We start from the raw sequence: 288,358 nt of genomic DNA, 5'->3' as shown, positions 1-288,358 counted from the left end.
TGCTTGTCTTCCTCAGCTTGTATGCTAAAATGGCACTTCATTTTCACTTCATTCCCTGCCTAATATTAATGTAGGCAATAATGTAAGAATGTGAATAAAAATTCAATTCTTACGCTCAGTGAACCCACTGGTGATGGATTAAATACAACATATTTTGCCTTATATATTATGGAAATATGCCTTGCATGTCTGAGGATACATTGTATTATCTAAAGCACCCTATTCAGACATGCAAGCTAGGTTGCCTCTGCTGTACTCTGAATAAACAGGATCAGGCTAATGGCGTTTTGTGTAAATGAGGCACATGTAAGCTTGAGTACATTCAGGTCTGTTTATCTAGTTAACTATTTTTCTTTGTCAAGAGCCTTCCAATTTTTAGTTTCCTTATACAAGTGTCCCTTGCACTGGGCTTCTGGGGGATGGGTGAAAGTCTTAAGGAGTTCAAGCTTTTGCAGCTAGTATTGAACACTGAGGAAAACTGATACCAAGGTCAGGTTAAGAATAAAGAAAATTGATTCCATGAGCAGTGTTCCAATGTGAAAGGTCCCATGCTCGAGCAAAATATTTTTTTAGCATTGTTATAAAAAAATTTCAGTTGTAATATAAGGTGATGACAGAGGGAGAACATGATGAAAACTGAACATAGCAAAGTTTTCTCAATGATTTACTGTATTGGTGTTTTGATTGCTGCTTTTCCTGTGTTCAGCTTCTCTGCACAAGCATCCAGAGTGACAGACACTGATAATGGATTCTTTCCAACAGAACCCTGCCAGTTCTGGTCATTGATCCAGACATATATGCTGGCTCAGGAGCGAAAGGCTGGATGCTGCCATGAATATTTTTAGGAGTAAGCTATTTCACGCTTTACTGTTAATACGGTTTTGAATGTGTATAATACAGTACTGTATATCAAACAAAACCCTACATAATACTGCAGATGTGACCCATTCTGTTTCTACCTGTGCTACAAGCAAATAGGAAGATAATATAGTGCAGAATTAATAGGTTTTCCATTGTTCTCTATACTAATTATTACAATATTTTTAAGTAAAATACTGACACAAAGTGCCACACTGAATGTATTTATATTCAGATATATTTCATATTGTGTTAAAAATAGGCAGCTTCACTTAAAACACTAGGGGATCTACTGTATGCACAAAAAAATAAATAAAAATCCTCCTTATGCAGCAGTGCAGAAGATTTTTTTGCATAGCAGGAAGGCTGTGGAGTTTATTTCTAATTCATAATGAAAAATTGGAATTGGTGAACAGTGGTTTGGGACATCAGTGGGCCTCAAAGCTGTATCTAAATTTACACAAGATATAGATGGTCATTTGCAGACCAGCTCATTTTACATAAACAAACACACAAACAGATACCATTCACTAGAGAGACATCATGAAGCAGGGGTGCTTATTTCCGGAAAAAAATAGAACTGCAGAGACTCTGGAAGATCAAAGGTGAGTCAAAAGGCAATGCCACTGAGCAGGGCAAGGCGACGCCCGGCTGCCCCTGGGGTATTACTTTGCCAGAAACCCTTTCCACTGAGCCTCTAGTTATATAAAATCATGGAGGTTTCAATTAGTTTTTATTATTTTTAAGCCTTGAAAAACAATTTGTTTAAAACATTCTTACTGTTGTAGGAAACACTTACAGAATTTATGAACAGGGTGAGATTCTGTCCTGCACCTTTAGGGCGGTGCTTCTTAGAATTCACAATGCCAGGTGAGTGGAGGGAAAGGTAGATTTGCATCCTACAGGACCTGGAGCTCCACCAATATAATTTATACAGCCCTCAGGACCTTTCTAAATTACAGCAGCCCAGAAATTGTGCAGTACACCCAGTATTCCCCTTCCACTCCCAGCCCTGCCCTGTCATTTCCCCTATTCTAGGGTTTCCAAAAGGATCCTTATGAGTCAAACTTATGACTCTCTCTTCAGTGCCTATGAGGGCAGAATCCTCCTCTGGCAGGAATGTGGGCTTTTAAGGCTGTTTTATGCTGCTCTAGCCGTTTATGCAGTGTAGAAGGGCCAGAGCAGGGATCAGGATCTCAATCATAGAATGTATATACAGAATAATATCACTCTAGAATTTTAAAACCAACCTATACAGTGAGGTTAGCACTCTTGATTCTTAAACTTATGAGAAATACCTCTAGGATTTAATAGAGAATAATAACCTCCATATTATAATTTTTAAACCAGCTTATAGAATTACATATACAGGATATCATTCTCTTAGTAGAATTCTATAAGTTGATTTAAAATTATATAGTGAGGTTATCATTGTCTGTTAAATTTTATAGGTATTTTCCACAAGACTAAGAATGACCGAAATAACAAATTGTTTTTAAAGACTTAAAATAATTTTTAAAAAATCCCTAACCATTTGTAAAGACTTTAAAAACAATTTATTTTAAACCATGCTTTAGGAATAAAGAATGTAGGCCATACTTACAGGATGGGGGAAACTCTCTTCTGGGAAGCAGTGACTGAAAAAGTACTGGGGGGCTGTGGTGAATAATCAGCTGAACATGAGCTCTGCATGTGATGCTGTGGCCAAAAAAGTGAATGCAATCCTGGGATGCATAAAGAGGGAAATTGCAAGTAGGAGTAAAGAGGTTATTTTTCTTCTGTATTTAGTACTGATGTGACTGCTGCTGAAATACTGTGACCAGTTCTGGTGCCCAGAATTCAACAAGGATATGGATAAATTGGAGACGGTTCAGAGAAGAGCCATGAGAATGATTAAAGGGTTAGAAAATTTGCTTTATCGTGATAGACTCAAAGAGCTCAATCTATTCAGCTTAAAGAAAGTTAAGGGGTGACATGTTTACAGTCTACAAGTATAAACATAGGGAACAAATATTTAGTAATGGGCTCTTCAATCTATCACAGAAATGTACAACACGATCCAATGGCTGGAAGTTTAAGCTAGACTAATTCAGGCTGGAAATTTTTGACAGTGAGGGTAATTAACCATTAAAACACTTTACCAAGGGTTGTGGTGGATTTCTCATCATGACTGCATATTTTTCTAAATGATATGCACTAGGAATTATTTTGAGAAGTTCAGTGGCTTGTATTTTGTAAGAAATCAGACTAGATGATCACAATGGTCCATTCTGGCTTTGGAATCTATGAAAATATTCATCCTAACTCCCAGTAGTTAGAAGCTAGTTTTTACCCTAATGATTGAGAATTTATATCATTCCAGAGTCTTTGATTTTATTTTAATATTTGCTATTATAGCTTTGAATAGTCTTCTTAGCCATTTACATTTCTAATTCCTTTTTCAGTGCTGATAAACCTGACTCCTTGATATCGTGTGGTCTATTTATATGTTGTGTAAAATGTATTTCCTTCAGGTTTGAATTTGACACCTTCAATTTAATTAAATGTCCCTTTATTTCTCTATGATGACACAGGATGCATAGACGTCCCTGCTATACCTTCTCTACACCATTATTATTTTGCATACTTTTATCATGCCCACTTTTATTCATCACCTCTCTAAGGTAAATACGCCCAGTGTTTCTGATCTCTGTGTATATTAGAGCTTTTTCATGCCACTGATCCTTCTTGTCACCAGTCTCTCAGTTCCCTCTATTTCTGCTATACCCTTTATGAGACGCGGTTATCAGAACTGAAAACTGTTCCAACTAAGGGCTTGCCATTGCATTATATAATGGCTCTGGCATATTGTCCATATGATTTTCCACTCCATTCCTTATGGAGCCTAACAGTTTGTTTGCTTTTTTAACCGCTGCTGCACACTGAGCTGAGGTCTTCATTGATCTGTCCACAATAATGCCCAAAGGTAAAATTTTCAAAAGCGCTGAAGCATACGTCTACACTGCAGCTGGGAGCATACCTCCCAGCCTGGGTAGATAGACTCGCACTAGCTCCACTTGAGCTAGTGTGCTCAAAATAGCAGTATGGATGTTGTGACACTGGCAGCAGCTCGGGCTAGCCACCTGACCTCAGACTCAGGAGGCTGGCAGGCTTGGACTCTGGCAGCTTTTTTAGCACATGGCTCAAGTTGAGCTAGCATAGGTCTGTCCACCCAGGCTGTGAGGCATGCTTCCAGCTTCCAGCTGCAGTGTAGACACAACTGAAGTGACTTGGGCACTTTTAAAAATGGGACTTGGGTTCCCAAGTTGCTTAATCACTTTTGAAAATTTTACCACAGGTCTTTTTCCTGAGATTATGTAGTTAATTTAGAATCCACTGACCTGTCTGAGTAGTTCAGGCTGTTCCCTCCAACATGCATTATTTTTCATTTGTCAATGTTGAATTTCATCTGCCACAATATTGTCCTTTCATCTTCCCTCATTAGGCTCCTCTGAAGTTCCTCAGAGTCTTCTCTTGTTTTAACTAATATAAATAATTTTGGATCATCTGCAAAAGTTGTCATGCCACTGCTCATGCCCCTTTATGAATTAGTTAACAAATGGCTTAAACAGCGCCGCTCCTAATAATGGAACTTTGTGACATTCCATTGCTAACAGAGCTGGTCAGAAAATGGAATTTCTGTTCTGTGAGAAATTCCAATATTCTGGAGAAAAGTTTGTTCTGAATCAGAATGAAAAGGCAACATTTTGAAGGTTCCTGTGGAATGAAGAATCTGAAAAAATTTGATTTGGCACCATCAAAACATTTTGCTAAAGTAAAAACATCTCTTTTTGACCTTATCATTTCTATTCATTTTATTTTGACTTTTATATTATATTAAAACCTTATATTATTATATTAAATACATATAAACATAATATTACACTATTTAATAGGATATAAATGTCAAAACACAATGAGTTTAGGGGCCTATTACAAGGGTGGGTAGGTGAGGTTCTGTGGCCTGTAAGGTGCAGGTCAGACTAGATGATCATGATGGTTCCTTCTGACCTTAAAGTGTATGAATCTATGATTGGAAGTGATAAACTAAACATTTTTACCTTATCAAAATGAAATGATAAAGCCAAAATGATTTATTTCAAATTTTTCCCATCAACAATTTCATTGAAATCAGCAAGTTCCCAGAAAACATTCAGAGGTTGATGAAACTGCATTTTCGAACATGAAACTAGTCCGTCAAATTTTTTTAACCAGCTTCATGGTTATCTTTTTGTCATAATGAAAATTGATCATTTCCTATTCTTTGTTTTCTGTCTCATAGCCAGTTTCTGATCTATGACAGTTCTTTGCCTCTGACTTTATGACTACTTGGTTTCTTTAGAAGCCTGTTATGAGGGATTTTGTTAAAAGGTCTACTGAGAATCCAAATAAATTATGTCGCTGGTCCTCATTTATCTGCTATTTTACTGATACATTCAAAGAGAAATTCGGGAGGCCCACATTTTTTTCCCCTTTGCAGAAACCATGCTAGTTAGATCATGATCTTTCACAAGATTCATCATTCTATTTTTAATTATTATCTCAATCCGTTTGAAAAGATTCAGAAAGAAGGCTTACTGGCCTGCGCAGACCACTCTCAGCACCTGTTTGAATGGTGAAAACATTTGCTACTCTCCAGTCCTCTTGTATAATAGCTGATTTTAGTGAAATTGAAGTTACTGAGTTGCTAGCAAAAATATGCAATCTTAAATTCCTTCTGAACTCTCAGGTCCATGCCACTTAGACCAGGAGACTTGTTGCTTTCTAATTTATCATCTTGTTCCAGCAACTCTTTTTCAAAACTTCAATCTCTGACAGTGCCATATTGTTATAACTAGAAAAGAGTAGGTCTGGGTAGCAATCTCCCTATCATCTATGGTGAAGTTTGATCCAGATAAATCATTTAGCTTCTCAGCAACATCCTTAATTCCCTTAATTACTCTGCTTTCTTCTTTGTGGCAAATGGAGCCACAATTTCCTGTCAGACTTCCAGCCTCTGATTTACTTAAAGAATTTCTTGTTATTGGTTTTTATACCTTTAGTTTTTTGCTCTTCATATTCCTTCTTAGCCTGCTAATATCCCTTCTTACTGCATATTACCTGCTGTAGTTTATCTGCTCCCTATGCTATTTCGAGTCAGACAGAGCATCGTCTTTATATTCTGCTGTAAACTGGCTCTGAGCAAAACTCGGTGTGTCAATTTTGCTTAGCCATTTTCAGATGTCACCAGCCTCCTCTGAGCCAGTGTACGAAAATTGAGCTATGCTGTCATCTCTAGAAGTGGTCCCTCTGGTTCAGTGGTGAGGCACATTGGCAGGGTAACGTGGAGGAAATCTGCACTGTCATTAGCTATGCTACACCTCTTCTGTAGATGGAAGTCTTGTTTTTCAGGACTGTTAGTCTGCCACCCTATGAGTATGGTAGTCATAAACAAGCCCTGAACATAATAAATACTATGAATAAAAATATCCTAGAATGGTCACCAGCATAGAATCATAGTAGGTAGAGAGGGGAAAAGTCATTTTAGGTCATCTAGTACAAAGACTTCAATCTGGTGCCATGCAGGTGCAGTAGTGTGTTAGAATATTTTACACTGGGCCCTAAATAGGCAAAAAATACACAAGGGACAGTATATTGGGATACAACAGCAAGCAACTAAATAGTGAAGTTAGCACATATTTTGTTAGTTTAAAAAAATATGCAAAAAGTGAGAAATTATGCGTGTACTGTTGTCTGTCTACTAACACTTCTTTGAGCAGGGTACTAAATTTTATAGGCAGAAGTGTCTTATGAGAAGGAGGTGTGGGCATGACAGATTAGAGCAGTAAGGGGGATGCCAATACAGAGGGACATGTGTAAGAAGAGCTGTGGATAGCACAGGAGACCTAAGTACATAGCAGTATGCCTTGCTGGTAATTATTATTAATTTATTGTCTGGTTACTGAACCTTTGCATTTCTAGGAGTCTACTGTATTCAGAGGCAGGTGCCATTTTGTGAGGCAGACTTCATGCAGTATGATTCAGAGGAGATACATATTGTTCTCTCTCTCAGGGACTTCAGCCTTTGTTCTTCCTTGTTTTGTTGTTTCCCTTTATCTAAAATGAATCAGTCAGACTGAAAGTATATGGTTGCTCTCTGTGTATGGAAAAGCATAAGGGAAACTTTACTGTGCAAACTGAAGTAAAAACATAGCAAAGAGACTAGTGCTTGCTCTAGTAGAAATTATACTAAGTATATGCAAAAAGAAAAGGAGGACTTGTGGCACGTTAGAGACTAATAAATTTGTTAGTCTCTAAGGTGCCACAAGTCCTCCTTTTCTTTTCGCAGATACACACTAACATGGCTGCTACTCTGAAACCTGTCATTAAGTATATGTTTCAGTACACACTTGAGATGCAAATGGCAAGGTGGCCATGAGCTTGGAGATGGCCAACTCACTGCAACTTTATCAAAATCTTGCTACTTGTCCAGGCTTTCCTGTGAATACAACCCCATTCTGAACTACCGATGAGTCAATGCTTGATTTACATAACCCTAACCTCCCCAATTCTGCGGGGTTGGGAGAACCAGCCAGCATGTCCTCAATAACTATCCTGCTAAAGGGAACTTAAACTGCTTTTGCCAAGCCCTCCCACCCAAAGCTATGGTCCTGTGAGAGAACATCATTTAAATAAAATTTGAGACCCATGCTAATTTAGGAAATGGTACCTATGCAGTCTAAACCATACAATTGCTCTAAAATCACTAAGTAACCACACCACTCACACTATCACATCAGAATCAGATAATCAATTTGAACCACTGGCAGCATTCACAACATCCTGAGAAAACCAAAGTATAATGCACAAAAAAAATACTAACAGCACAACAAAGATATTGTCACTCACCACCAATAATCAAACTACAGGGGAAGGAGGGGGATATTTTATAATGGCCTCAATACAGCAGGCCTGCTTTAATTCAGCAGTACCTTACATTGGTGGTACCATACTGCTCATCAGCCAATCCAGGTGCTCATTTGGAGCACTGGGCTTGACCAGCGGTGGTTCCCTTTCAAGAGAGGGCTGCCGTTGACTGAGTGCCAGAGTCCTATCTAGAGTGCATGGCCTGCCTTCTGCCCCCCACCCTGTGAGGCTGGTATGGAATTGCATCCTTTATTACTCTGTGTTAAACCCAGTGGCTGCCTCTGTGTCTCTTTCCAAAGAGATTTTCTACCTTGCTGCCCTGCCCTGTCCAAATAGTTTTATTAGGGTGACAAAGGTTTAAATTATTGTGCTAGAGAAAAAAGTGTGACTGGAAGTCAATTCATTGTTGTGGTTGGGCCTTTAATAATTCCAAAAGAGAGCCTTCCTGGACAGTAGAATCTGTGGGACAAAAGCTAGACACATTGCAGTGTAATTGCCTGGATGGATGGATGGATGGATGGATGGATGGATGGATGGATGGATGGATGGAAAATGAAAAAAGCTGGCTGAGTTTATGATCTGTGCATTTTGAAGAATCTATATCCAGTGATTTCCAGTGATGCTGCTAAACAGTAAGAAGAAAAAGAGTGATTCAAGATTTCCATGATTTTTATAATTTCAGGGAGTTAGTTAAATAACTCAACCTAAAAACATGTCTGGCAGGGAAGACAATACATATTATCGCTTGGTAATATTAAACGAGTAGATACAAACTACATACATCTGAGATCATACATATATCCCTAACAGGACAACTCCTGCATCTTTTACCCAGCCATAGGTGAGACTGTCACCCATTTCCATGGGACTGCATACATGCTTGAAGTCAAGCATGTGATTTAGGTATTTGATTGGATTAGGTCCCACGTGCTCAGCGCTCTGAAGGATTGAGCTCCTACAGGAAAAAGAGGAGGGGAAAATAAGAGGCAGTTTCATATTTGTCATAATTTTATATATTGAGTTTAAATTCTATTTCTATTCTGGTCACTTGGAAAGTTGAGAGTTTATTTTAGAGTTGTGAGAGTTATTCATTGTTTCCTTACACTCTGTAGCTCAGGAATGTATGTAATTTTCACATCCGAGTTAAAAGGAGAGAAACTAGCCAGACCCTAGAACTATTACATATGTTGTGATCTCTCTGTTTTAAAAAGTAATAATTAAAAAATGGAAAAAGATAGTTGCATATATTAAAGCCAACTCTTGCTTTATAGATCAGCTTTAACTTTTAAGCTTTCACTTATGTGGGATGTTACCAGAGGAATTTCTGGTCTCTTTTCCCTGTTAACGCTGAGCAATCCCTTCAGACTTCACTCAGCAATCACAGACAATCATATATAGTTGTGGCACGTTCAGACACATTTAACGTCATACAGTTCTACCTTTTGATTGGTGCACAAATCCATGAATATGATATTCCATCAGGCCAGTTTTACATTAAAGCTATCCTCTCTTCTTAATTTATTTTCTACGTGTTCTTACATGGTATTCCCCATCCTGAATAGTTAATAATATTTCAAATGCAATATAAAGCACAAGAAAATATCTTGAGTCCAGAAGTTGAAGAGGAGGAAAGGAAAAGGACTAGTTATGCAAAGTTCAGCCATGCTCACTAGATTTGCCCAGAAAGCCCCAAGACAATTAGGCTCTGATCCTTGTAGGGCACAATGCAAAGCCTATTGAAGTCAATGGAAAGATTTCATTCCCCATCCCCTCCCACCCACTCCCTACCAACACAAACAGAGGGGTGGAAGGTTGACACAGCAACTCCATTGAGGCTGCTGTCTCATCTATGCTGCTACCCCTGATGTGCATAGTCAGCACATGGGAGTAAGGGGACCCTAACCTTCCCTTGTTCCCCTATGTGGGTTCATGGGACAGCTATAATCTGGCTCTTGGTGGTAAGGATAGCTATGGGCTATATGTGCCTTTTCATTTGACCGTATAAATTCTATACATTTTCCTTTCAGAAATAGAAAAGTATTTTACAATAAGATGAAGATTCTCTCTCATTCTCCTTCCTTTCTCTCCCACCACTCCCTCCTCCCAAAACAAGGAAATACAGAAGAAAGTCTTCCACTTTACCTCTTCCTTTACTGGTTTGTTACTATGGCTGTCTATCAGCATGGAAACTGATTAGTATGATGACCTTTGTAAGATTAGTGAAATACACACATATAAAAGCGTGGGGAGAAAAATATTAATGGCCTTGCTTTATAGATCATGCAAGTAGGTGATTGTGATCACCCTTCCCACACAGCACTACAGCAGGACTGGCAAGGGTCAGTGTGGCATGGAGAGAGGTGAATGATCTGGAAGCTACAAGGTTTGGTTACAGCCAGGATTATAGCTCCTAACTACTGCATGAGAGCTTCACAAAATCATATCCCAAGGTAATCCAATGTCCTGCTCCTTTGTCAGGGTAGGAAATTAATAGATCTCCTTATATCATCTCACAGAGAAAATCTTTCATGTTGAGTTAAGCTGGCTGGACTGCTTATCCTATCAATACAAACTATAAAAAGCAAGGAAATAAACTGCTAAGGCATTCAAAATTCCACCTCCATTCACTCAACAGTTTCCCTTCTCGTTCTCAACTACTTCCCCTCTACCACCCACAGCCTAAATAGAGCCACTACCAATGTGCATCCCCTCTGTCCCACAGAGCCCATGCCTCCATCCCCACTTCTGCTCAGCCTGCCCCTCTGATTCCCCAGAGCATATACAGCATATGCCAGGGACAGAGTTAGTTAAAAATGGTCAGTGAACACAATATTTTGATGGAAGAGGGAAACAAAGATTTTCAGCTTTGTTTTTGTGTTGGAAACAGAAGTAGTTGACAGATCCCCATATAAACCTTTGTGAAACTCAGTGAAGTTATCCCGAATAAGGGCAATCACTCTATAAGTCTTTCACTTTAAAAGTTAAACACTGGACTATCTCTGAGATGTTTGGAGAATGTCTGAAGTTCAGAGTTTGTGTGGCTATGATTTTTTAGCTAGAGGAACCAAAAGAGATGAGGAAAATAGGACTACATTTCAAAAGGCTGCACCTTCTATTCCGCACAAAACCTGGCAGCTTGGTTATAGTCATTTCTGTCAGAAGGGACCTTTTCAGTTACCCCATGTGTAAAATAGGGGGATGATACTTACCTGCCTCCAATGGCAGGTATATGAGGCCTTGCTTAATAACAAAGGCTAGGAAGTGCAGAGAATTCTTAACACCAGTTAGTGAAAAGGTTGACACTAGAACTAATGATCTCTCAGCACCCAGCACATCTTCCCCTAGGCTAAAGGAGCTGGAATACAACACCAGCTGTGATTACACCATACCCATATCCAGAGCTCTAGCTCTGTCCCTAGGCAATGCTTAGTGTCATTGACATTTAGGGCACTCTATGGGACTGGAAACTGCTCAGTGCAGATGGAATGTTCAGAGATTTGAGCAGCATGCTTCTATCAAGCATGTGCAAATTGTGATTTTGTAGCGACTTACGAATGAGTGGATCTGGCTCGCTTTTCATGGGTAGAGGAAAGGTATCTGTCTGACCAAATGTCAAGTTCCGGCTCCTGGAGTTGCTAGAGCTCCTTACAAAAGTGAATATTGGCAAAACTATCTGTTTTTCCTTAACCTCATTCTCAGAATTGGCTGAACTGTTTTTGATTAAATTTAAGATTTTTTTAAGGCACTAGAGAAAGCATGGAAATTTTCAGCCTAAGCCATAAAAGTTTGGCAAAGTAATAAGCAACTGAAAATGGGCTTATAATGGAAAGTATTAGGTAACCTTATGTATAGGCCTCGCTACTAGTTTTGCCTATATGTCGGCTCACGGGGTGGTGTTGACCAAAGGGTCCAACTCTGCTGCACTAATTTATTTGGCCTTTGCTTGGAAAAGTCTGCAAACTGGCATGATCCTGAGATGAAAAGCATATTATAATATTATATTAATGGATTTGTGCAATATAGATATAAAGATGAACTTCAATTACTTTTAGATAAAGTAGTTTAACTGACAAGGATCAAGCAAATCTTAAGAAGCTCAGACAGTGCTTAATTGGTGCCAGGGCTTGCCAGGGCTAAGCCCCGGTGCATCTAGGCTTGGCAGTTCATAGCCCTGGCACCTCTGAGATTGCCGCGTCACTTATGAAAGTAAAAAAATTGTTTGGGCCCTGGCACCATGTTCATTACAAATTGAGCTCTGAGTGCAGAAGAAAAATAACACCTACGGTAGGTGTAATTCCCCCTCCTGCCCCACCCAATGGGTTCTCTATTGATTTTATTACACCATCCCAAGACTCTCGGTTGTGGACATCTTGGAAGGGTGTACATGTGTGCGTTTAAAGAAGCTTCTTCATCATACTATTTTTTTTCCTATGCTGCCTCATATTTCAGGGGCTTGTTGTTTTTTTTGTTTGGCATTAGCAGGACCCATGTCATCAAATAAGACTAACCGTAGGATAGATCCTCCACATAAACGGACTAGTTCTAGTGAAACCCATTTAATTATTAAACTGGACAACAGCTCATACTAGGATATAGTTGTCTTTCTAATGCAAACAAAAAGGGAACTTGCATTTTAAAATTAGCTGCATACTTATATTGAAAATAAATGTGCTCTGTCAAATGAGATTGCCACAGATTTTGCAAATGACTAGAAACCCTGACAAACTGGGTATTTTATATCTAATACCTTTTAAATTAAAAAAATGTGAAAATGTGTGCTAAAATTAATGACCATTGTATGCCATGCAGTTTATCTTACCGTTTGTAATGCAGTAAAAGAGGATCAGATAAACACAGGCATAACCTCTGCCACCATTGATAATGTAAAACATCCCTTGTATCATTTGTCTTTCCTTCAGGCAGTATACAAAAGACATTAAAATGAACAATTCATGCCTAAACAAAGAGGAGCTTGAAAGCAGCATATGTCAGATGTTTACTCTAGGTCATTATTAAGGGGTTGAGTAGATTTGCTTATAAACACAGGTTACTTTGTGGGTAGGGAAATGTGAGAGATAAAGTGTTTTCAGAAACAAGACATCTCTTTTAAAGATACAAGGTTGCTTTTTTTCTGGCATGCACAGTAAGTTACAGATAATGGTTTTTATGGGATATGAAACGTCGTCTCATGAGCAGTGTAAAATATAATGTGTGGTAGAAACAATGCTTTTTCTTTCCACTTTGTGCAAATGCCATTTTTCATTACCCAGTGAATGTGAGCTTGTTTGGGATTGAAATGAGATCAGAAGTGCACCCTATGACAGATGGAAATGCAAACCTCTGATGTATTGAAGAAAGATCTACTTGAGACCATTGGGAGGTGTTCCTTTAGTAGCTTTCACTTGAATCTAAGTTTGAAACATGGGATCCTTCAAGAATGTCACATCTTTTTATGTTATCCATTTTAACCATTCTTATTCATTGCTGAGTTTACACCCAGTCCAACCAGAGGCATCAGAAGAAAAAGAGCCTAAACAAACAGAAAGAGCCTTGGGGATTCAGTAATGGGTACAGAGCGTGCGTGCCGTAATCATTCTTTTGATTTGTGCTCAGATATGTTTTCTACTTGCCTTGCGAAGAATGCATGCTTTCCCCCTGGATTACAAATAATCTGACTCTGGATAAAACCATTACAAAGTGCCCTTCAAAACACTATGTCTGCATTTGAAATGAATGTGTTATTGAAAATCTAAACATGAGGGTTTAAAACTTTGCTGAATGAGAAGAACTCCATAGATACTGGAAGAGCCAGGGAACAATAAACTAGCGGCTGCTTGTTTTCTTTATTCCCTGCTTTTCAGACCTTTATTTCTAAAATAGTTCAGTACAATTTGAGAACATAAAAATAGTGTCTTTCTAATTAACAAAACTAAGCAAACAAATGACAAACAAAACACCCAAGAGGTTGGGAATCTACTTCCTGGAACCCGTAGCCACCTACCTCCTTGGATTTGTAGCCGACTGTCCTTAACATGCTGCCGTACTTCATGGTCTTGCTTCAGGGATATCGAGCCTGAAGGCAGTGCTGTTATTATTTATGATTACTATTTCTATTGTAGTAGTGACTAAGGAGCATGAGCAGGGACTAGGGCCCCATTGTAGAAGTCACTCTACAAAGAGCACAATGACAGTCCCGGGCCCAGACCGCTCATGGTTGTACTGTCCCCTTTTATGGTATGGCCTGCTTCTCTGGTCCACACAGCAAGTTCCACAGGCTAGTGAGATTGGGCCCAGCCATGACACCGTCATTTTTAAGGGTCTACTCAACTACTTTGGTAGTGATTTGCACCTGCAGGGAGAAGTTCCTGTGCTCCCCTGTTGTGCATGAGGACTATTAGATGGAGTGGTGGTAAAAGCAGGACAACTCCTTGAATTCTTCCACTGCAGACCCACTTGAGACCCAGATACAGTCTGGATCAGTGGGAGCAGGAGCAGGCCCACTGTCATCAGTCAGCTCTCTTACCTTCTCTAGTCTTCTGTGCCCAGTGATCTTAGCATCTGGAAACAACAAACCTATTTCCCATTTCAGCCAAATATCATCTGGCACACCTGGGGGAAGAGCAGGGTTAATACGACCAGGCAGCTAGGAAATAAAGATTAATGTACTCTACAGTGCACCAGGCACTTGTCTTGTAAAGGACCTTACCAGCAGTCATACGAAAGGGTGTAACTCCCAGTTTTATGCCAAGTACTAATGTTTTAGTCACTGCAGCTACCAAAGGGAACTATTCTGTAAACAAAATAACTTCAAGGAGTGGGGCTAGGGGAAGGGAGGGCATGTATCATACTGGAACAAAACTTAAGAGAGATCACATGTATATAATTGCAATTTACTTGCAGAGTCTTTTTATTAATTATTATTATTATTGTTGTCCCTTTTGTAATTGTTTCAATGTTTGGTCTTCAATAAATACTTTCTCCCTGATTTCATCCTCCAACAAAGTCATAATTCTGCAGTTGTGACATCTAGCCTATTGCTAAGAAACTGAGGGAGATGTGACAAATCCAGTATTATCATTTCACTGCAGGATGAAGTGAAAGGGGAAGATGGGATGAAGCCAGTGAAAGATGGTGACATATAAAACCTCCCAGTCTTTCTTCCCAAGCCCTCTCCATTATTCTGTTTTTCATTGCTGTTGACGACACTCCATCTTCCCTCAAACTGGGGTCATCTTTGACTCCTGTCTATTTTTCTCCCACCATATTCAGGCTGTGACCAAGTTCTGTCACTTTTTCCTTCACAGTGTCTCTACAACATGACAATTCCTATCCATCCCTACACCTAAAATCACTGAGCCTCACTCTGCACTGCTTGCCCACTGCAGTCTCCTTTGCTCCATCTTTATATTACCAACCTCTCCCTGCTCTGCTCCATGCTAGATGACACTAGAAAAAATTATCTTTTTTGCCTATAAGTTTCAGTCATGTCACCTACACTCTTTTAGAATTACTGCCCTGACTCCATCCAAACTTGTCCTCCATTCAAACTTGCCAAGGTCCTATGTCACACAGTCCCTGCTTAAGCCTTGTCTACATGGGAAAGATTTTCTGGTATAACAGAAGGTGTGAATTTAAAGTAATATAGTTAGACAGCCCATAGTCTGGAATAAGAGGGCCTTTTTAATTTTACCATTTAGCTTATGTCACTTGGAAAGGGGCTGAAGTAAACATGAAAAAAAGCCATTCTCATACCAGAATAAGAGCGTTTACATGTATGTAACTGGTAAAACTTTTCCATGTAGACAAGGCCTAAGTCTTTGTCCTGGAATCCTTCAGTTTTCCCCTTCATTCTCTCTATTCTACCTATCATGCCACCCTCAATGGCTCTTTTGTCTCCTTCTCATACAAATCTCACAGTGTTTTTTTCCCATGCTACCCCTTATGCTTGGAATGATCTTCCAAAAATCTATTCATGTAACTTTCACTCTCATCTCAAATGTATTTCTGCAGTATCACCTATGAAACACACACAAAAGTTGATCAGGGCGGAAGTAACCACTGATAAATGCATCTGCCTAAACTAAGTGCATACACCCTTTTCTGTGAACCTTGTCCTCCCATGACCTCCTCCACCTTCCTTGTGTACATTACATGATACATGTACTGCCCATCACATCCATAAGGAAGAAAACAATCTTCTCTGAAGTGACAGCAAACTTATGGGGGCTATAAAACAATAAATATTAATAATAATAAATATGGAAGTGGGTTTGCAAATCTGAGACAGACAGTCAGGTTCAAAGCTGGTGCCAATCAGGTCTAATTTCATTGAATTCAAAGGAGTTGCATCCATGTACTCAGTCTGGATATGTCCCATGATAATTTTGGGGGTCAGGTCCCTTTTCTTTTGTTACTCACCCTTTTTCTCACTGTGAGGTTGGTACAATGCCTACTTTGCCTGCTTACATCCTAGCACCTCTGGGTAAAAAGGAGCAAGCACCTATTTAAATTTTTTTTTTTTTTAATTAGCAATGGATAGGAAAAGTAATGGTCAGGTAACAGGGTGTATGTAATTGCCAGTAAAAGATTGCCCGAGTATAAAATGGCTCTTAAACATTCTGGGTTAGTCATGCAGTCCTTAGTCTTTACTCAATCAAAACCCACACTTGGCTGGATTCTCAGGCCCTGCAACTTCCATTGACTTCCAACCCAAATATCAAACAAGCAACTATTTTGAGTCAAACCCCAATATCTGAAACAACCACATTTAAGTTAATGGGGGTAGCAGGTGCTGTCAGAGTTTTGCCAGAGTAAGGTCTGAGAAAATTCTGAGCAAAGACTTCAGGATTTGGTGCCAGATCCAACTCGCATTGAACTCAGTGGGAGTCTTTCCACTAACTGTATTAGGAGTTGAGTCCGGCCCTCGGCCTTTTAATATAATTTACACAGCAGTAATAGAAGTCTTATCTGAATACCTATTACTTTGAGATGTTTTTAATTGTTAGGATTTTAAGTTGTCTGCTTTAGACATTATGCAATAGGTTTCCATCATAAATTCTATTCCATACCAAATGAAATTGTGCCATTCTATAAAAATATATATATATTCTATTGCAACCTTTGTCGTATTCCCTTTAAAGGAATCAAGCACAAACTTCAACAAGACTGTAAAATTCTATCTGCTAATAAATGAGCAAGTAATATGAAATTCCTCCCACATACACCCACTTTAATGTTTCTCTAAAATCTATTTATCTTAGTCACGACCTTATGAGCATGAAGAGAATGTGGCAAACATTTTTCAGTTTAAAAATATGTCTAAACTTTTGAAAAAGTTGGCATAGCTGAAAATGTATAATTTCTACAGAGTTTAGGTTATATATATATATATAGAGAGAGAGACTGTATGTATGTATATATGTGTGTGAGTGGTGTGGGGAGGTAAATATACAGCTACCAAAAGAGGTATTCATTTGTGTTTTATACTTTATCCCCAGTTATTTCATTTTCCTTTTGAATCCAGTATTGCAAGCTACTGAATGCCCTCAACTCCCACTGAAATCAATGGAAAGTGATGTGCTCAGCACCATGTTAGAAGACACTAAGTAGCCCACAGAATCAGGCCCTTAAAGTAAATAATATCTCAATGATAGAATCATTCCTTTAGGGCCTCTTTCTTCTGCTACTATTCAAATTTATGAGAGTTTTGTCGTTAACTTCAAGGATAAAAGGGTAGTGCCATAGAACATGATAATAAATTAAGACTTGTCATAGAAAAGGAGTATACTTAAAAGTGCTTTGGGAATTAATGAAAAGTAAACTGAATAATGAAGAAGAGAGAGTCCATATGCTTAAATGTTGGCTGAATCCATTAGAATTGACAGATTTTGTCATACAATATATTGTACTTCTCTTCTCTAAGAGTGGGAGCTGAATAGGAAACATATTTGGGTAGGATATTGTAAAGGAGCATATTGCATCCAAAACAAAAGTTGAAAAACCCAAGGAAAAGATGGTCACAGGAAAATGGGAAAGCCCCTCTGCATGTTTTGGGACAGATCCAAGAACAATACATATGGGAAAGAGATGATACGCCAAAAAAGTTCATCCCTCATCAAGCATTCCCTACATTCTAGAAATGTGTAATATGAAATACCAAAAATGTGACAGGCATGATTCATTCTTTATTGATGCCATTTAGCAAATATGAGGTTACAGGTAAGTGAAGGTGCTATATATTGTTATTTTATATTAATGAATGTCATCAAATTAATGGATTTGTTTCACTAAACAGCAATATGTATTATAATGTGTACAGGTACTTAACAAGAAAGCTGTGCCCATTTTGTTCAGCCGGCTCGTTTGGAGTGTACGAATGTTACTATGCAAAGTATTTGAAAATTAACTTCTTAATTACAATTGTCATTTCTAAGCCTGCGATAGTTATCTTTTTAAAAGTGACATTGCTCATGATATTAGCAATATGAAGGCACAATATACTGCAAACAAGTTTCAATCCTGCTTCCATATTGGTTTATGAATCAAAAAAATAAATGCAGTTATTCTCCTTTCCCTTACCCCAGTTATACTCCATGGTTACTCCATTGACTCACTTACCCCAATTGTATGCCACTGTAACTCTATTGACTTCAGTGAGAGGAGAAGTGCTCCAAGAGGAGTATAGGTGTAGAGATGTTAGAAAGGATGCCTGAACCTTTTGGTGGAAAAATTCTTCCTTCTCCATCAATGAGCCTCCCAAGTCACCAGTTTACATTCTGAGGCCTGTCTGTGCCGGGGAAAGGTAAACAGATTTATTTATTTATTTATTTATTTTAAAGAAAGCTTAGGTTTCCTGCAGTCATTCAACATCCTGTAATAAGCCTGCTGCAGTCAATGTCCTATTCAGCTAACAACTTTTGAAAATGAACTTTAATCAACCAAAGTTTGGTCCTGGACACTAGATCTCAGCTGGAAAACTCCAGTAAATGAACCTTTATATTTCTTCTTTTTGCTTTTTTGAACACCTCTATTTTTCAGTTTCGTTTCAGGAAACCATATCCAATTTTTCTGGCCTAGTCCCTTAACATTCTTCTCAAATTTTCTAGATAGGTTCTATGTAAACTATCAATGTTGAAATCAATATAACTACTTTTGTGGAGTGTGAGAGGTAAAATGGAGCTTATAATGAGAAAACAGTTCTACCCTGGGCTATGGAGCAGCTGCTGTCATTACATAATGCCCTTCTTGTTAATGTAGGCACAGAAATGCACCCACGTGGTGGGTACAGAGAGACAATTCCCAGATTTAGTGCATATGCTGGAGGCGGAACAAGGACATCTGCAGCCCCTGTGGCCCTAGCTGGTAATAAAGCCTTCTGGAGCTTTGCAGGCTAGGGGCTTAGAGACAGATTGATATCCCCAATCTTCCCAGCCCACATCACAGGATTTTTCCTCCTGCTCCTTACCCCAGTGGAGATGTTCTTTACCTCTTTACTCTCTCCATTAACAGACCAACTGGATAGGAGACAAGTGACCTTGGTTTCCTGTGCTGACTATTAAGCATACTGTTTCTATTATTTGGAAGGCTGGCATGCTAGGCACCAGTAGGGGACATACCAGGGCTATTTTCCTTAAATGTCATGCCCCTTTTCGGTCCTCCACCACCTGATTCATAGAAAAAGATGGATATGAGCCTCCATGTAGAATATGAGTACCTCTCCTAAGGGCAATGGTTCCGATGGGGCAGTCTTTTTAGTCAGGGCTTCCTTAATATCTCCTCCCCTTCTGTGTGGATGCAGGAAAGATCAGAATTTGGCCCATCATAGGCTTTCCTTTCTTGTTCCATTTCTTGTTTGCTATTGTTAAAGAAATTTTCTCTTTTTTCATGCTTAAGATATTCTAGATATTGCCCCTTTTATTTGCCACAAAAGAGTTGTCTTACTTGTTACATGGAGCTATGCTGGTAGCCAATGTGTGAAAAGATTGATAATTATTGTAAGCATTTAATTAAAAAAAATCTGTGCCATTATCCAGTATTTCAATTCAATGAGTGGGAGTTCTGTCACATTAAAAACTGAGTAGTGACTTCACCTTTTCACCTAATTAGTAATAAATAAATAAAAATAATTCTCACTTGGAGAAAAACATTAATGATGCTTCCCCTCCGTGGGCATCCATTTATCCATCCGTAAAACACATAGAATGATATCCATCTCTCTGTGAAGGTTTAGCTAATGGTACTGTGACAAAGTTCCTCCTCTGCCTTGGTGGGTCCTGCGCTTATTGCTGGCCTCAGAGGTTCACGGCAGCCCTCAGTTTGGCCAGTGGCTCAAATCTGCCATTCACTCAGTTAGCCTCATCACTGGCCAGCATGGGGAAAAGGAAGAAGAACAATCCCCGCAGTCTCTGCTGATCCACCTAGTGGATCTGGGAACAGGCCAGAGACCTTCACCTCTGGTGAAACCCACAATCCAGGTCAACTCCTCCGGTATCAAGTAGGGCGTTGGGGGGATGCAGGGAAGCCGGGCCCACCCTCTACTCCGGGTTCCAGCCCAGGGCCCTGTGGATTGCAGCTGTCTACAGTGGCTCCTGTAACAGCTGCGTGACAGCTACAACTCTCTGGGCTACTTCCCCATGGCCTCCTCCAAACACCTTCTTTATTCTCACCACAGGACCTTCCTCCTGATGTCTGATAATGCTTGTACTTCTCAGTCTTCCAGTAGTACGCCTTCTCACTCTCAGCTTCTTGCACCTCTTGCTCCCAGCTCCTCGCACACACACCACAAACTGAAGTGAGATCCTTTTTAAACCCAGGTGCCCTGATTAGCCTGCATGTCTTAATTGATTCTGGCAGCTTCTTGATTGGCTGCAGGTGTTCTAATCAGTCTGTCTGCCTTAATTGTTTCCAGAAAGTTCCTGATTGTTCTGGAACCTTCCCTGTTACCTTACCCAGGGAAAAGGGACCTACTTAACCTGGGGCTAATGTATTTGCCTTCTATCACTCTCCTGTAGCCATCTGGCCTGACCTTGTCACAGTATGTAAAGTTCTTTGAGATCCTTGGATAGAAGTCCTTATATGTAAAAGAAAAGTATTTAATATTACACACACATGCTCATGCAAAATAATATGCAAACAAGTCTTTTCCTCAATCCTGAAGTAAACATATAAATTCAGTATTCATTTTCACTTGTACAAGGCTTTCTAAGATTGAAATATTGACTTTCAAGGCACAATAGGTACGAAACACACTCAGATCACCATTTTCTCAGTAATCAGCAGTAACTTTTGGCCATGACACCTTTTCCCAGAAATGCTGCCTTATCAACATTCTTAAGACAGTGGAGCCTTATGGAATTATGCTGGACTAGGAAAATAGCTTCCTGTGTCAGACAAAAATTGATTTGTTCCCGTGATTGACATACTGTCCTACATTACAGCCAACTCTCTCTAATACTAGCACCATCTGTGGTTTGATTACGATCAATAGATATTGTGATATACCTCTGAAAAGTGCTGTTTGATTACTTTTGCAAGAAGGCAATACAAAAATGTCTCTTAATTCAGAACATTATAATATGGACTGAGAAGCTGGTAGATAAATTATTAGAATACAGCCTTTGCACTGATAAACTTTTGAACTTTCCTTGAACTTGCATATTAAGAATAGGCAGTTTTTCCAAGAGGAAAATTCACTAGACAACCTACAATTTTTCTTTCACATATTTAAGGGAGGTGTTCGATCTGGTAAGGAAATAATAGTAATTTATGTCTTTGATAATTGAGAAGGATTATAGTTCTATACACAGAAAAGAGCAGCCCTCACCTGGCCTCTGTGAGTCACAGCCTCATTAAAGAAGTAGATTCCACCTTAACCAGATGAAAAAATACTTTGGGGGAGGAAAAGGCAATGGGGAATCTCCATCTCTCTGTAAAATGAACACATCACTATTACCCTCTTGCTCTCCTATATATTAAAACTTGGACCAAAATGATCAAATCCTTCTTCATTCTTCATCCCCTATCCTTTAAAAAAATCGGAGGATCATCCCCTCTCGTGCATGCATGTAGGTAACAGATTCTGGAGACAACCATCCTAATAGTAATAAACCTGCCTTGGTCAATCCACAGAGGCTTGCAGTTTTCTGTCCAGATGCTGTCCAGCAATCAACACTAAGCTGAGTGGTATAGATTAGAGAATCATAGAATCATAGAATATCAGGGTTGGAAGGGACCTCAGGAGGTCATCTAGTCCAACCCCCTGCTCAAAGCAGGACCAATCCCTAACTAAATCATCCCAGCCAGGGCTTTGGCAAGCCTGACCTTAAAAATATCTAAGGAAGGGGATTCCACCACCTCCCTAGGTAACGCATTCCAGTGTTTCACCACCCTCCTAGTGAAAAAGTTTTTCCTAATATCCAACCTAAACCTCCCCCACTGCAACTTGAGACCGTTGGTCCTTGTTCTGTCATCAGCTACCACTGAGAACAGTCAAGATCCATCCTCTTTGGAACCCCCTTTCAGGTAGTTGAAAGCAGCTATCAAATCCCCCCTCATTCTTCTCTTCCACAGACTAAACAATCCCGGTTCCCTCAGCCTCTCCTCATAACTCATGTGTTCCAGTCCCCTAATCATTTCTGTTGCCCTCCGCTGGACTCTTTCCAATTTTTCCACATCCTTCTTGTAGTGTGGGGCCCAAAACTGGACACAGCACTCCAGATGAGGCCTCACCAATGTCGAATAGAGGGGAACAATCACGTCCCTCAATCTGCTGGCAATGCCCCTATGTGTACATCCCAAAATGCCATTGGTCTTCTTGGTAACAAGGGCACACTGTTGACTCATATCCAGCTTCTCGTCCACTGTAACCACTAGGTCCTTTTCTGCAGAACTGCTACCTAGCCATTCGGTCCCTAGTCTGTAGCGGTGCATGGGATTCTTCCGTCCTAAGTGCAGGACTCCGCACTTGTCCTTGTTGAACCTCATCAGATTTCTTTCAGCCCAATCCTCTAATCTGTCTAGGTCCTTCTGTATCCTATCCCTACCCTCCAGCGTATCTACCTCTCCTCCCAGTTTAGTGGCTACTATATAGCTCACTGATCAGTTATAAATGTGTACTTTTTAACATTTAACCTACTGCCAGGAATGGTTTAACTCAATAAATAGTATTAGTTTACAGAATATGAGGCCCACATCCTGAGGTCCTCACTCAAGGCTGGATTGTCCTTCCTGAGGTAAAAACCCCATAGTAGTGGGTAAGTGGGAAGACAAAGCAGCAAGGTTTGGCTTGCCGTAACTTCCCCCACATCAGCCTAGTGGGTTGGGGAGAAGCTCGTGCCCTCTTGCCCCCCACCCAGAATGAGCTGAATGCCTCCTCCCCCAGTGGAATGAGCCCCACAAACCTGGGATCTGAAAGAAAACATTATTTATGTGGAGACCCTCTGCCTCTGGAGCTATGGAGTGCCCCATCCCTTTGTTACTAAGCAGTACAGATCCAATGAAATCATGCTGCTAAGGATTTCACTGTCTGCCACCATCCCAGGACCCACTTTAAACAGGGATCCCACTGCAGAGGGAGCTCTGTGAGAATGGCAATGCAGCCCCAGTTACCTCCCGGAGACTGGTGGAGATGATGTGGGCCTCATTGGCTTTGCCCCTCTCGACAAGGGGTTGCCTACTGTCTGCCCACCCTCACCTAGTCACCATTCCTTCACTTCTGATGGATCCCAACCTTGCAACACGCTTTGTCAGGCCCTGAGGTAGGGAAAGGTGTTGTTATAAAGATGACAAACATACACATTTGGGAAGGTGGAGCTCTACAATCAGAGCCACCTCCATGTGCACATGGCACAATCTAGTCAATTTTCCTCAAGCCTCACTTAGGTAAACTCCCTGAATGAAAACAGTGGGAATCTACCTGACTGAAAAAAACTGAAGGAGGACTGCAGGGTTTGGCCCCAGATAAATAAGCATTACTGATCTTGCTGCCAGGGCACACAACAACTTGGCACTATAGTACTGATCCCTTGTGCAAAACGCACTCACCAGCGTTTGGTTGTATGTTGCACAGTACACAAAAGGCCTCATTTGATTCCCAATATTGTGTTCCTATTGAGGAGAAGCATACTGATCCAAAACTCTTCGCAACCCTCCCACACAGACCCGTCTCTTTATTCCCTCTGCTCTGTCCCACCCCACAATCTTGTTACTCATGGTGCAAGAGCCTTCTCCTCTGTAGCTCTTGCAATCTGGAATAATCTTTCTAGAACATTCAGCCTTGTTGACTTTCTCTCTTTTATCAAATCTCATCTGAAACATGTCTTTTCTCCCTGTGCATCTTTGCTATTCTTTCATTTCATATTTGTGTCCTCTTTAACAGCCTTTTTTGATTTATGTCCTTGCAGTGAGGGAGGATAATACCAAGCAGATAAAGTAAGGTGCATCTGATATTCATAAAAAATAACACAGGTAACGTCCCAGTTCACCACAACTGTCCAGACCAAAGAATTGGAGATGTTTTGACTACACAGTAGAGTGGGTCAGAAATTTTCCAGCTTAACAGTTCTCTGTTAGAAAATGCTGATTTAATGGAATTTAAATGTTACATGGGAACATCATATATGTATAATATATAAAATAAGATATCAAAAGTTGAGTCAATAAAATGAACACAAAACATTTCAAATAAGTTTGAAATGAAATTTTTGATAAAGCCAAAATGTCATTATGATTTTTCCCCAAAGAAATTTCAGAATATCATTCTACAGGAAATTTTGACTTTTTTCATTCCAATTCAGAATTTTAAAAAATGTGAAATTTTGGAATTTTCTGTAGAATGGCAATGCCAGGTTCTAACCAGCTCCACCGCACAGCACGTAGTTTGAGGCAAAAACAGGAAGGAGGAGTATTCTTTGTGTGGCAGCTGAGATGCAAAGGCTCACAGCAACACTGTAGTCGGACGAGAGAGAGAGAGAGAGAGAGAGAGACACACACACACACCTGTAAAAGGACTGGAGTGAACCAAGTCTATTAGGTTTTACTTTCCAATATATAAAATATTGCAGTAAGAGGTTGTTCACATATGGGGTCTGCCCCACAAAACACCCCTCACAGATCACACAGTATTGACATCCATCTCCCCTACTCTCTTTTCTGTCTTCTATGAGAATGTCTCTCTCCCTTCCCCCATTCTTTGCCCTGAGGAAATCAGGATTAAGACATTACTTTCTGCCACCTTTGAATTGTCCCAACCCCAAAAGTCTTTTCCCTTTAGCAATATCAGACTGACTCACTAATTGCAATATGCACTCTACATGTAAATTTTAATGATTAGGTTAAAATTAGTTTCTCCTAGAAGGTGAACAGCAACGTCCCCTGAAACAAAAATAATTTATTTGGAGCTGATCGATAGCTCGTGGGAAAGCTATGGTAAATTGGGTATCTACCTTATCGTACACACTTGCCAACTTTTTATATACAGACTTTTCAAGATAAAGATATGCTGGGGGAGCAATAAAACTATGGTAAGTCTGGTATGTGGTAGTGATAGAACTTATCAGACTGCATGGAAAATAAATCTAATTATTAGAAAATTTATAGCTCAAGCCAATTGGCTTTTACTAAAGCTACGTGAGGCTCATGAGTTTCAGTTCCTATCAGCACATGCAACTTTGGGTTTCATTAGAAAAGCTTTGCTTATCTCTAGTTCTTACACTCACTGCAGAAGATGATTGGTGGGTGACAACTCAGAAGAGGCTGATCACTGATGGAACTGCTGAACAATTGCTTTCATAGGAGTAAATTACTGACCAGTTCTGTGCACTCAAAAGTTGAGTGCAAACATACAAGATTTTGGGTGCTTTTTGACATTGAGATTTACAAGTACATGCTAGCAATCCAGTGTACTAAATAAGGCATTGGGAAATAATTTAGCTTCATCATATACTAGAAAACATGAGTCAGTGACTAGGATTCCAGACTGGAAAGCTGTCAGCTTTGCCATTAGCTTGCTCTATAACCGTGGCCAAGAACTTCCACCAGAAGTTTTAGCTGAAACCCAGAGAGATTAAGGCCACCATGTGGATGACAGACGTTAGGCACTTAACTCCATATTTAGGCAATATTAAATGAATGGGAGGTAAGAGGTGCACAGTACCTCTGAAAAGCAGGCCACCTGTTCATCAGCTTAAAATATGCATTGAGGTGCCAAGCTTTAAGCTCCCAAGATTGAAAGGCTGTGATGCAGTTTTCCAGTCTGAAAAATGGGTATAATATATACAATAATCGTATTGTAAAGCATATGGAAATCAATGGATGAAAAGTGCTTCTATGACATACCTTACTCTATGTTTTATAAAGTGCTGCATACATTTGAACCACTATATAAATGGATCATAATAAATCAAATAATAATAAGAAGAAGAAAACTCTGTGGGTTGCTGTCTTTCAATCATGATCATCACTATACTGTAGAAACGGCCCTCTGCACCATGAGACAGCAATAATGAATAAGTTCCATGATACCACACAATGCAAGATAACTTCTTAACTATATGATCAGTCCAATACTTTTTTTAAAAGCCAATGGAATTCCTGCATCCTCTGAGTGACAGTTCCTACGATTGCACAATGAGTTAGTTGGGCACTCTAAATCCAATTTCATGTGCTCCATTACAATGTATGGAAGATCTGGTACTGAAACCCACAAAGATATGGTGGAAACCTTTTAAAAGTAAAAATGGAATAGATACCCTTGTGACTGATGTTTCCTGCAGTTGATTAATTTGTTATAACAAGGTGTTCTCTAGAGGATTTCTTTAATTATGATAGTGTCATTACAACCATTCACTTAGCTTATGGTTTTCACTTTAGAATGAACTTCCTTGATGACTTTTATGGCTCTCTTTTAATGTAGCTTGTTCAGAGGGCAGGCCAATTTAAGTTATTTATCCCCTTTTTTACAGTATAGTGGAGACAACATAACATAAAACAGATTTCAGAGTAGCAGCCATGTTAGTCTGTGTTCGCAAAAAGAAAAGGAGTACTTGTGGCACCTTAGAGACTAACAAATTTAGTTGAGCATAAGCTTTCATGAGCTACAGGTCACATAGATACATTCCTCTATCTCCAAAAGCCATGATATAGAGAGAGACCGTAGCAAGAAGTTTTGATGACCAGCTGGTCAAGTCATAGCCCTATGGTTTCTGCCAATCTAGTCATCCCACAAGGCCCACGGCTGTGGAATCAATCACCCGCATGTGCTTTGATTGCTCCCCGCACAGGTTCAGTCACTACAGAGGAGCAAACATGGGGCAAGGTAGGGGGACCCGGGCCCACCCCTCCATCAAAGCATCTGATCCAGTTATTAAACTACCCCAAATTATGTTTTCCCCTGGGTCACTTCCTACCAGTCTGGATCTTCTCAATTTGTGGTGTGGTCACTGTCTTCATAGGCTTTCCTCGGTTTCAGATTGAAAAGAACACTAGCTCTTTTAGGGCGTTCAGCTCCCAAAGGGGAGTGGAGGGATCCAAATACCTGCTGCTAGCAGCCTTCACAAAGCTGTAGCCACTCCTCACACAGCTCTCAGCATCATCCTTTGCTTTATGGTTCCATATGCAGCTCATTCCTCCCTTTTTCTGGGTTTCCAGTGACCTTTTAAAAACTGTTCATCCACGGGGAACATGCCCTGTATGTATTGAGGGGCAGGACTTCCCTAGCCCAATATAGCTCTACTCCCAGCCCAGCTTAGTGTGGGGCCTATAGACCTTATCACCGGGACCAATATATAAAAACCCAGGAGCACTATGCTGTGTGTAATCAAAAGAGGAACAACATAAACCCAATATAAAGATAAATCAAATCAAAAAGATTTACCCCCCCATAAAGAACTTTCAAAGTTAATCCAAGCATGTAGGACCACTTAGGCAAAACAGTGGAACTACTTAAAGTTAAACACATGCTTAAGTGCTTTGTTGGATTGGGAATGGAGTTCTCAGTAGCTTGCAAGGTCAAGCCCTAAGTAGAGAAGGAAAGCTCTCCGCAAGCACTATGAAAATCCTGCCATTAATATTTGTTCATTTGCTTCAGTTCTGTCTGTGGTCTTTGTGTGTCCAATTCCTGGGAATATTCTAGTAAATGACTTTACTATCAGGAATATTTGTTGAAAAATTAATATTACAGAATGTTTGCACGAAGCAAGTTTTGAATTTGGAGTTGTGAATATTTGTACGAGACTCCTGATTCCAACAGTTAAGCTCATACTGGCAGGTAACAAAAACACACCACATGACCTATATATCCAATTAAGACAGCTCATGCTTTGAATATTGAAAGAAAATGACTCATGAACAATTTTCACTCCATGAATTATTCACAAAGTATTTGGTGAATTGTTTTGAAAAGCTAATACGTTTGAGAAAATGATGATTTGTTCATGCACAATTTGGAAACAGAAAAAGAGGTGAAATTTGTCAATAAATTATGCATTACAAATTATTCATTCAGATGATCTGATTCTTTCAACTGTTAACTAATTCTCAGACCTTTCCTCTAAGTCTTCTCTAAGGTGAATGTCACTTCAGACAGCTCTGCATGACTGATATGGGCTCCAGGATCTCCACTCCCTCTTTAAACCTCCCCACTGAGCTGAAGCCCCAATCATTGCAGCTCCACACTTCCCCACTGTAATGGAATGCACCCCTTTATTCCCACCCTACACACTATTGTGATAATCTTTTACAAAATATGTCTTGCAAGGTATCATTTGAAAACTCATAATTTGCTGGTCAGTATTGCCCTGATAAAATATGTGTGGCAACGTAGTATGTGCAGTTATAAGAATGCCATCTATGATGTTCAAAACTTACATAGCACCAAACTGGTCAAACGGCTCTGTCTTGAACAAAGGCATGTATATTTGCCTTAATTTGCATTTAAGCAGTAAACAGAGTCATTAAGTAGGAAGGGAAAACAGGTGAAAAACAAACAGCAGGGAATATCGTTCCAGACAAAGTTTTTGTCTCCTAGTTCCCATCTGGAAATGTTTTTCAAAAGGGGAACTGAAACTATAAAAAGAAGGGGCAAACACTCCAAGACACCCCTATCTCTTTCCCTGCCCATTGCATTCTCTGCACCTGAGAAGACAAAAGGAAACAGCCATTGGACTTTGAGGGAGAGATCTTGACCTGAAGAGTTTGGTCAGTGACCTTGGTGGAAGCATGTGATGACAAATTTTGCTTGAATCTAATATAGTTTGTTAAGTTAGGCACTAGTAAGTTTTATCTTTATTTTTCTTGTACCCATTTCTGACTTTTATGCCTCATTACTTGTATTCACTTAAAATCTCTCTCTTTGTAGTTAATAAACATGTTTTATTATTTTAGCTAATCCGGTGTGCTTAAGTGTCTGGGTAACTCCATTTAAGGTAATAAACTGGCATATCATTCCCTTAAAGGAACAACAGAAGTAATATATTTGTATTTGTCCAGGAGATGGCTGGGCAGTACAGGACATACCTTTCTGGAGGAAAATCTGGGACTGGAGGGTGCATTGGGATCATCCTGCAGTATAACCAAGGCTGGTGAGAACCAGGGTTTAACTGGTAGGTTGCAGTTACACACAGACACTCAGGTTGTGGCTTGCATTGCTGGAAGGCTGTTTGTGAGTGGCCCAGATGGGAGCTACTTCAGCAAGGCATTGTAAGGTACCCAAGGTTGCAAGGTAAAGGTGACACGGTGCCCCACTGGTCTGGGTTGTGCACTGGTATCTCACACCCACCATTCACCATTGTGCTCAGCTCCACCAAAGGCTCGGCTTAAAGAAGGTGTGGAGTCAGCATCCAGGACTGCGAGAAAGGGGGTCATAGGGTGTGGGCAATTGCCCTGGAGCAGACTCTGCATCTCATATAAGCAGCATTTCCTTGGAGCTGACTACAGATTTGGGAGTGGAGGAAGCAAGGAGCTGCAGTGGAGTGGAACAACAGGAGGAAGGAGCAATATTCTCCTCTTCATTATCTTCCCCTTTTGTACCCCTGGGTTGTAGAAGCTGCCTTCTATCAAGCAGTCTTGATTGTATTTTTATGGGGAGATTTTGTCCATCTCTGCAGAACCCACCTTGTGTTTGAGACCCCAAGGCTGAGAATCACTGGTCTAGTCCATTCACCTCACAGGAATGCATCCTATTACCACAACATCCCTTAGAGGTCATCTTTATAACATCTGAGGTAGAGATCCTTGCTGTGTTACGAACACTGCAAAGATTTTTGCAGGCTGGTATATACCAGATATATGCTTTCCAATATATTGGTATTTTGATAACATTCTTCTTGCCAATAGCAATCTGCAGAGGCTGTGCTATGTTCCTAAGCTCACTGAAGCATACCGCCTTAAAAGACACCTGTTTTGTGCCCAACACCACCACTCTAATTATAGAGGGTTGTTGTTTTTTTTAACAGCCGTGTCTTTTTTCAACAGCTCTAAACTAGTTTCATGAATATAACCACATAAAATGGGACAGTTTGTTGGTGAGTAGGGGTCCTGAGAGCAGAACAACAATTGCGTTTTAGAAAAACATATACGCTTCACCGGCCAAGTAAACACACTTAGTAAAAAATATCTATAAAACCCAACAAGCCGTGTTGCACAAGGTGAAATATAGCTCCTTTCAACATATAATTATATGCTGGGCAACTCTGCCCTTCACAGATAAAACATGAAGGACATTGACTAAGGCAACCACCAAGGTATTGATACAGTATATTAGGCCTAGGCAAATAATCTATGAGGGTTTCTCTTCCCCATCAGTTAGGTAGTAACTTCCCCATCTATCCTGCCAGTCAGTGCACACAGTGAGTTTAAAAAATGAATGACTCAATAGCTTCGGGGAGTTCAAAGGGTCAAATTCCCTAGCAGGTTGGCATTCGACTGATGATGCTCCTGGCTTAACAAGTGGGATTCTAGTCCGTCTCAGAATGACTAAGCAGGATAAATGGGACGGGGGGAGGGAAGGTAGTACCAACTGCTTGCTTGACTGACAGAATAGGAAGGCTACAAATGTTTGCAAGACAGGTGCATAGGGCAAATAAAATCAAGTCAGTTATTTGTCTTCTTAGGGGACCTTTGGCCTCAATGTCAGTTAATGCAATTGTACCTGCAACATTTAACCTGACCACATGTGAGTTTCTCTTCTGCGTGTTAGCATCTTGCAGCTATCCATAGCCCTTTTTAAGCTGGATAAACTTAAACTTCCTGCCATGACTGCCATTCAACAGCAGCAGGGCACATTTGCTGGAGTTGTTTTCTTCCTTCTTAGCTCCTGCTGCTGCTGTTTTCCTGCTTTCCTCCTCTGTTCTCAGTGTGCTGATGCTTCTCAGCGGAGACAGGCGGGGACGCAGGCTGGAATCTGGACAAGCACTCCTGCTGCATGCAAACAATTTATTTGGCTTTCCATTATCTCCTCCCTCCTGAATGGGAAGGAATCCAAACAAAAATTATTTAATTCTGGGGACAACAAAGTAAAATAATAAAAAGTGAAATATAATAATAACTGTTGCTAAGACTGAGTTAAATGCTGACCACACTCTGCCGGTGCAGAGCCCACGGAGGATTAAAGCAACTCCTGAGGGCGGAAGGGTGCCTTCCCCCGTGGCTGTGGAACTACTATGCGGCCACAGAGCTCCACCTCCTCATACTGGGGCAGTCACACATTCCACCACCATCCAATATACTAATGGGAGAGGTGTCGCTGGGGCACAGCACTGAAGAAGGCAGTGTCTCCCCTCTCAGTCATTGCTGGGAGACAGAGGTCTCCCAGCTAACTGACAGGCAAGGACCAGGGCCAGCTCTAGGTTTTTTGCCTCCCCAAGAGCAAAAAAACCAAACCAAACCAAAAAAGACAGAGTGCCGCCGAAGCAAAAAAAAAAAAAAAATGTGGGGGGAGGGCAGAGTGCTGCCCCTTGAAAAGTGCTGCCCTAAGCGCGTGCTTGGTTTGCTGGTGCCTAGAGCCAGCCCTGCCAGGACACAGCAAGAGGGCTGTGCACCGCACCTCCCAAACGACTGAGATAGCTGATGGCTCTGAGATGTCAGCCAGAAATCACATCACTAAGCCCCTGACCTACTACCACAGGCAATAAGGAGGAGGAAGAGCAGCACAGGTCCCTCAACCCAGCCAGATTTCGCTCCCACTCCAGTTTCCTGAAGACCATGGTCCTTGTGAGTGAATCACAGAGAAGCAGGATCTGCAGCAGGCCAGAGGAAGGGCTGAGAAGTAAATCTGTGCAAGCTGCCTGATCTTTGCAGGGCCTCTGCACCAACTGAGCAGCAGCTCTTCACTCTTACTGCACCGGCCAGGTTGTCCTGTGGTCAGGCAGGTGCAGAGTTCTCCTACCTCAGAGTAAAGGACTTCTCCGTGCCTCAGGGTTTTCCCTGATAATAATGAAATAAAGAAACTTCTCCTATGGTTGTTTTCTCCCTGACTGTTTAGTACAGGGTTTATTGTACCTTCCTCTGATGAATCTGGTACTGGCCATTGTTACAGACAGGATCCTGGACTTGATGGACCACTGGTCCAATCTGGTAGGATCCTGAACTTGGTGGACCCAGTATGGAAATTTCTACATCCCTAAGAAAATCATCCTAGCAAGTGAGATAATATTTAGACATCTGTGTGTGTGTGTATTGGAGAATATGATGTATTTTGCAAGTTGCAGAAGACTCTAGGGGAACTGAAAAGTTGCTGTCTATGCTGCACACACTGAGCCCAGTGCAAATCTGCAGCTAACTGGCTGCCAATAAAAAGTAGAGCAGATAGCCAAAGATTTTTAGTAAATTCAGTATAGCTCACTCTACTCATAGTGTATGCAGGTTGTCTAGACAAGTGGATAACCCAGTGAAAGCTTTTTTCAAAACAAAAACACCCAATCCAGATTGGTGCCAACCACTCACAGCTTCCTTTTAAGACAATGGGACATGCAGGCACTCAGTTCCTCTCCGGATTTGCCTCAGCACTTTGTATGATTTGTGCTGTCACTTAAGCCACTCTGAAAGTTGGGAAATGTAGATGTTTTCCAAACCTGGTTGTACTTCTCTCCATTATCTACTCGCTTCTCCCCCTGGCCCCTCTGCAGTTTCATCATTGACTTAAATCCCTCTCTGCAGCTTCTCCAGTATATCACTGTGGTCAGGGCCAGATTTAGGGGCAGGCAACCACCTGGGGCGCCAGGCTTGGGGGGTCTCCGGGCTCAGGTTGCTGTTTTTGTTAGTGACAAAAGGGAAAATAGAATGTTTGAAGTAAAATGTTTCAGATATTCCATATGTGGATTCATTTTTCACTAACCTCTTAGAATGTTCCAGACCTTGGTAGAATCTCATGGAACCTTCCAGACTTTCTGAGATCTACATTTTCCTTGAAACTCCTAGAATGTCAGCCATGCCCTCACGGGTATATAAGAGAGTGGGGGTGGGGCACCACCAGTCAGACAGTGAGATATAAGAATGAAGTGAGAACCCAGCTGCAATATTGTGAACCTTGTTTTATTGTGTATTTGTGAAAGCGTATTTGTGTTTTAAGACTTGAAGAGTGTAAGTAGCAACTAACAATGGACATATTTAATGAGATGCCAGAGATATCTATCAAACCCCATCTATGCAACAATATAAAAGAAATACTGTTATGTCTTTTGCCATGTTTAACATAATGTTGGATAACTTTCTAAGACTGAGGAACATAGACTTTTGCTCTCCCTAATATTATCTGTTTTCCCCCATAGAAAATAAAAGATACCACAAAGGAGCCCTCAGGAGCTCAGTGTAGGAAGTGAAAAGCTCAACTGCTATCTAGATTGCAGCAAGGGACAAATTTGATGGGAAAATATCTGAACAGAACAACATAGACCAGGCAGTAGCAATCGTCCCAGTGCAGAAGAAATTGAGTGAAGCGTAAATCATGGAAGTCCTATTTTTAAGGAATTAGCAGATTCACCTGAAGATAAGGAATGAAAGTGTGAACAAAGGGATGGAGAATCATCCAGTTTTCCCGGTGGTGTAAAGTAGAGTGATGATAAAGAAGAATGTAGCTCACATGAAAAGGAGAATAACGACAAAGAAAAATCTGGTTTACATGAAAAGGAGAGAAACAATAAAGAAGAATCAGCCTCACATGATGACAGAAACAGCAATGAGAAAAATTGCACACCACAAATCGATACATCAGATCCTGCTTTATGGCTGATGATCCTAAATTCTGCCAATATTGATTGCACAATTTTGAATGGGATGGACAAAAATTGAGGCTATGCGGTTTCCAGAAAATGACACTTCTCAAAGTTACACTGCCAAGAAGTGCCTGAGAATGGTGAGAAACTAAATCGGCATTGGCTAGTTTATTTTAAATCAACTGACATCATGTTCTGTTTTTGTTTCAAAATATTTGATAAGAAAGCCAAATCCTTGCTTGCGCTTTCCGGGTACAATAAATGACATAACTTAGCTGATGCTCTAAAGCAACATGAAAAGTCAACTGGCTATTTTAAGGCCTACTCCAAATGGATGGAGGTCAAGTCCAGGCTCAGCTGAATAAATACAGAGACATGGAAAACCAGCACCTTATTAATGTAGAAACCCAGCATTGGAGGAACATGCTAAAGCATCTAATTTCAATTACCCTCTTCCTTGCAAAGAATAATTTGGCTTTCCAGGACTCATCAGATAATTCGTTCACTGTGCATAATGGTAATTTCCTCTGTATGGTAGAGGTCCTTGGGAAATATGAAAATGTTATGATTGCGCACCTATGTCGAGTAGTTCGTAAAGAAACTATGGACCATTACTGCAGGAAAACAATTCAAAATGAATTGGTTGACCTCATGGAAAGGAAGGTGCTTGATAACATATTGATGCAGCTTAGCAAAGCTAAGTACAAGGCCTGCACTCCCAACATTAGTAACAATGAAAAGGTGTCATTTACAGTAAGATTTGTTGATGACAAGGATGGTTATACCCAAGTTAAGGAACACTTTCTCTGTTTCTCTGTGGACGACTCTACTGGGAAAGGCCTAACAGAACTATTTGTGAATGTTTTGAATGAGAATAAAATAAACCTTCAGGATGGCTGTGGCCAAGGCTATGACAATGGTGTGAACATGAAGGGAAGAAAGTGGCATCCAGGCAAGGATCCTTGCACTGAATCCAAGAGCTTCTTTTGTGGCTGCCATTCCCTCAACCTGGTTGTGTCAGATGCAGCAACATCTTCTTTAGATTCAGTATCTCTCTTTGGAGTACTGCAAAGGATATACATCAACTATCAGGTGGAAGATCCTCAAGGACGATGTTACAAAACTAACTGTGAAGCCACTAAATGACACTCGCTAGGAGAGCCGCATTGATAGCATAAAGCCAGCGAGGTACCAAGTGACTCAGGTTTACAACGCCCCAGTGGAACAGATGTAGTCGAGTAAAGCTGAGGCCAGAATCTGACCTGAGGCACAAAGCCTGGAAATTCAGATCACTGATTTCAAATTTCTGATCTCAATTGCGGTTAGGCACAATATCCTGTTCCAAGTAAACATTGTAAATATGGCATTACAAACTCAATCGATGGACATCACAACTGCTACTACTTTGATGAAAAGCTGCCTTAATTTCATTGTGGCCTCCAGAGACAATAGATTTGAAGATGCCATCACGGCTGGCAAAGAAATGGCAGAAAACTTAGGAGTTGAGCCTCTCTTCAAGGCAACTCGTATTCATCAGAGAAAGAGACAGTTTTTCATGCTAATATTCTATAGTGAACATATTAAAAGAGTCATCCTCATCACGAACTTTCCCAATGCAGAAGGAAGGCAGAGACTGCCTTCTTTATTGTGTACTGCATAGTGCCCAGCATATTGTTAGCATTTAACAAACAATATGAAATAATGATAAATAATAAAGGGAAAGGACCCAATCCTACCCTCATTAAAGTCAAGAGGAATTTTACCTTTATTTTAATGGGAGCAGAACTGAGATTAAACCGTTTACATAAAAAAGCAAAATATCAATGATCTTTGAACTTTATTTAACAAATCTGTAAAAGTTACCAATGCTTTCAAATCCTTGAGCTTCCAGTGTGAGCCCTTGTCTCTAGCAACAATGGGTGTTGCACTGCAGATGAATTTCCAAGATGCTTTCACTGGGGTGTAATGAACATCCCTTCTGTCAGTATTACGTGCTTTCTGAAAAGTCAGAGATTTGTAAAAGGTAATATGGCTATTGGTGCAATATCATTTAGTAATATTATCAACTGGTGGCCATTTCTGCAGCCATATTCTAGAATACAGAATGTTACAACACAACTTAGATTCTATATAATCTCTCACCACCACTGAAATGCAGCCTTGTCTAGGATGGACTGGAGCAGGCAGTTTACACAAACATTTCAGACAGGAATATTCTAACCCACCTAGTGTTACATATTCATAACCACATCTAATGTGTCTTTTTGTATTAGTGGTGTGGTTCTGTGAGCAATTTAAACAAGACTAAAATTCTAACATTAAACTGAGCAGTTCGTAACCGAACTGAATATATAATGACATGTCATGAGGTAACATCCATAGCAACTAGTATATTAGCAGTTAGTTAATTTATACAACAGCTCCCTAAAAGGCCCATTTGATAGTTAGCTGCATGGATCATCATAGTTCTGCTAAAAGGACCTAGCAACAGGTTACATTTCTTAAAGCCCATTGAGAGTTAGGATTAGGATGGTTGAGAGGATTGGTAATGAATCTTCCACAGTTCAAATCCAGCCCATGCTCTTGATCATCTCAATTAATTTCTTACTAATAACTATGATAGTCACACCTGGTACCTTTGTTGTTTAGCAAAGGTCAAGAGTTCAATGGGCACAGAGACTCTGCTATCTTCTGTCCAACGACCAGTGGTCCCTCCAGGTCAGTGCTGAGGTACAGTATTGTGTGGCTTGGATTTTCACTGGTAATCTGTGCCTGTTCTGTGCATAAATAGAGGATGTCAGGCTCCAGGGCTGCCAATCCAGCACACTTCACCAGAAATTCACTTAAATAATTAAATATTGTTCTACTGCATACAGTATGCAATCAGAAGAACCCCCCTCCATACACACACCCACAAAACTTTGATCTCTCTCCTGATATGGAAATCTTTTGTCATCTTGCTTTATATAGTCAAATTGGCAGATCATGTTAAATCTTACCTAGCAGCTGACATTAAATTAAAATATACTAAAGAGATAATGGCTAGCAATACAGTTGTTTCTTCAATCCACACAACAACTTGTTTAAAAACAAAATAAATATTAAGTGATTTTCCAACCCTGCAATCTTCAATTGCTGGAGCATCTTTGTACTTTACTTCTTCAAAGCCAAAACTGTCACTTGCATAATATTTCTGACTGAAAAAATGCAGTTTCAATTTTCATGTTCTAGCAATGTACAAAAGGATCTCGTTTCTTGTCATGTTGTATGCTGTCCCAGAACCAATAAATATTTTATGCATTTAATGAATTTATCAACTATGCTGTATAAAAAGTATAGAAGATCCTGTGCTGTGGTGTCAAAGGGATCTCATGTATTAAGGGAATCTGAGCAACCTCTTGGGTGCTTGTCCACCATGCAATTTAACTTTACATCTTATCCATCAAGCGAGTGAGAAGTGACAACATTTCTCTGATGTCTAAGGTAACTGCACACTGGTTTTGGTGGTAGAAATGCAATTCTGTTAAAGGTTCTATAGCGTATATTTTGTCACACCCTACTGTGAATTTTCAAGGAAATGTCTCTTATCTCAAGAAAACATGAGGATGTAATTAAGGACGTAGTTTAAGTTTATATTGACTTCCAAGGGCATTCTGCAAGGCCTATCTCCCAGACTGTGTTTCCAAGTGTTGGAGAATGGAAGGGATTAAGGAGGGCATAAGGTGATGAAAAGGGGATGATTTTATGTTTCATTCAAATGATTAAGGCATTATTATTTAGCAGAAAGGACCGCAATTCAGAACACAAGATTCCTGATATGGCTTTTGTGAGCATGAGAGGCTATATACCACAAAGGGGCTCAGCATACTATGGCAGTCTGATGCCCTAATGAGTCTGATTGGAACTTCAGAGCTTTCACCACCAATTCATTAGGAATACCATTGTTCCTTATGGAAAAAAGAAAAGGAGGACTTGTGGCACCTTAGAGACTAACCAAATAAATTGGTTAGTCTCTAAGGTGCCACAAGTCCTCCTTTTCTTTTTGCGAATACAGACTAACACGGCTGTTACTCTGAAACCTGTCATTGTTCCTTATGAACTTCTTTTTTTCCCCATGTTCTGTGCCACTTCAATATTGTTTGCAGCCATGATGCTCAATTATGTATGAGACAAATAGAGTACCTCGCTTTGTCCACTAGAGGGCCCTGGAGAGCAAGATGGGGTACACCCTCCCTCATAGATTGAGCGGATCGGCCATGTGCAGATCTCAGTCTTCTTCCAACAGAATGTCAAGAATTCCCTGAGACTGCACCTGTTCTCATCTGGGTCACATATTAGCAATATCATGACACCGCCATCCAAGCCATCAAAATATTGTTTAAGTTGTTTCATGCAAAGTCAACACAGTCCCCGGGTAAATGCTGATTTCCTCTGAATCAAGTTGAGCTGGAAAACAAAACAATTAATTAAAATAGCAACACACAAGACCTAAACATTATTTATGCCTCTAATTAGCTCATTCTAGTGGGTATTTTAGTCCCTGTCTGGTCAAGACATTAATTATCTTCATAAATACAGCAAAAGTTAAATAATAAGCACCCAGGGCTACAGAACTACTGTAATGTTCAAGCTTAAATGAACATATAAATTTTATTTATGGAGGCTTTATACAACTCCATATATTATAAATCAAACAAGAAACCTATTTCCATCTTTTAAGGTTGCAACGAAAAAGCTTTACCATTATTGAGAATAATTTTTATTAAGTTTAAAACTCCTTTTTTGCAGTAATGAGACTGTTATGGGGATAATTTAATCTGGTTTGTCATGAGGCACCTCAGCTTGTTAAATAAGTTAATAAATGACTATGCATTAATCAAAGTGACAAAGCTATGAAAAGCAGAGGATGGGAGACAATTCTGGTGATAGTATTAATTAGTATTTAATTAGAAACTTAGGGGCCATAAATAAAAAAATCATGGTACAGACATTTATGCAAATTGCTCTGAAGCTGTGGTGGAGTTAGATTTGCTTTAAAGAACCATCTCTTTTTTAATATACGTACCGTAGACAATGGAGTTGTGCTACCATCACATGGATTGAAATGAGCTATTATATTGTTTTCAATTTGTTCCAATTACAGGCCTCTAAATTTAAATCACTCTTTTGACTCTCCTGATTGAAATGGAAGGTTTCTGAGATTTCTGATGGGAGTTCTTAAAAAAAAAAAAGAGGGAGGGAGGAATTTGGAGTTTCTATTCTGCTGTTTTAATTAAGAAGTAGTGCTGCACAATTTTCTAAGAAAGAATTGATGACATAATGGTGCAGTTGCAGTTCTATGCACAACAATGTCTTCTATTCATAAGGATGAACAGGGCTGGAGGTTTGTTAGTTTTTTGATATTATAGGTTTCATGTGTTGAGAGAGATTTTTTTTTCTAATTATAGTCCTTTTACTTTCTCTCTCGATAAATTGCCCATTTCAAAATGGACAATTTCTGATAACCAAAGAGATAATATATCATTCTGTTATGTGCTTTCCTAAGGAACATGGCCTTTTTCAGACTTTATTATTTGTTGCATTTATACAAGAAAGGTTATCCACGGTAAAACTGCTTTTTCTATTCAACAGTCTATCTCTGTCATGGCTCATTTATGTGTGAACATGACTGACTGAAACCAGCATTATTCACAACTGACAAGTGTAAGACCTACAGTTCAATCAGCCTCTTCCTTAAGATAATGCGGAGGGCTTGGTGTTTGAAGTAGTGGGACAATAAAGTGAAGAGAGACAATCAGGGTCAAATTGATCCGATTCCCTGTATATAAAAGAGATTCTGCCTAATAACACAGAGGGTTTTTTGCTCTCCAAACACATTAGTTCTTAAACAGGGACTTGGCCTTCAAGGAAATCTGTGACTGACACAAAAATGCTAAAATTTGAAGGTGGTTTATCAGTTTCTTCTCAAGGCCTTGTATTAAACGTATATATGTCAACCTAAAATACAGGTGTTTCAGTGTCTAATGTTTTTCAGTGATTTTCATGGCTCAGATGAGCCTAGTGCTGCCACAGAGATCACTTCCCTTTTTGTGTTTTACATTTGTTTAACAGATCATTTACACACGTTAATACAATTAAGAGAGAAATAAACCAGAGGCAGCTCGTTTCAGTGACAAATTCCCATGGCCAGTATAGCAAATGGAGTTCTTGAATGCATTTCTTTATATTAAGTCTCTACAGTACACAGCAGTTAACACAAAAGTTCCTTCAAAATTATCAGCTGCTTCTGCACTGCAATACATGTCAAGCCTGGAATTTAATAAGATATTTTACTGAACTTCCAGAAGATAAAAAAGCTGAGCAGCAGTCACTAACAGCTCTGGAGAAAACCTGGTACCTTCAAGAACTAAGATACCAAATTTCTACGTTTCCCTTGCTCCATCCCCTAATTAATAAGCCTCACTAGCTGTCCATGAATATCCATCTTTTTCTTTTGCAAAGCTAGTGACAGCTCGACAATTTTTGCAAGTCAGAAAGGTCTTTCTTTTATCAACTAGTCAGCATATTGAATCACCCACAAAACCAGGTTTATTTTGGCCCAGATCCTCAAAGTATTTAGGTATCTACGATGGGAGTTAGGCACGTAAATATCTTTGAGGGTTTGACCTTTCCCCCAATCTAAAGAATGAAGTGGCGAGCAGACCCAATTTGTATACCACAATCAATGAACTATGTCTTGGCAGATACTATGATCGCTTTGGCACTTGCTCTCTGTTGACCTCAGTAAACACATGGGATTGCATATTTGCTATCAATGGTGTGTGGGGGTAGTTGGGGATGAGGGGGTGGGGGAGTAGTCTGCAGAGACTGATTGTGGATGAGGTGTGTAGTTGTGATAACACCCTGGCAAACAACACTCTTTGGCTTAACTGCGTGCACGGAAGAGATCACAGGGCACCCACAGCCCATGCCAAACCAGGAGGCATGTTCTCAGAGCTCACACCCAATGCAGATATTGTATCAATGATCAGTGGAACTGGAGTCAGAGGCCCGTGTTCCCTGGAGAGACTGTTATTGAAGGAACACCTGGAAAACAGGGATGCGAGGAGTCAGGCTGAAAGCAACTCAGCCACAAGGACAGAGCAGCGTACTGTGTTTAATAAAGTTCCATGTGTTCGTCTTCACCGGCATCCAGCTCCTCTCTTTGCTACTGAAACAGGGTGGTTGCCACTAATGAGGAGTTCTCTGCAGTGCAACGTAGCCATGGGAGTCAGTCTGAAGACCCCACAGCCCTGGATTTTACAAACACAAACCTAGCCCAGTGATGGACGTGGTGGATGGAGGAGTTTGAGCTGTTCACAGATCTGGCCATGCAGGAGGACAACAGCAGGAGGAAAGTAAAACTGTTATTTTACCCTATTGGGGAGCAAGGCAGAGAGGTCTGCACCATGCTGAAGTTCAGCACTGCCTCAAGTCTCACAGCAGTCCTAGGAGCCCTGGAGACCTATTGCTCCCCAAAGCAGAATGAAACTGTAGAGTGACACAGGTTTTTTTCCACTGGAGACCAGTCCAAATGGGAGAGGGATGGACCCTATGTTACTGCTTTATGTGCACTAGCTGCTACATGCAGTGACTTGACAAACCCCCTGATTTGGAACAGGGTAGTTTGCAACACTAGGGATCACCAGCTGCAGGAACAGCTACTCTAGGAAGGTGCTCTCATGTTAGATAGATGCTTAGATTTGTGGCATGTAGCAGAAGCCTCAAGAGAAAGGGTGGAAGCCTTAGGAGGCCGACACCCCAGAAGTGCATACAGTGAGACAATAGCAAAGGAGAGCAGGTGACGAGGGTTCCATACCCAGAGTGAGGTGCATTTACTGTGAGAGTCAGCATGAGCGGGTAAAGGACAAGTGCCCTGCACTAGGACAGCATTGCAAGGAATGTAGTATGTTGAACCATTTTAGTCTCGAAGGTGCCACAAGTACTCCTCATTTTATCAGTGTGTGCCAAAGCAAAAATAGCTCTCGAAAAGATTCAGTCAGGCTTGTATAAGATAGGGATGACGCATGAGACTGTGGTCATGTCATCACGACTCTCTCCTTGAGTTCGAGAGCATATCAGGTTCAGACTGTCAGACAGGAAAGCAACAAGGGACAATACCAACATCTGTGCATTCAATAATGGTAATAGTGAAACGCCATGACCAATTTCAGCTGGATAGTGAGATCTCCTGCAATGTGATTCCTTGGGGTGAATTGGACTCAAGCATATCCATTACAAAGAGCAGTAATGATCTAATAACGTACAATGAGAGAATAATGCAACCCATAGGAAAATGAGACCTTATAGTAACTATCCTGAAAAATAACAGTCACTACCCAGTGAAGTTTGTGACGGAGGATGGGAAGCACCACAGACCCCTCTGGAGGATTACAGCCATAGAGTACAAGCCATGGGTCTGATCAGGGTGCAGCATCAGAATTCTATAGCTACAGTGCAGGAAGCAAGAGGATTCCCATGAGCAGTGGGTATAATTTTAAGTGCATTTGAGGATGTTTTCAAAGGTAACGTGCCTCAAAGGACAGCTGCAACTGGAAGTAGACTCACTGTGCTTACCATGATAGAAAATTCCAGTGGCACTACGAGGGTGACCAGATGTCCCAATTTTATAGGGACAGTCCCGATATTTGGGGCTTTGCTTTATATAGGCACCTATTCCCACCCACCCCGTCCCGAGTGTCTGGTCACCCTAGGCACTACATAATCCTGTATGCGAGGAGCTCAAAAGTCTGCAGAGCAGGGGTATCATATCATCTGTAGAGGCCTGTACAGCCTGGATAAGCAGCATGTTGGTGGTAGTAAAGAAGCCATCAGGCAAATTACGTATCTGCCTAGACCTAAAGTCACTGAATCAATCACTGAAAAGATGCCACTATCCACTGCCCACAGTTTATGATATCTTGCCACAACTTTCCAAAGCCTGAAGCTTTATGGCCATTGATGTGAAAAACAGGTTCTGGCACATAAGCCTGAAGAGTCCAGCATGCTAACAACCTTTGCAACATCATTTGGTTGCTACAGGTGGCTGCACATGCCAATGGGCATAAGCCCAGCACCAGAGAAGACTCACCCAAGTGCTGAAAAGGCTGCAAGGGGTGCAAAACAATTGCAGATGATACCTTCAGCGTAGGGGAAGGGAGCAATGGTTCAGAAGCTGAACTAGACCATGACAGAAAATGACAAGCTTTTCTACACCAGTGCAGGAACAAGAACAACCCAGAAAAATGAGAATCAAACAGCATAAGGTGACCATATGTTGAACACGTACTTACAGCAGAGGAACTGAAATCAGATCCCAACAAAATCAAAGCAGTCAGCGACATGCCAGCTCTGGATGTGAAAGGGGTACATAGCATCATATGAATGAAAAATGTTCTTTCCAAGTTCTGTCCACACCTGGCTGCTGTAGCAGAACCCATGTGTCAGCTCACAAGGCAGGATGTTGAGTGGGACTGGGCAAGTTCCCAACAGCAAACATTTGACACACTGAAACAAATGATAATGGATGCCCCTGTCCTGCAGTACTACCAGCCAAGAGAGCCACTGACACTCCAGTAAGATGCATCGGAGAAAGGATTGGGTGTAGCTCTTTTGCAAGAGCAGCTGGTTGTTATGCCAGCAGAGTCCTGTCAGAGACTGACCAGAAGTACACCCAAAGAGAAAAAGAGCTTCTGGCTAGTATGTGGAGTGGGGGCATTCCAATGGTTGTATGGCCTCCCAGTAATACTGCAATCAGACCACAAGCCTACAGAGATACAGCGATCATCAGAATGGAAACCCAGAGAGCCATCCAGAGGCCAACCCCACAGGAAAGGAGGACACTCCATACAGAGATAGTTTGCTAGACTCAGAGACTGGTGACAGAGAGAAGCCACTCCTGGTGTGGTTACCTGTTGAAGAGACCAAACAATCTCAAAGCCTATGTAACCAGCTTAATCTATGGTAAAGACAATCCTTCCATTCAGATATTTGTTAGCCATCCCTGGCTGAAGGCACACGGTGGCGGCCTGGGCTTCAGCTATTTGTTTTTAACGTTTACATTAAAATGTTCATAAAGTAGGAAAGATATATCATGATCAGGGAACATGGGCCTTCTGACTGCAGTTCCACTGGACTATTATTGAGGGGATACCAGGAGAACAGAAATGTGAGAAGTTGGGCTGGAAGCAATGCATCCATACGGACAGAGCAGTGCACAGGTTTTAATTAAGTTCCACTTAAACTGCATTCAGCTTCACTCTTTGCTAATGAAACAGATCGGTTTACTCTCCAAAGGGACTTACCTGGGAGGCCCTTTCACATATTTGCTGTGACTTGCCCTTCACATCTCTGTACTGCCAACAACCCCCACTTTTCCATGCTCCCTCTCTGTCTGCACTCAAGATCCCTTACCAGCAATTAGTTCCTGCTGGGTCCCCATCTTGACAGGAAGGTATATAGTTTTCTGCTCATTTAGTCTCTGCTCTCCAATGCACATTGAATAAGCACCCCGTGTACTGAAATCTGCTTCCAGGGATGAGGCATAGTCCTGCTGCTGGGACACAGGTCTGCAGCTCGTACATGCAGTGGAGCATGAGAATGACATCAGTTCCTCTAAGAATTGAAGAAATGAGGTTGTCTGCCCTGGCACCACAGTAGATAAGACACCAGGGAGCAATGAGGGGAAAAGAAAGCAGGAGAGTGAGGAGAAAGAGGGAGCATGTGCTCTTCCTGAACAGATTGCTTGCTTGCTCCTGCTGTTGGGTGAGCTGCTCGGCTCTCCTTTCAGCCCAACCCTGGCACATTAACTCCCCATAGAGTCAGCAGTGACTTACCTTCTTTACAGTAGCACGCTCAGACTCTTCTGTAGCTAAGCACAGGTCAACAGAGCACCATCATCATCATCAAGTGGCACCAAAAACTGGGGGCACGGCCCCAGGCCCCACACATCCCTGTTGAGCTCAAACCAAAAGGAGTGGGAGCTTCTTCTCTATATCCTTTGCATGCAAGGAATGTGGGGAACGTCTACTTTTATTTTCCATGTTTTTTAGTGTAATTTACACATTGGCTTGAGGTGGCCCCTGTGAAAGAAATTTGGTGGTCTCAGTCCACTTCCGACTGGACAAGGACATACACCACAGAGACTACCATCACCTCACAATTTGCAGTCTCAGAAAAAAGAGATCAAAAATGGAATGGACGCTGAGACTGAACCATCCTTTCTCCTTTGGAGGTGCTCCCTCCAAATAATGGCTGAGCCTGGTTGGCAGGGCTATGCAAGGCAAGGCTACTATTTAAGTAGCAACAGTTACTCAGTGGTCATAGAATCATAGAATATCAGGGTTGGAAGGGACCCCAGAAGGTCATCTAGTCCAACCCCCTGCTCAAAGCAGGACCAATTCCCAGTTAAATCATCCCAGCCAGGGCTTTGTCAAGCCTGACCTTAAAAACCTCTAAGGAAGGAGATTCTACCACCTCCCTAGGTAACGCATTCCAGTGTTTCACCACCCTCTTAGTGAAAAAGTTTTTCCTAATATCCAATCTAAACCTCCCCCACTGCAACTTGAGACCATTACTCCTTGTTCTGTCATCTGCTACCATTGAGAACAGTCTAGAGCCATCCTCTTTGGAACCCCCTTTCAGGTAGTTGAAAGCAGCTATCAAATCCCCCCTCATTCTTCTCTTCTGCAGGTCTACAAATTACAGAGAAAGAGATGCAATAACTAAAGGTCCCTGTCCTGCATTGTGATCTGTGCAGCTAGAATTCTGTTCCCACATGGATTGCAATACAGGCTTGAAGCCCGGACGGTCACATGGACAGACCCAGAGGAAGATTCTATTATTATTCTATATTATTACTACCCACTTGTTGCCTCTCATCTTAAATTGGATTGTAAGGTTCTTGGGACAAAGACTGACTTTTTGGTAAGTGTTTGTGCAGTACCTACCACAAAGGGGCCCTGACTGGGGTCTCTAGACACTGCTGCAATACAAATAACAAACAGTTGTGATAATAAAGCACCAGATCTTACAAGCTATAGAGAGCAATGGAACCCTGAACATAGCAGAAGTCATGAGGGAGGAAGGAATAGCTGAGTTATTTTGTTGAGTTGTTATTTTGTTGAGTATGTCTGTTTTGAATCACTTCTTGTGGCCATTGTGGAGGAAAGGAGTATTAATGAGGGATTAGAATGTTGCAATGGTAGTATCTTAATGAATGAGGAGGGGGAGGGATAGGTCAGTGGTTTGAGCATTGGCCTGCTAAACCCAGGGTTGTCAGCTCAATCTTTGAGGGGGCCATTTAGGGATCTGAGGCAAAAATTGGGGATTGGTCCAGCTTTGAGCAGGGGGTTGGACTAGATGACCTCCTGAGGTCCCTTCCAACCCTGATATTGTATGATTCTATGATCAGGCTTAGCAGAGAGTTCCATGCATATAGGAGTGCCATGGAAAGAAACAGAGGGGAGTGGGGGAAAATGGACGGATATAGAGATTGGTGTACCTGGCTGAGTGTGTGTGCATGGGGGCAATGCAGTTAGAAATAGATTCAGAGATGTTTTTAAACTTAGAATGGGTGGATATTTTTGTTGACACGTGTTAATGGCTACAGGCTTCCACTCTACAGTTCTGTAGATAATCAGAGGATTTCAATGTTCAGAGTCCAGTCTGGTCCCGTTTATCGGCACTAAATTCACACATGATATCTCTTTGAAAAACTGAATTATGCTGATATCTAATGGGAGGGGGCCTACTGTGAATGTACATTGTAATGACAGTCCCAGTTGTATTCTAGAAGTTTAAAACAATGAGCCAAATTATTCCCTGATGCAACTCCACTGAAGTCAGTGAATAGTGTTTGGCTCAATGACTTAAACACTAATTGTGGCACATATTGTGTTTAATACGGTTGGTAAGTAGCAACTATCACCTACACAATAAATAGAATGTGTATGCCATTAACAATGTAGAGTCCTTAATATAATACCATATATTGGAAAACTACATTTGTACCATTTGTCACTATAATAAGCTGCTAACACCATATTTATAAAACTGCACAAAATTTCCAGATTACAACAGGGTAAAATAAATAAAAAGCACCAACAATCACTTCTTATACATTGTTTTTATGGATTTCCTGATTAGGCAATAAGACAGGGAGGCTTCATATTTCTGATTAGTGCAGGCCCTGGGTGGTGTTATAAAAACATGAAGCCAAAAGGAAAGTGGTTATACTCACTTAGGAAGTGCAACACTTGCCCAGAAATGAACTGCAAAGGGAGTGTTTTATTTCTGTTATTAATAGAACTGATCAAATTAGCTGTGTGAATAAATTACCTGATAAATGTAGTCCTGTTTTCTGTTTGTGAAACATTCATGAACAGATTTTGGCCAGTCCATTGGGGCCTTTGATTTTAAATAATGTTTGTACTTATAACTGTTTAACAAACTGATTTAACAAAGAAATATCAGTTTGTGGGTTGTTCAGAAACTTCACTTTGTCTATTCACTGTTCATGGTATCTGACTGGTCACCTACATAATATCACATGGGATATTTTCTGCTTCCTGACCTGGTGACTGAAACTTTTTAAACAAGAGAATAATGATTGTCTTGTTTGCATGCCAATACCTTCTTCACATGTGCATACAGATGTTCAGAGTAGCCATTTCCCCAAACACTACTGGGAATGAAAACCCCTCTGCATGAACATTAGCAAATAGAGACTAGAAAGGGTCAGGAACACAGGTGAACCAAGCAGCTGTTTGGCTCTTGAGGGAATCTCATGAACACTGTTTTGCAATGACCAGTTTTAATTACAATAGGAGAAAAAAAAAGAATCCATACAAATAATGCATACTTTTTTCTGGTCAGGAGGTAACTTTTTATTGATAGTTTATCCAAAAGGTCTATTCGCATCCACAATACCAGAAGCCATTTCAGAACATGCTGGAAATCTATTAGCTTTCTTTTTTAAAATAAGTTGTATTGAGAGCAGAAAGCCTGGTGTGGGGCATGTAATTGCTTCTTGGAATGTATGCCATTCCTTTCCATTTGTTAGCTTGGGCTTTGATGGCCTCCATACTTGGTTTGATTTTTATTGTGGTGTTTAAAACGCCCAACTGGAGTAACCACATAATTATTTAAAAAAAAAGAAAACCAAGAGCCAGGAAGGTCTTTATGCACGTGTACTTCTACTCACTCAAATGATGGAAAGCCAGCTGGATTTTTTGCATTTTTTTTTAAACTATTTTTCCATTGTCATCCAGAAGTTTGCGTTAACCAGGCCTCGTTAACTTCCCTGGACAAGAAATCAGATGGTTTGAGACAAAGAGAGAAGAAAAATGAAAGCCATTCTAATATCAGAATCAGTGAATACACCTAGGCTGATTATCATGACAAGGGGTGGCTAAGCCCCATCTCAGCGCCGCCTGCCAGGAAGAGGCTGGCGCCACCTGTGGGCCGTGGGCAGGCACGATGCTACAGGGAATCTGGGACAAATGCTGTCCCAGAGTCATTCAGCCTGGTAGTGGGACTTGAACTCTGCATTTCAGGATTGTCCTATCCAATTCAGGACGGGTGGTCACCCTACCCATTGTACTGGATGCTGTACAAATAAGAAAGACCGTGCCTGACCCAAAGAGTTTAAAACTAAATAACAGGATGCAACAGGGGTTTAGAAATAATAGGGGCTGGGCCTGGCAGGCGGGAGAAGAAAGACCTGGAGAAAAGCAATACAACCCCAAGCCCTCTGTTACTTTGATAGTTTGCCTGTATTAAACACCATCTTATTTCAGGTTAGAATGTACAGCACATTTCTGATATATAAGGGACTTTGCATTTTTTCATTTTCCAGGATACTTTTCCATTGACCTAATGGGGTTTTCCATGCATTCCTCCTCCACCCACTACTCAGGATGGCACAGTTCATGGGTGTATTGCATTAACCTGCCAGGAGGAATTTCACGCCCCTTGTTCTTTCCACCTCATTGCACTCCATTACATACAACTTGATGTAATGCCAGATAAGGGGAAGCATAGATCAAAGCATATGAAAACACTATAAACGAGCAATGACATCCTGGGCAAAAATATTTTCATTGAAATCATTGGAATAGATGGACATTGGTAAAGATAAAATGGAAAAATGAAAACAATTTACCCAAATGAGGAACTATCTTTCCTGGAGAAGAGAGAGCTGTATACCATTGGTAGAATAGGCAAAACAGCCATATGTTTTGAGGACTAGGAAGAATGAAAAGTGCCAAACAAACAATCTTCCCCTGGATTGATCTCACCAGCCCCTCAGAATCCTTGGAGTCCTTGCTTGGAATTTGGACCTTGACACTGGTACCATGCTAGGAGCCTTTGGCTCAGTTCTGCTCAGTTCTGGAAGTTTTGCCAAACCCCTAAGGTTAAGTCTAAAGTGGTCTAAGGGCCAACTTCAACTTCCCATTACACCAGTGTAAATCCAGTGCAACTCCTTTGGTATTAAAATGTGGCAATCATCCTTTTCTCAAGGACCTTATTCAGCACTCATTCCCCAGGAAAAACATCCTCTGAGCTAAATTCTGCCCCTTTACACCAGTGCAACCCTTCAGGCTCTCCTGGGCTACAGAAAGGGCTAGTAATGCAATTATCCTTTATAATCCTTATTTACTATTTGTTTGCCTTGATGTAGTAGTCTGTGCCCCAGAAACCTTAAAAGGTGGCATCCCTTTATCCCATTCCCCCATAGTGAAACATGGAGACAGGGAGCCAAGTGCAGGGCTAAGCGTAGCAAGCATATGGAGAGGTTGAAAAGGCAAGAGAAAGGAGCCTCACTCGTGTGCTCCCCCTGCTGGAAAGGAGGATGTGACTGGGAAGTGGAAAGGGGCCAAAGACCTGAGCCTCAGGCCAAAGGTTAGGAAGGTAGACTCCGAGTCATACAGTAGGAATGTATTTGTGTTTTCATAATGTGCCTTTAAGAGAGCTTCCATTAGGGACATATGTCTGCAGGTAGTGAGCTCCATTTCTCTCTCCTTTGGCTCAGGCAGCTAGCCTGGGAGGAAGAGGGCTTTCCTGCTGAACGTAATCTGGGGTGAATCACCGTTAAGTCTTTGATGCCATCTAGCCATTGTTTTGGCGGGACTTGCACAGGAGAAGTGATATGGATTATGTTATTCTGAAAAGAAATATTGCATTTTCCAAACTACATCTGTGAGAGACTGCTTGAGTCTGCACCCATAACTGGATCTAGACCTCAGGGATATTCTGATCTGGGCCTCTCTCTCCTTATAACGGAGTCTGGTGGGAAGAGGAGTTTAGACAATCCCACTTCATTTTGAAGAAGGATCTATTAAAAAAGAACTATGATCATCTTCCATCCTGACACATTGCTGTAAAATCCATTCTCTGTGTCTTCAGTTTCTCCATCTGTAAAATGGTGATATTAATGCTTTCTTAACAACCTCACGGGGGGTTGTGAGGACTAATTAATTAATGTCTATACAGTGCTTTGAAGATGTAAAGTGCCATGTATTATTACAGTAAAAGCATTCCATTAAACATACTGCTGATTTTAAACCACTCCGTGTTGCATTTTGGACCTGAAATGCTAGTTTTATTCAAAAGAGTTATCCCAAGGTAAGTCAATACAGCTCATCCCAGGATAAGCCAAAACCAAAATAAATACCATTAAAAAAAAACAAAAAAAACTTGTTGCTGAAGATCTTGGCCCAAATTCAGCCTGGAAGTAAGTTTTGCAAAAGGGTGAGAAGCCTCAAAAGAGAAATGAGGTTTCACTTCTCATACCAGGCTCCTCTGACTCCATTCCTAGGTCAGTAGGTGCTCCACAGGAGAGGAGAGATACTGTCTGGCATTGCAATACAGGAAAGGAGGGAGATTGGGTTCCTTTCATTGGCATGAAGAGATCAGTAAGATGAAGCTAAAGGTAGGGAACAGTGAGGCTTGGGGGATATATAAAACTGCTTGCAGGGTGGGTCTTAGATATGTTGCAGGCCAGCTTGGTCAGGAGATTTTTTTGGCCTGTTCTGGAAGCACTTGTTTGGGCACCCCACTGTAGCAGTCACATCTTAAGTCTGCTACAGGGTGGCTGAAAGTGTGAAACAAACACTGCAGTCAGCTGAAGATATGATAGGACACAGTATAGGGTACTAGTGTCCAGGAGGAGACAAGGCCAAGGCCAAGAATGCATCATTTAATATCAGTGCCACTAACCATGCCTGGGATTTTACTGGCTTGTGACCAGGGCCTTTGGTCAACACTATTAAATGCATGATTGTGATGGGGTGCCTGACCCACGCTGGGCTCTAAGGGGTTAACAGAGCCCTAGGGAGGCTGCGCAGGAAGCACCCAATCAGAGAAGGACTGAGAGGAGCAGCCAATCAGGGCCTGGCAGGCCCATATAAGAAGAGGTGCAGGGCAGTGCAGGTTCAACAGCTGTCTGGAGCTTGAAGAGAGAAGACTGGGCTCCAAGGAGGCTGAAGGCAGCAAGCACTCTGGACAGTGCAGTGCTGCAGGCAGAGACCCGGAAAGCTAAAGACAAATCCTGGTGGGCTTCAGGGATCTGCAGACTGAGACCCTGAGGCAAGGGCAAAGAGGGTGCTGGGGCTGTGGGGAAGTGGCCCAGGGAAAGCTACAGAAAAGTCGGAGGGCAGCAAGTGGCAGCCATCTACAGGGTGCCTGGGCTGGGACCCAGAGTAGTGGGTGGGCCCCTGTCTCCCTCCCTCCATCCCCGCCACCAAGGAAGTGGCCAGACATTGGGATGCAGTTGCCACTGAGGGAAGTGGCTGGAGCGTCAGACTACAGTACACTCCCCCGGAAGGGGGGAGCACAGAGCGCAGCACAGACAGAGAGCTGTGTCATGAAGAGAAGCCACAGTCCTGGGAGTGACATGGGTCCCTGGAGCAGAAGTGACGGTGGCAAGATGCCACTAGAAGAGGATGCACCGGCTAGCAGAGTTGATCCCCAGGACATCCATCAAGGGGTGCCGCAGTGGCGAGTCGCACCCTGTCACAATGATCAATAAAGTAGCTGTTATCTTGGATGGAATTAATACTATCCACCACCACTCTGGGACCTCCCCAGGATCTCCATTATCCTCAAGCACATCGGGTGCCCAGGCAAGTGGCAAGCACGTGTCCATGCCGGGTGATCCAGAACGGGGAAGAGAGAGTTGCAACTATATTGCATGCGGAGACTTTTGTCTAGGGAGATACGAGGGGTCTACAAGCAGTTAAATGTGTGCAGGCCACACATCTAACTTTAAAGCATAAACTTGCAGGAGCCTGAAATCCCCCTGTAGTTAAATTCTATGTAGGAGCAGGAGTTACATTTGTGCTCCTGGGCCTGGTAGGGCCTTGCATTCTTGGGCTGACTTTCAATAAGAGCACTCCTATCATCCTAGGTGCACAGAAATTCTTGGATACGTCCATACAGGGCATATTGACATCACAGATTGGGTAGTGACTCTGCATATGCAAGTCAAAGCTTTCTTAAAGCCCATCTGCAACAGTCTGACACTCCTTTCTCATCAGCCTCATTTCAAATAGGTACAACAACTCAGCTTGTACTTCTGCCTGCTAACTTGCTCAGCCTTCTCTTTCTCTTCTTAAACTCTCTCCCTCCACCTCCCTCTCTCTAAAGCTGTGCTGTGTAGTGTAGGTCTTGCCTCAGCAGCTGCTTCTTCTGGAGGACAATAGTTGAGGAAGCAGTAACTTGAATCAATGGCAAATCAATTCCACCTGGGACTCCCATCCATACAGGCACTAAAAGCCATTTTATGTTGTGCCCATCTTAGTCAGGGGTTCAGTGTCCTACATGCAGCTACATTACTGTAACTCAATGGCAGTTTTCCATTTCATTCTCCTTTAAGTGTAAAGTGGACTGTATAAGTAGGGGCATAGCGAGCAGATCGAGGGACGTGATCGTTCCCCTCTATTCGACATTGGTGAGGCCTCATCTGGAGTACTGTGTCCAGTTTTGGGCCCCACACTTGAAGAAGGATGTGGATAAATTGGAGAGAGTCCAGTGAAGGGCAACAAAAATGATTAGGGGACTGGAACACATGAGTTATGAGGAGAGGCTGAGGGAGCTGGGATTGTTTAGCCTGCAGAAGAGAAGAATGAGGGGGGATTTGATAGCTGCTTTCAACTACCTGAAAGGGGGTTCCAAAGAGGATGGCTCTAGACTGTTCTCAATGGTAGCAGATGACAGAACGAGGAGTAATGGTCTCAAGTTGCAGTGGGGGAGGTTTAGATTGGATATTAGGAAAAACTTTTTCACTAAGAGGGTGGTGAAACACTGGAATGCGTTACCTAGGGAGGTGGTAGAATCTCCTTCCTTAGAGGTTTTTAAGGTCAGGCTTGACAAAGCCCTGGCTGGGATGATTTAACTGGGAATTGGTCCTGCTTTGAGCAGGGGGTTGGACTAGATGACCTTCTGGGGTCCCTTCCAACCCTGATATTCTATGATTCTATGGACCACTAGCCTATTTAAAAAGGGAGCTCTCTGTGAGTTAATTCAAGATGGCCGCTGTTATACAGTGAATCAAACACACTTTGCTCGCTCAAGGAGATTTTATATGTGTTCTGTCTTTCGTTGCTGAGTCTTTTAGCCTAAAATAAAGGACATCTCATAATGAAAGTATATTGTTGCTCTTTGGACAGGGAAAAATACAAAACAGATGAAACTCTGTACATACGTACTATCTGCTAGATGCACCTTCTTCTGCACTTATAAACACCTGCCTGCATTGGCATGCGTTCAGCTTCAAGTGGGCACATACTCTTCTGCTAGCCAACAAGGTTCCCCTGAAGAGAAAGCACTCCCCTATCATCTGTGGGAGCATCTGCTTGCTGGCATGTATATCTGGATTCTCCTGCATGCAAGTCTTTCAAAATGTGGCTCACTGTAATGCTGTCATTTATATTCTTGAGTTCCTTTAGTTTTCATTTCAAAGGCCATATTTTCCATATCTATATGCGAGATAGCTGGCTGTGCTGGACCCGCGGAACTCCTATGCACTGAAAAGAAAACAAACTATAATGGATCCAACACAAAAGGAATCTGGTAACGAGATTGGTATATTCAAGGTTTAATTGTTAATAATTCTTTGTTCAGAGCTCAGATTATTTTCCATTCTGCTGTTTCACAATTTAGACCAGATTAGATTTCTATCAGAATAAAGTGGCATGGTCAATAATTAACCACTGAAATGTATATATGAACTCTATATCCATACCTACTCACACAGACACGGTAAGTGGCATGACAAAAGGGCGTGAAGTGTACTGTGTATTCCATTACATGTTCCACTGAAAATACCATAGGAAAGTATATTCCCATGGTAATTTGAGGAAAATGAAAAATAATGGCACAGAAAACGAAAGGGAGCTGACTGAGCTATAGTGGAAACTAAAACGTCGGGGGCCAGTAAAGGCCAAAAAGAAATTATAAAAGTAAAAACTTTATGGAAAAAAAGAAACAGAAACATCATCTGATTGGTACATTTTAAACATAAAAGCCCCATATACATGCCTCAGAAGAAGTTGTTCTTGTGAAGCAAGGCCTGAAGGGAGACCCTGCTTCTGTAATAACCACTGAGCTTTATGCAAGAAAATAGAGTGGCCACTGCTATGTCCCAAATGCTCCATTATCCAAACTACCTGCCTGCCTGCTGTCATTACAGTGCTTTGGAGAAAGAGAGACTGGGAAAAAAAAAAAACCCTGTGTATGTATATTTTTCTTCTATTGTACCCAGCTCATTTGAATTATAATGTATTACAGTTCATGGTATAGGATTTTGTGCCTGCAATAATGAACTGCCTCATAGCACAGAGTACCTGTACTCACCCTTGGTATCCACTGAGAAAAGAAATGTTAAACATTGTGGTGATGTACTGCCGCAGCGGAGGATTTCAAAGTAATCAAAGCATGTGATGCTGAATACCCTGATGGGATCGTTTCTGAAGCTACCATACTGCTACCAAGTGCTTCTTTTTCAATTTTTGATTACAAGGTTTTACTGAGTTCACATGTAAATATGGTAAATGAAGTAATAAAGTATGCTGAGAAATCCTGCCTCCTCCAGAAAGGGACATTTTGTATCTAAATTTCATGCAAACAGTTTTCCTGCTGAAATCTTAGATAGCCCAACATGTACTATATATGCATATAGATTCAAAAAGGGATAGAAGTGAAAAAGACCGTTCGCAGCATCCAGTTCATACCCTGCCATTGCAGGACTGTTCCCTATGATATATCGTTCTAGTGTTTTGTCTGCTCTAGGTTTAAATGTCCCAAGCAGTGGGGCTTTTACCACTTTCTTTGGAAGACTATTCTACAGCTGAACAGAGCTCACTGTCAGGATTTTTTCCCCCTAATCTTCATCTAAATTTGCCCAAACTGCTGATAACAGATTGTCAGAGACCAGTGCTCCATGATCCTGGGCAGCCTCCCCAACAGCTCCTTACTACTGTCCAGGGTGCCTGCGTATGGCTTCATGAGTCATGGCATTAAGGGGTAGGCTGGGTCCCCAAGGCTAACTATAGGCATTTCAACATCCCCAACAGTTATTTTCTGGTCTGGGAATAAAGTCCCTTCCTGCAGCTGTTTAAACAGACCAGAGTTCCTGAAGATGCGAGCGTCATGAACCTTTCCCGGCCATCCCACGTTGATGCCGGTGAAACATCCCTTGTGATCCACAAGTGCTTGCAGCACCATTGAAAAGTACCCCTTGTGGTTTATGAACTGGCTGCCCTGGTGATCCGGTGCCAAGATAGGGATATGGGTTCCGTCTATGGCCCCACCACAGTTAGGGAATCACATTGCAGCAAAGCCATCAACTCTGACCTGCACATTTCCCAGGGTCGCTATGCTTGATATCAGCAGATCTTTGATTGCCTTGGCTACTTGCATCACAGCAGCCCTCACAGTAGATTTGCCCACTCCAAATTGATTCCCGACTGACCGGTAGCTGTCTGGCGTTGCAAGCTTCCACAGGGCTATTGCCACTTGCTTGTGAACTGTGAGGACTGCTCTCATCTTGGTATTCTTGCGCTTCAGGGCAGGGGAAAGCAAGTCACAAAGTTCTATGAAAATGCCCTTACGCATGCGAAAGTTTTGGAGCCACTGGGAATCATCCCAAACCTGCAACACTATGTGGTTCCACCACTCTGTGCTTGGATCCCGAGCCCAGAATCGGCGTTCCATGGCATGAGCCTGCCCCAGTAACACCATGATCTCCAAATTGCTGGGGATCACAGTTTTAGAGAAATCTGCGTTCATGTCCTCATCACCGCGCTGCTGTCACCTCCTCACCTGGTTTTTCAGGTGCTGGTTCTGCATAAACTGCATGATAATGTGCGAGGTGTTTACAATGGTCATAACTGCTGTGATGAGCTGAACGGGCTCCATGCTTGCTGCACTATGGCATCTGCTCAGGCAATCCAGGGAAAAGGGCACGAAATGATTGTCTGCTGTTGCTTTCATGGAGGGAGGGAGGTTTGACTGACAACATTTACCCATAACCAGCCGCAACAAATTTTTGGCCCCATCAGGCATTGGGAGGTCAGCCCAGAATTCCAATGGGTAGCGGGGACTGCGGGAACTGTGGGATAGCTACCCACAGTACACCGCTTGGAATGTCGACGCTTGCCACGGTACTGTGGACGCACTCCACCGAATTAATGTGCTTAGTGTGGACGCATGCACTCTGCTTTATACAATCTGTTCCCAAAAATAGACTTCTGTAAAATCAGAGTACTTTCGTAGGGTAGACATGGCCTCAGAGCCCTAAAATCAGAAACAACCTAATGTGTTCTTCCAAAATGCCTCTCTGATACCACTTTTCTCTCCCTGCAGTGATCATGCCCAGCTGTTGCTCCTTGAACAGGGTAGTGCTGGCTCAGAAGAGTTCCCATCCAAAACCTCAAAGGTTCAGTACATGCCTCTACATCACCAAATCAGAATAAATTTTATGGAGGAAAAGTTTCTTCACTAAGCCAGTTGGCTGCAGGATCTCAGATTTGAAGCTGTTTCCCTAAAGCGTAGTTTGAAAGGATTACTTAATAAATATACTGTCCGGCACATGTTGTGACAACACAGCTTCAGAAAAAACTCCATACTTTCTAGAGATGGTCAAAAACCCGACATTTTTGTCCAACTCGTCATCCTCCCCAAACTTTGGTGGTTCTGGTACAATACAATCTGGTCCAAACTACTCCAGGATAGTGCAGAAACAATTATAAAACCACTCTGCTTTGTCTCACTCTATTGAGAGAACAACAACAAAACTTATTTATCAGAACCTTCCAACTTTGGTGGTTTAGATAAAATAGAACTCAGATATTCAAAACCAGGAGAGGGTTGAAATATCAAAACTTGACCAAAACAAAACCTCAACAACCTGTCTCTTGTATTTTTGCCTGTGGGGTGGAGGGAATCATTGAGTTAATGCTGAGGAGCAATGCACCGCATATGTGAACTGCATGAAATGAAAACCTTTTAGTACAGATCTTGACTTCAGCGCTTTGTGGAAGCAGCAACTAAACATGCTAGTCAATTAGACTTGTAAATCCATCTACAGCATCTTTTAGATCCATTTCTCTTCTGATTTCTTGTACGACATTTAAAACCTGCCAAAGCCCCAAGACATTCTTATCCTGTGGTGCCTTTAAAATAAACCACTCAATCATCAACAAACACTACATACTTCCCTCCACAACCACAAATTGTGACTGGTATTTTAAGTGCTATTAAAGCTAAGGAGTTGAATGTTGGGAAAATTACAGGAAGTAGATATTAAGTTCCCTCCTCCTCCGCCTAGTGTTGCTTTTGGATTAATCTTAAACAAATGACTGATGCAATTTTTAGTTACTGTCATTTCTCCCAATGGAAGGTCTTAATTGTGTACCAGCAACATATTGGCTGTGACGATGAAATTCAGAAAATAATAGAAAGCCACTGCAAGTGTAAGTAACTTTTTTACCAGAGATTTCAGAGGGGTAGCCGTGTTAGTCAGTATCAGTAAAAACAACAAGGAGTCCTTGTGGCACCTTAGAGACCAACAAATTTATTTAGGCATAAGCTTTAGTGAGCTATAAACCACGATGGATGCATCTGATGAAGTGGGTTATAGCCCACGAAAGCTTGTGCTCAAATAAATTTGTTAGCCTCTAAGGTGCCACAAGGACTCCTCGTTTTTTTTACCATAGTTTACCATAAATCACCAGTCTAGTTTTTCAGCCTTTATAGTAAGCACTGGACCAAATGTTGTACTCTAATCTTGCTTTCTTACTTAGCTCGAATTCCTGTGTTATTTCCTGCTGCGAGATTAGACCCAACTCACTTCCAAAAGTGACAGACTTACATGCATTAGAAATGGCTTGATGGTAATTACAGCATCAGCTAGCCTCTCTCTGATGGCTGGTCCACATACAAGGTACAAGCCTCCTATTGACACAAGCTAAGGGAGTTGTTGATGCTTCATTTGAAGTGGCAAACGCCTGTACTAGATGTCCCAGGGTCTATCTATGACCCACAGTGATGAGGTTTTACATGTGCTCTCATATTAGATTTGATTCTCCTCTTACATCAAGCCAGGAGTCAATGGAATTATACCAAGATAAAACTGGAATCAGACCTAATGAGTATACCAAAGCCTTTCACTGCTGTTCCTGTGTTGGCAAAGTCCAACTGCTCTTCAGCAGCTCTACAAAGGCCTTGCATCATGTCAGCAGAATCACTGTGAAAACAAAGGGCAACTTCACTAGATTAGCTAAGAGCTTTAACATCTCTTCTCTGCATCCTCATTTTGTAGAAAAAGTTCTAAGCATTTGTCACTCATAACCCATTTTTAGCCTTCGGTTGGGTTTTTTTGTTTTTGTTTTTTTAGTTCTAAAATAGCTTTGGTGGCATATTTATACACGGATAGAGGAAAAGAATTATTGCTGTGTTATTTAACCATATGTATTAAAGTTTAGAATAAAGCAGGTGTATGTCAGGCTTTAATACCACCTAGGGCAAGTCTGGTGATATAAACTAAGGGCTTGTTTTAACTGCAAAGTTAACTTAAGTGTTGCCTCTAGCCCCAAGTCCCATCTACACACACCGTGCCTTTACTCAAGCTGCCTGACCCACCAGGGAGTATAAACCACTGTTTGAACTATCACAATTCATCAGCTGCTAATATAATCACGGTGCAGCTGGAGTGTTATTTCACACAGTAGGTCTCTTGCTCGAGCTAAGTTAACTCAAACGTAGATAACTCGCGTTAACTCTGTAGTGAAGACATAGCCTCACAGGGAAGCTCAAGTAGTTTATCAATATCTTCATAATTTGGGATAGGAATTACTAGCTGACAGATTGTAACAGTAACCTATGCATGGCTAACACATGTTAAACACTGGTTATATGTTTTAAAAGTCTTTTGAAACAGCTGCTGCTGTTGTTTGCTAGAGTTGGGTGAATGTTTCACAGTAGACAATTTATTTAATTTAGCCCTTCATACTAGATCCACAAACAGACTTAAGTGTTTTCATTATTCAGAATTATTCACTGAATAATGCATTGGAACATATTGCAGCCTATGTATTATTTGTGAATTATGGGCCAAGGCTATTGCTTACTCTTTATTTGTAATTCACTAGTCACACTGATTGGTCATGCAAGTCACAGATTTTTTTCTGCACTCTGACAAGAACATTCCTAACCTCAAGAGTTTTCAAGTTGGCTGCACAAAAGTGTGACTGTTAGGTGAAAACACATTTGCACCAATATTTGCAACATACAATTTTATGCACATTCTTATTATTTATTTTGCATGTATTAATTGTAGAGGATGGTGAAGAAAAGGGTTGCAAATAATGCAAATTCAAATGAATTTACTTTTATTAGGAAAAATGTTTGTCAGTTTTTAGCACCATTTTGTCTAGTTCTGTCCTGCATCAGTTGGGTCTAAAAATAAAATTACTGTCTAGGAACAACCTTCAAAAGTTCTCATTACACTTGACCATGCTGACTTAACTTTCTTCTCAGTAAACTTAGCTAGAAGCGTAACTTCATGCTATCTGGTTAGCTTTTACAAGAGATGGTACAGACACAAATTAGAGAGATTAAGGGTTTGAGTATCAAGTGCACCTCAGGGAGTTGGGTACCATTTCCTGTCAAAAGCCAATGGGAATTTGGCTCCTAACCTCCCTTAGGCTGGCTTGAAGCTGGGTAGAAGCTGGTATTTATAAAATGGTTGTTTTTATAGAGGTGTAATAATTGTTTTATTATTGGGCAATAACAAATCATTGTGTCATAAATTAGTGTTCTTTATAATTAGATCACACTTTTTATTATAACAAATAATTACAATTCATCAAAATGGTATCTGTCATAAAAAATTTAAAACATCAACATTTTTCATTTAAAATTTCACAAATTTGGGGGGTATTTTGTAAAATATTGTTAACTGAAAAATAAATTTTCAGGGTTTTTATTTTTCCCTCTCCTCTTTCTTTCCCTGCTTTTATTCCCCAGTTTTGTTTTGGGTTTTTTTTTTTTTTTTGGTTTTTCACTGCACAGAGGAGGGTGGGAGAGGAAAAAATGGAAGAAAAGAGCATTTTCATTTTGGTCTCAAAAACCATTTGTTTGGGATGAAAAATTGGAAAATTTCAGTAAATCAAAAGTTTTCTGACCAAACTTTTGTTTTTGAAAAATTCATTTTTCAGCCCCAAAATGTTTCAAATAAAAGCTGTTGACCTGTTTTACAAATAACACGTGCCTGCAACGATCAAGTGAGCATCTAGCAACCTGGTTGGCAATATGCTCTAAACACACCTATGCTATGTACAGTGCTAAGTAGTGTGCTGAAAATGAATACTGCAAAGTTTCAGTGAGTCTACCCCATGTTGCATGACCTACAGGGTGTGCTACACAGTTCTGGGATGGACTATTCAAACCATCTATACGTTAATCACTCTGGTGAACTATGGTCAAGTATTGTTTAGCCATCAAAGTGGCCCTTACCTGCACCTTTGCAAAGACCTATCATACATGCTGTTGTTTGGTGTGTGTCTTAAAAATTTCAAAAAAAGATTCAAATAAACAATTTTTAGCTTAAAAACAACATAGGGAATGGAAAATACATTTTACAATTATTTTCATTTTGTAATGACATACATGTACCTCTCTCAGTAATGTGGTTGTCCATTTAATTTCTGGTTTTGCCCATTTCTCTTTCAATAACTTAGAAATTGTTTCCATGTTTCACCCAGTTGACTTCAGAGACTGATATTAGAACCTTGCAAGGGGAGAACAGATCCCCAGGATGAGTTAATATAAACTTTACTATCCACTAACTCTTAATTTGTTATTGTTCCAAATGGATAGAAAATTCCAGAGAAGGGAATTCCAAATCTAAGAAACTAGGAAACATGTAGCAATGCTAGAACCAATAAAGAATACAAAAGGGACTAGGAAAGAATGTGCATGCCCAGAGGCGGTGGAGAGACGAAGAGGAACAAAGAATATTGAGGTCAGACACTCAGAGAGAAAATGAACATGCACAACTTTGCAGAAAGAGTTAGAAAAAATTACATGGCAAGAGGGTAAAAATGCTTCCAGGCCTACAACCATCAGAGAGAGAAGAGAAGGAGCCTGGCAGTGTAAGCTGTAACATGCAGATGGGATGGGGGAGCCATGAACTTGGCCAGAAACCTAGGGTGACCAGATGACAAGAACAAAATATCGGGACACATGGAGAGGACAGCCACACACACACACACCCCAACAGGGCCGGCTCTAGGTTTTTGCCGTCCCAAGCAAAAAAAAAAAAAAAAAAGGAGTCCTGCCGAAGCAAAATATCAGGACAAATGATGTCCCGACCGTAGATTGAACAGGAAGCGGGACAAACAACTAAATAACAGGACGTCTGGTCACCCTACAGAAACCAAACAGGAGAGTGAGGCTGGGTCAGGATAATCATTAGCGGTAAAAATACAGTAAGCTGGAGGAAAGATGAAGGCAATTAAGTCTAAGTAGAAGGAGCAGAAGTAGAAATAAGCTGTGAATGCTGGCTCAGAGCTACTGCATGAAAGCACTGAAAGGTCTGATTGGAGTCCTTATAAATAGGATTTTTTTTTATTGGTCTACTGCAAATGTACTTTGAGAGACAGAAATCCTCAGAGGAATATGTGAGATAAAGCAGTGACTCCCCAAAGCAGGGAGAGAAATACTGAAATCTCTTTCACAAAACCTTGTTCCTTTTAACTCCTTAATGGCGGGAGTGTCAACTATGGAAAGAGCAGTGACAGTCCACTGGTATCAATGAGGCCTGTATCATTTCTTGAATAAAAGCAGAGTGTATACCTAAGAAACCAGGATTTGACTATATCTTCTAAATTATTCCTGTACAAAGGTATGATGCAAGGGGGAAAGAGGGGGAGATACTGTCACCTTTCACAGACTTCTGTGGAACAACAAAGCCTGCTGAGAATTTCTACGGCAAAATGCCCAAATGAGGTTTAACCTTCCTTTAGGTAACACTCATGCCTCTGCTTCTGCTGTGAACACAAGCATGGCGCAGAGAACTGCAAGTGAAAGGTAAGACTAGTATTTAAAAATATTACACAAGGGAAAAAATGGAGTTGCTGGGGTGACACTAGTTTACACAGATGGCATTTGTTCACTTCAAAGGGCTAAATGTTTTGGGGCTGGGAAAAGGGAGCCAGACAACAAGGGCTGGGTATTTCCCTCCACTTTCATTGAGAGAATTGAGCAGAGCCTCAGACATCTGGCAAGGATGGACACAGAGACGGGGAAGCAGTAAGCCCCTGGCCTCCTCTGCTTAAACACAAACTGTTTTCAGGAGAGACAGGTGGTGGGGTTCTGACACTGCCTTTGCTGGACTGGTCCCACAGCATGATCCCCTCCAACCAGAAAATATCTTGGGCCCTCAGACTCTACTCTGTTGAGAGGAACTTTCTTCAGAAGCTCGCTAGGCATCGCCTCAAAAAGAGATTTCTGAGCCTGCTTGTCCCCCTCTTGCTGGACTCACTACCAAAGGCACGGTGTGGCTCCTAGGACTAGCATTTAAAAAAAAAAAAAAAAAAAACTTGGGAAAAAATGGAGCTTCCAGAACTGTGGTGGAAACTCAAATGTCCGGGGTTAGTAAAGGCCAAGGAGAAGCTATAAAAGTAAAAACTTCATTGGGGGCAGAGGTGTAAACAATATTTGGAGGGTACATTTTTAATATAAAAGCAACAAACCGGTGAAATGGGTCAAGAAGCAAGCCCAGAACAAGACCCTGTGTTTCTAATAAACATGCTATTGATTTTGTAAGTGCTGGAGTTTTAGCCTAGAAAAATTACAGTGAGTGTCCCCAATATCCCCAGTGCTTTGTTATCCAAAACGTCTGCCTGCTTGTAATTACAGTTCTTTAGAAAAAAGCAGAGAGAGAGAGAGAGAGAGACTGAAAAATCTGCTTGCATTCTTTCATCCATTGTGTTCAGCTCATTTGAAATATAAAGTACAACAGTTGATCGCGTAAGATTTTGTGCTTCGAATACTAAATTCACTCACGTGTCTATTACCTGTACTCACCTGCAGTATCTATTGAGGAAAAAATGTTAAATATGAAACAATATCATACCTCAAAAGATGATCTCAAGGTAGTGGAATAATGTTGTGAAACACCCTGATAGTAACAATAGCTGGAACTGCAGTTATTGTGCAGCTAAAGAGACACGGTCAACTTAAAAATAAATAAATAAAAATCACATTTCTGTAAGGAATTTTTTTTATCCACTATTATTACAGGTAACACCTAAGATTACTGTAACTGAAATTAGAGACTAAAGTTGTCACTCTTTTTTTCAGTGGCCTAGTGATTGAGTATAAGAATGGGAACAAATCTTTCTAATGCCTTAGTATATTTTTCTTCTATTTTTTCAGAGTCCATTTTCACCCAGATAGATAATTTGTACCTTTCCTCCACTGACAACAGCCTTCTTTCCTCATTCCTCCTCTTTTCCTGTTTGACTCCATCCTCTCTCCCCTCCCTTCCCCCTTTATGCCCATCCCCCTTCCTTCCTTTTTCACCCTTCCCCCTCGGTTTCGTCCTTCCACCTCCACTTCTACAACTCTCCTTTTCCTCACATCATTCAGTCCCCCCAGTCAAAGTTCCCACGGAGCATGAGACTACCATGGGAGTTTCATGCAGGGAAGAGCTAAGTATAAAGTTGCAAGTTCTTCTCTGCCCTTCTCTGAAAGCCAAGGGAAGAGTCACCAGTCACTAGACCTCTTCACTCCATCTTGACCATCCTTCCCTCCAGAGTAGAAAGTGAAGGGAAGAGTTCTTCCCTAACTCTCACAGAGGCAGTGGGACCTAAATCCTAATAAATTTCTGAGAATAAACTTGGTCTAATGGATTATTATAAATATTGCTCGGGCATGTAGGAATGATATCAGGAGGGCCAAATCGCACCTGGAGCTGCAGCTAGCAAGAGATGTCAAGAGTAACAAGAAGGGTTTCTTCAGGTATGTTGGCAACAAGAAGAAAGCCAAGGAAAGTGTGGGCCCCTTACTGAATGAGGGAGGCAACCTAGTGACAGAGGATGTGGAAAAAGCTAATGTACTCAATGCTTTTTTTGCCTCTGTTTTCACTAACAAGGTCAGCTCCCAGACTGCTGCGCTGGGCATCACAAAATGGGGAAGAGATGGCCAGCCCTCTGTGGAGATAGAGGTGGTTAGGGACTATTTAGAAAAGCTGGACGTGCACAAGTCCATGGGGCCGGACGAGTTGCATCCGAGAGTGCTAAAGGAATTGGCGGCTGTGATTGCAGAGCCATTGGCCATTATCTTTGAAAACTCGTGGCGAACGGGGGAAGTCCCGGATGACTGGAAAAAGGCTAATGTAGTGCCAATCTTTAAAAAAGGGAAGGAGGAGGATCCAGGGAACTACAGGCCAGTCAGCCTCACCTCAGTCCCTGGAAAAATCATGGAGCAGGTCCTCAAAGAATCAATCCTGATGCACTTGCATGAGAGGAAAGTGATCAGGAACAGCCAGCATGGATTCACCAAGGGAAGGTCATGCCTGACTAATCTAATTGCCTTCTATGATGAGATTACTGGTTCTGTGGATGAGGGGAAAGCAGTGGATGTATTGTATCTTGACTTTAGCAAAGCTTTTGACACGGTCTCCCACAGTATTCTTGTCAGCAAGTTAAGGAAGTATGGGCTGGATGAATGCACTATAAGGTGGGTAGAAAGTTGGCTAGATTGTCGGGCTCAACGGGTAGTGATCAACGGCTCCATGTCTAGTTGGCAGCCGGTATCAAGTGGAGCGCCCCAAGGGTCGGTCCTGGGGCCGGTTTTGTTCAATATCTTCATAAATGATCTGGAGGATGGTGTGGATTGCACTCTCAGCAAATTTGCGGATGATACTAAACTGGGAGGAGTGGTAGATACGCTGGAGGGGAGGGATAGGATACAGAAGGACCTAGACAAATTGGAGGATTGGGCCAAAAGAAATCTGATGAGGTTCAATAAGGATAAGTGCAGGGTCCTGCACTTAGGATGGAAGAATCCAATGCACCGCTACAGACTAGGGACCGAATGGCTAGGCAGCAGTTCTGCGGAAAAGGACCTGGGGTGACAGTGGACGAGAAGCTGGATATGAGTCAGCAGTGTGCCCTTGTTGCCAAGAAGGCCAATGGCATTTTGGGATGTATAAGTAGGGGCATAGCGAGCAGATCGAGGGACGTGATCGTTCCCCTCTATTCGACATTGGTGAGGCCTCATCTGGAGTACTGTGTCCAGTTTTGGGCCCCACACTACAAGAAGGATGTGGATAAATTGGAAAGAGTCCAGTGAAGGGCAACAAAAATGATTAGGGGTCTAGAACACATGACTTATGAGGAGAGGCTGAGGGAGCTGGGATTGTTTAGCCTGCAGAAGAGAAGAATGAGGGGGGATTTGATAGCTGCTTTCAACTACCTGAAAGGGGGTTCCAAAGAGGATGGCTCTAGACTGTTCTCAATGGTAGCAGATGACAGAACGAGGAGTAATGGTCTCAAGTTGCAGTGGGGGAGGTTTAGATTGGATATTAGGAAAAACTTTTTCACTAAGAGGGTGGTGAAACACTGGAATGCGTTACCTAGGGAGGTGGTAGAATCTCCTTCCTTAGAGGTTTTTAAGGTCAGGCTTGACAAAGCCCTGGCTGGGATGATTTAACTGGGAATTGGTCCTGCTTCGAGCAGGGGGTTGGACTAGATGACCTTCTGGGGTCCCTTCCAACCCTGATATTCTATGATTCTATGATTCTATGATTAAGCATGGTGCTGGAGTTCAAGAATTTTGAGTTCTATTCCCTTCTCTGTTAATGACCTGCTGTAAAACCAGGGCAATTCACATCACTTTTTTGGGTTTCACTTACCTCATCTGTGTAATGAGGATAATACTTATTAACATCACTGGAGTGTTGTAAGGGTAAAATAGTGTTTGTGTAGTCATAGGTGCTGGAACTAAGTGTGCTTGGGGTGTTACCACGCCCCCTGGCTTGAAGTAATAATCACAACCCTAATACATGGTTTCTGCCTTCAGCACCCCCCCACTATAAAAATTCTTCCCGCACGGCTGCGTACAGTCCTTTAAACATGTGAAAAAACAGAGTAACAATGTTGATCATTTTCTCCATGCTAGGTTTCTGCTGGTGCTGCCAGCAGAGTGGATATCTGGCTGTGTGGCCCAGCCAGAGAGTGGCTGGATGGGTGAGTATGCAGCTCAGAGTAAAAACAGGTAAGTGAATGGCAAAAATGTTTGTTTCAGAGCTCTCATCATCCTGTCACTGGGATAAAAGAAAGAAATCCCTTTGTCACATAGTGAACAACAGTTACACTATCCACTATATACATTACACGGACTGTTACAAACTGCCGCAAGCTCTGTTAACTGGAAGAAAACTATATGGCGAATACACAAACTGTGTCTCCTTCAGCTGCAGAAATCCAATCCAGCCACGTCTTGGCCTTTTTGGCTGTTTGAATGAGCTAACTTGAGAGCGTCATGCTTTGTTGGCATTGAAACATCTTGTGCGTCAGCATGAGGATGCAAGAGCTCATCAAGGCAATTCGATGGCCTAGATGCTCTTGTTCTCAGTAGGGGAACTTCAGCACAGACTAGCTATTTAAGCAGCAGTACGGTTTTATGCCATCTCTACTTTGTCTCACATCACTTATGAAAGTCCTTGAATAGAACTCACATAAACAGAAATGCAGATGCTCTTAAATTAGTGTGTGCACTTGGTGGCACACTGCAAACATACAGTAATGTTCCCAAGATCTGGCCCCTGAAGGTTTGTATTTGAAGACAACTCCTTGTATGTGCCTATTTTCCATCTGTAGCCGAGAAAACACGAGCTATAGAGAAGCACAGCCGACAGCAATATACACTGAAATTAATAAAACTTGGAAAGTAAAGCAGTATGCTCCAGCCTAATAACCTAGTGCAACGTGCTGTCAAATGGGAGACTTGTTTCAGATTAGCTACCTTGGGTCATTTGTTCTGAGAATTAGCTAGGACTGGGAGCATCATGGAGGTAATGATCTTAGCCCTCAAGGGAAGAGTGCAGCACTCATGGCTCTTCAGCACCCCAGCCCAGGCAATGGGCTGAGAATTCTTCAGCAGCTGCTTGCTTGCTTTCCCTGATACTGGGTTGGTAAACAATGATGCCCCAAACTTGGGGCAGGGGAGAAGGGCAGGAAAGGTGAAGAGTGATGGGATTAAATGGAAATTACCTTCAGTTGAACTGGGGATGAACTCTTTATTGAAGGCCTGAACCTTCAAGGCAAATCATCGAAAACTGACAGCACTCAGCACCTCACAGCACTGCGCCATAGTGACTGCTCTGGGGATGCAGTCTAGAAGACTTTACAAAGACACTGCCAATATGGGAATCACCGGTGGGGAAGGGGGGGAATGAGCTTTTTTCTTCTCCAGCCTAACGCAAAGACTGTGACCAGACTAAAGGCCTGTGGGCTTACAAACCTCTCTCAGAAGTCGTCCCACTGAAGTGAATTGCATAAGGGTTGGCGCATCAAGCTTTAGTTATTAATAAAGATATAGGCACAAAAAGGTGCTGCAACACCAGAGGTCTCCCTAGGCTTTCATCCAGTGCTGCCATGCCTCAGTTTCCTCCACAGTGATCCACCGTATCTGGCAGGGTGATTCAGGATGAGACAACCCTCCAGCTAAACAGAAGTCCTTCTCATCCAGGGATCAACAAAACAAGAGTCCAAACACAGAAGTCAACATGCAACTAATGGTCCGTTTGACCATGCCAGGCTCAAGTAGTTGTCTTCCCCTCAGTATTGGGGCTTCCTGTTCCCCTTCTACCAGGAGTCTTTGTTCCCATTATCTCAAAGTGGGCACAAATAGGGGTAGGAAAGCGCAGTTCTCCCTTTATCCCATATGTCAGTCCCCACACCCTACACAAAGAGCAACAATCTAGAGGAGCTAGGGAATGTTCCAGGCAGGAGAGGCATAGCAAAGCAAGGGGAATAGCTTTAGCGATAATATGGTTTTTCCTGTTCTCATACAGTTCCTCATTCAGCATGAGAAGAAAGTGACTTTTTCTGATTCATTGTCACATGACACTGATAAGGTTTAAAAAGTTACCCAGTTTTAGCAGGATCCTAAATTGCTAGTTAGCTTTACACTTTCAGACAAAGTGCCTGTGAATCAAATTCAGATTCTACCTAGAGATTTCTAACCACTTACAAGTAGGGAAATCCATTAATATACATGGTCATCTAGAATGAGCACTCACAAGTACAGCATCCAATGCAAGGAAAAATGTTATATTGTTTACAGGTGAGTGGTGGGGAGTTCGAACCTTGGGGGAAGAGACAGGAAAAGAGAATGAGGACGCTTGAAGAGCACAGGCATTGCAAGAACTGCAGTGCAGGAAATGTAAGGCATCAGTGCAGTGAGTCAATGCGGTTGTCAGGAAACTGAATGGGGTGTTGTTCCAGTGAAATCAGAGAAGGCTCCCTGTTGCAAAATCCACATCCAGATTTCAAACCCCACTGTTGCAAAATCCACATCCAGATTTCAAACCCCACTAAGTTTGGGACTGTTCAGGGCCAGGATTTTGAGTTGTGTCATCCATCTGGGTTGTGTCATCCAACGGTCGGAAGACAAGATGCTGGGCTAGATGGACCTTTGGTCTGATCCAGTTTGGCTGTTCTTATGTGCTTATGTTCTTATATATATGAGTAACATTGCTGTTTTGAGAACCCAAGTGCCTCCTCTTTCTGCATTTCTTGTCCTGCCACTTCTGAGCATCCTCATTTTTCCTCTTTTTGGGGCTGATGCTCAGCTGTATTCAAGTTTCTGAAGTGACTATTAAAAATGTGATTAGTAAAAAACCAAGAAAATAATGTTATAACAGATGCTAAAAAAGTGCTATATGCCAGCAGCGAATACAAGTACAAGATGTACCCCAGCACTCCTCATGCTTGGATGTGACCTTAGGAATACAGCAAATCTTTTAAGGCTTAAAATTAACTGGTTCACAGATTCAGCCAAAAAATAAAGAAGCTAGAGATAGGTATGAAGCTGGCTATTTGCTAGTGAAGATGCATTATAGCTGTCAAGGCTATATAATTTTATTGTGAACTCAAGAAATCCCATCACTGGGCAATGACAGATCCAGCACTTCTTGGAAAACACTTACGAAATGACTACATCTAAGGGGAGAGATTCTTTTCCCCAGCCCAGTCCCGTATGCTGCTGCAGAAGCATAAAGAGACCAGAAAAGCCCCTTAGCAGGCCAGGAGAGAATTGCCCTATAAAGATAGTGTAAAGCTGGCAAGGTGGCCATCTGCAGGACCCTTCATAGAATTTGTAGGACTGGAAGGGACCTCGAGTGGTCTTCTAGTCCAGTTTCCTGCACACAAAGCAGGACTAAGTATTATCTAGACCATCCTTAACAGACCTTTGTCTAACCTGCTCTTAAAAATCTCCAATGACAGAGATTCCACAACCTCACTAGGCAATTTATTTCAGTGCTTGACTACTCTAACAGATAGGAAGTTTTTCCTAAATCCAACCTAAACTGCCCTTGTTGCAATTTAAGCCCATTGCTTCTTGTCCTATCTTCAGAGGTTAAAGAGTACATTTTTTTCTCCCTTCTCCTTGTAACAATCTTTTATGTACTTGAAAAGTTATGTCCCCACTCAGTCTTCTCCACACTAAAAAAAACCTGATTTTTTCAATCTTCCCTCATAGGTCATGTTTTCTAGACCAAGGGTTCTCTCAACCTTTTTCTTTCTGACCCCCTTCCCCCAACATGCCATAAAAACTCCACAGCCCACCCATGCCACAACAACTGTTTTTCTGCATATAAAAGCCAGAGTCGGCATTAGGGGGTAGGAAGCAGGGGCATTTGCCTGGGGCCTCATGCCACAGGGGCCCCACAAATCTAAGTTGCTCAGGGTTCATCTTCAGCCCCAGGTGGCGGGGCTTGGAGCCCTAGGCTTCAGCCCAATGCGGTGCGGCTTTGACTTTCTGCCCTAGGCCTCAGCAAGTCTAATGCTGGCCCTGCATGGCGGACCCCCTGAAACCGGCTCACGGCCTCCCCAGTGGGCCCTGGACCCCTGATTGAAAACCACTGTTCTAGACCGTTAATCATTTTGGTGGCTCTTCTCTGGACTTTCTCCAATTTGTCCACATCTTTCCTGAAATGTGGCACCCAGAATTGGACACAATACTCTATTTGAGGCCTAATCAGAGTGGAGTGGAGCAGAATTACTTCTCGTGTCTTGCTTACAACACTTCTGCTAATACATCCCAGAATGATGCTTGCTTGCTTTTTTTTTTTTTTTTTTTTTTTTGCAACAGCCATTGCAACCATTGACTCATATTTAGCTTGTGGTCCACTATGAGTCCCAGATCCTCAGTACTCCTTCCTAGGCAGTCATTTCCCATTTTGTATGCGTGCAACTGATTACTCAACTTAGGAAGGAACACTTTGCATTTGGTCCTTATTGAATTTCATCCTATTTACTTCAGACCATTTCTCCAGTTTGTCCAGATCAGTTTGAATTTTTATCCTATCCTCCAAAGCACTTGCAACTCCTCCCATCTTGGCATCATCTGCAAACTTCATAAGTGTACTTTCTATGCTATTAGCTAAATCACTGATGAAGATATTGAACAGAAACAGAACTGATCCCTGTAGGACCCCACTCGATATGTCCTTGACTGTGAATCACTGATAACTACTCTCTGGGAATGGATTTCCAACCAGTTATGCACGGTGTAGTGGCATGCTGGGAGCAGGAGAGACATGTTGCGGGTGGGGCCCTAGTATGTAGCACTGTGAAGATTCTGGGCAGCAAAGGATGGGTTGCCCTAACTCAGGCTGCCCAGTTGACATAAGCTACTATGGAGGCCTCACCAGCCCCTAGGACAGCCTAGAATCAGGAGGGCGAAAGAGTGGCCCAGTCAGTTCCTTATAGTCCCACTTGCCCATGCTTGCACTTGCATGTACCTCCACTCACACACATCATGTTTTAAATTGTGCAGAAGGTTCTACCTTTGCAACCAAAATCAGAGCAGGTTTCCAAAAGTTCTGTTTGTATCAAGCCAGTTAAGAGATTCAGGACACATCATCATGTTCAGAACATAATCTGAATCTTTGGCCCTAAAGTGCAGGCTAAAGCAGCAACAGAATTTCTGATGTTGTACATCAAGTATAAAGTCTCGGCAACAGAATTTTTTTTATCCTAGTTCCTGCCAACATGTTAGTAGTGCAAATAAGAAAATAGCCTGCAAACTGAAGACAAAAACAAAAATGAACCAAATCCAGGTTCTCTAGACATTTGCTATGTTAGTAAATCATCTTTAGTTCAAATGCAGCAAGGGAAAATATTACATCATCTTCCTGCCATTCCGTACAAAGAGTCCCTGTTTGGGATCAGTGAATAGGTATGTGCAGCCAGCCTTCTTGTGATTGACTGCAGGTTATGAATTTGAAAATTGGTGGAAAATTTCAGATTCAGCTTGAACATTTGCTCTCATCTGGACTTTAATGTAACAGCCTAAAGGGAGTGTTGCTCTAAATTTTAAATCATACTGAACCTGACGAAGGCCAAGACATGATCCACAGGAAAAGGTCAGAAAAGCTGTAAATGTTTATTTCGATGAGATCAGGGAGTGCTTTGATGCCGGTTTTACATTCCATCTATGTATCTAGTTACATAGTACACAGAGCACTCCTAGTGCACTTCTATTCCAGAAATCTATAGTATACATACATGGAAAGAAAATGTACATGGCAGACAGCACTCTAAGAGCCTAGGATGAGTGGAATTTGTATGCAACTGCATAGAAATTTCTTACTCTTTCAAATCATCTGTAGAAAAAACAGTTGGTCAAGAAAAAGGAAGCTGTAGGGTATCCAGGAACATTAATTCATTTAGCATGAAGATAAAGACTTGCCTAGCTGACAGCAGTACATAATGAAGATATCTTGACTAATCAGATATCATAATGGGGAATATACATTTATATATATATATATCATGAAAGAGATCGTCTAAATGCAACGTGCAAAGGAATGCAGATGAATGTCATCTCAGTCCTCTCAGAGTAGACATATGTATTTCAAAAATCACCAGTGAAAATGAGACTAGAAGAAATCAGCCAAACCATTATGGTATACCCTCAGGAGAAGGAATTCCACTGGTGGAGGTACATGTGCAGGGTCCCAAGGATTTAAATGGCCACAGATGAAAGGGAACTGTTCCATCAAATATATGGATCAGTCAGCTGAACAGATCCTGAAAAACAGATGTTTCTGCCGCCAGCACGATTAGGGAAAGCTCACTAGGCATTTGTGAATCTTCAGCTGTGTCTGCTCTAAGCTTTGAGCGCTGTTTCCAAGCTGAGTTTGAACTCTCTAAATGGCCAGTGATTTCAATGTTCTCTGCCTTCCAAGCCATTAGAGCATGAATTCAGTGCCATATCCACCTCAGAACTTGGACCCCTTGTGTTCAAATGGCATATAGCATACATTTCTATCTCCAGTGGTTCTTGAGATTGGCCACAAAAATCATGTCAGAACAGACAGAAAAAGGAAGCTAGAAAGTGATACAAACTATATGATTTTTAAGATCCAATATCATTAATGGCCCAGCTGATCCCCTCCCAGCACACAAAATAAGTGAACACTTCTAAAAGTCTGCCTGCATGTGAACTACAGTGGGACTGTGCTCCACTTCAAATCATAATGGCTGAGTTTTACACAGCTCTGTTTAACAGAGTCTTTTTAAACTGCATTGGGCTAGGTAACACTAACATGTGGTTCTTGTTCCCTTGTCTTCAAATACTGCTTACAGTGATATTTCCATGTGTTTTGTAATGTGAACATTGACGACACATGAATCATTAAACTAACTAATATTCATACTGGTAGCTCACCAACTTCCCCTGCTAAATCTGCGTGAAGTCTGGACTGCTGCGTTCATGTACTGCTGATTATTTCCTTGGCAGAGGCACTTTGTGATGATTTAGTGAAACACATTGGCTAAAAGACAAAATATGAAGATGATCCTTGGATAACTTACATAAAGAACAACCATAAGCCAACCCTCTAGCCTCATGTAAGTGACTGTGTCCACCAAACATATACATCAGTGACAGGCTCTATCTTGTGGTGGGACTCCATGACAAGCAAATATCTTCACTTGTTTGGTCTTCAGCTTCAGCCTTTTCTGCTTCCATCCATCCTGCAATGACATACAAGGGCTGACTATAAAGCAAGCTAGCTCACCTGCAGTGCAGTGTCAGGAATAAACGTATGAGTATACATGCCTGGTTGTGTTAGAACAAATATGGGCAAAAACAGATGTAGGGATGTCATTCATTAAAACAAGAATCTTTCAGTATGTGTTGTAAATGGCTTGTCCAGCCACGAGGAAGTCTGTGTGGAGGATTGGTTTTTTATGAGAATATCTAGTTTTGAGAGCTCATTCTTAATCTTTCCCTGTTTGCTACAAGCCGTCAGGAACAGTATCCCCGATAATGTCACAGCAAACCTGGTGGCTGAACTTTGTGACTTTGTCCTCACCCATAACTATTTCACATTTGGGGACAATGTATACCTTCAAATCAGCGGCACTGCTATGGGTACCCGCATGACCCCACAGTACGCCAACATTTTTATGGCTGACTTAGAACAACGCTTCCTCAGCTCTCATCCCCTAATGCCCCTACTCTACTTGCGCTACACTGATGACATCTTCATCATCTGAACCCATGGAAAAGAAGCCCTTGAGGAATTCCACCATGATTTCAACAATTTCCATCCCACCATCAACCTCAGCCTGGACCAGTCCACACAAGAGATCCACTTCCTGGACACTACAGTGCTAATAAGCAATGGTCACATAAACACCACCCTATACCGGAAACCTACTGACTGCTGTACTTACCTACATGCTTCCAGCTTTCATCCAGACCACACCACACGATCCATTGTCTACAGCCAAGCTCTAAGATACAACCGCATTTGCTCCAACCCCTCAGACAGAGAGAAACACCTACAAGATCTCTATCAAGCATTCTTACAACTACAATACCCACCTGCTGAAGTGAAGAAACAAATTGACAGAGCCAGAAGAGTACCCAGAAGTCACCTACTACAGGACAGGCCCAACAAAGAAAATAACAGAACGCCACTAGCCATCACCTTCAGCCCCCCAACTAAAACCTCTCCAGTGCATCATCAAGGATCTACAACCTATCCTGAAGAGGACCCATCACTCTCTCAGATCTTGGGAGACAGGCCAGTCCTTGCTTACAGACAGCCCCCCAACCTGAAGCAAATACTCACCAGCAGCCGCACAACAAAAACACTAACCAAGGAACCTATCCTTACAACAAAGCCCGTTGCCAACTGTGTCCACATATCTATTCAGGGGACATCATCATAGGGCCTAATCACATCAGCCACACTATCAGAGGCTCTTTCACCTACACATCTACCAATGTGATATATGCCATCGTGTCCCAGCAGGGTCTTAAAAACCTCTAAGGATGGAGATTCCACCACCTCCCTAGGTAACGCATTCCAGTGCTTCATCACCCTCCTAGTGAAATAGTGTTTCCTAATAGCCAACCTAGACCTCCCCAACTGCAACTTGAGACCATTGCTTCTTGTTCTGTCATCTGTCACCACCGAGAACAGCCGAGCTCCATCCTCTTTGGAATCCCCCTTTAGGTAGTTGAAGGTTATTATCAAATCCCCCCTCACTCTTCTCTTCTGCAGACTAAACAAGCCCAGTTCCCTCAGCCTCTCCTCATAAGTCATGTGCCCCAGCCCTATGATAATTTTTGTTGCCCTACACTGGACTCTCTCCAATTTGTCCACATCCTTTCTGTAGTGGGGGCCCAAAAATTGGACGCAATACTCCAGATGTAGCCTCACCAGTGCTGAATAGAGGGGAATAGTCACTTCCCTCGATTATAGTTGCATTCTATCAAGTTAGCTAGCTGGTCTTATACAATACCCATTGAGAACACTGGGAAATCACTATTGTTTAACCGGGTTTCTCATACCATGACAATGAGTACAAAGACAAGTCACAAGTGACTGTAGCCCACAGAATATCTAACAACATTCATTGCCCTGAAACCCATACAGCAAAATGAGGCTTGAGAGGCAGTTTCACCTCTGTATCGTGGTCTTGTGAGCTTGAGTTATTTTAAATAAACATTGTGGGGGTTTTTGTACTTAGAGGCTGGACAAAACTGAACTCTCCTGATATCAAAGAATGAATACATTCATATCTCAAGCATTCCGTATTGAATGTTTGCCAGGGTTTTTATCTGAGTCCAACTATTTACAGTGGCTCTAATACTATGTAAAAGACTGAAGCAAGCCTTTCCTGGGGGACTATATTACTATTTGGCTTTATATTTCTTTCGATGCTTCCAATAAATCATGAACTTCTTCAGAGGTGTCAGAGGGCATCCTGTTTCCTACACTGCAAATGACAAACTATGAATAATACACACTGCTGGCTTTTAAAAAAAGAAAACAAAAACCTCAAAATGTGTATTTATCTCCAGTGACTCCAGTTGTTGCATTTGGACTGTCTGTTCTTGCAGGCCCTAGTCTACAGCTGGTATAACTAAACTGTGTTCTATACAATTACAGTGAATCTTCCAAATTTAGTTTGCTGGCTGGTCTCCCTTGGTAGAGGGAGAATAGCTGACGTGCATATATCCTCAGACCCTAATTCAAATCCAGCACAAAGGTATTCAAGTCACTGCCTTTGAAATGGCTGAAACTTTTAGATGGTTGCATACCCAGCTTTCATTATAGCATTACTGCAGCCTTCCAATTTTTTCACAAACATCTACTAGCATGCAAGCTACTTCACACCCACCTTTTCCATGATGGTGATGGGAACGAAGAAACTAACGACCTTTTGCTCACCTGTCAAAAAGTATTTCTTGCTCAAGGTCAGCATCTGACTGGAATTTTGCAAGGCAGATCAATGAAAAACATCCAGCAGCGTTCAGCAGAAAAGTGTTACCTGGCATCCAATATATCAGCAATGTTTTGACATTCTCCATGCCACAAGGAGTTTATAATCTGAACAGACAAAAATTATACACAAAATATCATAGGAAGATTCTGCCTTATATCAGTGCAAGGCTGGTTTTGTAACATTATTATTTATGATGGGTAAATTTCTTACTTAGGTCAGTTAAAACTGGTAGGTTTCTTGGAAGAAGGGAGTTGAAAAAGGACTCTGAATAGACAGAATGATACCCCTTTGCTCACAAGGGGCTGGAGGGAGTACAATCATGGAAGAAAACATGAAAATGAGAGGGACAGACCATGTGCTTTCTGTTAGTCCCACCTAAACTGCACACTCCAGTCAGGAGTCGCTATAGAGGGTGCTTTATGTGTATCCATGTGTTAAATGGAACGCAAATTGTGGTGTTAAATATATATTTTGGTAAGAGTAACTGGAATAACAGAAGTTAAGTACATCAATAAAACGAAACAGAGGGGCTCTCCTGCACAGAAATCTGCTCAGAACTGGATGGGGGGGTACTTCTACATGGAGCCAATTAAGCATCAAACTGCTTCTATCTTGACATGAGTTACAACAGCCTATGGGCTGGCTAAAGTCTAGCTATAGTCCATAGAAGAATATACATCATCCACAGATTAGCAGTACAAAGCATTCGAAAATGTTCCCGTCACAGTATGCCACTCAGGTAAAGGGGCGGGACCCAGGACAGAGAATCTGCGCCAAAAGTTTATGGGCCCAGTCCTGGAAACACTTACTTATGCAAGTAGTCCACTGAGTTCTATCTATCAATCAATCAATTTGACTGTAGCTATTTCTAAGGCACCTCTCACGTGTTTTCCTCTCATTTGTCACCCCATGGCTTCAGTTTGTTCGCTCTTCCCGGAGGAAGATTGCTGTGACAGTGGGTGAGGTTATTTGGCAGGTGGGTGGGCACTTCAGTTTGAATATTGTGAGATTTGGGCTGTGGCTGATCAACTATGGTGGAAGTTCCATAACCTGAGCCTGTAACTGAGGTCACTTTGTCCCTGTGCTGCTTTGTCCTGGCCCTTTCCAGATGTGTTATCTCCGTCGGGTGCAGCTATCTCAGTGAGGTGTGGCTGATGATTAGGCAATCTCTGAGGTAACTAGGTCCTAACCTGTTAAGTGCCTTTTTGTATTAGGATCAAGAATTCAGTCCAGGAGTGAATGGGGAGACAGTGGAGTTTCTGGGAGTGCTGGTGAAATATGTTGACATCAGTCCATTTTGCTCAAGCCATGCCTTAGGCTGCTGCATATAGCGTTAGTTGCCTCTCCCATGTGCAACTGTGCTCATGCCCAGGTGGAGTGAGTTGCAGTATTCTAACCCGGAAGTGACAGAAACATGAGATCACAGTGGCTAAGTCATTACCTGAGAGGAAAGGGCACAGTCTTAATGGAAGGACTTGCTTGCCTGAGAACAGATTTGCAGGATCAGGCCACGTGTCAGCAAATATTGAAGTTGTAATTTTGGATCAGAAGGTGGGGCACAGAAAGACTGGAACCATGGTTCACTGTAATGCTCTTTTTAAATGTATGAAAAAGAGAACTTCAGTGATGGTGATGAGTATGCGGAAAAACAAAAATCTCTACCTGAAAGGCTGTGGGGCTTTGCAGTGGATTCACTACAGGAGCTGCTCGTGTACGTCTCCCTCCAATTCTCTTTACTGACGCACAATGGAAAAGACAGTCATTTCAAAACCGTAGAAGACACATTCTGGTGGGAATACAATAAACAAAACCTCATGAGACTCAAAAAGTCACAAATCTGTAGAGAATGTTTTGTATTTCCAGCCTCTACTCTTTTTTTCAAAACAGGGTTTAGTTTTAAATTCATCAAGTCCCCAAAATTTCAGATTCCCCTACAGTGCTTTTCTTGCCAAACTTCTGTCCCCCACATCCCAGAGGCACCTACTTCACTTGATCCTTTTCTTGACCATGATGGAAGGGTGTCTTCTTGGCATTTTCTTGTTTCCCATGTACCTCCCACTTTGCACAGCAATGAGGCTGACAGACTTTGGGTGAAAATTGCCGTGGGACCGTGGAACACACTCTTTTACATTCCCAAATTCAGATCCCTGGCCTTCTACCTCTCACTGTCCTAAGGGCCCTGCCTCAACGTCAGTCAAGCAGCAAAGTTTGAATCTGGACCTGATCTTTTCTGACAGTTGAGAATTTTCAGTTTGGCCTTTTATAAAGAAAGGCCAACCAAAAAAGTCTGGATGCAGAGGCAAATTCCGTCAGAGTTTTAGGCTGTTCAGATCTAGGGTGTTACAAAAGCTGAGCCTCTAGTGGACATGGATGTGTTCTTAGCACCATGGCCTTTTGGGGAACAGCAAAAGGAGACTGGAGGATAACTTATGTGAGCAGTCCCTTATGTGCACATGTTCCATTTGTATGCAAATAACATGGAGTTTTTGGGGTGCCTGTGAACATGGGGATCAAATTGTGCCTGTCAGGTGACAACCAGACACTAATGCATACCTAGCTCACAGAGTTCCCCATCTCTGGCTAGGTTTGCAATTTGTACATCCTGCATGTTTCTACAGCATACAATCAAACCAAGTTCCCCATGGTTAACAAGCAGCAACTCTGCCAGGTGAGCCTAAGCTAAAGGGGGAGATTCCCCCTGCAAAGTCTTGGGTACCATGATGAGTTTATCTTAGCTGGAAGTCACACTTTGTATATATAGGCACCTACCCAAAACTTAAACCAGAATGTTTCCTACATTTTAACTCTGAAGCAGTGCACTTACATACCTTTCTAAGAATGCTTAGCATTAGCTGCAGCTCTCATTCCTTAGGCCTGGAAACGAGAGCCACTTCTGTGGAGCAGGGGTGTTGGAACAGTTTGTTTAGAGGGGGTGCTGACAACCATTGAACCAAACGGTAAACCCTGTATATGATAGAAATCACTTCAAGCCAGTGGGTGCGGCCGCATCACCAGCACCCGTAGTTCCAGCACCTATGCCCCTGGAGGCTACATTCTTGAGGCTCTGGAAGAAACAACTGATTGCTCCTTGCTAATTGAGCACTTCCTGCCAACTAAGTATTGGAAATTGATTGACTTCAGTTTCAGAAGACGCTGCTGCCTCACTCCTCAGCTGGAAGAAGAGCTCCACAACCAATTGCTGCAAAACTCAGGAGGCAATTTGTAGCTTTCCATGCTGAAGGAGAAGAGATTCAGTCTACAGAACTGTGCTGGGAAGGCCCTGAGGAGAGAAGAGAACGCAGACTTGACCAGTTGAAAAGAGAGCATCCCCAACGACCTAAAATTAAATACATCAGAGACCGAAAAATCCAAATGCATGAGGATTTCAACAACTACTACCTTGAGAGACCCAGCTGCAACTTTGTAGTGCCCCAATGGAATTAAAGGGCAATTCAGTTTTGCTGAGTAAATGCAACTGAACTGCATTTTAACCATGATCCCAATCTTAACCAATCTTGGGCTTCAGAAGGACTGTAGTATGGTTTGGGAACATGGTTATAGCACTTGTTTTGGGAACATGCTCCCATCAATATTGCATGTTCAAGCCATTTTTAAAATGTGTTGGGGGAGTACAGCTTTATAACCAGATCAGCCATCATGGAAGTTGTTACAGTGTAGATGGGATGAAAATAAGAACCATTGACCCCATGGCGTTTAAGCAATCCATTCTCATTATTACGAAAATCCCTGTATGCAGTTAACTCCCCATCTCGCATATCTGAGTTCATGCTCTCTGATACTCTTAATTCTCCCAAGACTTGAATGCACTCTCTCTTGCTCACTCTGCTTATTAATTTTACATGGTACTTTATGAGACAAGTTAATAATAAGATCCAAGTCATCCATTGTCCCACTGTTGGGAAACCACAACGCACTGATGAGAAACCTACTGCTAATATCAGAACAGTTCAGAAAAAGCAGAGTTTACCCATCTGTGTCAAAAAGCTAACCAGCCTGTCTCCCCTCCTCTTGGAAATTCTGTTCTGCTGTGTGGAAGCAAGCAAACAATTCAGAGAGTATTTGTAACAATTAGAAGGAAAATTAAATGATATCAAATTACTTTATTGCAATTTGTACTTGAGGGTCATAAGCTAGAACACTCATTATCTAACTATTGCAGACAGAGATTGATTAGTCTGAATATATTGCACAGCGACAGGAGCAGCTCTCCTACATCGGAAAATAGTCAGGCGAAGAGAGGAGATGGCTGGATGGAGAACATCTTATAGCTCTGAACATGAGGGCCCTTTTCATTTACACAGCCTACGCGATGTCTCATTTCCTTGTTTGAGCAGCCTCCAGCCCCCACCCAATCCCTAATTGGGCTTTTGGATACGATCATACTATTTTTATTTACTACTACTACGATTGCTGTGTGAATTTAGGAATAGTGGAGGGTGTTGTTATGATCTTGGAGAGCCCAGCGAGCAGTTCCAATGAATAATTCATTCTGCAAATGTAGCCTCTTCTCTATTTGTGAATAATTTTATCAAGACTCATTTTTATGAGTTTGCTATTTGCAATTCTTCTGTGAATCATTTCTGTGAGCATGTTAGCCTTTGGTCACAAACTAGCTGCCACTCATAATTGGCTGTTTGTGGTTATCTAAGTCACATGACATGGGGTGGTTTCTGCTTCTGATTGGATGGCCTTATATTTAAAAGTAGGTGCTCCACTAGAGGAAATCATTGGCTTTTGATTCCTTCAGGGAGGGGGAATACAGGGAACAGGAGTATGTTAGCAGGAAAGCTTTATAAACAGGTCTACGGAATTTTAGGACATATAATTTAATTCTTTCAGGTACTCTTTTGCAAAAGAAACAGTATTATATTTGTCTATCTATCCATCTGAGTGTCTGTATATATTTGTGGAACTTAGATTTACAAATAGCTGGGTGCCTTCCTGACAGCTTTATAGGTTATTTGGCAGACTTTACATTCGGTTCTCTCATGTCACATTCATGCCAGGTAATTCTGGATAGTTTTTAGCTGCACAGGTTGCAGCTAGATCTTTGTCTGGGTGGCTGAATTGATAGAAGAAAAGGAGTACTAGTGGCACCTTAGAGACTAACCAATTTATTTGAACATAAGCTTTTGTGACCTGTAGCTCACTTCATTGGATGCATTCAGTGGAAGATACAGTGAGGAGATTTATATACACACAGAACATGAAAAAATGGGTGTTATCATACACATTGTAAGGAGAGTGATCACTTAAGATGAGCTATTACCATCAGGACAGCGGGGGGGGGGGGGGGGGGGAAGAAAACCTTTTGTAGTGTTAATCAAGGTGGGCCATTTCCAGCAGTTAACAGGAACGTCTGAGGAACAGTGGGGGGGGGAGGGGGGAATAAACATGGGGAAATAGTTTTACTTTGTGTAATGAACCATCCACTCCCAGTCTCTATTCAAGCCTAAGTTAATTGTATCCAGTTTGCAAATTAATTCCAATTCAGCAGTCTCTTGTTGGAGTCTGTTTTTGAAGTCTTTTTGTTGTTATATTGCGATCTTTAGGTCTGTAATCGAGTGACCAGAGAGTTTGAAGTGTTCTCCAACTGGTTTATGAATGTTATAATTCTTGACATCTGATTTGTGTCCATATATTCTTTTACGTAGAGACTGTCCAGTTTGACCAATGTGCATGGCAAAGGGGCATTGCTGGCACATGATGGCATATATCACATTGGTAGATGTGCAGGTAAATGAGCCTCTGATAGTGTGGCTGATGTGATTAGGCCCTATGATGGTGTCCCCTGAATAGATATGTGGACACAGTTGGCAACGGGCTTTGTTGCAAGGATAGGTTCCTGGGTTAGTGGTTCTGTTGTGTGGTTGCTGGTAAGAATTTGCTTCAGGTTGGGGGGCTGTCTGTAGGCAAGGACTGGCCTGTCTCCCAAGACTTGTGAGAGTGATAGGTCGTCCTTCAGGATAGGTTGTAGATCTTTGATGATGCGTTGGAGAGGTTTTAGTTGGGGGCTGAAGGTGATGGCTAGTGGCGTTCTGTTATTATCTTTGTTGGGCCTGTCCTGTAGTAGGTGACTTCTGGGTACTCTTCTGGCTCTGTCAATTTGTTTCTTCACTTCAGCAGGTGGGTATTGTAGTTGTAAGAATGCTTGATAGAGATCTTGTAGGTGTTTGTCTCTGTCTGAGGGGTTGATAGAGTTTCCAAGATTGTGGGTTCCTTTTTATATCCTACTCGCACCAACCACTCAATCACAGCCATTCATCACATGCATGTGAAGAGAAGGGGGCATTCTTAGAACCTTGTAAATTTCCTTTTTACCTGCTTTAGGGCCATGTCTCTGGCCTGGAGTTTTGAGGAACACTGTTTCACACAATATTTCACATGTCCATCACATGCTATAATTCAATTTATTGGTATTCTATCTTCTGACACTAGTCACCATAACAGCTGCCAGTCACCATGATTGGGTGGCTGAGTGGGTGTTCTTGGTCACAGTCACAAAGAGCGCAGTTACCTCTTCCTTGTGCCTGGTTTGGTTAAATGCCTCAGTGCAAAGCCTTTGGTAGGACGGTTTGTCAAAGTGCTCTCTTCATGCGTCCCACTCTCATGCCATAATATTTTATTCTTACATATGCCAAGTTACTTTCACATTCCAGTCCTTGTTCCTTTCTCTATCTCCATTCACCACAATCACAGCCAGCCACCAAAACGATACATCCTCACTGCACATATGCACAGCCAGAGCTGCCAAGGGTGGAGACAGATCTCTGTGTTTGTTTTTGTGCCAAAGGGATTTTGTAACAACTATGTCCGCCTACTTTGTTTATAGTAACTTCTTCTACTGGTTATTACCAGCACATAGTAGTCATAGTAGAAGTGAAAGTAAAAAGGGGCACGCCCAGGGGTGAAAGTAACTTAAAGGACTTACCAGTACACCAGCGTCCTGAGCTGGGAGCCCTGGGCCCTTTAAATCACTCCCGGAGCTACCAGCTGCAGAGGTGGCTGGGAGCCCAGGGGCTCAGGAGCGATTTAAAAGGGCCCGGGGCTCCAGCCACCGCTACCGCAGTGGAGCTCCGGGCCCTTTAAATCGCCAGAGTCCCAGGGGCTCCCAGCCACTACCCTGGGGCTCGGGTGGAGATTTAAAGGGCCTGGGGCTCTGCTGTGGTAGCAGCGGCTGGGAGCCCTGGGCCATTTAAATCACCGCCGGAGCCTTGCCGCCGCTACCCCGGGGCTCCAGCGGTTGTTTAAAGGGCCCGGGGCTCCGGCCACTGCGGGGAGCCCCCGGTCCTTTAAATCACCAGCCCGGACCTGCATGGAGTACCAGCTCTTGCCACTACGCATTACCAGACCAGAACGGCTTACTTTCATCTCTGGGCACACCACATGGACATAACCCCTTCCTGATGATCGGGCACATCCTGCATTTTAACCTGACCATTAAGACATGTTTCAGTGAATACACCATCCAGCATTTCACCCAAGAGGGGACTGTCTCCATTCACACTGTGGTATGAAAACGCTCCATTTATATAATATATGCAATCTGACACACAAACATTTTTGCGCCTGGTTTCAATATGGTGTTTAAGACTCTTCAGGCCTACTGTGTCATTTTTCACCCTACAGTCAAAATAGTTGCTACCCACATAGTTCAACCAAGGAGCTTGGCCTTCCCCATTGACGTAAGCATACTTGTTGTCATGACAAAAGCCAGCCAGAGTAAATTTGCTGTCACAAAGCTTTATGCAAGAGAAAGGGCAGATAATGTTATTGATCCTGGTGCTCTTCATATCACAACTCAGGAAAATCTAGGATGGGTTTCTGCTCCTACTGAAAGCAGTAGTAGGAATTCCATAATTTCACTGCCCCTGATGTGTGCTTTCAGGACTATATCATTCTTATTCCAAAAAGTACCAGTCTATTTTAAAAAATCCCTATTTTTATTTTTGAAATTGATCTGGTAGGTGATATATATAATAGTTGTATTATTCTAAACCAATCATAATGCTGATCAATGGTATAGTTCCCTATCTGCCTCCTTTCTTCTCTGAACCATATTCCTCTTTTGGTCTCCCACCCCCTCCAACAGGACAGACAGGGAAAGAGGAAGAACCAGCTGCCTTCAGCTCTGCCTCCCCTCCAGAGTATAAGAACATAAAAATGGTTATGCTGGGTCAGACCAATGGTCCATCTAGCCCAGTATCCTGTCTTCTGACAGTGGCCAGTGCCAGATGCTTCAGAGAGAATGAAAAGAACAGGGTAATCATTAAGTGATCCATATCCTGTTGTCCAATCCCAGCTCTTGACAGCCAGAGGTTTAGGGACACCCATAAGATGGAGTTGCATCCCTGATCATCATGGGTAATAACCATTGATGCACCGTAGAGAGACAAGGTGGGTGAGGTATAATCTTTTATTGGACCAACTTCTGTTGGTGAAAGAGACAAGCTTTCAAGCTGCACAGAGCTCTTCTGCAGGTCTTGGATCTCTCCTCTCTGAACTTATCTAATTCTTTTTTGAACCCATTTATACTTTTTGGCCTTCTCAACATCTCCTGGCAAGGAGTTCCACAGGTTGACTGTGCATTGGGTGAAGAAGTACTTCCTTTTGTTTGTTTTAAAACTGCTGATATGTATTTCATTGGGCAAACCTGGGTTTTTATGTAATATAAAGGGGTAAATACTCTCCTATTCACTTTCTGCACAACATTCATGATTTTATAGACATATCCCTTCTTAGTCATCTCTTTTCTAAGCTGAACAGTCCATCTTTTTAATGTCTCCTCATCTGGAAGCTGTTCCATACCCCTAATCATTTTTGTTGTCCTTCTCTTCACCTTTTCCAATTCTAATGTATCTTTTTTGAGTTGGGGCAAACAGAACTGCACACAGTCAATATGGGGATAGTTGAAATCCCCCATTATTATTAGGTTTTCTGTTTTTGTATCCTCTCTAATCTCCATGAACATTTCACAGTCACCATCACTATACTGGTAAGGTGCTCAATAATATATTTTTACCCCTGTACTCTTATTTTTCCAATCACGGAATTTCTATTTGATTAAGATTCTGACTGTATTTGATTCTATGCTTCTCCCCCCACCCCCCACATATAGTGTCACTGTCTCTTTAGTGTGACCTACTCTGTCATTCCTATATGTTTTGTACCCTAGAATCACCATATCTGACTGATGATCAGCATTCCACCAACCTTTTGGTGATGCCTATTATATCAATAGCCTCATTTAATACCAGGCACTCAAGTTCACCTATCTTAATATTTAGGATTCTAGCATTTGTATACAAGCACTTATAAAATTTATCAATATTTAGTTGTCTGCCTACATGTGATGTAACTGAATAGGAGACTTTCATTTGACTGTTTCTCTTCAGTTCCTGCCTGCACTTTATTAACTTCTATCCTATGAACTTTTAGTAGGATTTAGAGTATCCCCTTTAATATATCCTTCCTAAGGGATGTCCGAACCACGTGATCCTCCACACCTGTTGACTTTCCCTCAGCCCTTAGTTTTAAAACTCTTCTACTACCTTTTTAATTTTACATGCAAGCAGTCTGGTTCCATTTTCATTTAGGTGAAGCCCATCCTTCCTGTATAGGCTCCTCCTTTCTCAAAAGGCTCCCCAGTTCCTAATAAACCTAAATCCCTCCTCCCCATAGCATCTTCTCATCCATGCATTGAGACCCTGCAAATCTGCTTGTATAACTGGCCCTGCACATGGAACTGGAAGTGTTTCAGAGAACTCTACCTGAAAGTCCTGGACTTGAATCTCTTACCTAGCAACCTAAATTTGGCCTCCAGGACCTCTCTCTTACCTTGCCCTATGTCACTGGTATGTACATGTACCACAGCCACTGGCTTCTTCTCAGCACTGCGCATAAGTTTATCTAGATGTCGAGAGGTCTGCAGCCTTCTCACCCAGCAGACAATTCACCATGTGGTTCTCCCAGTCATCACATACGAAGCCATCTATATTTCTGATAATCAAATCCCCCATTACTATTACCTGTCTCTTCCTAATAACGGGGGTCCCCTCCCCTGGATAAGTATCCTTAGTGCGAGAGAATACCACATCATCTGGAAGGAGAGTCCCAACTATGGGATCATTTCCCTCCACTCCAGCTTGATGTTCTCCTTCCCCAACACTTTCATCCTCCTCAGCAGCACAGAGGCTGTTAGGCCGGGGGTGGGATCTGCTCCCCCCCAGAAAGTCTCGTCTGTGTCCCCTCTGTCTCCTTTATCTCCTCCAGTTTAGCTACTCTTGTCTCAAGAGCCTGTACTCGGTCTCTGAGGGCCATGAGCTCCTTGTACCAAATGCACACATACGCCACTTGCCCACAAGGCAGGTAATTGTACATGCTGCATTCAGTGCAATAAACTGGATAACCGCCCCCCACACTCCGCTGCTGGACTTCTGCCTGCATGAGTTTTACTCTTGAAGGGTTGTTTGTTTGATTGCTTTTTTGAAGGGGTACTACTGGCCTAAATTTAGAGTATGTTTGGTAGGTGTATCTGCTTCTCACACTCCATCTCTGAACTCCACTGTTCGCTTCTCCTGGTTGCTAGCTTCTCTGGTCGCTTAGGAACTAGCTTTCTAAACCCCCTGTTCATCCTGAATTAGCCCCGCCCTCTTGCCATGGGCTTGTAAAGAGGTTGGAGATCAAAGGATGGCAGGCTAAAGCCTCGTTTGTAAGCTCTCAGCCTAGGCTAGCAGGTCACTTAGCTCAGCACACAGCCCCCATGACAGACCACGCTACAGTCTTCAAGCAAGCGCATGGCAAACAAACTAAGAGACAGACTCACCCCAAAGATCACAATCTCTCCTCCTCCACCTGGAGAGCCCTTTACAAAACTCCTGTTTGCTGCTTCTGTTCACTGGCTCCTGCTGCCTCACATAGCCAGAACACAGAATGGCCCTGTTGGTTCCATCTCCCCTCTTGGCACGCTATAATGATGTGGGTTGCTGGGAGCACAAGACTGCATACCTACACTTACATTTTAGCTGACTATGGCCCTGTTTGGAAACAAACTCCTGTCCCATCTATCTATTCGCTTGCCCCCATTCTCCACTCTGCTCCGTACCATGCTAACCCTCTGATGACATACAACCACCATACACTGGTGAGCTCTGCATTCAAGAGTATCATCTCAGCAAGCTAGAAGTTCTAAGCCAGTGACCTCATAGCAGCCTATCCTTTGACATCAACTTCTCAGGCTGGGGGTCCTGAGTCAATAACCCTAGAGAGTCCCCTGCCTTGGCATGAGACCAACCAGTCAGAGTAACTGAACCAGTAACCTCACACAGGCCTCTCCTTTGCCACTAGCCCAGCATGCTCAAGTTGCTGAGCTAGTGACCTCACAGAAGCCCATGACTGGACATCACCCCAACAAGTTAGAACTGGGAACCAGAGACCTGAGAGAAATCGGTGCCTTGAAATAAGCCCAGCGAGACAGATACCGAATCAGTGACATCAGAGGTATAACCCTTGACATTAGCTCAGCAAGCAGTAGCTTCTGAACTAGTAACCTCAGGGGCCCATTCACGGACAGCCAACCAGAATGCTAGAGATTCCGCTCAGTAACCTCAGAGAGCCCTCTGCTGTAGCAAAGGCAGCAGAGCCAAGCCCAAGCATTCAAAAGTCATGTCAGGCTGAAAAAAAGGCATGAGGTTTTAGAAGACCATACACTTCTTGTCTTAACTTACCTTCTGGTTTTTAACCTTTAGGGGGCACATTTTTGAGCTTCTCTCTGCAGCCACGAGGGCTAGACTTTTTTAAGTAAAGATGAGATTCTCACATTATTACATGACCCCAAGAGCTGGGGATTTGAGAAAAAACACCCAGTATCATGAGACTCAGGATAAAATTGTGAGTTGGCACCACTGTCTCTGCCTTCACATCAGAGCAGCCAGCTAGCGGAACTGAGCCAGTAATCTCACCCCTTGGCATCAGCTCAGCAAGCTTGAAGGGGTTGAGCCAGTAAATGTACAAGATGCCTGGGCCAGCCACATCACCCCAGCAAGCTATAGGTGCTAATCCAGTGACTTCACAGAGGCCTGTACCTTGGTGCAGACCCATAACACAGGTAGTGCCCAGTCCAGCAAGAGGAAGATTCAGGCTTCTGTGAAGCTACATGATTTCTCATCAGCCCAGCAGCCGAACATGCTGATCAGGGATTAAAAGTAGATTCTGTTAGAGACTGAAATATGGAAGTGACACTTTTGACTACACGTGTTTACACCTGTGCTGAGATACAAGGGTGCTGACAGCCATATAAGTATCAAGAGGGACTGAAATTCCCCCACCCCTGAACTCCAAAATATGGCTATACTTTCTAAGCACCTGTGAGCTTTTAGAGAAAACAATGGAGTACTTGGGAGGGAACAAGGACTGTCTACATGTCTACAGGCATGTCTACATTATAAACATTACACAGGTTGACTTACAGCCACTGCAGTGATTATTGCTGTGGTTCATGTCCACACTGCCCTTCTTCTGCCGGTGCTGTGTGTCCTCACCAGGAGTGCTTCCACCAACTTCAGAGAGGACGTGGGGGGGCTGAAAGCCATGGAGCTCAGCTCCCTGTGCAGCTCCACACTGGGAGCCTGACTGCCCCATCACCTCAGCTCCCTGGTCCCCACTGGGAATGGGGCAGCGGACCAAACACCAGGTGCAGATCTCCTCACCAGGCTATCAGCTCCCTGCTCCCCGCCAGGAACACTGCAGTGTGTGGTTCCACAAGAGGGAAATCTGTTAGCTACTCAGAAGAGACTGGCTTCATCAAAGCAGGAAATACTTTGGAGAAAGATTTGTAACAAGATAATAGCATTCCTATTCATTATTCAATCTACTCTCTTCCTGGGTGTACAGCTTTTAAAAATAGGAAAATTTACACTGGTGTCTTGGCTAAATTCCAAATCAGGTAATGACATTTAGCCTGCCTAATTCCCCTTGCTGTTTTCAACACGGTAGATTTCATTACCTGCCATAGGAGCTGTTTGTAATATTACAGACTGTCCTCTGTTAAACAGCTGCTATGTTCTGCCCCAGAGGTGGCTGCATTTCAGTGCTGACAATGAAGAGATCCTATACTTACTTCATAGGGATGATGCAAGGCTTAATTAATGCTTGTAAAGTGCTTTGAGGAGCTCAGATGAAAGGCATTATAGTATGCAAAGCATTTTAATACTACATTGTGCTATCAGCTAATACTGTGTTGTTTTTCTCTCTGCATAGGAAAGTCAGAACCATTAAAATTATCAAGTAAATAACTAAGAGGAAAGTTAATAGCAAGATAGCTTTTCTCCAGATAAGTTTGTAACAAATGCAAATGCCAGTCAGAATACAAAGGACTAAAATGGTTACTCCATAATGTAATTATCCTCACAAAGGAGAAACAGGGAAGAAGCTAGAATGATAAATCATGTAAAGTCAGACATACTCTACTTGATCAGTGGGCGAAATTGACCAAGTTCCGCTAGCACACATTCAAAAAGTACTGAAGTTTCACTGCTGTAAATGGAAACACTATTTGGTAACCAAAACACCACACTGCTATGTACTGGCAGCATCTGCACTGTCAGATATAATCCAGGGCTACTTACATGCCACGGAAGATTCAAATGATTTGAGGAGTAGAAATGACAAGCCTTGCTTAAGGCAGAAGCCAATATAGCCTCTTCCAGAGCAACACGTCTATCTTTTTAAAACTCTGGGATTATTACAGTGGTGCCCATTAGCATCAACATATTTAAGGCTGTGTCAGTTTTTCCATTATACACCCCTGTTTTTCAGTGTCTTATAACTCAGCTGTAAACATGTGATACTTGGCGTAGAAAGACACAGTTCATCTGCTTTTATACAAGTGTTTTTAAAAGTGCGTGTGTGCACACACACAGAAGGAAATGTGCTATCTTCTTCCTTAATACACCTCGGTAGCCCTAATTGCTCTAAATCAAAAGAATAATTTGCCTTTAGCCTGTGACGTAGCCACTTACCTTTGCAGGCTTGAGATCCCAGCCCTGTTCCCAGTTCCATTCTGTTCTTCAGACGTTGAAAAGCAGTTTTTCCTATGCAGTGCTTGCCCTTGCTTTCCGTAGGAATTATAGCACTACTGCTGAACAAAAATTTTACCCATGTAAGGAGAGTGGAATCAAGCCCCCATACCACAAGTATATTTATATAACAGGCCTAGAATAGGCTAAAAGGTAAACAAGAAGTAATCAAAAACCCCCTTTAATGTATATTTACAAAGGTTACCTTTAAAACAAATTAAAAAAAGAAATCTTTGAGCTGCAAAGAGCTTTGGTGCATTTATATGCATTTCCAAAATGCCAAGAGAAATAGAGCTGCCAAGAAGCAATCTGTTTACGTTTTATCTTTCACTCCTGTTGTATATTTTAAGCTACTAAAGAGAAAGCAAAGGAACTTTAATGAAAACCCCACTCCATGTAAGATAGCATTGCTGTTTCTCTCCCTATCCTCCCCTGTGCATCCTTCTTGTATGTTTCTGAACCTCTGAGGATCCCGGTTTCTCTCTTAGTTTAACAAACCCACCACTGAGGCTGCATGTCTCATTCACCATACAGGCAAGGAAGACTAGATTTTAATTGACTAGAAGAAGAAGGGAGCCAATATTAAGGAACCAGGATCCCCACACTGTGCAGACCACACTGTTTACATAGAATGCCCAACCGTCACTCACCAACAGAAGAAATGAGGAGACATCAAATTCTACTTTGTTAGATCCATGTAAAATATATGCAACAAAGTTCCTAAAACACGGGAGTAGCACCACCAGCCTGCAACGGAGTGTACTAGTGCAGAACAGGTGCTTATGTACCTCTCTGATCCAGGACCTAAACCAGAGGTAAGTCCATTGTCTACAATGGGCTTTATAAAGTTATTCCAGATTTATAGCTGATTACAAACCCTAAGCATCCCAGATGTCAGCTGTGAATATTTGTACCAGGCCAGTTCATGGCACTAAAGTTACTAGAGAAACTAAAGAGTCAAGGAAGCTAAATTTGGTATTTAACCTTTGGAAACTGTAGCTCACAGAAATTATACACAAGTATCATTGATTTGCTTTCCAGAATGCTGCAACGGCTGTCCAGCTCCATTGTGCCATTTGTTAGCTACTGCAGCAAAGATATTATGCAAAGAACACCCACTGGTCTGAAAATCCAAATATATCAAGAAACTACAGGCTGAGTCAAGGAACACATTTCCTACTGAATCCCAAATCCTGTTTTTCCTGTTGAATTTAGTCAATGCTTCAGTGTATACTTAGTGAAAATGTAAAGCACTACATAAATGCTAATATTAAATGAAGTCATAATAATTCCTAGCACTTTTAGAACATTGTCATCTGTAGCTAACAAACACTTCACAAAATTTTATATAGTGGGGAAACTGAGGCACAGAGGCTTTTCTAAGGTCACACAGTGAGGCAGTGGCAGAGCTAGGATAGAATATAGGTCTGCTGACTTCATCTCAGGCCCTATTCATTGACCCAAGCGGTCTCCTTAATCCTCAACGTCCTTTTCAGGACTAGAACTCTGCAGCTCCTAATCCCCAGTCCTGTGCTTTGTGCTCTAAACTGTGCTGCCTCTCTACCATATGCTAAAATGTAGGTGTTTTCATTTTTTCACATCCTATTCCACCCAGGAATGGGGTCCCAGCATTGCTGTTGACAAAGGATAACCTTGATATATTGTAAGTATCCTGGAGTGAGCAACCCAAATAGTGCTGTGAAATTGCCCATGTGGCAAGCATGCCAGAGATACAAGTTACTATTCTCTAATTCAGTAGGACAAACTATGTAAATCGGTGCATAACAGGGGAGGGATAGCTCAGTGGTTTGAGCATTGACCTGCTAAACCCAGGATTGTGAGTTCAATCCTTGAGGGGGCCATTTAGGGATCTGGGGCAAAAATTGGGGATTGGTCCTGCTTCAAGCAGGGGATTGGACTAGATGACTTCCTGAGGTCCCTTCCAACCCTGATATTCTATGATTCTATGATAAATCAGCAGTTTCACAGTGCGATAAGCAGCAGCAGTGCCATTTGAATACATCCAATTAGATCATCTGCCCCACACCTCAGGTAAACAGACCAGCTGGGCAGAGGCACTGACTTCGTGGGTGTTCCAGGGGTGGAACAGCCATGGGAAAAAAACAGTGGGTCTGAGCACCCATCAGCTTCTTCTACTCCCTCCCAGCGCCGCCTGCCTGGTGGTGATCAGCTGTGTTCAGAAGGCACTGGGGGAGCACAAGGGTAGGAGTGGGGGCCGGAAGAGGTGGAGCAAGGGTCGAGCACACCCCGAGAACTGGGGAAGTTGCCGCTTCTGCATCTGTGTACAAAACAAAATGCAGATTAAAGATCAATTTGTCCATTGTCTGATGTTTAGAGTTTTCCATAACTAGAGAGCTAATTTATTTGCAGCATATACACTTATTGACAATGGCTGTGCTTCCTACTTATTTCTGATGAAAGCTCTGACATTGGAAAGTCCTCTTTTCTTTCATGTTGAGAATTGCTACTTGTTAGCCATCATCTTTTACAGCCTGCCTTTCCTATTTAAGGAAGCTGATACACACAAAATGGATGACTATAAAACTTAGAACAGCATCATATCGCTTCTTTGCAAAGCGCCATCACTTCTTTCTCTATTGAGAACAATGTGTATGGACCTTAATCATCTATAAGAGACAGGAACTGACCAGTTTAAGGTTCAAGGCTTTGACAGAGGTTTAAATCAACACACTTTAGTTACCATGTTAAATAATAAACCACAGCACATTATTATAAACAAATCACTTGGTCTGTCAGTGGCTTAAACAAAGGCAAATGGTCAGGTATTTCACATTCTATGATATGGTAAGTTGGCAAACGTTGGCTTTTAAATTCACATATACCTCCTACCATGATCACCACTCCTTGGTCTCTCGTAGTCAGTCATTCATGAACGTTTCTCCTTTGGGCTTTTAGTTAAAATGTAGCCCACCTCATGTTCACCTCCAAAATTGCCCACTGGACTGTCCAACTGTCCATCACATGTTTACACATATAACACAGGAACTGCTCCTGAAATGAACACATGGTGGAGAAGCAGTGTTGCAAACTCGCTCACTTTTTATCATGAGTCTTTTGATATTTTACTTTTTTTTTTTAAGCCCCAGCTCCTGGAATCATGGGATCATATGGGAATCTCAGCTTTCATTAAAAAAAAAAAGGCTCTAGCCTTCATGGATGTAAAGAAATGTTTGAAAGCATGAATCCTAAAGGCACAAAGACTAGAAGGCAAATAAAATGAACCCTAAGTTGATTATTTTTAAAAATCTCCTGAGTTTCGAATGTTTGGGGATGACTAAACTGGGTAAGGTAGCGTCATAATACCATCTTCACAGTCACATCACCTTGTCCCCAGACACAGAGGTACCGTACCCTTTGTTTGTTAGAGATACTATGGTGACCCATGGCAGTGTCCTACATTGAAAACTAACCTTGCATCTGGGCTTAAGTATCACCCCCAATCTTGGGAAACTCTCTCAGCAAGGATATTAGATACATTTGAGAACATCCTGGAGAGTGGATCAATATTTCTGTATTATTAAAATCAGCAGCAGATGGGAAAGGCTGAGCTGGAATGGAGGTCTCAGCATGCTTCAGGAATGCAGAATTTGAGATATGCAGTGGTCCCCTGGCACATTATTATTTGTTTGTATTGATGTAGCACCCATAAGGTCCATGAAAGGTCTACAATATATTGAATATTTGGCAGGGGTTTTTGGCTTGTTCCCTCACAGCTGCCCCTCCACCCCATAGACATTTTTAGCTGGTTGAGTTCTTATAGCAGAGTAGGTGAAAGTGGGTCAGACCAGTTTGAGAGGTTTAAAGCACAAAAAGTCAAAAGAAGCCAGGTACAGAGGGCTGGTGGCTGGTACAGCTTTTGCAACAGCATCTGCTTTTCACAGCTTCCTCTTGTGTCTGAGTCTGGCAGGCTGAGGATGATTGTGAAGAGATTCTTCACATAAATGTGTTTCCTTCAATGACATGAACGGGACAGACACTATGTCTTCCGCTTTTGACGTGATTAGTGTATACTTTTAGTTACCATAGTAATATAAAAAGAAAAGGAGTACTTGTGGCACCTTAGAGACCAACCAATTTATTTAAGCATAAGCTTTTGTTAGTCTCTAAGGTGCCACAAGTACTCCTTTTCTTTTTGCAAATACAGACTAACACGGCTGCTACTCTAAAACCTGTCATAGTAATATTGTAACTTGCTTAAAATGTCAATTAGATGCACAAAAGAAATCATCGTGTTTTCCTCATGACCACATATTTCCACCCATTAAAAATACAGCACCTCTTATAGCTTTACACTAAGAGAACAAAACAGATCTATTATGCTACTTTCCCTCTGCAGCCTTGGCAGAGAGAAAAAGATTAAATTTTGCTCTTATTTTAACAGGTATCTTAAAATATAGGAACAGTATGGAATGGAGTTTAAGCAGAAAGTTTTAATTAACTCCTGATCTGCTATTTGCTAATTCATGGTCTGGAATTTGAGGCCACAAGTCCAAAACTATCTTTCTTGTTCATCAAGGGCAGAGGTATTAACAAGAGTTTGGCAACACTTCTTCCATCATTGTTGTTCTTATGGTCTTCCTCCCTCCACAGCTTCCATAGCATAAGCCAGATTCATCCTCCATGCAGGCCCCACAGACACCATGGAGTTACAGCAAGGGGAACTTTGGTCCTATATCTATCAATAAACATTTGACATATCCCTAATCACACACACCTTATTTTCTTGCCTCACCCTTCCAACTGGCAGTGGAAATAGGGACACTTACCTCCAGAATGTGAATTATCAGAAAAAAGTTTATTTTCTGGGATTTGGGCAAGAATTCAGATGCAACAGAGATGAGGGTCATATAAAGACCTAGGCAGATGGAGCCAATCCCAGACAGGTCTTGATCTCATCTCTTCTGATCTCCAAGAAAGGAATCACAGGAGGTTCCACTCTTTTCTGCTTTATCCAATGATCTGTGGACATTTCCTACCCACCTCCAAATAGAACAACTCAGCTAGGGTGGTGATGCACACATTTTATTTGTATACCCCTCAATTCACATGGTCATGCCACGCACGGGGAACAATAGGTGTGTGCTGAAGCTTCTTAAAATTGCAGCGATCTCAGGTAAAGACGAAAGAGGGGAACACCACCGAAAACCACAGTAAACACAAAGTTGCATACAGGGCTCTGATCAATCATTTGCACCTGGACTGATAGGGCAGCATAAATCCCAGAAATCACGACACTTGTAATTTACTGAAAGCTTTGACATGGACATTTCTGCATCTCCGTTTGGCTTAACTGACGTTGTTGAAGGATCCCATCATGGGACACCAGGAACATGGGATCTACTATTAGTAAATGACTATAGTCTACCCTCTTAATAGTGAGCAGTCCAGATACTAGGTTTCAAGACCATCATAAAAGGACCATTAGCACATAAGCATTAAATGTTTGAATTAGTTATTCAAGAAAGGAAACTTAAGTTGAAAAACTTCCTTCCATTGAGCCCCCATGGTATCACAGGTGATATGTAGCAAGATGATTACTTTTATTATATTACTGTAGTGTCTAGGAGCCCTAGTCATGGACCAGGGCCCCATCATGCTAGGTGCTGTACAAACTTGATAATTACTATCAGTTTTTAGGTTAAATTCCAGTGTTTTTAGCTGATACAGGTCAATAGGTATTTTGACCGTGTGACCTCATTGGCTGCAAAGAGCAACAGCTCGTATAATCTTAAGGGCAATTTTTCTTTCCCAGAGTACAAGTATCTGACACCACCTTTAGGTAGGGTGACCAGACAGCAAGTGTGAAAAATCGGGACAGGGGTTGGGGGGTAATAGGAGCCTATATAAGAAAAAGCCCCAAATAGCGGGACTGTCCCTATAAAATTGGGACATCTGGTCATCCTACCTTTAGGGAATGATCAGGAATGTTCCAGCTGAAAGCCTTGTTACTACTTCTGGTTAGGAGTCCCAGTAAAATATCTTATAAGCTACACTTACTGTAGCAGCACAATGAAGTATCCTCTAACATTTATCGACTGCCCTTTGTCGTAGCACAAGCTCCAAGCATGAACCAGACCAGCTTGTGCTTTAAAAAGCATAAACACTGTTTATATGGACATGGTTAATTAAATAGATTTGTTTGCACATGCCAATGTGTTATTACTGAGAGTACTAGCCATAGCTGCAGGCCGAGAAAGCAGCAGAATTCAGCACCTGTTACCACAATGGTGGTTTCACAGCTTCCCACCCAATACTTGGTACACTTGAACTTTAAAATGGAGGGGTGTTTTGTAGCAGGCATAGTTACTGTTTGAGTTACATCCTGCACTAGGAGAGAGCAGAGCAATTGACTCGGGTTGGAGGTGCTGGCTGTACGACAGAGAGAGATTTGTAAAGCAGTCTCTGTACCAAACTTGGAGGTAATTTCAAGCGACAAGGAATTTAACCAAAATTTATGCCTAGTGCAATTCCACGGGCTTTGATGGAATTTCAGGAGGGATGAATCTGACCCAGTCAATCTAAACTGGCATGACCAATGCCTTCAAACCCCTCTATATATAAAGCACCAATTGTGACTCACTGAGGCGTAACTTACTCTATAATTTGACAAAACTCTTCAGAAACAAAGCAAAAAAAAAGTTTTACACCTTTCGTTCACAGAGAATTTAGAAAGCTTGCAGCATTAAACCCACTTTTTCTTTAGTGACAGGAGTAAATTTCTATGAATACAATGAAATCAGATGAGTGATGGAACATTATGGGTTTTCCATGGAATAAAAACTAGTTCTGAATGTATACAATAAAGTTCATATTTAAAGTACTTAAGACCCAGTTCTATTCTTGCCTTTATACTCACATGGTAAGCTCTTTGGACCAGGGCCATCTTTTTGCTCTTTGTACAGCGCCTAGCACGATGGGGTTCTGGTCCATGACTAGGGCTCCTAGATGTTACAGTAATACAAATTAATTAAATGAATAACCCTATAGTATCAAAGATGCAGGCCTCCTGAATATGTGCACTGCTTTTTTCTAGTACAGGAACAGTTAATCAACCATCTAAAGCTCAGATTCTACATATCAGCAGGTGTACTCTCCTGAATTAATTTAATCTGGTACTGTAAGGTATATCCACAGAGATTTACAGTTTTAGACTACGTTCTGACACCTGAACTACCAATAGAAAGCGTACATGCATCTTACTTTTCCATTTCTCTCTCAGGTGTTCTTACGAATTCTCTTCTCTGTTAATTCCATATGCTCCAGGTCTGGAGTAAAACTGTAGCACTAAAGGAAACAGATTTTGAGATAAAGAAATGAAGAGCAGACAGTTAAATTACAATGATCCCTTTGTCCATGAGACTAATGTATATCTACTACTTCAGGAAGTTTGTGTCACAGGCCCAACAGTTTCTCCTGAAAAAAACCACCACCACCACCTGAGGTGGAAATAAAATAAGGGTTCAGAACCTCCACAAAGCAAAATGAAGACAGACCCAATTCCATTGAGAAATAGTCTCTCCCTAGCTCTAATTTAGACCGTGAACGTATATAGGCAGAGGGGCAAAACAGAAAGTACAGCTACAAGTAAAAGCTTCAAGGGGTTTGCAGATTGCCAGACAAGCTTCTCAGAAGTGGTCATTGAGACAGAAACACCAGCTCTTTGAAACTTCACCTAAAGTTACCAGAGGAAGGATGATCCAGTGGTTAGGGCACTGGCCTATAACACATGACCCAGGTTAATTCCTTGCTCTGCCACCAACTTTCTTTGTGACCTTAGGGCAAGTCACTTAGCCTCAGTTCCTCATCTGTAGTACAGAGGATTACTTTCCTATTTCATAAGGGTGATGTGAGGTTCTCATGGTGACCATGGGCAGCAAGGAGCTATATGCTGCAGGAGAGAGAAATATGTTTTTATACACATATTTGAGCACATGACTCCCTTACTCAACTGATATCGTCTTTCAAAATCAGTAGTCCTTTTTTCATTGGCTCTATGGTAAGCCTTCTATTGATAAGCAGTTCATATCCCCTTGGTTCACGCTAACATGGACCTCACCTTATAGAAATTTGAAATGCCTGCTTTATTAGACAACCCTATGGACCAAATTCAGCACTGGAGTAAGATGATAAAACTCCTATTGAAGTTAATGGTTGTTGCATGCATTTATGTCAAGGCTAATTTTAGCCCAAAAGGTTTTTAGGTTTCTCTTTAAATGGGCTTCAATTTTGCCACTGTTCACAATAATGAATCTTCTGTAGGAAGGATGCCCACCTGAAGAGGTAGGTAATCACTGAGCTACATCCTAAGGCCAGATTGAGTTCTTTCTCTCTCATTCTTCATTATCCATTGGGGGGCAGGTACCTGCATCATTCTGTCTACACCGCTTCTAGAATAAAGGTCTTTTGTTTTAAAATTAGGACATCAACATAAGTTCTATCTGTGGTCCTGAGTGCTGGGTTTATATTTTTTTTAAAAAAATAATATTCTTCATCCTCACTAGAGGAGTTGGGCTCTTTAAAGTCCTCTAATTGGAGTCTGCTTATTGCCAAAAAGCCACTCTTATTTTCAAGAATCGCATATAATCTTCATGAGGCCTGTAGAACAGTCGTAACATAGCACAGGAAGTAGCCAGATGAAGAAAAGAAGGATACAGAAGGGACCAAAGCCTATGGAAAGCTGATATTGTTGAATTATGACAGCTTGGCTGTTAACTGCCTTGGGCTGGTAGTCAGACATGCATTTTACATCAGATATGGCACCAAATTTCAGATCCTCCCACCCTCCCATTGTCATCTAACTGGCACAAGCCTCACAACACAGCAGATTTGTGGGCACAGTGGCAATGCTTTGACATTTTTATTCATTAGTTGCTAATTCTCCCTTCATCTTAAGATATCTTAAAGGTACCCAAACAAGAGGATGGAACAATCACAGGAAGGGGTCAAGTGGGGGAATTCAGAGTATACAGGCTAAATTTATTGCAGGGCAAAAGCAATGCCTGCTGGGTCTGAGGTTGAACAAAGGAACAGAACTCTGCAAATGAAGTGAAGAATGAGTAACTAGAAAATAAAGTAAGTGTCTAAGTCAAATAAATCCTAAAATGAGAGCACAAGAGTGGTCAGTTCCGTGCAAAGAGCAGTCACAGTAACTGGGGTGTTCCCATTCATTTGGTTTTAATTTGCAAGATGTATTATATACATACAGATCCATTATTAATGGTGTCAAAATATTCAATGATAGAGTTTGGAAGAGGGCAGAGAAAATCCAGGATGTGCATCTGCACAGATGACTATTGTTGAAGGTGTTAAGATTTCAGCCCAGCAGTGTACAAAATATCTGTTTTACGTGATATTGTTGATATTCTGGTATCACACATGTACAGAGAAAAAATGTTTAGGCCCAAGTTAAGTGTTTCTGACTATAAAGCAGCAGGCTCTATTACCGCAAGTATCATTCACATACAAGAGGAGAGTCTTCACGTATCTAATATTTGCTATGAACAGAGCTATTTTGCAAATTAATGTGGGTCACTGGCACCTTCTATTATACAAGTGTTGTCTCAGGATTGGTATAGATGAGAACCTTACAGTGGAGCCAACCAGAGTCTTGCTCTCGCTCTACAAATGAGGGGGCATTTTAGTGTTGTCTGGTTTCTGTGCAACTCAAACTCATCCCCATTTTCTATTTTGCAGCTGATAGAATATTAAGAATAGGGCACTCCAGTTACAATGGAACATTTCCCTCCCCAGCTCCCAGAAAGCTAACTAGCCACACAGATCAGGATTCATTAAGATCATGAGAACTGCATTAGACCACTTCACAATGAGTGCTTCAGAAAACGGGAGGGATCCTGGATGTTGACTGGTGAGTGACTCGAAATACAGTGTGGAACGAACTGTTCTACATACTGTGGAGTACAGAAAATATACAAGTAAACTGAAAATAAATAGGAAAAAAGTACCGGGCTACCACATATACAAGGATTTTTCAAGTTTCTCATGTCAACCTAACTAATGCCATTCTATGAAAACGATTCATCTCCTCTACTTTCCATGCTGGGAGAGATGTCTGAACTGGCTTTATGATACTACAGGCTCGGCATCTTTCTTAGCAAGCAGCATTAATTCTTTCCCCATATGCCTTATCACTATATCTTTTGTCTTTATGCAAGAATGGGTAGAACTGAAATTTTTGAAAAATCACCAGTTACAAATCTGATTTTTTGGGAAACCAAGGTTTTGTTTCCCAGTATACAGACTGCTAAAGAAATGGCCATGGATTATCTTAATTCAGTATTACACCAAGCATAAAAGCTGTGGCATGTAAGACATATAAGCTACACTTGCAGAATTCAGCTGCAGTGACAGACACCATAAAGGAGGCAGAATCAACTTTCAAAAAACTAATTTTAATCAAAACAAAAAATTGTTGATCATTAACAAGTTTATAAAACAGTGATTTAGTTACATAAATAAATTGATATCAGTGTATCAAATCTGAATTACTTTCAACTTCATGAGCATGTTTACATGGGTGATGAAGTACAACCTCTTTACCTATTATAATAAATAAAATGGAGAGCATGAAATTGTTTCTCTAAACAAAAATACCTACAAACATACCTCTAGCATGTTCTCTAATGAAGGGAACAAGAGACACTGGACAACTTTTGCACCAAAACATAAAAACTGCTTTAAAAAGCACAAGGATACAGAACCATCAGCTAAAGTAAAGACACTATACTGTAACCAAAGTTGGTATTTAATAATATAATGAACAGTTTGGTAGTTAGATCTCCAGTTTGGTTATTTTAAAGCATTAAGACAAGGCAAGATAGAAGGCTGCTTTTGTTTGAGTAATTCTAGAGAAAATAAAATATATTAAAAAATAAACTGAAAAGTAGAACAGTCATACCTACACAACTTTCTGTCCTGCACAAAGTCAAAATACCTATGCAGCATATATATATATATATATAAAATATTATATATATATGTTATTTGTGCACAAAGGTTAGCTTATTATTAGCTCACTGCAAAGGCGTAATGTATCATGTCAATTATTTTGGAAAACATTTTGTGTTTTGTGTCAAAAAGGATATTTCTTTAAGTCTTTTAGGCTAGGAGGCACAAACCCCACTTCTGGCATACTGTATTCTTAATGCTAAGGCTTGCTGCTCTGGCTGTGTATTTCGTTGTCCCTCTTTACTATAGTGCCTGTTACAAGCATGTGTGTATGTGTGTATACATATACATATATATGTATACACAGGTTGTATAAATATATATATATATAAAATTTCCCCCAATAGGTATCAGTCCAACCATGCAATCCAAAAGGTGGCTCTGCATAGATGCCCAGCATATAGTTCACCACCTGAGCCAACCCCGAAGCAAGGCGCACTTTAGTCCTTCTGATAGGTTCTTTTTTTTTTTGTTTAAAACCAAGCTACTGCAGCTTCAAGTATTTTGCATTACATAGAATTTTTTTTTATAAATTAGTTAATGTTATATTTTTCAATATTCAGACATATACTATAATATATATACAGTACAATAAATGCTCTCATTCTTTTTTTTAATTTTTTTTGATAAATCCCTGAGAATGTATGTTGACAGTCGCTAAGTTTCCACATGCACAAGCATTGTGTGCCATGCTTCTGGATGAACAGCACTGCAAAGCCACGTGGTCAGCCTTTTAACTATTAGTATTTCATTTGTTGGTTTGTTTAACTATGCTGAAATGTAAGGATGAGTTACAAAGGAGTAAAGCTGGATCCATTCGAGGTACTTATCACAGGATGGAGGTGTTTGGTTTGGTTTTTAAAGCCATTGCAATATATAGTTTTGTTTTTGAGGCTGTGAACGTATACAGAAAGAACAGGAGAGCAATGTGGGCTTTTGCCACTTGACAACATATACTCAGTGTAAACCAAACCTTTTTTTAACCTCTCTCTCATACAAAATAGAAAAGAAAAAAAAAAGGAAAAAAAATAAACACACAAACTTTCACAACATGACAATTTAGTTTGCAAACTCAATATAACTATACACATATAATACCGGTGTGGCTCTGTTTCTTTAAGTTAAAAAGGATACAAAGGCAGGCTCAAGTAAAAACAAACCACCCTCCCTCCCACCCCCCGCCCTCACACATTTTCGTCAACCAAACCGTTCACGAACCAACATCATCAGTTTCTTTTTGCCTTTGTAGATTTGTTTTAGGTTGTCAATAAACTGTGTAAACTGAATGTGTCCATCATGAGCCATTAAGAAAGTCTCTCGGGCCTTACTAAGGAACTCTATAAACTCACTATAGTGTCGAGGGCTGATGTGTGTGAGTCGTGAATGTGTTGTATTAATGTAGGCTCCAATCGTGGCATCCAGGAGTTGCCTTAAAGGGGCTTTGTCCAGTGACATGAGCTTCCCAGAGTTCCTCCTTCCATGAAGTCCCACCATCCCAGGTGTGGTCAAAGTACACCTACGCAAAATGTCTGACAGTACTGTTGCACATTTGACACTTTTGACCACCAGAGGTATTATAGCTGCAAGCTCATTTTTCCCAAGGGAGTGGCTGAGCGCACATGCCCACAAAACGTCATTAATGGCAGGGTGTGTGTCCTGATTGTAACTCAGGTTGAGATGGTTCATGGCCAAAGTGGCCAGCTTGTAGGCCCGCATAGGGTAACCACGATGTTCCATATAGCGTGCTATAGTAAAAAGCTGCGTGTAGCTCATGCCTTTTGTAGCAGCATCTAGAACAATTTGGTAAGCGGTCTCAAAAGCTATGTGATCCTTTTCACATAAGGTCAGTGCAGAGAGGGCACAGTTTTGAGGATCCTTCATGGCACACTGTAGGGCAAGCGTCCTAGCACTGCTGGCCAGTTTCTCCTGCTGATGGCAGTCCAGATGCAGACGGACAATGGTGCTGTTGGACATCACGGTTGTCGCAACAATACTAGTGGCCTCGGTTGGAGTGAAAAGCGTAAACCAGTTCTGCATGATGCTATCCAGTGCATAAACACCTGTGAGAGATCAGAGACAGGATCATCAACAATTGACAATCAATAGTATTCAACCAGAAACAGGCTTTCACCGTGACTCGGTTTTTTTCAAACTAAGCCTAGTAGGTTATCAATACATCCAACCACCTGCTATTTATGCAAACAAACTCAATGGAGATAACATGATGGGAAATGCACATTAAAATAAGACTATTCTGTGTTTGCTCTTGTAGAGTCCCTGAAACTGTTAGAGAACTTGAAAAAGTCACATGATAAAGTTTTAATTTCCTGGCAAGATATCTTGTTTTTCTTGTTATTTAAGATAATGAATTTTGGATAACAAGTCCTGGCTCATAACATGTGGGGCCAGTTACAGAACTCAAAAGTCTCAACATCTGACCAAACGGCTCAAATCAACCCTCAAAATCTAATATTTTTAGAACCATTTAACCTCCTTTTACCTCTATGTCAATAGTCCCCTGATGGCAGGGAAAAATGCTTTCAGCTATCTCAAAACTGCTCATGTATTTGTATTTGGCACTAAAACTATGGGGCGGGCCTCGCAAGGGAGACATGGGAATGTGTCAAGGGAGGCGTGAGCTGTGTGGTTTTGTTTTCTGTAAAGAGCTGTGGCGGTCAGCCCCAGGTGGCTGGGGCTCCTGCCGAAAGGCTGTGCACACTCAAGAGGAGGGGAAAAGGGACAGCTGCAGCTCCGCCACCAAGGCTTAGGGTCTCTTTGACCCCCAATCCCCCACTAGGAGGCAGCAGGGCGTTGGCTGTCAGCCCCAGGGTCCCAGCAGCAGTGCAGAAGTACGGGTGGCAACAGGGCGCTAAGTTTGCTGTGAAAAGTGATATTGGCAAATAGCACTTTTCACATTCCCACCCTTATTTCTGCGCTGCTGCTGCTGGCAGCGCTGCCTTCGGAGCTGGGCACCTAGTCAGGTTATAGGTTATGTTATAGGTTCTTGGACATATGTGAACTAATTTTATATGGCATGAATAAAGGCATTTTATCTGTACACAGGCAACTGAACAAAATAAAAGATATGCTCTAGTATTTACAGATACTTAGTCAAGCTATGAAAGCAATAAAACACTGCACCATTGCATGAAAACTTGCAGACATACACCACTTTTTGTCCGAGGGCATAGAAAGGCAAACTATACTTTCCAGGCTACCGACAGTATTAATTTCTCAGCTAAGTAAAAGCAAAGGACAAAGTAATCCTGAACAGGAAAAGTGGGTTCATGAAGTTCTGAAACACAAAGGGGTCTCAGCTGTCTACTAGACAGAATCTGACTCAGATCCATGAAAAGCAGGAACACGCACAAAGATCGTAAGTGTGCTTTAATGGAACAATACTAACGGCAATTAAAATTGCTCTATCTGTGGTAGTTATATTGCCTTCATTACTGCAGAATCTGTGCACTTCAATTTTTTTTTTTATCCCCAACACTCCTATAAGGTTGGGAAGTATTATCATGCTCATTCTACAAATGGGGAACTGAGGCATACAGAGTCTGTGTGACTCATCAAACCACACGCAAGAAGTCTGTGGCAAGGCAGAGAATAGAACCTGGGTCTCCTAAGTTCCAAACTAGCACCCTAACCACCAGAGCACCTCTCTCTTCGACTCTAATTACAAGGTTAGATTCTGTCATCCATACTCATGTTGAGTGGTATGTTACTCTATGATGATATCAATGAAGCTACTTGCGGAGTACACTACTTCTTAACATGTGTACAGACAGTGACCACAAGTCCACAAACAGTGATGCATGTGGGAATTGCTTCATTCTACATCTTGAAAGACAAAGTATACCAAACTATTCAGTCCTAATTTTACTTGGGCCATGTCTGTTATCTTATGTGCTCAAAAAAAATTGCTTGTTAATGCTATAATTAAAGGCTTCTAATCAGAAAGTAAATTCTACAAACCAACCGAAAGTGATTGACATTTTTAGTGCCTATACATAGCCAAACAAAATGAAACCATCAAACCATTTAAGACAGGCTAATGAAGGCAGGACTCCTTGGACAATATCTGCAGAACATACCTACTTCTGTTGCACATGTTACCAACCACCTCACCATCTCCCGCCGCCGCCAATTCAATGTTGACAATGTCATCCGCATCACCTATTTAAAAGCAAACAAACATTTGATGGACACTTACGACAAAAGAATTCTGCTACAAAGCTGAGACAGCACACAAACAATTATGAATCTGAGTTAGTTAGATATAGAGCTGACTGAAAAATTGCAAAAAATCCTACCAAAAATGGTCATTTTTTGGTTCAAATTTCAAAGATTTGAAAAATGCTGACCAGTTCTATTGGAAGGACAGATTATTTTTAGAACGATATTCTCCGTCACACAATAAAACTGCAGCTCTTTTAAGGTAAGATTTTCCCTCAAAAGTAACCAAATGCTTCATTACAAAAATAAGACTTAGGGTCCTCAAGTAGAAAAAATGGTGTTTAAAATGGATGATATATATGCCTATTTTGGGTAGGCTAGCCATGAACTTTTTTCCTTAGACCCTTAGTATTGCCTTTCACTTGACCGCAGTGATACATACTAGTAGTATTTATTGCGATCTGCTCTGCTGCTTAATTCTGCCAAGTCTCCAGTGATTGTTTCTGTTTTCAGAATCAATAATGATTTGACTCATCTATCAGAATGAAACCTCAATTTAAAGAAGCTCAACACTAACGATCAAAATTCCAGTAAAGGTGCCTTATCTGGTTTTTAAAGGTAGTACCTCCATATTTCAAATGCACTTGCAAATAGGCTGTTTCTTTCTCTCTCATTTTTATATTTAAATGTGATTGTTCCAGTAAGAACTGTAATTTTGTGAAGGACTGTTCTAGTACAAGCAAGTAACTATGGCTGAGTAAACTGGGGAGTTGAATCCAGCTCTTATGACTACACCATATAAGATAGGAACACATCCCTGGGTAGTGTCAATTTCACAAAGCATTCGATCAGTATTTGTTATACAGCATTCAACTAACTAGTATCGTAGAGGTCTCTTTTTTAGATGTGCATATAGAATTACACACATTTCTGAAGCCATAACACCCATCAGTTCCAGGGAGGTCATTACTGTATGATGTGTATTCCAGTGTAGTATTTCTATTGCCACAAGGATTTTTAAATAGCTTTCTTCTAGACGGAAAGCTCTGAGTATCTAGAAATGCTCCAAGGTCACCTTCCCCTCTTGCTCAGTCAAAACTGTGTGTGATTTCTACCAGTTTTTCCTGAACCCAGTGTCTGGAATAAGGTACATGTTTATGAGAGCGCGTTCGCTCATTCCTGCTATGAAGATGCCTTGGTAAGCCAATCATCCAAATAAGGATACATATGGATACCCTGACATCTCAAGCATGCTGTCACTCTGAAAGGCACTTTCTGCATCATCCTGAGTATTCACACAGACCAAATGGAAGAACTTTGCATTGATAATGATCTCTTCCCACAACCAACCCCAGGTATTTTCAGTGTACATATCTGCTTGAGATGTGAAAATAAACATCCTGTAAATCAAGAGCCACAAACCAATCTTGGACAGAGAGGGAGAGGACAACAGAGGCTAGGATACGGATATGGAATTTGAACTTCCTGATGAAAAAGCTTTGAGCTTCCGAAGGTCTAGAATGGGTTGAAGACCACCATCGTTGTTTAGGATGAGAAGTACCTGAAATAAAATGCCATCCCTGGAAACTCTTTAGGAACTTTCTCTATTGCGCCCACCAACTCTAGCAGTGAATGAACTTCTGATCTTAGCAAGTTCTTCTGATAAGAATCCCTGAAGAGGGATGGGGAAGAAAGGCTGGGGTGGGAGGGATTTGTTTAGAATTGAATGGAGTAATCCTGCTGGGCAGTCTCCAGGATTCATCAGTCCATGGTGAAAGTACTCCAGGTATCTAAGAAACAGGACAGATTGTTTCCAAATGAAGAGGAGGCAGCTCAGTAGGTGGCTTAAATCTGGTCTGAGGTTGAGCATCCCAATCAAACCTGAGGATGAGAGGCTGGTGGAGAGGAAGATGACGCAGCAGATGTCCTTCCAGTTTATGACATGTATGCTATGCTTCTCTGCTGATGCAAAATAGGGGGCTGTTGTTGGAAGTGCTTTCTTTGAAATGAATAGGAAGCAGAGGTTGGGTATGGCTGTCTCTGCTATTGGAATGTTGGTAATACAAATCTCTTCTTAGGGCATTGAGAAATCCCTAGAGACTTTGCAGCCAACTTGGTGTATTTCCATTTATCTACAACTGTGTCTGTTCTAGAGCTAAACAAATCAAGTCTTCTACCTTGGTTCTTGTTCCAAAAATAGTCCAAATGTAATCATGAATGGTGCCTCAATGTAACCATGGATACTACAGCTTTAGATGCAAAGTATGCTTCGCAATTGACCAACCTTTGGTAATAAGGGGTTTGGGCCACTTTTCCTTAGATCTGGTACAGATTGTGCAAAGTGCACTGTTTCCCCCTCTCCCTCAGATAACACTGGTATCTGGACACTACCACCTGGCAGTTATAGACTCATAGACATTAAGGTCAGAAGGGACCATTATGATAATCTAGTCTGACCTCCTGCACAATGCAGGCCACAGAATCTCACCCACCCACTCCTGCAATAAACCTTTCACCTATGTCTGAGCTATTGAAGTCCTCAAATCTTGGTTTAAAGACTTCAAGGTGCAGAGAATCCTCTAGCAGGTGACCCGTGCCCCATGCTACAGAGGAAGGCGAAAACCCCCCAGGGCCTCTTCCAATCTGCCCTGGAGAAAAATTCCTTCCCAACCCCAAATATGGCGATCAGCTGAACCCTGAGCATGTGGGCAAGATTCACCAGTCAGATACCCAGGAAAGAATTCTCTGTAGTAACTCAGATCCCACCCCATCTAACATCCCATCACAGGCCACTGGGCCTATTTACCATGAATAGTTAAAGATCAATTAATTGCCAAAATCATATTCTCCCATCATACCATCTCCTCCATAAATTTATCGAGTTTAATCTTGAAGCCAGATAGGTCTTTTGCCCCCACTGCTTCCCTTGGAAGGCTATTCCAGAACTTCACTCCTCTGATGGTTAGAAACCTTCATCTAATTTCAAGTCTAAACTTCCCGATGGCCAGTTTATATCCATTTGTTCTTGTGTCCACACTGGTACTGAGCTTAAATAATTCCTCTCCCTCTCCGGTATTTATCCCTCTGATATATTTATAGAGAGCAGTCATATCTCCCTATAATCTTCTTTTGGTTAAGCTAAACAAGCCAAGCTCCTTGAGTCTCCTTTCATAAGACAGGTTTTCCATTCCTTGGATCATCCTAGTAGCCCTTCTCTGTACCTGTTCCAGTTTGAATTCATCCTTCTTAAACATGGGAGACCAGAACTGCACACAGTATTCCAGATGAGGTCTCACCAGTGCCTTGTATAACAATACTAACACCTCCTTATCTCTACTGGAAATACCTCGCCTGATGCATCCCAGACCACATTAGCTTTTTTCATGGTCATATCATATTGGCGGCTCATAGTCATCCTAGGGTCAACCAATACTCCAAGGTCCTTTTCCTCCTCCATTACCACTGTAATTCTTAATGTGGCAGAGGAGACAGTCTTTCTACCGAGGGTTTCCCTTCTTACCCTTTCAATCCAAAGGGGGTAGAGCAGACTTGATCTTTTAGCTCTTTGATAGTGGGAGCTGCCACTCAACGAATAATAGCTGTATGGGTCTGGAAGAACTCAAAGCCCTCAGGAATCAGCAGAGGTAACTTGTCTGCTTTCTTAGAAATTGCTGGTCCAGATGTTGGGTTTAACCAGGTGTTTTTTGCAAGCCTATAATAAAACCATCTAGAATTGGCAGGTTAATCTTGCTCCTAGAGGGTAAACAACTGTGTCACCAACTATGTGTTGTAGTTTTGTTTAAAGTTACCAAAGGGAAGTTTAAGGTAGTCACCATTCCCTCTATGAGTTAATGGCAATGGAGCAAATCCTCTGGTGAGGAACAGGATTAGACATCCATATCTACTTTCGAGGTTCAACAGGCCTCTAGTTCTTCAGACAGTGTATCCAGGACAAGTAAAGAAGACTGTTTCCTTGATATTAGCAAGAGTTAGATATCCAGGCAGGATGGTCCCAGTGCAGGGCATTTCACTCCAACTCTTTGGAAGATGGCTCCCTTTTTGCCAGCTTCCTTTAGCCCTTTTAAATTCATGGCAATGCCTACTAGAAGGAGAATTCGGCCACACTGCCCATGGTGGTACCTTCCCAGTTCTGCCAGTACCCAATTTAGAATTTCCTATTATAATCCCTGGGTGTGGGAGAGTGAGCTCACACAATCTGAAAGGTTGGAACTGAGTCTCAATAATGCTCTCCTGATTTCTTGATCCATTCCATGCGAGGGGAAGGGCAAATAAAGCTATCTGGCTGGACATGGCCTGATTTTGAATTGGAGGAAGTTTCCAAGGGTGATAGTGGTTTGGTTAAGTGAAAAGCTGAAAGGGGGTGAGATGTTTCCCCGGGACACCAGTAGAAGTCCAAGGGGGAGGATCCTGTATCTCTCAGAAGGTTTGCATAGCTAAGGAAACTTGTTCAGCCTTGAAAGATTTCTCTTTTTCTTTCCTGGAGAAGGAGGAACCTGCCTCACTGCATATGCTTTTTATTTTTACCTTCAAGTACAGAGGATAACGTATACAGTGCTGCACGAAGGGCCTCTTCTGATCGCAGGAAATATCAGGTGCCTTATCAGGCTTCAAGCACAGAACCAATGACAATGGATCTCGGGCAGGGTGGTCCTATATATAGAGTTGGCTTTCCATACCACCCTTTGCTGTGACTCGGACTTCGGGGCCACAGCACTATGGACATGCTCTTGCACGTCAGTGCGACGAACTGGAAGTCCTGGATTCTCAGAGGCAGGCCCTTGAGGACTGGCTCTTTCAGCAGAGGCTGACACCTGTAAAGCCAACTGTTTATTGCTTTGCTGGAACTGTTTATTGCTTTGCTGGATGTGATCTTTTGCAGCATTTCCACAGACTGGCCCCTTTGGTTTGGCACCAGTCAGGGAGGCAGACGCCAGTGCCGGGACGTTGTCAAGCTCTTTAAACCACGTTGGGGACTGGAGAAGAAGCTAGTTTCCCAGCACTTGCATCATTTTGTGCTTTGGAGTTCAAGGGTTTAGTCACTAATGCTTACTGCAACAGCATAGCTTGCAGGAAATTCTGATGCTCCTGAGGAAGGAGATGTTGCATATACAGCAACAAGACGAACAACTTTCCCACTCCTCTAGAGGGCCAGACAAAGCACATCTGTGTCCAAAAGCAGAAAGCTGACAGGTAAGAGGTGCATCATCTGAACCTGGGTTTGTTTTTTGTTTTTTGTTTTTTTCTCCTTTCAGTTCTGACATATTGGAACCAAAAACCTGTGCCAGGCCACAAAGTCCTTAATAAAAATATCCAAGAGAAGAACAAAAGAAATGAATTAAAAGGAAGAACTCAATGCTAACTAAACAAAGGCTGTGAGAACTGTCTGTCCCAATGAATTTGTGTCCAAGGATCCCAGTCTCTCCACTACTGTGGTTCAAAGGAACTACGGTTCTCGGAGCATTCCCCCTCTCCTCCTTTTACAGCCCTGCACTCCAACAATTGCTCCAATGGACACTGCTACTAGAAGGTTCCATCGGCCCAAACTGCACCATCTGTGCATCCCCAAGGCCAGGAATGCAAAGAGGCCACCTGAAGAAAATATTTTTTCCCCACCAGTAATGAAATGTATGCACATAGCTTCCAAACAGGACTTCTTAAAAGAAGCAGTCCCTTGCAAACTGAAGATTCAATTGCCTCGAAGAAAATTTTTTTTTGACTGCAGCAAAATGCAAAGAACCACCATTCACTTAGACTACAAGAGTGTACAACTGCCTCTCTGTGCTTTATGCCACTTTTTCATCTTCTTAATGTTGGTCTGGTCTAGGTGCCACAGCAGCCCCAACATGTATGTTGAGCAGCCACAAGGGCTGGCTGCTCTAATTTAGACAGACATGCAAGTCTGCCCACTGGTTTCTCTGCAGCCCAGAATAACCAGAGCACTTAGCTCTCTGGCCATTCCTCCTCTCACCCTGAATACACTCCTATACTGTGGCTGCTTACACTAGTCTTGTACCACCACCTGTATGGTGTAAAAGGGCTGAAGCCGGTGCCACATGCTGGCCCTATATTTATCAAAGTACTATACAAATCAGTGAAGAGAAGGGGTCATGTTTGGACTTTGCCTTGCATAAGTGGGTACAATTCTCAATGGCTTCCATGGGAGCTGCACCCACCATTGCGGAACTGAATTTGGTTCAAGGACTTACAGTTTCTTACTGCAGCAATAGCTAATTTGGGGAATACCTGAAGGCCTAACTCCAAAGAAACTTTCAAAAGAGTGATGTCTGGCAAAGTGTCCATGAGTGTTGCTATTTTAAATGCATCCTGGGCAAGCTTGAAGATGTGTGATGAGGAGTGAATATTTTTCTGGATGGATTCTAACACTGTTTCCAGCCTCCGAACATCACCTGCAATGTAAAAACAAAACCACAAAACAAAGAAACAATTAGTTTACCGAAAAACATTCACTAATGGTACAGATGTTACCACTACATGTGCCAGAACTACAGCAATATAAGCAAGTTTCAGCTATACAAGTTCTCTTAGAAAGAACTAACTAAATGCACACGTGAACAGAAAACATGAAATCAAATATCCCTTCAGTGCCTGCTGATGTTAGCTCAATAAATGCTCAAAGTTCTCTTAATTTAAGAATTTTAGAACTGATTTATCCACTGCTGGGTCTTGCCATCCACATTATGCCACTGCAAAACAAATAACTTGTCTCAGACCTGAACCAGGTCTGTTTGGCTACTATCCAGCTGGTCTAGCAGCAGTGCTAGAAAACCAAGTAACAGACTTAAATTTGTTCAGTTAGTAGTTTCTTCCTCAAGTGCTTCTCAGATCAAAATTCAGACTCCTAAGCAGCAGTTTTAAATTAACTTCACTCTGTGTATGAAATACAATATTGGAAATATAGCATGTCTACTAAAAATACATATCAGCTTTATTGATAACGCTACCTTTGGCTGCTGTTAGCATAGTTGATGCCAACTCACACTGCTGGGACTCAATGTGACTTAGCGTGAACCAACGGGGATAGCGGTTTGGAACAACTGATGCAATGTGATGTGGGCGGGACATATCTCCTGATGGAGCTGTAGATTCCAATACTAGCAACCTGAAAATAGGAAAGAACATACACTCTTTTCACTCAATCATCATTATAACTAGGGTTACCTATGAGCAACCACAAAACCACAAGAGCACTTTGGCTGCTTGTACAAAGTGTGCCCATTCAGGTGTAAAAGCTGTAGCAAACCACGTCCTTTCAACTAGACGCTAAAAGTCGGATTGCCAAAACCCTAATTTACCATTAATCACCCATATTTGACACATGAGCCTTCTTAAGTATCAGTAGGAAAATTAGAATTTAGAATTACAAGCAGAATTAAGCTGTTCATTACTGAGGACTGTTGCTATTCCCTCAGTGATCCAAGGGGCTGAAATCTTTCATTTCTGAGAGCTGCAGTCCAAAGACTGAAGTAGAAGTGAAAGTGGAGAAATTCACAGTGACACAAATATTTTCCAATATACTGTACATGACTTGTACATGAGCGTCCTACCACGAAACAAAGTGTGCAATGGATGACAGGGATTCTCAAACAGACTTCAGTATCTGAGTCAAAATCCAAAAGAAAATTGGACATTTTACTCCTCAACTACAATGCAACATTTTTTTTCATTTTGCTTCTTGGCACATGAGGGCTAGAAACTCTTAACATTTTATACAATAGCATATCTAGAGGAAAGACCCTAGTGTGCAGTGATTGGTAGTCATTTCTCTCTTTTGAAATTACTTCTCTGGCACCAATGCCTGATCCTGAGGCTAGAATTTCCATAGGTTTACCCTAATCTAGAACCATTTCACTAATGAAGGAAAATTTACATGCAGAAAAGTGACTGCCATGGATACTGTCTGGAAGGGTTAGGAGAGTAGCTATAGCAGAAATGATCACTCGCCATGCCTCCCTCACTAAAATCCAATATGTTAGATAATCACCATTAGAAAAGATTAGATTGTAGTCATCCTGAAGGAAAACACTTATCCTCTTTTCTGTGTTCCAGATCATGAAAATTCAGGGTAAGATGTGAAAAGGCTAATGAAATATTGAACGATAACCACAGAAAGAATGTAAAACCTCTCATAAAAAGATCAGTCTCTTGACAAGGGTTAAGACACATTCTGCTTTAATTAGGCAGTCATGATGCCTTGTTGACCCATGATAGTAACAATGGATTTTGTCCCAGTTCCAATGCTACCGTCTTGATGATTGGTCAACTCTTTCCTTATGTTCCCCCTCTTCTAACTCCCCTCTATTCCCTTTCCTCCCATGGCACTTCCTCTCTCCTCTCTACTTGAACAATAGAGGCCCAAATGTGGCTGTGCTGATCCTTGATGCATTGTCTCCCTTTTGGCCAGCTTCTCTACGTTTTCCAAACTACTGCTCCAAACACTACAAAAGCGTATGACACCTCAGTGATTTGGAATGCCCTGTCCCTATTCCGGGAGTGCTCTTTGTAGATACAGCTAGACTGCAGTCACCATTTAGGGAGGCAGGACAAATCACATGCCTCCCTCCCACCAATGAAACAACTCCAACTAAGTCATCCTTTTTCATCTCCCTCCCACTAGACATCAGACATGCTTGGATCCCCAGCCCCTGGCCCAACATGGACCTCAGCCCAATCTCCCCTTCAGCTGGGACAGACTCCCTCCAATAATCCTAAAAACGTACTGGTTCATGGCTCCAAAAACCTGGTTATCCTACTTTGGGCTCAAGGTTGTTACTATTTTTTGTACTCAGTTGAATATTTATTTATTTTTGAAGGGAATGAAATGGGAAGAGGAAGGAAACTGGCATCTCTCCAGTCAGGAAAGGATCTTCGAAATCCACTGCATTGAGACATTAGGTGACGAATTAATTGGTTCAAGAAGAAATGTATTACAATACCAGTCACAAGCTTTTGGGCTTAAAAAAAAAAAGTACCTCTGTTCTTTAGGTAATTGCAGGAGGGTATTTTGCTTCCTCACTAAGGCTATAGAATCTATTTGTAAAACCATTGAGGTTTTACAGACATGTCATTCCGTTCTCTGCAGGTTCCTGAAACATACAAGAGCAACTTCAAGAGTCTTAGAGAATGGAAAATGTCATCCTGAGCCTATTGAAGGGTATTTACACTGTGTGTACACACACACACACACACACAGCTACGTGGCGGTAGTGAAGTATAAAGTGATCACGACAAGATTTCACAAAAGCTGTCTGTTTCATGCTCTTTGTCTGGTTGCTGTCATTCATAACCTATTATTCAGTTCTACATTTTCTGCATGTAATAGTTGGGAGTACTCTTGTGTACCCAAGTCATTTTTTCCCCTTTCTTTCTTCCCCTTTACCTGACAAAATTTACTAATTGAAGAGTTTGCTTATTTATTTATATTTATATATAGCTAAATATAAATAAATATAAATAAACAAACTCTTCAGTTAGTAAATTTTGTCAGGTAAAGGGGAAGAAAGAAAGGGGAAAAATGACTTGGGTACACAAGAGTACTCCCAACTATTACATGCAGAAAATGTAGAACTGAATAATAGGTTATGAATGACAGCAACCAGACAAAGAGCATGAAACAGACAGCTTTTGTGAAATCTTGTCGTGATCACTTTATACTTCACTACCGCCACGTAGCTTCCCTCTCTGCAAGCCCAATGTAAAAAGGTGAACTGCATGCTCACACATGTTATTTTTGATGGATTATAAAACAGCAGAGTACAGTCAAAACTGCAGCAGATCTGAAGGCCTCAATTAGATCCAGTCACGCATATTTATTAATTATTCTTTACTTTTTCAAATCTCATTTTTAAAAAGCAATGAATTATTTAACAAGATTTTAGCTGAAGCTGCCTTCTGATTAAACATGACCTAAAACAGACTCCTCCCAAAATCCAGACAAAAAAAATCCATTCCTAATTTGGGCCCAAATTCTGCTCTCACTACGCACAGAAAACTCAATGAAGTCCAAAAAAAGTTCATAATGCCCTTTGATAAAGAAAGTGTGCTAAAAGAAGGTTAACTCACCTGCAGTTTGAGTTCTCCAAGTAGATTGCCTCTGCAGATCCTCATTCTCACGCTATGAAGCTTGGTGCTGCAAACTGAGAAACCATCTAGAGAGCAGTGGCTGTTGAGGGTAGCACAAAGTCCCGTGCAGACCCAAGTATACAGAAAGGACACTGGCTCTAACTCCCCTCCATTCCTTTCTGCCCATTCAGTATATTAAAGGACAACTCCAGAAAATGGAGAAGGAGAGTGGGTGATTGTGAATATGCAGAGGCAGGATACCAAGAACTCCAGTTACAGGTAAGTAACCCTTTCTATCTAGAATTGACTGTGAAAACTTTTGTGCATGGGAGACTGACTCGTAGTCACACCATCTAGAGACAGGGCTAAGTACTTAAGACTCCATTGAAAATACCAGCTTTAGTGAATAATAAAGCACAGCTCTTCTGAATAACGCTGCACTCCTAAATTGAGAGCAGCGTTGCACAAAGGTGTGACTTGGATTCTATGCAGCAGCTTTAAAGATTTCAAGGTTAAGAAATATTTTCATCATTTCAGGAATATCGTCTGAAATCTAGTGGAATAAGCCATATGCTATCTGCTAGTCAACTAGTCATTCTGCTTTCCGGAAGGAATCATAGCCATGGCATCATCATATAAAATTTAAATCTTCAGCTAAGTATATTTGTTTTTCTCAAGTTAATATAAAATAAGCTTCTCTTTGGGTTTGTATCAGGAGTTAGAAATATTTTCCCTCATATCACTGAGGTACTTGCTTGGCTTCTAGGTTGATCAGAGAGAAAAATATCAGGTCTTGGAATGTTCTCATTAAAGGAATTCCTGCAAAGTGATGAGGAATGCAGTCAAAGACCAAACAGGGTGTGGCTGAATCACATAGCCTCTATTGTATGCAACACACATCTCTAATCCACACAGTAACAATACTTCTACAATAGAACCTCAGAGTTACAAACACTTCGGGAATGGAGGTTGTTCATAATTCTGTACAAAACGTTATGGTTGTTCTTCTGAAAGTTTACAACTGAACGTTGAGTTAATACAGCTTTGAAATTTTACTACGAAAACAAGCGGCTTTTTCCCTTTTTTTTTTAGTACTTTACATTTAACACAGTACTGTCCTGTATGTTTTGGTCTCTACTCCTGCCCGATTGTGTACTTCCGGTTCCAAATGAGGTGTGTGGTTGACTGGTCAATTCATAACTCTGACGTTCTACTTTACTATTAATAAAGCCCCTGCAATGCTTATCTGCATGGAACTCAAGGAGAGGACCTTTTTAGTACTGTTTGTACTGAGGTGGTGATTGAGCAGGTAGGAATTGCCTCTCAGACTTAAAGGATGTCTCATGCTGAAAGGTGGTTGGATCCCCAACGATTTGGCTGTCAACTTGGTCTTCTTGAATCTCTCCAGTATTTTATCTGTTTTTCCATCCCAAAAGGTCAATATCTTAAAAAAATCAAGCCTTCAACCATGACTTGTGCTTCTGGGGGAAGTCCAAGATCCTTACTCAAAAAGATGTTTTACAGCTGTTGACATTGATCTTGCTGAAGTGCCGAATACATTGTACATCACTTGTGTTGAGATATATTCTGGCCCTCCATGATGGACTTTAGTTCTTTGCTTTTCTCATCAGGCAGAGAGCACATGAAGGGAACAACTTAACCTCAGGTGTAAAAGCGATCCCTAGCAATAACTGCTTGATAGCTCACTGTTCAAAGTGACAGAGCAGCAACAGAAGCGGACGTGCAACCCAACTGTTCTAGTCTCCTAAACTTTCTCTTGGGGCATCAGAAAGTCTCCTGTACCTTAAGTACTAGGCTATTAGGGGTTCACTTATGCCCAGATAAACAGATGAATTAAACCGTAATAAGTCAACAAGACCAGATGTTCTGAAGGAAACTGCAAAACTACTAACTATGGTATGTAACCTATTGCTTAAATCAGACTTTGTACCAGATGACTGGAGAGTAGCTAATGTAACACTCCCCCCTTCCCCCCCCCCTTTTTTTTTAAAAAAGGCTCCAAAGGTGATCCTGGAAATTACAGGCTGGTAAGCTTAACTTTGATACCAGAAAAATTGGTTGAAACCATAGTAAAGAAAATTATCAGACACAGATAAACACAATATGTTGGGGAAGAGTCAACATGGCTTTTGTAAAGGGAAATCATGCCTCACCAATCTATCAGAAATCTTTGAGAGCGTCAACAAGGACATGGACCACAGTGATCCAGTTGATATAGTGTATTTAGACTTTTCTGACAGCTTTTGACAGGGTCCCACACTAAAAGCTCTTAAGCAAAGTAAGCAGTCATGGAATAAAAAGGAAGGTCCACTCATGAATCAGCAACTGGTTAAAAAGATAGGAAACAAAGGGTAGGGGTAAATGGTCAGTTTTCAAAGTGGAGAAAGGTAAATAGCAGTGTCCCCCAGGATCTGTACTGGACCTGTGATGTTCAACATATTCATAAACGGTCTGGAAAAGAGGGTGAACAATGAGGTGGCAAAATTTGCAGATGATAAAAAATTACTCAAGATAGTTAAGACCAATGCTGACTGCAAAAAGTTACAAAGGGTTCTGACAGAACTGGATGACTGGACAACAAAATGGCAGATGAAATTCAACGTTGATAAGTAATGCACACTGGAAAACATAACCCCAACTATACATACATAATGATGGGCTCTAAATTAGCTTTTACCACTCAAGAAAGATCTTGGAGTCATCATGGATAGTTCTCTGAAAAATATCTGCTTTATGTGCAGCCTCAGTCAAAAAAGCTAACAATGTTAGGAACTCTCAGGAAAAGGACAGACAATAAGACAGTCAACATAGCAATGCCACTATATAAATCCATAGTATGCGCACACCTTGAATATTGTGTGCAGTTTTGGTCACCTCATCTCAAAAAAAGATATTTTTGAATTGGAAAAGGTACAGAAAAGGGCAACAAAAATGATTAGGTGTATGGAACAGCTTCCATATGAGGAGAGATTAAAAAGACGAACTGCTCATCTTAAAAAAGAGATGACTAAGAGGGGATATGACAGGTGTATAAAATCACAAATGATGTGGAGAAAGTAAATAGGGAAGCATTATTTACCCATTCACATAAACACAAGAACTAAGGGCCACCCAATGAAATTAATAGGCAGCAGGTTTAAAAGAGAGGGAAGTACTTCTTCACACAATGCATAGTCAACCTGTGGAACTTGTTGCCAGGAGGTGTTGAAGGCCAAAAGCATAATTGGGTTAAAAAAAGAATTAGATGGAGGACAGGTTCATGAATGGTTGTTAACCTCATGCTCAGGGTGTCCCTAAGCCTTCAGCTATCAGAAGCTGACACTAGACATCAGTGGACAGATCACTTGAAACTGCCCTGTTCTGTTCTTTCCCTCTGAAGCATCAGCACTGGCCACTGTCAGAAAAAGATACTAAGCTAGAAGGACCATTGTTCTGACTCAGTATGGCCATTCCTAATGTTCAGAAACTTGAGGGCTTATATCCCTTATTTTATTAATCCCATGAAAATTACCTATGAATAATATTTATATAAATGTCTAGGGTTTTCTGGAATTTTGCAAAGCACTTAATTTCAATATATCTTGTGGCTGTGAGCTCAACTAGATTAATTGTGCATTGTATAAAAAAAAGGTATCCTGTTTTACCTATTTTAAATTTGATACTTTTGAATTTCCTTGTGTGCCCTTTGTTCTATTTAACAATAAATAAATAAAAATAAATAAAAGTAGGAGCTCTCTGTTTACTACAGAGTAAACCATTTCCTATTTTATATACCTCTAACAGGTTACTTCCTCCACACCCCATCTCATCTCCAAACTATATAGCTACTACATCCAAAAATATTTAAGAGTTGTAGAGTCAAGCACTCAGGAGTTCACTCTCAAATGCACACACACACAGCTCACCAGTATTTTTAAATGCTGTGACCAGAACTGAACACAATATGCAAAAGAAGGACTCACTGCTGATTCACATAATAGCGACATAATATTTTCAATATTAAACTTTATCTCTTTCTTACTACAGCCTAGCAGCTTGTTTAGTTTTCTAACTACTATTGCACATTGTTAGATTTCACTGACTGGCGCACAATGGCATCCATATTCCCCTCTCCAGCAAATAGTTCGGGCATGTCTACCCTACAAACAGTAATTACTACGGTGGCTGACGTTCACGCTACCCTCCCTCTGTTGGAGGTACATGTCCTCACCAGGAGCGCTTCCACCGACTGAAGAGGGGCAGTGTGGGGGGGAACTGAAAGCCAGGGCTCTTAGCTCAGTGCATCTCCCCACCAGGAGTGGGAGACAGCTGCCCGGGCTTCTCGCCTCCCTGAGTGGAGAGCCAGATGTGGGAAGCCCAGGCAGCAGCCAGGCTGGAAATGGAGAGTCTGGGGGCAGCAGGGTTCCCAGTGGGGAGCATGGGCAGCAGCCCAGCTGAAAGAGGGGAGTCGGGATGGGGGGCAGCCGGGCTCTAGCTAGAGCCAACCACCAGCACTGGGCTTTCTTGTCACAGAGCCGTGAAATTGACAACAGCAGCAGCCAACAGACGATGTAAGTAATGCACAGACACTGTGTCACCGTAACTACACCTACATAAGCCCCATGCCTCTCATGGAGGTGGAGTTATGATATCAGTGTAGCAAGGTACTTACATCAGTGGGAGCAAGGCTGTAGTGTGTACACTGATACAATTACATCAATGTACGGCAGCTTACGTCGACCTAACTCTGTAATGTAGACCAGGCCCTAGTTTAGAACTGGGTATAAATAATTCAAATTGTTACTCTAATACACTGAGTTTCATCTGTCAGAGTTAAGCAGTCATTGAGTTTAGCTCCAGCCTCCTGTCATTCCTGGCTTCTCTAACCTAAATTTGTGTCATCTGCAGTTCTTGCCATTTCACAGTTTGACGCTTTCTCCAGATCATTGTTAAACATGGTAAGCACCAATCCTAGTATGAATCCCTGGGCATCCCACATTATCTTCATTTCATGTTAAAAATTGACCAATTAATCATATTCAGTTTTCTCTCTCTCTTAGCCAGTTCCTAATCTATGGCAGAAGTTTCACATTTCATCTTTTGACCACTTAGCTTCATTAACATCTTGTGAGGGACTTTGTCAAACACTTTTTGATAGTCCAAATACATTAATATGAATAGGTTCTTTTTTCTATTTATTGGGCAGCTGCAAGGAAATCCAATGTAAGAAGTGATTTTCTTTTGCAAAGTTTTGCTGATTGTCCCTTCCTAACTGAGCTCATCTAGTTTTATAGGTCTGTCTTTAATTGCACTAACCAGTGAACATGGTACACAGCCTGGTAAGGGTTTCTGGGAATTAAAGACCATTACTGCCTGTGACAGAGTACTGGGAATCAGAGATTGGTCATCGTTTAACCAATCAGGCCCCAGGGAGGGCCTGATTAAGGAGAGGAGTTCCTGATTACCAGACTAGACTGGGGCTGGATAACGAATGACCTAATTAGCCCATGGATAAATGAGTGCAGGAAGAAAGTTCAAGAGGGGAGAAGCAGGAGACAGAGAGGGAAAAGAGAAAAGAAAAGAAAAGGCTCACAGGGCCTGATGAAAGGGAGTTCTCTGGGAGGAGACACCTTCCTCCACCTGTTGGAGGAGGGGTAGTAAAGTGGGGGGATGTAAATACTGTAACTGCACTAGTATGTTTAAAGGACAATGGAGTGAAACACTGTAAAGAAGCTAGACTGTGGTATCTACTGAAGGGAAAGTCACTGAGCGATCTGTGGGAAGCAAAAAAAGGATGGGCACATTGGGATCCCATCATCTCGCCCCCCAGAATCTTTTTTATTTATTTTTAAAAGGTAAGTAAGCACCAGAGTACTTTACATAGACAAAAGACTTAGGATAGATGACATTCCTAGTGGTTCTTTTGCAGACTTCATACTTCTGATTACTATTAAAGTGTTTGTGTTGCAGTAACGTCCAGAGGCCCCCAGTTAGAATCATGGCTCTGTTGTACTAGGCATTGTACAAACAAGAAGAGACAGTCCCTGCCCTGAAGAGCTTACAAACTAAGAATGAAATTTAGTGACAATTAAGAATGAATCTGTTTGTGTCTGGCAATTTGTTCAGCAATTTCTGAGAAATTCCAATCCCCAACCTAGACTTACCTGTCCTAGTTCGTTTTCCTTTCTACTCTACATTTTGAAGAGCATCCTTTCGGTTAAAGTAAATTCTTGCAGCTTGTCACCAATACACTTTTTTGCTTGCCTTCCAGCTTTGTTTTACTTCTGGAACCAACTCATATGTACTGCTTGGGACTAAATCAAGAGCATCCTCTCTTCTTTTGTGCTCTGGAACTGGGTTCAGCAAACAATTATTTATTGTGTCAAACCTCTCTAAACCATGACCCAAAATGATATTTGACCAGTTGTGCAGGTTGCTGAAATGACTCATTATTACTCCTTTAGATTTTGTGGCCTTCAACATCATGCAACCAATTCTCACTATCTTGGATCCAGAGACCAGGAGCATAACCTCTATAGTTGTATTTTTATGACCTGACAATTGTACCCTCATAGATTCTACTTGTAAGAACCAGTGCTTAAATTTCTCTACAGGTTTCATTTCTGGTAGCCAGTTCCTTCAACTTCAGGTAGTATTGGATCCATGGCAATCCAGATGAGGCCAGTTCTTTCACTGTACTCAGAATGGAAAATATGAATTTAGCCATTCATACTCACAGCTGCCCTGAGAGGTAAAGCCAAAACAAACCGAGCACTTCCTTAGGCATGCCCTTTCTCCCAAATACTGAAAGCAACTGGGATACCAGTCCTTCAGATATTTTTAGCGGCTTGACATCCAATTTAGTTCCCATCTCATTCCTATCTTCTATCTGGATCTGTACAAGATTGCTTGGTAATGAAGCAGACAAAAAAGAAAACTGGTCTGGATTACACACCAGCAGATACATTTTTTTTAAAAAAATAATGGTATTTTAAAATCAACTCCATAAAATGAATTTGTAAAACAATAAAGGGTTTGGGGAAATAAACCGCAGAACAGACTAGACAGAAGAAGGTCCTGAGACCTGCTACCTTCAAGGATGAAGTAAATTTGAGCTGTTGGAGTCATGACCCCCGCAACTACCTTTCACATAGCATCCAGATCAACAAGAGGGAGAGCATGATTGCATCAGTCATTGTGGTCATTTTTTTAAAAAGATGATTCGGTGTCTGCAACACTGCAGCAAGAGTGGGAATTTCAATGCAGTTTACAAATAACTGATTTTACCCAACACCTCTGAGGTAGGCAGTAATTATTGCACATATTAATTGCTTTTACAGATGAAGAAACTGAGGCACAGAGATTAAAGTAATTTATCCTAAGTGTAACAGAGATGGTATTAGAACACAGGTCTGACTCCCTGCCTTCAATCATCAGGCCTTCCTTCTTTGGGGTTAATCAGTTTACAGCAATTTTTTCTGACTTGGATTTTTGTTTTTCTTTTTTTAGAGGAGGTCTGAATACATACCGCATGGCTCTCAGTGCAGTTTTGTATGCCAATTCAGCATCATGAGGTAGGAGAGAGGTGAAGAGATACTTGGCAAATGTGTGCATTGGAACACTCTCTCGATGGATGATTTCGCCTAAACCACTATATGGTCCAGCTGTGTGAGAGAGAGAGAGAGAGAGAGAGAGAGGGGACAGATTTTACACATTGTCGAACACACACCACCATTTTTTGGACCTTTTAAAAAACGGGTTTAAATTATAAATCGTTAATATGCCCAGAAAGAAAAAATGTCCAACTCAAAGGGAAAATATTCCAATAGTCATGGTAGCGTGGGGGCCTTACAAATGATCAGATCTAAGCTCTTGCTTTGTCAGTGCTAAATAAAAACATAAAAGAAGAGGTATCCTGTTGGGCTTATTGTAGGATTCAGACAGTCCATGGGTCACAGAACACTTCTAAATTTATAGATGTATTTAAAATTCTTTTCCCAAAGTTTTTAATTAAAATCTGCAGTTTAAGTGAGACTACTTTAGGCAGTAACCATTTTACAGAAAAGTATATTTTTCACACCAAGAATGGGGACTCCCCAATATTAGAATGGCAGTCAGCAACAGGAAGAAGTTACTGTTCAAATTTTGTTTAAAACAGTTAATATTTCTCAAGCACCATCAAGAGGAGACTGGAACACATTTTACAGTGAGCCCCCAAAAGATCAGTTTCCAGTTGACATCCACCAAATATCATAAGATTCTTGATAAAAATCAGAAGCTTCAGCAACACTGAAGACTTGCAGTTAAATTAAGCAAAAAATTAAAACAGAATATACCTTGCAACAAATTTTAGTCTCCTGTTTTTCCATGCACTTAAACGGTAGCTACATACAGTGTGAATTAATCTACGTTAAACATCCAAAAGGTCATCTTCCTATTGCTTTACTAACTCTTTTTTGTTAAAGCTAATTATGAAGAAAGACTCACTAAACACAACTGATGTGATTAAAATCTTAAATCACTTCAGTTTTTCTTTGTGTGTTGACATTAGTTGTGCCTAAATTGTTTGAATGTACTGAACTCTTTGCAGTCAGGATTTTCCAGCACACAACAATGCAAGAGCTCCTTACCCGCTCCTCGTAACTGTGTACTAGAGAAGCATATTGCTATTCATTTAACCTCTACAGATTTCCTGCTATGACCACTTGCTTATTGCTCTCAGAAATCGTGATGAGAAACAATGATCTGAAAGCCTATCCTTTCATTCACAGAAGTGTGTAACAGACACCAGGGAAAGCTTGAGAAGCCATTCTGTCACAAGAGGTCCCAGTACTAAGTAAATGGTGTAGTTCCACTGTTCATAGAGGCCAAGCTATGGAAAGGTGGTACAGGAAGTACAGAAACCATGTCTGCCACAGATCCTGGCAGATCTCCTGTTACTACATCCAAAGGCCAGCAGTAGCCTTGCAGTTCCACAGCAATATGAGATGAGGAGGGGAGAGAGGATTCCAGAACCAGCCAGCAACAATTCTGGCTCTTCTGACTTGTCAGAGACTGGGATTTAGTGCAGCCTCAGGAGGAATAGTGTATTGCTCTGGATTCTCATGTGTAATCTTTCATTCAAAGTATTTTTCAGGAGACAAACTTGCTTACCATCTGCATGAAAAGCTTTTCTCATTGTTCTGAGGCAATGAATTTAGCACCCAGATTTAAATATTCAGCCCTCAGGCTTTCCCCAACAGCCATCACCAGTAGAGTTGTGAGAACAACAGATTTTTTGCTTCACTAAACAAACCAAGAAATCAAAAAAAACTGGGTTTCAGTTTGAACAAAAAAGTTTGGGCTGACCAAAATGACCAAAAATTTGGGCTGACCAACTTCATTACAAAAGAGTTCATTTTACCTTTTTAAAAATTAAATTCAAATGAGAAGCTGAAATCTTTTGGTTAAAAAAAAAATGAACAAAGGGAATGCTTAAATTTTTCAAAATGTATAGGGTATTTTCCAACAAAAAACAATGCAACCAATTAGATATGAATTCACAAAATGTTTTGTTCTACTCAAACCTACATTTTGCTGTAAAAAAGTTTCACCCAAAAAATTCTGTTCAACTTTAATCACCGGGCCCTCATGCAAACACTGAATATTCACATTATCCCTACAACTCCTCAATTATTCAACAATCAATATGTAAGCACCTAGGATAATAGGGTAATAAGGAATAGCCAGAATGGATTTGTCTAAAACCAGTCATACCAAACCAACCTAATTTCCTTCTTTGACAGGATTACTGGTTTAGTGGATGGGGCAAAGCAGTACATGTGATATACCTAGATTTTAGTAAGGCTTTTGATACAGTCCCATGACATTCTCGTATGCAAACTAAAGGAAATGCAGTCTAGATGAAATTACTATAAGGTGGGTGTACAACTGGTTCAAAGACCATACTTAGAATACTTATCAATGATTTGCTGCCAAACTGGGACGATTTGTGTAGTGAGGTTCTGCAGGAGTCAGTCTTGGGTCTGATACTACTCAATATTTTAATTAATTACTTGGATAATAGAGTAGAGACTATGCTTACAAAATCTGCAGATGACACCAAGCTGGAAGGGGTTGCTAGCACTTTGAAGAACAGGATTAGAATTCAAAGTGACCTTGACAAACTGGATAACTGATCTGAATTCAACAAGAGGAAATTCAATATAGATAAGTGTAGTACTTTACACTTAGGAAAAATCAAATGCACAACTACAAAATGGAGAATAAGTGGGTAGTGGTAGTCCTGCTGAGAAGGATCTGGGGATTATAGTGGATTGAATGAGTCAATACTGTGATCCAGTTGCAAAAAGGCCCATCAGTCTGGGGCGTATTAACAGGAGTGTTGTCTGTAAGACATGGGAGGTAATTGTCCCACTGTGTTCAACAATGGTGAAACCTCAGCTGGACTACTGTGTCCAGTTCGGGGCACCACACTTTAGGAAACATGGGGACAAGCTGGAGAGAGCCCAAAGGAGAGCAACAAAAATGATAAAAGGTTTAGAAAACCTGACCTATCAGGAAAGGTTAAAAAACCTGGCACATTTAGTCTTGACAGAAGAAGACTGAGGGGAGACCTGATAACAGTCTTCAAATATGTTAAGACCTATTATAAAAAGGGCTGATCAGTTGTTCTCCATGTCCACGGAAGGCAGAACAAGAAGTAATGGATTTGATCTGCAGCAAGGGAGATTTGGGTTAGATACTAGGAAAAACTAATTAAAAAGAGTAGTTGAGTGCTGGAATAGGCTTCCAAGGTAGGTTGTGGAATACCCATCAGGTTTTTAATAACAGGTTGGATAAACATCTGTCAGAGATGGTTTAGGATTGCTTGGTCCTGCCTCAGCACAGTTAGTTGGACTTGATACTTCTTAAGGTCCCTTCCAGCCCTACATTTCTATGTTTCAAGGATTTCCTTTGATGCTCTTTCCAACCAGTACAAAAACCATGACCTGCTCACTAAAAAGGAGCTTAAAGTAATATATTTTAGGCCTTTCTAAAAATCAAAGTCTTAGTCTCAAAAGCATACAAGTAAATGTGTATGCAATTTTGCACACTTTCAGCACTTAATTGGGTTGCAGATAACAGATATGATACTTAAGTGATACAATTATTTTTCTCCACAAAATTTCAGTCAACAAATCAGAGGTTATTTTTCAAAATCAAGCCCTAAATACTAATACTTTTTATGTTTGACTAGACATGATATGAACTTATGAATACATCACTTTTATCATAACTATATCCAAAATGCATAATATTCAGTTTCTGAACCAATTGTCTCAAATGAATCATTTGAGCCATTTAGTCTTGGACAGCAATAAAACCCTTGTTCATTTAGAAGGCTATCAGTACTTTGTCAGACTGCAAGTGACATATTTAGAATCTTGCTACCAGAGAACAATTGATAATCGTCAATACCTTTATCATTTGTAAGCCTGAACTGCATCATTAGGACACCAAAACAGACACCAAAACTATGAATAACTTAAAATTTAATTTGAAGCACAAATGCAATAAAAATGAAATGCAAGGAACAACAGGTCAGCAAGATGCTTTATCTTTTCAATGATGCAATATTTTGAAGTACTTTAGATTTTATGATTAGAGGCTTGAAGGAAGATCTTTAACTGGAGTGATTATACTTCTAAAAAAATCTTAAAATAAGTACATAAGTCAACTCCCACAGGAATACTTTTTTTTAAAATTACAAAAGTTTAAAGAAACAGTTACAATCTATTTCAAGCTACCTTCTAATAGGAAGACTGCTTGCTTTCGAAAGATCTTCACCAGTGTATCATCCAATTCAATTTCCTGTAGCTTAGAAATGAGCTGCTCCTCATTTCGACAAACCTTCTCTTGTGCATACAAGCCATCTGGCATTATTCGCTGCTGCCCCAGACCTATCAATGCTACTTCCACAGCCAGCGTTAAGTAAGATTCCCCTTCTTCTAAGAATTTGTGTGAAGGCAGGTGCTGGTACTCTAGAGATTTGCACTGCCCCATGTTCTCTGTAAAGGATTACAAAACAAATAATACATCACAAACAATTTTCATCAATAATTGGCCTGCAGTCTCACATTCAAACATTTCTTTTACCAGTTATTTTAATTAAAAATTTTTAAAAAGTGAATTACTGTATAAACTTTGAAAGGTGCCACTAAAAATCACTCTTCTGTTTTGGTAACCATCTATTTTCAAATATCTTTTAAAAGGTTAAGATAAAAGAACACTGCCCTATTGTAAATCAATAGGGAGCTTCCATTCAATTGTTTAGGACAGAAATGCATGCAACCGTCATTTAAAAATGAAGCCATGCGTCTATACTGAAAACACATTAAAGTTGCAATAACTTCCAAAAGCCAGGAAACTCAGGAAAGAAGGAGAGATTCCATACTAAAGTGATGCGGTTATGAAAAATAGCAACTGTCCCAACTTTCTGTTCATAAGGCTGAAATAGCAGCTTGCACTTTGAATTTCCTAGTTTTCACCCCGTTCAGTAACTACCCAAGCCCTGATCCTGCAAAGGGCTGGTAAGGAGAGGACCCTTACATCTTCATAGATTTTCACTGAAGTTAGTAAGAATCCATGTAGGATCTGCTCCTGCAAATCCATTAGCAAAATCACAGTCAATGATTTTTTGACCATCCATCTGCTTGCTAGTCATAGAATCATAGGACTGGCAGGGATCTCGAAAGGTCATCTAATCCTGCCCCGTGCACTCAGAGGACTAAATATTATCTAGACCATCCCTGGCAGGGTGTTTGTCTATCCTGCTCTCAAAAATCCCCAGTGATGGAGATTCCACAATCTCCCAAGGCAATTCAGTCCAGTGCTTAACCCCCCTACAGTTAGGAATTTTTTCCTAATGTCCCACCTAAACCTCTCTTGCAGCAATTTAAGCCCATTGCTTCTTGTCCTATCCTCAGAGATGAAGAACAATTCTTCTCCCTCCTCTTTGTAACAACCTTTTATGTACTTGAAAACTGTTATGTCTCCTATCAGTCTTCTCTTCTCCAGACTAAACAAAGCCCATTTTTTCAATCTTCCCTCATAGGTCATGTTTTCGAGACCTTTAATCATTTTTGTTGCTCTTCTCTGGACTTTCTCCAATTTGGCCACATCTTTCCTGAAATGTGGCACCCAGAACTGGACAGAATACTCCAGTTGAGGCCTAATCAGTGTGGAGAAGAACAGAAGAATTACTTCTTGTGTCTTGCTTACGACACTCCTGCTAATACATCCCAGAATGATGTTCTCTTTTTATGCAACAGTGTTACACTGTTGACTTATATTTAGCTTGTGGTCCACTATGACCCACAGATTCCTTTCCTCAGTACTCCTTTCTAGGCAGTCATTTCCCATTTTGTATGTGTGCAACTGATTGTTCCTTCTTAAGTGGAGTGCTTTGCATTTGTCCTTATTGAATTTCATCCTATTTACTTCAGACCATTTCTCCAGTTTGTCCAGATCTTCCAAAGCATTTGCAACCCCTCCCAGCTCGGTATCGTCCACAAACTTTGTGAATATACTCTCTATGACATTAGATAAATCACTGATGAAGGTATTTATACATTTTTTAAAATTAAGACAATTATTTATTATATGGTAAATTATATTTCAGAATGTCTCTAAACTCAACTTGTTCCTTAGCAAGGGTAACATATAAAATTTCAATTTCAAACAAGTTACAAATAAATGCATTATTATGTTTGTATAAAATTGTTTAACATTTCATTCTCATATTATAGTGTGCTTGTTATTTTCTTCTATAGCACCAAAGATTTGCATGGAGCTTCACAGATACACCATATTACAAAATATGGTCCCTGCCCCAAGCAGCTTACAAGCTACATCAGACACAAAATATATCTGGACAAATAGCTATAGGAAAGTGGAAGAAAACTGTAGCAATGAAAAGGGATACTGCTCTTGGGAGACCATATGCTAGAAAGCATATCATGAAAGTGATTTGTTGTTAAACATATTTGCTGTATTTTTACCTTTCTAAATTTAATTTTTTTTTCTAGAAGTAGATGGTGCAGGATTAGAAGTTTACTGAAGAAAAACCTAGTTCAATCAAAAAATCCACACACAAAACTTAGTTTAGTTTTTAAACCTAAACTGATTTTTTTAGATTTTTCTCACCCAAATGAAAAACCAAAATTGTTTCAGAACTGTTGATTAAAAATGAAATGTTGAAACTCTTGCTTTTGAAAGTGTCAAAATGAAACATCAACCTTTTTGAAAAAAATTTTTGCAGATTTTTTTTGGCCAAAACTATTTGTGAAATTCAACCCAAATCCATATGCACAGAAAAATGTATTTTTTCAGCAAATTTTGTATTCACCAAAACAAAAATTGCCCATTTCTACCGCTGACATAACTCATTATATGTTAGTTCTAGAAGATCACCCTGTAAAACAGCATACATTACACTAGGTATACCATCATTTTTAGATTCTTCCAGTAATTTCTTAGAACGGGGATCTAGTATTTTCTCATCCAAAGCAACAAACCAAGTTTTATTAAAGAGATATTTCAAGCATAAAAGACACGCATTCTTCAAGCTTGAAATAATCATTAGCAATGTTTAAGGTGGTTTTCAGTTAAAGTTCATTAAAAAATATTTACTTCTTCAAGCACTGTCTCCCATGTTTTGATAGGGAATACTCTGCTCTGAAGCAAATATTTCCTTAAAGTTAAAGTTAATTTGAAGAGGAAAGGAAATAAAATGCTCAAAATTTCTCAAGAAACAAACAACATAGACCTAAAAACAGTTTTACCTGTGAAGTCTGAGAAGCCATGGAAGCTTTCATCATCCACCCTGCAGGCTTCCATAAGGCTACTGAAGAGGGTGCCAACTGGATCCAATGGGTGCCCCACCCAGCCTTCAAGATTAGTTATTGAGGTTATTCCTTTGTGGAGAAGTTCTACATCAGGAAAATTTGATAAATATAAAATGATAGGTGAGTTTTAGCAATTAACACTAAAACAAGACATTATCCTGGGCACTCTGTCCAGCATCCATAGAATTCACAGTAGTTTGTGTTCAGAAATAAACAGAGTAGTACTTTTCTGACTACTTATTTGCTGTCCCTCATAAACATGTAAAGGAAAATGAATGAAGCTCTCACACAGCTCTACTTTCCACATGCTCCAGAGGGTTGCACCATGGGTCAGAAATTCCAACCCTAGTGTCTTTTTGAAAACTCTTATTTGCTAGTCATGTAGTCCCCTGGGTGGGGGGAGTAGCGAGAGAAAGCATCTTTGCTGAAAAGTTACAGTAAAGAGGAAACACTTCTGTGAGATAAATGGCAATTTCAGTTTCCTCATCCAGAAACACTGCAGCACCATTTTTATATTCTAAGTGAATCTGATAGAGCTGAAAGAAATAATAAAAATACTTTAAAGTCTTCCATTTTCATAAATAAAATATGAGCTTATCTTACATCTAAATATTTATTAAAGTAATAAACTCAGGATGACAGCTTCTTTGAAAAAACAGAGTCAAGGGTTTAAATGAGGTATTGTATACAAGAAAAAACTGCCCTTTAAATTGACAAAGTGTGGTTTCTTGTCATTCTTAAATTCAAGGCAACAAATTCCTCCATGGATACTTTGTTTCATAGCTGTCAACTATCAATCAATCAGAGCATGAAAAAAATTACTGTTTAGCACAGTGAATTGAAGGAAGTACAGCTGTGGTAATAGAGGTTATAGGGTCCCCAAATTCCTTTTCTAGGAGCAGACATTCCCATGACAGTGGCTTCCTTTTGATTGCAATTCTAAACTTACGGTTCCCCTGGACATGTATGTACTGTGTAAATACGTGAGATTAAAGGCCATATTGGTAAAAATATGTAACTGCATAAAAAACCCACTGAGTGTAATAATTGTGCTCCATTTCTCCACTCCAAATACCTTTGCAGCTGCAACTCCTCCTGTCCCATTTCACAGGAAAAGTGTCATCTCTAAGATTGATCATGCTTAATACACACCGTCAAGCTTTCGAATGCTGGAAAGATTGCTTTTTACTTATCTGATCTGTGAAGCTATTCAAGCAGCACAGCTACAGCTCAGAAATTAAAATTTTCAAGCTGAAAGACATGACCAGGCGGACTTTTTTTGGGACTCAACTGACACGTTTATTGTAATCAATAACATACTAAGAAAATAAAACAATTATTCCACCAACAAGCAGTGTGTGTGAAAGTAAAGATTAAACCAAAAAAGATTATTGTAACCATTTAGACTTCCACATGCCAACATGAGTAACCTCTCTGCCTTCTGAATGACACCCTTGTACTTGATTATACCTATTCTTGTCTGTTTATGATCTTCACTTGCAGTGTCACAACCAACAAAGGCTTCAATCCTCCAATCACATATCCACATGTTTAACTCTACTCATGTGGGATGTATTAGCAGGAGTGTTGTAAGCAAGACATGAGAAGTAATTCTTCCGCTCTACTCTGCGCTGATTAGGCTTCAGCTGGAGTACTGTCCAGTTCTCCTTAACCTCTGAAGCAATGGGCTTAAATTGCAGCAAAGGAGGTTTAGGTTGGACATCAGGAAAAACTTCCTAACTGTCAGTGGTTAAGCACTGAAAAAAATTGCCTAGGGAGGTTGTGGAATCTCCATCATTGGAGATTTTTAAGAACAGGTTAGACAAACACCTGTCAGGTATGGTGGATAATACTGAGTCCTGTCATCAGTGCATGGACCTGGACTACATGACCTCGAGTCCCTTCCAGTCCTATGATTCTATTGGAGTAATCCGATTGACGTCAGTGGGACTACAATGGCAAGAATAAACCTACACGCATACTTATAGTGTCTGTGGAACTGGGGCCTAAAACAAAAAACTCTATGGGCAGGAGTCGAGTCTTTACTTGCATATATGGGAGATGTCTAGCACATTTCTGAGTGCTCTAAAGTTTTTTTTTTTAAAAAAGCCCAAGGGGGAAAAAAGCAAGAGTTGCAACATTTAAAAAAAAAAAAAAAAAGAAAAAGAAAAAGACATCTCAAACGAAAACAGTGTTCTCAGCTGTTCTTACACAGTGTGCACCACATGTTGCAGCAACTGTCTCATGGACAATAACATCCCTATGGCAACTGCAGCAATTGCTTACATGGAAAACTAATGTTAGAAAATAATTTAGTGTATTTTAGCTGTCTAGTTGGGCAATTTAGCAGCTGGAAACGAGAAACACCAGTACTATGTGACTAGTCAGCTGCTTGCAGACCACCAGCAGATTCTCTATACAGCACCAGTGGTTCTCTCTCTCTCTCTCTCTCTCTCACACACACACAGAGCTCAGTTTGGAAAATGCCAAAGCCATAGGATGTTGAGTGAAGATGTGTTACATAATGAGGTTTCACTGAAAATTCTGCCAAGTAATAGTAACAGTTCTTTGCACTCATATAGAGCTTTTTAATCTAAGAATCTCAAAATACTGTATAAACATTAAATGAATGTAGTTTCACAGAACCCATCGAAGGTCAGCAAGTGCTGCTAGGCTGGTTTTACAGTTAGGAAAACTGAGGCAGAGAGAGATTGAAGGTTAAATTTTCAAGCCAGCTGTCCTCTGCTTATGCTCTCACACACTTATTTCTGTACAAACACCTTCACAGGTCTTAAAAAAGTTTAAACACATCACACACAGGTATCTGCATCCACAATGCACAGGTGTATATGCCAGGGGAAGGCAACCTATGGCACGTGTGCCAAAAGCGGCACACAAGCTGATTTTCAGTGGCATTCACACTGCCGGGCGGGGGGGAGAAGCTCTGCATTTTAATTTAATTTTAAATGAAGCTTCTTAAACGTTTTAAAAACCTAATTTACTTTACAAACAACAACAATTTAGTTATATATTATAGACTTATAAAAGAGACCTTCTAAAAACATTAAAATGTATTACTGGCACGCGAAACGTTAAATTAGAGTGACTAAATGAAGACTCGGCACACCACTTCTGAAAGGTTGCTGACCCCTGGTATATGCAAGCAAAAATGGAGACTAGAGTCTAAAAAACAAGCTTTAATGCAGGATTCCTTGGAAGAACTAGGAATAGAACTAAGATCCCTAGCTTCCATTCCTGTTCCTTAACAAAGCCATTCCTTCTTCCTTGTATATGAGGAAGCCTGTTCAGGTCCAAGCCACCCTTTTACTTCTAATCTTAATGTTAGATTAATTTGAGTGGCCAAGGACTGAACAGGCCTTTCGGAGACTAGACCCTTATGAGATAATTCCTTCAAAAATAAGGATGAAGTACATTGCTAGGACAGTGCTGACAAAGTTACACCACAGACAGCAATGATTAGAGAACTTCTTTCCAGTTATATTAATCCAGCATCCTTCACAAGCACTAAAACTTATTAAGAGTCTCATTCTACATTAGGCATTTCTTCAATTATTTTGTTATCCTTTCTGTCGCAGAAATACATTGCTCAAATTAAATTCTCCTTAGGGAGAGAGGAACAAAAAACCCCCCAAACCATGCAACCACACACAAAATGCTCCATTTTTAAAAGATTACACAAAAGCAATATTTGTATTGCGATAATGCCTGAATCTCCTCACCAGGATCAGGACCTCAATTATGCTAAGTATATTACAAAAAGAGATAGGGAGATATGGTCCTTGCCCTAAAGAGCTTACACTCTAATAAAAATCTTAGACATCCAAAACATTACATTTCTCACTGGCCAAATAAACTGGTAATGAAGAGTTACTAAAGGTCATAGCCACTTTTGTAGCTTCTAATACAGTTTCCTCATGCAAAGTTCCATACTAGTTTTCTGGTCACCTTGTAGGGAAGAGAGAAGGGCAAAGGCCATTACATTTACCTTTCTTCTGAGCCCGGAACATGTCCAACTGTTTCTGCTGCTGTCTTCTCAGTGTGTTAACAATAGCTATTGCTAGCCTCAGTGCTTCTCTTGGGTATCCATGAGATCGTAATGCATCAACCCTTGCACAGGCTGTAGGAACATGTTCTAAAACAGAGAACATAATTGGAAGAAAAAAGTACATTCATGTCTGTAACGCACCCCCCCCCCCCAATTTTACAATGCTGCTCAAAAGGTTATTTATTTATTTATAAGCTACGTGAAGGGACTTAAAAGGTTATTTCTGAACCAGTATTTGAAGGGAGGCTCTGTTCCTATTTCCAGGCCTTCCATTCATCTTCCCACCATCCCCCAAAAATAATGCCACAGAAACTGAACAAAGCAGCAAGTCATGGAAACGTCTTTCCGGTTTAGCCACTTACCATGCCAGAGGGGCCACCCGTGAGAGTCAAAGAGCGAGTTTTCAGTGTCGTCATGGTAACAGTAGTTGGTGTATAAGTCACTGCTGATAATGTGCTGTAAGTGGCTGTCCTGCCAGTGGAGATCGCATGCCTCGATAGCTCGAGTGAACACCGTCCGATGCGGTCTGTTTGATGAATCTGTCATTTTCACAAATACAGAAAGCGGTCATCAGCTTTTATTTATTCACATTTGAATAAATCATTCACAATATTTTTCAGTCTTGCTGTCTAATTCCTCCCCTCACACTCATGGTACCCTGTCTCCTTAAGTAGCAGACTGCAGATGACATTTTTCACATCCTAAATACTAGATAAATCAGATGATTTTTATTCCACTTATTCACTTTTCCTTCATAAAAAAAGAAAAAGATCTACATCCATTAAAACTAATGCTAGACAGTGCTCTGTAAAGAGAACTGTCAAATTGCCTTCTATTTTAGCAATGTATATTGAACACTCCCACTAAACACACGAAGAGGAATTCAGCACACTCCCAAATTCTTCTTGGATCCTGGGAGGTCCAGTCCTGCTAGTATCATTGGCTTCTTCTACCTGTCACTTCAGCCATGTAGCTCTGCTGGAATCTACAGTCAGTGTATTGGGGCAGGACTCTGATAAAGTGTTGCTTTTTATTTTGTTTTTAAAGCTGACATGGTATGATTCTACACACTTTAAAATAGTTGTTACCTTTGTCATATTAAATAATTTTTAAAAAGGTATAAAATACTTGGAATAAAGTAGACATAGTATACTACAAATCATAGCACTGATATGAATTTCTATGTGAGAACTCCATGTGGCAGCAGAATTCTGTTGCTGCCAAGATGTCAGTCAGAGCTGAAATCAGCGTACATTGGGCTGGACATTAGGAAACCCAACAAGAAAAATCTTTGTAGGGAGTTATGTGCTGAATGTCCCCCGTTTTCCCTGGCTACAGGTGGAGATTAAAAGTTAATCTGGAAGTGAATGAAATTTTACAATTCCCTTCACAGGTATCTTTCAAGAGACTGCAAATGACCCAAGGGAGACACCTCACCAGTCCAAGCTTTTATCTTTTTCTTCCGCAGGCATTAAATTTTCCTTCATTTTATATAAATTTGAAATCAATATGTGTTCCAAATATTGTAGACATGGGGCTTCCCAGATGCATGTTTCTGTATTGCAATATTATATTCTTATATAAATAGAGCTCTTACTTGTATAAATGGAGGACATTTCCCCCACCCTGGTCCTTAGCAAAGCAGCATCCTTTGCCCAAGAAGGGCCGGATGGGACTTTCTTCAAAGTTGAACATCTCTCCTAGATTAGCCATAGAGACTACTGCAGAGCAACAAGACACCTCCCCTCTCCAAGAAGACAGTGTCCTGCCTGCAGCAGTCCCAGCCCCATGAATAGAACCTGGGATCTTGTGTCAGTGCAGAGTGTTAACCACAGGGCTGATCCCACAAATAGATGCTTCATTTTAACACATCTAATTTCATTTAGTTGCAGTAGCATCTCTTTAAATAGCTATGAAAGCTTCACAACTGAAGAAAACCACATATAGAAAAGCTCAGAAAAGCACGTCTGCAGTGATACCAGCTTAAAGAGCAAGCCAAACCAAACCCAAACCAAAAATGTTTATATGATATACTTTATATTTCAGTTAATTTCATGACTTGTACTTAGATACATGCAGCATAGATAAAACTAACATTTTTATAAAACAAACAAAGGGGTTGGGAACATTTAGGGATGACTCGGTCTTGAAATATTTTATTTCGTAAATACATTTAAACACACACCAACACACACACACACACACACACCCCTTGCTAACCTACCGTTATAAAACTGTATTCGTCCTCCCTTTACTTGTCCATACCAACTCCCACTCCCAAGAGCGAGAAAGTTACTTGTCCCAGGAAAGAAAGTAGAATTTTGTAGGGATACATTAATATACAGGTTATAGTATAGGTTACAATTAGTGCATCTGTTCAGACTCACCTTGGTTAGCATTTGCACCCTGAGGCAAAGCATTGGTTAAATTGGGCAGCTCGTTTCCATGGTTTCCATCTTCCCAGGGACAAACATCCACACTGTTCCATTTTTTCAGCTGTTTTAGCCAACTGGCCTTCTGCTCCAACTTGCAGTGGGGATTTAAGACTATACACATCCACAGAGCACCTGATTTAAAAAAATTGCTCAATTAACTTTTCTATTAAAAGAGCAACAGCCAATGACTAATTTTAAAAAACTATGGAGTTTTACCAGATGGTATTTTTATACTATAATGTTATTTCTCCTGCAAAGCCACATTGTTAGCCTCCAAGTATGGTTGAATACTAGCAGACCATGAGTTCCTGACTCAGCATCATGGGGTTAATGTGGTCTTTTTCAACCATCCCAAATAACTTAATTAGAACACACAATCTTTCTATTGAAATTGAAGATATAAAAAGATAAAGTGAGACTTCATATGAAGCACTACAAAATCCAAAGCCTCCACTCTATAGTTTGTCAGAAAGAAATATCAGTTTAAAGTGAAAAGAGAGAATTCACACTCATGTTACAAAACTCAACCACTCATCCTTTTGTTTTAATTCTGACAGAGGAAGCAAGTGCATCAGTTTAAACAACGCAAAAAAATGTAGAAGAATTACATAGCAAATATAGTTCTATTTATTTCCCAGTTTTACATTACAGTAAAATATTTTGAAATCAAATTAAATATATTAAACACAAGTATACATACACTGTACATATATACCTCCGCATCCTCAGAACTTATCAAAACCTATCCAAAGAACTGTAATTCACACTCAAAATCATTTTCAAATCACATTTGGATTTGAGAGATTTAATATTTAATCAAAATTGCAGCACTTTATAATACACTAATTTTTACCATTATTTCAGTAATTATCCTATTTCCATCATAATCCATCACGACCATAAGACAGTTCGTTTATAAGCCAACTCCCCCAAGATGGATAAGTAAAAATGGTAAAAACTGTATGACTCTTTCATAAGCCGACCCTATATTTCAGGGGTTGGCAAACTTCGGCTCCCGGCCAGTCAGGGTAAGCTGCAGGCGGGTCGGGACGTTTTGTTTACCTGAAGCATCTGCAGACACAGAGCCCCTCAGCTCCCAGTGGCCGCGGTTTGCCGTTTCCAGCCAATGGGAGCTGCGGGAAGTGGCGCAACTTCCCGCAGCTCCCATTGGCTGGGAACAGCAAAACGCGGCTACAGGGAACTGAGGGCTCCATGCCTGCAGATGCTCCAGGTACACAAAACAACAATGTATTAGATATTCAATTCAAATCATCAAATTTTGGTGTAGACCCGTTTATAAGCTGACCCCTGCTCTTTGATGCGTCACTTTTTTACCAAAAATATTCGGCTTATGAACGAGTATATATGGTAGGTTAAACTGTAAAATCAGTTTTACATTCCCTCTTTACACAACTCAGAGAAAGCTAATTTGGGCTGACATTTCACACATACAGTCAGTTCAGAATCTGACTCCCTGACACTGTGTAACAGAGCATCCACAAATACTTCAGGGTCTGTAGCAACAATTTTCAAATGAAAACATTTTTCTCTGAATCAGCTGTCTCTTTACCAATGTGAACTTTGACAGCAGCATGAAGACGTGCTATTTAGTAAAACTTCATTTGTTCATTAAGGATGTACTTTACACACTATAGAAGATTTGCAGAAGTGCCTAAAAACTGCATTACAGATGTCCAAAAAAAGAATAAAGATGCAGCTGGCTCACCTAAGATAGTTAAACTCTAGTAGCCAAATAATAGCTTGCTAACTAACAAAGTAAAAGGTATACCTGGAACACAGGCCATCATAAAATATTGATTCCTAGAAGTAACTTAGCATGCTAGTATGCCACACACCATGGTATGGGAGCATATTCTTAAGTACCACTTCATGATGAGCCAGTGGAAACTGAGGGCTTGATCCTGTAAGGTTAAAAGTCCTCAGATGCTGGTGTGGAAATGGGGGCAGGGAAGTGAACCAAAAAAAAAAAAAAAATCTGTGAGACACCACAAAATAAGACAGGGTGCACCAAAGGATAGAAGATGTCACTAGAATAGTGTAGGCGATTATTTGGAACGGTTAAACACACTAAAGGAATATGTTTTAGAAGATGAAACTTGCAGAAATGTATAAAAGAAAAACATACTGAATCTGGAAGTCAAGAACTCTTTCCCCTATAGCCCTTTTTAATCAACTCTTACACTTCCTTTAGACACTCTGTGCAGTGGTTTAAACATATTGCAACCCTCGTAAATCAAGTAAAATTGAAGAATTTCACTGATTATTTCTACCATTAAGCACCAGTCTGCTCAGCACTGGCCCAAAACATACAATGAAGATGGTCCTTGCAATCTCCAAAATAAAAGAGGAAACAGTGAGGAATGGCTAACTTTGATTTATTAATTATTTCCTTCAGTAGCACTGAAGAGTATGACAATGTAACCCTCTGTATTAAAAAGAGACTAATACAACTTAACACATTGTAACTGGATTTCCAATGATTCTAGAAGAGCAGCTAAATAAACCAAGGTCAAGCACAAAATTTTAACTGAAATTTGATGACTATTTTAAATTATTCAGCAAGGCACCATATACAGCACTGATATTTACAGAATGTCCCACTACAAAACTGATTTATGGTATGCAGGAATGCATAAAGCAATCAAAACCAGTCAATGTAAAGCAGAGAAATGTCAAAAAAGTTAGTGAAGGCCTACTGTGGATATACTACACTTAATTGGGGGGGGGAGGGCAGAATATCAAAATATTTAATTTTAAGCATCTACTTTAATTTCAAGAGGGCAACTGTGTTGTGAGTTTAATTATATCAGTAGCTGTATTCTCAGAAAGCCAAGCTATTTGGTGTAAGTTAAACACAAGGATTAATTCTTATATTAAGCCCTTTATACAGTAATCCATGTGTCAATCAAATTACGTAATATAACCTCTATTTGGTGTAAGTCCCATGTATGGAACTCCCCCATGTGCCACTTAAAATGTTAACTCCCACTGACATCAAAGAGATGTGTGTGTTTGTAAAGTCTGCAGGATTGGGCCTTCACACTACTTTCAAGGTTAACTGATGCCCTTCTGGAGGAGTGGGAGAAGGAATTCCCCATTTGGCAGAGTTGAGCATACAGAGCCTGAGGTTCCACGCCCACAGTACTATAAAGGGTAGCATTTTGGGGGAGGAAGTATAATACCAGGGACCCCATTCCTCACCCCAGCAATTTTTTTTTTTTTTTTTTTAAGTGCATGCATGGTGTGTGTGGGGGGGATGGAGGGAAATGTGCATGGGTTGGGCAGAGTTTCTACCTCCCTGTTTCTTGGGGGCAGCTGCTCCATGCTGGGTATTTGAAATTCACTGCTTCCTGTCCTTTAACACTCTACTGCAGCAAGCTTCTAAGAAGGGAGATGTTTGGTCGTGCCCACTATTCACCCACCAGCCCAATGGAAGAAGCCGTGAAGCCATTCTTCCTATTTCACAGCAGCAGCTGGTCTACCTCTTGCTGCTGCAGCAGACAAGCTCTAGGGGGCATCCTCTTAGATATCAAAGCAAAGCAAAGGGCTTATTCTGGTTTTGAATAAGGGGGTTCTTGGAAGCTCCCAGCTACCTTCTGCCTAATGGCTCCCATATGGGGCAATTACTGGCCATAACCACTGCTTATTACAGGTAAGGATCAAGTAAAAATTAAAGAACTACCTTTTGTGTGGAAACTTATCTTATCCCATCCCAGACTCAGGAAAAACCTAACTTTTAATTAAGAGAATTTCAGCGGACTTCTCAAACTTGAAGATTGCTGTACACTAAAGAATCTGTACTAAAAAGAGCACTCCTGTACTCCAAAAAGGATATTCCCAATATGAAGAGAAGTTCACTAGCTTGACATAATGAAATCCAGCGACCAACATGACTCTCAACATAAACAACTGCCCCAATAAAGACCAAAAAAACCTCTGGTCAGAATATATAGTATTAGAAATGGGCACAACTGAACACTCAAAACAGCTGCCATATTTTTCACCCAAAACTTTGGAGGCATTTTGATCCAGGCTAGAGTCCCCCTTGCACAGGCCCAAGCAGACACCCCAAATCCATACACTATTGAACAAAAAGTAAAGTTTGGATTCAGATTTGGACTGCGTCCCACCTCTTTCCAATATGAAAATCCTCAAAGTGCAAAGGCAAAATATCAGAAACCAATATGCAGATTTCATCTTTCCCCTGAAGATAATTGGATGATAAGTCATGCTGTGACTGCAATTTGATATTAATTTCACAAGGGAACAAATACTAAAACTGTCACATCTCAGTGAGGAATTGTCTATTCTGGTTCCACAATAATCCTCTTGACCTGAATAAAGCTAGCTTTGCCTCAATAGACCTTTGGTTCAAACAGCATATATCTTCAGAGATGTACCGCTGCCATTTGTCTCCAGTACATCTCATCCCACAGAAAAATATATTTTATCACTGTTCTCCATAGTGTGTGGTTTCCCCATACATACAACCAAAGATTAGCATAGTTATATTCTCTCAATAGACACCCTGCCCCAGAACCAAGGCTGTAGAAAGGGACAGTGTGTGCTGACAGTATGCTGTCAGTATGCTGACTCAGGATTTAAACAAAGTAGAATATAGCATTATTAAAGTGCTCAGTTACTGTAACAGTAGGTGCTGTAATAATTACACACTTACAGTATGCATGTATTCATAAACCATAAAAAAAAGAACAAGGCATGTATATAGACTCTCCTGAGAGATTAAGTATTACACAGTTCCCATAAATCCCATTACATTTCACCCCTTCCCCAACAATTGGAAAAACCGCACCTAATTTTACTATGTGGAAACAAGATGAGAAATTGAAGATTCAGCCTCCAATTCAAGACTGATAATAGTCAAAAGAAATCTGATTTCTCTAAAAAAATATGATGCTGCCCTGTCAATGATGGTATATAGCTAAGCTTGTGTCAGCATTTTCACAATAACCATTTTCAGTGGTTTATAACACTGCCGTAATAGGTTGCTAGAGGCTGAAACTTGGTATAAGGCCTTAGCCTGCTGGAATTTTATATTAAAATATTTAAACCAATTCTCTCATTTGCAAAATTAAAATATACATTGTATCTGCATACAAGTTGCTGTTTAAAAGTTAAAAGTTTTTATGCTAGCATAACTCAAACTTACATTTAAGAACCAAATTCAAAAGCAGTCAACTCAGTTAGATTAGATGAGAGTACCCATATTTCGTGTTTTCACTGTTCATCACCTGGATCAGTTTTCTTTGGTTAAGAGTTGCTATTACACAGCGGGATGTCAGCCACATTGCATCACCATTTGTTGCATACACGTCATCATACCTCATTTGGTCCTATGTGATTCTATTGTGGAAGTATTGTTTTAGAACATTTAGGTGTTTTTTTAATATATATGTCATGTGGATGTTTAGAAAACTGAACTCATTAGCCTTTTTATATGTTAAAAGCTTTAGTGTCAAAAGTGGCTGTTAAGATTGTGAAACATCTAAACATTTTTCCTATCTAAATGACTATACAGCATTATATAAAATTTATAATCCAAGCTTCTATATAAACACATAATACCTGCATTGGAACAGCAACCAGGCAGTTAGCAAAATAATAGAAATCAGTCTAGTGTATACTACTCCCCCATCCTCAAGGGCAAATCCCGCACAGTAACTGGTAAAACCACCTCCTTCCTACATGCAATAAGAGGTCTCCATTAGAACAAAAAGTATTCAGAAGCCCCACTGGAGAATGATCCAATTAAACAGTTGTTTTTATAGAATAGTGAAGACAGAATAAGCACTTCAATACAATACTCTCCATCATAAGAACCCTAAGGAGAAGTACTCGCCGTATACAGTCAGAGCTGAGTAGCAATTTTATTCATAAAAACAATTCCTTAATGCACTCTGGTTTTTCTACAGAGCCTTCAGAAAGAACCTGCAATGGGTGTTGTGTTTCTTGGAGAACAGAATGTTTCATTTTTCTCTAATTCATTCTATTACTGAATTAAACTTTGATGTATTGGTCTTGACAAGTGCTTCATGCTGATTGTATTGTGTATGATAGTATAATCACTCCCCATGCATTTCACACTAGCTGGCTGATTAATGCAATAGATTACCTGCAGCATTGATATCTTCTGCACACTAAAATGTGTGTGTGTGTGTGTGTGTGTGTGTGTTGGGGGAGCATAGCTGTACCATAAGGGGGCAAAATGCACATATTTCTAGTTCCTTAAACTTACTTCCTTCTCTCCCAAGACTGTTATATTAAAAAAACAACATTTCCAATGTCATGGGAGCAAGTGTGCTCTAGTCAGAGAAATTGGAATCAGAGTTCTATACTCAGCTCTGTTACTCACTCACTGACCCTTGCACAAGTCACTGAACTGTTCTGTGCATATATAAAGTAGGTTTAATACTGACTTTCACTCCAGCCTCAATTTCAGTGTCCTCAAATTTTAATACATTAAGATGAAAACAAAATGCATCTCGTGATTTAACATGATTGTATCCTTTGTCTTTTTTTTTTTTTTTTTTTTTTAAAAAACATCCTTTGTTCTATCATCCCTTACCAAATTACATCTAGTTTAGTCTTTAAGCATGCAAACTACTGTGACTGCATGGTGCCCCACTGACTAAGCCAATGGGGCTCTGCACAGGTGCTGGGGTCCACTCAAGCAAAGGAGTTTTCAAGATCAGGACTACAGATTTTCATCTCCTCAGGACATAAACTAGTTACATCCATCAAATCTCAGTTAAGGGCCATACTTATGATTCCTTACAAATAATTATTCATTTTTATCATTAATACAACAAGAGGAATACTTTTATCTACAGAGCTGGAAGAAAACACCAGGTGTTTTCAAAGAAACCCACTGATTTACTTTCCTAGTATTCATGACCCCTTTTATTTCCAAACATTCAAGATAAACTTACAGCATGGCTAATACTAGAGCAAACAAATGGATATTAAAACTTTCACTAAACTGCTCATGGCTGTTTTTAAAACATATACTTCAATGATTCCCATAATAAATTTAAATAATTACTTATGGTCACTGGTAAGTTGTGAACAGAAAATGGGACTCTTGTTCTGACAAAGCATAGACTAAATATTTCTTCCGAAGAGTTTAACAGTTACAAATAAAATTTTAAGAATCACAACATAATGAATTTTAAGAACCATAACATAATCTGATACTTGCAGATCGTTTTCAAAATGAAAAAGGGCGAAATTAGTCAGATGAATTGTTCACTATGAATACATCGTCCAGCTCTAACATCCCTGTGAGGTAGTACAGTAAACAACTCAATTTTTTCTACAGCATTTCAACTTTCTTGAGATGAGAGGGACAAGGGGTTTGATCACAAGAACTGAAAGGGAGAGGTTGCTGAAATAAAGGACCGTTTTTGAAAATATATTCACATTAAAGGATAAGTACACCCAAATAAAACCATGAAGATGGATGGAAGGAGAGGACAGGAAAAACAGCATGATAACCAGCATTATGCTTACATAACTGAAACATGCCACCACAGATTCACATAGGCCTCATCCATGGCAACATGTAGAGCACAGGCATTACAGCTATAGCTATACACTGAAGTGAGAGGCAGGCTATGTCCACACTTGTCACTGTGGTGTGCAGCTACAGGCAGCAGTGAAAGGCTCTGGTAGATGGGAGACAGCAGGACACTACACTGCTCAAAATAGCAGTGTAGACATGGGAGGCACTGCTTGGGCATGTACAGAGAGCCAGGCAGGGTATGTACCCTAGGGTTCAGGTGGGAAGGGCACTCTACTCACTTAAGCAGCGCCTCAAAGTCTACCCTGCTATTTATACCCATGCTAGCTGGGTGTTCTGTGTCTGTACTCTACACTCTGCCATAAGTGTAGATATACAGTAACTCCCCACTTAATGTCCTCTCACTTAACATTGTTTCGACCTTACGTCCCTGCTCCATTACCCAACATGCTCCATTTAAAGTTGTACAATACTCCGCTATAACATCATCTGGCTACTTGCTTTGTCCACAGCTGGCAGCCCCCCCATCAGCTCCCCTACGTGCCTCCGCCAGCGCCTTCCACCTGCTGGCGGACCCTGCGGATCAGCACCTTCCCCCTACTTCTCCCCGCCTCCTGCCTGCAGCAATCAGCTGGTTTGTGGCGTTCAGGAGGCAGGGGTGAGGAGCGAGGACTCGGCACGCAGGCTCCCCCTCCCTCTCCTGCCTCCTGAACACTGCAAACCAGCTGACTGCTGAGAGCAGGAGGCAGGGGAGGGAGAAGGGAGGAGCGAGGATGTGGCTTGCAGAGTAAATGGGTGGGGGGGGAAGAGGAGGTGGGTTAAGAGGGGGCTTAGGGGAAGGGGTGGAGTGGGTGTGCCAAGGGTCGAGCCCCCCGCCCCTGGTGCTTGCACAGTAGGGGAAGCTGCCGCTGTGCAACATGCTTCTCCTAGCCTGCGGCACCTTCAGCCTCCTTGCCTGCCTCATTGTCTGCAGTGCCAGTGGGCTGTGTCTGTGTGAGGTAAGACGGGAGCACCTCCCATTGCTTCATACTCAACAATGACTGGAGTATAAAATCGTTTCTTTAAAATATATATTAATCCTTTTGTCTGGCAAAAAAAGAAAATGTCCATGGAACCTAACCCCCCCATTTACATTAATTCTTATGGGAAAATTGGATTCGCTTAACATTGTTTAGCTTAAAGTGACATTTTTCAGGAACATAACTACGTTAAGTGAGGCGTTACTGCACCTACAGATTATAAAGCCACAAGTGACCACTGTGATCATCTTGTCTGTTATGCATAAAACACAGGACCTTAAAACTTCCCTGAATTAATTTCCATTTGAACTACAGTAGAGCTTTCAGAAAAGCATCCAATACATTTAAAAATTGCCGGTGAGGGAGAATCCACCACAACCATTGGTCATTGTTCCAATGATTAATTACCCTCACTTTTAAAAATGCATACCTTATTTCCAGTCAGAATTTGTCTAGGTTAAACTTCCAGCCATTTGATCCTGTTTTACCTTTATCTGCTAAATTATCAAATTTCTGTTCCCTGTGAAGGTATTATAGACTGTATGATCAAGTCACTCCTTCACCTTCTCTTTGAGCTCCTGGAATATCGCTTTAAGGCATGTTTTCTAATCCTTTAATCATTCTCGTGGCCCTTCTCTGAGCCCTCTCAAATTTATCTACATCCTTCTTGAATTGTGTATGTGAGAACAGGGCATGGTATTCCAGTAGCTGTCATGGGATGGGATTCCAGGACCCTTCGACAAGAAGGGACCTGAATAAAATCACTGGGGCCCAATGACTTGGATCCCAGAATATTAGGAGAACTCACTGAAGATGCAACCACTCCACAGTAGGGCGACTAGATGTCCCGATGTTAGGGGCTTTGTCTTACATAGGCAATTATCTGCCCTCTCTCCCCCAAAAAAGGTCCTGATTTTTCATACTTGCTATTTGATCACCCTACTCCATAGGCATATATAATCTACTTTCTCTGGTACTTACTGGGGGTAATATCAGAAGATTAGATGTTAGCTCATGTTATTCTTATGTTTTAAAAAAAGGGAGAAGTATGCTCCATGAAATATAGGTCAGCAACTAATTTCAGTCACAAGTCAAATTCTGCACTTAATTATGGAAGCATTGGTCATGGTCTCAGAGAAGGATGAAATTAGTTTTTCACTTGAAGCAGGGATTCAACCACTTAGTTATAAAAGGAGTATTACAGCATATCCTCAAAATTACAGCGCTTACTCTGAGTACACAATGAATTTTCAGGAAAATTTACAAGTTAATCAGTTAATTCGTTTAGGAATTAAAAGTATTTTAAAATGGGTTTCTGAAGAAATTTAGCACCCATCATCTAGCTTTTTTGTTAGGTCCTAAATAATCTTAATGGAACACAAACTCTGAACTTCCCAAATTGCAAATTAATAAATAAACCATTCACAGAAATCCTGCACATTGACTACATTTCAATAATTGTTAATGGTAACAAGTGGTAGTTTTTGCTTTTTTTTTTTCATAACTGAAAGCTGCTTCTTCAGCAGGGTCTGATAAATGCTGTTCTATTACAGAAAAGTGAAAGAAACATCTCCATTTCAAAATGGCTACCATCTCCTATTGTCTTAATAGAACTGTGGCCATAAACGCCCTCAGTTAAGATGCCCTCTTTCAAGATAGTCACTGCCTTCCGTTGTTCCCAATGAAAGTGAGAGGAAACTGGTCTCTGGAAATATGGGCGACCTCCATCTTTCTCAAGGCTATCCAGGCTTCACTCCCAATGGGAGAAATGGGAGACAGCAGTCATTTTGAAAGAAGGCAGTTATTCACGGAATTCTCTGTATTAGCACATTATTTATCACCCTCTGCTGAAGAAATTTTGAGTTATGATGAACTTGAGCAAAATATTATCATTAATCTTAGAATTTTTGAGAACCATGTGCTGCACCAGACATAAGCAACAGAAAGAGGAAAAGTAGGAAGTGATGTTCCGTGAACTGTAGCAGTCAGAAGTGGAGAGAAACTTGCCAGTCCATTATGGCTACTTTGGGCTGCTCCAGAGCAGGGTAAAGCATCCACAATGTACTGGTAAATGTGTTGCTAAAAAGGTTTTAAAAAATTAGAAGTTAATATTGATATTATATTTTACTCACTTAAGATAAAACCCACACAGCAACATTTTGCGTTTTTTGTTTAGTGTTTATATATGAAATTTTTAAATTAAAGAGTCTCCTATCTGGGAATTGCCTATGTTAAACTGTTAAAAGTTAATATATATAATTAATTAAGGGCAAAAATATCACAGGGATGTTATAATTACATCCACCACCCCCTAAAATAAAAGCATTCCAAACCCAGGAAACTCAAGGTATGATTAAACTTAGAGAAATCTAAACATGCTAAGGCAAGGAAAAGTATAGCTAGGGAACCCGAACAGTCATAACTCCATCCTGTAATTACAGAAGACAAAGTGTAATGTGTCTGAAAATCAGTTTAAGCTGAAGCTTCAAACACACTTGCTAGTGCCACAAACCCTTGATTTAACAGCAGTCAGTTTGAACATAAAATATATATATGAATTGGGTAACAAACAGCAGAAGCAAAAGGTAATGACAAAGTCACAATGAAGAGAAGTTTCACACACAACTGAGATTCTGTGTAGAGCCCCTGCTGTTTAATTTCTCAAAAAAGCAGTCAGAAATAGTTTAGTACCTTAAACAGCATAAACCAATCTAAGACACATTTATATATGTTAGCATAATATTCTGTGAAATGGCTGATATAATTTAATGGACATGCATATAACATGCAGACTTATTTTTAATCCAAAAATTGCAAAACAACCAGTTTAATGGATTGAGTATAGTATAAGGCACCTGACCACCTTAGGAACGTCTGAATTTCACAGTCTACTTTCAAGTGCTTAAATTTAGTTGCCTAAATCCATACTTAGGCACCTAATTAAAAGTAGCCTTATTTTCCAAAGGCGCTGGGCACTTACAACGCTTATGGACTTCAAAGGATGTGAATGTCAACGGGAGCTTCAGATGCCTTGCACCTTTGGAAAAATAAAGTCACTTTTAATTCAGTGCCTAAATAAGGACGTAGGCAACTAAATTTAGGCACTCAGGTTTGAAAATTATGGCCTACATCTGTACATTTAAACAATACTATGAAATACATGAGGAAAACTGAATCTTTCTGCAGTGTACATGTACCTTTAAAAAAAAAGATGATAATAGTGACTATTTTAATATGCAGCTGCAGAAAAACAAAAACTGGAATGACTATTTAGCCATGGTAAATCTTGTTCATGGTAGCATTTAAGTAGTTGCTAAATTTGGGGTCAGAAAGGAATTTCTCTCGGGGCATATTGGCAGGAACCTTAGCTGTTTTTGTCTTATTCTGAAGTACTGAGCGGAGGTCATCTGTTTGAAATAGCTGGCATGCCCTGCACAATTTATTTTCTGTAATTGCAAAGTGAAGAGCCACTAAAGGCCTTCCTATCTTCTACTTCAAGATTTTTATTTAGTTTAGGTTAAAAAAATCCAACTTGATATATCCTAAATTAGAATACAAAGAATTTCTTAGAATACATGAAAGTAGTTTCAAAGACAGGAAAACGTTATTTAACACCTTGAAGCAATGGTTTCCCAGAGTAAAACAGTAATTAAATCCTAACTAATTACAACCTCTAACGATCATGTGTTTAAATTAAATTTCAGATTGGGAGGATAAATTTACTCAAAAAAAATAAGAATTTGAAAATGATCATTAAAAAGCACAAATATGTTGTAACAATTCTCCACGTGATCTGAATTTGTACAAGATTTTTAACTTCAAGTTAGCAAGTTTTCCTCATAGTTTAAAATATAAAAAATTATATATTATGCACCTCTATGGTTGCAAAAATGGACATATTTATATTAACATTCTGCTAATATTATTACAATTTAGCTTAAGTATAGCATATTAATGTTTTAAAAAAACTCAACCCATCTTGAGTATACAATAGTAGTTTCCACGAGTAAAAATTCATTTAAGGGCTAATCCATTAGGCAAGGAGACAACAAAACTCATGCCACACAAGTGATACATGTGCAGGAGCAGCCCTTCCACTAGGTACGATCAAAGAGATTTCAGAGGTGTCTCCCAGGAAGGCTTTATACTGTTGTAGGACTCAGTGACATCACAAGAGTGCTCCATATTTAGCAATATTAGTCAATGGAGAGTAGTTGAACTGGGTAGGTGAGGGTGGGGCTGATTCAACACCACCTTGAGAGCACCCCCTATTCCTGCTCAATTCCTCAATGAGAATTGAGGGCATTCAAAGAGTGCCTCAAAGATCAGAGCTAAAGTAAAAATCTCAGCATCTTAAATAAAATGAATAGCCATTGTCCTGTCTTAGAAGAGTGAGAACCTCCTTGGCAGACCCTCCTCCCTGGGGTAGGGCACATGTGGAGAGCCATCTTGCCTTTGGTTCAATCAGAAACCATTCTTTTTTAGTTTAAAGAAAATGAATTAAATATTGTTTAAAAAAAATCAAAGTGGGGGGGGAAATCTACTAGAAATGTTTGTTTTGAAACATGCGAATTGTGTGAAGTTTCTTTACTGCAAAGGGAGGCAAGTGGGTGGGAAAAGATACTGAAAATGGTAGATCAGAAAAAAAAATCTGATCCTGTAATCTACGTGTTGACAAGCTGTTGGGCTCCATCACTCCACCAAGTAGTAGATACTTGTCTTGGATTCTTCTACTTGACTGCTTTCATCAGATTAAGCATCTGGGATTTAATTTAACAGTTTCAGCTTTATTAAGCTGTCACAAGAGCGGCCCCACTTTGATAACAGTAGCTGCTCCAATTATGGCTTGGTTTAGGGTTGACAAGTATAATGATTCATTCGTGGCACATGAGAAGCAATAAAAGGTTGTTTTGCATTACAGCTTTAAAAATGTGGGCACTTTTTTCATTTAATTTGTCACTTAGCTTTTGCTAAGAGGACATTTAAATTGCAGTAAAAGGCAAATGGGGCTTTTAGTTTAAATGTAATCCCCATATTTAAATGATCTGTAATGGCGTAGTGTTCGAGTGGGAACACTATTGTCTCACAGTGGGCCCTGATGGTGACATGTGACATTTGTATTCAGGTCCTGTATTATCCATGTGGCTAAAGGGCTTCCAATTTCATTTCACAGCCAGAAGCCTGCAGAAAACACCAATTAACTTGCAGATCCCATTTGCCGACAAAACTCAGCTTCTTCTCGATGCCTGGCATCTGGCAGTGCTCAGCATTTAATTCCAAAGCAAAGCCTTGCAGCAATGTGATCCCTGGGCTGGGGCACACAGTCAAATTTCCCCCTTTTATTAAGAAAGAAAATCTTTTCACTTTCGTAGCTCAGAAGCAACTTTTATTTAATTTTTGATAGATGAATATTAGAGAATTATTACTGAAGTCAAACTGGAGGGACTTTTTAACCTACGGATAGAGATAATTTTTTCAGAGCAGAAAGAGGGTTGACTGACCTTTTACTGAAATCAGAGAACTCAGTGCAACATGCACCAGCAGACATTTACTTCAGGGGATTATAACCATCTCCATATTCCTCTATTTTATCAATGCAATTTAACGGCAGACCAAAGGGGTTCCTGTTATAATTAATAATGCAGCAATTTCTCAGTTTTGATCAATGGTAATCGAGGGTTAAACTTCCTAAAATCAGCATGTGATATTTTACTGAGGTACCATTTAAACAGCATTATTCCAGCTCAGAACTTTGAAAAAGTTATCTATCTGCTATTGTAGCAGGTGAGGTGTATTGAACATATGAGCGTAATGATTCACACAAATCACTATAGGCACTACCAATGTCTCTAGCATCAACAGAAGTAAATAACTCTAATCTTAACATGTTACATCTGTAATCTTGACAACTCTAACGGAACATATTTTAGTTACGCTGGAGACCCCCCCTTCAGGAGTTTTTTGTTTTCATCATATTCCTTTTCACTGTTTTTAAACACAGCTTGCTACTTAATTCTAGACCTTCAAACTAGAAATGACTTGTGTGACCCTTCCAGTGCATTGTATCATCTCCTTTGGATGATGCTAGCCTCATAATGGATGCCAGAATAATTAATAAAAATTGTCTTGCCTAACACCTCCAAATTTAAGACTCAATCCCGCTTCTGCTGAAGTCTAGGGGAGTTTTACTAAAGACTTCAATGGGAACAGACCCTCTGTTCCCGGTCTAACTTATTATTCCAACTACCATGCAAGCGCCCACTGCATTGCAGGAAGCATTGGTTAAGTTTTTATGAAAGGATCATTACTCAAGTGACCCAGTCACAGAATGAAGCTTATTACAAGAAGCTTAAAAACATATGCCCAAAATAAAACTGAAAAATTGTCTATATGCCTAATGGTTGGTAGGCTACAAAATTAAGTAGCCCTTTATTAAACAGAACTTACACTTTACATCTGCTAAAGTCTTTCATAACTACAATACAAAAGCATTATTTACCCCATGAAATAATCAAGAGCTTAATTAACATACAATATTTAAAAACCTACTTTACTATGATTAACACCACTGCAAGCATTTTCTTCATAGATTTAAGGGGAAAATTCTCATGTGTATATACCATTCTCAAAGCAGATCACTCTGAGCAGACAAAAGGTAAATATGCTATTTTACCCTTACATATAGCATGTCTAGAGGAAAAGCATCTGATTTTGATTCTGATTTTAGAAGGTACAATCAAATTTGTTACCCCTCAACATCTGTATGAGACCTCCCTTGCCACTGTTGCCCAAACAAATAGCTGGTCCTCCATATACCCTGCTCTTCATTCTGTGATCACTGTTTTTCCTTTGGGCTTCCTAATACCCTTGTCTTCTTCAGTGCTCATATTTCTTTCTCAGGTCTGTGTCTTTACTATGAAAGAGGTGTATTCTTAACTTGAGGCAAAACCCTTAGTGAAAACAAGGCAGTTTGTAAATTCCACATGTCAGCAGGTTAAGACTATGGGGAAGCACAGTCTGATCAATTCCAAAATTTCAGTGACCATTCTAGGCATCAGTAGGAACAGCCCTATTGACTTTGGTGACAATCAGAAAACTGGAAAAGCCTGATTTCCACACTTTACCCATTTGGTGCAACAGACAGAGGAGTACTGTGACAGCAGAAATAACTCAGCCACTCATCACTCTCTCACTCCAGGTCATCTGCGTACTTCAATACCATTGGTGGAGTCAGCAAATAAAACTGCAGGTCAGGACTGAGGTGCCTTGAAGATGAGGAAGTGCACAGGTTCAGGACCGAAGTAGAGGCGATTGCATCAGATCGGGAGCTACCATGCCTAATTAGAAGTGAGGATGGAGATTTCCACTGTGACTGCCTCTACACTGTGACTGCCTCAGACAAGATCATTTTACCTTTGACAAACTGTTATAATTCATTGACACAATGCCCCCACTTGGTGCTCTAGGCAGAGATTCTTCTACTTGCAGCACCAGATGGGCACCGTCAAGGGGTGACATGGCCAATACAGGCAGCAGAGGAAGGATTAGGGTTACTATAAGAAGAAAGTAATGACTGACTCAAGGTAGGATTACACTACAGTCACAGACTAGACACTTCCTACATTAATGGAAGCAGTTTTTCTATCTATGTAGTTAATCCATCTCTCTGAGAGGCAGTAACTAGGTTGGCAGAATACTTAGCCGCATCTACACCTTGCATTATGTTGACCTAACTGTGGCACTCAAGGCACAACATTTTTCACAGCCCTGAGCAACATAGCTAGGGCAATCTAATTTTTAAGTGCAGACTAGGCCTGAGTTACATCTGGTGTTACAATGCAACTGCTCAGGCTCTTCTGCCTGTAGCATCAAATGAGCACAGACAAGAGGAAACTGCTGATATGAAACTGAAAATGAAGAGAAGAGGAGTGATGGCTTAGACAATTTATTAAAATTTAGGTTTATCTGCAGTATCCTGTAAAAGTGCTACAGGTTCCAGGATAGCCCCTCCCAGCACCTACCAGCTCAACCTACATAAGCAACAAAGTACGCATTCCTATAGTTTTAAATATAGCCAAATTGTTACTTTCAATTAAGCATATGTCCTTTTCTCTAGCAAAAGGTGCTTTGTTTCGCCATCAAATCAAGATGTCCAGGCTGCCATTTCCACCCCCCGCTGTATGCCAGAAATTCACAACAACTCCAGCTCCTTTTAAATTGAACAATTAAGCCTGCAGAGAACTCCAGTTTCAGTTTTACTCAGTATCCTGATAAACCTGCCTTTTTTAAATGTCCAGTTCTTCCTTCATTCCTTACTTAGACTTCTGTAAGACATTTAACTTGGTACCACAAGACATTTTGATTAAAAAACTAGAACAATATAAAATTAGCATGGCACATATTAAATGGATTAAAAACCGGCTGATAGGTCTGAAAATGTAATGGTAAATGGGGTACAGTCATCAAGTGGGAGTGTTTCCAGTGGGGTGCTGCAGGGATCAGTTCTTGGCCCTAATCTATTTAACATTTTTATCAGTGACCTGGAAGAAAACAGAACGATCTGTGATAAAGTTTGCAAATGACACAAAAATTGGGGATGAGTGGTAAATAATGGAGAAGACAGATTATTGATTCAGAGTGATCTCGATTGTTTGGTAAACTGGGTGCAACCAAACAATATATAGTTTGATACAGCTAAATGTAAATATATACATCTAGGAACAAAGAATGTAGGATATTCTTACAAAATGGGGGTCAAAACCCTATCCTGGGAAGCACCGACTGTGAAAAAGATTTGGGGGTCATGGTGGATAAACAGCTGAACATGAGCTCCCAGTGTGATGCTGTGGCCAAAAAAGCTAATGTGATCTTGGGATGCATAAACAGGGGAATCTTGAGTAGAAGTAGGGAGGTTATTTTACCTCTGTATTTAGCACTCGTGTGACTGCTGCTGGAATATTGTGTCCAGTTCTGATGCTCACAGTTCAAGAAGGATGTTGATAAATTGGAGAAGGTTCAGAGAAGAGCAATAGGAATGATTAAAGTATTAGAAAACATGCTTTATAGTGATAGGCTCAAGGAGCTCAATCTATTTAGATTAGCAAAGAGAAGTAACAATGGGCTCTCCAATCTAGCAGAGAAAGGTATAACAACATTATCATCTGATAGATGGAAACTGAAGCTAGACAAATGCAGACTGAAAATAAGGCGTACATTTTTGACAGTGAGGGCAATTAACCACTGGAGTAATTTATCAAGGAACATTCTGGATTCTCCATCATTGCTGATTTTTAAGTTAAGATTAGAGGTTCTCTCTAAAAGCTATGCTCTAGGAATGATTTTGGAGGAGTGTTACGTTCTGTGTATACAGGAGGTCAGACTAGATGATCACAATGGTCTCTTCTGGCCTTGGAATCTATGAAACATATACATACACAGCATATAATTTTAATTATTCGCATTTACCCAGTTCATCCCAGAGCTGCCTATACTTGTCAGTCATTGCAGTGCCTTGTTGCCTCCAAAGCGACAGACGAGGGTCAGCCATGAACTGTTCTGTTATCAATGTCAACATGCGAGCTCCATTAGAGTCTCTCATCTTTAACATCTCTCGCACCTAGGAAACAAAAAAGGTCTCTTAATACAAGATTGAAAAAAGAAGCTACATAATACTGATGAAATACTGAAGCTTATGTTTTATTTAATTCCTCCTCCCTCTTTGAGGCACATACACTATTTAAAAAAAAAAAACCTCTCACTGTCAAAAAATTTTAAATGAGAACTTGACTACATGGAGTTTGTTCTCCAACAGTAAAAATTATTTTAGATCACTGTTAATGTCCCACTGCAATTTCTGTTCTGAACAGGTTTTCCACAAGAAATTTAGACTTACATTAAAATGTATGCCCCAAGAATATCACATACGGTTTTCCAAAACTTTGGGGAAAAAAACTAGTGAGGATAAACAAGTAGATTTTAAGGCACATCAAGTTATGCTCCACTGATGGAGAATTCTCGGTAGCATAATGCTGTACTAATAAGGCATAGCTTGGTTTAAAAATGACTGCATTTTCAGTAATTAATTAATCAAATATGGGCTGGATAGAGGAAAACAAAAAAAGAAGGAGACCCAAATGTAACCCCTACCTTTGCAAAAAGCAAATTGAGCTGCTTCCCTGATCCATGGTATCCACCCTGGGAGAGAAAGAGTTTAACTTGCTCCTGGACTTGTTCTTCATCCAAGTGCCAACAGTTTTCATCATCTATGCTAGCACCTGCTGTTGGGTCAGGAGCACCTACAAACAGCAGCGAAAAAATCATTATGGTCTAAATAAAGATTATAGGTCCATAGTGGGAGGGGAAGGGGAAGGAGGTCAGAAGTACAGAGGAATTTTTTGGACTTGGGATCTCTCTTGTTTTGGGTATTGTGGCTTTACCTTATTAAAATATTTTGAAGTTTTTTTCTCAGTACCCCGACCACTCTGAGGGAAGACGAGAAAGGGGCTCCAAGTAATCATATTTAATAATTAACTACAAACTAAGCAAAAACCTGTTTAATTACAAGAGGTTTCACAAGACAAAGTTTCTGTAATACGATGTTTTATGTCAGTTTCACATAAAAATACAGAACATGATACCTGAAACAAAGGTATTCTGGAAAGTTTAAAGTGTGGCTCTACTCCAAAGGTTCCATGTTCATGATCTAAGTGAAATTTATATCCAACATTTTCAATTACAAGACTTTTTTTTTGCCAGTATTGCCAAACCAGCTTGAGGTTCCCCTTTTTGTGCACCAGTACATATAAGAAAAGGTTCTGCAAGCCAAATTATGTTTCCTTTAGTACCTCTTCAATCACAGTGTCTTCAGATAGTGTTTTCCATGACACCTGTACAACACCCAGTGCCTTCAATAATCTTGCACAGATGTAAGTGATTGATACTTAGGGTATGTCTTCACTACCTGCCGAATCAGCGGGCAGCGATTGATCCAGCGGGGATCGATTTATCGTGTCTAGTCTAGACACAATAAAATCGACCCTCGAGCACTCTCCCGTCGACTCCTGCACTCCAGCGCCGCGACAGGCGCAGGCAGAGTCGACTGGGGAGCGGCAGCAGTCGACTTACTACGGTGAAGACACCATGGTAAGTCGATCTAATACGTTATTCACGTAGCTGAAGTTGCGTAACTTAGATCGATCCCCCACCCCAGTGTAGACCAGGGCTTAGTGTAAAATTCTGTTGATGGCCCAGTAATACATCAACTCAGTTCCTCTTAGCTGTAATGGCTCTGCAAGGCCAATAGGAGTAAAAAAAAAAAAAAAAAAAAAAAAAACAACCAAACAAAAAAAAACAAACCCCAAAGCACAAAAACGCGAACGCAGTAGAAAAACTCATGAGTAAGCAAGCATGTAGAGGGAATGGATCTGTTGATTAATAAGCATTTTTACACAGGCTAGGTCTTCACTGTACAGTTAATTCGAGTGTACATAACTGAGTTAAATCCTTTTAAGTTAGCCTACCTTGAGTAGCCACACTATGAAACAGCACTGCCACCCCCACCCCCCGGGACCCCTGCCCCTTATCCAACCCCTCCCCACGCCCTTATCACGCTGCTCAGAGTGGCAGGCACTCGCAGCAATGCTGCTGCCCTACCTGGGAGCTCAGGGGCTGGGCAGGATGGTCCCACGGGCTGGATGTGGCCTGCAGGCCGCAGTTTGCCCACCTCTGAGCTAACACCTTCTAGAACTCTAATCAAGACAAAGCAACTGTGAAATTAGATTACCCCACAGAGTATCTTTATTAACAGCTGACAAATTGTGCTAATGTAAGTTTTAGCTTATATCCTTGACAGGCCAGACAACTTGAGTTGAAAGCACCACCACCCTCAAGCTTTTGTGCGTGTTGATGTAACTTGAGTTAGGGGCAACAGTCAAGTTATCTACAATGCAGACAAGCCCAGAGCCAAACTGCACTTTTATGCCCTGTCTAGATTAAGATTTGAAGGTGGTATGGTAGACCAAGTTAACCCCACTGAATAGCTAACACAAGGGTGAGCAAACTTTTTGGCCCCGGGGCCACATCGGGGTTGTGAAACTTTATGGAGGGCCAGGTAGGGAAGGTTGTGCCTCCCTAAACAGCCTGGACCCCGCGCCCTATCTGCCCGCTCCCACTTCCCGCCCCCCTCAGAACCCCCAACCCATCTAACACCCCCCCTTGTCCCCTGACCCACCCGTCCCAGGACCCCTGCCCTGGACCCAACCCCCCCTACCACCAGTCCCCTTACTGCCCCAACCCCTATCCACACCCCCACCCCCTGACTGCCCCCCCAGGACCCTGACTGCCCACCTGATTGCCCTGACCCCTATCCACACCAGCACCCCATCCAACCCCCCTGCTACCCATCCCCTGACCGCCCCCCCCAAACCTCCGCCCCATCCAACTGCCCCCCCACCCCCCGGGACCCCTGCCCCTTATCCAACCCCTCCCCACCCCCTTATCACGCTGCTCAGCAACGCTGCTGCCCTACCTGGCAGGAGCAGTGGGCCAGAGCACCGGCGGCACAGCGCACTGAGGCTGCGCTGGGGGGGGGGGGGGGGAGGAGAGACAGCAGGCTGGGAGCTCAGGGGCTGGGCAGGACGGTCCTGCAGGCTGGATGTGGCCTGCAGGCCGCAGTTTGCCCACCTCTGAGCTAACACCTTCTAGAACTCTAATCAAGACAAAGCAACTGTACTTTAGAACATGTTCAAGTGGTTGAATTAAAGGCTTTACCTTGACCAGTCAGCACATTCTAAAGTACAATTGCTTTGACTCTCTCAGAATTCTAGAAGCTGTTAGTAATTCAGCTATGCAACATCTCACCACTTAAGTCTTACTCTAGACAGGGCCTATGGGTATGTCTAAACTGCAGTTAAAAACCTGCGAATGGCGTGGGTCAGCTGACTCAGGCTCCGGGGGCCTGGGCTAAAGGGCGGTTTAATTGTGGTATAGATGTTTCAGCTCAGGCAGGAGCCCAGGCACTGGGACCCAGTGAAGGGGAGGGTCCTAGAGCCACAATTAAACACAGACTTACTCCAAGCCACGTGAGCCTGAGTCAGCTGAAACAGGCCGGTCATGGGTTTTTAACTGCAATGTAGACATACCCTAAGTATCCTTCTGTAACCAACACGATAAAAATAGTACGCTAACTGGAAACAAAGGTATCAATTCAAATACTTTTTTCAATAAGTGCTGAAAAGTTTAAGAAGAGGACAAAGTTCTCCAGAGTTTTTGAAATTAAAAATCACTACTTCAATTCTATGGATTTAATAATTTTTTCACCATTCTAGCTATGCCATGCAGAGAAGCTCATTGAAAATCTGAAGCAAGCTCCTTCTGACTAGTGAAGACACAACTGGAAGATTTTGAAGAGCAGAGAGGTGTGTCTTGTACTCAACTGCTCGTACCTCTGAAAGCCAAAAATCTTATAGCTTGGAGTTCCTAATACTTGAGACCATAAGAATGGGAATCTTGTGTGGATTGTATCCTTAAATAGTTTTTTAAATTGAGAGACAAACTGTGTCCTTGAATATGTCCATGCAACTCCCACTGACTTCCAAGGCTGCTCTTTAGAGTGTGTGAAGACAAAAATTGAGCCCAAGACATTATGAAACTAAGGAATGAAAAACTTCACTCTAAAAGTGCTTCTCTCTTTACTTAGTTCATTTTAAGCGGCTTTCAATGCAGTGCACTACATGAAACAAATGTTGATAAGTCTTCAGTTGCAGAGAATGAGATAAAAAGGGAAATCAAACCACAGGAGAACAGGCAGTGCAGCTGTTGCAGTAACTCGAGTTTTTTGTATCACCTTGCAAAATAGCTTAAATATTTAATTGCTCCAAAACACACAAAGACAACTACTTATTGCACTTGTCATTAATAAAATATATAAAACACAAAACTTGCTTTAAAATAAACTGGTTGATATAAATTATAATTTAAATTAATTTTTGCGGGGTTACTTTTAATTGTATTAAAACAATTTAGTAAGAAGTCATAGCTAAACTTCACTATTTGTGAAAAACCAAATTCTTTCTGGAACTATTTACATTTTATCAAAAGCTCGTAAGTCAGTTTGTGCTATAATGCTGAATTTCCACAAGACTATTATTGATTCTCTAGTAATGACATACTGTCTCTGGAACACTGGTATCAGATCAGCCCAGAACTGTAACAATAACATTGCCAGAGAGTTCTCCAATACAGGAGTAATGAACAGGGCAGTTTTGAGGGAGTTCTCCAGGTGAGGGAGGAGTGACCAGGTGACCCTTGGGGTGAGTTTGTCATCTGTTTGTTGTTGTGTGCTTTCTTGATTGAAGCGTATAGTGTGGTTTATTTAGTGGGCTGCATGCTCACCCTAGGCCAGGGGTGGGCAAACTTTTTGGCGCAAGGGCTACATCTGGGAATATTGTATGGCGGGCCATAAATGCTCACAAAATTAGGGTTGGGGTGCAGTAGGGGGTGAGGGCTCCGGTTGGGGGTGCGATCTCTGGGGTGGGGCCAGAAATGAGGAGTTTAGGGTGCAGGAATGGGCTCCGGGCTGGGACTGAGGGGTTTGGAGAGCAGGAGGGGGATCAGGGCTGGGGCAGGGGGTTGGTGTGTGGGGAGAGGCTCAGGGGTGCAGGTTTGCAGCATCGCTTACCTCAAGAGGCTCCGGACGCAGCAGCATGTCCCTTCTCTGGCTCCTACGCTAAGGCGTGGCCAGGCAGCTCTGCACGCTGTCCTGTCCGCAGGCACCACCCCTGCAGCTCCCATTGGAGCGCCAGAGGGGGCCATTGGCACACATAGGAGCTGGAGTGGGGCCATGCCACAGCTTCTGGGAGCCGCATGGTGCGGTCCCCAACCCTGCGACCTGGCTGGAGCGGGACCATACTGTGGCTTCCGGGAGCCTGACCTGGATCTGGCCTGCGGGCCATAGTTTGCCCAGCCCTGGCCCAGACTGATAGCTTCCTAATGAGGGGCTTGACTACCATCCATTGAGCCCTGATCCCTTTAGGGCCTCTTGACAAGGGGGTATGGCTAACTCAGGGAGAACAGCCAGCCCATAAGCGACCAGAGCAAACAGGAACAGCAAACAGGAGTTTTCAGAGGGAGATTAGAGTGGGAGCACAAGATACAGATACACCTAACAAACATTCTCTAAACTTAGGCCAATAATTGACCCCTCCAACCACCCCCTCCCCCACAGAAAACAAACCACCTCCTTTCCCCCCCAAAAAAAACCCCAAACCCTGCAAGAGTAAAAATAAAGCACAAGTCCAGCAGCAGAGTGTGGGCTACCCAGTTTATTTCAGAGACTGCAGCATGTACGATTACTTGCCTTGTGGGCAGGTGGCGTATGTATGTATTCAGTGCAAGGAGCTCATGGCCCTCAGAGACCATATATGGGCTCATGAAACCAGAGTGGCTGAACTGCAGGAGCTAAGTAAGACAGAGGTACATAGATGAGACTTTCTGGAACATAGTAGAACGGTCCCACCCCCAATCTGGCAGCTTCTGTGCTGCAGAGGAGGATGAAAGCCTTGGAGAAGGACTATATCAAAAAGGAGCAGAGGGAAACAAGCCCATAGTTGGGGAACTCCTTTCAGATGTCATGATATTGCCTCGTACTGATGATCCTCCTCTGAGGGAGGTGACCCCAACTTATTTGGAAGAGACAGGCAATAGTAATGGAGGATTTATTACAAATATAGAGCATTACGTTTGTGATGACTGGGAGAACCACCTGGTGAACTGCCTGTCAAGTGGGAAGGTTGTGGATCTCTCAAGACATCTAGATAGACTTATGTGCAGTGCTGGGGAGGAGCCAGTGGTTGTGGTACATGTAGGTACCAATTACATCAGGAAAGGCAGGGGAGAAGTCGTGGAGGCTAAATTTAGGCTGCTAGGCAAGATATTCAAATCCAGGACCTCCATGGTACTATTCTCTAAATTGCTTCCAGTTCAATGTACAGGTCCAGTTAGACAAGCAGAACTGCACAGTCTCTATGCGTAGATCAGACGGTGTTGGTAGGAGGGATTTAGATTTATTAGGACCTGGGAACATTTTAGGAATGAAGGAGACTATACAGGAAGGATAGGCTCCACCTAAACCAAAATGGAACCAGACTGCTGGCATGTAAAACTAAAAAGCTCATAGAGAAGGTTTTAAACTAAGGCTTAGGGTAGTGTTGAGATTTGTGGAGGAACGCACAGGCCAGGCAGACCCATCCCTTAGGGGAGGATTTATTAAAGGGGATATTCTATATCCTCATAAAGAGGAGAGGACAGAAGTTGATAAATTACAGGTAGGAACTGAAGAGAAACAGTCAAGCAAAAGAGAGTTCCATTCAGTTACATTACATGAAGGCATACAACTAAATATTGACAGATCTTTTAAGTGACTGTATATAAATGCTGGAAGTCCAAATACTAAGAGGGTAAACTTGAGTGCCTGGTATTAAAGGAGGCTACTGAAATAACAGGCATCACAGAAATTGGTGGAATGATGATAATCAATGGGACACAATAATACCAGGGTACAAAATATATAGGAATGACAGTAGGTCATGCTGGTGGAGGAGTGGCACTATATTTAAAAGAAAGCATAGAATCAAATATAGTAAAAATCTTAAATGACAAACTTGACCACACCATCTCTATGGATAGAAATTCCATGCTTGAATAATAAGAGTATAGCAGTAGAAATATACTAACAATCACCTGCCCAGGATGGTGACAGTGATTGTGAAATACAGTCAGGGACATTGGAAAGGCTAATAAAACAAAGCCCAGTAATAATGGAGTATATCAACTATCCCCATGTATACTGGGAACATGTCACCTCAGGATGGGATACAGAGATAAAATTAATGACTGCGTCTTGGAGCAGCTAGTCCTGGAACCTAGAGGAGGAGAGGCAATTCTCAATTTAGTCCTAAGTGAAGCAAAAGATCTCATCCAAGAGGTGAATATAGCTTAACTGCTCAGTAACAGCAACCATAATGTAATTAAACTTAACATCTCTGTAGGGAGAAAATACAAAACAACACACCACAGTACCATTTAACTTCAAAAAGGTGATCTATACAGAAATGAGGAGGCTAGTTAAACAGAAATTAAAAGGAGCTGTCTTAAGACTGAAATGCCTGCAAGCTGCATGGAAACTTTAAAAATTGGAAAGTCAAACCCTACTGAGGAAAATAGAAAGGAACAAACTTTGTTAAGTCAAGGTAGAATTAGGAAGCCCAAAAAAGAATTTGAAGGGCAACTAGCAAAAGACAAAAACTAAACAGCAATTTTTTAAAAAAAAATATACCCGAAACAGGTGACTGAGGTGCTAAATGAACAGTCAAGGAAGACAAGGCTGTTGCAGAGAAGCCAAATGAATTTTTTGCATCAGTCTTCACTGCAGAGGATGTAACAAAAAGTCCCATACTTGAGATATTCTTCTTAGGTAACAAATCTGAGGAACTGTCCAAGATTGAGGTGTCAATAGAATATGTTGTAGAACAAACTGATAAATTAAAACAGATAAGTAAAGAAAAACCAACAATGTTAGTTAGGAACCATTAGGAAAGGTATAGATAATCAGATAGTAAATATAATACCTCTATATAAACCAAAGGTATGTCCCCATCTTGAACACTATGTTCAGTTCTGGTCACCACATTTCAAAAAGAATATATTAGAATTGGAAAAAGTCCAGAGAAAGGAAACAAAAATTAATAGACGTACGTAACAGCTTCCATATGAGTAAAAAGAAAGTCAAGCGTAAAAAGACTGGGACTGTTCATCTTAGAAATGAGATAATTAAGAGAGGATATGACAAAGGTCTATAAAATCATGAACAATGTGGAGAAAGTGAAAGTGTTATTTACTCCTTCACATAAGACGTGAACCAGGGGTTGGCCCAATGAAATTAACAGGCAACAGGTTTAAAAACAAACAAAAGGAAGTACTTCTTCACATAATGAACATTCATCCTGTGGAACTCATTGTCAGGGGATGTGTGATGGCCAAGAAAGAAATAGGGTTCAGGAGTCCTTCAAGGGCTGTTAGTCAAGATGGTCAGGGACACAACCTCATGTTCTGGGTATTCCTAAACCTCTGACTGCCAGAAGCTGGGACTGGAGGAGAGGGGATGAATCCCTCACTAAATTACCCTGTTCTGTTCACGCCCTCTGAAGCATCTGGCACTGGTCACTGTCGGAAGATGGGATACTGGGTTACATGAACCACTGGTCTGAGCAGGGCCATCCCTACCCATACACAAAGTATGCAGCTGCGGGCTGCACCAGCCCCTGCTCCACCTCTTCCCTATCCCACCCCTGCTCCACCCCGCCTCATCCCACCCCAGCCTTTCCCCTGAGGACTGCAGCAAGGGTCGGGTGCCCTGCACTCACAGGCAGCAGTCAGAGGAGCGACCTGGCTCCAGCCCGCTCCATACCACCAGCTCCCAGCCGTGCCACTGGTGAGTGCTGGGGGGCAGTTTCCCCTCTGCCCCCCAAGTCTCCCCCGGCAGAGACCTGGGACCCCACACAGTTCCCCCGCAGGGGGGCTGCGTAGGACACCAAAATGGCTAGGGATGGCCCTGGATCTGAGTCAGTATGTATGGCGTTTATGTTCTGGTTTCAGCCGGGTTCTGAAACCATTTTCCACAGTAGCACTGTGCCCCTAATCATTGTTGTCAGAAGTCTTGGTGACAAAGGTCAAAGATACCATGCTGAGGGTCTGCTCACAAATGTGGCTCAGCCTAGTATTACAGAGACTTCATGCAGTGTCTGGAGCCTCCTCTCTCACAAAGCTGCACGTGTTATGCTCAGTATGGTTTGACTTTAACTTTTTTTCTAACTAAAAAAAGGAAAAAGGAATTTCCTTATGTGTATTTATTGTCTGTTTGGCAACAGGGTGTAACAGTTTACTGTTAACTCACTAATTTTTCAACAACCCCGTTGGCGGTCTTAGTCAATGGTCATGGACTAAAAAGGCATGGAGGCAATGTCTGAAAGGGCATGGCCATTCTAAGCTACCTTCTCACCTAAGAATTAGTCCTTGCTGGTCAGGGCTGTAGCACAGTGATAGTGCAGTATGGAGGCCTGAATTGCCACTACGCATGCCACCCGGTTCTGTGGATAAACAGCAGATTTTTCTCCAGGGCACTCAATTGTACTTTTCAAGTGTACTACATTCACTCATACTAGAGTAAATATTTCATAGGTCCTGTGTCTCTCTCCCGCACCCCCCAATCAGAGCAGTAGATAGGATTTTTTTTTTTTTTATTAGCTAGGGTAGTAGTTTAAAGCAGTAGCAGAAACTGAGTTTAAAACAAAAAACATGGTTCCTATTGCTTATTGTAGGCACCCTTTACTAACGGGGCCTCTGAACTCAACTGAGAGTGTTCCAATTGAGAAGATCCTGAGCGCTGTAATCCAACCTTGGAGTCCACAACTCCCATGATGCCTTGGGAAGAGAGAGAGACTTCTTCTAAGGAGAGCAAATGATAGACTATTTTGGAGAGGCGATGAGATGGCTTTTGTGGAGCTTTGTCCATACCAGGAGCTGCTGCTCAACTGCTGCTAGGAAGCTAGAAGCAACTACTGAGAATTTGCTGGGGGTTTGAGCAAGCAGGGAGCCTCAGAGACTTGTTGGCTTCATTGGAAGCAGGGCAGAAACTGTTGTTGTGCCCAGAGCTGACTGAGGTGGATCTGCAGTGAAGGCAGTGTGAGTAACCACCACCCTTTTTTGGGAAAGTACTTGCAAGGAAAGGGGCATAGCAAAGCCTTTAAGGAGTTGTCTGAGTCTGAGAAGAGCAGAATGGTCTTCTCATCAAACCAGAACCCAAGTTTGTTGACATTTGATTAAAACAACTCCAATCTTCAGAAGGGGTGTACAGCTTGAAAGGATCCTAAATTAGAAATGTTCTGCCCCTTGTTGTCTTGGCTGGACTGATTCACTGGATCAACAAAGTGTTGTCTTCAGCTTCAAGATCTCTAAGCACGCCCACACAAACAAGTGTTTAGAACTCTGAAATCCAGAGGAGTGTCCACTCAGGGGTGGGTTAAATGGTGGCAGTTTTAATGCACGTTAGATAAGTTTTATTTACTACTGTAAACTATTTTTTTAAATCGATTGATGAAACTGCCACACCCACTAACTTCAATTAGTAGTGACATTTAATCTCAGTCTGTTATACCGTGTTTCCTTACGTTGTTAAGTAAAGGTATGTTAACTTTAATCTAAATGTATACTGGGTGTATATTATTTATAATTGGTATCTTTTAGTTAGACCCATTGCATGGATTAGAATACGCTTATTCATGGAGGCTCCAATTTAGTGTGTACAGGGCCCAGCCAGGTGGATACACTGCCAATTTTAATTTCCTTTACAAGTAAAAGGACTGCAGCAGAGTAGGGGATAGAGGATTCCCACCTATACACCACCACCACTGGTATACTCAGGATCTCTTTCTGTCAACAATATCAGGAGCCCAGGCACACAGGTGAGTGTTGCTTGTCCCCAGGGAGGAAATGGGGGTTACATTATAAAGGCAGCTGTACACCTGCCTAAAATAGCTGAAGGCCCAAACAAGCTCTAAATCTGTAATGAAGTGTTGTTTGTTGTTGGAAGGAGCACAGAACTGAGAGCCAGAAATTCTTGAGTTTAACCCTAGCACCAACACCAACTCCCTTTCCCTATTTGTAAATTGGGGATAAATATTACTTATGTGCTTCAGAGGTTTCATGAGGATTAATTAGCATATGTTTGAGCTTTGAAAGTGAAATGCACTAATTATATGAAATATTTAAAAACCTGTAATTAAATGGTGTCAGTTCAGACACTCATATATATTTGTTCCCTCCTCACCTCAGGCTTAGTTAACTTATCTGTCATGACTGGTCTTTAAAATAGATTTTAGTTAATGCATTTATGGCCATTTTTAATTTACATATACACATATACACAAACATGTTAAGTATATGAATAAGGATATACATTTTTAATATGTGCTTCTATGGCTTAAAAGCAAAATGTTTAATATAATTAAAAATATCGTGCATGGGCAGTAGGTCTTTTTCAAACATCTTTTATGACATTCCTGAACCAAATTATTTCAGAAAGCTGCTGGTCTCCACAGACTATTATGACAATTAAAAGCTACCTTTTTAAAAACTAACCCATTTTCAAGTTCTGAGCTGAAGAATCATTTTTATTTTTAATTTAAATTTCTGAAGACTATTAAAAGACATTTTTCTTGTTGACATTGCTTAAAACATCTTAAATAACTTGGTTTGAGCTTTTGAATTAAGTTTAACCTTTGAACAGAATGCTGCAAGTGTAGAAATTTCACTCTAAAAGAACAATATTTGAAAGTGAGAGTGAAACAAGGAGCTTACACTTCTCTTTCAAACCTGCATTTACCAGGGTTCTGACTTTTTAGACTCTGGCACAGGAAGAAAAAAAAAAAGCCTGTATAGTGCAGACTGCTTAGGAACTACCATCCATCAAATATGGTTAAAATACAAACAATATCTATGTTTTAAAACTGTCCACTTCCCCCACTCCTCATTTTTGAGCAATGTTTCTATCTTCAGTCAAACCTATCCAAACCACTTATTCAAGGCATACTTTAGTGCTCTTCACTGATACATAGAATCACAGAATATCAGGGTTGGAAGGGACCTCAGGAGGTCATCTAGTCCAACCTCCTGCTCAAAGCAGGACCAATCCCCAACTAAATCATCCCAGCCAGGGCTTTGGCAAGCCTGACCTTAAAAACCTCAAAGGAAGGAGATTCCATCACCTCCCTAGATAACGCATTCCAGTGTTTCACCACCCTCCTAGTGAAAAAGTTTTTCCTAATATCCAACCTAAACCTCTCACTGCAACTTGAGACCACTGCTCCTTGTTCTGTCATCAGCTACCACTGAGAACAGTCTAGAGCCATCCTCTTTGGAACCCCCTTTCAGGTAGTTGAAAGCAGCTATCAAATCCCCCCTCATTCTTCTGCAAAATAAACAATCCCAGTTCCCTCAGCCTCTCCTCATAAGTCATGTGTTCCAGTCCCCTAATCATTTTTGTTGCCCTCCACTGGACTCTTTCCAAATTTTTCCACATTCTTCTTGTAGTTTGGGGCCCAAAACTGGACAGAGTACTCCAGATGAGGCCTCACCAGTGTCGAATAGAGGGGAACGATCACGTCCCTCGATCTGCTGGCAATGCCCCTACTTATACAGCCCAAAAGGCCATTAGCCTTCTTGGCAAAAAGGGCACACTGTTGACTCATATCCAGCTTCTCATCCACTGTAACCCTGAGGTTCTTTTCTGCAGAACTGCTGCCTAGCCATTTGGTCCCTAGTCTGTAGCACTGTATGGGATTCTTCCATCCTAAATGCAGGACTCTGCACTTGTCCTTGTTGAACATAATCAGATTTCTTTTGGCCCAATCCTCGAATTTGTCTAGATCCCTCTGTATCCAATCCCTACCCTCCAGTGTATCTACCACTCCTCACAGTTGTGTCATCTGCAAACTTGCTGAGGGTGCAGTCCACACCATCCTCCAGATAATTAATGAAGATATTGAACAAAACCGGCCCCAGGACCAACCCTTGGGGCACTCCGCTTGATACTGGCCGCCAACTCGACATGGAGCCATTGATCACTACCTGTTGAGCCCGACGATCCAACCAGCTTTCTGTCCACCTTGTAGTCCATTCATCCAGCCCACATTCTTTAATTTGCTGGCAAGAACACTGTGGGAGACCATATCAAAAGCTTCGTTAAAGTCAAGGAATAACACGTCCGCTGCTTTCCCCTCATCCACAGAGCCGGTTATCTCATCATAAGGGGCAATTAGATTAGTCAGGCATGACTTGCCCTTGGTGAATCCATGCTGACTGTTCCTGATCACTTTCCTCTCCTCTAAGTGCTTCAGAATTGATTCCTTGAGGACCTGCTCCATGATTTTTCCAGGGACTGAGGTGAGGCTGGCTGGCCTGTAGTTCCCAGGATCCTCCTCCTTCCCTTTTTTAAAGATGGGCACTACATTAGCCTTTTTCCAGTCGTCTGGGACCACCCGCGATCGCCATGAGTTTTCAAAAATAATGGCCAACGGCTCTGCAATCACATCCGCCAACTCCTTTAGCACTCTCGGATGCAGCGCATCCGGCCCCATGAACTTGTGCTCGTCCAGCTTTTCTAAACAGTCCTGAACCACTTCTTTCTCCACAGAGAGCTGATCACCTCCTCCCCATGCTGTGCTGCCCAGTGCAGCCGTCTGGGAGCTGACCTTGTTCATGAAGACAGAGGCAAAAAAAGCATTGAGTACATTAGCTTTTTCCACATCCTCTGTCACTAGGTTGCCTCCCTCATCCAGTAAGGGGCCCACACTTTTCTTGGCTTTCTTCTTGTTGCTAACATATCTGAAGAAACCCTTCTTGTTACTCTTAACATCTCTTGCTAGCTGCAACTACAGGTGTTATTTGGCCTTCCTGATTTCACTCCTGCATGCCCTAGCAGTATTTTTATACTCCTCCCTGGTCATTTGTCCAATCTTCCACTTCTTGTAAGCTTCTTTTTTGTGTTTAAGATCAGCAAGAATTTCACTGTTAAGCCAAGCTGGTTGCCTGTCATATTTACTATTCTTTCTACACAACGGGATGGTTTGTTCCTGTAACCTCAATGAGGATTCCTTAAAGTACAGCCAGCTCTCCTGGACTCCTTTCGCCCTCATGTTCTTCTCCCAGGGGATCCTGCCCATCAGTTCCCTGAGGGAGTCAAAGTCTGCTTTTCTGAAGTCCAGGGTCTGTATTCTGCTTTCTTCCTTGGAGTTCAGGATCCTGACACGACCATCTCATGGTCACTGCTTCCCAGGTTCCCATCCACTTTTGCTTTCCCTACTAATTCTTCCCAGTTTGTGAGCAGCAGGTCAAGAAGAGCTCTGCCCTTAGTTGGTTCCTCCAGCACTTGCACCAGGAAATTGTCCCCTACACTTTCCAAAAACTTTTTGGATACATTTAAATTTGTAAAAATATTCATAAAATTAACAGTAGATCATTTAAACCTTTAAGTGTCATCTGATGACAGCATTAAGAGGAGGGGATGAGGGCATAGAAATACCATTTCAAATAAAAGCATGCTTTAATTTGAAGTTAGCAAAAATGGAATTGTTTTAGCCTATCAGACTGCAGTGATTCTGTACCCTTACCAACACAACAGCATGGTAATTAACTTTTATTAACGTGTAGTCAGAATTAAACTGAATTACTTTAGAGGCACCATTTGAATTATATAAAATCAACATACGATCAAATTAACAGTCACAATTACATTATACCTTTGATTCCTAAATGCTTCAAACTTATACCTGAATCACTTCATTTGCCAATAAATTTCAAACACTTTTTGGGGAGGAACACTTGTGCCTATTTAATCAGTACACAGTAGCACAGGAATAGCCACACTGGATCACACCTGTGATCCATCTAACTCAATATCTGAGAGTGGCCAGCATCAGATGCTTTAGAAGAAGTTGCAAGAAACGCCATAGTAGGCAGATGTGGGTTAATCAGTCCTCCATAAAAAAGTGTTACCCTAACCCTCAATATAGTCTTAAAAAACCTCCCAAAACACTTTCCTCACATTAACTACTATAACTGGATATTCATGTTATCTATACACGTCCAATCACTCAAAATCTTGCTAAATTCTTGGCTTCAGTAACACCCTGTGGCAATGAGGTCCACAGTCTAGTTGTGTGAAGTAGCATATGTTTTTATCAGTTTTTAACTGGACACCTTTCAATAATCATTAAAAGCGGCAAAGAGTCTTGTGGCACCTTATAGACCAACAGACGTATTGGAGCATAAGTTTTCATGGGTGAATACCCACTTTGTCGGATGCATCCATCGAAGTGGGTATTCACCCATGAAAGCTTATGGTCCAAAACGTCTGTTAGTCTATAAGGTGCCACAGGACTCTTTGCTACTTTTACAGATCCAGACTAACACGGCTACCCCTCTGATACCTAACAATCATTTAGTGTCCCCTTGTTCTGGTGCTCCCTGTTTCATAGAACAGAAACTCCTGAACTACCTTCTCTAGACCATGCATTATTTTGTATACATTTATCTGGTGTCCTTTTATTAGTTTCATTTCCAAAATACACAGGCCAAATATTTTCAGTCTCTTCATATGAGATTTTTTCCATGCTTCTATTCATTCTTCATACCCTTCTCTGAATCACCTTTAATTCTGCAATATCCTTTTTGAGATGCAGTAATCAATACTGCAGACAGTACTCCAGATGAAGGGAAACCACTAATTTGTACAAAGGGATAATGTTTTCTGTATCATTCTCCACCCCATTCCTTATGAATCCTAGCATTTTACTTGTTTTTTAAGGTATAACTGCACACTGAACTGAGATCTTCACTGAGCTGTCCACAATGATGCCTAGCTTCTTTTTCTGAGTCACTGCTGTTAATTTTGAACCATGTAATCTGTCTGAATAGTTCGAGTTTCCCTTTAACACATGTTTCAGAGTAACAGCCGTGTTAGTCTGTATTCGCAAAAAGAAAAGGAGTACTTGTGGCACCTTAGAGACTAACCAATTTATTTGAGCATGAGCTTTCGTGAGCTACAGCTCACTTCATCGGATGCATGCCGTGGCATGCATCCGATGAAGTGAGCTGTAGCTCACGAAAGCTCATGCTCAAATAAATTGGTTAGTCTCTAAGGTGCCACAAGTACTCCTTTTCCTTTAACACATATTACTTTGGGTTTATCAACACTCTGAGTTTCATCAGCCATTGTGTCTCCCATTCACCTGGCTTGGTTAGGGCTTTCTGGAGTTCCTCAGAATCTTCTCTGGTTTTAACTAACTTAAATAATTTTTTGTCTTCTGCAGTTTTTGCCACCACCCTCCTTACCCCATTTCTTCCAGATCATTAACCAATCACCAGTTCTGGTATGAAACCTCAAGTCACCCTGCAGTTTGTATTCTGCTTCCCGATGATGAAAAATGATCGCTTTGTTTTCTGTCTTTTAGCCAGTTTCTTATCCAGGAAAATATTTTATCCCTCACAAGGGACTATTTAGTGTCTACAGAGGTTACCACACCACTACTAATTAGTCTCTTGGTTAACAGGTTCTCTTTTATGCACCACTTCATACATTCAAAGAATTCTATCAGATTGGTTTCTACAAAAGCAAATAGAGTCTGGCGAAACTGCTTAGATCCTACCTATATAGTGTGGGTTTTTAAGTCAATTTACGAGGTATAGAAGGCTTACTGGTCTGTAATTCTCTGGATCGTTAAGAGAGTCTTTTATAAAACACAGGTGCAACATATGTTAACTGCACCAAAGGATTGGAGGGTAAGTTTCTTAATGACATTGCATGATTTTTCTTAGCCATGTAATTGATAAGATCCTTCAGAACTCTTGGGTATATATCATCTAGACTTAGGCTATGTCTATGCTACGAAATTAGGTTCAATTTATAGAAGTCGGTTTTGTAGAAAATGTTTTTATACAGTCGATTGTGTGTCCCCCCACAAAAATGCTCCAAGTGCATTTAGTCGGTGGAGTGCGTCCACAGTACTGAGGCAACCATCGACTTCTGAAGCGTTGCACTATGGGTAGTTAACCCACAGTTCCCGCAGTCTCTGCCGCTCATTTGAATTCTGGGTAGAAATCCCAATGCCTGATGGGGCAAAAACATTGTCGTGGGTGGTTCTGGGTACTTATCAGGCCCATCCTTCCCTCCCTCCGTGAAAGCAACAGCAGACAATCGTTTCGCGCCTTTTTTCCTGGGTTACCCATGCAGATGCCATATCATGGCAAGCATGGAGCCTGCTCAGCTCACCGTATGTCTCCTGGGTGCTGGCAGATGCAGTACTACATTGCAACACAGCAGCAGCTCATTGCCTTTTGGCAGCAGACAGTGCAGTATGACTGGTAGCCATCATCGCTGTACTCCAGAGTGCTCTTTTAGCCGACCTCAGTGAGGTTGGTCAGAGGCGCCTGGGCAAACATGGGAGTGACTCAGCCAGGTCATTTCCCTTTTAAGTTTTCTCTCATGGCGATTCAGTCCTGCCAGCAGTCGTACTACACCGTCTTCTAATAAGCACCCAGGAGATGATGATGGCTAGCAGTCGTACTGCACCGTCTGCTGCCAACAAGATGTATAAAGATAGATGAAGTGGATCACAACAAGAAATAGAACAGATCTGTTTTGTATTCATTTTCTCCCCCCTTCCTCCCTCCCTCCGTGAAATCAACGGCCTGCTAAACCCAGGGTTTTGAGTTCTATCCTTGAGGGGGCCATTCTGTTTCTCCTTGATGCAAAGCCACCCCCTCTGTTGATTTTAATTCCCTGTAAACCAACCATGTAAGCCATGTTGTCAGTTGCCCCTCTCTCCGTCAGAGCAATGGCAGACAATCATTTTGTGCCTTTTTTCAGCGCAGACGCCATAGCCCACTCAGCTCACCGCGGCAATTATGAGCACTATAAACACTGTGCGCATTATCCAGCAGGATAAGCGAAACCAGACGAGGAGAAGGCGACTGCAGCTCGGTGACGAGACTGATGAGGACATGGACATAGACTTCTCACAAAGTACAGCCCCCTACAATGGTGTCAATTGGGCAGGTTCATGGTGTGGAACGCTGATTCTGGGCTCGGGAAACAAGCAGAGTGGTGGGACCGCATAGCGTTGTGGGTCTGGGACGGTTCCCAGTGGCTCCAAAACTTTCACATGTGTAAGGGCACTTTCATGGAACTTTGTGACTTGCTTTCCCCTGCCCTGAAGCGCAAGAATACCAAGATGAGAGCAGTCCTCACAGTTCACAAGCGAGTGGCGATAGCCCTGTGGAAGCTTGCAACGCCAGACAGCTACCAGTCAGAAATCAATTTGGAGTGGGCAAATCTACTGTTGGGGCTGCTGTGATGCAAGTACCCAACGCAATCAAAGATCTGCTGATATCAAGGGTAGTGACCCTGGGAAATGTACAGGTTGTAGTGGATGGCTTTGCTGCAATGGGATTCCCTAACTGTGGTGAGGCCATAGACGGAACACATATCCCTATCTTGGCACCGGAGCACCAAGGCAGTGAGTACCTAAACCACAAGGGGTACTTTTCAATGGTGCTGCAAGCACTGGTGAATCACAAGGGATGTTTCACCGGCATCAACATGGGATGGCCAGGAAAGGTACATGATGCTTGCATCTTCATGAACTCTGGTCTGTTTCAACAGCTGCAGCAAGGGACTTACTTTCCAGACCAGAAAATAACTGTTGGGGATGTTGAAATGCCTATAGTTATCCTTGGGGACCCAGCCTACCCCTTAATGCCATGGCTCATGAAGCCATACACAGAGACCCTGGACAGAAGTCAGGAGCTGTTCAACTATAGGCTGAGCAAGAGCAGAATGGTGGTAGAATGTGCATCTGGACGTTTAAAAGCGCGCTGGCGCAGTTTACTGACTCGGTTAGACCTCAGCAAAACCAATATTCCCATTGTTATTGCTGCTTGCTGTGCACTCCACAATCTCTGTGTGAGTAAGGGAGAAGACGTTTATGGCAGGGTGGGAGTTTGAGGCAAATCGCCTGCCCACTGATTACACGCAGCCAGACACCAGGGTGGTTAGAAGAGCACAGGAGGAGGCGGTGCGCATCAGAGAAGCTTTGAAAACCAGTTTCAGGAATGGCCAGGCTACGGTGTGAAAGTTCTGTTTGTTTCTCCTTGATGGAACCCCCCCCGGGTTCACTCTACTTTCCTGTAAGCTAAGCACCCTCCCCTCCCCCCCTCAATCCCCGCTTGCAGATGCAATAAAGTCATTGTTGCTTCACATTCATGCGTTCTTTATTAATTCATCACATAAATAGGAGGATAACTGCCAAGGTAGCTCGGGAGGGGTGGTGGAGTAGGTAAGGACAAGGCCACACAGCACTTTAAAACTTATTGAATGCCAGCCTTCTGTTGCTTGGGTAATCCTCTGGGGTGGAGTGGCTGGGTGGCTGGAGCCCCCCCCACCACCACCACCACATTCTTGGGTGTCTAGGTGAGGAGGCTTTGGAACTTGGGGAGGAGGGCGGTTGGTTACACAGGGGCTGTAGTGGCGGTATGTGCTCCTGCTGCCTTTCCTGCAGCTCAACCATATGCTGGAGCGTATTAGTTTGATCTTTCAGCAGCCTGAGCATTGACTCCTGCCTTCTTTCAGCAAGCTGATGCCACCTACCATCTTCAGCCCGCCACCTCTCCTCGTGGTCATATGGTGTTTTCCTGCACTCTGAGATTGTCTGCCTCCATGTATTTTGCTGTGCTCTGTCAGTGTGGGAGGACAGCATGAGGTCAGAACATTTCATCACGAGTGCGTTTTTTTCGCCTTCTAATCTTTGCTAGCCTCTGGGAAGGAGAAACATATGCAGCTGGTGGAGGAAAAAAGGGAGAGTGGTAGTTAAAAAGACACATTTTATAGAACAATGGGTACACTCTTTCATGGTAAACCTTGCTGTTAACATTACATAGCACATGTGCTTTCATTACAAGGTTGCATTTTGCCTCTTATTGAGGGTATGCCGGTTTGGTGTGAGAGATCACTCATGCAGGGCCGGGCAACAGAATTTGGCTTGCAGGCAGCTTTCGGCTTCTTTAACCTTCATAACATGTAGGAATGGTTTCAAACAGCAGCACCCTCATTTCCCATAAGAAGTAGCCGTTGGGTTGGCCATTAAAAATGGGTTGGCAATTTAAAAGGAGGATCTGCGGTTTCTGGGTTCAAATGCAGCAGAAACCCAACTACTCCCCCCCCCCCCACCCAATTCTCTGGGATGATGGCTTCACCCCTCCCCCCACCATGTAGCTAACAGCGGGGAAGATTTCTGATCAGCCACAGGCAAACAGCCCAGCAGGAACGGGCACCTCTGAATGTCCGCTTACTAAAGCTACCCTATTTCAACCAGGTGACCGTGAATGATATCACTCTCCTGAGGGTAACACAGAGAGATGAAGAAGGGATGTTGTTTGAATGCCAGCAAACACCAGGACCATATGCTGCAATGCTTTGTTCTGCAATGATTCCCGACTACGTGCTACTGGCCTGGCGTGGTAAAGTGTCCTACCATGGAGGACGGAATAAGGCTGCCCTCCCCAGAAACCTTTTGCAAAGGCTTTGGGAGTATATCCAGGAGAGCTTTATGGCAATGTCCCTGGAGGATTTCCGCTCCAGCCCCAGACAAGTTAATAGACTTTTCCAGTAGCTGTTCTGGCCACAAATGCCAGGGCAAATTAATCATTAAACACACTTGCTTTTAAACCATGTATAATATTTACAAAGGTACACACTCACCAGAGGTCCCTTCTCTGCCTTCAGGGTCCGGGAGCCCGCCTTGGGTGGCTTCAGGGTGTACTGGGTCCAGGTCCAGGGTGATAAACAGTTCCTGGCTGTTGGGGAAACCGGTTTCTCCACTTCTTTGTTGTGAGCTATCCACAACCTCTTCCTCTTTGCCCCAAAAACCCACTTCCGTGTTGCCTCCCACTCCTTGGACAGAGTCAAAGCACAGGGTGGGGGTAGTGGTGTCTGCACCCCCTAGAATGGCATGCAGCTCATCACAGAAGTGGCATGTCTGGGGCTCTGAACCGGAGTGGCTGTTTGCCTCTCTGGTTTTTTGGTGGGCTTGCCTGAGCTCCTTAATTTTCACATGGCACTGCTGCGGTTCCCTGTTATAGCCTCTGCCCTTCATGCCATTGGAGATTTTTTCAAATATTTTGGCATTTCGTCTTTTCAAACGGAGTTCTGGCAGCACGGATTCATCTCCCCATACAGTCATCAAATTCCATACCTCCCGTTCGGTCCATGCTGGAGCTCGTCGGCAATTCTGGGACTGCATGGTCTCCTGTGATGATGAGCTCTGCATGACCACCTGTGCAGGTGAGCTCGCCACGCTGGCCAAACAGGAAACGAGATTCAAAAGTTCGCGGGGCTTTTCCTGTCTACCTGGCCAGTGCATCTGAGTTGAGCACGCCATGCAGAGCGGTCACAACTGAGCACTCTGGGATAGCTCCCGGAGGCCAATACCATTGAATTGCATCCTCAGTACCCCAAATTCGACCCGGCAAGGCCGATTTCAGCACTAATCCCCTCGTCAGGGGTGGAGTAAAGAAATCGATTTTAAGAGCCCTTTAAATCGAAAAAAAGGGCTTCGTTGTGTGGATGGGTGTAGGGTTAAAATCGAGGTAACGCTGCTAAATTCAACCTCAACTCCTAGTGTAGACAAGGCTTTAGAAAAACTTGTCCTACATGATTTAGGACAAGAAGTCCATTTGGAAGTTACAGATAAGCCCTGTATAGTTCTGCAAATGGAACCAACTAGAACAGCTGTATTAACATGTTAATTGTACTTATCCAAGAGAGGGGAAGTTCCTATTTGTTAGCAAAATATTTGTTTTCTCACTCAGTCCTTCAAAAAAAAGCAAGTGTTGGCAGGCATACAAGATCTTGGACCTCAGTTCTACATTGCAGGCCATGTCTATACTACAATTTTTTGCCAGCATTACTATGTTGGTAAGGGGTGTAATTTGCGACCCGTACACCTAGCTGTGGCAGCAAAAGCCCATATAGTGTAGACAGTGTCATACTGGAAAATTGGACTTTTGCTGATTTAGCTTATTTCCCTTGGGGGAGAAAGGGTAGGCATGCTAGAACTAGCAGTGTTGCTCGTATGAGATGCATCCACACCAGGAGCACTTAGCCGATATACCTACACTAGCAAAGTATGCCTAGCATTGACTTGGCCTCATTTTAAAAGGACAGTATCTCAAAGAGCACAATGACTTCACAAACCAGTTTTATAGGATTACAGCAATACCAATCAAGAAGAAGCCACTTACTGAACCATCAGCACTACTCTCAGTGTTCCTTGAAGGCCTTACAACCTGGTACTGACCCCAGTCAATGCTCAGGTAACCCACTGGTTAGCGTGTTATGTGCTCTCCCTTGTGCCCAAACCACAACAGACAAGTCTGTTACAGCCCTCTCTTACAGTGCCTGTCTCTTTGGCTCAAGCTGTAGGGACTTGTGCCTTAAGAAGTCCCCAATTCAATCCCCAGCGTCAGCCACTAAGCGAATGGGAACTTGTCAGATAGGTAACACTTAGATTAGGACAATTGACAAGGGAAAAGCCAATAACCATACCCTTGTCATTAACTCTGCTCTCTATAGATTCACATACCCAGGCCATGTCCAAGTTTTGCTCCTTCTTCCCGCTTTAGACTTGCAAAATTCAGTATCTTCTCCAGGCAACTCCTCCCTCATCTTCACCACTGAAGCCTCTTCTTTATCTTTGATAGCTATGCTGTCCCCTTCAGATCCATTCAAAATGCGGCTGCCAAAATTATCTTCCTGGCTCAATTGTTCTGACCATGTCACCCCAAGATCACTCTCCATTTACTAAGAGGTGCAGCATGGCACTTTAAAGACATGCCATAATCAGATTTGGAGGCGACTTCTGCAACTTGTGCTCTAAATAGTGTTCAGCAGCATTCATCTGTGAACAGTTATCTTAATACAAAGGTGACCAGTGAAGTCCATGTATATAGAGATTTTAGTAATCTGTCCATGGCAATACAAATGCAGAAAACATGGTTTGCATTCGAAACAGAGTATACATCACACTTGCTATTAAAAAAAAAAGTTTGTTCTGGGAACTAGCTAAGTTCATTTAACGGCAACGGGGATGTGGCAGATTGGATAGTCATTTTACCATTTTGTTCGTCAATACGGTTAGAACTCAAAACTAATTGTTTAATAGGTTTTGTGGAACAGGTTTTTATATTTTTCAAATAAAAAAATTGAGGAAACAACAATTAAAACTCTGGATTTGAGAGCACGTGCAGCTGGAATACTCTTTATTTGCTGTGTATTAGAAAGTTCTACTTTTTCTTAACAGAAACTTATACCCATTTTAACTTGGTAAATATCTTTTTTTTAAAAATCAAGGATATAGTTTTTGTTTTTCTGTTGGGTTTTTTTTTTAAACCTTTTTCTGAGGTAGAGGTCCCTTTTCTTGTAAGCCATTCTTAACAGGTTGTAGTGGATCATTGGTTTGGTTTGGTTGGATTTGAAGTTGGATTTCCTACTTGTATATTCCTGCCACGGTTTGATTACTAGATAATTATATTGACAATTAAAATAGGCTTATTGCTACAGTTTTCAGGCAAATGTAATTGCAATGCACACAAGCTGACAAACATTTTAGTTTTATAGATGCTCTTAACCCATCCTACCCATACACTTAAATGAACACTTTCAAAAGCTTGTTTAGTGCTTTACAACTTTTGTTTTCTTTTATTTTTATTGTTTTGGTTTCAATATCAGTTTTAAAATAAACATTTTAAAAGGCATGTTAGAAGTTAAGTACTACCAATTGGAAGGGAGCCCCACTTCAAACTGAATAAAGTGGCTGGTTTTTCTAGGCCAATGTATCTAGGATTAGTATAATTACAGTTTTAATTTTGTATAGCATCCCAGCTCTCTCTACTCTAGCCTCATCCTCTGACCCCTGTACTGCTTTTGTTGTTACTGTGGAGCTTCTCCTCTTTGACATCTTAGCCTCATGGGACTTTAAGATGCTTGCTGCTCCTCTCCCAGCTGTCCTCTTACCTCTCTGACCTTTTTCCTCCTTTCAGCATCTCTCTCTTCCCCTCTTTTCTATCACTGTAGGCTATCCCACCAACCTCCATGTCACTCTGACCCACAACTTGGGCATTATTTTTCACTCTTCCAATCCCTTGCCCCACCCATTAATGCTATTTCCAAATCCTTCTGCTTCTTCCTCCTCATCTAATCAGTCCTTTATTTTCTCCACCTTCACAGCCAACTCTCTCATTTCAGGTTCTTATTATATTCCATCTTGATTAATCCTCTCCTCCGGCCTCCCCTCCCCCCCCCCACACACACACACTGCCCTCCCGCAGCCCAGACAAAATGTTGCCACTAAACTCATCTTCCTCGATCATTTAACTTCTTTCTCCGAGTCCTTCCACTGGCTTCCCATCCAGTAGCCTATCAGATATAAGCTTCTGGTCAACACCATCAAAGCGCCACATATCACTCCCCCCACCCTAGTTATCCTGCATTGTCAAGTGTCATGTTGTCCCCGAATCTTTGCCACTCCACCATTGCTTCCAACTTCACCTTTCCATCTGATTCTCAAACAATCCTCTGTGCCTTCTATGTGGCTCCCATCTGGAAGGCCCTCCCATGTCCAGATTTTGGTCCACTTGAAAGATCCACTTGTGCTGTACTGCCTACAGTGAATCAAATTGACTTGTACATACAAATTGCATATTCTTATTCCTTACTCTGACATTTGTGTACTTGTTTGTCCTTGTATTGAAAGCTCCTATGAGCAGGGGCCAATCTTCGTAAATGTTTAGAAAGTCCCTACATACTGGGCACTATAGCAGAACAAAACCAAGTGGCACTTTAATGAACAAAGTAAGTCAAATATGCTTCCTCACCGAACAACTGAACCTAATGTTACTGCAATGGCTAGGCTAGAACAGTTTTTTGCCAATTGGCCTGATATTTTTAATACACTATCCTTTCTCATTTCCTCTCCTGACTCCAATGCAGAACAAAACCCAAACAAAAAGGTCCGCAGAAAACTTAATGTAATGAAAGAAAATTAAAAACAGATTTTATCTGTTTTTCTGCTTCTTTTAAAAGCGCCTTAGAAATGAAGCTATGGATAAGCAGAATTTCAAAGATGAACAGTAAAGAGAAACTATCAAAAACATAGTCAGTACATTTACTGCAAAATAGGTATTGTTAATAAGATGGCTGTAGAAAGAAGAGCAGAAACAAATATATTATTGTAATATGGCAGACTACATTGCTACATTAGTTATAAGATATTGCAATATAGATCATTCTTATTGCTTATACATGGTTTCTCTTGCAAACTAGCAGGTTTTTTTCAAGCCATCTTAAAGTAATGGTAGAATAATGATCCACATTTACATACCTTTTTTTGTACGGAGTTGAGAAAATAGATAAAGAAAAACAAACAACGGGTGAACAAAGGAAAGACAAGGAAAAGCAGTTGCTAAACTTACCATGGACTTGATTGATTTCTGAATTCTGAGAAAGAATTTCATCTGCTAATTTCTGAGCTGTTGGCAAAACTTCTGTGTGGTGCATTGTGATCAAATACTGTACAAACTTTTGTAGTTGGTCTCTGTTCATTTGAAAGAGTGTCTCTGAAATGGGAAGATGCAGTTTGACCTGATCTGGCTTGCGGATCCGGTATAAAGAGAGTGCCACAACGTGTGCACAGTAAAATATGTCCTTGTTTCCACAGCTACACGTCACTGAGGTAATCTTGCAACGATCAAAGCTGATAGCTACCTTGCAAACAGTTTCTGGCTCCGATTGCATTGCAGGATCTGTCACCGTGCCACTCAAGTGGAAACCTGTGCAAGAAAACAAGAGACCTTACATTATTCAGTAAAATGTTATAATCTCACTGTCAAGCATTTTTTCTTTTTAAATAAAGAAAAGCAATTATCTACTTTTGAGAAATGCAATGCATCTTTTTTTTTTTTTCTAAAAAAAAAGATCTAGCTTTCATGGCTACATATACAAAATACATTCTTTATTGTGTTCTAAATGCCTTTTTCATATCCAAGAAAGCCTACTGATGCAGTCAAAAAGCTTTTCAAGAAGCATTTCCCCCCCTTTGTATAAATGTTCATAAAAGCTTGGTAATCAACAAAATGTTCACTCTGGCAAAAGAAATATAGAAAGAAAGAGTTGAGCCTGATCACACCAGTGGCAAGCCTCCCCAGTAACCTTGAAAATTCTTACAACAGTAATTTTTTTAAACTCCACAGGTACAGACCGCATCTACTAGCAAGTTTTAACATTCTATTGGTAAGTGAGAGAGGTGCTCTCTGATTATATGGCGCACACGCTTTGTCATCAGAAACTCTTGAGTCCTAATTTCCGTTCTACCACCGACTTGCTATGCAAGTCACTTAACCTTTCTATCTTCATTTCATCATCAGTAAGCTGGAGTTAATGCTTACCCTCCCAGGGATGATGTGGTAAAATTAGTTAATGTTTGTACTGCACTTTGGAGATGGAAAGTTCTACAGTTACTAAAAATATATGAAAAGATATCCTTCTAATTCTGTACTAGAAATAACATTCTAATGCTTAGTAGTTTGCATTATGAACTCGCTTTCCTCTGTACTGTGGTGGAGGAAAGGGGCAAAGGAACGGGTCAGTCTTATATGGGGAAAAAAATTATCTGCTTCAATAGATATTTATAGCAAGTCCCCTCCACCCCCAAGTTGCCTGTTGCATCAGTATTTCATTATTACAAAGTACTTCTGTGAGTCGGTGCTCAACCCACCTTTGTTTTTCCCTCATGAAAACATGATTTTTAAATTTGTTACTATTTTATCTTCATGATTCCTTTATGCTGTACTTTAGTTTTTTTGTTTTGTTTATGACCATGGAAATGGATCTTACGTGCAACGAGCCAAATTCATCAACAGCGTAAGCAAAAGGTGTGACTCCATTATAGTGGAATGCACTCATTTATGTAAACGGTAAATTTGGCTCAGTAAATTTTCTCCAAGACTCTGGGATATATTGAATATCAAATGTCATATCAGCATGAGCACCAGAAAAAGTTGCTACCATACACATTTATTATAGCTGAGGAAGAATATCAAATACTCTTTAAAAACTGATTTCAAAACACTCTTCCTGAAATAAATATGGTTAGCAAAACTGCAGCACCAAAAGGGACACCAAGTCAGCTGGAAAAATCATGATGCTGGCCAACAACCTTGTGCCTACAGTTGTTATAAAAAACCCTTCAAATTACAAGAACTGAAAGATTAGAAGAAACACTCCCTATTTTTTCCATTTGTTTACACTGTACATTTGACATCACTTTGCATAGTCAGCATCACTGTTTGGGTTGCATTCAGTTCCATTATTCTGATACCTTCCTCAGCGTCACATTCACACTCTAACCCAGGCTTTCGAGAACGATGTTTGCCAGTTACAGCAATAGCAGAGCTGACACTGAAACTGAAGAGACAGTAAGCTAGAACACGCATGGAAAAGAAAGGGATGGGAGCAAGAGCAAGTCTCAAATATGTTGTGTTGTTGCTCTCAGATCCACCCAAAGCACTAAAATACAGAAAGAGCAGAAAACCCCTTAAAAAAAAAAAGTTAAGGATTTTTTAAAAAAAAAAAATATTCAGGACATACTACTTTAATGTAATGGTTAAACATTGGCCAGTTTCAAATACAGTATTTAAACAATGTGTTCCTTTACCACAAATGAATACAAATTAGATCAGTTGGCTCAGCTGCTTTTATAGAAAGATTCTTTTTTTATCAAGTTCCCTATCTACTTTGGAGTGATTTCCAGTCTTCATCTATGTACTTAGAAAATACCTAGAACTTGAATACTAATGGTGATGCAGATGAGGCTTAAGGGATACCAACCTACTCCTGCGGACATCAACTGCAAAACTCCCATCAATGTCAATAGGAATAAGATAAAAGGTCAAATGGTCTGCAGGGCTGTTTGGAAAAACTTGTGCTACAAATGACCTTGCCTAATGTTATCAGTTTGACTTAACATATAATTAAATCTCAAATTTAAATAGTTACTGTTTTTTTTGGGAAGATGAAGGTCTCTTGAGAAATATTTGGATTAAAAATAAAAAACAGTATTTTAAATTCCTACTCATGTTGGACAGACATAGAAAAGGCATTTTTTTTAGGACATCATAAATTTTTTTCCAGTAAAAGTCTGTAAATGCTAACATTAGTAATAAGATCCTGATCTGAGCAATACATTACACTTGTAGGACGACAGCGGGTTTAAACAAAAAAGACTATCACATTTTATTGCAGCCTAAAATACAGACGTTCCTAATTAGCCATGTCTTAACATACTAGTATTTAAGTTATGAAGCAGTATTTTGCCCTCTTTTCTCTTTGTACATTAAAGAACAAACGGAAGAAACTGAATATACATTGTCTAAAAAAGTTAACACACAGCAAGATCTATCTCAGAAGTACAGTTAGGCTGTAACAAATATATCAACTGTTGCTCTGTATTACCTTTTGAATGCGTCTCCCACAACAATGCAGATTAACAGTAAAATGGTTTTTCCGCTCCATTTTCCTCTCCTATGCAGGTTCACCCTTTTAAAACTAGCCTTTCAATATCCTACTAAAATCTAATTGACAGTTTGTAGCAGAAGTAAACAGACTTCCTTTCTCTACAAGCATAGCAAGAGCTACTACAGCTTTTCATTTGCAGTAATTTATCACCAGACAGGCAGAGAGATGTCCATACTCCTTGGAGAAGACCAAGGAACAGTTACTCCCAGTGGAACTCAAAGATATTGACATTTCACCTCCTGCTGAGCCCCAGATGAAAGGAAAGCCTCCACTGCTACAAACCTGTCATACTTCTTCACAGCACTTCCTTCTGAAGTTGCAATTTGAATCTTCTCTTTAAAAAACAAAAAATCATATCTTCCCTGATGTTAAATGTTTATTTACATCTATTTAGAAAATACAATACAGAAACTATAATAGTATCATTGATATTTGTTACCTCATTTGTCAACCTGTTGACAAAAGGGTTTGAAGCAAAGAAGTCTACATTCATTGCACATAAACTATTTATTAGAGAAAGTATGTTTCACCTTTTCCTTTCAGCAGCTGCAATTAATTGTTTAAATATCTTTAACAATAGCATAGGACCAACAGTTAAAGCCATCCTGACGTTCTGCAATCTGCAAGAGTCTTGTGTTTTTGAAAAGTGTGCCTAGGAAGTCAGTTAAAACATCTGATACATGTGAAATGTGGCTCATTTGCTATGTAATTTCACTTCTGTTTAAACATTCATTCAAAGACAAACAAGGAGCTATTTGACTGCAGAAAAACAGTGATATTAAATAACTGAAGTTTTCAGGTGCTATATTTCTAGAAGAGAAATGTGCCCTGAAGGGCCATTAGTATGAAAATTTGAAGCAATCACTGCAAAATGATTTTGTATCTTTCAGCAGCCAAATTATAACTGTTAGTATCAGATACTCTTACCTAACACATCCTTATAAAACAGAGTAGGGTAGTAAACACTGAGTTTCAAATGATGCTTCACTCCAAACTAAAAATTTGGAAATAATTTCCACTGCCATATTATACTGAAGGATCCTCTGATGTTCTCAAATTTGATATTCTGTGTTTATGAAAATAAATCTGAAGAAAAAAATAAAAGTATGTTCAAGTTTATGATGGGTTTTACCTTTCTGTTGCTCAAGGATACAGTGGGATTGTAAATAAAGGCAGGGAGAAGGGGAAGGAATTTGGTGCAGTTGTATTTATTTATTTTAAAATCTAATTAATTTAGAATTTAAAACTTTGAAAATTCTACGTGCACAATGCACTAGAGCTCAGCACTGCAATGATCATAAAATGGTACCAGTCCAGACAAAAAAAGAAAAAAAATCCAAAATTAGAAGCCTGTTCCAAGTGGACAAAGATACTCTAACTGATGACATATCACTGGTTATTTAACTTTTGAGCCCCATAGTCACATTTATTTATAAATGACATATGCTAAAATATCACAATTTTAAGTATACTTTCCCTTTAAAAACATGTCTAGTTTAAACCCCGTTTTCGGAGAGGAGAGCTACTCTTTAAATCCCAATTATAAGAAAAAAAAACTACACCTGAATTATACAAATTAAAAATACATCTTTACAATCCAGAATTTTGATGGCATAAACCATTCTAAGCTACACTTGCCTGGTTTATACAGTTACCAGAAACCTTTGATTAAAACACAACCACTGGGTGTAGTTTGTTCTTTCCAGAAAATATAAGAATGTCAGAACTGAATTACAGAAATATCCTAAAGATTAAAAAGTGATTTTGAATAGCTTGCTGTAATGTGTCTCTAGAGCAGGGGTCGGCAACGTACGGCACACGTGCCAAAGACAGCACGCGAGCTGATTTTTAATGGCACGCTGCTGCCTGCCGGGTCCCAGCTACCGGCCCCGCTCAGCCTGCTGCTGAACCCAGGCCGGGACCCCGGCAGACAGCAGCGTACCATTAAAAATCCTGCCCACGCCGGCCAGCTCTTCTCCACCCCCATCCCATGGGGGCAGGGTGAAGAAGCTGGGTCCTGCCAGCTGCTGCTGCAGAGCAGGCAAGCTCCCCCCGTCCCCCACCTCTTCCCCCAGCATGCTGCGTTCCTGCCCCCCCTCCTCTTCCTCCCTACTGCCGATCAGCTGATGGCCCTTGTGAGGGAGGGGGAAAGCGGAGCCGCAGCGCGCGCTGCTCCAGGAAGGAGGCAGAGAAGAGGTGGGGACAGGGGGGTAGAATCAGGGCATATCCCCTCCAGCTCCCTGCCATGAGCCGCTCAAGGCAGGGGACTGGGAGCACCCCCACGACCCCAGCCCACACCCCCAGCCCTGACCCCTGCACTCCCCACACACCCAGCCCTCTGCCTCCCCCCATGACCGCCCTGACTCCAGCACCCCCCCCACACACACATACCCAGCCCCCACACACATTCCCACCTGCACCCCTTGCACCAAATGGGAGCTGCCCAGGTAAGCACGCCATACCCAAACCTCCTGCCCCAACTCTGAGCCCCCTCCCTCATTCTAGCTCCTGGCCAGACCCTACACCCCAACCTGCTCCTTCACCCCCAGCCCTGTGCTCAGTGCACTCCCACCCTCATCTCAGTGCAGAGAGAGGAAGAGAATGGGCTAGAACCAGGGAGAAGGTAGGTACTCACTCTGTGTGGGCACGGCCAGGATCCCAGACCGGCAGCGGGCTGAGCAGCGCCGGCAGCCGGGACCCTGGCTGGCAGGAGCCAGCGGACAGAACCCCAGACGGGCAGCGGGCTGAGCTGCTGTTCTGGGGTCCCAGCCGCTGGCCCCCCTCAGCCCACTGCCGGTCCGCGGTTCTGGCTGCTGGCCCCTTGCCAGCCGGGGTCCCGGCCACAGGCCCTGCTCAGCCTGCTGCCAGCCTAGGTGAACGGAACCCCGGGCTGGCGGCGTAAGATCAGCATTTTAATTTAATTTTAAATGAAGCTTCTTAAACATTTTGAAAACCTTGTTTACTCTACATACGACAATAGCTTAGTTATATAATATATAGACAGAGAGAGACCTTCTAAAAAACATTAAAATGTATTACTGGCACGCGAAACCTTAAAATTAAAGTGAATAAATGAAGACTCAGAACACCACTTCTGAAAGGTTGCCGACTCCTGCTCTAGAGAACACTATCACACTGCACCCAATATGCATTCATGATCTTAAAACTGAAATGAAGTGTACCATTTGGACAACACAGCTTTTTCTTAAAATTGATCGGTTAACCCCCTAAATGTTTCCAAGTGGCAAACAAGGATTACCTATATGGCTCCCATAAAGGTAAACAGAAGATGTGTGGCTAAATCCCTGCACACAGTTCTGAAGATGAATGAGATGGTAAGGGAGAGGGACAGTAGATGTGCACTGCAGTTACTTATTATGGCCCTTCTTCTTGGGAGAAAAAGTAACAGCAAAGGCAAGGAAGAATTTAAATGAGCCTGAGCTGAGAAATAGGGATTTTCTCTGGAGAGCCCACTGTGGAGAATCCTCTCTTACACAATTTTACAGTGGGCTTATCAGAATCATACCATCCATCTCGAATGATCATTTAAAATGGAATTAGCAGACTGGTCTGCCAGATAAGACATGAACACTGTATCTCTTGGCACATTCATTACTATTGTGTGGACTAAAAGCACGTGACAAGCAAGCTTTTGCTTCACCACCCCTCTCAAGCCACTACAAATCCTTATGGAAAATAGTTCTTGAGTGTTTCCTTTATCCATTTTTCAAAGCTCAGTAGCTGACTGGTTGTTATTTTTTCCAGGGCAAGCAAGAGTTTAGACCATATTCACCATCTGTCCAATTTACTCTTTTAAGGTGGAAATGGCTTTAAATTAAAGAGTATAAAGACATTTCCTAAACTAAATTTTGTGTTAACTTTAATATATCCTTGTCATAAATATAAAGGGAAGGGTAAACCCCTTTAAAATCCCTCCTGGACAGAGGAAAAACCCTTTCACCTATAAAGGGTTAAGAAGCTAGGATAAGCTCGCTGGCACCTGACCAAAATGACCAATGAGGAGACAAGATACTTTCAAAGCTGGAGGGGAGGGAGAAACAGAGGTTCTCTGTCTGTGTGAGGCTTTTGCTGGGAACAGAAAAGGAATGGAGTCTTAGAACTTAGTAAGTAATCTAGTTAGATATGCATTAGGCTCTGTTTTGTTTAAATGGCTGACAAAATAAGCTGTGCTGAATGGAATGTATATTCCTCTTTTTGGGTCTTTTTGTAACTTAAGGTTTTGCTTAGAGGGATTCTCTATGTTTTGAATCTGATTAACCTGTAAGGTATTTATCATCCTGATTTTACAGAGGTGATTCTTTTACTTTTTCTTCAATTAAAATTCTTCTTTTAAGAACCTGATTGCTTCTTCATTGTTCTTAAGATCCAAGGGTTTGGGTCTGTGTTCACCTATGCAAATTGGTGAGGATTTTTTATCAAGCCTTACCCAGGAAAGGGGGGTGTAGGGTTTGGGAGGATTTTTTTTTTTGGAGGGGGGGTGGGGAGGGGGGAGAGATGTTTCCAAGCAGGCTCTTTCCCGGTTATATATTTGTTAGACGCTTGGTGGTGGCAGCAATAAAGTCCAAGGGCAAAAGGTAAAATAGTTTGTACCTTGGGGAAGTTTTAACCTAAGCTGTTAAAAATAAGCTTAGGGGGTTTTCATCAGGTCCCCACATCTGTACCCTAGAGTTCAGAGTGGGGAAGGAACCTTGACAACCCTAAAAGAAACAAAGTTAATTTTCAAGTTAAAGACTTGTATGCCAACACTCCACCTGGAGCTAATTTAAATTGACAATTTATAAACCAAAGAAAGTTGTCGTTTAAAATGGAAACTACTTATAGTCATTGTATCTTGAAAATGCCTGTAGAAAGGTAACTTGGAGAGAAAGAAAGGTTAAGCAGCAGTACACAAGGTGTTTGTTATATGTTACAAATATTCAGTTTGGGGTAGTTTATGTCTTGAACGTACGTATCGTCTAGAGTAAGTTTTGCACCATTACTGAACTGCACCCAACACACACTAAAGATGGAGTTTTGCCACAGAAAATAGTTATGATTTAACATGTTGAGAATTTTTACATACCAGGAAGAGGGTGGATTAGAACAATAGATAGCACCACACACACACACACACACACTTCACTGACAGCTTGAAAGTTCATCACTTTTTTGGAAGTGAGCATGGCAGCTCAGCAACAACATTAAACACAACGACTACATCAGTGGACCTTAAGCAATCATCATACCCCAGCATCATGAGGTTTTCCCACCTCATATAGAAGGCCAGGTGTATGCAAAATTTGGCTGGTGACTAAATTTTTACCAAGACTTTCCTCAAAGTCTGTCCTCTCAGACCTCCAGGCCTGAGAATTGTACAGCTGCCTACATGCATTACAGGGGCTCTCTCTAAAACACAGTGATGTTTTAACTCTGATTATAGCATTTCCTTTGTTTAAAAAAAGTGACCCTGGTTTACAGAGCAAGTGTCTGATTTTTGTTACTTGCAATGAAACTCAGAATAAAACCTTTTTTATTTTTAAATAACAGCACACTAAAGGCTTGCCTTTAATAAAAGGCAGTTTGCCATGACTTTTCAAATGACTTTACTAAAAGCTATTGATAAAATTTTAGCCCAACATCCAAAAACAATTATTTCTAGACTAAGTTAAAATGCTGTTTTCTACAGATGTGCACACACAAGATTTGTCAGTGCTCTAAATTCTCACATCCAATAGGGCTGTTGCATTCTTCTTAGAACTACACCTTGTGTGTATGATCTTGTATGTATCAGCTTCCAAGTTCCACTCCTTATCTTCTGGGCAAAAAGTATGACTTTTGTATCACTCCCACATCAGCCATGGTGGTCACCACTGATCAAGGAGAGCAGATTACTCAATACTGTTCTCAGCCTAGAGAACAAGAGACTTAGGCCTAATCTACACTACCAAGTTAGGTCAATGTAAGTTGCCTTCCATTGATCTATTTGTACATGTGTCTACACTCAAATTTGTCTCCAGCTGAGCACCCCATTACAGTGACGCAGCAAAGCCACTTCTCCAAAAGGTATTGAGCCACAGTCGACTTACTGACGTCAATGCAGTGTGAATATAGACCTATGTCATCCCTAACAGTCCTCCAACAGCTGTCCCACCATGTCCCATTCCCTATAACAGGGACTGCTCTGGTCACAACTGTGAACTCCACTGCCCAGGGGTTACAGCAAGGGAAGCCATTTTCGCCTTTAAAAAAATCTCCACATATTTTTGTAATGTCTCTTCCTGATTGCCCACTGTGACAAGCACACCAAGGAGCTCTCTCTGGTCGTGTGCAACTGCCCAACTGGCAATGTTGGCACCAAGCACTAAACGTGCTCCTGTCTTGAGCGGACAGGACATACTGGACCACCTGAGCCTGCAGGAAGAAGAGATTGTGCAGGCACAATTACAGACCAGCCATTGAAATGTGACCATCTACAAAAAGACTACATGGAGGATGCATGTAAAGGGGTATGACAGGGATCAGCAGCAGTGCCATGTGAAAACGAAGGAACTGCAGTAGGCATACCACAAGGGCCAACAAATTGATCTGGTGCTGAGCCACAGGCTTTTACAAGCTTCATGCCATACTTGGTAGAGACCCCATTAGCACCCCACAGACCATTGTGGATACCTCAGAAGAGGTAAGAGAGAGCCCTGCCATGGACAGCAGGGTAGAGGGGGAAGGATGTGGTGGGGGATCCAGCTATACCATGAGCCAGGACCTGTTCGAGCCTCTGTCACAGAATATCCAGTTCTGCCAGTCAAACACAGATGAGTCCAGTGAAAAGGAAGAAGCCCTGGGTAAGCGCATGCAAGCATTTTTCCCTAGTGTTCAAATTTAAAGACGGTGCCTGGCCCATCCCCAAGTTAACAAGACACAGGTATTGACTTTGTTGTTTTACGCCTACAAGAAGAGGTAGAAGTATAATAAAGAGAGATGAAGTTGGTATCTGCTGGGGGGGGGGGGAGCAGGGGAAAGGGGAGGGCACACAGTGTACTTTGCTTTTCTACATAGGGACGTCCCTTGTATCCTCTTAGATCTCAATGAAACTTTCATGGAGATACTCTGCAATTCTCTCCCCAAGTTTTCTAGGAATGGCTGCCTGATTTCTTCATCCGTGGTAGGACACTTCCCCATGCCACTCCGCAATGGGTTCGGCTGGCACCACTGCAGTAAACAAGATAGCACCAAATTGGGCCCAGATGGCTTTGGGACACCAGTAGCAGACATGCTCTCTGTGCCTTTGTGGCCCTCAGGAGTGAGATATCAGCTAAACCCACCACTACCCATGATACATAGTACAATATTCAGTGCCACTGCTCTATATCTTTGCCAACGGAACAGGGACTGAAATTTTATTGTTTTATGCAACTGAAATTTCTTCCATCTCTTGCCCCTGGTAGGCCATACTCACCATGGCTGGAGCTGGGAAGTGGAGCTGTGGAGAGGTGCTCCAAAGCTGAAGAGCAAATAAGTTTGTCTCATTAAAAGTTTTTATGGGAATAAGAGAAGAGTGTTTTGCAACTTGTCTTTCCCTTCCCATTGTGACTGTAAATCCAATGATAGTTGCCTGTGTTTTTAATCAGAGATGCCCCGTCCACACCTGCAGAACAGCTAACCCTGATGAGGAGGAGAAAGAAAAGGACTATGGAGGGGATGCTCAACATACTGATACTCAAAGGAAACTGTACTTGTAAATGTCCGGCAAGTACCACATAATACACAGCTTCAGAAAAATATCTGGTCATATTTATAAATTCACATCAAGCACTATCCAATTCCGAGCAGCACCTAAAGCTCCAGGCCCAGATAATAGTCCAGCACAGAACATAACCGTGACAAACCACTACAGTACTCTTCAAAGCCTCCCGCAAGTGAGAAACTTCACATTGGGCTCTTATTTTGCCCCTTGTGTCTGGCAGTCCAAAACTCAGACAACAGTTGCTCCACCTCCACCCTAGTGGCAGCTTTTTCCCGTTTGCCTCACAGATATTATGCAGGACACACAAGTAGCTAAAAGCATTGAGATACTTTTCTCACGGAGATCCAATCTTGTTAGTAAACACCACCAGCATCCCTTCAATCTACTGAAGTACATTCAACTTCATTCTGCTTCTGCTGAGATGGTAGCTGAATCTTTCGTTGGTGCTGTTGAGGTGGCCAGCACAGGGCTTCATGAGCTATGGGAACAAGGAACAGGTTGGGTCCCACAGAATCACTATTAGCATTTCAATGTCACCAGTGATAATCTTCCAGTCAAGAAAGAATGTCCCTGCTTGCAGCTTTCTGAACAGTCCTGTGTTCTTAAAAATGGAAGCGTCAGGCACCTTCCCTGAACAGCCCACGCTTATCATTGAAGCATCCCTGGTGATTCATCAACACTTGCATAACAATAGAAAAGTAGCACTTTCAGGTGATATATTCTGTTATAAGGTGGGCTGGTGTTGAAATAGGGATGTGCATGCTGTCTATCAACCCACTATTGTTCAGGAACTGCATTGCTGCAAAATTCCATTCACTGTGTCCTGAACATTGCAGGAGACCATGAATGACCCTATACATTTACATGACAATGGCCCCCAACATGGATTTTCCAACACCAAAATGATTTCCCACTGACTGGAAGCAATCCAGCACTGCAAGCTTTCAGAGCATGATAGCCACTCACTTCTCCACTCTCAGTGCAACTCTCATTCTGATGTCCCTGCCCTGAGGGCTGGGGTGAGGTTGACACAGAGATCTAGGAATGTGGCCTTTTACATCCAGAAGTTCTGCAGCCACTTCTCGGCACTTCACTGTCTGTAGGTGCTCCATAAATGTCACCAACTACCTTGAATTGTTTTTCCTCTATCTCCCTTAGCAATCTGTCCTCAAACAAAGAGTCACATCCCCTGTTATTACAGTTCTTCCTGTGTGTCTGCAAATACAGGAGAAGCATGTGTTTTATACTTGCAATGGTCATGAAAATCGTGCAAAGCTTTGTAGGCTCCAGGCTTCTGTTAGAGGTGGCAGACCAAAAAAAGTGCCATGCAAGTTTGTGAGTCATTTCTACCCCACAACACACAGCTAAAATTTCCCAAAAGGAATTGTGTTGGACAGCCACACGGGGCATACTGGGATACCTACCCATGGTGCACTGCACTTTACACTGACACAAGCACTCCTGGCAAGTATGCACAGGGCTGAGACAAACTGCGAAGTACGCATGCACTCAAGCGATATGCTAACCACAGTGGCCGTATGCCCACATAACTTTGTCAACTGAAGTTTGTAGCGTAGATGTGGCCTTAAGTTTTATGGCATAGCGATGTCAATGTGAGCTGTGACGATTTTTTTAAACTGACATTGTCATGCCAGTAAAAACCTTAGGGCATGGCTACACTGGAAACTTCAAAACGCTCCTGCGGGAGCGCTCCTGCGGCAGCGTTTTGAAGTGTGAGTGTGGTCACGCGCGAGAGCGCTGGAACAGAGCTCTGCCAGCGCTCCTGGTCATCCACCTCCACGAGGGGATCGGCTCCGAGCACTGGGAGAGCGGCTCCCAGTGCTCGGAGCCTGCTTACACTAATGCTTTAAAGCGCTCTGACTTGCTGCGCTCAGGGAGGTGATTTTTCACCCCCCTGAACCAGCAAGTTAGAGCGCTCTAAAATGCAAGTGTAGCCAAGCCCATAGAGTAGATGCAGTTAGATCAGTATAGCTTATATCTCTTCGGCAAACAGGAATAAACTATAAGCAGTAGAAGCAGTTTTATACTGTGTCTACATGAGGTGGGGTTTGCCAGCAAAGTTAAAGCAGCAAAACTTTCAAGTACAGACAAGGCCTAAGTATGGAAGTCAAACCTTAGTTTTCTGGATGGCAGTACAAATCATCATCTCTAGCTCTCCAGACTGGTTCCTTGGTAAAGGTTTTTTGTTGTTGTTGTTTTTTACATGGGATCAGGTAAAACTAATGTTGCATACTTAAAAACCACACTGGATTGCACATCTTATAATAAACTATAAAAACCAAACAAAGGAGAAAACTTTGTTTGGAGATATACCTGCCAATGAACAATATTTTGTTTTTTTTTTTTTGCTTCCCTCATCATAACCTAAGAATAAAGTGGTTTGGTCATCTCTTGCCTCTTAGTTTTCACATCACACATAACACATTTGTAAAATGCCAATAACTGCCACAGCAACCCTTTGCAATATCACAAATAGGGGACTATGACTACAAGTGCAGAAAAGGCAGCATGATCAAGTGAACGCAAACTAAAAATCTTGCTTTCATTAAAATATCCTTAAAGTAACATGACAAGGGAAAAAACAAAGATAGTGTTGTTAAATAAAGGATAAATTTTCACCACTGTCAGCACCCCTAAATATCTTAGAAAATGGCTTGCCTGACAAACAGACAACATGGGCACTATTTTTAGAAAAGTTGCTGTTTACTTTCTTAATAACTGAAAACATTCTCCCTATTTCAGATCTATGAGTTACAGTTATATTTAACAGGTAATCTTACTTTTTTGAAGTGAAGAGCCAGTGGGTCTGCAGCCCAATTTCAGACACAAGTAAATACCCCCTAACCAAGCAACTAATCACCTCTCCCTCTATGAAAAGCCAAATTTTAAGCTGAAATGTGAACAGGAACAACAAAAGTAATAACTGGTTTTTAGAGAGAGAAAAGGTCTGAAGACTGATTTCAGCTACTAAATGGATCTGACAGTTTTAAGAAAAAAAAATAATCAGTAGGGTGGATTTCTCTCAACTACTTTTAAAAGGCGCCGTATCACTGAAGACCAGTATTTGACAGTAATCTTGGGTGTGTCTTGTTTCTGAGGCAAAAGGAGCTTATGAATATTATGAAAGAAACACACACTAATCTTGAAGAGGCAAAGGAAGTGATGCAAAGGAGGGAAACCCTCAGAAATAATTTTCTGATTGACTCTCAGAATGGTCTCAGCTTTGAATGTCTCCCATTCTCTTGATGAAGGGCCTGATTCATCTCTCACTGAGGTGGGGTGGGGGTGGGGGGAAGAGGGAGAGTAATAGTAAAATACCGGCATTAATATTTTGCTGAGCAATAAAGGTATTTAGGCTAATCCAACCACAAGTAACCCTTTGCTATTACAGGAAGTCAAGATGGTGTTCTTAAGAAAAATAATTATTTAGCACAAAATTTTCCCTACTAGCGTAAGTATGCACAATACTAATATTGTTAAAAACACTGACCTTCCGTCAGGAAATCTGCTATAGCCTGTTTAAAAGCAAACAGCCATTCCCATTCCAATTCCTAATAATGACATTTTCCCCTAGCTAAAATCAATGGTGTGCTTATGACTGATGAAAAATGGTATTCAGCAGCTCCTGGAAAAAAGGAGGCACCCCAGAGATCTTCCAAATGTTGCTGTATTTCCACCCTTCTCTTCTGCATACCTATCTTTATAGAACCACCCAGGCCATTTGTTATAAGTCTTTTCAGGTTTGTCAAATAATTGAAAGTTAATGTTTTTCTTTTTGTTTAGAGCAAGTTATTCATTTACAGCATGTTGTCCACGCAATAGCTAGAATATACACTGAATTCCTGTTTAAGTTATATAACAGACTCAAGATGGATGGAGGAGGAGGAAAGAGATATTTTTAAAATGTTACTATAGTAAGCTCATTGTGATAGACTTGGAGTTTATGGATGGGTTCAATATGGGATGTAAGTTTCTACAGCAGAGATGCTTACTGTAACTTCCTCAGGTCATTATGCATTACAACAGATTCCAGAAAAAAATAAGGAAGAACTATGTAAGCTTTCCTGACAAAGCAGTTCAGAAAAGATCACTAAACACCAAAGCATTGAAAGAGCAGCCAGATAAAAATCTGTCAAAACTCAACATCACAGCTGAGTCAGTACAGGACAGCTGTTGCAAACACTTTGCAGAAGGGCAGTGTCTTTCTAGCTGTAGAATGCCTAGCACAATGGGGCCCCAATCCTGACTGAAATATCTAGGCCCCACCGTAATGTAAACAAATAAATTGTAAGGACGCATGCAAAGGTCATTTATAGCACAAACCAGAGTGACAGCACTAGCATACAACATTAACCCACACAACAGCAGCTAGTTTTCACAAAATGTGCCCACAATCTCTTGCTGCTCAACAGAAGTGTTTCCATATTGTATAAAACAAAAACAAACAAACAAAGTCTCTTCCTGGTATTTAATATCAAGAAGATCACTAAAACTCTGGATTTTAAAACCCACACCAAAAATGGTAATGGAAACCCAAGTCTGATTCTAGCTCCTGCAGTAGATCTTATTGTAAACTATATACTTTAAGATGTAGACCTTTAGGGATCTATGAGAAGTCAAAACCAAACTAATACCAGCTGCTACTGCTGAACTGCACTTAAAATACAAATGCTGAAGTGTAGCAAAGTTTTAAGAGCAATTTCTTGTGTTTACCACACCCATAATTTCCTGACAGCCTGGGGACCTCGGAGCCCAATCCACAAAGAGGACAACAGTATTTCCCTCTGAACAAAGTACTCTGACATTTGTGCCACTACTCCCTAAATATAAGCCTCTCAAAACATCCCTGCCATTCGACCATGCTGGCACACTACCAGTCACAACCCAAGAGTGCTCCTTAGACGCTTCAGAAGGGATTTAAGAAGTTTAATTCAAAAAAAGGTAAACAGGAGCCAGCCGCCTGGCACTCAGGTTACTGTCAATGGCTTTGTTCCACAACTAACTACTCTTCTAAAATAATCATCAGGCATTCACAGGCCTTGAAGGAGTTGACATACCAGAGCTGTCTGCCCAGTGCCAAGAAACCTGGAGCAATGTACACCCTCTACTTTAGGGTATCCCAAACCTTAACTGCTAATGGGGAGAGGGCAGGGGGTAGCCATATTCATAATCAAGGGCAAGTGATTTGCCCATGTTGACCCAGAATTAGTGGCCCATTTGACATTTTTTAAAACCTATTAAGCAAATTTAAGTGTCCTGGGAGATGCAGTGTCTGCTATACATCTCCACAACCACAGCGGACAACGGTAGCTACATACCAGCCTGCTTTCCTTGTAAGAAATGACCCAAAATCCAAACCTGAAGTGCAGACTGTTTAAGTGGGAACAGTTAAGAAATCCCAGTTCCACAAAGAGAAGAAAGCCAAAACACAGACACTTTGCAAAAGTTTCCTGTTCAGAACAAGAAAGTTTCAGGTCTATTCTATTCAGGTTCTTATACACAATCCACAGTCACAGTACCTGAATGTCTAACATGCTATGCTGGCTAAACACCCCTTTGCTCACAGGCTGGTTGAGGGTTCCTGCAATAAAATGCAAGGTATTGTTCACTCATTGGTGCACCACGCGAGGAAATCTAAACTCTCTGTAGACTGTGGCACAGCAAGAGCAGGACCCTGTAAAAGAAGAGTTTAAACACTGGGGGGGAGGAGGAGGGGGAAGAGAAGAGAGAGGGATAAAAAATTACTGGGAAATTAAACCAAAAAAGCAGCTTAAAAAAGTAGAACAAAGTATGCATCTAAAAGGAAACTAGAAGTGAACCAAGGAACATTCCAAGTTTTCAGAGGAAAAAAAAAAGTCTACAATCATCAACTGGTTTGCTTTAAAAAAGTATTTATATAGACTTAAAAACTGAATGTGAAGGTGTGGGAATATTCCTCTAACAGGAAAATTAGATCAAAGATCTTTTCTCCACTGCCATGATGCTGAGTAGCACATCCTCGGAGTTTTAAGAATAAACAGTATGCCGCAGATTCAGTATAGTTATTGTGGATCTGACTGAAAAACAGTTTAAAACAGGATACAATCAGAATAGGGACAGTGGAATTTTTCATTAAATTGATGTCAGCTGTATCATGCTGTGTTCTCATAATGAACTTCAACAGCCAGGTTTAGACAAGTTTAAAATGAAATACTGTTTAGTCTTGTATAACAACATCTCAGAGGTTCAATGGAGGTTCGAATTCTATTCGAGCCAAGATTACAGCAAAATAACCTCAGAACAGTGTAGAAAACTATCTTTCATTGGTAGGCAAATGGAGTAGGGGTGACCTAATACAGTAGGGTCATTCTCTGTAATTTCATCATAGACTACTAGTTAGAGAATTGAAAATCAGGCCCTTAAAAATTTAGAGATGTCAACACCACAACTCCTCCATTGATTTCAGTAGGTAGTTGTAATGCTCAGTACTTCTGAAAAATCAGGCCCCTAAACAGAGAGGTCTTCCTCCCCTTGAGCCACTTCTCTTGATTTCACTGTATTTTTTTTATTCTGAAAGGGTACTTTTGTCTTCAAGGTATCACCTAAAAGAACAAAAAAAGGCTCCAGTCCCCTTTTGGAAATCTTCCCATTTAATTTCACTCTACCAGCATAAGTCAGAGGAAAGATCTGGGCCCCATGCCAAAGAGTTTTCAGTTTTTCATGCAAAAATCATCCAACAAAAATCACTTTCTTCCAATAGGAGGCAAAAGATTGTGTATCTTAGATTGGACTAATACAGAGAGCCAAGAAGTTCTGTGACTGCAATATGATCTTTTACCTGCTGAAAAAGAGTTTAAATTGATTGTATACCATAACAAGGTAGTTCAGGCTACATGTATCAAGACTTGTAGGGTACAGTACTTTATCGTCCTGCCTTTCCCATACATGCAGCCAAACAGGAGACTTCCACAGATAATGTATGTGGGAGTTACCAGGAGCTACAAACACTACCAACTACTTCATTTATTCACTTTTCCTCCTTGCAACCACAATGTTTTGATACAGAACTGACAGATGTCCTATAGCGTCTGCTGTACATCTTCTTCCTCCAGCCAAGTCTCAGCAGTCCAGATTTGTGGAAGTGGTGTTCCAGAAGGACCTGTTCCTCACATGGACTGCAACAGTTTCAACTGGGTAACTTACCTATACACATATTTGAACTCTCCATCTACCCATCTAAAAATATTTCTAAACAAAAAAAAAAAAAAAAATACACAGACAGGAAATATGGGAACATCAGAAGCCTCTCAACACCTTACTTATTCACAAGGAAAACCCTGTTTTTTCCTCATCTTAGTGATAGGGAAGTCCATGAAAAATATGCATGTAAATGTCAGATTTACCTACTAGCCAAGTCTCCCCATACGTATGACAGAGCAGCCTGTAATGGAGGATCGGACACTGAATAAGGGATAAGAAAAGCTTACCCATTTTTCAGTACACTTTCTCTTTACAGAGCAAGACATCCATCTACCACCTTCTCCCTCCTGCAGCATACAAGCCAAACGCTGGCTTGTCCCTTTATAAGAAAAATTTCTCAATCCGAATACAAAGTAACAGATGAGCAAACCTCTCATGAGGTTACCCCAAGAGTTCTGAAATGTTCCTCCATTAAAAACACATCTCCACATATCCTGCTGGTTTCGGTTGCTCATATGCTCTCCCTCTCCTCATTCCCCTTCAGTCTCTCATGGACTATAAAACTGAAATTAGCTATTCATTACATGTGAAGGAGCTTCACATAGAGCAGCACCCTGCTGAGAGAGACTGCTACTTTACATGTCAATTTCAGAATGAAAGCATCTGCTACCTTACTAATATGTATATTTAATGCTGCTGCATAATGTGCAGAATTATATGCTGTTCATTGCCTGTTTGTTCTGATATTATGTACTCTTAAGTAGCATTATTCTAAATTATTCCCTTTGAAAAACATTGTACATTTTATTAGGACTCCTCCCAAGTGTTCTTTGTAATAGATTCCCCAAATGAGTGGCTTGCAGACTATTTCAGTCCAAAAAACATGACTCAGGGTGAGGTAACCGAATGTGACAAGTTTCTGGCCTGCAACTGCTAATGTAATTTATTTTGTATTCTAAGTCTCACTTTCTTATGTATAGTTTTTTTACTTTTTTAAACGAAGGGACACAAGGAATTATGTCTCAACAGTTATTGGTAAACCTACCCTAAAGTTGTTCTTGTCCCTGGAAATATGAATATAGCATACTCCCTATTATCTGGATAGCACGGGCACATGGATTTTATTCAGATAATTGGGAGGTCACATAATCAAGAGGGCAAAAGCCATTCAGCAGCAAGGCGGCCTCCCTCGCAATGGGGGAGTCGTCCTCCTCTTCACAGTCCGCACTGGGAGCATCTGCTCTGCCCCGCTCACTCACTCCACTGACATCAGGGCTACAGAAGGTCCCCTGTGCTGCACACCTGATCCCTGCAGGTGCAGGGTGCTGTGGTCCTGGTGGGGCAGAGGAGAGACCACCAGCCAGGACTCTGCTCTGCCAGGACCATCTGCTATCCCTGCACTTTGTGCCTATAGGGATCGGGTGCCATCAGCCCTGCAGCAGTGCAGTGAGCTCACTGCAGTTCTGCTACCATGGCCCCTGCTCACTCCCTCCCATGACTATGAGGCTGCAAAGAGCTCCCTGTGCTGGTGCAGGAGTCCTTCAGCAGCAGGGTGGCCTCCCCTGTGGTTGGGGTCTCATCGTCCACCTCACAGACCTGGTGGGGGACTTTGCTTTATTATCTGAACCTCTTCATTATCCAAATTTCTTCTTTGTCCCTCAGCATGACACACATGCTAGAGAGGGCATTTATCTCATATCTCATGCTGAGGGAAAAGGAAGGGATTCATTGAACGTGGCCATTCAAATAATAGGGTTTTGGATATACAGAAGTATGCAGTTTTTCTGATGTGAAAACAGGAATCTTCATTGCGTTTTCCCCTGGATTCACAACGGTTAAAAGTTATCAACTTTCTACATTACGATACCCACAGCAACATATTATAGTGTATTACACACAATGACCAACCATTTTATTTACTATATCAAAGGATATTTGGAAGAAAAAAGCAAAGACATTTTAGCTAGGGAAGAACAGAGATTGGCAGTTAATATGACACCAGGGGCATGCAAGTTTGCATATATCCTCACTGACATCTTTTAACCCACATCTCTAATCCATTAACTTCCTACTTAACCAATAAATGTCGACACCTCTCACACAAAACTCCAACTTTTTTTGTGTGGGTATTATAAACAAAGCAATTTCTGGAGATTATAAGATTACACAAAAGTGACAATGGAGCCAGCCCTGTAGTCTAAAATGCAGTAGTGCTACTATGTGGGGATCCCAAGTAAAAATAGTGAGATGAATCACTTGTTTCGAAGCCAACTGAGGCTGGGAGTGATGGGAAGCCAGCACAGCAAAGGGAACGAGAACACTATTACCAGCTCGTGATAACCTCTGGGAAAGAGTGACTGACTTGCTTTGAAGAAAGCAACAATGTACCCTCTATTGAGGGGTCACTGCATTATAGAGAGAAGATATTTAACTACACCCCTTTTTCATATTCCTAGGTTAAGTGAATTAAGTCATAATTCACTTTATCTAAACTTAACATTTGTGATTAGGATTACATTCTAGAGATCACTTCAGTGTTAAGAAGAAATTGGGAATAGGCGTACATGAACACATGTCCACAAGCTGCCTGGGGATGCCAATGTCAAAAGCAGAATACTGGTACCTTCCTGTTGTTCTAAACTGCAAATAAAAGTCTAGGTAAGAGAAAACCACTTGTTGAATAATCAAAGTAGTCCCAGTTTAGCATCTATTTCTCTGCTACCAGCACATTAGGAACACAGGACGTAGGACTGGAAGGGACCTTCTAGGTCATCGTATCCAATCCCTGGCTACAACAGGCAACCCCATCACATAATCCTATTCAAAAATTTATCATGCTCCATTTTAAGTAGTTTGCCCCCACTACTACTAGTGAAAAGCTATTCCAGAGCCTCACTCCTCTGATGGTTAGAAACAAACGAACAGTCTTCTAATTTACAGCCTAAATTTATTAATGGCCAGTTTATACCCATCTGTTGTTGTGCCAACATTGTCCTTTAGCTTAAATAGCTCTTCTCCCTCCTGGGTGTTTACCCCGATGTATTTATAGAGAGCAATCATATCACCTCTCAGCTTTTGTTTGCTTGCTAAACACGCCAAGCTCTTATAGTCTCCTCTCGTAAAATAGCTTCTCCATTCCCCTGATAATTCTGGTAGCCCTTCTCTGCACCTGTTCCAGTTTGAATTAATCTTTCTTTAACACGGGCGACCAGAACTATACATAGTATTCTAAAGGAGTCTTACCAATACCTTGTACAGTGGCATAATACTTACTTCTCTTCACTGGAAACACCTCACTTGATGTGATCCTAGAATCACATCTGCCATTTTCACGGCCACACCACATTGGTGGCTCATCCTGCAACCGACATGCTCAGATCTCTCCCCTCATTTGTCATTTCCAACTGCTGACCCCCTAGTTTAAAGCAGAAATTCTTATTATTCCCAATTATGTGACCTGTACTGTTAAATTTCCTCTGATTTGTATTAGTCCAGTCCTCAAGGTCATTCAATTCTTCCTCTGTAAGTCCTCCAACCCTTCTTTGTATTGATCATGCCTTTAGTATCATTGGCAAATTTAATTAGCACACACCTACTTTTTGTGCCCAAGTCATTAATGAAAATATTAAATAAGACTGACCCCATGACCAATCCCTGAGGAACTCTACTAGTAACCTCCCTCCAGCCCAAGAGTGTTTCTCTTTCTGCACAATCTGTTATTTCCCCTGTAGCTAAGATTTTTATCCACATTGGACCTGCACTATTGAACATTTTTAAAACTGACTAGGAAGAAAACAAAATCATCACTGTACAGTTGCAGGAAAACACAAATATTGGGCGAGGGGTAAATAAGGGAGAGGACTCATCACCCACACTGAGCAATCTGCATCAATTGGTAATCTGGATATAAGCAAACATAGGTATTTGAATACAGCCAAACGTAAAGACCTACACAGAGGAACAACCAACGTAGGCCATATTTACAGGATGGGTGACTATCCTGGGAAGCAGTGCCTCTGAAAAAGACCTGGGGGTCCTGGAGGATAATCAGCTGAACATGAGTTCCCAGTATGACACTGTGCCTAAAAGGACAACTAATCTTTGGATGTACAATCAGAGGAATATCAAGCAGGCGTAAAGAGGTTATATTACTTCTGTATTAGACAGAGATATGGCTGCTACTGGAATACTGTGTCCAGTTGTGGTGTCCACAATGCAGGAAGGATGCTGATAAATTAGAGAACGTTCGGAGACGAGTCACAAGAATGATTAAAGGATTAGAAAATATGCCTATAGTGATGGACTCAAGGAGATCAAAATATTCAGGTTAACAAAGAAAAGGTTACAGAGTGACTTGATCACAGTCTAAATGTACCTACATGAGGAGCAAAAGGGTTGTGGAGAGCTCTTCAATCTAGGAGACAATGGTATAAGAAGTTCCAATGTCTGGAAGTTGAACCTAGACAACTTCTGCCTGGAAATAAGACACACTATTTAACAGTGAAGGTAATTAACCACTGGAACTCTTACCAAGAATCATGGGGGATTCTCCATCACTGGCAATTTTTAAATCAAGAATGGATGCATTTCTAAAACATATGGTCTAGTTCAAACAGGAATAGACTTAGGGAACTTCTCTGGCTTGCGTTATATAGGAGGTCAGCCTAGATGACCATAGTGGTCCTTTCTGATTTTATAATCTATGAATTTACAGATTTGTGTTGCTCTGTCCCGCAAAAAATACTTCCAGACTACAGAAATTAAGATGGCTGAAAAACTGCCTGACAGAACAAGAACTCAGCTGTATTTTTGGTACAAGAGAATTTTTTAATCTTGATAAAAGAACCAGAGTGAAAAAAACAGATTGTTCAGTTTTGATGAATCCTTGAGAATTCTCTGACAGATTCTCCAAGTAACCTGATACGACTGAAAAAGCATGAATATTAATGCCACGATAAAGGTGTGTGCCATGGATCTTTCATTTCTGCTCAACCAAACTCTCATGCTTTGGACCAACGTATGGAGTTGTGGCTGAAATTATGCAAGATGTTACCATCTGTACCCCCACTTGGCCATGAAAGCTTTTTTTTTTTTTAAAAAGGGAATTACAATTGGTGTACACACACACACACACCCCACACATTCCCCCAAAGACACTGGCAGCACCTCCACTATATAACAGTAGTGGTTTAGTCTAAGGAGAAATTATTACTTTTGAGAATAAAAGAAAGTTTCCACAATCTGTACTAGTTCAATACAAACACCATTACTTGTTTGTTTTTATTTGTATTTCTTCTTTTGAAAGATGATTTCTTTTGAAAATTACAATAAGATATGGCAGCAAGAAATACAGCTAACAGATTTATTTCCTTTTTGATCAGCAATGCTGTAGAATTTAGAATAAACTTGGATTCAGAGCTCTTGGCTTGGATGTTTACACTACAAGAACTCCTTCTTTAGAAGCCAAGATAAATCTGAGATAAACACTGTTTGTCTTGCCCCAAAGGTGGAAGAGGATACAAGAGAAAGATGGCAATCCTCCAGGTTCCTGTTTACCTCCAATGAGGTACCAGGACTCAAAAGGCCTTGGGGCCAGAGAGCAAATAACTCCAATACTTGTACAGCTATTCACAGCTGACCTGGTGTCAATGACCACCTTGAAGAGAAAAAAGGAACAATCTCCACTAAAGCAGAGTATGAAACTGTGGGTGATTGAAAAAGAGATGGGCAGGATCATTAGCATATATGTGATGCTTCCCTTGTTCTAGCATGTTCTGTATGCTGACAGACCCCAGTGACTTTTATGGTCATTTGGATTGTCCACCAGCATTGGTAAGCTTATAGAAAGAGCAGATTGCTAGATCACTTTGCTTCAATACTTTACGGAAAACTGGCAGGGGAGCTCAAGGTGGCAGCCAAGGGCTTGTCTACATGACCCTGCAGTTGGGACTACAGGGATGTGAATCGCAGGGCACAGTAGCGAACAGAGTTGTAACAGTCCTTTGAGGGAGCTGTTGGCACCAACCAAAAGGTACCTAGTTTGCACTGATGTAGTACTATTGAAAGAGGACTAAAATTAACATGAACTAGGTACATTTTAGTTTGTACCAGCACCGTCCAACGAGGCAGTTACAGTGCTACAATTTGGTGTGCTCTGCAATTCGCACCTTCATGATCTAGACTGGGCAGCTCTGGTATGCCCATGGAGAAACAGAACTTGGACTTAGCTTACCCTGCCAGTTCTGGCTATTTAGATGGTTTGTGGGCACAGGGCATCTGTTGATACTATCCAAGTCTGTCTGTGGTGCTGCTGAGAGAAGCCAGTGGAAGGTGTGGGTAGAATGGCAGCTGAGCTAAGCTACAGAAAATCCGTGAGGTTGCCAGAAGGATTGCGGATTTAACACACAGGATGCTCACAGTCCCCAAAAGAGGGGCTGACAGGTTTCAATTACTGAAATTGAATTTGCAGCAGTTTGAAAAGGAAGTTCATAAACTACTGCTCTTAGCAGGAAGCAGAGCAAACTGGGGTCAGAGTACAGTGCTGCAGAAGTCCAGCAGACAGAGTCTGAACTCAAAAGGATGAAATGAAAAGAGCCTAAGCTTCTTCTCTTATGGTGGAATGAGCAGTCCAACCCATGAGTAAGGTCCAGACCAAAAGATACTTATCTGTAGGCTCATCAGAATTAGATATTTTTTCTTTTATAATTTCAACGGATAATAATTATGTTTATTTTTAGCTTTTTTTTTTTTCCAATTTTTATTGATCTATATTTTCACAGCTGTGGGAAATTACAGGGAGTTCAGACACTCATTTAATGACAGATGCAGATTCAACAAGCTACAGCTTTATAACCATTAAAACACAAATTGTGAAAATCACATGTCAAAAACATACAAAGTATCCTTAAAATCAAACTAATGTGTTCTCAAGCAGCATTTTACTTACTTTGCCTATCTGTACGTTTCCATCATCATCAATGGGAATATTTTTTTCATACATTAGTACGTGTAGAGTGAAATCAACATTTACCAATTAAAATCTAATCCTTTCAAGCCTACTTATTGTGAGAAACGACAACAGGCAATTTAAGTGGGCTTTTTTGCTTGTTTGTTTTAAATTATCCCAGTAGGGGAAAAAAAAAAAAATCTTCCCACATCAGATAAAGAAATAAAATGTGAGTTTCCTCCAGAAATAGATTATAAAGATAAGGAAAAAAAATCACCCACTATGCACTGTGTACATGCCCTAAACATGAAAAGAAAAAATTTTACCTCTGCATTTTGTATCTATTGGGCCATATTTACTAGTGTTCTCCCGCTGCTTTGCACCACCTATAGTTGAATATGGCATATTATCTTCTAAAACATTTCATTGTAACTATGAAGGCTTTACAGTCCCTCTTCAACCTGGTTTATGTACTGCTTTTAGAATTAGAAAGAAATTAGATAAGCTATAATGGTGTAATGATCAGGAATAAAAATATACAGAAGAACACAAATGAAATGCCTTAGATATTCACTGCACTTACTCATTCTTCCAACCTTAAATCAGCTGGGCAATAAACAAAGATTTCCTCTTTAAAGAGGGGAAAATAGAACCCTCTGCAAATGACTCTACAAGTTTGTTCGTTAAGCCAGAAAATATTTTAAAATATAATCTTTAACCATTGCTTAAAATATGCATAACTAGGTTTGGAATATAGTTATCCTGATTTAGAGCACAAGCACATCTGTTTGTGTGTAAGTAAATATACTCTGACAGCAATTTGGATCATCTATCAGAAAGAATCAACTGCAAGCTTAATAAGCATTATTTGTATTCCACATAATAGTCTGTTTATTCTTTCAAGCTACTGCAGTGATAAAAAACACAAACTCATCTAAATCTAAGGTACCTAGGTAAAGCACGGCATATTCCAGTTGGATGCTTCCCAACTCTCATTGCTCAACTTTTCAAATATTACTACCATCTGGTTACGAGGCTTTGTTTACCAAAACAGTAGCTGTGCACACACTTCTGCAGCAGCTCTAGTCAAAAATTTCAAATGGCTCCATTTAAGTTACAACTTTCAAGGAAAAACAAATTAAACACATTTAACATAGTATATATTTACAGGATCAGTAACTAATACGAATACTTGACCCTAGGAAAAAAATAGCATTGAGTGCATGTTGCATACATTTTTGGTTCCTTTCACACATAATAGGATATATTTTACCTCTACTGAAGCAGGAAAGGAGTGGGAAAGAAAAAAGAGCAGTGATTCAAGAATTTGCCAGCAGCTAAATGATAGGTAGACCTCAGTTATGTAAAATGTAATTCCCTTATAGATGATCAGATACTGTAAAACTAGTAGCACACAGAACCCATGAAATGCAGCTTCAAGCCACACTGTGAAGTACTATCCGAGGTAGGCAACCATTTATAAAAGCCCCCGCTGCTCCCTCTGAACCTTGTGAGCTGGAGATTCTGAGAGATGCTGGATGCTGACAACTTCCATTGGGACTATTTCCAAAGGGGTAGAAGATCACGCCCCAATATAATTACATATATTTTACTTATGATTAATCTGAAAGAGAATGAACAATGGAAATTCGGAAGAGTGGAGAGGAAGGAGAAAATACCATGAGCAGTCGGAATTTAAGTTTGGAAAAAGCTCTTATCTATATTTTTTCCATTCCAAGGCACAGTGCTTTGGAATAACCAGGCCTGAAGGTTACAAATGTAAAGAATCATTGTGACCAAACTGGCATGACAGCACAAGGCACAATCTCCAAGCCAGCCATAAGTGGATTAAAGCATTTTCAGCAGTTGTCACTATTTGGATATCCAGTAGGAATGAAGCATCCAAGACGACTCTGAGCCTGCGGGTCATCTTTATGATCGGAGGGCAGACACCCTTGATAGGAAACAGGCTAATGTTAAGGTAGCAATTAGTATTTTAAGTTTGTCTTATTTCCAATTTGCCCATGTTCAAAGTTGAGACAACTACTCTTAATCTAGATTCTCATTTAGCTTACATGGTAGGAAAACCTTGAGATGATGCAGTTTATATTTTATGTGAAGATGTTATCTGTATGCTGCTGGAATTTGAGCCCTTGAAGTCCCACATTCTTCTTCCAAAATATAATTCCTTGCAGAAGTCTCTGCTGCTTTTTGAAGGTGAATGGAGACATTCCAGATTGATAAAGCACTTTATAGTTCTGAACAGCTCTGCAGGCTGTAACTTTGGAGTCACTAGGGCAGAGAAGGACCTCTTTGATCTCTTTCACAGCCAGGGCAAAGGGTTTGTTGAATTCCTTGTGCCAGTCTACCCATATGTGCTGGTGTTTTACAAATATTTTTGCCAGCACTGCTCAAGTACTTTTCATTCTTGTTTTTATCTTTGATTAGTGTCAGATATCCATGCCAACCTGGAAGGGTTCACATGCTTTGAGCCTGTGTCAATAACAGTAGACAGTATCTGGTCATATTGTAGTATTTCACTAATTTTACCATTCTTTGGCCTCTTGACTGAGTAGCAGGTGTTTTGTAAATTACCAGGGTCCATGAGATTTCAGAGGTGGACCATCATGGAAAGACCTTCCTTTTGTCTGGAGGTTATGAGAATTCTCATTGTCACCTAGAAAAAGTAGTGGTCCAAGTGAAATAGGGCTGTAATTCTTGGGCCCTTTGGGTTCACAGCCAGGCCAAAAGTCAGGCAATTAACCAAGACAAGCTTGCGATGAACAGGTTTGGGGTCAAAATAAAGAGGCTTCATCTGAGGGGATGTTGAAGTCTTTCAGGATAATAAACATAAGGGACTTTACCACCATGCTAAGTAATCTCAGGTCTCAGAAGATGAACAAAGAGGGTAATTGTATTTATCTTTTCTTCCCAATCCTTCGAAGATTTGGGTTTGTTTTTGTCTTTTTTTTTAAATAAAAAACATCTCAAAGCAAAAAAGTAGATTACATTACAGTCTGCCCACAATTCCTTTCACGTCACAGCCAATGTTCCATCCCTAAAAGAAAAGCTTCAAGCAGCCTGGTATGGCAAAGTTAGCATACCAGACCTTCACACGGTAGGAGAGATTGGAAGGGTGATGATGCTCAAAGACTTAATAGCAAAGAGACACCATCTATCTTCTTCCTCACACCCTCCTCCACTGGGGAGCTCCATGGTAGGCTTATGCTTTTATTAAATGGAAAAAAAAAAAAGGTTTCTACAAAAGAATATGCTAAGCAAAACTTTGAAAGGGCTGACAATTGACATCAGTATGGATACTTAACTGATTTTTGCCTCATGTTCATGTAAATGAAACAGCAGGTCCTGAATAAGTTATGTCTTGCATGTATACAACTAGAGACACAAAAATTATGTTCAACATATACAAAATACAAAAGCAGTTTATTGCTACTAGCCCAACACCTCAGCATAACTAACTGCAAGAGCTTACTGCTCTGCACTTCAGACTTGTATCACTCTACAAAGGTTTCATTGACTAAAACACAATACTCTCTCAAAACAGGATGGCAAAACACTCTTTTTAAAAAAAGAAACTTCTATAAGCCTAAAAGGCTGGGGAAGGACAGGGGAATGGGTGGACTTGAGGTAACAACCTTGGGGGTTTTTTTGTTTTTTTTTTAAATTACTATTATTTTGGCTAGGCAGCTAGCGAACAGAATGCAAATTAATGTACTAAACATGCTTATTTTACTGTTACCTTAGCCTTATCCTACTGTTACGTAAGTTAATTTTAATCATGAAATGCATACCCCAATGAAAAAAATAAAAAGAAATCAGTTTTAAGAAACCAATAATAAATCCCCCTTCAACTCTTCTCTCCCACCCAAACCAACTATACCATACAAAGTAATACTAGTTTGGGTAGCTATGGATGAATGCACTATTCACGCCCCTTGGACTTTGCAAGCTTATGTCTATGGGTCAACCTGCACAGGTTGTCTAGAGTTCATCACCTTCTATCCAATGATGCACACTGAGTCAGTTAGTTCTCTTTTGCTAAAATCAAACATAGCACAGGCCAAAGTTTAATTTAATGTTGTTGAGAAGGGGGAAGCAAAATTGTTTTGAAAATTCTCTCTGAAAAGCAGGCTGTTGTATTAGAACAAACAGCAGCTTGTTTCTATCGTTCTTTTGTTTGACAAGTTTGGGCTGGTTAGAAAGGTCATTTATGCCTCAAAGCATCAAATTAACATTTGAGGACATGAATTTTAAAAATGGGTATTTGCTTCTGCTCTCTGAATCACTAATGCATTAATAAATAAATAAGACCTAGCCAGGCCCCCAAAAGGAAAAAACCCTTTTCCTCAGGCAAACAAAGCATTGATTTTATGTCCATGTCAACACAAGCTCACTATATCTTAATTAAGCCTTGTTCTTAACACAAGAATTACGCAACTAGCTGAAATGGTGTCAAACTCAAACAGTGTGGAAGGAAAATTACTGTTTAGTTACCATGAAAGGACTTTTTGGCATATCATAAAAAGCATTAAATAAGGTTCACCCTCTACCCCCCAACACTAGCAATAGAATCACAATTGGAAATCTCCACTGACCGCATAGTCTCAACTCCCAAGTACATTTTTCCCACAGACTTGTAACCCTTTAAACATAATAATAAAATTAATAATAAATAATAATAATATCATCTGTGGGCTATATCTTACAAAAAAGAAACCCTGATTTGGTTAAGCTCAGTTCCCACTGAAATCATGAGTAATTTTCTGTATTTTATTTTAAAGAAATGAAAGCCAGTAAGGTACAGACGTGTAAATAATTGCTTTTCCCCAGATGTAAACAGCCATAAGTATTTGGAGTGATGATTTGTAGGCATTAATTCTTCCTACCTGAAAACTCCAAAAACTACCACCTGTCTTTGATCAAGCCTCTCGGGCTATCATGTTTCCTATAAAGTCCAGTACAATGAGGTTAAACACTAAATATACTTACAGCCATAAACATTCATAAAACTGAAAGTATTTCCACAACTGAAATCCACACTAATGTTCAAAATTCTTCTAAGCACAATTTCTTATTTGATAATTTGTTTCCTTCAAATAAATCCACATATCTGGACTACGTACATTTTTTTCTACCAGCAGGTGGAGATTGGAACACAAACTTTTGGTGATGTCACTCCTTGCCATATAGTGGTCTTGCTACCTCAAAACGACTCAAACTTTAAGCAGTAAACCTTGAAGGCAGAGTTCCAGATCCAGTTATAATCAAGAGCCACCCATCACCACCAAAAAATTCAGATAAGAGTTGTGGTATACGATACTGAGAAAGAAACTTATTAAGACCATCTTCTCAAACACCATCCTTACTAGTGGGACTTCAACTACAAGAAACAATAACCAAGAGTCACCACTACTATTACAGTTGTAACACCTGCCTAACTACAGCAACGCTACAGGAAAAACATGGTCACACAAGGTTGCTCACAACTTTGAATTAAGTTGAAAAGCAGAGGTTATGGGAAACTAAGCTAACTGGATAACATTTATATTGGAAAAGGTTTCATTCTAGATAGCAATCTCCCTGGGAAAACTTCGAGACTGCCAACAAGAGTCATCCAGGATTCACTTGGGAATACCTCCTTGAGTGAAAACAACACTATAAGTTTATTTATTCATGAGGATAATCAACCCTACTTACAAATTTTCAATGAACTGTACAAGTCTTACAGCCAAGGAGAACCTCCAAAATAAGTTCTCCACATCCCTGTTGCATCTAAAGTCTCAGAAGAAGAATATAAGGAGTGTCAGAGTACCAACTTCTTGCTTAAGCAAGAACTAAAGACTACACGAGGAAAGAGACAAAATATGTACATAACTCCACATCTTCGAGAACTACTTAATCACCTAAGTTATCTGAACTTGTCAGTACAAAGCCTCTGAGAATAGTTTGCAGAAACAAAAAAAAATAAATAAAAAAAGACTGCCTACATTCCACTAGGCATCAGTTCATAGTAAATTTATCTCTAATTTGCCAGTAAAGACAGCGGTTCTCATTTTTTGTAGACAGGAAAAACAGTGGTTTCAGACAACTGACCTCTATGGAAACAGGAGAAGTGTCAAAACTTGTGTCTGTCTCCATCTGCTGATAGGATAAGTTAACCTGATCATTTGTGCTGGTACAGAATGATGAACAGGGAGCAGAAAGAAGAATATTAAACTTAAATGCCTGTGAAAACTGTTGCTTAGTTTCTCTTTCTTCTCCACAGTAGCGCTGAAACAGTTTTTGGAGTGGGTGTGCTGAGCTGCACCCATTACCTCTGTCCATGCCCCTCACCGCCCCCTAGAGCTGGGGCCGGGAGCAGAGCCATGGCTCCGGGAGCGGGGGACAGGGACGGGGTAAGGCGGCAGGGGCTGGGGCCACAGCTAGGGGCGGATGCGGAGCCCCGGGAGTGGGACCAGTGGCTGGGACCCCGCCTGGAAGGCCGGCAGCAGAGCCTCCAGGCGCAGGGCCGGCGGGATCCTGGGGCCATCAGCGGAGCCCCCGGGGCCAGCGACCAAGCAGGACCCCGGGCCGGCAGCGGAGCTCCTGCGCGCGGGGCAGATGCCCGAGTGGGATTCGGGACCGGCAGCCAGGACCCCGGGTAGCAGGGGTGCAGGCCGGCAGCCGGGACCCCAGGCACAAAACCTGGGGGTGCTGCAGCACCCCCTGCACCCCTACTTCAGTGCATGGAGAAGCATAGGCACTGGAAGTTACAAAACAAAAAAAGGTTTCAGAGTAACAGCCGTGTTAGTCTGTATTCGCAAAAAGAAAAGGAGGACTTGTGGCACCTTAGAGACTAACCAATTGGTTAGTCTCTAAGGTGCCACAAGTCCTCCTTTTCTTAAAACAAAAAAAGTTTCACTAGTAGAGATTATCGGGAAAATATTAGGGCATTACTATTAGTTTAGATTATTAGACAGGATTTTTTAGAGAAGATAAAAGGTAGGGAGGAGGAAGAGAAATTGTAGGACTTCACTGCATGCTCTTCATGTAAGTCCATATTGATAGAAACTGTTGTGATATTAACAATGTAAATTTGGTAAATATGAGCGTTCTTTGCTGCCATGAACAGGTCACACCTCATGGTAAATTAAAGTTGATTTATTTATTGTTTTAAGATTACATTTAGTGCTATACAAGCGGAACTGTAAAATACAGGGAATAGTGCATATTTCAAAAACAGTCTTAAGCACCCAATAGAACAATTTCCTACCCTTGTAGACTTACAAGTCCCAAAGCTTTGGAGGGGTCTGCAAATTCATTATGACCTCATGACACTGCAGCTCAGTGTGCCAACACAATATCATGGTGGGTTAAATATCTCATTATGATATGCAAATTCATCAACCAATACTGAGTTCTGTATTATACTTCAAGGGCAGAGCTACAAAGTAACAATACACCATGTTTTGCAGGAAATGGCATTTCTTGTCATCAATTTTGTCTTAATTGCTCATGACCAAGAGGAATTCTTAACAGCAGGGATTAAACAAACCTCTCTTTACCAAGTTTTGACAACATAACTGTGTCCTGACGTAGTACAGTCCTAGTACTGGACCGCCTACCAGTACACGCAGACAATTGTGAAGTATCCCAAATGTCATGATGGTTATTATGATGCAGATGAGAGATCTGCTTAACTGAGCTGGATGGCTAATGATTTAATCCATTGTGCCATTCAGATTTTATTGTTTAAGAAACAGTTAAAAATCTGAAGACTAAAGTAAAAATCAGAATGGTGTTGGTTTGAGTTTAAAATTAATACCAAAACCAGAAATATTCCAGAGATCAAAATAAACAGAATTGTTCACTGCCTTCAGAAGCTAAAAGGATTTTAAAAATATTAACAAAGGCTTGACTCACTCATTGAGCTGCAGAACTGCTGGGAAATTCAGAGTATGTCTACACTGGCAAGTTTCTGCGCAACAAGTTATACCACTATTACTAAAATGCTGGAATTAAACCGCTGTTGCATGTCCACACTGTGCTCCTTGTGATTGCATCCATATTAGCAGCTCTTGCAATGGCAAAAAGACAGCAGTGCATTGTGGTAGCTATCCCACTGTGTAACTGGCTGCAGGGTACTTTGGGAAGGGTTTGCAATGCCTCATGGGGCAGGCACAGCATGCAGGTTTCCCAATCCCATTGCTCCATGGGCATCCTACTACATTGCCAGCTGCTTTTCAACTGAAGGGGTGGGGGGAGGAGTATGGTTTGGGGGATAGAGAGTGTGTCAGCATACTGTCTTGTAAGTTCAGACAGCGGCAGGAAGAAACCAATCCTGAGGCAGGGGGAAAACCCCCGACATCAGCCCCTGCCTCCCAATCTGGGCTCTCTCTCACACCTCTGCCTTTGTGTTCAACAGCACGAGCATTCCACATTAATGGTTTGCTGTGTGTCCCGGAGCACAGCACTCAACGGCTGTCAGAAACGGTGCTTTGAAAGGGGAAAGGCGCATGTCCCCAGGGCAGCCGAGTTCAAAACAATGAGCAGAGTGGTCACTTGAGGCATTATGGGACAGCTCTGGAGGCCAATTACAGCACAGAAAGCAATCAAGTGTCTACACTGGCAATAGAGCGCTGGAGCCTCTGCGCAAATAGCCTTACGACTCTCGTTGAGGTGGGTTTTTTGCAGCGCTGCAACTGAGGAGTTTCTGTGCACAAAAGTGGTTTGGCAATGTGCACATGTCTGCAGTTTGAGCGCAAAAAGCTGCTTTACTGTGTGTAAACTTGCCAGTGCAGACAAGCTCTCAGACAGATATACTTACTGCACTGGTATTAGAAGCGATAAGAGTTAACTTAAATAACTGTCCCTTTAAAAGCAGCAATGGTTAACAAGTCACTCACAGGCAAGTTTGTGTTGTCCATAATAATTCTTTTGGCCGCCCACCCAATTCTGATTTGGCAGCATACTAACATTTACTCCCCCACTAACACTGGTGCTCAAACCTGAGCACCCATTCTCCCACTTCCAGGAGAGGGAAATCAACTCTACCTTTTCGGGAATCAAGGAGAGCTCTCTGAAACCTCTCTCATCCTTAATAAAATAGTTTACATTTTGCCTCACTTGTCAACGTACAATTAACTTGTCAAGTCCCAAAATTTATCTTCCTCAAAAGTAAATTTTATTGAGCATCACTGGAGTATAGCTTAGTTATATTAAATGGAGAATGTTCCTTAACCACATAAACAACATTCAGGGAATGAGTTATTTTGAGTGCAGCTACTTTCTTACCTAACCAAATAGCTGTTCTTGGCATGGATCAGCATTCACATTGCACTCCCCATCAATACGCGGCCCAAGCCGGGGAAGCCAATGATTCAACCAGCGGACTAAATTCAGTGATGAATCCACCTAAGGCACATCGTGCATACACTAAGATGACTGGATCTCTGCTAGCTACATGAGACAGCACTGCTACCAACTCTCTTGCTGTGAGAATTCATATGGACAGCCATATGAAGATCGGAATACCCATTGACCTGAACTGGCAGCTGTTTCCTATAAGTGAGCTATTAAGAAAAGGGCTCACAGTCTTCAATCTTACCCCCAAAGAGAAAGTTACAATTTTAAGGAAGTGCTGGCAGTTTCCCTGTGATGAAAGCTGATGGCAGAAGTTTGTTAGGGTGAAACATTAATTGACGCAGAAAGGGAAACAATGGAATTCTGACCTGAGTTGCAGTTTTGCACAACCCTTTTACCATTAAAAATCACCTGGACTTGGGGGACCCAAAGTGTTTGCTGATGAAAAAGAGAGGAGAATGGAAGACATCAACTCTTTCCAGTGTAATTAAGCCTTAATATGTAGAATTAATGCCTTTACTACATATTAACATACAGTCACATAGTAAGTGGTAAAGCAAGAGACTAATTCAACTCTATGAGTGTTCTTTAAGGACGGGGAAGGAGTGCATGGTATGTGAACCAGGAAATAAGCAGCAGACTAACATTTGAGTTTCAAATGTCTACAGTATTAACAAAACTAAAATAAACATGATTTTAGCATCAAAGCCTCTTTAAATATCAATCAATACAAAAAACTCCAATACTGAGACACTGGCCATCCCTGTCACAAAGAATTTACTATGTGTGTATGCACTTACTCTTTGAGGGATTCTGTGGATCCTCCCATCACACCTTTTCTCCTGAGACAAAAAGACAATAACTCACAATGCCAAAAGTTACCAGGTTGGACACTGTGTCCTGCTTCAGATAAGTTTCTAAAAGCATAGCTGTGCTCCCCTCCTGATTACTTACAGACACCCTAACACACCTTGAGTTCCTTCAGTCACATAGAAAGGTCTAAACCCCTCCTTCCTCTTTAATAAACTGAACAGAAATGCTACTCTATTGCACAGGATTCCCGGATAAGTTTTACTGCGGCAAGATGTTTCCTAGGCTTACAAGGGAAGACACCTGTTTCCCAACAAACAGTCTGTGAGGTCATTCAAAATGACTCACTGTGACAAAGGATTTCATGATGTAGGTACAAGATGCATTGCACCATGAATACTTAGACTTCCCTCTTCAAAGAGGAAGTGAAACAAATGTGTGAGAGTGGGGGAGGAGGCAGAAATCAGTCTCCAATAATTATTGATGAAGGCCTAAAACCAATAAGGGGATATTCCTCTATTTGGGAAGCAGGACCCAAGACCATGTTATAACCAGATTAATAATTTTGTTTTTAACTGCACACAGTTCCAGTCCACCTTCACTCATGTTAAACAACCTCTTTCAACAAAGTGAATTTCACATGCTTAATACTTCACATGCCCCTCTTTCTGCAGGTTTCCTCTATAATGGTTCATACTTGGACACTGTTCAGCCCTGTACATAATGTATCAGTATTGTAGGCAGTCTAAATGTGTCAAAGTTGGTTTCATACATCCCACTTCACAATACTGCACTGTGTTAATTATACTTTGAGTCATTTTATAGCCCAAAAGGAAATACATTATAATGAGTACAATACAGGGAGAGGTGTAATACAGATGCGTCATCCACACAGGGAACATATATGCTTCACTAGCAAACTACTGTATAGTGGATGTGACCTCTAGCACACAGCAGCAGGCCGGGCTGTCTCACTGAGAGCCAATGAACATGGACCTGGAGCCATAATAATAATTTGTATCACTGTGGAGAATGTACACTGTTTGAGACAGGAGCAATCTAAACAGACCAGACAAAAGGTGGAAGGGGAATAGAGACATAGAAGTGTAACGACTTGACCAAGATTATGATAGCACATCAGTGAAACGGAAGAGCCTCACATCTCTTGACTTCCAGTCCAATACCCTATCTAGTAGCTATGCGACCTCATGCTACATTGTAACTCTGGGAGAAGTTATTTTACATACAAACGTGGTTTTTTGTTTGGGTTTTTTTTTTTCCCTTCGGTTTTTTGCTCCAGCTAAACTGTTGGCCTCAATTATAGCTTGTGATGGTGCTCTGTGTGAAAAAGTATTTCCTTTTATTAGTTTTAAATTTCCTGTCTTTCAGTTTCACTATCTGTCCTCTTGTTCTTTTATTCTGAGAAAGGGTGAATTTACTGATGCCATCTACCTTCTCTATAGCATTCATTATGTCCCCTATCCGGCCTTATCACACCTCTAAAGTAAACAAACAGTCTTTTCAGTCTTCACATAGAGCTTTCCATGCCTATAATTTTCATCAACAGTTTCTGAACCCCTCTAATTCTATTTTTTTTTTTAAGTTAGGGTGATCAGAACAGAATACAGTATTCCAAGTGAGGATGTACCATTAATTTAACTAATAGCATTAGACTATTTTAGTATTCTTAACAGTTCAATTCCTTACAAGCATAATTTTTGTTTAACCTCATCTGTACACTGAGCACAGTCCTGCATTAAGCAACACTGTCCCTCCAGTTTTGCAGAGGTCAGCCTAAAACAGGGGATATGAGACTGGATACAGAATGCAAGGTAGTCCAGGGACAAGGGTAAAGAAAGAAGGCTCAAGGAAACCATTTAAAAATTGGCTAAGCCAATATCAGAATATCATAGAACCCTCTGCAGTCAACAGGATTCTTCAAAACAGGTGAAACCTTAAAGTAATATTGAATTTATTGAGATGGCCTACACAATTGAAGCTGAAATGTGCTTTCTTTTACTCTCTTCTACAAGCTACATCTTTTCCATAAGTATGAAAATTATTACTTGTTCTTACTCATGATCTAATATTGCACATACCTCTTCAAGGAAGAGGTGAAGAAAAAAACAAAACTAACAACTCACACTGATGTTTCAGAACTGGGTCACAGAACTGAAAAGAACAAGATTGATAAACTATTCAGGTCTGAATTGGCAAGTAAAGCATGAAGTTTGTTTTAAATAGTAAAATTAATCCTGACAAGGCAGCAGACTTAAAAAAAATAATCTTACAAATAAATTAGATTCTACAGAAGATTTTTCTCCTAATTAAATGAGATGGAAGCAGTGATAATCCGAGCACGCTGACATAACTAAAAAAACCTGTTCCAATTCTTCTGACTGCAACTCGTGTCTCACAAGTCATCTCTTCACACAAGATAGGGCACATCAAAATACCCACCATCACCCACAAAAGACCATTTGAAACCAGAGAGCTCAATGCATTTTTCTCCTCCCTTTTTCAAGTTATTAAAAAAAAATGGATGTATGAAAATGTAGAGATTTAGTCTATCATAGTATTATGAGGAGGTTGGGGAAAGGATATGCAAGCTTCAAAAAAAATGTCCTAATTAAAAAAAAAAAACACAACAGATTGAAAAACAGCCATTTCATTTCAGCAACAGCAAAGGAAACCCAGACTGTCTCACCCCTCCCCCAGCCATGCCGAGAACACACGCACAGCCACCCACACAACGCCCCTCCCATCCGTACTGTCAGTCTGGCCTGGCCCTCAGCTGAACTGCCTACACTGACGTCAGCTGGCGACTGAGGCAGCATTCCTAAACAGTTCAGACAAACCCACTGGTGGGAAGCTTAGAAAGCCCTCAGCTGTAGTGAAGAAGGCAAAGGCTTGGCTGGAAGCCAGACTACTGAGCTCAGCATTTTGTAATGCACTTCCTTTTTACTTAACAGCTTGCATAATGCCTTAGCCAATTCCACCTTTAACCCTTTCTTTACCTAATTTCACTTTATTTTTAAAGTTTTAAACTGATTCTTTCAGGTCACTAGCCCATGCTATGTAGTCCAGCAATTACTAGCAATACAAAGCAGCAACTTAGGGTACAAACAGGAAGATGCCTCACAAAACTAAAACATGTAGAACACCAAGAAAAAATAATTTGATGCCTTTGCTTGCAAGAAATTATACTCAAGAATGTGAAAAATTAAACAAAGACAACTCTGAAGATAAAGGCAGCCCTAATCCCGTTTTGTTTTTTCAAGTCTATACCTCACCTTACCCCATCCTGAATTGAATCTATGTAGACAGCTGAATTTTTCATCAAGTCACATTAAAAACATCGCTTTCAACAATGTTGTTGCACCAGTGTAACAGAGAAATAGTTGGCCTTATTTGTATCTGACAGCACCCATAGGTCCCAATCAGGATTGGGGTCCCACGGAAAGGAAGATGTGGTCCTTGCCCTGATGGAAGTTACTATCCAACTTAAGAGAAGATTCAAAACAAATGGGTCGAACAAATGAGTTGAGGGGTAGACAAGGATAGTAATGATAATAGGCAGGTACCTATATAGGCTCTATAAACCAATTTCTAATTTTCACTAAAAATTAGAATTAATGCAGGAAATTTTCTATATGAAAATGCAGACTGAATTTCAATTTTTCATTCATACAGTCTTTAAAAAAATATGTTGAGACCAGATGTTTCTTACGTTAAAAGTCAAGATATCATGGGGGAAAGTAAGTTCCCTTAACCCACTCCACCTGCACTGTTTCATACAACCCTTTTCAAAAGGGCATCCATTTTTAGATTTCAGAACCTAGTTTAGAGTCTTCCATTACAAAACCGTTAAAATTTTGACTTTTTCCTTCACAGGGAAAGATTCAAACATTTGTTTTGCAATTAATACCAAGAAACGCAAGACAACAAAATGTTAAGTCAAATTTTGATACTCCTAATGAGCTTATACCACTTTAAACTATTCATCCTTAAATACGTAGTTTGGAAATAGAACAAAGCATGAACAAGAATGGAAAACAATTTAAGGTTGTTGGGGTGAGAGGCGGCAGAAGCAGCAAGCCTGTGTCAGGAATCTGTGTGTAAAACATATATTTGCAACCTTCCATTTTGCAACATGTACTTACAACCCAGAGCTATTCCACGCCCCCACAAGTTTGATTTCAATATTATATCTGACTACATGCCACACCAAAACATTTATAGGGCATGAGGGGCTTTATTTGCTTAAAAACATACAACACAATCATCCATGTGTAATAGCTGGACTTAAAATTTAGCCAGTTTTAAAATTTATGGTTATCGCTGTGAGGAAAGTATTACTTGTCACCCTAAAAATCTTTTATATAAAATCTATGTTTACAGATCTTAGAAATACACTCAGCACCATCAGACTTCACCTAACTATGAATGTTTACAAATCTAAAGTTTTAAGTCAGATCACATCTAAGCAATTTTGTGACAGAAGAGCTCCTCCAAGAGTTTGCTATATTTAAAAAAACAAAAACAGAGCAGTTGGCCATTTAAACGTTTAATCAAAAATGGCTCAAAGTCACTGGCAAAATGAGTGATTATACGGAAAATATCTTTTGCAATAAACAACATATGTGAAAAATGGGCGATTACTTGATATTGTGACCAGCATAATGTTTAGATCCCCCACACCATTCAATAATGTAAACAGATTCCTGTGAATGACTTAGCTTACCAGTCCCATTCACAAGGGGATAAAAAGGCCACACTACTTCCTGCAGAAGGCAGTGTTACAATGTAACCTGTGACTTGCCAATGACGTAAGGTAAGGCCAAGACTTTCCAAAAAATGAGTGCCTAGAGCGAGGCATCCAAATAAAGATAAACATACCTGTTTTTGAAAAATCTTGGCCTAAAATGTGCAAAGCTTATAGGACAGCATACATGTAATGATCCAGACTGTTGCAATTCTATATATATGCTTTTGTTTTGTTAATGCACTAAGACATACATTTCAACTTAATTAATCTAAATATCAGAAAATATAAACACTAAATACTCAATTATTAAAACTAATTTTTTTTTGTTTTTCTTTTCTATTAGGCGGAATTGTTGGATTAATTACAGTATCGAAAAAAGAAGATTGAAAATATACTATGTATATAATTACTGGCCCTTTATTTTTATATACTGATTTTAGCAGCCAATAAGGTTTCTTATTTCCCTCTTTATTATTATTAAATAAAATCCCACTGTACTCCATACAATCAAGAACACTTCATGCACTAAAACTTTTCATAGCTAGCTAGGTAACACTCCTCAGAAACAGAGTGACTTACTATTTTAGCAAGCTAAATCTTTTTATCCTACTTTGACTATCACTTTTCACACTACATAACTGGAAATATCACTTCAATTCCCTAATATGGACTCCTACAAGTTAAGAAAATAGAATTTATAACAATATTACACTTGCAACCCTATAAATAGAGCTTGAAAAATCCATTTGCCCACTCTTCAACACCAAGTGGGAACCTTTCCCTTTCAAGTACGGAACATCAGGTTTCTCCAAAAATTAAGCTTTACAACATTTGAAGACCACAAACCTCACATGTACAACATATTACTGTACTAATTATGTAATTAATCAATATGTGGGCATTCAAATATAAATCACTAATATCTTACACTTCTACAGCTCCTTCCACCTGAGGACCCCAAATAGTTTGCATACATGTTATGTCTGGATATCCATTCAATTTATTTGAAATTATTACAAATTAATATTTTATCTGAATGTGCAACTGATTCTAGTAAGCATAAATATAGTGAGTTCTGTGCTCTTCAAAGGCACTATGGCATTTACTTGTATACGAGTTCCCCATAGCTACTATAACTGCCACAACATATACATATTAAAGTAAAATTTTATCAGCATATATAGCAACATAAAACACACACAAAAGGTGCAGAGTTACACTTGCTGAGCAGATGAGAAATCTTGGATTTCTTGACTTGAAAGAATTTGGTCTCTGCTTTAAAATGCAATAAAGCTATATAAGTGGTATTTAACAGATATTTGAGTTGGAGATTATCTATTCTCTGCAGCACTGCAGGATAGGATTCATAATTTATACATGATCATTAATTTGCTGTCGCATTTTTCTTGAAATATTTCTAATAATGGTCATTCTACAAGCTTATTAGAGGTTGTCCCACAAGGTAACTAACATCACTATTATAAAGTGCTACCTACTACTGACCTTCCATTTTCCTCCCCTAGTTTTAGGCTTTTTTTTGTACTTTTATATGCTACTGAAAATAGTTCCCACATCCCCCACTTCCTTTATTCCCTGTATTTATTTACAGTTATATTGCCCCTCAGATGTCATCTTTGTTGGTAAATAATTAGAAGATGAATAATTTCTAGACAGCACACTATAAATTCGGTTTTTAACATCTCTTCGTAACTTTCCTAAGCCACACATCATTTGTTGACACTATATTTCTCTAAATTAGCAATTATTTTAAAAAGTAAGAGTGGAAATCTACAATTTTTAATTTTATTTCTTTCCATTTATAACAAATAATCCCTTTATAAACCTGGGCACATTTCACAAGTAAAACAATGCCTGTCTTGGGCTTCTGAGCTGTCGTCCATCACTGTTATAGCTGAGCACCCTCCATATAAAAGCAAATCAGCTATAGAGAGAACCAAAGTGGATTTCATATAATCTGACTTTCCCCCTGCTTTTTGAGGGAGATGCAGAGTTTAGGCAAATTTGAAATTCTGATCCATGAAATTTTACTCATGTTGTATGCTCCTCTTAGCATGACAAATGTGCTTAATGCTCCCATATTACTGCAGCTGGAGAAATTTGGTAAAGAAAGTTTAATCTCATGGAACCCAAACCTGGATATACTCAACTATGAAGTTCTTGGTGCCAATACTGTATGGAAAATAATAATTATCCCCCAGGAGTCCTAGACAGAGAAGGATAATATTTCATATAGATATATAGGAATTTCCATATAAACTTAAGATTTTACTTATTTACAGAATTCCCTATAAACACCCATCAGGTATATGAAAAGCTAAGTAAGTTACATTAAAATGGATGGCTTGAACATACCAGCCAGTTGCCTAATTAAACATTCAAATGATGGCTGGTTCTACGACTTCACCGTAGTGTTTACCGTTACCTATTGTATGTTTACTACCAGCTTACCATTAAAAAGAAGAAAGTGGCTCAATACCAGTGTTAGCAACTCTCATGATTTTATCGTAAGTCTTGCAATATTTGGCATTTCTGTAAAGCCCCTTCATCTCCAGGCGGCATGTTTGAAAGAAGCTCCACTTTTTTTTTTAAAAAAAAAATATATTAAAAAGTTTGGCGCTTTTAATTTGCTTCTTGTTTGAGCCTTCAGAGTTTATATTTTCAAGCTTCTTTCCATACTGTTGCAGAGAAAAGTATGAAAATGTGAACCCAAATAAAAAACAGAGGCAAAAAAATATTTTTAAAAATCCCATACCTTTAAAGCCAATCATGATCTTTTGGGAGACCTGATTCAATGTTTTGAATACTTGCTTTAATTATACTAATACCATCTAAATAGCCACATATTTAGTGTGCAACCCCCTATTCATATCATTTGTTACCCTTGTCCTCCACTATTCCTCTCCCATTATTTGTTACACCCACTTGTGTTATATCTTCAACTATAAGCATTTTGGGGCTAGGACTGTCTCATGCTATCAATTTGTACAAGGTCTAGTACAATGGGGTCCCTCATGCTTATTGGGACCTCGTACATGACCTTAACACAAAACACAAAACAATGGTTGGGACAACTGAAGTCAGTCTTGGTCTTATTCCCTAGGTCTGTAGGGGTATGAAACACTGAAGAAGCAGTGCATTCAGCCCCGAAGAAGGAAAGCCTCACTTGGCCCAAGGGCACCTCCTACACAGCTCATTAAGCAACCATGTTGATGAACTCCAAAAAGAGCTATTCAGTCTTTTTCCACTGCAAGGATAGCGGCTATCACAAAGGTCTTTGAACATAAGTAGTGTGAAAAGGGAAATCCAGGGAGAGAGAGGAGTCTGAAAGAGACACTGACAACCGGGGGGGGGGGGGGGGGGGGGCGCGACAATTCAGCTAATGTATCAGACAATTCAGGTTTCCATTACAAAGAAAAAGCTACCTTATAGGGGTCCTGCCTTGGGATGGACGTTCAGCTACATCTAAAAATCTAAGTAACACTAGCCTTAAGTTATTTTTAAAGATACTGCTTTCATTTTAACTAACTTTTATAGCTAGCAACTCCTTTACAAAGTTCTACTTAAGAACAGATTTCAATTTGATGCTTCTCTATTTATGCAGCCTAAGGCTTGATTTTATGTTTTGTGCTAGTTCTAAACACGGCTATAGTCTTGACATCCTGTTATTTCTTCGTTTGTGTTCAACAAACATACGCTTCTCTGGAAGCCTATATTGCGTACATTTGGGGCCTAGGGAGAGCAAGTTTCACTTTACCTCACTGTTGTGTCCCTTAACTACTTCCTCTCTACCAACACTCCCCATACAAGTAATGGTGTGAGTTTACACCCATACTACAAACAGAAGTTGAACTACCAATTGTCTTGATTCTGTGCATTTGCAAGATAGGTAGTATAAAATTGTACTGGGATACACTGTACATTTAAGAACAAAGTCTCAAGCCAAGTTACCCTGTTCCAGGAGTTCTGCAAGCACGGATTTAGGAAATGACAGAGGCAGATGCTGAGAAAGGGGAAAAGGTCTCAAGGTAACATTTGGTGTTGAGGAGGAGAGAAAGACAGGCTACTGTTCTCTTTAGGGTCTTGGAATCACAAACCTTATAATGCATGGTGGACCAGTGCTCCTCTCAGCCAGCCAAGACAGAAACAAGGGCAGCATATAATCTGCCTCTTCATACCCAGGAGAATGACTAGTAGAAAGGAGGACTACCTATGACCTTGACCAATCAGAATGAGGCTGAGATGTGCTATGCAGTATAGTTGTAACCATGTCAGTCCCAGGATATTAGAGAGACAAGGTGGGTGAGGTAGTATCTTTTATTGGACCAACTTGGTCAGAGACACATGCTTTTGAGCCACACAGACCTGAAGAAGAGCTGTGCGTAAGCTCAAAAGCTTGTCTCTCTCACCACCAGAAGTTGGTCCAATAAACTTGGTCTCACCTACCTTGTCTCACTGAATTGTGCTGACAGTTTCCAAACTATGAAAAAGTACTGGAAAACCAAACACCCACAGAACAGGTAGCTAGGGAAAAAAAGAGCATTCCACTGTGAAGGTTTTTGTTTCAAAGGCTTCACGGCCGGGGGGGGGGGGGGGGGGTGGAGAGTGATTTAAAGGGCCAGATGGGAGAAGCCAGCTCAGGGTTGCAGCCTGCTACAAAAAAAACTTTAAAAACAAACAAACAGATATCCTGCCTTAGTATGAACATGCAATAGGAAAAAGAGGGCAACAAAACATTGTGTTAATAACTAGGTGAGGTGACAAATCTGGCATGGTGTGGACATGTAATTATTGAGTTTTTATAACTTATTTTGCAATCCGTAACAACTCAGCCCAACACATGAAGGCTTATTTAAGAAGGGCTGAGGGTTCCCCCACTACCCAATAGATGGCAAAGCACACTGAAAACAGCTTATAGCATTATTTATTTTTAGCTTCTAGACCGTGTAAAATCATATTAATACTTCACTCAAAATAAAAAAAAAACTGGCTCAACCAGAGCACACACATGTTGGCCTTTGACCTCCCTATCCCTTGTGCTTCCATTGAATATCAGGGTTGGGAAGGGACCTCAGGAGGTCATCTAGTCCAACTCCCTGCTCAAAGCAGCACCAATCCCCAATTTTTGCCCTGGATCCCTAAATGGCCCCCTCAAGGATTGAACTCACAACCCTGGGTTTAGCAGGCCAAAGCTCAAACCACTGAACTATCCCTCCCCCCCATAATAGACCAGAGGTTTTTCAAGTTAAAGAAAAATCCCACAGTTCAGTTAATCTGCTTGTGTGGCACAAGGACAAGTCCTTAGCACTCCCATTGTGAACTATTTTGGCGAAGACTCACAACAGTGCAAAGAGTATGCCTGTGAGCTTTCACAATAGCTTGAACAAAAGTAAGTATATATTATTAGTTTGGGGTAAGTCTTGTTCTAACCCTTATGTTTCATTATGAATTGTTTCAGGGAAAACAGCTGGTTTTTCGCTTTTTGAAAGAATAGTTTCACAAGCCTCCACTAAGTACAAAAAACTTATTCTGAAATGTCAAGCTCACATAGAAAAAAGAAAAGAAAAAGAAAAAAGAAAAGAAAAAAGAAAAAACCAAATTGTTTTGTACACCTTGAAGTTTACTGTGCAGGATGTTTTCCAATCTTTATATAAACTACATTAGTTTATCAGACTAACCAAAACCTTTGTTTCTGCCATTGTCTGCCACCACCCATTCTATTGTGCATGCTCTAACCTGCCAGGAAATGCTGACTGTTTAGAATTGCAAGACTAAGGTTTGAAGCAGCATAACCTAATGCACTAATGAATGGAAGGAATGCAGCAGCAGCATGCTAGGTCCCAGCATAGAAGCTCCATCAATAAAGCAGGAGTGAAAATTTGTACTGACATATGTACCAGTGGTTAGAAACAGTTACACCATATACAAAAACCATCAGGTAAAGAAAGGACTTGAGGGGAAATGGACTGTTTTCTTACAAGCTTTAGAGTAGTTATCATTCATAAGTGGTTATCTAACTACATACACAAAACAGATGTTCATCTGTAACTGACTTTCTGTGGAACACTAATGTACATTTCAAAATTTCTGATTTGCACCAAGAGAAAAGAAGCTGGTTATTTAACCAGTGGTACAACTAAAACAAAAAACCCTCAACCATTAGAAATATCAACTACATTGAAACACTGCAATGGGACTGTAAAGGGCAAACTTAAGATGTCTTAATGATTCAACGCTACCCAAGCAAATGACAAAGATGGGTAATATCACATTCAGCATCCAAGAGAAGCGAACATTACAGAAAATAAGTTAACTACTAATTATTAATTTCTAAATGCACTACTTTGCAAGAGGTTTAAAGAATATAGCAACAAGGCTGTCTACAAGGTCATTACCATCTGGTTGCCATCTAGTTGCCTCCATCACTTGTCAGAAGTTTTATCTGTCCACTCGGAAGCTGACTAGCGTGGAAGGAACCTTCAAAAGAGGTGTACATTTATGCCACTTCGCCCCGGGTACTTATAGTCTCTGTCCTTGGGAATCTCTTTTGTTATTGTTAATTTTACAAGATATATTAGAAAATGGAAAAAAAAAAGCTTTCAGAAGGTCCACTGAAGAGCCAAAAATAGCAGAGGTTGCATTGGCCAAACTCTGTTCTTCAGCAAGTAAAACACTGAACATGACCAGCATAGCTAGTGGAAGCCAAAGCTGGAGACTGTCAGTTTCTGACCTGCCCGTCAAGAAACAGGGGGAGCCACCTATGTGTTTTGCACTGGTATCAACCAGCACACAAATTCCTCATGCCCAATTTTTTTCTGGTCAATCCTACCAATTTAATTTTTCACTCTCCAGATAGAATATAACTGTCTGTACTTATTTACACTGTTCAATTACTTTGCCCAGAAATTTATATAAGTTTACTTATTGGTTGAAAAATTTAGAATTCTTCATTGAGTTTCATGAGGATTAAGTCACAGAAACCATAGCTAGGGCTATGTGCCAATTTTTAATAAGTTTCACAGCAAAGGTGCAGGAAAACAATGATGTGTTACAGAAAGGGCTGGGGGGGGGGGAGCGGGAAGGCGGGGAGTGAGCTCATCCTGCAGTGGTGGCTCCTGTCCTGCAGGACTAGGTCCAGCTCCCTGCTCCAGGTGCTACAACCTGGCCTATGTGGATGCAAAGCTATTCAGGTTTGGCACATCCGCCCCTCTGTAAACGGACATAGGGGAGTACATGCACCGAACCCAAGTGGCAGTGCGGCCCCATGTGCTAGACTGCACCACCACTCAGTTTGGGCACATTTCATGAAATTCACAGCTTCCATGACCACCATGACATACATGAAATATGGTAGACCTTCACAGTACAGATACATATCTCCGTTTCAAACCCCACCCCCGAAAACAAAACAACAACATGCAGTCTAGTTTTATACAAGAGGCAACAAAGCAGTAGAAGGCATGGGAGAGAAGGGAAGAACAGTATTGTACATCAGTAAGATTACACACACAGATAGGTTTACAGCATGAAAGAACATTTCCTTGAGGAAAAAAAAAAAAATAATGAGCAAATATCACTTCTTAATGCCAGGTGTTTAAAAGTGGGTCTTCAGGATGCATTTAAAAAGATTTCCTAGTAGTGTAGGTTGGCCCTTAGTTTTTGAACTCTTCACCAGGATGAGCACAGTATTTTAACAAACTATCAGTCTCTTTCATGATTATGTACACCAATATTAAGTTACTATGAAATCATCTTTAATGCAGTCAAGATAAGAACATCTGTGTCTTTCTTCATAACGAAAGACAAAAATACTGCGCCTGTCACATGTTATGCTGCACCCTTCTGAAGGCAAAACAGGATTCCAATAACCCTGTAACCAAGACTATACACAGTATTCCAGACAGACTAGGTAACTCAAACATAGGATTCATCTTTTTGTATACCTCGATTCATTTGCCTGCCACCGAAAGTCCTGGTGGGCACCTATGTAGGTTTACAGTAAAGAGCACTGAATCAACTTGAGTCCACTTTCATTAATAACCCTAAGAAAGTGATTTCATAGTATAAATAGACGGAGGCTATGTCTTCACCTCTGTCATTTAACTCTATTTCTAGGTGTTATATGTGAAATGCATGGGAATTTTAATCAAGTCTTCAATGATGTACACAGATCCTCACAAGACTTCAAAACTCAGTTCAAAACTATTGATTAGTATTCTAGTGAAAAAGGGCCAGTGCATGAATTAGCACTCTAAGTCAGAGTACATCATCCATTTGTTACGTTTTCAAATTAACACCTTTGTGCTTTCTCCCCCGCTGCCCCTCATGCTTGAGAGGAGCATCCCATAAACATCCATAACCCTAAACCTCACCCTCATTATCCTCCTTCAAATTCCTCAAAACACTCCTTTGCCACAATGCCTATAATAACTTTGACAATGGTTAGGCTGCTGCTGTGCAGAGACTACTCCTTATCCTACTGACCAAACACTGTGTCATATACAGAGTACGAGGGACCAATCTGTAGCCACCTGTTATTTCTTTTCTTATAACTTTGACTGTAAGCTCTTTATGGTAGGGACCATCTTTTTACTCAGTTTGTACAGTACCTAGCACAACAGGGCCTGGTGCATCACTAGGGCTTCTAGAAACTATGGAAATACAAACAACAATACTCACAGCCTTATAATGAAACTTGCATCATTTGCCATCCCCAATATATCTTAGTACTCCCAATGCTGTCAGCACTTTCAGGAGCTGCCTTTCAGGAGCTGTTTAAATACAGAAGTTGTGCTGTGACATTAGCCATTTAATTCATGGTAGTTGCAAATGTTTGCTTCGTTACTTCAGTCAGTCATATACAACGTAAACTGGCTTCTAGACTTGCACAGATTACTGCAATTCAGTTGACATTTCTAACAAGAATGCATCTGAACACTTATTTTGAAAATAAATCAATCTGAACAGATTATAGGAATTAAAAAAACTATATAATCAAATCTGATCTATAGTTTAAATTACAGTACACAGACAGAATGCTTGAAAAGGCTAGACCTAAATACCTACATCGACTAGGACATGCCAAAAAAAAAAAAAAGCGCGTATGCAGGGAAGTTATTATTCAAAGCTTCATAGATATAACAAGATAGCCCCTAATTACCACAAGGTAGTTAAAGCTCAAACCTTTTACAACTGGCCATATACACACCTCGTCCCCTAATCTATCTAGATTACAGTACTCCACTCACAAGACCAACCATTCTTTTGCCCTAAACTAACAGGATTTTAAAACCCACATGCTTCTAAACTGTTATTCCAAAATAAGCATAACACAAACTACTTCAAGTTGCTGGCCACGCAATGAAGACAGACAAGAATAATGGACCCTGCAATTATGCTTTAGAAGATGAAGATCCATTTTAAAATGAGGCAATCTCTTCATATACAATTGCTGTTTGAGATTAAACAAGATTTCTATTTAAATAATTAACGCAAAAACCTCAAAACCATGTTCTCTGCAGATACTGCAGTACCAAACAATTCAGTCTATAATGTAGTTTTAAAAGTAGCGTACAATACAGCAGTCACTAATTCCATTTTGAAAGAGGCTCATGTACTATACCAAATCCTTGCAGTTCCATTGAAGTCAATGTGACTTTTCCTGTAAGCAAGTCACGTAGCTGCTGAAGCACTTGCAGCAGCAGCAACTACCCGCTTTTCTCCATCAGGAAGCCGCATCTATGAAGATATTGAGGCACCTAAAGTTACAAATAGACTCTTAGTTAGGTGCCTGACTTGCATAAAAGCTTTTGTAAATCCCATTCCATGTCTGTCTATAACTTTAGGTGCTTTAATACCTCAGTAAAATCTGACCCTATAACACTTCTGTACAATTCAACTGTAATACCCTACCAGTAGGGTTTTTTTAGGTGTATAAATTTAGAATTAATTGTAATCTAAAATTGCAGCAGCACACATTTTCAAATTCGTTTCATAAAGCCTCAAGCTGATTTAAATAAAAAGACAAACATCATGGTCACCTATTCACTAAGATCAATTATTTTAATCATCCCGATTTACACTGCTCCATGGATAGAGTGATTTCTAAAAGTGTTCTTTACTGTAGTCTCCATATCAAGAGAATCAATTGCCCTATTTGGGGTCATATGAAATGTTAGAACATCAAAATATGGAGAGTCAGCACCTCCACCCCCGCATTTTTTAAAATAGTGACTAATATATGAAAACATCACCAGGCCCTCTGTTGACAAATAGAGGAGTTAATTCAGCCATCTATTTTACAATGCATAGCTATGCCATATGTACTGTGTCAACTGGATAGAACACTATCAAAACTATTAACACTTGGAATTCCTTGCCACTTATGTCTCTGTTCTATTTTAGTTTTTAGACTGCAGTCATAACCATGGTATCTTAGTGCCTTGCAGAGATGCACTGTGTGTGATTCTTCCCCCACCTCCTTTCCCTTTCTCCCTAGGGAAAGGGGAAGTTGCATGTGTAGGTTCGTTTTGTTAACACATTTGTTTATTACAAGTCTGCTGTGCAAGACAAAGAAAGTAATGCACCTTGTATTTGAAATTGAAGCTTGTGAAGTTCTTAGAATCTTGTTGGGGGAATGGTCCCTTGCAGACAACTGCTCTATTTTGCCCAAGGAGCAGAGATCTCAACCACACTACTCTGCCCAGATGTTTAGGTGATCTTTTAGGAACTCTGGGACTATGCTATTAAGCACCTTGAGGAGAAGGATGAAGACCTTGAATTTGACTCTGCATTCTGTGGGAAGCCACTGTAGGGAGTGGAGGATAGGTTGGATGTGTGCATGGTGGCCATCTGAGGAGATGTGCTGCTGCTTCCTCTACCAATGGAATGTGTTAAGGGGTTGACTGCTTCATGCCCAGGTATAAATCAATTCAGGGTCTGATGTAGTACCTACTACATATGCTTCTGTTCACTTCAGCTTTTCAGTGCTGATAGCCAAATGTCACCTGAAGAAATATACACAGGAACCTCATTTCAACTAGTAGCACATACTATTTTGGTAACTGCCCATAAAACATTGTCTTATTAACTATTGTGATGCACTAACCCTTTTCACTTCCTAGTACTCTGCAATTTTTTTTAAACGATCCCAGCTCCCAATCAAAAAATTAAGGTGTCAAGAGCTTAGTCTCATGCCTCCATGATTTATAGCTACCTCCTTCCAGCAGTAGGATTCTACAACCCTACATATTGCTGACTGGTCTTACCATATGTGGCATAAACCTCCCACAAGCATGAGTGCTTACAGATAATGACCTGCCCAATTTCCAGTAAGACCTGGGTCATCCCTTGCACTGGGGAATGGAGAAGGGAAGAATGTTTAATGGCCAAACCCATGCTTTTATGAAGGCCCTCCCCTTTCCACATGCAAAGATGCACCTTTGTTACCATCATTTTCCAGCTCATAGGTTTTAACCGACAGAAATTTCAGGAAGAAAAGGTTAGCTCCTAAGACTTTTACAGGTATTGGCATGTCAGTTTGACAAATATTGGCAGGGAAACCTATCATCTTGACTGGTGGCTAAGAATCCTAAAAAAAATTATTATTAAAGGGAAGACAATAGGCCTGAAGTGCATTGATAATGGTTGTAAAAAACCTTAAACTTAATGAAGATGCCAGCAAGGACTGAGTATCAAGGTGGAAATGCCTGGCCAAATATAGGTAGAGGTTCAAGAGGAAGGGGGCAAGAAGGGGTTGTTCTGCTTTCTCCCCTGCAATTTCTATCACTGATGCTCACTGCTCAAGAAGCAGCTACCTCTAGAAAGACAGCCACTTCAGGCCAGATTTTTAGAAGTAGTTAAGCACTCAAAGATGCAGAGAAGTGCCTAGTGGGATTCTTCCGCTGATTTCAATGGGAGTTAGGCACTCTTGAAAATCCCACTAGCAGCCAAGCTGCATCTGGTGCTAAGTGCCTAAGTCACTTCTGAAAATGAGTTCAGCTCATGAGGATAAAATTTTCAAAAAACCTAAACACCTAAGGGTCTGATTCTCACTTACACCACTCTGACAATGCAAAGGGGCCTTCAAGCAGACTTTAAAGCTCCTTTACATTGCCAAGTGGTGTAAAGCAGCCTTAACGTAACTCAGAATCAGGCCCCAAGTCTGCAGAGATAAAGAAGCCTCTCAGCTCTATACTTTGTCCTACTATACGCTACTCTGTTTGGCAGTGACTATTCAAGGACTGAATATGCTGCTTTTAGAGCTTTCATGTCACGTTCCAAGACTCAGTCCACCTAGAGCAGTTCCTTTTCTCATTTCCAAAATGATGCAGTCTCGGTTTTTAATTCAGCTAGCAATGTTGGAGAACGTTTGTGATATTTCTCCCACCCCTTCTGTCCAGCATGGTGTGCAAGGCCTTATGTGCACATCAGACAGGAAGATCCTATAATGGGGAATGCAGAGTGGACAGTGAACTTGTTTCCTTATTCTTTTGTGCTGGTGCAGAATCTGGGACTGCCAGGATACAGCTGGCTCTCAGCGTGGTCACTAGGCAACCTAGAAAGTTCAACTGGGCCAAATGAGCCCTTTCCAAACAGTTGCACTTCCTGATTGGTCAAGGAAGCCAGCCTCTACTACTTGAGCATAGCAGCAGCACAGTGGCTGCTCAATGTGTACCATGCCTGCACCAACCTGGCTCTCACTGCCACTTCCTGCTCCAGTCCTCACTCCAAGTCCTGCTCCAGGCAGTAGCTGCCCTGTTCTGTTTTTTGACCCCTAACTACCTCTCTGGCTTACGCTTTGGCTTCTGACTGCAGTTCTGATCTTTGGCTTGGCCCCTTGACCCTGACTCCTACTTCACCCTTGGATAGGTGTCTGATCCCTGGATCTTCACTTGCCATTATCTGAACTGCCATCCCAACCACCCAGCAAGGTCCTGCTCTGCCCTGTCGGTAAGCTGCCTATGCCCCAGCGGCTTATAGGGACACAGCAAAAACTTGAAGGAGCCTGAGGACCAGAGTTGAGGGGACATGTTTGTATGAAAAGAGTATCTGCCTAGATTGGTAGCAGATGGAATCCCAGAACTCTCTTCTGAACTCAGGTAATACTGCTCTGGATCACTTAACAGGTTGTGCCCATCAAATGCCAAAAGGCTCACTCATCCATGATGTACAATGTTGCCTCTGCAGCATGCAAAGCTCTCCTCTTATTGAAGAAAAAGAGGGAGGAAAAAAACAGTTTAGTATTCTTGTCTCTAGGTTACAGAGTCAGCTCAACTTTGTCCTCCTGTGTAAGGCAGCATTTTGAATTTTCTAGTTATCTTTATTGCAAAGGTTTAATGCTGAGCATACTGTGTTTTGAAAAGCTTATGTACATCAGCCAGTAACCTATTCTAAATCAACAGCTTTGCAAGTATGCACTACGCCCTTTAAGAAAAGAATCCTAAAATATGACAATCTTGAAGTTTATGGACAGCATAGTTGAATAACTGCAAAGTAGAATAATTTAAAAGCAATGTAAAGAGCTTAGAAAAATGGCTGTAACCAATTTTAGTTCACTTTCTATTCAGTGAACACATTAAATCTTTTCCTCTGAAAAAGCAATTCTGAGGGCTAAAGACTGCTGCAACTAAGCTTAGTGCCTATTTCATGCAACACACTGATGTAGCACTGTACATTATTTTGAGAGATTTTCCACAGCTGTTCAGGACTGAACCAAATACAAAACATTTAAAAATACTTCAGCATAATACATTCTAAGATGATTTATTTGGGTATGTTAATTGATTTAGAATGTGATATTTCTATATGTTGTAGCACTTAACAGCAAATTCAGAAATATTAAATTAACCACTGAAGTCTTAATTGGTCTGAAATCAAACTAGTCAGCCAGTTAAATAGCCCTTTCCCATAAATATTCCAGGTATTCAACAGTACATGTTAAAAGGACACTGTCTAGATTAAGTCAGTTGCACAGGTAACTTCTAGTATATAACTATTGTATATTACAAAAAAAAAGTCTAGTTGCTCACTTTTTACTATGATGTTTATAATTAAAGAAATAAATTGTCTTTGTCAGACAAAAATAGTTACTCTCTGGGGAAGTGAATAAGTAGAGTTTTTTAAAATGGTGCCTTGCAATATTTGTGCAAAGTTTTTACTTTCTACACATCTTTTAGATAGGACAGGGAAAATAATACTGCTTACTGGTTCTCATGTAATAGCATAGTGCTGTTGTATTAAGGTTTCCTACACTTCAGAGAACTGCTACTAAATTCCCTTGCCCTGGTAAGCATTCTTCCCCCTCCAAATGGAATTCTTCCCCCCTAAAAATAAATTAAGTTCTGTAATTTTGAGCAAAACATACATTTCTCAGAGTTTTGCCATTTTTCAGTACTATGATTATCTGCCAAGGTGTGGGTCAGGAAAACAACAAAAGAGTGCTATACCTTTTAAAGCTGTCAAGATGAAACAACGATTCAGATACACAGAGCAACAACTGATTAAAGCAAAGAAGAAAAAAAACATGATCGTAGAAAATGGAGAGTAGTAGTAGCAGCTCTTTAAGGTTGTCTAAGCAGAAGAAAAGTGCTAGTAAAGCTGTAAAGTATTATGTACCATGGCGGTGAAGAGAAAAAAGGGGTATTAAAAAGAAGCAAGCAAATAAATATATGGGCTCACAAGCATGAGGCATTGATTATCCTGAAAGCTTGTTTCCAAAGGATTCCAAAATAAAGTTCAGATTTTGAGGGAAATGTGACAGGCACTATATAAGGATGGTTGGAACATCTTTCTTTAATCCAGTTTATAAACAACACACACTAAAGATGGTTGCATCACTGACTGAAGAGTTCTAGGTACATTATGGAGTTCTGAAACACTAAAAAGCCATCATGTACAGGTTATTTTTAAAGAGGGAAAAATAATTCCCTGCACTTAAAAGCCACAACATACTTTGGAAACTGACGTTTCCAGATATATTTCTGATTTGCAACACTCATGCTGCCAGCTGCCTTGACATTTGTGTGCCTTAAAAAAGCAGTTTTTCAGCACCAAAGGCCTTCGTTCCACCCAAAGAGCCAGCTCACCTTACCTCTGAAAGCCTCATGAACTTTTGTCAGCTGTTCATATAGTAAACAGCTGAGATGTATGGAAAATTCATTACTGCCGACTGAAAATTAGAACAGGCAGCATGTTCTTGCATTTACTGTGAAAGATATTCCAGTTTGTTGTTTTGGAGAAATAAGTACAATTTGAAAGGTTTTCATCTTCCACACCTATACATGGACTCAGTTTGAAGACTCTCAATCAGGTATGATAGCCAAATTAATTAACCCCTTGGTGCCAAAAAACAGGATCCCTGCTGATAAGTGCTAATGTGAAATGCAAGAATATTGGCAGGGAGAGCACTGAAGGACTCATTGGCACATGGGGTTAATGAAGGTAGTCTTAGCAGTCTTGTTCCCGCTCTGAGTCCCAGCCTACTTACACAAATCTACTGCCCTGAGTAGATGTGCACCAATTTTGAATGATTAAGCATAAAATAAAGGGCTTTTATAATTTTAAATGTATTAGGGGTACGGTCAAGTAATGGAATGTGTTAGGAATGGAATGTTTTGAGTGGAATGGTTAAATGCCAAGTCAGAATAAGCAGATTCCTTTTAATCATTTGCATGTTTCTCAATTTTTAAGACCGTCTGTCAATATAGGTACAGTTCCACATTTATGGGATTTTTAGTTCACGCTGCTTGCAGTTCAGTTAAAGTTGCCTATGAGAGTATGACTATCACATTTTCTATGGTGATTTTTGCAGTTCATTCAGTCTTTCTAGTTGTTTACAAAGAAATTATACTCATCATACCATCAAGATTTAGGTTTGTCACTTTAATTATTTCTGCTAGCACTGTGTACATCTTCAAAATCCCACTGGTAATTCAATGAAGGTTGTTGTGTGGGCAATTAGTCTGAATGTAATTTTGGGAAATGGGGGGGCAGGGGGAGAAGGTACTTCCTAACGTCTTGTAAAGGATTCCTGCTAAGCTGTCAGGAACGCTTTTCAAACCTGTATTGGTTGAAGGATTTAATACACAATTTGTGACATGGTTACCTTTAATGCAGATGGTGTATTCCCTTCTGCTTTCAAGAGGCAACACTTTCAAATTCAACAAAATATTTCACACCCTCTTCCAAGTCTGGTCCTCTGGCTTCCTCTAGTACACTTTCAGTTACCTTTTCATGATTAAGCAGCCCCAGGGCCAGGGTGTTTTTTTTTTTTTGTTTTTTCCTCTTATTGTTACTGCATGGAAAGAAAAGGGGAGGAAGCAGACTGTGTGCAATTAATACTTTCCTTCATAGGCTCTTTTTGCTCAGACAAAGGGACTTCACTCCCAAATGATAGCTCAGAAGGCATTCTTTGAAGCAGAAGCTGTGGTGTAGCATAAGTCACCCAAATAAGACACATACCATTGCACCCAAATCACAAAACCTCTGTAAGAGGAAAGTGAGGCAGTGGGGGAAGTCAGAGAATACTTTTCCTCCTAAAGAGGAAAGGCTCCTCTCCAATGAGGGGCTATGTTGTGGTCTTAGATATATACTGCAGTTAATTCCTCAGTGTAGTGATTCCTTTTCTTTAAATCAGGGTACCCTCAAAACTCATTAACCTAACAAATTTTGCTCATATTTAGTAAGCACTATGGTCTGTGAAAGTTGGGAATAACCACCACATATTTAAAACAGCGTTTTTTAACCACTTCTGTTATGTGCAAGGGGCTGACCACTTGCTTGCATCATCTTTGTGTCTTCTGTCATCCTCAGGACCAAGTCCAGATTTATTTGGCTATCTAATGCCAGGTGGCGTCCAAATTACACAAAAGCAAGTTTTTCTAAGTTGCTGAATTTGTGACTGTTACACCAGTATGGACAATGCTCAGGAGGTGCATCTTCCCAGAGACACCCCAAAGAGATTACTTTGCTGAGCTCTAGCAAGGATGGTGGAGCAGACTAACCTTAAGTCTCTACAGAAGTTCTTAACTAAGCATCTGCTGTAAAGACTTAATTCAGAAGGCATGAAAAGTCCCATATGACTGGTTGTCACCTAGTAGAAAGAATTTACCACAGTTCTCTGCTCTAATCTCAAAATTTGCACAGTTTTTTTTTTTTAAAAATGCCTCTATATAGAGAGAGTTGGATGAACCAGATCTGCCATCCCAACAACATAATATCTGACAGGAACTCTGAGCCCAGAAATCAACCAGCAGCACAGGGGTTAAATCTAATAGGATAATTTCAGTAATTGTTAAGCTGTTAGGAGGCCAGAAACTAAACAAATGGTAAATAGTCATTTAATAGTTACATGAGGCAAAAAATCTGTCTGCTCAATTCATTTATCATCAGTCATTGTGGATTACTTGATCTGGGAGCTTTTCACCCTTCCTGTCACACGACTGGGATACTAAGTCTGAAGCTTGATTGAGGAATAGAGATACTGTCAACTTTAAAAAAGCCTATCTGAAGTTGTTTTTACCTGTTCATGCAAACATCCAAGATTACTGCAGTCTGTTTCTCCATTTTTCCCATTTGTTTATGTATGTTACAGTACTTTGCATATAATTTTAATTGTTCTCCTGTACAGTGAGTCAGTTTCCCCTGAATATTTGTGTTCAACATAGCAAAGAAAGAGAAAAAAAATAAGGTGATTGTAAAACCACATAAATTGGCAAGAGAACCAGAGGGCAGATGATTTATCTGAAGCCACTTTCAATTCTCTTTAAATGGAAGATTTCAAGTTGGTGTTCCTTTAAACAGACAGCCTTAAATAAGTCCTAGTAGGTGCCATACACATATTTGATAATGTCAAATAGATGTAATAATCCTAAAATATGCTTTTACAGGAAGAGCCAGACAACTTAGACCAGCCAGCCAACTCTGTTCAATGATTAAGCAAGATAGATAACGGGCTAAAGAGCTTTACTCCCACCAAACAAGAAACACTTGGTTTAGAAACCAAGAACACAGTAGCATATATGGTTGGAGACAGCTACACCCATCACAGAAAAAGAAACTAAACCATTCCATTGGGGCTGATGATGATTCAAGGTCCCCACAAGCAGAAGACGGAAAGAAAACTGTGGCAAACTCAAACCACAGTTGCATGTTAGGGGCTATATCAAAGTTTCTCACACAAGCCTGTGGAAGAGTTGATGTCGAGTGACAATACTTTATGGGGAGCTCAGGGAGGGCTCCAGCAAGTGTGAGCAACCCAAACCAAGCTTACCTAGTGCCAGATTGCAACACACACATGGGAAGGGAGCCAATCAGGTGCTCTCACCTCCCACACTACAAGTGCCGAGGTGCACAATGCTGTGCAGGCTAGTGCAATGCCACAGCCATGCCTCCTCCTCACCCCTCTCTTGGTGCCTCGAAGAGCAGATGCTGTGCTCCTTATGTGCAGGAACTGCAGCTGTGACAGGGTCTTGCACAAGATGCAAGTGGGAAGCCAGACTCCTAATGCACTCCACCATCACCCAGCCTTCGATAAAGCTTGGTTCTGTATTGCTTATATTTATCTGAATTGGATCACACCCCTTTAACTTCTATCCAGTATTTTACATGTATCTGCTTTATTCTATTCTTTCTACCAAGCATGTATTAAAGAAATCAGTCACAGCATGCTATGCCCAATATACAACATTTTGTTCAAGCACTGTTCTATTTTGAAAAGTAGTGAAAAGTAGAGCCCCACAATGCCATTTTTGGAGTCTCAATGAGGCCCACATCATGTGCTCAGTTTAGAAGAATCTTATTGCTTTTTAACTACCAACTTTGCAAACTCAGCCTGAGATCTACAAGTGATGCTGAGTTGTTTACTTCTCATGCATTACTTGCAGTAATAGAGATCCTGAAAGCCAAGTAATGCCTCTGTTAGACCTGTGTAACCCTATTGCCTTGAGTGATATTGCAGAGGAACAACTGATCAAAACTTAACAGTTCTGTTGACACAGAAGGATGAAGAGAATCCAACTAACTCTGAACTATGTTTCTGCAGGGTTAACAGGAAAAACAAAAGTTGTGAACATTCATTTTATGAAGGAGATGTGAATGAATATATACATGGAACAAATCTGAGTAAGTGACACCCATTTTTACCTGGTCATATTTCAAAGCAGAAGTGGACCCTAAAGAACAAAATTATCTTGGGGGGAAAAAAACCTACTTGGTGTGGGTATGCTTAGGTTTTAGTAATACCCTATAGGAAGAGGCTATATTTGTACTTACAAGTATAAAACCATCTTACACATTGGGATGAGAGAATATTTCATTCTAGATTTGTTTAATATTAATTACCCACATGCTCAGTGTAAAACAGCTACATATTCTCCCTCTATTTGCTGTACTCATAAGTACCTAGATACCCAAAACATAGGCTTCCACTTAGCCATTTCAAACTTTTTTTTTTTAAAGTAATCATAGGTACATTTTTCCCTTGACCATTGCAAGTTCTATACAGTAAGAAAATGCACCTGTGCATGGAATGCAACACTAGTGTTTCTTTCACCCATTCTGTTGTATGGTAATATCTCATGATATAGATTTAAATTTACCTAACAATGCCATATTCCAAATGGAGGGAAGAACAGTTCCCAAAAGTAAAAAGGGAATCTTGCCACTAGCTAGAAGAGTAGAGGGTTTCTGCAAAGGTTTCAGTTAAAGTTTCTGTGGAGGGAAGACAAGTATTGAGGAATCATTAGAACGTCTGAAAACATTGTATTCTCCCCTCCACCACCAAAAATGGGAAAGGTTTGTAAATTAAACAAGGCAAATAACTGGTATGTGTATTTTCAGACTAAACAAAAGCTTATAGCTTTTGAAGAAACCCAGAGGACTCCAGGTGAAAACACATGGTATACTGAAAAAATGAGTGTGCGTGCCATACACCACCACCCAACTCAAATGCCAGGCATTCTGCAGTGGTTGATATGGTCTGATTCCCCAGTTTCTTCTCCAGAGCTATCCAGGTAATTTGAAAGAACAAGGAGAACAATTCCTATAGTTTCATGTGAGAAGTTCACACATGAGTCAGAAGGGAATATGCCCCCCCCTTTCAAATATTACAAAAAATAATTATTACCTACAAGTAGAGTAAACCACAGGTAGTGATCATTATGGTGGCACAAAGCCTCCTGTGCTTGGCATGAAGGGAGTGATTAGTAACTAGACTTACTGGTTATTTGCTTTGAGGCAAAGCAGTGTACTAGGCATATGCTATGCATGTCAAAGAATTATACACACCCCTTCCCTGCTCCTATAACGTTCAGTTCCCTTATGAGCCATGCACTAAAACAGAGGACTCCTATGAGCTGGCTTATTCTTAAAAATCTTACCAGTATAAATACTAGTTATGTGATTTTTTGCAGATGTAGCTGTACTGGTAAAAGCCTTGGTGTAGAGGTAGATCTACGGATCTAGATCAGCGATTCCTGTTTGCTGATACTATGTGGAGATAAACATTTTCCTTGTTCATGTCTATGTCTACCCCAAAAGGAAGGCATCTTAAGGAGAAGGGAGGAAGGAGAGCTAGTCAACCAGCTTTTGTTCCAAGTCACCACCATTATCAGGTCTTTTAATATCCACAAGGACATTGACTGCACTGGCTGCTTCCTGAAAAGATTGCATATTGGGATGGCCAAGAGTCTGTCACCCTGAAGGCTACTGCTAGCATGGCTATAATCACTGTGAGAGTTCAAGGGCAATGCAAATGTTAGAGAACTCTACCGGAAGTTGCAATTGTCAGTTGTGAATTTAAGGCACTGCTGATGAGCAGAGGATCTTCCTGTGCACAGGTGTGTCTTGAGATTAATGGACACTCTTCTATACAAAACAAAGAAACTCCAACTTCTGATACTCCACAAATTGATTCATTCACTTCAGTTTCAAAATGGGCAATATTGTATTGTATCTTTTGGGGACTTGAAAGAACGCTGAATGGCCTTGAGGAACTGCAAAGTAGCATGATTACCAGTAATAGAGAGCACACACTCTGAGGACAGAGGTGGCAGAAGACACTAGGAAGTATTAGGAAGTTTGGACTTTGCTCTCCATTCCATCCAAGCTCTGCTCAGAGAGTAAAAGAGAGGGCCCACAGGGAGCCTGTTATGGCTTCTCTATTCAGAGCCAGCTGGCCCTAACACAAAAGTTAGGGCTCATATGGGCAGTGTTAACTTACATCAGTGGAGGAACAGGAGTAGCAGACATCCACTGCCATGCTCTCCACCCTATCCCATCCAGGGCCCATCCACAGAAGGCAGATACAGCCATTCCTTACACGGACACCAGGGATGGGGAGGTGGTCAATGCAGGAAGCAACAGAGCTGCCTCTGCTAGCAAATTCTTAAGTACAAAGGGACTTTCTCACTGGCCTTCTCAAGGCACTTTAAGCCCTGGTCTACACTAGGACTTGAGGTCGAATTTAGCAGCATTAAATTGATGTAAACCTGCACCCGTCCACAAGATGAAGCCCTTTATTTCGACTTAAAGGGCTCTTAAAATCCATTTCCGTACTCCACCCCTGACGAGTGGATTAGCGCTTAAATCGGCCTTTCCGGCTCGAATTTGGGGTACTGTGGACACAATTCGATGGTATTGGCTTACGGGAGCTATCCCAGAGTGCTCCATTGTGACCGCTCTGGACAGTACTCTCAACTCAGATGCACTGGCCAGGTAGACAGGAAAAGAACTGCGAACTTTTGAATCTCATTTCCTGTTTGGCCAGCGTGGCAAGCTGCAGGTGACCATGCAGAGCTCATCAGCAGAGGTGACCATGATTGAGTCCCAGAATCGCAAAAGAGCTCCAGCATAGACCGAACGGGAGGTACGGGATCTGATTGCTGTATGGGGAGAGGAATCCGTGCTATCAGAACTCCGTTCTAGTTTTCGAAATGCCAAAACTTTTGTCAAAATCTCCCAGGGCATGAAGGACAGAGGCCATAACAGGGACCCAAAGCAGAGACGCGTGAAACTGAAGGAGCTGAGGCAAGCCTACCAGAAAACCAGAGAGGCGAACGGCCGCTCCGGGTCAGAGCCCCAAACATGCCGCTTCTATGATGAGCTGCATGCCATTTTAGGGGGTTCAGCCACCACTACCCCAGCCGTGTTGTTTGACTCCTTCAATGGAGATGGAGGCAACACGGAAGCAGGTTTTGGGGATGAAGAAGAAGATAGCTCACAGCAAGCAAGCGGAGAAACCGGTTTTCCTGACAGCCAGGAACTGTTTCTCACCCTGGACCTGGAGCCAGTACCCCCCGAACCCACCCAAGGCTACCTCCTGGACCCGGCAGCCGGAGAAGGGACCTCCGGTGAATGTACCTTTTAAAATACTATACATGGTTTAAAAGCAAGCATGTGAAAGGATTACTTTGCCCTGGCATTCACGGCTCTCCTGGATGTACTCCCAAAGCCTTTACAAAAGGTTTCTGGGGAGGGCAGCCTTATTGCGTCCTTCATGGTAGGACACTTTACCACTCCAGGCCAGTAACACGTACTCAGGAATCATTGTACAACAAAGCATTGCAGTATATGTTTGATGGCGTTCAAACAACATCCGTTCTTTATCTCTCTGTGTTATCCTCAGGAGAGTGAGATATCATTCATGAAAAGAAAAGGAGTACTTGTGGCACTTCAGAGACTAACCAATTTATTTATTATTATTATTAGTCTCTAAGGTGCCACAAGTACTCCTTGTCTTTTTGCAAATACAGACTAACATGGCTGTTACTCTGAAACATATAATTCATGATCACCTGATTGAAATAGAGTGCTTTTCTTCAGGGGACACTCAGAGGAGCCCATTCCTGCTGGGTTGTTTGCCTGTGGCTGAACAGAAATGTTCCCTGCTGTTACCCATGGGAAGGGGGGAGGGTTGAGGGGGTAGCCACGTGGTGGGGGGAGGTAAAATGCGACCTTGTAAGGAAAGCACATGTGCTATGTATGGAATGTTAACAGCAAGGTTTACCCTGAAAGAGTGTAGCCACTGTTTTATAAAATGTGTCTTTTTAAATACCGCTGTCCCTTTTTTTTCTCTCCACCAGCTGCATGTGTTTCAATGATCACAGGATCTTCTCCTTCCCAGAGGCTAGTGAAGATTAGAAAGAAAAAAAAAAAAAAAACGCACTCGAGATGAAATGTTCTCCGAGCTCATGCTGTCCTCCCACACTGACAGAGCACAGACTAATGCGTGGAGGCAAATAATGTCAGAGTGCAGGAAAGCACAAAATGACCGGGAGGAGAGGTGGCGGGCTGAAGAGAGGGCTGAAGCTGAAATGTGGCGGCAGTGTGATGAGAGGAGGCAGGATTCAATGCTGAGGCTGCTGGAGGACCAAACCAGTATGCTCCAGTGTACGGCTGAGCTGCAGCCAAGGCAGCTGGAGCACAGACTGCCACTACAGCCCCTGTGTAACCAACCGCTCTCCTCCCCAAGTTCCATAGCCTCCACACCCAGACGCCCAAGAACGCGATGGGGGGGCCACCGGCCAACCAGCCACTCCGCCACAGAGGATTGCCCCCCCCAAAAAAAGAAGGCTGGCATTCAATAAATTTTAAAGTGGTAAACTGTTAAAGTGCTGTGTGGCATTTTCCTTCCCTCCTCCACCACCCCTCCTGGGCTACCTTGGTAGTCATCCCCCTATTTGTGTGATGAATGAATAAAGAATGCATGAATGTGAAGCAACAATGACTTTATTGCCTCTGCAAGCGGTGACCGAAGGGAGGAGGGGAGGGTGGTTAGCTTACAGGGAAGTAGAGTGAACCAAGGGGCGGGGGGTTTCATCAAGGAGAAACAAACAGAACTTTCACACCGTAGCCTGGCCAGTCATGAAACTGGTTTTCAAAGCTTCTCTGATGTGTACCGCGCCCTCCTGTGCTCTTCTAACCGCCCTGGTGTCTGGCTGCGCATAACCAGGAGCCAGACGATTTGCCTCAACCTCCCACCCTGCCATAAACGTCTCCTCCTTACTCTCACAGATATTGTGGAGCACACAGCAAGCAGTAATAACAGTGGGAATATTGGTTTCGCTGAGGTCTAACCGAGTCAGTAAACTGCGCCAGCGCACCTTTAAACGTCCAAATGCACATTCTACCACCATTCTGCACTTGCTGAGCCTGTAGTTGAACAGCTCCTGACTTCTGTCCAGGCTGCCTGTGCACGGCTTCATGAGCCATGGCATTAAGGGGTAGGCTGGGTCCCCAAGGATACATATAGGCATTTCAACAGCCCCAACAGTTATTTTCTGGTCTGGGAATAAAGTCCCTTCCTGCAGCTTTTGAAACAGACCGGAGTTCCTGAAGATGCGAGCGTCATGTACCTTTCCCGGCCATCCCACGTTGATGTTGGTGAAATGTCCCTTGTGATCCACCAGAGCTTGCAGCACTATTGAAAAGTACCCCTTGTGGTTTATGTACTCGGCGGCTTGGTGCCCTGGTGCCAAGATAGGGATATGGGTTCCGTCTATGGCCCCACCACACTTAGGGAATCCCATTGCAGCAAAGCCATCCACTCTGACCTGCACATTTCCCAAGGTCACTACCCTTGATATCAGCAGATCTTTGATTGCGTGAGCTACTTGCATTACAGCAGCCCCAACAGTAGATTTGCCCACTCCAAATTGATTCCCAACTGACCGGTAGCTGTCTGGCGTTGCAAGCTTCCACAGGGCTATCGCCACTCGCTTCTCAACTGTGAGGGCTGCTCTCATCTTGGTATTCATGCGCCTCAGGGCAGGGGAAAGCAAGTCACAAAGTTCCATGAAAGCGCCCTTACGCATGCAAAATTTTTGCAGCCACTGGGAATCATGCCAGACCTGCAAGACGATGTGGTCCCACCAGTCTGTGCTTGTTTACCGAGCCCAGAATCGGCGTTCCACAGCATAAACCTGCCCCATTAGCACCACGATGCATGCATTGGCAGGGCCCATGCTTTCACAGAAATCTGTGTCCATGTCCTGATCATTCATGTGACCGCGCTGACGTCGCCTCCTCGCCCGGTATCACTTTGCCAGGTTCTGGTCCTGCATATACTGCTGGATAATGCGTGTGGTGTTTAATGTGCTCCTAATTGCCAAAGTGAGCTGAGCGGCCTCCATGCTTGCCTTGGTATGGCATCCGCACAGAAAAAAGGCGCGGAACGATTGTCTGCCGTTGCTCTGACTGAGGGAGGGGCGACTGACGACACGGCTTACAGGGTTGGCTTCAGGGAGCTAAAATCAACAAAGGGGGTGGCTTTACATCAAGGAGTATTTCAGGCAGGACTTCACGGAGGGTTCCAATAAGAAATGGTGCCCCTAAGTTATTGTTCTTATTGGAACAAGGAGGTTAGTCTGGCCTCTGATTGATACATGGCTAGATTTACCTCGCTGCACCTTCTCTGTGAGTGACTGCAGTGTGATCTAGAGGAATGAGTCCCCTAGACAGGGGAGGGGGGGAAGCAAATGAGTACAAAACAAATCTGGTCTATTGCTTGTTTTGATCCACTCCATCTATCTTTTATATCTTTGGCTGGCAGCAGACGGTGCAGAAGGACTGCATGCCATCCACATCTCATGGCTGCCCGGCAGAAGATGGTACAATACGACTGCTAGCAATCCGTATCGCCTGCCTGCTCACCATAAGACGGTTCAATAGGACTGACTGCAGGACTAAAGAAAATGACCTGGTCAAGTCACTCCAAATTTAGTCCCTGCGCCCATGTCTGCCCAGACGGTTCCAGCCAACGTGGCCAGGAGCACCTCGGACACGACGAGAACGGCTACCAGTCGTACTGCACCGTCTGCTGCCAGAAGGCAATGGGTTGCTGCTACTGTGTAGCTATGCCGTACCGCGTCTGCCAGTACCCAGGAGACATACGGTGACGGTTACCTGAGCGGGCTCCATGCTTGCCGTGGTATGGCGTCTGCACAGGTAACTCAGGAAAAAAGGCGCAAAACGATTGTCTGCCCTTGCTTTCACGGAGGGAGGGAGGAAAGGGGGGCCTGATGATTTGTACCCAGAACCACCCGCGACAATGTTTTAGCCCCATCAGGCATTGGGATCTCAACCCAGAATTCCTATGGGCAGCGGAGACTGCGGGAACTGTGGGATAGCTATCCACAGTGCAATGCTCCGGAAGTCGACTCTAGCCTCGGTACTGTGGAAGCACTCCGCCGAGTTAATGCACTTAGAGCATTTTCTGCGGGGACACACACACTCGAATATATAAAACCGATTTCTAAAAAACCGACTTCTACACATTCAACCTTATTCCGTAGTGTAGACATACCCTAAGTCAGTCACTCTAACGCTATGTCTACACTACCACGGTTAGTCCACCTACGCTATGGAACTCCAGCTACGTTATTCACATAGCTGGAGTCAACATACCTTAGGTCGAGTTACCTCGGGGTCTACACCATGAGGAGTTGATGGGAGAAACTCTCCCATCAACTTACTTTACTCTTCTTGTTGGGGGATTGACTGGAAAGCCATCTGCTGTCGATTTGGCGGGTCTTCACTAGACCTGCAAAATAGACCGCCAGTGGATCGATCTCAGAGCGTCAATCCTGGCTGTAGTGTAGATATAGCCTCACAATCTGACCCTCTGGGTCTGCATCACCTTTTCACCCTCTTCTGAAGTACTCTAGTTCTGAAGAGGAAGCTGCAGAGAATAACAAGTCCTATTTGTCCCAGGAGCTGGGAATGGACTTCTGGAAAGGACAGAGGAAGAACCCTGAAGTGATTAGTGCCCATTTGGGCTTCAGTTTGGGCCCCCTAAATCCATATTTAGGGACACAAGATTGAAAAGGAGGCTCACAAAATAAATTCTTGAAAAATACAGGTTTAATAACAGCAATAAATATCTTCTGTCAAAAGTTACAGTCAGGCACAACACAGGTCATAGATGGAATCAGTTACTTCATTTAAACATATTCATGGCTAAAATATTTCTAAATGGAATAAATTTATTTTGCGATGCCTGTTTCATTGTCATTATGGTGAAATGTTCACCTAATGATAGATGACAGGGAGCAAGTTTGCTAGAATGGACTTCTGAGGCCTAACAGATCTGAGTTCAAAAGAGAAAGTGTTCTGACCGTGTTTTGTTGCCATATCAGCATATTTCTTTAAACTACTGAGCTTGTTCTGTGAAGAATGTGTTCCCTCCCCAGAAAAATGGGGAGGCGGAGAGAAATTAGAGGGCATATGAATAATTGGAGCAGTTTCAACTTCTCTCAAAACAAAGACAAACACTGAGGCTGCCTAATAGGTTATAAACGGATATTACAAGTCTCAACAGGAAAAGGTATCAGGCTGATATTTTAGCTTATATATCATATCATATTTATGGGACACAAAGACCTTAGGTCAGAGGTGGGCAAACTATGGCCTGTGGGACAATCCTGCCCAGCCCCTGATCTCCCCACCAGGGAGGCTTGCCCCCTTCCCCTCCGCAGCCACGCAGGCAGCTCTCTGGGTGGCGGGGCTGTGCGCTCATGCAGGGCAGCACATCTGGCTCCGGGCAGCACAGTGGCCAGACATGCTGCTCTGAGCAGCCTGAAAAGGGGCCGGTCTCGGGGGGCAGTCAGGGCACAGGGAGCGGTTGGACAGGGCAGAGGTTCGGGGTGGGGGGGTGAGAGTGAGGAGACAAGGAGGTTTAGATGGGGGTGGAGTCCTGGGAGGCGGTATGGGGCATGGGTCCCGGGAGGGGGCGGTCAGGGTACAAGGAGCAGGGGTGGTTGGCTGGGTCGAGGGTTCTGAGGGGGGCAGTCAGGGGAGGCACAGCCTTCCTTACCCAGCTTTCCATACAGTTTCACACCCCGATGTGGCCCTTGGGCCAAAAAGTTTGCCCACCCCTGCCTTAGGTATTGGTCCCAGTCCTTGATCAGTACACCACCTTTGTGCCACTACAACAGGCTCAGAACTGCTGACATGTATAGTTGGAGGTAGTGGAAGCCCACAACCATACGCATGAGAGCACTTGCTCTCAGTACCTGGGACTCAAGTGCGTCAACAACCTTGAGCATTAGTATCACAATTATCAAAAGCACATAACAGAGCTCTACAACTGCCTCTCTGCTGCCCTGTATTAGGTCTACTGGAACTACAAGCTGTCCAACAGCTCGCATGGTGCTATCTGCTCATGGAAGAGGGAAAACCCTGACCAAACCAGTTCTTTGCAGAAGAACTGTGTCTCTGTTATAACAGCTCTAAGTGCACAAGCACTGGGGAAGTGGGGGGAAAGGGGAAGGGACATGCACAAGACGTGAACCCAAAGACACCTCTCAATGCATGTATGAGTAACAACAACAACATCATCATGCTCAAATTGACTCCATGCATAGGGGGAGAAGCAGACACCCTGAAATTGGCTCCACATGAAACAGTCACAGTGAAGGGAGAGAACACTCCCACACATCCACTAGCTTTATGCAGGGAAGGGAGAGGAGACCTATCCCAGAACATTACCATGCAAAGGCCTCAGGGAGAAGGAAACAGAGGAAGAATGTTATCTGTGAGGGTACTACAATCCACTCTTATTTACTGTTGGTGAGCTGATTTCATACTTGGTGAAAGCTGCCAGGGGCAAGAGGAAGCAGTTTCCTGGACTCTTTACTCTCCTGCAGACGTTTGATTCTGCTCCTTTTCACTCCCTAACTCTGGGAATATGTATCCATATATTATCAAATGAAAGGGTGTAGGAGTTAGAAAGGAACTCAGAAGGAGTTCATTTTAATGATTCAAACTGTCTATTAAAGTTGAAGGTAATAGCAACCATGTGTCCAAGGTTTATTTTAAGTTCTGCCAAGAGTGAGGTCTTTACTGTCAAAGACTGTGTGTATGGATGTTTTATCCCATCTGCTATCAAACACTCTTTACAAGATCCTCAATGCGAAGTCCTGTAAAGTGGATGGTATGTTATGGTTTGTTTTGTAATCACCTATTAAGCCGAATTCCTGTATCACATTGAAAGAAAAAAAACACCTGCAGGAACTAAAATGTCTGGGTTTGTGCTAGAACAGAATATCTGCACACAAATTGTTTCTAATCCCACTAAAGTTATGCCTTGTATCTGTCCATTACTGCACATTACACAGGCTAAGAGACAAACTGTTGAAGTTAATTTTTTTCCCCTTTCCCTGCCTTTCTCCTGTTTTACTGCTTCCACAGCTCTACCTTCTCCTATTGCCCTTCCCCTTCTTTTCTCCAACTCCTCTTGTCTGCCCAAATCCAAAACCACCTTCATTTCCCCTTTTGCCTCCTTCTCTCTATTTCAGATAAGATGTGTCTGAGGCCTTGTCTACACTAAAGGGAAAAGTCGATCTAAGCTAGGCAATTTGAGTTACGTGAATAGCATAACTCAAATGGACGTTGCTTAGATCTGCTTACCGTAGGGTCTATACTTATGCTATGTCAACGGGAGACTCTCTCCAGTCAACTCCCCTTACTCTTCTCGATCAGGTGGTGTACAGGCGTTCACTAGGCCCACTAAATCGACCACCGATGCATCGATCGCCACAGCGTCAATCCTCTGGTAAGTGTAGACAAGCCCTCAATATTGGTCATGCCTCAATCCCTACTGGTCCCTCTCCAACCTCAGACCTGATCCCAGCCTCCAGTCTTTTCTCCTCCTTTGACCCTTCTGGAATGCCAGTTCATTCCCTATTAAAACAAAAAATAACCAACTGGTCATTCATGATTTCTTCCATCCCTCTCTACCTGGCTCTCACAGGGTGCTGGATTTCCCTCCTCTGTCTCTGCAGCCACCCTCTTGTTCAGCAGTCTCCTCCATTCCCCTATCCCTACCCCGAAATCATCCTCCTAACATCATGTTGGAGATACCAGGCTTCTCTAATGATCCTGCTGCTGTCAATCCTCCTTCCTCATTTATTTTTTTCCTTTGGGGGGAAAAAAAAAAAAACCAAAAACCAAAAAACAAAAACCCCACATTATTCCATCCACCACTTCTCTTCATGTCCCTGATCACATCACATACACAGAGTATCCAGGGTCCAGTGTGGTTAAAAATCAATGATTTAAAAAAGATTTTTTTTCTTCAAAGCATTTTATAAAAAAATCCAATTTAAATTAAAAATAAAACCCGACTTATTTAAAGATAAAGATATATTATAGCTCAAAGATATCTCATCATGGAATAGGGATTATAAATTCTAATTCTATAAGATGAGACATGTAATGTTTAAGAAAAGTTTTGTAAACGAGTTCCAATGGTTGATGGATTTGGGACCCAATCTTATGGGGTTCCCCAGGCTTCTGTATAGATTATTATGGTTAATCTTTCCATCTACCCAATGGACTCAGTGCTCAGTCTAGAAGATACCAGAGATGCTTAGTTTTGCAGTTCTCAAACTCTGGATTTGTGTCTCCAGAGGTAACATGCTTGTTAACAGCAAAAATGTTTTTAAATAAATAAATAAAAATATAGAGAGAGATGAGAAACAGACCTCAACTCCATTTTCCCTCTGCAAATTTGTGTACGCAGAGTCAATCCCTTCGTACCTCTCTCTAAACATCAAAGTTTCAAAAAGTTCAATGAATAGAAGATTGTTGGGGACAGAATAGATCTGGAAAAGAAGAAGTCTGGAGATAAATGTAAGAAGCGAGGGACATATGCTTTTTGTTAAAATACTTTTGTTTGCTAAAATACGTTTGTTGTTGAAGAAAAAAAATCCAAAATACTTAATGTTGTTGTTTTAGTTAAATAAAATAATTTAAATGTTTGTCTGGTGATCTTCTCCTCCTAATACATCATGGCAAGAAAATCCTCCAAATATTAATGATTAACCTGTTCAATTGGAGATAGTTCACCTCCCAATGACTTCATAAATATCTGCTTCAGTTACCTTTGGTAAATGAAATAACCAAACAATCATTCATTTTCTGACATAGCTGTAAAACTAATCTGAAAACTTTTCAAAATAAATTATTTAACAACTTATAGTGTGTACCTTCTAAAAATGAAACCTACATCTCAGAGTTGTGAAAATGAGGTATTAAGGTTATAACAACCAACAAGAATGCACTTTTATGTAGAAAACCATGATTAAATCGATTCTTCCTTACTAATGATTTAAATCAAATCCACCCTGCCACAGTCCTCTCCCACTTCAACGCCTAGCTCTCTGTTCCATCATAAAACCCACCGTCGTCCTCAGTTTCTTCAATTTCAATACCAGAGTCCCATCCGATCCCTTGGTGTCCTGCTTCTTTGCCTGACACTGCTGGTGTTTGCCCACTGGGGGCCCTACGCAGGAATATTTTTGCCCCACTCCACACCACATACTCATAATTAATAGGGGGCCCCTAGAGCTGCTTGAAGCCCTAAGCAATTGCTTAGTCTACTTATGCCTAGCTCATACTTCCCCCTTCTGACCACCTCATCGCCAACATTACTCACATTCCTGCCACCTATTTGATTCATAGCTTTCAGTCCTTTAGTATTCCCAGATTCTCTTCCTGTGCGCCTCTCCCCCATCTCCACCCATCCTTAATCCTGGCACAGGTGCACACATACTTATCTGTTTTCTATGCTCTTATTCTCATGCTGCTGAGCAACTCTGGCCAAAGTCCTGAAATCCTACTGACTTTCCCACCGCTCCCCCAAACTTCATCTCCAAACTCATCAAACATGCTGTCTACCATCACTGTCTGGAATGCCTTTCTTCCAGTTCTGTTTTTGACCCTCGATCTGGCATCCACTCTATACACCACTGAAACTACTCTCACTAAAGTCTCCAACAACTTCTTCCTGGCCAACTTGACCTCTCAATGGCTGTTGTCAGTTGTTGACCACTCTACTTCTTGAAATTCTGATCTTCGTTGGCTTTTGTGATTCTCCTCCCACTGCCCTAATCACTCTGTCAGCATCTCATTTTGGTGGGCATCCTCATCCCTGACCCCATTTCTTTGGGTTTTCCTTAAGGCTCTATTCTTACACTAATCTTCTCCTTGTCTAAGCGCTCTTCACTACAAGCTTGGCTTTAAACTACAATTTTTATGCTGATGTTCCTGGCTGATGTTCATGATGAGTGGTCTCCTTTTATCCAACCTAGGATCTCATTTATGACCTCTCTTCATGGATATCAATCTTAAACAGACTAAGGCCAAAACTAAACTCTTGGTCTCTTCTCTCACTTTACCACTGGATACTCCTTGCCATTCTCTGAATTACTGGGCCCCATCAGCTGGGTATCATCTTTGACTCTGCCCTTTTACTGGATCCACATTCAGGCCATTTTTAAATCTATGCTTTTTCTTACACAACAACTCTAAAATACAGCCTCCTTTCTGTCCATGCAACCTGAATTCTTGTCCAAGCTCTAATTTCACATCCTGAATACATTAGCCTCCAGTTTTCTGTTCTTCAGTACTGCCACCTTGCTCCCTCCAAGTCTATTCTGAATGCTGCTGGCCAGATAGTCTTTGTTTGTCACTCTGATCACATCAACCTCCTCTGCGGGTCCCTTGCCCTTCACCTCTGCATCCAGTACAAGCTTTCAGTCTTCACCTTTAAGGCCCATCATAACTTAGCATCATCCTACCTCCCTGATATAATAAGCTATTAAGAGATCAATCCCTGCCTTCGGTCCAACTTTCACTGTTCAGTTCACTTCTCCCTTAAACGGCTCCATGCTTTCTCCCGTGCCGCCTCTTATGCATGCAGAAAACACTCTGAAAAAATCCAAACAGCCACTTTTGTCCCTCTTAAGAGTCCTCTGTCATAATGCCCAAGAAGAGCTGCCCTGCTGATTGTGGCTGAACAGGTAATAAGCTGTGACTTTTCCTACTCCTCACCTCTACCTACAACCAAAAATAGTAAATAGTACTTGAAACCAGTAAAGCTGTGCCAATCCTTCCCGTATTCCTTTACACATGTTAGATCCCCCATCCCCTATCAATTTGTGTCTATAAAGTTCTTCAAGGAAGGGATTTCTCAAAATTTGTGCTGGGCACTGTACAACAGCTCCCTCCACCATAATATTTACTACTAAAACCAAACAAGAATAAGTGGAACAAAGAGGGTGGGAAACAGCATTTTCATCTGTTTTCTCTTTACAGGTTAAGTTCAAAATATTTTAACCCATTCATCCCAACCTGCTGAGAAGGAAGATGAACAAAAAGCTTGATGTTTTAGAGACCCATATAGTATAAAATGTCCATTTCACTACAAAAAGCTCTGTGTCAGACAGGAGGACAAAAATGGAGTTGATGGTTTTGTTTTACAACTTTAACTGAGGAGTCCCTACTGTAACTCAGTACCAGTCTTGGTTTTTCTTCTGATAAGCTTGAGGTAGATTTGGCCATAAAAATCACAGTGAAGTGAAACTAAAATTAGTATGTTTTGAAGGCCAGGAAAATAGGCTTATTCAATCCAATTGTGGTTTTACAAATAGAAAGGAAAGAGTACAGACATGTTACTTTATGTTTATATTTTAAAATGGCTTTTATAGAGTTAACCATTGTGCAGTTTGCAGCCTTCTTGGTGTTAAGAAGCCTGTTTTGTAACAATGAATCTAACCCACTAGCTTCTTTGTGGTCCCTTTTTCATTTGGCCATCAACTGTAGATCAACTCTTTCACTCACTCAATCTTCTCCTCACTAAATACAATTCCTTCTGTGATCTTTCAAATTAATAAGTTCCTCCTCTCTGACCACTCCTTTACCACAGACATCACCACTCACCCCACACTTTATAAACAAGTAGTTTATGAAAGGTTCAAACACTTCACTACCTTTGTCTCCAACTCCCATCCTAATAATGAACCAACCTTGGTTCACTCCTAAATCCTTCCATTCCTACTCCTACGCCCATAAAACAATACTACTGCCAAGACAGGTAGTGAATACTGCAAAGTAACAGTTCTACCTGACCAGTTTCAGTGATCAAAATAGTTTTCGGTTTACAGAATTTTTAAATAGCACTAACCAAATTACCCTCCGCTTGCCTTACATGATCAGGCTAACCAAGCCATCTTAAGTCTTGCTTTTCATTTCCAGTCACTGACCTCCATTTCTGTCTAAGTGGCACATTCAGCTAAAGTAGCCTCAACTGAACACACAGAGTTTAATACTGATCAGTACAGTATCACTGGACATATGATGCCCTGCCATACACAAAAGCTAACCTGTACATTTTGTATTTCCCATATCCCTCCATATCAACAAGCACAGGAGCGAAAGTGATGCTTAAAGCTTCTAAATAGCATAGCTACACCAAGTCCAGACACTGATCCAAAACATAATGGACTTGATATTCTATCCCCAAGACACTAATTATAGTCTGTCTGTGAGGTTTCAGTTTACAAGCCAAATCAATGGAAGAAATTAAACTAATTTTTGCAACTACAGCATAGCCAACTGGCTCACTAGTTATTGGTCAAAACACTATCAGCGCTTATTCTAAAATATTAAGATTGAAATTTTACTTCATTAAGTAGTGCATTACACAAAATATTGTGCATCTCCAAGTTTCCTTAATTCTGAACTTGTCTGAACAGTGGATTCAGCAGAATGTGTCTTAAGTATGGAGATCAGCTATGTTTAATTTAGCTTTTCTTTCTAGTAATCTATGCCAATTTTGTTAAAAACATTAATTTATGTTTTAACTAACCCACTCTCTCATCCTCCCAGATTGATGTATTATGCCCCTTAGATATGCAAAAGGAGATAAGTAATCAATAGCTTACTGTAATACTTGTAATAAACGTTCAATGACCACCATCTTTTCTAAAAAAATTTCCAGGAAGAATATTTGTAGACACATGTCGAATAAAGATTGGTTCTCTAATGAATTGTTAGCATGTCATTTCTTCCACCATCATTTCTGTCCAAACTGCAGGTTAATGACAAAGGTGTCTGAAGTCATAAAATTGCAAAATAAGCTAAAAAACTCACCATTTACATTAGTATGAGGTATAAATGCAATATAAGCCAAGTTACTTATTGCTGAATATGGATTGATGCTATATGAATTGTAGACTGGTCAAACTATCAGGCCTAAATCTAGAGATTAACTAAATACTAATAAAACTCACAGCTGCTACTGACAAGGATAAGCTATGAGCTGCTTCTATTTGCTGAACATAGCAGTAGCATGAACTATGCCCCAGAGTACATGACCAATCATTTATATGTAAGTGAAAAACATACAACAGTTACTTCAAGAGAAATAGGAAACATGTAATTAACAGTTTCAACCACCACCAGGAACCAAATACCCAAGTTCTAACCTTGACACCCAGAGTTAATATTTAAAAATATGAAAGACACAACCAACACCAATTGCTCTGAATACAAGTTTCAAACAGAAATATCAAAATAGTTAAAACATATTTAAGCCAATTCATTCTGATACATAGTGGATTATAATCCCATTATTTTTCAGGTTTTATAAAACAGTTTTGCCAGCTATTTAAATGCTTATATGTTCTCTATTTCATGAGTCAATATAAATTAGACATTGTAGTCAGCTGTATATGCAGTATTCAATTTGTGCACTGTATTTGCATAATTACTGGTGCTGTCAGTAACCACCTAGCAGTTCAATTTGGCATATATATGAATTTCTTGTTTCTTAGCATTCACAAAGCTATGCAAGATTTTATTTTTCCAGTCACCAAAGTGATCATTTGAATGTAATTAGCTATTGGCCGCCACCACTACCAACAAAAAGGAAGCAGACACAATAAAGATATATTAATACCTATTTCTGTGATATTTCATTCTATATGCCATTTTCCCCCCCGCCAACATATTTTCATACAATTCCTGAACATATTAGAGGTCTGACACCAATTAACAATGAAAGATGACTTATGTAAATAGGCAATTTATTGTTAAATAAAGCAGGACAAAAGGTAAATCACCTGAATTTTTAGCACATTAATTCAGTAAATGAGCTTCTGATTTATCTGATCAGCTAGCTCTACTAGTACAAATTTAAACTTACTGACAGGTTCTACTGTATCCTTCCAATTAATGTCAGACCTTCTCAGCCATTGCCCATGCATTTCCAATACAAAAATTTCCAGCTATTTCAAAGACTGTCAAGTGCACTGACTTGCAACAAGAAGTAGAGGGCCTTAGTAAAATATAAAAAATTAAGCTCTTCTTTTAGAAGTGTGTGATGGTGCAGATCACTTCACAATTATTTCCTGAAAATCTATTTTAAATGCAGTTAAATGTGATTCTCCTCTGCCACAGTATGTGCTTCAGACTTTATGGTCTCAAATTTTCAAAAAAGAGGTGTGTTTTTTAAGTTAGTGTATAGAAAGCCTACATTAAGGGAGACTAAACTTAATTGAATTGGAAAGTTAAAAGGCATGCAAAAGGCTTTTCTATCAGTTCGAACAATCACAAAGGAATTCTCTACACTTTAGTTACTATTAGCAGCTACATTCATCTGGTGTGTTCATACAATTTGTGAAATTAAATAAGGGTAACATTATTTAAAGTTGGTGACTACTATTACAAATCTTCCAGACACTGGGACTTTAACAATTCAACCAATAAAACCAAAGCCTATATGAGTATGGCTACATAATCTCAAAAAAGATGTGATGATGCATCATGAGGACATCACATAAATCATGATAATTGGCATATTGCTAGAAGGAGAATGCAAGCCTGAGTTATACAGCACCAGACGACATCTCCAGTGATCCAGGTCAATGACTGTTATGAAGCCATGTCAAGCGCTAGATACATATCCAATGAAGAGAAAAACATTTAAATGCATGGATAATATTAGACAGCAAACCAAGAGGAAAAACTTAAGGTTCACAGAGAGACTTCCCTGAACAATGAGAGCAGTTATTGCACAGTACTCAAGGATTTGCATGCTGTCAGGCTGACTGCATTCCAGGCAATCAGAATTCAAATTTAATCTGTACTCTTTGTTATGCATGGAAGATTTTTTGAAATTTACTAGTTCTTTACAGAGACAGCATATTCATAATCTGAAGACTTGAATTAATCATCATCTACTGCCAGTTCTTCAGGTAGTCAAACTTTTCTCCCAAGCATATCTTCTAAAATAAAAAGGTTTTAATATCAGCTACTTCTCCAATTTATCTTAAATTTTCACCAGTATTTTGAGACACAGTTTTAACAATTAAGAATTGTTGTTGCATAACAACTGGATCAGTTAGGTAGATTACATTTCAACACTAACCCACTATGTAAAACCATTTAGTAAAATGGATTATCCTTCACACCTGTAGCCAGTTTCACTGCTATATTTGATTATCTGTTTAGGATGGGTTTTTTTGGAACTGTACAATTAAAAACCTCTATACATATTTCACTTTATCAGGTTATATACATGGAAAAACAGGCAACAACAAATAAAAAGTTCAGTTTATCTAGTCCTCGGACTTTTCAATAGCTTCTTAATTTTCGTCCACCCCAGAAAAAAAGCCACATGTTTAGCTTTTAATTGCTCATTTCTGAAAGTCAGACTGCAGAGAAAAAAAATGCATCAGCTGCTGACACGACAGCTGGCTATAGTTCAAGAATTGCTACATACCAAAACATCTGATCATATGCAGAGCTGGTATCATTTTCTTAAACAGAATTTCAAAGAGATGGCAAGTTTTTAAAGTGAAAATTGTTTTCTTAGAAAAAACTCAAGCTTGGGAAACATTTTACTATCAATGCAAGTGTCAGCTTCTGCTTATCAAATCTCAGAGTACGAAGTCTGTTTTCAGGGCAATGATTCTTCAATATTAGGAGTGCCAGGGAAGAAGTAGAAAAGAATAATTATAAGTAAACCTTTGAATGCTAAACTATAATAAATGTTAAATATTTTCATCAGGTCAATCCAAATAAAATATATTTCTATAAAACTGATCTATGCACTTCTAAATTATGTTCAATGGAAATATGTTACACACAAATTGTAATTGAGTAAGGTGTTTTTGTCTAAAAGAAAGTATTAGAACTTTGTCTTTAATAGGACAGTGTCACTACTTTTTGACCGACACACTACCATTAATATTTACATTATAAATAAAGCATAAGCTTTATTTCAGGGCAAAGTTTCTGCACTTTAAAAAATGACTTGAAAAATAATTGGTTTTAGACAGTCTTTCAAATAATTGACCTATCAAAAAAAGAAAGATCTAGGTTTTCCACATTTAATATTCCACTGTTGCAAAGTGTTACACACCAATGCTTTCACAAGAAATAATTCAAGGTTAACAGTACATGTTAAAAACTGTGTACACAGAGAGAGAGAAAACAGCTTCTTTGTTCCCTAATCAAGGACTTACATTCCAAATCTAACAAGGAAACTGGAATACATTCAGATTTTTCTCCCCTTGAGGCAAGAGATATCTTTAAAAATTAGTTAATTGGTTTGTGGTTTTGTACACAAAAATATTGGCCACCACTACTTAACTTGGGTTAATACCCTCGGTGACTTGGGTTCTTTCCATTTAAATTTTCACATTTGCAGGAAATTAGGGCAGTGAGAGTTAATTAAGGATTGTAGATGTTGAGATTAAATAAGTTAAAGCTCTATAAAAACTGTTAAAACAAACTGACATCACATGTCAAAATATACAAGGTAAATATCTTGAAATCAACAAATTATACCTGTTTTTACTATTTGTTTGCTAGCCCATTTGTAACAAGCCTAATTCAAAAACCTAAATCACTCAATTTTTACTCCTATAGGTTCTCAAGGAGCATTTTTCCTTATTTGCCTATCTGTACGTTTCGATCTATGGAAATATTTTTTTCACTCATTTGAATGTGTACAGTGAAATTGATGTTTACTGACATTTACGGATAAAAATCTAATCTTCCAAACTTAATTGTAATCTTAGCTCTAAAACAAAAACAAACAACAACAACAACAAAAAAAACAAATAAAACCCCACAGTACTGCATTAAACAAGTTATAGATTACCTCCTTAAATTCATACATTCCTAACCAAAATTCCATCATCAGGCTGATTGCTAGAGAAACCTTGCTTGTATCTGCTGGCATGTCAGCAGAGAAACACTTCCCATTTAAAGACAGTAGCAGATAGTTTAACATGTTCATCCTTTCCCCTTTGTCCCCGGCCACAAAAAAATCACTACATATACCAGAACAATGCTAGAACTTTATCAAAAAGAGTTAGTGAAACATAAGCATTTTGTTCCATACTAAGGACAGTCTTACTTGAGTTAAACTTAAGTAACTCTAAATGAATTAAGAGACTTTTAGATAAACTAAAGAAACTACAGATTTAAAAAAAAAAAATAGCAAAATATTACTGCTTCAGCCAACTTTGTTTAAATGAAGAGCATCATGTTTGCAGACGGATGCATTTCAATTCATAGCACAAAGTTTGTTTGGCAACTTTCTTAAAAATATATTCAATTTGGCCTCTCTCATCAATTAAAAAGACATTCAACACAATATAGTTGAAATTCAAACAATTAAAAGTTTCAAACAAGAGCAAAGACATTTGCCTAACTGGTTCTATAATTTAATTGGCTCTATATACATGGGGAACAAAAAAATAATAATGGTATTTTCAATCTAGCAGACAAAGGTATAACAAGATGCAATAGGTGGAAACTGAAGCTAAACAATTTTAGACTGGAAATAAAATACACAACCTTTTAAACAATGAGGGTAACTAGTCCTTGGAACAACTTACCACAGTGTGTTGTGGATTCTCCATCACAGGCAATTTTTAAATCAAGACTAGATTTTTTTTTTTTTATTTTAAGATATGCTCTAGTTCAAATAGGAATAAATTCAGAGAAGTCCTATAGCTGGTGTTATACAGGAGGTTGAACTAGACAGCCACAGTAGTCCCTTCTGGCCTTAGAATCTATCAATTTTAGATTGTGTTTTTGAAAAGTTGTCCAAAAGTAGAAAATTAACTAAGATTCTGATCCATTAGATCCATAAAAGCATCTGAAAGTTGTTGGCTACAATTATATTTAACCAGAATTTTACAGAAAAAAGTGACTCGTCTCATGAAGCATTCCATTCCAGGTGAAAAAATTGTAACTCGTGTTTTTGAGAGCAGTGACTAAACTTGGGCTCAGGTTTGTAGTTTTCTTTATTAAGCTTTAGCAATAAAATAAATTACCACAGAAACATCTGAGTCAGAAGAAAAACATTTCATTTCTGTAAGAGAGAAAAAAAAAAAAAAAAGCGGACCTTTTAAAGTTAATTTAAGAATCCAACTAAATAAATATACACAGAGCCCCAAAGGTTATTTCACATTGAACAAAACCAAAGTAAAGTTTCTCTGGAGATAATAAGTTACATTTCTCCAACTGCATCTCACTATGTTTCACGGTCTAAAACCCAAGGTTATGCAGTGAAGAGACACACTGCTTGAAGTAACCCTCTTCAAAAGAAAAATAAGCTGGTTTGCTGGCTTACAAGATCAACTTTAAACAAATCTTAGAAATGTGATAAGCATTAATCACTTAATGCTTCACATTATTTTTTCATCTCCAGGAAGTTCTTCCCTTCGCCTCATCCCCCTGCCATTCATATCTAAAGGTATTACTTCTGTGATTATGATGTCCCCAAGTGTTGCTGTGGAAATTACTGTAATATCTTAAACAGAGACCAGTGTGAGCAAGCAGAAATACAATTGACTTTAGATTAAAACAAATTTAGAAATCAAATTTACATTTCACCATTTATATTTTCCCCTCACTGTTGGCATATCTTTCAGGTTGGCCAAGTAAAAACTTATTTTCTAGGCAGTCAGTCAATCTGCCTTCCAAATTTTAATATACTTTGAAAATGTGTAATGTTTGGATTGCAAACACTGCTGGACAATATTTAACGATTTAAAATGGTTTAAAGTTAAAATGTTTCATTTCTCTTAGGTTTTGTTTTTAAGCCACCTCTTCTCCCCCAAGCTCTTATCGATGTTCTCTGAGACCCTTTCCCACAGTCTTGAAGTATGATTTTTAAACTGACAGCTTCCCCCACCCCAAGAAAATCCCTTTGAAACAAATTATGCTTATAAATGAAATGAATTACATTGGAATAAATTAAGTTAGCTTTTAAATACACTAATAGACACTCAAGACTTCTGCTTGAAAAAATTCTTATAGCGTTTACAAAATATATAATTTTGTGCAAAGTAGTCCTTTACAATACAGATGTGAGACAAGGAGCTGCAAAAGTAGGGATTTTTCATAAAAAGGCACCTAATGAAAAATAGTTTTAATAGACTGAATGCTTCTATATATATTAATAAGTTTCCTTCAGCTTAATGTTCCTACAGTGTATTGACTAAAAATGTAAAATTCAGAAGCAAATATTTTCATTTAACTAGCACTGAAGTAAAATTTATGTGGCTTGCTTAGCAAATCTTCAACCTGTTTGTATTAATACTTGTGTTGCAAGAACGACAATTAGTTCTGATATGCAATAAAATGTGGTTTGTCCAATAATTGTGCTTTCAGAAAGCACAACTGTAAAAATGTACAAAGTTTCTATTACTCATACTGCACAGAACGTACGTTCACAGTTATACCGTCACTAAATCCACATTTATATAAGCTCAGTATTAGGATACATATTCTGCTACATTACATGAAGCCAACTCCATTCTCCAGCCAATATAAATCATTGCAGTGGAGTTGCTTGTGCTCTTACACCTTTTTGCTCTGGCAGGAACATTTCAAATACAAAACCCTTACCAGCTCTGACACAATGTTCCCAAATTACACAAGTATTTGGAGGATACTCTGCCATCTAAAAGTTATAGTATATGCCCTCCAAAACAAAAACTCTACCGCAGTCAGAACAATTGACATTGTGTTTCGAAGTACTGGTTTTGATACACTGCTACTTCTAAATGGCTTCCCCAAAAGAGTTATATTTTCAACAGTTTGTAAGCATTTGTTTGAAGTGTGGTTAAGTGTTCCAGGAGCAGCAGTCAAACCTTAAGTTGTATTTATGTATATTTTCTTTCTTCACATTGACCCTTGCCAACATTGCTCAATGCCCCTCCCCTTTTGAGACTATACAAAAAGTTACTCCCCCCCCCCCCTTTCACAACTACTCACTGAAGCCTCTTCTACTGCTGAAAGCAAGTAAAGCAAAGCCCATGCTGGGTGTCTGTCTCCTAGAGAAGATTGCATCTTTTATTTATCGCCCCTTGGCTTTATTTTCACAGTGAATTCCTGGCTTAAATGTAATCAGCCAAGAAACCCTCCCTATGTGCACTCCTGTCATTCCTCATCGCCTGCAAGCAGAATCAAGCACAGGCAAGAGAAAAAAAATTCTCAGCACTGCCATCCAAACCAAAATGAAACTGAATTCTGGTTTTGCCACAAGCGCGGAACCATAGATGTCCTTCAGTCCTCTGGAAAGAAACAGAAAGCCAAAAGGAAGATGAAACTTAATTAAATTAAATTAAAAATGTCTCAACGCTGAACCACTCTCTAGGAAGAGGGGAAGGGCACCGAGCATAGAGAAAAAGCAACAGAGTCTGCCTTTGGAAAATACATGACCAGGCAGAAATCACATTTGTAGACTGTATTTGAATTCAAATGAACCACAGACAGGATTAAAACAACTGAATTCTCTCCAAGGATGGCAGTGAGGCAAAATTACATGAGAACCAAAATTACGCAAAAGATCTTAAAATGTATCAGGCCTTTGGGCCCAGAAACTTCACACCTCAAATCTGTAAAAACAAGGCATAAATAAAAGGAAAAACTGATCCATTTTTGTTTTAAGTGCTTTGGAAGGAGGGGGAGAGAAGAGAGAGTTGTGAACTATCCTGCTGTTGGTTTCAGTCCATTTAAAAATGTCATCATGTCCATGCTCAAAAACTGATAGCTTGACAGGGAAGTGAAAAGCTCAGACTTAAACTGCATATTGGGGAAGATTATGCAAGTCTGTTTGAGGGAAAATGGAATCGTGCAGCTTTAAGTCATCAGTCCTTCTTTCCCTTTGTCAAATCTTCACTATTTTTCAGGCAGTGAAAAGAAATAAAGAGCCTCTTTTGTTTGGCTTCCCCTTTTCGGAGGCTGGCAGAAAACTGAAAAGGACACAAATAAACATGAAAATGAGAACAAAGTGCCAGGTCTTCCTCCTCCTTCTCCACCACAGGGAATTGCCTCACGGCGATTCGAGATGTGCAACTGGCAAATACACTCAGCTAAACACAACAAAACGAGAGCTCCAGCTCCAGCACAAGAGAACCTCACCCTGCACTGAAGTTTTATTCGGGAAATTATAACCCATCTTCCCGTTCTGTCACACAGCAGCGGAGCCTGGATTGCTAGGTCTGTAAAGCCTCCCCCACCACCATCACAAACCAGGGGGTGGTTCATCCTCTCCCCATCAGAGCAAGCCAGGCAGCGCAGGAGAGATGGGAAATCTACAGCCTTCCCTTGTCGTGTCCAAGACCCACAGGAAAATGTGAGCCTGCCATGTAGCTGCTCCAGCACTCTTATTGATGGGACTAACCCCTCCCTCCCAGCACAGAGCTCCTCTTCCTCCTCCCTTCAGGGGGAGGAGGGGACCCCCCCCCCCCGCAGCCTTTTAAACTAACTAGGAAGGGAGGAGTTAAATAGAAAAAGATCTATCTCTTGGAGAGGGTGAAGAGCAGCAGCAGGCGGCAGCAGCGGGGGTGGGGGTTGTGTGTGTGGGGGGGTGAGTATTGTTCCCGGAGAAGCAGGAACAGCACTTCCCTCTTTTGCTGTTGTCATGAAACGAGGAACAGCTACATCCCAAAGCAACTGGCAGCACCCCATGTACCGCCGCCTCCATACACAGCAGCTCCCCCTCCTCCCAGCCATCGCTCAGTTCCGCCCCCCCCCCAGTCCTGGCAGCCCGAGTTGGATCCGCTATCTGGCAGCTTTGCTCTCCAGCCACCCCCCATCCCGCAAAGCCAACCGCGGGGTGATTCAAAGGCAGCCCCAGGCTTAGGCTGCAGCGTCTGCCGCAGCTGCCGACCCGCCCGAGCGTCGCTGCCGCTGATCCCCTGCAAGCGCCTTTGTTCAGCGACCCGAATCGCTCCGCGCAAATTCGCTCCTGGCGTTTGTAGGTAACCGATCCCTGCCCCTCCCTCCCCCCACGGGGGCTTCTTCTGCTGATTCATTTCCTCGCCCTCCCCGGTCTGCGGGGCAGAGGCGGCGGCGGCGGGTTTGGCATCTCCTCTATTGTGGCCCAGGGTATGACGATGACCCGGATTAGCGGGGGTGGGAGGGACACAGCGAGGTGGGACTGCACGGCCGGGATTACGGGGGGAGTGGGGACTGGCGGGGGGAGGAGTGTGAAGCGAGTTAAAGGGACGGGACGGGAAGCGTTTGATTAGCCGGGGGTGGAGAGCAAACAGGCGTGATGTGGGGTGTGTGAGGGGGGGAGAGGGCAGATTGAAGGGCAGTTGGTAGGCGGACAGAAGCAGCGTGTAACCTGGCCTTGGATGCCGAGGAGAGGCGTGAAAGAGCCATATAATCTGGCTGCGAGGGGGAGGGGACGAAGAGAGGAAATTACGAGGCCTGGATGGCTGGTTGGCAGCGAAGGGGGGGGTCGGGAGGGGGTCGCTGGGGCACGGAGGGAGCGGAGAGCTGCAGGGCCCGGGCTACGGGGCAGGGTAGCGCTGGGGGGTGGAGGCGGCAGCTGCCGAGGTGAGAGGAAAGAGCAGAGGTGAGGGGCTGGCCGCGGGGTCAGGGAGCTGGGCGAGGGTCGGGGCGGCGCTGTGGCCTGGGCAGGGATCACAGGTGGGTGACAGGCTGGTGAGCGGCCCGGAGAGCCCCCCCGGCAGGATTACAGCGGTGCGGGAGAGGGGCCGCAGCCCGGGGGGCGGAGGGGGGGCGAGGCTCCGGATGGCCGGCCCGGCTCCCGGGGAGTGACTCACCGACTTGCAGGACGTTATCGACGCAGCCGCCGTCGAGCAAAGCGATGCCCCTACGGAAGGGCAGGCGGTTCTCGTCGGCGGCGGCGTCCGCGGCCCCGCCGGGCGCGGTGCTGGCAGCGGCCCCGCCGGGGGCGGCGGGGTCCTCGGCGCCGGTGTTGAAGGAGGAGTACATGCAGATCTCCCTCTCGCTGCGGGGGAAAGACCAGTACACGATCCTGCGCTGCACCGGCTCCGGGATCCGCTCGAACCGCTCCTCCACCCGCTGGAAGGGCCACTTCTCCGCCACCTTGCGAGCCGCGATGTCCAGCAGGGATTCGGGGCTCTGAGTCTTGCCGAGCGGCAGCAGCCCCAGGGCGGCGGCGGCGGCGGCCGCGGAGGAGGGTCCGGCACAGAGCGCCCCGCTGCCGGGGCCGCCGCCGCCCGCCCGCTGGCCCGGCCTGCACCCCGAGCCGTAGCCAGGTCTGCAGCAGAGGCGCTTAGCGGGGGGAGGGAGCTGACCGCGCTCCGCCATGATCGCGCCGCTTCTAAGCAGACAGCGGAAGTGGCTGTACCCTATAAACGGCACCAGGAAGAGAGCGACCGACAGCCGGAATAGCGGCCCCGCCCATCGCCGCCATGTATGGGCAAGGGGGCGGTGCCTGCTGCCTCGCCCACGGCATGGGGCGGGGCTATGCAAATCAGCGCCTACAAACATAAATAGAACGGCCCCGGCGCTGCAGCCGTGTGCTAGTCTAACTAGCAGTGGGGGTGGGGACCGCAGCCGGGGCGGGGCTTGTTATTCTGAAAGAGGGCGGAGCCTCCTCTGGAGATGTCATATACTCGCAAGCCTGGGCACGCCCTTCGGGGCTGCGCGTGGTGGGAAAAGGGGGTGGGGCAGGCGCCACCGCCTTGGTGACACCATCTAGGGAATGGAATGTGGGGGCGGGGCCGTGGCGGCCTCAACCCGGTCACCACCGCTGGGAAAGCCGAAGGGAGCGGGAAGGAGGGAGGAGTGGCACTAAGCGCAGCAGAGAAATACGGTAATGAAAACGAAGCTGTCGCTGGGCTTCTCTGCGCGTACCCCAGCTCGGTTCCTAGCGGTGGTAGCAGCCCGCCGGCATAGCTCCTACTCGCCTGCCCGGTGCGTGGCAGCCAGCTCCGCCCGCCCGCAGCAGAGCAAGGGCAGCCTCAGGGCTGGTAAGTGCAGGGGTCCCGGGTCCCGCAGCGCGTGCGGACCCGCCAGCCGGAGGCCCCGGGGCTGGACGCCAGGTGCCGTATGGGCGGCGGAGGCGCTAGGGCAGCGGGTGCGTCCCGCGCTGGGCCCGCCTGCCCAGTCTGGCTCGGGTTTGTCCCGCACGGAGCAGCGCGTCCCTGTCCGGCAGCCGAGCTCGGGTCGGTGCTGGGGCAGCGAGCCCGGCGCTAGCGCTGCCCTGCAGGCACCACGTCCGAGTTGCGGCTGGGCAGAGCCAGGGCGGGCTGAGGGGCGCTGTCCCCGGCGGGCGGACGCGCCGCTCCCCTGGTGGGAAGAGGTCCGCCGAGTGACTCTTCCTGTCCGCCGGTTACTCTGCGCACCGGATGGGACTCGATGTGGAGTCACGGGGGCGGGAATACAGCTGGAACCAAAGCCAGGTCGCGCTAGGCACAGGCTGCTCCGTCAGCACGGAGGCTGAACAATCCCGATTGTACGCGGCTGAGGGTGGCTGCTGGCTGCGCTCCCCGAGCGCCGGAGCATGAAGCCGGAGCACGAGTGCTAATTACGCGATGCGCAGCAAATCCCAGCCTGAGGCAGAGTCCTGGACTTAATTACCTTGCTTGAGACGGCGCTGTGCTTTGCCCCAGCTTCCTCGCCGCAGCTCGCGTTCTTACTCCTGTAGAAAGCACTAGACTGAACCGTGTGTTGTGACACTCAGTACTCCCTGTGAGCGCCTTGTCTCCCCTCCCCGCTTCTAGCCTGCGCTGGGACTGCAGGGCCGCTCTTAATTCGGTCTCTGCGTGGTGGCCAGGTTATGAGACTTCCGAGGCTACCTTATGTTATGGTTTAAAAGCTACACGCATAAGCAGACAAACGGGACCAGAACGTGCTGGCCTGGTTGTAAACCCAAGTTTTAGGCCTGTTCCAAGGTTTCCCATTTATTAGGAAAATTGTGGTAACAGGCTGCTTGTGGGTCAGTTCCTGCGGTGTTCCTCAGTCTTGAGGGCCAAAGCACAGAGGCAGCACACGTACAAGAAGGGGAGGGGAAACGCTCTAAATCAGAGAAAATAACTTTTGAAAACAAGCCTAATTTTTAAAAGGCCTGTATTGTGCCTTGTAAAATCTTACCTGACCTTCCTCCCTTCTCTTTGGGGGAGAGAGGGCATAAGGCTACTCCTAGCTGCCTAATATTTGTCCCTTCTGTCACTTACTAGTGTTACTGTTGTGTGGGTATAAATGCACAAACTAAACATAGAAGAGACTTGAATGAAAAAGCCTCTGTTTTTTCCCAAAGCAAAATTTGTTACCTACAGAATGTTCTCCTTAAAACCACTAATAAGGACAGGAAATGAATATTGCAAATACAAACATAAGTGACCTACCTCCTATCAGTCACTCCTAAAATAGCTGTTCCCCATGCTGTTGCATATTAAAGCAATTCTCACTTGTAGGTTGGCTTTTGTGGGGGGGCAGGCAGTTACATGTAGCCAAGTAGTACATGAGAAATTCTTTAAAGCATTCTAGGCAGGATGAGTGGTTTTGGGGGTGAGGAGGGGATAGATGTGCCTGATTACGGCTTTCTTCTCTTTCATAGAGAAAAGAACACCTGCAACCTCACTTAAGATATTTTAATTTCAAAACCGCTAAAGAGAGAGCAAAAATGGTTTCCTGGGAAAAAAGGCAGATCGTATTTTGAAGAACGGGTGTATATTTTAGAATCAGAGACTTGACAGCAGCCTTAAATCTCATTTTGGAAGAGCACTCTGGTTTCTTCCCCTGATGACTCTTATGGAAATCTATATTGTTCCATGACCCTTTTAGCCTAAGAGGTCAAGATAGCAACCATTTTTCTGTCAAAATCCTGGATGCACTCTGGTGCTGATTAAGGTTAGGTTAAGGCTGTAAACCTTCACATACAGCCCACACTGGAATCAAGCTCTGGCACCCCCAGTGTGATAGGCTTGATGCCACAACCCACAGTGAGTAAATTGAATGCGGTTAAAATATTCTGTTTGCCCTTGTGTTGAAAAGGAACTATAAAAATACTGGTATTAACCATCTGCTGTGGTTAATTTTTAGCAAATGGTTTAATGTGTAATGTTAATGTTGCAATTCCCATAGCGCACAAAGTGAAATATCTTCCACTGTTAGTTAAAATAAACTGTTCAAAACTGTATCTTCTAATCAAGTCTAACAACCTTTGTTATAACATTTGTTCCAGAATGTGCAAAAGCAGGCTCAAAAACCAGAATTTGCTATTCACAAATAGTAGCAGAAAGATATCAGCTATCTAATTAGTAGACCAAAGTCTGTTCTTGCCTCGGATAACTTCATTGGGGATGCACAGGTATAAATAAGGGCAGAACTATATCTGAAGTTTACTGTACAATATTTTCATAATGTTGATGTGTAAACACTAGGGCTAATCAAAAATGAGAATTTCTCATGGAAAATTCTGATATTTCAACTTTTTGATCCAAATCAGGATAAAGGGTCGAAATATTGAAACTTTTCTTTCACAGAACAAAATGCTGTAAAAGTTTAATTTTGAAATTCATTGTTTAGACATCTTCAATCAAAGCAAAACATTTGGACACTTCTGACTTGGAACATTTCATTTTGGCTCAGTTAATCATTGAACAGCATTTGTCTGAACTGCTGTGGATTGCCTCAGTGGAGTTGTAGGTCAGGTGCTTCATGTCTCTATTCTCCGGTAGGGGGCAAGGCTGTCCAGTCAGAATACCACTCCCATGGGTCACTGCAGCAGTTAAATCAAAGAGCCGTGATAGAGTCCTGCACATAGAGGAGAATGGCGGGGGGGCATAAGATACCAGGGCAGATCAGGCAAACAAAATTAAACATTCGTTTGGTTCCACAAACCAAAATATTTTATTTGGGGTTGATAACTTTTGATTTACCTGAAGGACATTTGAAGACTGCATTTTTACATTGATTGAAAATTCCCGATCAGCTCTAGTAAATATTTTTTTTTTCTTCCTGATTGTGTTTGACATTTAAAAAAAAAAAATCAGTGGAAAACCTGAAGACATCAGGTTATGCAAGTGTCATCTTAATGTTTGTGTACATTATCAATTTCTCAATTTCTTTTGAAATAGCCTTGCTTTAATTTAAAAAACTATTTAGATACTGTGTAGAGCCATAGAAAAATTAACATGGCAAGAACAAATTATAGTGGCAGTAATATTAAGACTTCAAGAAAATAATTTTAGACTAAACTTAAACAGAGCCCATGAATTGAATCAGGCCTGCATAATATATGTATATGTTCTGCATGGCATGTTTCAATTCTTAGCTTTTTTTTAAAGTTTCTAGCCCTCAGGGGCATGAAGAATATACATTCTGAATGTGACCTGAGTGTAAAGTGATCTTCTTGAGTGTGCAGACAGCATGAATCAACTACTCTAAAAGGTGTGAACCCCTCGCCTCCCACTAATCTCTTTTGGATATTAACGCTGAAGCCTAACACCACTTTAGCAAAGGAACCTAAGGGATTTAGATGCCCAATCCCCCTAGAATTTTAATGGGATTTGGGAACCTGAACACTGTAGGCTGAGATTTTAAGGAATCTAAATGTATCAGCACTAACTATTTCATTGCTTATTTTAGCAGTGAAATTGGGTGAACTGCGAGTTACTATAGAGAGGGACATGCATAGAAAAAACAAAGGCAGGGAAGAGGTAGAGAAACAGAGGGATAGGGAAGGAAGAGAAAAATAGCAGTGGGCCTAAAAGGAAGCCGTTTTCACTGAGTGATGCTGAATGTGACAAGGAATTGAACAAAGAACTAAAATCTTAGCTATTCCATAAAGATCATAATACTCTACCCTCAATCTTTGTGCAAACTTTCCTTTGACATCAGTGGGCATTCAGCTAAGGTTTGAGGAAAGCATGTCATCCTAAATGTTTACTTTGTGCCCAACAAAAATGAAACTTGATCCTGTCCAAAGAGTAAGTTTGATACCTCCTGTTTTAGACCAGTAATTTTGGCCCACTTTGGGGAAGGATCTGCTTTCACCTGTCATGCTATGATGATCTTGTGCTAAGTGCTGTACTTTCTGCTGGGCAAAAGCTGCTCCTAATAGGGTACCCATTTCCCAGGCAGGAAGAGTTAACTGTTACCTGGAAGCAGCTGATCCCACAGCTGCAGAGTCCTGCATGTAGATTTTATAAACTCCACACTTGCAGAACTGGTTGCTACCTGATGGTTGCTCTTTTGTCCAGTCTGTTCCCTTCCCATCTCTCTGCCTTTATACATTAACGGTATACTTGGCTTACGAATAGGTCAATGACTAAGAATTTTTATCTTCTAAATCAGAGGAGTCATTTTATAAGATTACATAAAGTATGCAAAATTCAATAAAAGCTAACACATGCAATCACAGACTAAGAAAAAAATCTTCATTCAAATAAAACTTAAAAGTTGCATAAATCTACAGTTTAATCTGAGCAAGCAGAACTCCCTAAACCAATGGGGAATTTGCCTAATAATCAGCAGCATGATATGTCTCTATTTTGTTAGCCACAATACTGTCTCCAGCAAATCTTCAAATCAAGAGAAACAAACTTAAATTATTTGAGAGCATCAAGAAATACATCTGGGAGACATGGATTGCTTTTTAATGTACCTGTAGAGGAAAATCTTTAGGAAACTCTTATGGGAGACAGCACAAGCATTTTGCCAAATAATTTTTAAAAAGCTTTGACACTTTTAGTAGAGATAAAAGCTGAAAAATAACCAGCTTGTGTGTCTTGGGATACAATATAAAATTCAGAAGAGAATTTGTACCTGCTTGCGAGACTAGTTTAATGAAACAGAAAAAACACTAAAATAAGAAATTACAGTGCTAAAGTGAGAAATATAATTAGGTACTTGGCATATTAATATGCTGCAAATTTTTGAAACAAACTTTAAGTGATCTGGTCATAGAGTCAAATACATCATTCTCCTTAGCTCCCACTCATGTAAATAAGATACCCTGACTTTGATAGTGATTCCCACTTTGCTTTATAATAGCTACCTGTTGCAACATAACCCTCTTCATGGCAGTGGGGTGGGGGTGGGAATTGTCCAATAAACAAGTTCTACTATGAAGATTCAAAATCCGGAAGAGTGACAAAGGTGCCAGCAAGAAATGCGCTTATTTCAAACAAAAACAATGCAATATGAAGGTTATTTCAAACTAAACCTGGAAAAATTCCTAAGCCCATTTAAGAAATCCTACAAATATAAGAATAAATGGAGAAAGTCTGAGTCTATCCAGACTTAGCAGGAATAGCCACTTTTCATTATGTCCAGAAATAGCTACATATGTTGCTGCCTTAGACTTGCATCTCTTTTCTTTACTGGGAGGGGAGGGAAGGCGCACAGAGCACATGCCACACCTCTTAAAAGGATGTAGCAGCAGCTGTTCTCCTGACATTGTGCCTGAGGCAGAAGGTACAATTCCTTTCTCTGGGGTGGTGAATCTGTGTACCATTCCCATTGCAGCTGGTGGCTTTACAGCTACAGTCTGCCCCCTAAGCATGCAATTCTTCAGCCTTGGTAATATTGCTCCATGAAATCATTTAACCGTCACTAGAAGTAACTACTGTCTTTGGGTCAAGAGATTACAGTTGTATTGTTTGTAGAACCTTAACTGTGCATTTGTAAGTTTGAGGTTTGTTTTTTCTTCTAACAAACATTTTTGCGGATATGTGGGGAGACCTTAACTGAGCATTTCCTGGGGCATTTTTGTTTGAGTTCAAGTTTTAGAAGGCCCATATTCCAAAAAGATATGGGGAGAAAAACATGATACAGGGCAGCAGCAAGTTTAAGTCCAGCTTAACTAACTTTTGGTAAGATTATTCAGCCAAAGGCTACATCTTCATAGCAACTCAAGGTACCATTAAAACTGTGTTCTGTCAGTGTTGAAGCATCTTTATAGTCTTCAAATAGTGTCACTTCCTACTAGCTGTAGCGCAATCCATGACTAAATTCCCAAGGCTTTTTTTTAAATTAAGCTAGCACATTAAAACTGCTTTCTGTGGGCTTGTCCACACTAACCGGGGGATCGATGAGCGACTATCGATGCAGCAGTGGTCGAGTTAGTGGGTCTAGTGAAGACATGCTAAATTGACCACAGATCGCTTTCCCTTCAACTCCTGTACTCCACCAGATCAAAAAGAGTAGGGGGAGTTGATGGGAGACCATCTCCCGGCAACATTGCATAGTGTGGACCCCCACAGTAAGTAGATCTAAGCTACATCAATTTGAGTTACGCTATTCACGTAACTCCAATTGTGTAGCTTAGATCGAATTTCCCCTGTAGTGTAGACAAGGTCTTTGGTATATTTTTAACCAAAAATTGTTGAGAATACCAAAACTGGAGGATGTTAAAAACACTCAGGAGGCCAGAACCAAACTGCAAGTGACCTGGAAAGATTAGAACAATAAGGACCTAAACCAACAAAGGGGAGACTTGGGACTGATATGCAAATCCTACATTCAAACCAAAAATATAACTAAGCAGCTGCATCTAACATTAAAACAAGTTTATTTTTATCTTCTCCCTTTAATTTTTCATGTACCGAATCACCATTCTGGATACAAGGAAGGTGTGGAATTGGGAGGGGCGGTATCCAGGGAAAGATCTGTCTTCAGAAGTGATCCATAACATGAAAGTTTGAGAACCTCTGCTCTAAAAAACAGTGCTGGAATTGCTGTTCTTATCTCAAGTGGCAAGACTAAGACCATATCTACATGTACAGCACGGCAGCAGTACTGATGCACCATACAGCACATCTGGTGAAGACACTCTGTCCCTTCAGCATAAAAAAAAAATCAAACTACTTCCATGAACGGCAGAAACTGTGTTGGCGGGAGCAGCTTTCCTGCCGACATAAGAGCACATGAGCGCTTATGTCAGCATAACTTATGTCGCTCAGGGGGGTGGCTTATTCATACCCCATAGCAACATAAGTTAGGCCATCATAGGCTGTAGTGTAGATATAACCTAAGTCCACAATTACTGAGTTCTCTGCAACTTCTTAGAGGTGGCCATTCTCATACAGGGAAAACCAATAGACCTGAAGAGAGCTCTATGTAGCTTGAAAGTTTCTTTCAAGAACAGTGATTGGTCCAATAAACGATATCATCCACCTTATCTAATGAGTATTTTTCTTAAGATCCCTTGTTGGTGGTCTCTTAACTGTATCTGTATGGCAATAGAAAATGTTTCTCTAAGAAATTAGAAACTAAGGGGGTTCAGGTCTGATATTGAACTGAATATGTTTTCTTGGGTTTTAAAATGAGCATGTGCATATTTGTCAAGTTTTATACTGCATGTGATCTTCTAAAGTAGATGGTTGTAACTCGTTTGAAGAGTTGAAAATAGAGAAGCTTTGCCTCCTACTAGTCTTAAGTTAAACCAAATATTCTTTTGGATAAGTGTTACCAATAGTTTCTAAAGTTCAAAGTTTCTCTTTAAAAGTGAAAAAACAGGCAACACTGAATAGGATGAGGCCAACAAGAAATGAACCTGAGTCAGAAGTTACTCTGTACAACTATTGGGAATAGAAACTTAGAATACTAAACATACTTTTTTGATCTTTCAGAGCTTTCCAGAAACATTCAGAATATTTTGAGATTTTTCTCTAATTTGAGTCATGTTTTCCTGATGACATTGCCACATCTTTGCCTTTTAACTACTTTAAATAACTCCATAGGGGTAATTTTGAGTAAGACTGGCTCTTGGATGGTAGTGAAGATACCAGTGATTCATAGTCATTTGAATCCATGATACTGTGTATTCTCCCACACAGTAAACTAGTGCACTGAGTTTACAACTACTGAGAATGGACCATGAGCAGGTATTCCTTATAAGCAGCCTAGTCATGTTAGGTTGCCCTGGTGGGGTAACCTAGTTCACTACTGCTGCTTTTACTGTAGGAAAGAAAAAAAGTAATTGTTAAATACAGGTAAAATGAACATGTGCAATGAAATCAGGAAGCTGTACATATTGGAAGTATCACCTGAATCTGTTAGATCTGTTTGAGAAACTAAAATTCTTGGTTTAGTCACATTTCTGTATTCTAACTTCTATTAGAGTTTTTTAATTTGTTCTCTGAACATTTGCAGAAGTTCTATACTTGGCAGGAAACTGGATGTAACTTAAACTGTAAACTTGTTTTGACTTTTCCAATAGATGTGTGCTTGAAAATATTACACACCCTACTTAAAGCCAAAACAATCTTATTTTTGTTTAAAAATAAGAATTGATGAAACGTTTTGCTTTCCTAGTAGCAATATGGAAAAGTTTGATATTTGTTACAAGAATTTCTATATCTTTTAAGTGTATTATCTTTCCTCCCAGGTATTTTTTCTCTTTAAATATATTAATAGCTTCAAGCAGTTTCAGTTGTGATAGTATACTTGTGAAATACTAAAAAGCTTCCTCAAAGCTTAATCTTATTCCTGTCAGCTATTCTCCATGAAACATGTGACAGTGTAATCAGTGCAAGTTTGCATCTTATTAGTCCAGTTCATGAGCTGTCTCCCTCCTCCAGCCTCTAGGGAGTACCAGTATAGAAACTTACTCTTCAGAATATACTGTGTACAGAAAGCTGTAAAATCTAATGTCTTTTTTCTGAAGACATTTTGTTACATGAAGCTCAAATATTGTCTATTCAAATAAACTGTTTATCTTAATGGCAGTCTATGGCAATACTTGACTAAAAACTAACTGACTAGCTTCTTGTGATATTCTGTCTATATTAACTCTTTTCCCCCAAAAGGAAACTACTTTTATAATCCCCAGCTTCCTCCCCCGAAATAGCTACATCATCCCTTTAGGCTTCCTTGCATTATACCCCACCCTATAGCTGTTGTGCTGTGGTAAGCAGCATATTTATTCTTGGCAGGAAACTTGGTGCATCTGAAGGGCATGCAAGCTTTAAACAAGTAACGTCAGCCACAAAAGTCATCTGCCTGCACAACTATTCCACTGTGGCAGAGGAGGAGGAGAAGAAAGCAACTGACATGGACAAAATGTTAGTTAAATGAAGCTTTGGGGGTGGGGAGAAACATCAACTGTATAAATAACATTAGTAAAGTATTAAGGCTATTGGAACCTTTCTAAATATACAATATTTATAGATAGATTTTTCCTGACAGTGAAAATGTGTGTGCTGGTGGAATGGGTCCACCATAACAAGCCCCGCTCTTGCTCCCCAGCAAGCTTCTGCCTCAAGACTTATTGAGGTTTAGCAGGCAGTATTTACAAGAAAGTAGCTTAATTAACCAGAAAACAATGGGGAAACTTCCCACTTCACCCTTATCCTAAAATGTACAGGTTCTATGTTCTTTCCAACACCGCTGCAAACCCAGTCAAAACATCTGTACACTGGGAGGGGAAAGCTGAACTTGAATTAAGCAGCTGGTGTTCCTGCCGTTTGTCACAGGGTATGTTTTTGGACACTGGTCCATCTTTACAGGCTGTGACCTAGGAGACAGAGGGTGGGGGGAAGGCGAAGGGGGGAGAGAAATGAAGGGTCAGTTTTTCTGGGTCTTGCACAAAGATGTCCTTATGTTGCAAACAGAGGAAGTCAGTGAATATGAGTCTGAACATGTGCTGGAGGTAGGTTTTCTAAAAGTCCATTTCAACTTTAACCCCTTCCTTTCATTAAAATCTAATTCACAAATGTTCAAAGAGCCTTACAAACATTTCCTGCAGAACTAAGTTCTGGTTGGACTGCAAGTCTTCAGTGTGTGTTTCCTGCTCTTCTCGCCCACCCGACCTTCTTGTACAATGTTTTCTACCATAAACTGTCATCTTCTCTGCACAGTTCTCAACATTGTACTTTTCTAGCTTATCCTATCAGTGGCTCAGGTCCACCATTTCCTCCCCCCAAATAGGACCTTGGAAACTTTGCCAGATACTTCAGAGCTAGAAGACTAAACCTACTAGCCATATACAGAAGTTGGGGAACAGGAAGATAGTTAGCAGCAGTGCCAGTGTGAGAAACTGGCCTTCTCTGAGCTACTGGGAAAGTAGTGGGGATTCCTATGATAGCACTCTCCCTGGAGCTTCCTTCAGGGCTCTTATCTTTCATACCAGCCTGTGACTAGTCAGCATCTGAAGTCTGACCTTGTGGAAAGGAGTATTCTTGTTCTGTTGCTCACCACAAACCTGGCTGCCAGAGTTTTGTAAAGGCAATCTAGGGCTCTAGCCACACCATGATGTGGCCCTGCTCTATTACCCCCTGGAAGTAATAGTGGCAAGAGATTCCCTTCTCATCCCAGAAAGGCAACAGCAGGGGCCCTCCTTCCCTGGGAATCAGGGGCAGTAAGAGGGCGTTCCCTTTACCTACTGGAGAGGTAGGGGTTGCAGCAGGGGTTTTCCCAGTACTTAACCCAACAGCCAGTCCAGCTGCTTGAACCCCAGCAGAGGGCTCTGTATGGCAGGAAGACAGAAGTGCAGTGAAGCCAGTCTATCCTATCCCAAGCAAATGGAACTGTCCGCTGGGTTAACAGACTCTTGCTGGCTGCTAAAGGGTGGAGGGTCTTTGCTATTTTGTGGTTCCTCACAGTCTGCTGAGAGAGAGCAGAGTGTCACTCCACTACACTAAGTTGAACTCCTTCCTGGTTAATAGCCCCAGTATCTACTTCTCCTCAGTGCTTTGCCACAAACAGTAGCATGAAGGTGACTTGATTCTTTATGGCTTCAGTGTTGCCCAGGTGGTTCTGAATAGCAGCAGAGAGACCTGGGAAGACACTGGCCAGTTTTCACTCTGCTGTACTTCACCAGAGCTCTGAGCATCAGTACTGGAACTAGAGCTCCCTGTGTTCAAATTGAAGGACAACACTGCACGGGCTTGTACCCTGCCCCTAGCTGGACAGTTCTTTGCAAACAAGTGCTAGACACTTTATTTTTTTTAAAATCCTTATTCTCCAGCACTTATTGGCTCTCTCCTTCCTACTGACTATAGGTGAGTAAATTTTTGTCCCTTTGATTTTTAAGCAGGGAATGGCAAAGGAGGAGTGGAAGAACAGAGGAAGAGGATGACAAGAGGCCAGCAAGGGTGGAAGTACAGTTTGGTACATAAAGCCAATCCTTTTCCACTGCACATAGCACTTACTACAAGAGAATGAGGGTCCACCCTAAATTAGTTCTAATATCTGGAAAATCCTCCTCCTAGAACTGGTTTTATGCTCAAAGAAGTCATTTCCTTACACTCCAGCCCACCCCACCCCAGACAAATGATGCTGTAGCGATAGCTGTGTGTCAGCCACCTCAGCTGCTGAAAGGGAAGATGGGGATCCTCCCCACTGGTTTGCAGTCTCTCGTGTTATCTTTGATGAACTCTGTAGGAAACAGAAAGCTAGTGCCTGCTCAGGTGGAGCATTTTCTAAAAGGAATGGAGTGCTCATTTACAAACTACCAATATTGAAACTGCAACCTGTGGTGACTTATTACCAACGCTTAAAAGAAATGGAGAATCATTTTAGAAGAACTGTGGGATATGTCTAAACTGCGTTACTGCCATCCAATGTGGTTTTATTTGATACTATTTAGAAAAGAGGGATTATAACCATGGCAACACTTATATCATGACGTGCCACTAGCAGTTCCATATATAGTGTAAGAGTGAAACTCAAGTGTACGGGACAGCAAGTAGCGAGAGAATATGGAGTTCTTTTTTTTAAGGAGAGATCAGGATGGCCATAAAGCTTACCATTTTGCTTTCTCTGAAGGGACTAAAACTGCCTTTCTTCAACCTAGTCTTCCAATAGTAACCCCACAAGTCTTTTGTTTACACAGTTCACATCTTGCTGAGCAGAGTTGTAAGAAGGTAAATATTTATATAGAATTTGTGTCCTGATTTTGTGAGGTAGTCAGATACCACTGGTGGGCAGCATGACAAATACAGTGTTTGGGTGTAACAAAATACTACTAATCTTCATCCACAGCTATAATGCAAACGTTCAGAATAAAAATTGATTTTCTCAACAAAAATATTGATGTATAATTAGTGATTTAAAAAGCTGAAGGGTTTAGTTCTTTTCTGCAGACATGAGAGCACAAGGGTAACTCCCTGACATGAGAAGTTACGGTCTAACAGAATTACTGGAAAGCTATGGGTAATAGACATAAATGAATATGCTATCTACAAATCCCCTTTTTTTAAAGGAAAACAGTCAACTTAAACACATGCTTTTGTGTGACAATCTTACAGGGTGTAGCAAGTAACACTGAATAGAAATATTTCCTAATTAGTATTTGTTAATTATACAGCACTTTGTTAATGTCTAATTTCACTGTTTCCCCTGAAGTTAGTTTTCCCCTTCTATGTGGGTCCTGCATGCAACAAAGAGAGAAACATGTTAGTATAAAATAAACTACACAAGTTGTTAGGGAAACCTGGGCAAGCTTAGAACTACTTAAAACTTTTAGAAGTTGACTAGATTTCAAGTTGTGCCTCATGAACAGATGCTGAATACAGTGACTGTTTCATGTTGCTTTCAATCAACATTTCAGGGCAGCATACCAGCCTGTTGGTAGAATTACTTCTTCCTATGAGTCAGGACTAGAGATGACAATCACTACTACACTGCATTGCTTATCTCCTATCTGTGGATGCTAAACCATTGTGCTATTGCACCTCAAGTGTAGTTAAAGTAATTAGTTTACACAGATAGTGCCCTATCCTTCTCTCCCAGGAAAGCAAAATGGCAGAAAACCCTTCTGTGAAGGTGCACAAAGAAAGGCAGTTACGTAAGATGTTACCACCATCTCTGCATAGGTCCTGATTGTTTCTTACCAGGAATCCCTCTGGGTTAATGATAAATGCCAGTGTACTGGGGCCCATGCTGGATATAGGCTTGCTGGCCTCATCCAGAAGAGGGAATAGCGTATCAGATGAGCAGTTCTCTAATTTGCATATTGCTTAAGGAAAGAGTTGCCTTTCTGCACCTTTTCATGTGGGAGGGAAACATGGTTTTAGGCCCTGATCCTTTGAGGTGCCCAGTGTTCTCCCCTTGATAGGTCAGTAGAAGCAGAGGGCACTCAGCACTTCATAGAATTGGGATTTGTTTGTAAAGTGTTTTGCAATCCTTCAGTATCAAAGGCACTAAGATAACTAATAGTAATATTTTACTACTGTGTGCAACATCCCAATTCCCTCCATCTGTGTATTGAAAACTAGGGAAAAAAACCTTTTGTAGTTACCTGAAAATTTCCTTCCTGTGCCTAGATCCACAGATTCATTACAGTGGGTTTTCCAGCCTCTTTGCTGGTTGGGGCCAGAATCACACTGGCAACAGGGCAGTACCTTCTCCCTGATGGCTCTGGAGTCTGTCTGAACCAGTCCTGAATGATTTGTGCAAAATGAATTGTTTAACATTGTAATGTTGGGAACTTATGGGAAGGAATGTGAAACTATGTATCAAATGTAAGAAGTTGGGAAGCATCTGAGTGAGATCAGCATTGCCAATAAGAATTTTTTTTTTGTGATATCTATGTTTATCTTTAAGCCCAGATGAACATTCTTTACTTGTAAGGTGGAAAGTCAGGTGTTAAAGGCAGATTGGTGGTTGATGTCCATACAATTCAGGTAATCTGTGGCAATATTTTAGAAAATGTTTTATAGTAAATTATTTGCTGTCACACACACTGCAGTAGATCAAGTGCCAGAATGCTGTGTAATGCCAAGGTGCCAGTCGTCATGCGCTGTGGGAAATGAATCTTCAGATACAGTCCTTGGTGCAACTCTACAAAGCTGGAACTAATTTAAGAATGGTAATTTGGTTGAATAGTGTTATGCAATTTGCCTGTAGGACCTACATGTACTAGAAGAGGATTAAATGGTTTCCCAACTTATTTTAAATTTCATACATAATAGTTCACTCCTTTAAACTAGTTCCCAACAATAAGTGTTCTACAACTCTTTTTGTAAAAATAAATAAATTAATTCAAGGCTGGTTCAGACAAGCTCCAGAACCACTACTCAGAAGCCTCCACATAGAGGCATATGTTTCTGACCATACTCCCTACTCTTCTCATCCCGCACCAACTAATAAGTCAGAGTAGAAAACAGAACCAAGTCTCATGGGCCCAGGCCTGCCTGCCCGCCCCTCTGCAATGTCAAGACTTTTGCTATATCTGGATCTAAGTGTATCTCTCCCCCTTTTCCCAGTGAGATGTGAGAAGAAGCACTAGTATGCGGGAATATTTCATTTGGCTGGTTATGAAGGAGTCAGTCCTTTTCTGCTTAGCTGCTGCCCACACTGAGCCTTTCTCTGTGCCAGGCAGCTTCATGTTATCTTTGACCAGGGATTCCTCTGCTGCCACCCCCTTTCCTTAACATTAGGTGGCCAATATTTTTAAGAATATTTTAAGACTACTGCTCCTTTCTCCTCAAATTAAACTAAAAGTAAGAGGATAAAAAAGCGATCATGAGTAAGAGGCAGAGGCAAAAGGCATTCTTTAAAACTTTGAAGTCAAATTCTACTGAGGAAATCAGAAAGGAGCATAAACTCTGGCACATCAAGGGTAAAAGTATAATTAGGCAGGCCCCAAACGAGTGAAGACCAACCAGCAAAAGGTTTTAGAACAAACTGATAAAATAAATAGAAATAAGTCACCAGGACTATATAGTATTCACTCAAGTGTTCTACAATTTCATATTTGAGTTCCTTCAGAACTACTAAATCTGGTATGTAACCTATTGCTTAAAATCAGCCTCTGTACTAGGTGACTGGTGGATAGCCAATGTAATGCCAATTTTTTAAAAAAACTTCAGAGGTGATTCTGGCAATTAGAGGCTGGTAAGGCTAACTTCAGTATCAGGCAAATTGGTAGAAACTGTACTAAAGAACAGACACACAGATGAACATGATTTGTTGGGGAAGAGTCAACATGGCTTTCGTAAAGGAAAATCCTGCCTTGCCAGTCTATTAGAATTCTTTGAGGTTGTCAACAATTATGTGGACAACAGTGATCCAGTGGATAGAGTGTGCTTGGACTTTCTGAAACCCTGTGACAAAGTCCCTCATCAATGGCTCTTAAGCAAAATAAGCTGTCATGGGACAGAGGATAGGTCCTCATGGATCAGAAACTGGTTAAAAGATAGGAAACAAAGGGTAGGAATAAGTGGTCAGTTTTTAAAATGGAGAGAGGTAAGGGGAAAGCGGTAAATAACAGGGTTGGGCCCCCCAGCCCCCAAGGATCTGTCCTGCAACCAATTATGAATCTGTTGAAGAGCAATGATCTGGGAAAAGGGGGCAAACAGTGAGGTAGCAAAGTTTGCAAATGATACAAAATTACTGAAGTTAGTTAGTCCAAAGCTGACTGAAGAGTTATAAAGGGCTCTCATCAAATTGGGTGACCAGACAACAAAATGGCAGATGAAATTCAACATTGATAAATGCAAAGTAATGCACTTTGGCAGACATTATCCCAACTATACGTACAAAATGATGGCGGTCTACATTAGCTGTTGCCACTCAAGAAAGGGATCTTGGAGTCATTGTGGATAGTTCTCTGAAAAATCCACTTAATGTGCAGTGTCAGTCGAAAAAGCAAACAGAATTAGGAAAGGGATAGATAAGACAGAACATATAATGCCAGTATATAAATACACTTGAATACTGCATGCTGCTCTGGTTGCTCCATCCCAAAACAATCTTAGAATTGGAAAAGGTAAAGAGAAGGGGAACAAAAATGATTAGAGGTATAGAACAGCTTTCATATGAGGAGAGATTAAAAAGACTGGGACTATCAGCTTGGAAGAGAGATGACTAAGGTGGGGGATAAGATAAAGGTCTATAAAATAAATGGTGTAGAGAAAGTGAATAGGGAGGAGTTACTTACCCCTTCACATAACACAAGAACGGTCCTCACCTATTGAGGTTAATAGACAGCAGGTTTAAAATAAACTGAAGGAAGTACTTCACGCAATGCACAGTCAACTTGTGGAACTCATTGCCAGGTGATGTTGTGAAAGGCAAAAGTATAACTGCGTTCAAAAAGAATTAGATAAGTTCATGAAGGATAGGTCTATTGAGGTCTATTAGCCAAGGTGGTCAGGGATGCAACCCCATGCTTTGTGTGTCCCTAAGCCTCTCACTTCCTGATCCTGGGACTGGACAACGGGGGACTTGATAATTGCCCTGTTGTGTTCAGTTCTCAAGCATGTGGTATTGGAAGACAGGATACTGGACTAAATGGACCATTGATCTGACCAAGTATAGCTATTTTTATGATAAACCCTGTGTCCCAGTGGTATGGTACTCAGGAATGGAGGAGACAGTGTGGGGAATCTACTCATGTGTCTTTTTCTTTAAAGGAATTTTCTCAATCATAAATATAGAGGGAAGCACCACCTCCTGGCAAGCTGAAGAAAACTGACTTTTGCTAAGAGTGCTTATAATTTAATTAGCAAGGGTATTTTGATAACATAGCAGTGTTAAACTGGTGTAAAGTCTTTAGAAAATACCTGTCCCATCACACAATCTGGTCCATTCCAAAGATAAAATATTTGTGCTTCAGATGTATTTTTGGTGCCTTGGTGTAAGATGACATCTCTGGCAAGGATGATTTTGCTGAAGTGAGAGCGGGGGGGAGGGGGGGCAGGGGGACTCCATCAGAGACAGGGAAATTATCCCAAATTTAACTCCAATGTGGTGGCAGGACTTTAAACTCCCAAAAGCTCTTCCTCCACCCTGTTTTCCCACCCCAGTTAGTATTTTACTGCTGCCCCTGACTAGAGGCTTCTTTCAGCTACCCTCTCTTGAGAGAACTTCCTTCTTTCCCTTTTTGAGGCTGCAGCTGCAGCTTCCCTCTCCTGGCCTTGCACTCCTTCCTCTCTCCCCATGGCCATAAAATAATAGAATCATAGAATATCAGGGTTGGAAGGGACCTCAGGAGGTCATCTAGTCCAACCCCCTGCTCAAAGCCACCCTTATCCTGTCCTAGTTTAGAGAAATATTTTATTTTACCCCAAAAAAAAGCCTCCCAACCCTCACCAAGAGGGAAGCATGAATGATTGTAAGGGGACCCCAACTGACTGTGTTTGCATTGGGTCCCAGATGTGTTTGAATCAGTCCTGACAACATCCTTCCCCTCGAGGCCATTTTATTTCGGCCCAGAAATAGAGTAATCGGAACTAAGTGCAGTTATTTGTACGTTTGTGTATACAGCATATTCATTGTTTGTATATGCAGCATGTTTGTTTGTGTACAGTTTCATTTACATATAAGAAATGAGGTATTTCTACTGCATGCTTTGTATTATGCTGCTTACTATATTTGCTGCTACTGTAGGTAGATAAATAGTGTCTGTGTTGGGTACAAATATGGGAACACTTGTATTATTTAGCATGCCAATAATGTAATTTTAATTGAAGGTCAGCCAACCCAACTTCCAGATTTAAAAACAGATATTGATTTATGGAGAATAATTTTTAAGGGTTAAATTCATTGCTGATGTTAGTAGGAACAGCTCTCACTGACTTACCAGAATTGCACCCTCTTACAGCAGTGAATTTGGCCAAGGTCTGAAGTGAGATTCGACTTCCCATCACATAGCAAAAGGATATTTAAACTATTTAGATCTGAGTTGGATCCAGATTCCATACTGAAAGTACAAAGCCAAAAATGAGTAATTGTGTAGGTCTGCTCAGCCACTTCTCCATTTTGAGAATTAAAATGATTGAAATTCACACAGTTGAACCCAAATGAGAGCAACAGCATTTTTAATTTTATCTATAGCAAAATAAATCAGGAAGAAGTGGAAAAAATGTTAGTGTATCCCACTCGCATAAGGATACGAAATGACATTGGTCTTAACTTGAGGACAGTGCCTTTTTCCTGTAAACTGGAATTGTACCTGGCAGCCATTCAAGAGCCAGTCCTGCTGAAATACAGGTACTGTTTCCTGTGTGTATTAGCTATCTGAAAGGGGTGGGATGAGGATGGGATCATGAATGAGCAGTTGTGGAGGAAAGCACAAGTTGTGTCCATTTGAAATAAGGGCAGAGCTGATGCTGCAGCCTGAGCTGCCTGGGAGAGCCTCGGAAAAAGGTTGGCTGAGGTAGGCAGAGTTACTCACGGGGAACACCACTTGAAGCATCGCCCATGGTTTAAAACCCACAATCTGGGATATAATCAATAGCTGCTGGGAATAACAAAACAAGAAATAATTGTAACCACTGTGCCAAAACCTTCACAAGGCACATTTTTTTACATTTTCTACTTATATGGCCTAAAGTATCAGAATGGGATAAACCCTTGATAAACAAGACTTCCTACTTTAAACCCTGCAGGAATTATTGTTAAGACTGACCACAACCTATGGCCAGGTAAGCCTGCTGTTTACAAAATTTGGGGGACGAAGCCAGAGGTGCATCTACTTCTACCAGCCCCAACTGATGCGAGTAGTCTTGACTCACATGGGTACAGTATTTCCACTGAAGTAAATGGGATTGTTGTGTGAGTAGGCGCTACATGTCTGAGTAAGGGCTTGCAAGACTGGGACTTAAATAAAGTGCTCTCGAAAACAAAATAGATATCAGATTTTGTTTTTTGTTTTTCCCCTCTCAAACGTGTTTGTTTTTTTTTTAGTCACTCCGTAGAAGTGAGTGGCGTGTTACTCAGTAAATCTACTGATGGGACAGTCATGGAGGATGCAAACTAAGTTGTACAGCAGTGCCCTGTGGAATTCGGTAGCAGCTCCAGACAGCTACAAGAGGACCTGTCACCCTTTGCACCTGACCAGATCCAGCAGCTTCCACTCCACTCAGGAGCTTGCACCACCTGTGAAAGAGCTTCTGAATCGTCTTGAAGAGCCTACATCCTGTGCTCATCAATAGCAGACCCAAGAGCATAAGTCCATGAGAGGATAAGTGTCAGGCCTGTCATTTCACCTTTTCCCCCCCTCATTTCACCTTTTCCCCTTTCCCTCAGGTCACCTTCACAGTACAGTCTCTGCATAGCATCTGATTTACTAAAATTTTAAGTGATATCTGGACTTTTTTGCTGTTGGTTGTCAATTCTTCCTTTTTCCCATCCAACCTCTTTACTACCCAGCCTCCCTTTTCCTGTCCAGCCTGTCTCCTTTCTCCCTCTGGTTTTCTTCCTTCTGACTTAGTCCTAAAACTAATTTCTTCCCCACCAGTCTCATTTCACCCACTCCTATTTCAATGCAAGATAACCAATAAGAAAAGATAACCCATACCTACCCCATTAAGAGATATGCATAACAATTTAAACAACAGCATGCTGTAATCTTGTCCTCCCCTTCCCTCCCTCTACTTGTTTTGGCTCGTATCTGTTTAGACTGGAACTTCTTCAGTCAGGGACCATGATAATTAATCTATAAAGCACCAAGCCCACCTTGCATTTGATATAAATACCTAAACACATCCCCTTCTCTTTCTAGGGTATACTGGTATTAGAGAAGAAATACTGCCATAGAGAAAAAATGACTTTCCTTTTTTCTTTTCATTTTAAGTTTAATATTAAATACAGGCTTTCTGTATGCCCAAGATTTCAGACTTAAGCTAGACTGATTCTATTGGTAAACGAAGGACCATATATGTCCCTCTACGTGCACATGAAAGTTGTTAATGTGGATATGGAGCAGTATGCGTCCCCAAGGACGCTACAAAATTGCCACAATATAAGAAACTGAGCTTTACTGAAAAAAGTGGCACTACAGGAAGATAACTGTCCTGGGAACATAGGAACTGTCATGCTAGAGTCAACTGGTTGTCCATTTATCCCAGTATTTGGTCTGTGATAGTGACCAGTACCAGTTACATTATAGGAAAGTGCAAGGAGCCTGCCCATAAGGAAAGTTCTCCCATCAGTTAGTGGATGGCTTTGGCCCAGTAACATAGAGGTTTTATATCTTCTATATCCTGCTAATATAACTGCATGTTCTCCTCTGAGTCCAGTCTTTATTAAAATCCTACTCAGCTTTTTGCTTTTGTGACCTTTGTAGGCGTGAGTTCCACAGCCTTTTTTTTTTTTTAAATGCAGCATGTATTTCCTTTCATGGGTTTTAAGTGTTGCCTCTCAGTTTAATTGAATATCCCCTTATTTTTTGATTATGAAACATTAAATAGGAGAGTTTATCTCATTCTCTGTGTACCGCTATCATGTCTTCTTAGTCTCAGAATTTTTAATTTCTCTTCATACAAGAGTCTCTTCAAACTCCTAATTTCTATTTCTACTAAGCTATGCTTTTAAAAAAGATAGGATAAGTATTGCTGAGCACAGAATACTAGGTGAGTGCATTTTTAGGCAAAGTTTAAAAACTTTCTATACTCTGATCAGACCCCACTGCTACCTTTTTACAGAAAAGCAAGAATCTAGTTCAGACTCATCTGTCCCCAAGCTGTGACAATTCAAGATAGTACCAGAAATCAAGTTGAAGTGATGAATACACTGAAAACTGCTTATAGGCTTTAGAATCTTTCAGAATCTTAAAATGTGTAGTGTATTTATATTATTGATACTTTAAAAATGAAATTTAAAAATGCTATGGGCAAGATATGAAACAGTAAATAAAATGAACATTTTATTGCTTATTAAAATAACTTAAATTCCTCTACAATTCGTTAAAAACTACCATAAAAGAAATCATTCCAGGGTGCAAGATTGTAAGGATTAACTTTTCCATTATTGATAGCACTGTCTTTCTGCCTCAGAACACGACAAATGCGTGTGCATGCATATAATTCTGTATGACAGTAATCATTGTTACTAACATTTAACAACACAAACATATACCTCTGAATCAATTGAATAACTGAACAAATTCAAATAGCTTAGTTTGAAAATGTAACTTTCTTCTTTTGAATAAGCAGTTTTGTTATGGAGCTAAATCAGTCAGTTTAACAAAGGGCAGTATGTTGATGAATTATGTATGTTTTCTGCATTTTCTGCCTGCTGATAATTGACAGGTATCATGGCACCTTCTACTAGCTTCCTGTAATTATGAGCCACATATCAAATACAGACTTGTATACTGTTTCCCCTCCTCAAAGTGGTCTTGTGTTTTATTTAGAGCTTACAGCATTTGAAAATTTTCTATTTCTCTCACTCTTGATTCCAGGCTATTTTACCACATAATCTATTCAACAATGAATTAATAATATTTCTTCAATGTTAGTTTCACAGAGTCATTCAGGCTTTGTGTTAGATTGTGTGCTTAAAGCAAATTTTAATAAGGATACTCTGATACCACTGGAAACGTATCTTTTAATTGTTT

General features: G+C 41.2%; 2 protein-coding genes and 1 long non-coding RNA gene across 6 annotated transcripts; 1 reads left to right on the top strand and 2 right to left on the bottom strand.

Annotated features, from left to right (window-relative positions):
* Positions 1–102,100: 102,100 nt before the first annotated feature.
* Positions 102,101–266,575, bottom strand: ZSWIM6 (zinc finger SWIM-type containing 6). 3 transcript variants are annotated; one of them, XM_073344030.2, is made up of 14 exons: positions 265,917–266,574; positions 181,086–181,442; positions 156,096–156,244; positions 155,415–155,565; positions 137,322–137,501; positions 135,297–135,473; positions 134,875–135,021; positions 130,806–130,952; positions 127,770–128,030; positions 123,509–123,644; positions 112,863–113,020; positions 112,144–112,307; positions 105,798–105,879; positions 102,101–103,760 (listed from the first exon to the last, which is right to left on the bottom strand). In XM_073344030.2, exons 1-14 carry the CDS (start codon positions 266,425–266,427, stop codon positions 102,898–102,900), a joined length of 3,483 nt encoding a protein of 1,160 aa, XP_073200131.1. In that variant the 5' UTR covers positions 266,428–266,574; the 3' UTR covers positions 102,101–102,897. The 3 variants fall into 3 exon arrangements, with proteins under 3 accessions (XP_073200131.1, XP_073200133.1, XP_073200132.1); XM_073344032.2 differs by lacking the exon at positions 265,917–266,574 and adding an exon at positions 229,711–229,789; XM_073344031.2 differs by lacking the exon at positions 137,322–137,501 and having other exon boundaries at positions 265,917–266,575.
* Positions 174,828–181,049, bottom strand: LOC144930550 (uncharacterized). The gene is made up of 2 exons (XM_078852776.1): positions 176,317–181,049; positions 174,828–175,396 (listed from the first exon to the last, which is right to left on the bottom strand). Exons 1-2 carry the CDS (start codon positions 176,993–176,995, stop codon positions 175,320–175,322), a joined length of 756 nt encoding a protein of 251 aa, XP_078708902.1. The 5' UTR covers positions 176,996–181,049; the 3' UTR covers positions 174,828–175,319.
* Positions 266,490–288,127, top strand: LOC140911297 (uncharacterized). Of its 2 annotated transcripts, XR_012158883.2 has the most exons (3): positions 266,490–266,935; positions 284,854–285,009; positions 285,706–288,127. It is a non-coding gene; the product is annotated as an uncharacterized LOC140911297 (long non-coding RNA). The 2 variants fall into 2 exon arrangements; XR_012158884.2 differs by lacking the exon at positions 284,854–285,009.
* Positions 288,128–288,358: the final 231 nt, after the last annotated feature.

This window comes from Lepidochelys kempii, chromosome 5 (assembly GCF_965140285.1).
Source record: "Lepidochelys kempii isolate rLepKem1 chromosome 5, rLepKem1.hap1, whole genome shotgun sequence".
Lineage (NCBI taxonomy): Eukaryota > Metazoa > Chordata > Testudines > Cheloniidae > Lepidochelys > Lepidochelys kempii.
Note: the sequence above shows the minus strand (reverse complement) of the source record. Positions and strands in the feature narration are given on the sequence as shown.

Bases quoted from the DNA above. Each gene is read 5' to 3' on its own strand.
- ZSWIM6 (XM_073344030.2), bottom strand. From the start codon at position 266,427: ATGGCGGAGCGCGGTCAGCTCCCTCCCCCCGCTAAGCGCCTCTGCTGC. The intron at 113,021-123,508 runs GTATGTATTCAG...TCCTATTTTCAG, and splicing joins ACTGCACTGAGAGCCATGCG to GTTGCTAGTATTGGAATCTA. The intron at 105,880-112,143 runs GTATTCCCCAAA...GCTTTTAAATAG, and splicing joins CTTTGGAGTTAGGCCTTCAG to GTGATGCGGATGACATTGTC.
- LOC144930550 (XM_078852776.1), bottom strand. From the start codon at position 176,995: ATGGCGTGCTCAACTCAGATGCACTGGCCAGGTAGACAGGAAAAGCCC. The intron at 175,397-176,316 runs GTGAGTGTGTAC...TTCCTCCACCAG, and splicing joins AGGCAGAGAAGGGACCTCTG to CTGCATATGTTTCTCCTTCC.